General features: G+C 41.8%; 8 protein-coding genes across 15 annotated transcripts; 6 read left to right on the top strand and 2 right to left on the bottom strand.

Annotated features, from left to right (window-relative positions):
- The first annotated feature begins 48,481 nt into the window (after nucleotides 1-48,481).
- LOC139346404 (CMP-N-acetylneuraminate-beta-galactosamide-alpha-2,3-sialyltransferase 1-like) lies at nucleotides 48,482-104,398 on the top strand. Its single transcript, XM_070985452.1, has 7 exons — nucleotides 48,482-48,742; nucleotides 80,834-81,493; nucleotides 84,478-84,671; nucleotides 97,589-97,768; nucleotides 99,741-99,786; nucleotides 100,650-100,769; nucleotides 100,903-104,398. Exons 2-7 carry the CDS (start codon nucleotides 81,203-81,205, stop codon nucleotides 101,074-101,076), a joined length of 1,005 nt encoding a protein of 334 aa, XP_070841553.1. The 5' UTR covers nucleotides 48,482-48,742; nucleotides 80,834-81,202; the 3' UTR covers nucleotides 101,077-104,398.
- Nucleotides 104,399-106,624: 2,226 nt separating this feature from the next.
- parp10 (poly(ADP-ribose) polymerase family member 10) lies at nucleotides 106,625-116,005 on the top strand. Of its 2 annotated transcripts, XM_070985390.1 has the most exons (11): nucleotides 106,625-106,699; nucleotides 107,938-108,113; nucleotides 108,449-108,691; nucleotides 108,797-109,027; nucleotides 109,123-110,150; nucleotides 110,283-110,495; nucleotides 112,282-112,408; nucleotides 112,500-113,513; nucleotides 113,978-114,111; nucleotides 114,187-114,361; nucleotides 114,446-116,005. In XM_070985390.1, exons 2-11 carry the CDS (start codon nucleotides 107,939-107,941, stop codon nucleotides 114,742-114,744), a joined length of 3,639 nt encoding a protein of 1,212 aa, XP_070841491.1. In that variant the 5' UTR covers nucleotides 106,625-106,699; nucleotide 107,938; the 3' UTR covers nucleotides 114,745-116,005. The 2 variants fall into 2 exon arrangements, with proteins under 2 accessions (XP_070841491.1, XP_070841492.1); XM_070985391.1 differs by lacking the exon at nucleotides 106,625-106,699 and having other exon boundaries at nucleotides 107,935-108,113.
- Nucleotides 116,006-116,522: 517 nt separating this feature from the next.
- On the top strand, nucleotides 116,523-129,060 carry cpsf1 (cleavage and polyadenylation specific factor 1). The gene is made up of 38 exons (XM_070984309.1): nucleotides 116,523-116,705; nucleotides 117,451-117,615; nucleotides 117,715-117,742; nucleotides 117,825-117,958; nucleotides 118,054-118,134; nucleotides 118,268-118,419; nucleotides 118,513-118,659; nucleotides 118,781-118,920; nucleotides 119,046-119,156; nucleotides 119,271-119,364; nucleotides 119,442-119,529; nucleotides 119,770-119,925; nucleotides 120,061-120,112; nucleotides 120,193-120,266; nucleotides 120,362-120,436; nucleotides 120,540-120,620; nucleotides 120,934-121,029; nucleotides 121,148-121,321; nucleotides 121,401-121,542; nucleotides 121,639-121,817; nucleotides 122,076-122,215; nucleotides 122,307-122,487; nucleotides 122,582-122,788; nucleotides 122,903-122,992; nucleotides 123,081-123,227; nucleotides 123,340-123,492; nucleotides 123,637-123,753; nucleotides 124,057-124,147; nucleotides 124,526-124,610; nucleotides 125,226-125,367; nucleotides 125,450-125,602; nucleotides 125,733-125,909; nucleotides 127,014-127,080; nucleotides 127,178-127,225; nucleotides 127,308-127,463; nucleotides 128,327-128,456; nucleotides 128,618-128,756; nucleotides 128,835-129,060. The coding sequence occupies exons 2-38, from the start codon at nucleotides 117,472-117,474 to the stop codon at nucleotides 128,880-128,882; spliced, it is 4,419 nt and encodes a 1,472-aa protein (XP_070840410.1). The 5' UTR covers nucleotides 116,523-116,705; nucleotides 117,451-117,471; the 3' UTR covers nucleotides 128,883-129,060.
- Nucleotides 129,061-129,108: 48 nt separating this feature from the next.
- Nucleotides 129,109-135,475, bottom strand: adck5 (aarF domain containing kinase 5). 4 transcript variants are annotated; one of them, XM_070984311.1, is made up of 15 exons: nucleotides 135,308-135,475; nucleotides 133,729-133,820; nucleotides 133,499-133,648; nucleotides 133,246-133,321; nucleotides 132,255-132,455; nucleotides 131,958-132,098; nucleotides 131,668-131,781; nucleotides 131,427-131,558; nucleotides 131,252-131,335; nucleotides 131,086-131,167; nucleotides 130,824-130,902; nucleotides 130,664-130,755; nucleotides 130,272-130,524; nucleotides 130,028-130,144; nucleotides 129,109-129,940 (listed from the first exon to the last, which is right to left on the bottom strand). In XM_070984311.1, the coding sequence occupies exons 1-15, from the start codon at nucleotides 135,329-135,331 to the stop codon at nucleotides 129,838-129,840; spliced, it is 1,740 nt and encodes a 579-aa protein (XP_070840412.1). In that variant the 5' UTR covers nucleotides 135,332-135,475; the 3' UTR covers nucleotides 129,109-129,837. The 4 variants fall into 4 exon arrangements, with proteins under 4 accessions (XP_070840412.1, XP_070840414.1, XP_070840411.1 ...); XM_070984313.1 differs by having other exon boundaries at nucleotides 129,110-129,940; nucleotides 132,255-132,450; nucleotides 135,308-135,364; XM_070984310.1 differs by having other exon boundaries at nucleotides 129,110-129,940; nucleotides 131,086-131,335.
- Nucleotides 135,476-137,130: 1,655 nt separating this feature from the next.
- On the top strand, nucleotides 137,131-201,941 carry ctdp1 (CTD (carboxy-terminal domain, RNA polymerase II, polypeptide A) phosphatase, subunit 1). 3 transcript variants are annotated; one of them, XM_070984845.1, is made up of 13 exons: nucleotides 137,131-137,641; nucleotides 139,127-139,210; nucleotides 140,040-140,133; nucleotides 140,541-140,669; nucleotides 141,384-141,534; nucleotides 142,562-142,652; nucleotides 143,014-143,180; nucleotides 146,791-147,852; nucleotides 150,839-150,980; nucleotides 151,109-151,339; nucleotides 154,126-154,279; nucleotides 170,783-171,009; nucleotides 199,834-201,941. In XM_070984845.1, the coding sequence occupies exons 1-13, from the start codon at nucleotides 137,346-137,348 to the stop codon at nucleotides 200,012-200,014; spliced, it is 3,009 nt and encodes a 1,002-aa protein (XP_070840946.1). In that variant the 5' UTR covers nucleotides 137,131-137,345; the 3' UTR covers nucleotides 200,015-201,941. The 3 variants fall into 3 exon arrangements, with proteins under 3 accessions (XP_070840946.1, XP_070840945.1, XP_070840947.1); XM_070984844.1 differs by having other exon boundaries at nucleotides 137,133-137,641; nucleotides 146,788-147,852; XM_070984846.1 differs by having other exon boundaries at nucleotides 137,210-137,641; nucleotides 146,794-147,852.
- Nucleotides 201,942-222,683: 20,742 nt separating this feature from the next.
- Nucleotides 222,684-251,045, top strand: kcng2 (potassium voltage-gated channel, subfamily G, member 2). The gene is made up of 3 exons (XM_070984652.1): nucleotides 222,684-223,229; nucleotides 229,701-230,601; nucleotides 247,568-251,045. The coding sequence occupies exons 2-3, from the start codon at nucleotides 229,813-229,815 to the stop codon at nucleotides 248,393-248,395; spliced, it is 1,617 nt and encodes a 538-aa protein (XP_070840753.1). The 5' UTR covers nucleotides 222,684-223,229; nucleotides 229,701-229,812; the 3' UTR covers nucleotides 248,396-251,045.
- A 1,727-nt stretch (nucleotides 251,046-252,772) lies between these two features.
- LOC139345809 (solute carrier family 66 member 2) lies at nucleotides 252,773-281,385 on the bottom strand. Of its 2 annotated transcripts, XM_070984653.1 has the most exons (6): nucleotides 281,064-281,385; nucleotides 280,592-280,818; nucleotides 279,817-279,950; nucleotides 276,419-276,469; nucleotides 265,827-266,043; nucleotides 252,773-255,130 (listed from the first exon to the last, which is right to left on the bottom strand). In XM_070984653.1, exons 2-6 carry the CDS (start codon nucleotides 280,798-280,800, stop codon nucleotides 254,920-254,922), a joined length of 822 nt encoding a protein of 273 aa, XP_070840754.1. In that variant the 5' UTR covers nucleotides 280,801-280,818; nucleotides 281,064-281,385; the 3' UTR covers nucleotides 252,773-254,919. The 2 variants fall into 2 exon arrangements, with proteins under 2 accessions (XP_070840754.1, XP_070840755.1); XM_070984654.1 differs by lacking the exons at nucleotides 276,419-276,469; nucleotides 281,064-281,385 and having other exon boundaries at nucleotides 280,592-280,938.
- Nucleotides 281,386-283,019: 1,634 nt separating this feature from the next.
- On the top strand, nucleotides 283,020-284,607 carry LOC139346009 (heat shock factor-binding protein 1-like protein 1). The gene is made up of 3 exons (XM_070984917.1): nucleotides 283,020-283,203; nucleotides 283,281-283,347; nucleotides 284,101-284,607. The coding sequence occupies exons 1-3, from the start codon at nucleotides 283,159-283,161 to the stop codon at nucleotides 284,193-284,195; spliced, it is 207 nt and encodes a 68-aa protein (XP_070841018.1). The 5' UTR covers nucleotides 283,020-283,158; the 3' UTR covers nucleotides 284,196-284,607.
- The last annotated feature ends 3,751 nt before the right edge of the window (nucleotides 284,608-288,358 follow it).

Here is a 288,358-nt window from a genome sequence, read left to right as displayed (position 1 = left end):
CTTCTATAAATAGAGGCCCTGCCAGGGCCTAACAGAGCAGTCTAATTTCTGAATACATCCATTAATCACCAGGAGTAGGTGGGTTCGTGAGTAAAAGAGGACTTTATTTTTACTACAGTTTGTGTGTTGTTGGCTGTGTGTGATATACTTTTGGTCAGAGTTGTAGCATCAAATGTTATACATGCTTCAATATGATACAGATTATAACGGTGGTGTCGATCAACACGCAGATGTTTTACTTACTGTCCTGGAATTTTGTACAGTTTTGAGACATTTTGTAAAAGCTGATTTAAGATTTTGTAATTTCTTTAATGTTGAAATGAATAAAACTGACATGTAAAATCTGAACGTACCTTTTTTTTTTTTCTATAACCTCCTTCAGACTTCATATATCAATGAGCAACTGATGATTTTAAGAGAATTCAGAAAATCTTTTCCATGAAATACTGTATGTACCAACACCTCACTGTTTTATGAGACAGCATCGGACTCATTCTTACATGTTTGGGAGTGGGAAAATTAAGATTTAAGTGATTTAGTACAGACTAGTACTTGATTTCTAACATGCTGTTTAAACTGCTGCATGTACCACATATTCACCACTAGATGTCAGACTTGCACTTCATTTAACTCACTGTCCTTCGTGAGTTACTGATAGTGAAGTGATTTGAGAAAACTATAATTATAATTCAAAGATGATTGATGGGCAGCATGAACGCGAGCATGTGTGTATAATGGACTGAGATGAAATTGAGATGCTCAGATGAAATGTATATTATGCTCGTGGGATGCAGCTGCTTTGACAGTTTGAACAGATTCCAGGCGAAGTGGCCTATTAGCAGCAGGCTTATGTCTAAAACAGCAGCTTTCAGTTGTGCGTGACAGTAAAGGTCTAAGCTTAGACGCCTTAATGACTGTATTCTTTGCTGTCACAGTGTCATGGTTGCCAGTCTAAACAACATGAGATCCTGTTTGGTCTTGTTTGCTGGTAATGCAGACACTGGTGGCCCTTCATTCAGCTTAGACAGTGCCAGAATAAATTATTTGTATAAAGCAAAGTAATGTGTTTGTGCATATTGACTCGTTTCTAGTTAATCCAGCAGATTGGACTACATTTAGCTTTTTATTAGACATGGCTTCTTTCAGTACATTTTTATATTATATTTTATATATATTTCAGCGAATCTCTTTTCACTCTGTGTGGCTGCAGAGTTTATTTTACTATTCTCAAAGCAACAGGTTTCAGCTAATGTTGCAAAGCAAAATTCATAACTAAACTAAGTCATGTGTAGGATGGAAATATGTCTGAAATTGACGGGATGGAAATAGTTCATGTGCTGGAGTTCACAGCTTTAGAATTCTATAGTTTCATTCTGGTACTCTGGTGCAGACTGAGATATGTGATTATCTGAAAAATGCCATGAAATTCAGTGTAGATAATCACGTCCCCCTCTGGATGAATTGCTGTAACTTCGGTGATGCCCGAACTTTTCATCTAGCACCATCTGGGAATTTGTCCAGTGGACCACTGGAAAACAAATGCAAAACCAATGACATTCCCATTAACCTAAACTGCATTTTGTGTTTAGAGCCACTGTAAGAAGCAAACTATCAGCATGTTAATGTCATAAAGTAAAATGGTCAACATGGGAGAGACAGATTAGTTTAAATAAGAAAAATAGAAATTTTAGTCCCAAGTTTGGCTCAAGTGTCAAAAGCACCACATCCTAAAGTTCCCAGGATACATTTGAATAACATTTTTTGTTGGTTGTGTTGGCCTGGTATGTCCATGTCCTTCAAACTCAAATTTAAGAACCCTCCAAACCCAGACTGAGAATAGCCAATTGATGTAATTTGAGTGATTTTCCCAGACGAGACAAAACTACAGAGCATAACAAAAAAAAGGGTGTAGTACTCCACTTGACTCGTAAACTCACTCTGACATATAAAATTGGTTTGAAACGTTCCGTTATAACTGTCTGAGGTCTCACCTTTTTCCTCACATAACCAGCTAAACGCGCCAAATCCAACAGCTCGTACTGCCACGTCTACTGGGAGCCGACAAATGTGGGTTCAAAGGTAGAGGGAACATCCAAGCTGCCAGTTCAGGGCAGGCCTGAAATAACCTGCAAACCATCCAACTGCATTCCGTCCACTAATGGCTTTCCTGCTCCACCCAGCCAGGAATGTTTAACACCAAAGTAAAAGACACATCAGAACACAAAAACTCGAGCCCTGGAAGAGGTCCTGAGACCGTCTGTGCTCACCTCCAGAGCTTCAGCCTCACCTGGCCCATGACTCGACTTCAAAACCCTCGCTGGAAGGTCTTGAACAGCCTGTCGTGACTACATGTTATTCTACAACAGCAAACCATTGTCTCTACAGGACTGTGACAGACAGGAGGACATGGAGCAACGGGCCTGGATGGGAATCAAACCCGGGCTGCTGGAAACGGTACATGTCACGTCTCTACCAGCAGAGCTACCACGATGCCCCAGACAAGCAGATTCCCTTGGAAAGGCGCCTTGTGAAGTAATGCTGCAGTGTTGTGCAGTTTTTAATGATGCTGAACACAGTCCACAATGCACTAATTGCTATTTTGTTTTTATATGTCTCTGGCTTTTCTCTCCCAATTTCTTCTCCCTAGCAGCGGCTTTGTCTGCTCCGCCATTACCTGAGGACGAGCCCGTTTACTGTAAACGACTGTCGACAGTGTTCTCTGGCAGCCGGCAACACACCCACCTCTGATGCATGGGGCAAATCAGGTTAACTGACCTTGACGTTGTATTTGGCATGTTGGCACTGAGGGGGACTCTGGGTGCATATTATATATCTCATTTAGTTTTTCAGCTCTAATTATAACTATGGTGCTGCATTGACATGAATACAAAGTATTTCCAGTTTTATTTACCATCATGACATCTGTGATTGAAAGGATTAATTCAAACTAAATAGTTTCACATAGATGTAAACAAAGTACATACAATAATATTTTAAATATTACTGATTACTGTGTGCATCCAGAACTTTTGCTTTTTAAATGATAATGTTAAAACTTTTCAACACGTCTGAGGCTCGAAACATGTCCTGTCAGCTCCCACCATCGCCTTCAAATGCTTAATGAAACATCCACCATGAAGACTGCTCTGTCTACATGTCAGCCTATCATCAAAAAAACTTGCAAGCAATGTAAATAGCCATGTTGATCATGGAGGTAGAGGTTAACTGAACCCTGTCAGGCGTGAAAGAGGAGTGTTCTGACATAACGATAATGATGTCAGCGCCAGAAAACATCAGCACCGACTGCAACTGATGAGCTTGTGACTTTCATAACTGAAGAACGCCTCATCAGAGAGGCTGTTGCACAGATGAGGCGATGCACTGACTTGGCAAAAGATGGAGGTGAGGATAATGGAGGTAGATGGAACATTTATGAACATTTATTTCTTGTGCATAAAGAGTGTGTCAAGTTTTTGTTGAGAGAACTATTAAAGTCCCCCTCACCTCAAAAATGTGTGTTTGTTAAATATGTTGCCAGGTCTGATGACTGTTATTGCTAAATGGGAAAAAAAGCTTGTTTTAGCTTCTCAACTCTGCAAATTCCAAGAGAGAAAAGAGTTTAACCTGCCAAATATTTGTTATACCAACGGACATTCACTGTGAATACAGTCAGGCTATACACGCAATACTGAGCAGCAAGTTGTCTCTGATGACTTCAAATATTCCCATTATATTAACTTTCACGATGTGGTCATCCTCACCCATTTAAGCTTTATGTACAGCATCTGGAGGAAGTGACATAGCTGGTGGCAGTAATGGCACAATTTTTATGAGGGGGAGTCTGTGCTCTATGTAATATTTGCAGTCATTACTTCAGAAATTTGCCACGTTGGGTGTTTATTAAAATATTTTCCAGTTTTGTAAAGAGCTTGGATTGTGGACTTTCACTCATGTGTGTTAAATAAGTTTAGACTTCACTTGGATGTTTGATTCTGGAGAAAGTAACTCAAAGCCTGCGTTTGAAACGGTAAATGATTCTTTCATCAACGGCACATCACTTCCACATGCAGCTGCATCACGGCGAGGGGAGATGAGACCTTAAGACTACATGCATGTATCGTTTGCCTGATTAAGATCACCGTAAAACATTTCATCCCTTAGGCTAAAAAAACTCAAATCAGTTTAATACAATGTTGAATTCAGTGAACAAATCGATTTTAAATTTAAGAGATTCTCCTGATGTCAGCTCAGCAACATGTTTCCCTCCATGTAAAGGGCAAAAGAAATTTCAAAAATGTCCCACAGCCACAGTAATTAATTGATTGATTGATTTGTTTAGTTGAGTGTCCTGCACCATATGGTGGCCAGTCCCTATGGTGCAGGACACCATACCAAGAGCAATGACAAACAGGACGTTTGAAAGCATTTCTTTTCCAGGACAGAGATGATGTTGGATACATACAGTGTTCTCTGAGCTGCCATAAATCTTACCAGGACAAAAATCTTCACTGAAGTGGAGATATTGCCTTCAGCCAACCAAAAACAAACCAGGGATCTTTTCCTGACTCCCCCCCCCCCCCAAACAGATGATTCCTCAAGTCACTGTGTGATGACACAAAATGAAACTCATCCTCAACACCGAGATGACAAAAAACACACATGCTGCTCTTCAGAAAAACCTTCATCTCGTATGTGCCTGCCTGTACTTGCAGCTCTTGCCTGAGCACACAGGGACCTCTGACTTCGTTATAGAAGGCTGTGTGTCGTGTGACTTGAATGCAGTTGCAGAGCTTTGACTTATTCCAGATCTCCTTCCATCGCTCCCTATGGATCTTCAGTAGCTTTTGTTGAACTGTATTTATGTTACACTGCAAAGTACTTCCGAAAATAAAATGTAAAACTAAAATAAAATATATTGCAGCAAACTCTTGACCAAGGCTAATTCCCAGCCCATGTCCCCTTGAACTGCTCACTGTGCAGTGTTTTTATGCACTCTAAGAAAGCGCCTCATGGCTCCACTCTGGATGCCATTACTGTCAGGGGCTTCCTTAAAACCCCACACGCCTGCAGCATAAAATAAAACTGAGCCCACTATTGAATCATAAAGTTTTGAAAGGGTTTAAAAACCAAGGTCAGGACACAGTTTCATTTGATTCATGGCGGACCTTCACGCCCTGACTGCTGACTCCTGCCAACACATTTCTTCCCCTCTGGAAAGCTCATATTGTCATTAAAAACTAAACCAAGGCATTTATAAGAGCTGGTGTACTTTAAGGGCTATAGGCTGTCACACAGAGAGTATACAGAAGCATAAATATGATCAATACATGCCTTGTTTTTACTAAAAAAAATTCAATCTGCTCATCCACCCATACTCTATGAGGCTAAGTTATTACTAAATCTGTTTCTGGGGACAATTCAAAAAATGTCTTTAATGCCTGGGCACTTGCATGTTAGATTCAGCATTTTCCATCAGGATCTCAACTGGAGTCAACTTTCCCCAATCATCAGACTAGCCTCGTACTGCACTGAGGACAGACCTTTCTAATAAATGATTAAATTCATAAGAAAATGTATGTGGGGATTCATCAGAGAATTTCAGGCTTCAGTGGCAAAAATCCATTTTGAATCCGCGAGGCATCAGGTCCCAGCTATCCTGTGAGTGTGTGGTGCTTTCTGTGAACGTCCTTTCATGTCTGCATAAAGCTGTGAGCAACACTTAAGGTGACCTATGTCCAAACGACAAAAAGCATCACTTTAACAGCTCGATGAAGCCAGCAATGTCACACATTCCCTGTCTGGAAGTGGCTTTCAGCGTCCTATCAGGAAGCCTTGGACATGCCTTGCTACACTGGAAAGCCAGTCCCAGGTTTGAATTACTTACTGTGTGGTCTCATCAGTGTCACGAAACCTTTACTTTTAACACACACCGTTCCCTCCACAGACTTGTTACTGCACAAAATGCACAATAGTGTCAATATCAGCAAGAACTGCATTCCTCTGACAGTCAGGGTGCCAGTAAACACAGAACCACAGTATCCAGATGAAGCTAACATGATCAGCCTCACCTGTGCATGACAAGTCTTTCTGTTTGTTTGTTAAATTCACAAAATTACCCCCCTAAACACAAACTCACCCAAACGCTAAATAAATAACAGTGAAAATGACTAATAAAGAATCAAATGGCTCTGCTCATGTTAAAGTCATTGACAAAGACAGACAGAGACACATCAGCAATGGAGACGCATGTGGTTGCTGAATAACTTTCTATTCATGTGTTCCGGCATGTTTTCCAGTTCTCAGCTGTTGAGAGTCTGATGAGCATTTCAGAGTGATGGTGCCAGTTTCTAGTGTCCTCTGTCTGTCCTGGAAACACTGACCTGAGGACACATCGATCATACCACGAATCTCAGCTGGATTTATTGTTGCCATTGAAAGCATTTTTATTGTACTAATATGAATAATTCTCCATAAATAGAATTGCCTTTTTTCATTTCTGCATGTATGTCTTTATGTTCTGTTACATTTCATGTGATCTAGTGCTATGCTTTGCCTTTTGAACATTTTGTTGTCATGTTATAACTTTCAGCTCTAGAGATGGAGTTTTGCCAACACATTTGGCACCATGTTTTTGGACGATGGGAGTAGTTTTAACTCTGTAATCCTTAAAGCAATTCATTTTCTTTCTTGACAAGACAGTTGATAGCAGTCTCATGTCTGTACAGTGGATATGAAGCTGAGGTCAGGATGTGCTTAGCTTAGCATAAACACTGGAAACAGAGGAAAATAGCTCGCGGGTGAATTGTCATTTTTATGCTTGGATTTTTATGCATACTACACAAAGAAGATATACGGTGTTAAACAGTTTCCTGTAGACATGCTGTAGGTCAATTTGTTTATCTCTGGACAGAACCAGACCAGCTGTTTCTGTTGGCATTGATCTTCTCATCTGGTTCTCGCCAAGGAACTGTAAAAAGTGCATTTCCCAAAGAGATTATTTTATGCATATTCTGAAAGTTGCATTTAAATGTTTTTGTCACCGAGCAGTCTCCTGGTGCATCAGCATCTCTTGGAGCATGACTGCCACCAACTGTCAGCGGAAGAGCATGAAATTTTAAAGGTGGACAGAATGTGTTCTGTGAACCTGCCTCATCACTCATGTCCATGCTGAGAGCCAGAATCACACAGCCAGTGGATGGATACTTGGCCGTCCTACCCAGCCACATTTCATGAACATATGAAAGCTGGGCTGAGGATCACCACCTGAATCAGACTGAGCCCTTACGCTGACATTTATGAACCATTGCTCTCTGCAGTGGATGCACAGTACAGTATTCCAGGGTGACTTATCAGATATCTGTCAGTAATTAAAATTACCAAAACCATTGTTGGGTCTTCCTTTTAGAGTTCACAGCACAGTTTCCCTGTTGGAGGAAACATTAATTGTTAAATGTAGTAAAAAAAAATGAGCTGATAATAAAGCATTATTAACACTACTTTGCCAATTCCAAATGCATGCTCTGCTGGGTGTGGAAAGAAGCAATTCAGTGCTAACACATATCAACTTTATAAGGTGACGATATGTAAATGTTCTGTTCCAAGATTAATATTTTCTTAATACATGCATACAACTATGCAAAAATATATAGCCCAAATTCAAATTAAGATCCTGGAGAGCCAGGAAATACCTGTAACTCCCACACACTGCCCTTTATCCTGAGGCTGGATTCCAATAAAAATTTAATTGAATCACATTTACTGCTCAGAGGAGAATCCGTTGGTTACTGTAATGACCACCCTAAACTACACTTTTCCCACACAGTCAACTAAAAAGCCTCCTTATAGATGTAACGTTGTCATCAAAATGGAAATTTCATACAAATAAATCCATTCAGTGCAATTATTTTTGCCTCCTCGGGTTTTTCGCTCACTTTCAGATTTGAATACAGATTGTTTTTAAATTAACAGACCTACCCTGGACCGAAAGTCTTGAGGAGCCACAGCAAATCATGTCAGCCAAATTAATAGCACTCTCCAGATGCACTATGGTGCGTTGTTTTGGCCTCAACGTCTGTTTCACAGCCTTTGGTGTGGCCATGATTTACTCTGAAAGACACGGGGGGATATATCGTTAATTCAATTCAGTTTCAGTGGTGATTGAAGTTCTGTTGCTGACCACTTGTATGTGGTAGGGGGATTTTGGAACTTAGTTGTGAGACTAACGAAAAAACTAGGGTTTAGTATGGTTGAGATAATCAGTGTTGTGCTAGTGACTGTGAAAACTAATGTTATCTTCTTTGAAATGTTGACATTTGCATTGGAGCTGTGTGATACGACCAAATCTCACATCCTGATACAGATCATTTCATATCAGGTAACCATACATATCACAATATAGCGCAGTTTGCAAAATCTAAGCGAATAATGGTTTATATGATATGAGCACAAGGAAAGGCCTATTTCTTATTACATGCACCATCACAATTATATACTGGACCAATAAATCCTTTTATTTAGAAGCTTTCTGCAAATGAAGCATCTCAAAAAATATTACATTTTAATGTTAAAAATTGTCATAGTTCATTCACACTCATACCTGCTGCTATTGTCCTCTCATCCATTCACCTGCTCAGCCAGGACCTTTCCACACTCAGCCACGCCTACCTGCCTACTCACCTGATCGCACACCTGAGACTCATTCCAATCAGTCCAGTCCTTAGGCTGCTCTGCCACTCAATCAGGGCCAGATTGTTCTTCGTTTCTGATTGGACTGATCTCTTGCTGCTGAACCTGCCTGCCTTTGACCACGTCAGTTCTCCTGAACACAATTCTTCCAAAAAATTGGCGGTTTTGACGGTGGAGAGCGCCACCTAACACAAAAGCCTCCCATAGCTGTTCAGTTGAGGTTAAGATGTTGTGACTATGAAGGCCTTAACATATGATTCAGATTATTTTCATATTCATCAGACCACTCCGGGACCCCTCATGGCCTGTATGGAAGCATGTACACATATGCATTTTAGTGTTTAAGATTTATTTGTCACCTGTCTGAATGTACATGAGGTGTATTCATATTGAATAAGGTTTTTAAGAGTTCAACCATTTAAAGTCTTTAAGACAACAAGCAACTGCTTACATAGTAAAACACTGACAAACTGTAATTCATTTATAAGAATCAATTAAATAAAGCAATGAATAGTTTCTGTTGATATTTATTTTTATCACCATCATCATGAAGCATAACACCGAAAGGAATCAATCATATAAATGCAGTATAACAGCTGCATGTCTGCTGGTAATGGAACAGAGGCTCCTGTAGCACCTCCTGGAGGGCAGGAGGGTCCTATGCAAGTAGGGCTGCTGTAGTGTGTTGTGTTGTGGGTGTTTTTGACTCCAGGATAGGACACCCAGAGACCCTCTCCCCTCGTATCACCACGGTGTCATCTGCAAACTTTATAGTGAATTTGGGACACCACCTTTTACAATCTTTTGAGACAAAAATTTGCTCAGTTAGCTCATTTCCAACTTTTGATCATCTTTACAGCCACATAATTTCATGAAAAAGACCAGAGGGAGGATTGTTTTTATGATGTCAGCAGGTAGAAGGAGTGCAGCTTCTGCTGTTGCAGTAGTGAAATCTTTGGTGTGGGAGGCTGAAGGAGGTCTCAAGGAGGTCCAGTTATGTCACACATGCGAGGAGACGGGATGAGGACAGTGTGAGCGGAACTTGTGGAGGTTTCATGCACGTTCTGGCAAACCTGCAGAAGACTGAGAAAGGTGAGGCATGGCTTTGTCCATAATCAGAGGCTGAGAGGAACATTTGTTTTCTATGGACTAAGTCCACAGAAGCTTTGTGAAGCTTTGCTCATCTCTTGTGTTGAAGCTCACTGATGTCCACATTGGCGAGCCATCAGTGGTGTCTTGAAGGGATGGCAGTGGACTAAAAAGCAGCATGTAATTCTCCGTTCAGGAGGTCTGATCCTCCAAGTTTGACTCTTAAAGTGATGCAGAGAATCTTAACATAGTGTGGGAGGAGCTTAAAGGGTTTTTTTTTATTTTCCAGGTTTTTCACAGCAGGGAAGGAAAGCTATTGACCCCGACTGAAGATATAATCAGGAGGTGGAGAGAACATTTGAAGGACAAGGCAGAGCTGGAGGGTTTGTGGGAAGCTTCGCCCATCTTAGTGTCAGAGGTCACAGATTTTCGTCCACAATGGCCGCTCATCAGGAGTGCCTTGACAGCATGGCAGTGCACCATGGAGCAATAAGGAATTATCTGGGCAGGAGGGACAGACAGTATAATCCTGGCAACATTTTACACAGGAGGCTGTAGTGTACTAACACAAGGGAGGGACTGAGAAGTTTATCAACAGGGTTTGATAGATGCAGTGGAGACATCTTACATGCTGAATTGAGCATATGAAGTCCCAACAAGCCATTTTCAAGGCCAAGTGAGCTGAGAGGACTAATAAATCAGCGGAGGAGAGGAGCTGTAGCTCTTGTGGCTGCAGAGGTGTAGGAGGAGATCAAGGAGGTCATGAACAGACAGAGGAGTGTGAGGCAGGGCTTTGTCAGCGCTGCGCTGGGCTGCAGACAGAGTCAGGCTGTGGAGGAGGAAGTGATGGATGACTGAGGGGAGGCTTTGCCCTCTGTCCTGCAGAGGTCACTGAGGTACCGCACAGTGGCAAGACATCCTGAGTGCCTTGCACCCACTCCCATGTAGCAACCACGTGTCTTAGAGACCACACTGAACGCCAGAGCAAAACCGGTCAACCAGCAAGCAACTACTGCTTTGTCAGCATGTGCACATAAAATGGTGATTGGTCCATTATCTTAAGTGTCATCATTTACATTTTCTGAGACAAGAATGCAGTCTCACCGTCATAGGTGAACCAGTCTGCCATACTTGCCTCTTTTTTTTTAAAATCTTTTCATTTCCTGTCAAATCATGTCCTGTGTTCCTGCACATTGTACAAAACACACGTCTCAGTGTTATCACACACTGTGCCTGCTCAAATTGGTGTGGAGGTCAAGTACTCATGGCTGCAGCTGTCTTAGCTTGTCCACAGGTTTCACAGGAGGATCTTATCCCTCATCAGTGAACCAGTCTTCCGCACCGGACCCTTTCTTATGTGTGATATGACCCTATGCAGTTTTGTCCGAACAACCGGGAACATATCAACACCAGTACAGGTGGAAGGAGTTGAAAGTGTGTGTGCAGAATCAAAACTTCTGGGACTCTGGATTCTTCTCAGTTGTCTCATTCACTTTCATCAGGGCAGATATGTATCAGAACCAACCTTCTTTAACTTTTTCTTTCATGCTGGCACAAACATGGCATTCAGTTCAGTGTCTTGCTTAAGAACGTTTCACCTCTGCCATCTGAGCTGCAGCCGCTGCTAAACAGTAACAAACTGTGTGTTGGATTCAGACCTGGGCTGGTAAACAGGATGAAAGAACAGGAACATTTTTCTCTTATGCTGCAAATTCTTCTTCCAGGCACTCCTCTGTGTTTTTCCAAAGCAGGTTTTAAAGGCAGCAACACCTTACACGTTAGCAGCTGTTTACTGATTATAGATGTAGGATATAGGTATCTGTACTTTTTCCATCTGCTTTAGTAGCAGAAACTCTGAACTGTCTTTAAGTGTATTACTAGTTTTAATAGTTTATTTGTCATGACATAAAAAGCACACGTCACTATGGAAAAGGATCTTCCATTTATTATCCATACTTGCTGTACAAACATAGGAAACATGCCAACCACATTTAAAAAACCTGATATGATAACTGACACTCGCTAGAAATTCTTACTTTTAATATATTTTACTAGATTTGCATATCATTCCTACTTTCTATGCTCTAGTTGTGTGATCATATCTTTTATAACTTATCAAACTGAATTGTACTTTTTGTCACTGCAGTAATCTGATTACCCCAGCGGTCTCACGGCTTCATTATCATGTCATGAAGGAGTCGTTTTTGGGTAATACTCTGTCTGGCCTTGTAGCTGGAAGTGAAATGAGAACATCAATATCATTTTAATGTGTGTGTGTACAGTAAGGAGCTGGAGTCAGGAGGTTGAATGTATCATTTTGCCTGTTTCTACTGCTTCTTTCTGTTTTGTTCTATTCAGTGTGTCAATAAGACTTAAAGAAGTTGGACTGTGAATGTTTAAAGTTTGGTCAGAGCCCTGCAGGCTGTTTCCCTGCTCCCAGTCCTTAACCAACTGTTGGCTCCCGTTCCATACTTAAAGGATAGGTTCATATTTTTAAAGACAGTGCTCACATGCATATGTTCTTTGGAACGGATTCTCCTGCTCTTATTACCGCAAAGAAATCCCTCCTTTAAGTAATTTCACTGTACAAAACGGAGGATGAAATCCACCGTCCTCGTTCTGTGCAAGAATTCATTTCAGAGTTCAGCTTCGGCTAACATGAGACTTCAGCACTTTGAGTTACACACATCAAATGACTATTTCACAAAGTTGCAGCCTTTTAGTACAAAGTTCCCTCTTTGTGTTCCTGTTTCGCTGCTGTGGAGGAACAGAGGGGAAATTTCATGCTTAAAAGACTGCAACTTTAGAAGATATACATCTGATTTGTCTCCCTCAGACGTCTGAAGCCTCACATTAGTGCTGGCTGAACTTCAAAAGTCATTCTCATACCAAATGAGGACTGTGGAGTTTGTTCCGTCTCTTATGTTGAAATCACTAAAGGAGAGATCTCTTTGAAAATATCACTCTGTGAATCTCTTGCAAATATACTATGTTAAAATATACAAAAATATACTATGTTACAAGTAAAAGTCCCTGTTCTTGTCCTTGCCCTCAAAAAGACATTGTCTACATGGCAGCATATGTTGCTTCAATGTTGCTCATTGAGCATTAATGGTGCCTTCACAAATGTGCAGGTTAGCCATGCCTGTGTGCTAATGCAACCCCATTCCATCATGAACACTGGCTTTTGAAATGTGTGCTGATAACAAGCTGGATGGTCCCTCTTGTCTTAAGCCCAGAGGATGTAGCATCCATGATTTACAAATAGAATTTCAGATTTTGACTGGTCAGACCACAAAACTGTTTTCCACTTCGCCTCAGTCCATCTTAAAGAGGTCGAGACTAGAGAAGGCAGCAGAGTTTCTGGATCTGGTTCTATACGGTTTCCTCTTTGCATGGCAGAGTTTCAGCTTGTATTTGTGGCTGCAGCGATGAACTGTGCTCACAGACGATGGTTTCTGGAAGTGTTCCTGAGCTCATGCAGTGATACAGAATCATGTGTTTTCACTGCAGTGCTGTCTGACGGCCTGAAGATCTCCATCCAGTATTGGTTTTTGTCCTTGTTCCTTGTGTTCAGCAGTTTCTCCAGACTCTCTGAACCTTTTAATGACGTTATGCACTTTAGACGGTGAAATTCCCAAACTTTCAATTTTACATTGAGAAACACGATTCTTGAATTGTTGCACAGTTTGTCAGAAAGATGCTCTTTTTACATCTAATCATGTTACTGACCTGCTGCCAGTTCACCTCATTCATTGAGAGATGCTCCACCACCTTTCTGCAGCACATTTTTCTCATTTACAGCACTTCTCTGTTGATGTATTTGTTGTTGTTTTTCTGTATATGTTGTTGAATTGGCATCTTTTCTGAAGCTGAAATAAATATATACACACACATCTATCTCTGCTCAGATGATTTTACGGATGCAGACATCTCACCTGTGCTCATCACAGACCTTTCTGCTGCCCGCAAGTGGACCCACTACAGACACCCAGGGACACAAAAACTGTATGATGCTGATGCTAGTGTCATTTGTCATTATGTTTTTTAAAAATTTGAGGTTTGTCCACTGCATGACTGCAGTTGGTGTGTTCATTTTGTTCATTTATCACTGCAACTATGCTTGTTTTTGTGCACTAAAGATATCATGAAAGCAGAACCACTGCAGCAAAGCAATGAAACATCACTGAAAACTGAAATCAAAGCCTCAGCTCATCAGTACAGGAGTAACTTGTTCTCCATCCAAAGTAATTTCTTCATGCCTGCTGCCACCTTGTGGGAAGAGAATGAATGACGTGCGTGTAGATTAAACAAATGTCAACCATTACTCTCACATTGAATGTTGCAGGTGTCCTGAGGACACTCCTGTGAAGGCAGCTTTAGAGAACGTCATCCAAGGCTCCAAAGAAAAGGCTCTACTCTCATCAAACCACTGCAGCTACAGTTTCCCAGTACAAGGAGGAGGGATGTCTGTGTGTGAGGACACATTCAGCTCAGCCTTGCCTGGGCAAGTGCCGCTGCAGTGTCTCTTTTGTCTACACTAGTCATGCACTGAGGGCACAGAGCGCTGTCACAACTATCATAATCAATTAAAAAACAGAAATTAATGTTCATAAAAGAACATTTTTATTTTTTGCATCATTATTAATGTTATTCATAAGGGTGTTTGGTATCCTCCAGCAACTGAAGAGGTTAAGCTAAACATGAAAGCAATAATCCTCTAATAAATATTATTAAATTTTCAGGAAAGAAACTGGAACAAATGAGAGGAATTCTAACGAGAGAGGTCTGGAGGGAGGAGTGGTGAAGCTTTGCTCCTCTGACACTGGACACTGGCCCCTCTTGAAAGAAGACTAAAGCAAGAAGAAGCAAATGTTTCTTTGGTTTGCGCCTTTTCTGCTCTTCAGTTCAGTCTGTTGACTTCAAAGTTCTTCAGCCTCTTCAGCCATTTGTCCAGAGACCAACTAGCTTCCACCACCCAGAGATCAGCTGAATCCCGAGACGCAGTGGGCGTTCTGAAGACATCCAGTTAACTTGACAGAAAGAAGCCTTCTTTGAGGACTCTGCTGCAGTCTACTCAACATCATAATATACTTGGTCTTTATTTGTTCACATAATTATTTATTAGACTGTGTCCTATTTATTCATTTAATATTGAACACTTTAGAGCTCTGTACATGCTCAGGACAAATGTTCACATGCGTAGTCTATAAAAATATGACTCAAACTCCAAAAAGCTGCTGTGCTGATGGTGTCTTTGAGCCGCTCAATCGCCTGCATCTTGAATGGAAAGAGCACATCATGAGTGATATCATCTCCACAGCACTCTCTGGATACTTGATATCATTAGTTGTTCTGGTCCCAACATCTGCTTCATGGCCTGTGGAGTGACCAGAAGTCATTTGTCACTGACTGTCCTCGGCAGAAATACATGAGGGGACTGCTTGAATTTTGACTTATAGGTTCTGACACTGAGGAAAAAATGTCTGTTTTTGTCCCACTTTCCCAAATCATTACTTGTTGTTCTTTTTTAATAATAAAACAGACCTCCTTGCCATAATGTTTTCTAAGGTGCTGTGAAATGTCCTGAGTTTGTAAAATGCTGTTTATTAATGAGATCAGAATCAGAATCAGAATCAGAATTCCTTTACTGATCCCTGAGGGGAAATTGTTTTTTGTACAGTGCTCCACACAAAGCAGAATTACAAATTAGAATAAAAAAGAGAGAAAGAACAAGAAGGAATAAATATATATATAAAGGCAATATTAAGAAACAGAATATTAATACTAAAGATATATGTAAATAAGAAATATACAACACAAATTAAGAAATATACAACACAAAATATGCAACACAATGAAATGTACAGTAATAAAAATAAGTAATATACTAAGTATATTGGATGTGCAAAAAAATGTGCAAAATGGAATCAGAAACTGGGGAGATTTTAAATTAAAATTGCTGCATTTCTACAGAAGCAGAGCACTTTCTTGCTTGCAGTTATTTTTATTTTATCACAAGATCACAAGTTAATTGTTTTATAATCTCAAGATAACAAAGCTAATTTTCTAGTGACTGGAGGTTAATTTATCTCATTATCTCGAGATAACGAGATAACCAAGCGGATATCACAAGAAAACAAAAGGTGTTTTCCTTGTGTTTGTTAGAGATCAGGGGTGACATGCTAGCATATAGCATATATATATGCACAGCATGTAGCCTATCCCTTACAATAATTAGCCATTATGTTAATGTTAGCCACAATACCCTCATATCAAATTATCAGGGAAGGAATTCTTGCAACAAATGGTAAAATTTTATAAAATTTCAAATGGTTTGCTCTGAAACTCCCAAACCGACCCCACAGAGCAGCATCTGTACATCGTAACTCTTATAAATCTTCTAAAGTCGTTTTCTCCTGATAAATTATCCTGTTACCTCGAGAAAACAAGCTTTATTATCTCAAGTTAGCAAAATAATTAACTTGTGATTTTGAAATAACATTAAAAAATAAGTGCAAAGCACGTTGTCATTTTTATCAAACGTAATTTAAAATCTTCCCAGTTTATCTCATTGTTAAACAGCATGTTAGCAAGTCAGGTCAGACGTGTCTGCTACTCCTGCTCTTCCAAACAGGCTCATGTATCAGCTAACATGCATTAGCCTTCTGATTCAGTTATTGGTTATTCACTATGGTAATAAATTATGTGGAGCTGGTGCACCAGGATGTGACCTGTTTAACTTTTAGATCCGTGCTGTGCTGGCACATTCTTTGAAATTAAACCAGCTAATCTTCAGCAAACAGTAGTTGTACAGGACATACTGTGTGTACAGATTCAGGCTCTCATAGTTTTATTGCTCTTTAAGTTTCATTGGCTTGGCTCACAACAGGCTGTTTACACAGGACTGGCTGAGTATTGCTTTAAGGCACAGAGTATGTCAAACAGGACGTGATGTGGAAAAGCTTTGCTCTACTAGTACTTCTTGTCTCTTGCCATCAGTGCACTCCCCAGTACTGTATGCACAAGGCTGATAATAGTTTTGATCAAAGTCCTTTGTTGACAGATTAATTCACAGCAGCATCATAGGCCTGCAACATAATATCATAATAACTATTCACCTAATCAATCTAACACAACAAAAACCGATCAAAACCATAACTGTGTCTGCTATCAAATATGTATGTATGAGTATGTGATAAAGTAAATTGGACTTTTTTCTAACTCTTTGCAATTTTGCTTTTCAGAGAATTGTTTGTGCATCACCTGACGTAGCCTCACACTTCACAGGGAGCCGTAGCAAAACCCAATCATACTCCAATTATTAAATCCAATTAACCATTCTCCCACTCTCTCTTCTAGGAAAAATTGCAACAGTGAAAACTATAGCTGTAATCTCTTTTCATTGCTTTCCAGCAGCCCCACAGCCGAATGGTTTCAATCTTTTTAAACCGTCCTTATCAAATTACTTCTAATGGAAAAAAAAAAAAAAACCTCACAAGGTGGCACCAAACAAATCAATAAGACAAATAGATGCAACAGCATAATTGGATGGGTGTAGATCAAGTCAAGTCAGTTACACACACATACACACTCACATGCACAGATGTCAAGAGACAGTTAAATCAAAGCAGTATAGGGTCGTGCAAGTAAAGTGACAGAGCTCCACAGTTCAGCCGTCTTATGGCGTACAGGATGAAGCTGTCCCTGAGCCCAGTGGTGCGGTGCTGGATACTGTACCGTGTGCAGGCAGAGCAGTTTACGGCTGGGATGATGGGGCTCCTTGATGATCTTGTTGGCCTCCTCTGCACACCACAGGGAGTGCAGGTCCTCCATGGATGGCAGCTCCATCCTGGTGAAGTGCTGTGCAGTTTTGCTCACACTCTGCAGAGCTTTATGGCCGAGGTCAGTACAGCTGCCATGCCAGGTAGTGATGCAGCCAGTCAGCCTGCTCCCGGTTCTGCCCACCTGCCTCTTAATTTGCCTTCACTGACTGATTATCTGTTGCTGAACTCTGCTTTGAACTCTTCCCAAGGAAATGATTGATTGCTTTCAACTGCTCTGCTTCTGAGCCCTGCTTGTGAGTCCACATCTCCATTAAGAAACCTATATTTTTTAAAAAAGAGAGAACATTTAAAAAGCAACAGACCAAGGCGAAGACAGATAAACTTCCACTCTACAGGATAAAAGTGGAAGAATAAGATCCCTGCTCAATAAAGAGCTAAATATATGAGACAAACAAAGAGCAGTTCCTGGTAAAAGGAAGATTGTGTGCAGATGTGCAGGTCTCTGTATTATATTTCTGTAAGAGCTCAGCCTTAATGACTGCAGGATAAAGACTCTTGGTCTTCCTAGTCTAATGCACTGTGTCTTTGTTCTGTGCACCCTGTTGCCTGAAGGATGGAGATCAAGCTCCTTATCAGGAACATTTTAAATGAGCTGAAACTTATTGGGAACCCGTTTACTGACCTGAAGCTGGGCTTCCTGCACTCAAACCACTGGATTAAGACATCCAATAAGGGACAGACCACACTGAATAAAACACTGACAAGAGTGGTAAGAAAATTGTGCACTTTAAAATAATGAATCTTTCTTAAATGCTGCTGGACCTTTTAACATAAAGCATCAGTACACTTCATAGGAAGCAGGGCTGCAGTTATTGGCTGCTCAGTGAAGGCAAAGCCCAGTACACTCAGCAGACTCCTTAAAGCTGCAGTGGCATGATGAGTAATGAGGGGCTGGAAATACTTTGAGGTCAGATGTATTAAACGCTGTATTGACAGATGTGTGAAATTTCTTTAAGGCAAATCTGATAGAAAGCTGAACTGAATTTTACTGTAGCTCTGTACAGTCGCACTGGCCCTGCGGCAGGAAGGGGACCACCAAACAAGCAAAGTGGAAGTGTGAAGTTCTTTGTTCATTTCTTCATATAAGTAATATTTTTTGTATAGAATGTATGCACATAGTTGATTTTTTTATTGTCTATTTTGTATTTTTTATTCCTGTCTATGTCTCCTTTTTATATCCTGCTACTTTTGCTGCTGTCTGTAACCCTTATTTCCCCTACAGGGGATTAATAAAGTGTTATCTTATCTTATCTTATCTTATCTTATCTTATCTTATCTTATCTTACGTGTGGTGCAAGTTACTGAAACTTTCACTGAAAAGTTAATGTTATAGTTATGTTAAATTGTTAATGTTAATACAAATGCTAGCTAAGTTACAATTAACTGGTCACACAAACATCCATCCATCCATCCATTATCTATACCGCCTATCCCTTTCGGGGTTGCAGGGGGCTGGAGCCTATCCCAGCTACAATGGGCGAGAGGCGGGGTACACCCTGAACCGGTTGTCACACAAACATTAGCTCTCAAAAAATCTCATCTGTTAACATTCAATCTACATGAAATGTGCGTAAAAGATGTGCTGTTGGAATTCATGGGGCAGCCTTCGACTATATATTTCTTTGTTTCTCCCATTTTTTCTAAATTGGTAAAAGTCGAGATAAACAGCTCAGTCACTTACAATCAGTTGGAGATGATTTCAGGTGACAGCGGAGGAGAGGAGCGGTTCAAATTATACATTTTTCAGTGTTAATGTTAGAGATCTGGTGTTTCTCCAAGGGTTTCCGCCAAGGGTATGGACTGGCTTGAGTGATGGTGCAAGGTTTTCATGTTAGTGGTGACTTCAACCCTGTTTCCAAAAAGGTTTTTTGGAACAAAGACAACATAGCACAAGTTGAAACTGAGAAATTTCATTGTTTTTTAAAAATTCTATTCTCTATATCAAAAATTGAGACTGTGGCAACATAAGACTGGAAAAGTTGTGAAATGATGAAAGAAAAGAGCTGGTGGAACATCTCTCAATGAATGAGGTGACCTGGCAACAGGTCAGTAACATGATTGGATATATAAAGGGCCTCCCAGAGAGGAAGAGTCTGTCTGAGGCAAAGATGAGGAGAGCTTCAGCACTCTTTGACTCACTCAACCTTTGTTTAGTTTAAGAACCACCACTCCTGAGGTTGACTGCAGAGCAAAAGTGTTTGGGTGGAATCTGCTGTCATGCCACGGTTAGCAGTAATATAATGTCTTCAGTGAGATGAATGACAGCGATCATGTGAATCCCTGAGCTGTATGGACCACGCTGAAGACCGGCACCCAGCAAACGTTGAAAGGAAGAAATGATAGAGAAGTCTGCTCCCACCTGGCTGCTCAACTCCTGACATGACCAAAAGTTAGAAAAGTCAGAACTAAGAACAACCTCAATGTGTAGGCGTGTGAAGATGTTATCACCCTGCTGCCTGCTGAGAGAGACAGACGACTCAAGCTGAGTCGCCACACGGGATCCAGAACGCCCGAGAATGTCTGAGAGCTCCAGGGAGCTCCACAAGACAGAAGGAGATGCATCAGCTGGCCGAGCTGCAACCTGGGCCCAATGAAGGGATGGCAGAATGACTGAGAGCAGCCCACACACTGAACAACACTGCTTCTCCTCCACCCTCCACAGCAACTTCAGCCCGGCCATCTGAACCACATGGTGAAACCTTCCTGCTGCCAGTAGAAATAAGAATGATGAGACTGGTGTGACTTTTCACATTACACAAAATCATTTGATACATTGATAACTATAAATGCAGAATAGCTTTAAGGATTTTTTTTCTTAATGACATATGACTTCATTGAAACACAGATTAATTTTTAGACTGCTGTCAATCTGTCCTCTGGTCAGTCAGTCCACCACTTTGGTCCAGACTGAAACATCTCAACATCTGGTACACATTCATAGTGCCCAGAGAATGAATACTTATATCTACCCATATACTGGTACTGTACCATGATGTTTAGTGGAGCCATCATCAGGTCAAAAATTCTAAATTCCAGACTTTCCTTTATGACTAAATACCTGTAAAACATTCTCATGAACATCAGTTGTACTTTGTGCTAATTAGCAAATGTTATCATTGCAAGTACACTAAGCTAAAATAGTGCCCATACTGAATATTGCATGCCCAACGTCAGTGTCATTGTGAGCATCTTGGCATACTGGGCTTTTAGTCCTGATGGATAACTGTCATCATGGATGCTTTTGTCATCTAGGCCTGACAGCAGTCTCAGAAGGTACACAGTCATACCAGGCATTTGAAAAAAAAAAAAGAAAAAAAATGAATATATATATATATATATATATACACACTCACACACACGCACACACACACACACATTTCTATGTATATGTATATGTATATACATATGTACGTACGTATGTATAAGTATATATGTATATAAGTATGTGTGTATGTACATATATATGTGTATGTGTGTATACATACATACATATACATACACACATTATATGTGTGTGTGTGTGTGTGTGTGTGTGTGTGTGTGTGTGTGTGTGTGTGTGTATATATAATATATATATATATATATATATATATATATATATATATATATATATATATATATATATTCTTTTTTTCATACAAGTTAATTTGAGTGTGATCCAGCAGATGTTAGTCATCAGTGTGATGGTAGCAGAAGGGCCAGGCTCTTCCTCTGAGACACATCCATCAGTCATGGACGGGGAATCGCCCAGGTCCAGCAGGAGAACCAGCCGTGCTCAATTAGTTCTGGCTCCAGCTCTGTCTACCTGATCTATGGGACGCAATTAGAACAGAGCCCAGCGAAGGCCTAGTCATTTTTTCCTGCCTTGCCAAGTGCATCACTATGATTGCATTATTATTTTTATGGTAGGGTATCATGCTTGGAAGGTCGAGGAATTCTTCGCTAAGAAGCCTTTTTTATTTCGTTTTGTGCAGTTAATCTACACTGAAATGTAATACCACACACAATCAGCTCTGAGAAGCAGCTGATTAGCATGAGAGCAGCAGAGGTGAGTACATCTATATGACAGACTTGGTTGAGCTGGTGACATCGTGTGAAGGTCCTGTGGTGTACAGTGCAGTGCCTTTATGGTCAAATTTAATGCAAAACAGGCACTGTTATGTAAATGTACTAAGTAGTTTAAGGTATCCTAGCAGCATGACGTTTTGACTGTCCGCCCCTCGGTCCACCACTTCTGTCCAGACTGAAATATCTCACCAACTACTGTTTGGATTGTCATGAAATTATGTAAATACATTAATGATTCCATGAGGATAAAGCTGAATGACGGACAGTCCCCTGCCTCTTCATCAAACCCCTTCAGTTTATGACCAAATACCTGCAAATTATATTTTCATCAGCTGCAGCTGTATTTTGTGTTTAGTTCTCCATAGCAAATGTTAGCATGCTAACATATTAAGCAAAATGACCATCCATTTTCTATGCCGCTTATCCCTTTCGGGGTCGCGGGGGGGCCGGAGCCTATCTCGGCTGTCAACGGGCGAGAGGCGGGGTACACCCTGGACCAGTCGCCAGCCGATCGCAGGGCACATACACACAACCATTCACACTCACACTCACCTAGGGGCAATTTAGAGTCACCAATCAACCTAATGAGCATGTTTTTGGTCTGTGGGAGGAAGCCGGAGTGCCCGGAGAGAACCCACGCATGCACGGGAAGAACATGCAAACTTCACACAGAGAGGCCCGCCCCGGGAATCGAACCTGCGACCTTCTTGCTGTGAGGCACGCGCACCACCTGCTGCGCCACCGTGAAGCGCAAAATGGCCATGCTGCATATTACCTGCATATTAGCATGGTCTTTATGTTAGCATGCTGATGGTAGCATTTTGCCCAAAGAGCCGCTGGGCCGAAGGACAACCTCACGGAACTGCTGCCATCTGCAAGTAAGTGTCATTCAAAGTCGTAACAGCATACCTGGTGAAGGTTTCCTCTTTCAGGCTCAGTCAGCTATTTAGATTTAAATATGTGCCCATTTTCACCTAATTCTAGGCTCGGTAGGATGCAGTCTTGATTATTATTCCATAAATAAGTGCAAAATGAGCCCCAATTAAGAGGTAATTGCAGTGCTGTTGTGCAGTAACTAGATGCTAATGAAAATCCTAGGCTTATGATGGGACCGGAAGATTACCTTTAAAATTAGGCTGCTTCGCCAGTTTTGCTCTCTATGGATGATGGAATTAGACAGCATGTGCCTGGTTAAGGGAAGTCCTTGCTAATTACTCGAATCCCAGTGAAGTCCATTTGTGGCAATAATTGCCCTGTGATTGCCTTTGTACCCTCTCATCTCACAAAGCTGCTCACAATTTCCGTTAGAAAATCTCACAGACTGTGTTGTGCAGCACTGGTGCAGTTTTTTTGGGCAACACTTAAAAGGGTACAAATCATATACCTTAGTGATGCTTGACTAATGCTTGACTCATGATGATTTGATGCATGAATTAGTGCAGGATGTGTCTGGAATTCCTGTTGCGCATCATGAGCAAATGATCAAGTCATGAATCTTTATTTGAGAACCATCTATTTGCTCAGCCTGTTTAAAAAGCAGAACAGTGGGCCAAGCTATTTTTTACATATACATGATAAATATAAACATACAGTTACATTAATGGAACTCCAGCTAACATGATCGCATATCAATTCATGTATCAAGTAACTGTGAATGAACCTTGCATAACTGATGATCTATTACATGTGAACTAATTCTTCTCCATTCAACATGGACTCACATCCTCGTTCAGAGTTTGGCTCCAAACAGCTAAGTCTCATCATCCCCGCTGAGTGGTGTGTTTGCCTGCTGAGTCAGTCTTTATCATTCTGTGTAGCAGTGCTTCTGGCTCTGTGATAAACTGATAAAGTGATGGCTTCAGGTTCTCCAGGTCTGCTGTCAGAAACTGATAAATTGTAGCAAGAGTTTCTGGGTAATAGCTAAGGTTTTTCCAACCAAAGTGTGTGAGGTGCAGTTATCTGATGTCACACCACTGCTATGCCGAACAATATAAACGCAACCAAGCTGCTGAACATAATGACAATCACAACGAAAACATGCATGTCCCTAAACTTTGGTAAATGGTTAGTGCAGAAATCCAGAGCAACTTTACTTCCTCTTCTGACGCCAGCAGCAGGGGATAATTATGATAAGAGTTATGAGAACTGTGACATTAATGGAAGTGTGCTAAAATGAACACTGGTTGTGTTCATCTTCTGGTGTGATGATCAGTGTTGTTTGTAATATTTATGACCAAATACCTGCAAAACTAACGTCATCCATGAGCCTCAGCTGTGGGGAAAATATAGCTCAGTTTGGGGAAATTTGGCATTAATAATACTCTGGTGATATACTTTTGTACTCTGCATAATAAAAGCAAGCTCCTGTTGATCAGGCAAGAATATTAATGCTCTAGTTAACTTTGAGGAAAGACTTTATTTTAAGTCAAGTGAAAAGAAGCCAAAGAGAATCCGAAAAGGGAAGTGACTGACAGTGAAGTACAGACTTTCCATCAAAGCATGTGTTATTAAAACTGCTGACAAAGCCGATGGTGATTTTATTTAAATCAAGGCGTGTGTTTTGACTCCTAAATGCTGTGCCAGACACGTGTGGTTATGGGTTGCGCTGTGCTATCCTATGACCAAAACTCTGTGGTTGAGGAGGCCAGGGGTCAGTGGCGAGTTTGCGTCCAGGGTCGGTGGTCATGATGATCTATCCATGATGCTTCAGTGCTCTCTCAGACTGTTTTCAGATATTTAGTTTCATATCTCTAACCAAATAGCCGACCTCCTCTCCGCCCTCAAATTACAGGTGTCATTTGAATCTTGGCAGGGATTTAATGAACTTCTGGATGCTACTGAGTCACTGACCTGTGTTAATGGTGGCACATCAGGATCATGTTGTATTCTCCACAGATAGACTGTAGGACACTTACTTATTATTATAGTAATAGTAGAGTGAATAACTGAAGAATGAGAAAAGCATGTTTACAGAATTTAATGAGATAATATTAAAAGACTTTATCCACAGATGTCTGCATTTATAGCTGAAAAAGTCTGATGCAGATTGAGAAAGGATCCTATCGTTTGCCCAGATTTGGACAAGACAAACTGAACCTGATTATAGTAGCTTAGAGCTGCTATGAACATACACACACAGGCTCATTTGACATACTTCTGCAAGGACTTTGTTCACTGGGTTGATAGTCATGATTGAGGGCAAATGTCTACCTAACAACCCTAACACAACCTAATACTGTGCAGACAGACAGATAGATGGATTAATGTAGACCTATGAGTCACTTAAGTATGTTTGAGTCATTTGAATAAAGCATGCCAGTCATTCTCTGTCCTTGTTCAACAGGGTCTTTGTGACACCAGTGGTGATTAGATGGCAGCCATTGCTTGCAGTGCCCTCTAGTGGTGCTTGGTGCACACAACAGCAAGAAGCCATTTTAACGAAGTACCTCCCGCTCCATCACATATCATTACAGCTTTGTTACAGACTCACAGCATCACTCTGTCTTGGGTAAATAGGCCCAGTTTAACCAGCACCGAGAGTCTTAAGACTGTACTGCAACGTCTTCTGCAGAGGATTTTAAAAGACAGTGAATCATGATGAGTTTCAAAGGTGGCATTGCCCTTCTTCATGAATTCAGTCTTGCATCTTTAATAATCTGGTTTTTACTGGTGAGCTTGGATGCACATCTAAGATTATTTTATGGGGTATTTATGTCAAATTTGTGTGATTAAAAATAGTTTTTAGGGTCCCTTAGTTTACACAGATAAGGGGAGAAACATTTATTAGCGTCCATCCAAATGTTCAGACTTTCACTGTTTCGCCTGTCACCCTCATCTTAGAATCTTTTGTAGACAAAATTATCACATAACAACTGCTTCACAACATGCACATTCATCACAACACGTGCTGAACTTCATGAATGAATGTGACAGTATTGTCTTCAGCTGCTTTGTTGTCGTCTATTCTAAGCAGGGGGTGTTCATTTAGGCAAAGGAAGCTTGATGTCTGTATAAACAGGTGGCTTATCTGCAGCATGGAAGGAGTTAAATTTCTAATTAAAGTAAAGTGCGGCAGCACTAATAGTGTTGTCTGAGAATTACAAAGCACTGTAACTTTTACTATTTCCATTTAAAATGCAAGTCTTCGGATAAATTGCGGTTGCATTTAATTAAATGGCAGTCAGGAACTCATCGCACCAATGTTTAATGTTTTTTTTTCCTTTTGTAGTCAAGGTGATGACAAGCAGAAACAGGAAAAAAAAAGACATGAAAATTATTAGACAGGCCGCTCCTCCTTCCTCCTCCTTCCTGTTTTATTAAGAAACAATCAAGCGAATAATCAAGGGAACCTGTGATGTGTGTAGGTGTCCGTTATATTCAAGCATGGCAGCAGTGAGTGTTTGCAGGGCTGATTTCATCGTTCTGATTGAACACTTGCCTAAATTAATCTCGTTTGACTGAGAGCGGTTTGTGAGGCTAATCATATTCATTAAAGAGCGAGACACTACGCAGGAATACATTCATGATGGACATCCAAGCACTTGGAGCACCTGGTTCTTTGTGTGGTGTTTATCCTCCCTATTCTTTTTTTTTCCCTGGAACTTCATTTAATTCACTTTCTAAGAACATCCAGAGACGTCTATGCAGCTGTTTGTGAGGATATGTTTCTGTTTCTCTGTGGCTTTGCACTGCTGACCAGGCTGGACTATCAATCAGGCAAAGCATGGACTTGCCCTGGGTGGCCCCAAAGCCTCCAGGTTCAGTGTGGCAATTTATAAACGGACATTTGATTAATTGCAAATTTGTCACCATATCAGGGTGCCCTCATTTTTTAGCCACATTGGTGCATCCTATAGGGCAGGTGTCCTTACGTCAGATTTTGAGTCAACGTTTAATCAATGAATTGACGTCACATCTCTTGTGACTGGGCCAGCAGGAAAGCAATGCAGCCAGGGCTCAGACAGTTAGTCCATATTTATCTCTGACTCAGACTTATTCTCACGGCTACATTTACACTGTTATTGTGTCCTAGGGAAAAGGAGAGGCATTCCGTATCTGCGATTTACGAGCCGATAAAGAGAGTAAATTCTCCAGTCTAATGTTAACGTGTGAACTCAGCGGCAACAACACACAACACTTTCTGCAGCAGGTAATGTCGCCATGACAACGATGTCTTTGATAGAAAAGTAAGCTACATTAAAACCACATTCATATGAGACAGGATGACTGCAAATCTCCAACTACACTGTATATTCAACATCACTCACAGTTTATAGGTCAATAGAAGACATTACACTTCATAACATATTGTAACCTCTTCATAATATGAGGTATGGCAGGGGTCCTCACCTGCGTCCCACTCCGCACCCTGAATGTATTCTTGTACTATCTATCTCGGGTTGAGCGGCTACGATCTCCCGCGAGAACGTGTATTGCTTTTCTGAACAACTTCACACACAACCAAACATGGGTTTTAGCTCTGTGTTCTGAGTACAGACATCATGGCAGAGGTGCAAAGACTGGAGGATGCTGACAGAGGAAGCTAAGAATAGAAAAAGAGAGAGTGACCAAGCAAGAGGCCAGACAAGGGGAAATGTCAGGCTGGCTTTTAGTCGTTGGCGAGAGAGTGCGTTCTAAAGCTGAGGGTGTCCAGTCACACAAAATACCAACTCTTGTATAGAGTGGATTTAACATAATAAACAAAGCTGCTAATCACCAGAGCTAAGATCTTCATAGTGAGCATGCTGATATTAGCATTTAGCTCATGGACAGCCTCCTGGAGTTGTTAGCATGGCTGTTGCTGTGTGTTACCCAACGTTGAGGCCCTGTGTTGTGAAGGTGACCTGTGTCAAAATCTACTTTGATATTTTTAGCATTTCAGGTGACATAACAACACCCCTTGAAACTCTGTTTGCATACGTACCACTAATTCATTTTGCCAATTACATTTTGAGGTAATAAATTATGTTCAGCGTAAGTACTAAAATGTGGCCAATACCCTGTGCAGCTCAGAACACAGCACGCTCCTGCAGCGGCTCGCGTGTGGGAAAGAACGATAACAAAGACCTTAAACTCAGCGTGGTCCTGCAGACACAGGATGGGGAAATGAAAATGTGTCAGCTTACTGCACATTGTGTCATCCGTGCGTTGATGTTGGTACGCTATGAAGGTTATCGAGGCTGAAAAGGCAAAAGAGAGCCAAGGTTTTAATAAGTGTGCAGCGGTGGTGGCTACTGCAGAGACGCTTGATGCAAGGTCAGAGCCAGGAGTGCTGTGACCGTTTCACCAATGGCTTTATAGGAAGAGAATTAATTCAGCATTTCAGGATGGCAAGGGCCACTTTCAAATCTCTCTGTCTGGTGCTATGCTTCAGACTGAAGTCACATGACGCAAATCATATATGTGTTATTTACTGGGCGAGGCTGTTGCAATCAGGATGCAGTGAAATTAAAAGCAGAATGTTTTTCTTTGCTTTGTTTGAAGACAAACTGACATCCAATGAAAACTGAAAACCATGTCTGAACAATAGTGAACACAGTGTTGCTTATATTCAGTGTCAGGACACATTATGGGAGATGGAAGACAAATGTAATGTTTCTGTTTCGACCGGAGGACACACATGCATGCGCACACACTTAGCCGCAAAGATGAAGCAGCTCTTTGATCAGTCTAAGGACCAGAGAGGAGGATGAGAAGAGCAGCAGGTGATAAAGAATGGGAGACTTACTCATCGAAAAACAAACTGGAAATTGGAGCCGTGTTTTTCTGCTGGAAACGTTCAGTGACAGGAAGACCTTTATTCTTTCATTTAGCCAAACAGTTTTGACACATTGTTCCACGGTCCGTCACAAATGATCATTTCATTAGAGATGAGGCTTGCACGAGTCATAAATCAGTATTTATGAATGTGCCATGTTGCTGCAAGGAGCCCGCAGTCAAGCCTTATGAATGTGTTAATCATCAAGTTATTAAGCGAGCGAGTTTAATTCCAGGCTCAGGGGACACTTGAAGCGCTCCTGCCTATTATTTATAACTGTACTCTTAAAATTAACAGTCGCATATCATCCACATTATATATCAGATAGTGTTTTAAGGGTGACTTTCCACTTTAGTGCTGGATCTTCATTTTTCATGGAGCTCACCGTGACATGATGGGAACTTATTTGCCCCAGGAGAGTGGATTACTTTCCTGATTCTGCTGCAGTGAAATATGAAAATCAAGACAAAACAGCACGTTAACTCTGCAGGTGATGGCTCTTGGGTCCAAAGACATAATTATAGGGTCTAAATCTGGAAAGACAGTCTACCAAATTGAGGTAGGATGTTTTCTTTTGTTTGTTTTTGTTTGTTATTTTTTTTTAAATCCTCAGTAATAGCTGAAGGAAATATCCAGTCATCTCTGTAGCAAAATTATGGCAAATTCTCAAAGAGTAAATTGTGAAATCCCCCAGACTGTGAAGTGTTTAATTGAACATTTGCTCCTCCAGAGGTAAGTACCAAATCTCTTTCTTTTTTTTCTTTTTTCTTTTTTTTCAAAGAAAGCATTTGTCATGTTGATGTGAAATTATGGGAAATGTAACAGCTGCACAGCATGTCATAGCTTAAGAACATCAAACAGCTTCAGGAGACTTAACACAGGATCGTGAGGAAATACATCTCCCATCGTATATACTCATTAGAATACTGTACGCTCGGATGAAATGCAGCAGTTTGTTTCACCCTTCAGCCATTCGGCACCACATCAGCTTTGGCTGGGCTTTTATAACCTTATATACCAGCCAAGTCCCTTCTGATAGATGATTAATGATCCACTGACTTGCTTTGCCAGAATGGGGCCATCTACATAGTGACTCTATCACTTAAGACAGTGAAGGGCAAAGCCCAATAACAAAGGTTACAGTATCAATGCAATGGGATTCACAGCAGGAGAGTGCAAGGCAGTGTGAAATGCTATTGTTAATACAGTCAGTGGGCATGTGTGGAGAGCCAGCAACATGTGAGTGTAATGAGACATTAAAGCGGCACAAACCTCTTTTTTTTGTCAGCTTTATGCAGCTTTTTAGCTGCTTTTCTCTCTCATTGTTTTTTTTTTTAATCCCACAACTGCCATCAATCCTATTTCCTGCTGCAGTAGAAAGTAATAATGGTAGCTTTTTCACCCAAAAGCTGTGAGAAACCCATTGTGCTCTTCCTACCCAGCACCAAAAGACTAGCAACTAACTGATGAGAAAATTAGAATGTGGCAGTTAAAGATCCAAATTCATTCCCTGTAGTTGCTGGAGAGTAAACAAGCAAGAAGGAGAGAGAATATTGTATTTACGCTACCAGAAAAACAACTCTAAATGAATGCTAATGCTAATGTTAACTGCATTTGAAGTGGAAGAGGTCACTCGTAGTGACTGGCTCACAAAGAATAATCAGCCAACTCCATAGTTCCCCTCAACTCTGCAGAATATTTTATCATCTTTCATCCCACTGTTTTGGCTTTGCAGCCCAGAGACTTTGCTGCTTTGGTTTGTTCTCACCACTCTCAACCTCATTCAGCAGCACACAGCTGTTTTCTGTGAAAAAGCTCTGCGAAACCCACCATGGTCTGACCTGCCAGCACCAAACAGCAAACAGGTCAAGTTGGCTACTAGCTGGTGAACACATTTTGAGTTTTTAGTTGTTAAAAAGCCACAGACTTTTCTCAGGAGTGGATGGAAACCAAGGCATGACTAAAAAAGAAGAATGAATGTTGGACTCACATTCAGCAGCTCACCGGAAAGATGACCCAGAGGGATGCTGATGTGTTTAGCTGGATGCATAATGTCAGATGTTGTGTTGTTAGCTTGCTTCACTGCCTCACACTCAAAACCAACCAATACTTTGTTTCACAAGGACTCACAACACTGGAGAATGTTCCATTTTAAGAATATTATTTCATTACAACACTTCTGTCCACATTGGCTCTTCATCAGTTACAAAGGCTTCAAGTTAGGTGAGTCAGGTGTGTGTCCTACACAACAAAAAATGCTCCTATCAAAACCATGTGACTTCCAAAGGATTTTACCCTGTATGACACAGTGCTGCCCATCTAATTTGTTAAAATAATAATAATAATTATATATATATATATATGACCACCAGATGTGTCTGTGTTCAGTGAAATGAGGGGCTGAAGTGGTAAGATAAATATCACTTCTTAACATGATTCAGTTGAAATAATTTTATATAAAAATAAATATTCATGTCATTACATCAGAATGTAAAGTGATAAAGTTTCATTGTTTTAAGACTGTATTTGTTGTTATTCATAACTCAGCTCAGTTTAATATTGTGCAGTGAGAACATTTTGCTAAGGCAATATCATGCTTAAGTGTGGAGATGTGCTCTGATGCATAACATGGACCATAGTCAGTGTTTTTCTTTTACTATCTACTGATGCTTACAGGAAATACACACAAGAACATTTTATGGGCTGAAGGAACACGATGGAACAGTAAAAGCCATTCCCTCTGACAGAGAGCTTGAGGAGAGTCAGGAGGAGTCGATCCCAGACTCAGGTTTGAGAGACAGCTCGGAGGTCAGGGGTCAGTCAGCAGAGTAATGTGTGTGTGTTTGTTTGCATGTGTGTCAGTGGATGGGGAGGGGTATTTGAGAAAAATTTAGAAATGCCAATTCAAACAAAAACCCACACAAACACACACACACACACACACACACACACACACACACACACACACACACACACACACACACACACACACACACACACACACACAGTCATTTGTAATTAGTGATAGTTTGTTTAAAGCTTATAGCTTCTAATTGTGATGGGTTGGAACAATTTGTGGTCAAAATGAAACTTGTTCTCATGCATATACTGCCACTTTTCCTTAACCACTTCTCACTTCACCACTACAGAAAACCCTGGTGTTTCAGCAGCCTTGTAGCACATTGTTGCACTCTGATGCAACATACCAACATCTGGTTGTGTGGACACGGGGGTGACAGATTTCAAGATGGATATTTTATCAGGCACTACCAAGGCCCCCAAAAATGTCTTAGTTTGAAGGTGATACATGAAAAATAAATCCATAATTTCTAATAGCATTCCCTCATGCAGCCACAGATCTGACACAAATGCATCATGATCCTAAATGGCAGAGTAACGACGCAGCTGTCAGTTGTGAACTGACTACCAAGCACACACTTTTAGCTGCAGCCAGCACAGACAAATAAAACATGAATGGGGGTCCTGCCACCATGTTCTGCATCCACTGATGCGAGAGAATCCATTAAAAATAAGCTCATGTTATGCTAGTGCATGCGTCCCGCTCTCTCCGTCTTTGTCTCTCCTCTCGCCTCTGCTTGGTGAGTGCCTTCACACAAAGCAGCTATATATTATATTATCAGGTGTATTTCCGGGAGAATCAGCATGAAATGATATGAAATGACCTGTGTCCATTGTCTGACCGGAAAATTGCTCAAGTAATTGGTTTTGTCTTCAAAAGGCAGTCTCCTTACTTCATCTTTATGTATTACTTGCAGATGGCGGCCGATGCTTCCTGCCACTCCACTGGATTCTCAGGTGACTGAATGAGTCTGGTAAACATGTCCCACCTCCACCCCGATAAGAGAGGAGGTGGAGGAGGGGTTAAAAATGATGGCTAACAGGGGAGATTAAAAATAAACAAACCTTGACGGGGAAGAATATAAAATTTGAGAGGTGGGGGACTGAATACCTAAGAATGTTTGTTTCATTTATGGAAATCGTTCAAGGCTTATTTGGTTCCACTGGAATGAGAAAGCCTTGCTATTCATTTCCTGCTGAACAAGCACTGATTATGCAATATCCTTGAATATCAGTGAATTCCAGGCGGTGATTCTAGACATGGATTACAGCTGCTCTGTCACTCACAGACTCCACCGTTACAGGTAGGACAGTCGTCGCTGAACAGTGCAGTGGAAAACAGCATGGCATTGACTGCTTTGATCATGATGGCTGGGAAATAAATTATGCACATGCTACACATCAATTATTCCTCTTGTCCCTCCAACCTGTTGTGCTGTAGGATTTTCAAAGAAAGACAGAAAGACAGTCTCACAGTAAACAATCTTGCGATGCAGGATTTCACCAGCCAGGGACCTTGCATGTCAGCTGGAACACAGTGGCAAGGACAGAAACCCATCTGCCAGAACCATCACAGCCCAACACTGCAAACTTCTTTCACTTGTCAATTGAAACTATTTTTCACTCCTGACATCTGTGTTGGCTTTCCATCTTGTCCGTAAATTGAATCTCAGATCCTCCTCCCTCCCAGTTTTCTCTGTGTAAAAATGAAAGACACACGCTGAATCCACAAACTAGACTGAGCCCACAGCACCCAAGGAAGAATTTCTTGTCCTGTGGTGCAGCAAATTGTATTTTTCCCCCCTCCCAGCTCGAGGATATATCGCCTATAATTAATAAACATGAAGCAGAGCAATTTCATTCTGTCATCTGGAGACATTTTCACTTTCCTTCCTCCATTGTGATTTCTACATATGTGCTGTAAAATGCAGATAAACATATATCATAACATAACAACATAGAATGTAGAAAAGACTGTGAATCACATTTATATCAGACACAGAAAATCAAAGCTGCCCATCTTGATATTCTAAATTTCATTCACAGCCACAGACGCCATACATCAAATTGGATATGCTGACAGTTCTCCTTGTGTAGCTCACCTGTGCCTCCAGTCATACATTTATTCCAGCGCTGACACTGACTCATGGTGGAGTTAAAAGCCAAAGACGGTCGGCGATGCACCTTGGCGCTCTCCATCTGTGAAACCCATTTCAGGAGCAAATAGAAAAACACAGCCAAAGCTACACACTGGATCGGACGGGATTAAGTTTCACATTGTTTATCGAGTGTTTTGATAGCTAATGAGATTTCATCAGGCTGGGTAGAGGGGAGGCATGGGTTAGGAGACAGACCACAGTAGCCAAATGTCAGCTCCTGGTGTTGAATTAGCGCTTTGACAAAGTGGAAGCTGGGATGGGGACAGCTGTGCCGCCCGAGGATGGAGCTGGGACTGATGGGAAGCGCCGAGGCAGTTCACTGCAGCAACAGAACGAGAAGGGGGGAAAAAAATCGACATCCCTCTTTTCGGCTGTGTAAACCAGGCCGATGCAAATGCCTTTATTACTCCTGGGAATGTAATTCATGCAATCAGTTGACTGGTGAACCGATGAAGATGCTATTTATAATAAGTGAGAATGACATTACAGTGTTGGATTGAGTTCTCTCTGCGACTTGCCCTTTCACTGAGGTGCAGCATGTGGCCCAGGGCTGGAGTTGAAGCTGTCATATTATTTAAAAAATCCCCTTTGTTTGCATGCTTGGAAACAGCAAACTGCATAAAAAGTGATTTGTGTTTACCCTTGAATGAACAATGTGTGTCCTGCGCTTTCATTGTGACTCAAAAGGCTTTACCTTGCAATGCAAAAGGAGCTTGGAGAAGACATACCTCCCACTTTCATATCTCTTTGAGACTGTCATCTTAAACCAAAGACTATTTTCTTGCTGCCAGTCAAGCAGGGATAGCACTTCAAGGTCTTCCAAGGTTGAAAGCAAAAGATATAGCTGATGTAAGAAACCTCTCCCGTGCTTCTTTGTTGCTCTTGACATTGTGCATAACTTTGCAATCTCCTTTAATTTTGCTATTACAAATGGGCAGATTGGCATGCAGGAATCATGCAGCAATGAATATGTCACACACTGCACACTTCAGAAAAGGTCACCAGAGCAGTCTGTGATGTGTACAGATCTGGACCTTTATTATAAGTGACAATGGCATGGAGCTAAGTAATGAAATGGGTGGAGGCAGATGGGGAGGTAGAATGACTAATGTTTATGTCATGGTTGTGTAAAAAGGGCTGTTATGTATAAGTTGTGTAAGGACTTTGCAACAAGCCCTGTGGCAGAGCTTTCCCTCCCAGCGATGCTGCTGCTGCTGCTGCTGCTGCTTCTGCTGCTGCAGTCTCTCAGCGCATCACAACGAGGATCGATTTTAATGTAAGAACAGGCTTTACAGCATAATTATTCTCGCAAAGAAATGATCACAGAAAAAAAATGTAGGTCGCACATGACAATCTTGCAAATGCAGATCATTAATTTATTATTGTGATGTAGAGGCTGCTTTTGCAGTTGTGTCTAAATGCATAATTAATTAGCAGCACTGAAGCACTAGAGGAAATTTCGACTAATGAGAGACAAAGAATGTACAAACAAAAGTGAAATTAAATGTGAAAAAGTACGTGTGGGGGGGGGGACACAACACGTCATGCCTGCATGTGTGTAAATGCATTTTTCAGGGAGTCTGGTAGCCGTGATTTATTTGCAAGCCGAGGTCTTGCTTCATCGTCTTCTTCCAGTTAAAAAGGAAGTCAAGCAGCGTGACAACATTACACGGTTTGGGGGGATTACTTTTCACACTTGTGGACCTGAAGCCGAAATATGCAGGTACACAAAAATCCAACACATGCTAACGAAGAAGGAGAAAACACATTCTTTATTTATTCCCATTGACGCTGGCACTTACATAAAACCTTCAGAAGGGAAGAAAAGATGAATTGATTTTGGCTGTGATATGCTAAAGCTACACTATTTTTAGCTCGCCAGATCAATGGAATACTGAGAAAAATCAATGGCTTTGGATTGCGTTCTCTCACAATATACACTTTATTGATCTGCTGCCTCATGTCTGAGATCCAAAAATTGGAATCTCTGGTTTGATCAGAGGGTAACGATGTCTGCTATCATTTGTGTTGTGCCACAGGGATCAAATAGTCACATTAAAGCATGGCATTGTCTCTGCTTCACGGTGTATAATTGAGGATGGATAAGCTGTTGTCTTTCCTTTTCTTGGCTCTAGTTCACGTGTTCAGTTCTGGCTCCCCAGAGACTGACAGGCTGGGATGAGATCCTGCTGTGAGAATACTCCCATAAACCCCTGGTGCGATCTTGTGCTTCTCCTTCATCCAATCTACCCCCACCCCCACCCCCACCCAACTACAGATGTGGGGAATTAAGAGATAAACAGAGTAGAAATAATCCAATTACCTCTAATGGGCATGCCCACGATGGAAGTATCTGAGGAGGAAGAGCCTTGAATCCTCCCAAAGCCTGCTCTAATTACTGTAGCTGTGTAGCAGTGTTTACAAAAAAGATGCATCCAAGGTGATTTACAGAGTAAAGTATGCAACATAGTAAGAAAGCAGCTCTTACGTTGCAGCTTAGCTCTGGTGAGAAGGTAACATGTTGAAGTGAAGTGGTTTCTCTTATCTACTATATCTAAGCAGCATATTTTTACTGACTGTTGCAACATTTTTTCCATTGCATTGTGCATTGTTTATGTGAATCATCTTTCTCTCTAGTTTTAGTCACTTTATGTGTTGGAGAATTTGACCTTAGCTTTCCTGAAGTGGCTCAGATTGATTCATTATTTAAAAACTTTCACTTAACTTTTCAGTAGCTATGACTTCCTGATACAAAGCTGAAACATTTGTGTGCACGTCTTTTACATTTGTGTATTAATGCATTCTATTTACTCACTTATCTTAGACTCATTTTATTACTATTACACAGTGGTTATATTTTCTACCTCATGCATTTTCTTTATTATCACATTTTTACTATCATTATTAACTGGGTTTTATTCTCCATCTTATTTCAAATTAAGTTTCTATCCATGATTTTATGTTCATTCTATGTCTATTCCATGTGAAGCACTTGGAGCATGCGAGCTACATTTCTTGCTTGAAAGATGCTATTATTAGTATCATTAGGATTATTATGATTAGTATTATTGTGTAATAAAAAATATTAATAATATGAAATATAGTAAAACCACTCTTTTGAGTCGACAGCTAGCAACACTGTGAGGCTGTACTTAGGCACAGTGGTGCTTTGAGCTAAATGCTAACATCAGCATGCTAACAATGACGAGATTTGAATACTAATGTTTAGCAGGTAAGATGTTTCCCATGTTTACAATCTTAGTTTGGCAAAGCTCAGGCTGATGGGAATGTCATTAGCTTTGCTGTATTGGACTAATTGATTCAATTCATTTTGACCTGATGGCAGTTGAGGGGATCAAAAGTTAAGAGATCAACAAAATTGTTACAGTTAATTCAATATTGGAACCAAATTTCAATCCAACTGATAGTTGTTCAGACTTTGACTAAAAAAACCACAAATGTCAATCTCATGGTGGCGCTAGAGGAAAGAGGCCATCGAGGTCGGTAGGATTCATCCCCTGTTAATCATGACTGTCAGAAAAAGTACCATAGCAAACATTCACTGGCTGTTTCCAGCTGGACCAGAGTGGCAGATGAACCGACAAACCAATGCTGCCATCCCTTGAGCCACCCCGCTAGCATGACTGAAGATGTTACAAAGTATTGCTTCAGGGGTTTTGAGCTGCAACATAGCTTAACTGAATATGAATGATTCATGATAAAGTGCACAATTTTAATTCTTTGCAACACAATTCCAGATTTTAAAGCATGAGGCCGGCATTATTCTGCCTTTTTCCTGTTATCAACACCTTCCATCAAAAGACCAAAAGTCCCACTATATCTTACGAGTTCCCTGCTGAGTTCCTCAGCCCTGAGACCACTGGTTTTTACTGAAGATGAAAGATTGATGTGTTGTCAATGCCAACCTTTAAATAATGTTATGCAAACCACACACTGTTTAATGAAAACGTTCCTATAGTAAAGAATAGCTGTGAGTGAACTCCAGTAGTGAGGGGACGTGTGAATCTCCCCTGCTGGTTTTTCAGATCTAGTTAGGTGGTAGGTGGTCATGTTAATAGATTGGTCCAAACACATTATGATCAGCAGCCACCAGGTTGCCCAATCCTCTCTGCAGTGCTATCAGGACAACATGACTCCCAGGGCGATGCACACACCATTATCTTTTATGCAAATGTCATCCTGCAGGAAGGTAAGCGGAGACCAGACAGGCCCTCCTCACCGACTACTGCACTTGTTTCATATTTGACACAGACGTCTCAATCTGTGCTGTTCCCCAAAATCTTTTTAGATGGGAAACACACAGTAGATCTCAAAAAGGAATATTTAAACGCTTCAACAACAAATTTCAACAACAGGAGTATGACTCTATGAATAAAATACATACCAAAACGACATTATTTCAGCAGTTTTCACACGTTGGCTGGAGGATTTTAATCCTGCAAAAGCACTCATGTTTGACTTTGCTTCATTTCCAAACAAAATGACGGCCATTGTCTGCTGATACCTGCAGGAATCCCACTGTTAAATGCTTTGCTCAAAGCCTTTTTTTTTTCATTTGTTCTTTTTTGTTCTATTCGTGTTTATGGGGATGAAAAGAGGATCAAGCAGAGTCATCTGTTGACCATTTTTCCTGCAGTGTTTGTACTCCAGAGTCAGGTGTTCAACAGGAGAAATAATGACTCTTCTCTGCATGATCCAGTCATGCAGAAAAGACCCCAGACAAGAACATTCTACCACAGACATGCTTATAAAACACATTCATTACAGCCTTCTATTTCATTATGTGCTGGAAGACCATGTTTCTCTTCAGTTAATTAAATTTTACACTTTCTTTTAACATTTATGAAATACTGACACACATCCTTGACATCTAAGAATGATGGAACTACTTATCTCTGACTGCATTATGGGGCTTACTTCATGTAAAAGTCATAGTGTATTATGAAAGCACTGTGACATAGAAAAATTAACCCTACTGTCAGACAGACGCTTGATATTGGTCGATTCCTCAAAACCACAAAATATATTCATGAACATTTTTTGGATTTCTCCAACCTTTTTGCAAGGCAAATAGGAGATTATTAAAGCTGCACTAATCAATATTTTATGTTAACTGTGAATCATATGACTATGTGTAATGTGAAATCTGCTGCAACAAATTGGTTGAGACACAAACTCTGATGTCCTGCACGGAGGCCTTTAAGTACACTCACATCACAACACAATATGTCATCGGCACAGAATATGAATCAACCAATACAAAGGCATTTCTTATTGTTTCATATTTCAGTTGTATTGATCAGGACAAACCTTTTATTTGGCAAAAAATAAAAGCAGCTGCTTTAATTTGTTATATCCTTGATCCCACCATAAGCCTGATCGCTCTAGTTTCATGGTATATATAGAAAATGCACACTTTTTTCAGCATCTTCAGGCTATTTATGATCTGAAAAATTCCACCTTGTCAATCTCTGTTTCTCCTTTGCTGTCTGTCTTTAGTACACGTCCATGAAACAAAATTCTAATTAGATTGAAGTATTTCTTGATATCTCCATGTTTATTGAATTCATTACTCATTCATACTTTTTCCCATTTTCAATCCATTTCCCTGCACTTTCCATTTTTTTAATGCCCTCTTGAGCATTGTCATAAATTGAGTCTTGTGACTAGTCAGTGTGGGGGCTGGAAAGATAAAAAGACAAGCCAGAAAAACCCTGGCGTATCATGATGAAATGAAAAGATCTCAAGTGTACTGAGAGGATTGGAAGCTTTCTCAATGCAGACTTGTCATGTTCTGTGGAAGAAGTGCTAAATTAAATACTGAAAAGGCATTCCCTCTTAAAACAGTCGCTGTCAGGAAAAATTAAAGCTTGCTCTCTCGATGCCTCTCCCAAAAGACGAGGCACTTCAAATTAAAAAGGACAGACACAAACATGGCAGCTGGAACAAAAAGGTGCCTCCAGTGAGTCAAATGCCAAATGAAATGCCAGAAAGAGTTCCTTAATTGATATGTAGGCCATACAACCTTTGTCTTAACAGTCCTCGTCAGTCAGACACTGCAGTGCAAGCTACAGTATATTACTGCTGTGACAGAGATGACACATATTTAATTCAAAGGAGCCATGTAGGAGTCAGCAAAGTGCGAGCTCCTATGAATGTTAATAGTGTAGACACACACAGAGCTTTTAAGACCCATCCTCAGGTCTCAGTGTGAGACACACTCGCTCCCAGTGCGGGCCTCCCAAGTGTACATGTCAAACACACTTTGAAGTTCTTAGCAATCTGGCAAAAGAGCCTGTTAGTACCTCGGCAACACCGCTGCACTCTGGCTAAGAAGTTGAGAGCGTGAAAGAAAAACAGGCTGGGGGAAGCAAAAGAAAGAAAACACCCCCCCCCCCAAAAAAAAAAAAAAATGGGAGAAAGAGGAGACGTTGGTGGAGGGGGCCGGAGGTTGTGGGGGCATCTGGTCTCAGAATCCCCACAAAGTTGTTTTGGTTGTTTGATCCTCAGGTACGTGGAGGGTTTTGTGTGTGTGTGTGTGTGTGTGTGTGTGTGTGTGTGTGTGTGTGTGTGTGTGTGTGTGTGTGTGCGTCGGTGATTGTATTTTGTTCTGTCACTGTTACCTTCTTGCATAGTACATTCTGTCTACTGTCAAAATAACAGTGGGGGAAAATTCCAGGAAGCAGCAGTGATGTTTTTCTACGCCTATAAATGGAAACAATGTGACATCAGACCTAAAAATGTGTAGAACGCACAAATGCTAATTCACTGTGTCTTTGCTCTGGTTATTCCAGGCCGCTTCCTCTACAAGCTTATTTATGTTCGCTGCATTGTTGTATCACACGATTCATTTCTGAGGTTGTGACTGACAACTGATGACATATTTTCATTTCATCATACAATATAAAAAAGAAAGAGACAGATCTATCAGCTTGCCCTGGGTGCTGCTTTGGTGTGATTATTTTTTTTTTTTTTTTGCCCTGTTAGCAGTAAGACCCGGAGATGGTGATGATGATGTCAGTCACACCAACAGTCCATCTGTAGGTGGAGTGTTATGCCACCATCAGGTTAAAAAATTCAACTGTTGCACCAAGATTTTCGAATTACTGATGTCTACAGGTGGAAATCACTTGTAGTCACTTTGTTCACTTCAGTTCAAAGACATTAAAAAAGGAAAAAATGGAACTGCTGCTCATTCTTTTTGTTCTGTTCAAATGCACTTTAGGATGTGTATCAGTAAGTGAACACACACTGCACATAAGGTTAATAGCTCAGCAGCCCACTACTCACATTTTTTCTTTTGATGAAAGGATTTATTTATTTTGTTTAAAGTAAAGGTCCTGCAATCAAATCATTTTACTTGAGTAAAAGTACAAAAATATCAGCATCAAGTACTCATTATGCCTTTACTCATTATACATCATGCCTTATTAATGTTGCATTAATGTGAACATCACATTTATTTAAAAAAATGAAATAAAATAAAAATGAAAGGAACCTGAAATATTGTCTTTTTATTTATTTGTTTGTTTGTTTGTTTGTTTGTTTGTTTGTTTGTTTCGGTCACGTAAACAACAATGTACAAAAAATAAAAATAAAATAATAAATAAAGCACACATGCATACATACATACATACATACATACATATACATACACAGTACCTATATAAATAATAATAATCATAAGGAAATAAGTGCACACTAAAAAATGTCGCATAAGCAACATAGTTTACATGAGCGAAAGGGAGTAGGAAGAAGTATAAACTTATCTAATCCTACCCCTATGCAAAGGTTGCATTACCCATGATGCAACTTAACCACTGACAGTTCAGTCAGAGACTCGTAGCTTCGAGCTGCTAGCCTCAAGCAGAGATGAGGAGCGGGCTATAGCGGTCTGGTAAGCTCGCTTCTTTCCACACCCCCAGACTTTTTTCTGCTTCTGCTTCGTAGTCTTCAGCCCTAACCAGTGCTGACTCAAGTGATCACTTGAGGGCATTTAGCAGACTCTACACAGCTCCCACTGGAGATACAGAAGCCCTTATACATCTTTTTCCACCTATGCAGTATTGAATAGACTTTGATGTGTAAAATCTCTCAAGTTCTCCTTTAGAAAAACCAAATTATCAGAAATATTATCAAAGACATGACTTCCTGTTCTTCAGTGATAACTGTGGCCCTGCTTGTATATTGAAATCAAATTCTTAGATTGTCATGAAACATTGGTGTGAGTTCAAAAATCCAAAGTGGACCAGTGATGTAGGGTGGTGGGAACGAGGTGGTTGGTGTCACTGACTGGGGTCACATAAAGGGACAACCTGTAGGTCCTGCTGTGCGCAAAGGTTTTTAATTTTAAACTTTTCAATGGTCTTTAATTTATTTCTGTTATTTCATGCTGTAATTGGAAATTGCTCTGTCTGTGAATTCAAGACAATCTTGCCAGACGCTGCGCTGTTTAAAACATGAGTCATTAAAATGATTCAGATAGTTTCCATCAGGTTTATGACTGTCACGTACCAAGTAATCCTCAATTTCCTGTTCTTCTTCTCTGATAGAGCATGGCAGCTAAGCAGCATAAAATGAAATTTAAAACAAAAAAGGGATGGCAGTGTTGGTTTGTCAGTCTGTTGGTCAGTGGGTTGGTCCAGAGTGAAATATCTCAACAGCTGCTGGATGAATTGTCATGACATGTTGTTCAGACATTCATGGTCGCCAGAGTAAATGATCCTCTGACCTTTCCTGTAGCCTAAGTTTTCACTTATCCAGTAAAACATCTCAACATCTGCTATATGAATTGCCACAAAATTTGCTACACACATTCATGTTAGCCACAGGATGAATTGTAATAACTTCGGAGATCGCCTGCCTTCTTGGCTGGCACCATCATTAAATGTTACTTTGCACAAAACTTTGGATTATAATTATCAGCTGAACTAGTGTCATTCAGCCTTAGCTGTACTTCGTGTGCTAATTAGCAAATGTTAGCATGCTAACATGCTAAACTAAGATGGTGGCCATAGAGCTTTCTTCTTGCACCACCTTGAGTCAAAAACGTCTCCCTCTCACACAGTTATATCATATTCCAATGGGCAGATTACTATACAGTTTTATGAGCTCACAGCCCCACGATGAGCACTGCAGCCTCTACAGACGATTAGCAGGCTTTTAAGACTTTCCTTGCTTCATTTCGACATTGCTTTCAAATAAGTCTCTGCAAAGTTTCCATGAACTTTGCTCTCCACTATAATAAACAACACTACTCAATCAATTTGGACTCAAAGAGGCAAAGATATGGCCAAGTGTCACACCATGCCAATAACCCATCTGATGCCCACGCTGTGATCCAATGCTGAGGCACTTTCACAAATCGACAACAGTGGACTTTGGGAACAAAAACGACTGGCGGATCAAAAGCGAGGCCATTACTGAATCACTTTTCACAAGATGGCACAAAGACACAGCTGCTGTTTAAGATGGACTCTACAGGCTGCATTTTTGTCATCACCCCCAGTGCTCTTAATGCTTTTGATTACGATTTTCCATCAACAAGACAGATTCCAACACCCCCCCCCCGCTTCTCATCTCCCCTCAGAAGTCATGTACTGTAGCTCTCAACTATTTCTACTGACTGCAAACACTTAGCTACTTTTGATTATATCCCCAGTACTCAGCAGTCCTCTCGAACCTGCCCAATCAGCCTGCATGTCTTGCATGTGTACTCTCACACACCCACACAAATGCCTCCACACACGCCAACACACGCACTGCCCCTCCAAGCATATTATAATTGGACAAAGATTTGAAATAACGGCATCTCCCAGTGGAGAGATAGTTTTTCTCCACCAGCGGTGAATTGATAATCCGCTCTGTAAAATACTCCTGGGGTCTTCACTCTCATGTGGAGCTGCTGCTGAATTGGTAGAGGCAACATTCAGGGCCACAACACTCAGTTCTCCATATCTCACATGGTCTAATCCTAATTGTCCGTGGCTGCAGGGCTACAAAACAGCAACATGCCAATAACGCAATCAATTATGTGACACAAACTTTCACTTATTTGTCACAGTATCTACAAATCTTGAGTAGTTTGCCACTGCAAGGCTGACTGAAAGTTTGGCTTGATAATTTGACGTTTTTTTCACTCCGGATCACTGATGCAATGTTGCACAGTCAGGACAGCAAAGCTTTACGTGCCTCCACAATAATCTTTGGAAAAGGTTGCCATGTGGATTTCTCTCCTTAGAGATCATTTTTATCATCCCAGTTCAAAGAGCGATCATTTTTATTTGACTGGAGGAGAAAGCTAAGCTACTAAGAGGAAGTAATGAATATGAATTGAATACCTTACATTTGAATATACACTTTTGGACAAGGGAAGGCGAAAAGGGATGAGTAGGAGGAAGTGAAAGACCCATCTTTGGAGAAGAGCCAAAAAGCATCCTTGTGCAATTTTCCACAGGTGTAATTAGGTGTGCATCTGGACAACAGTGAGAATGAGAGCAACATTTTACACCCTGAATAATGAAGGGCAAACAACCTTGGAGTCGACTGCCCTTCATGATGGAGGGTCCGTTGAAGTAGAGCGATAGTGAAGATGCCTCCCCACCAGAGAGAAGCCAAACAAACTGGTAATCCTTTTGCATTGTGAGATGAGATACTGTAGTTAGCCAAGTGACCTTGGCTCTATGTGAGAAGGATATTGCCAGAGGGCTGTACGCCTCATGCTGGGAGATATTGCTATTTGGCGCACAGATACTGCAGCTGAAGCCCAGCATGCATCGCACTCTCTGTGTAACAAAAAAACAAAAAACAAAAAACAGAAAGACATTTTTGTGAGAATCTTTTAGTATGATGTCCCACTCTGCATACAGTAACGAACATGTTTTTTAGGTTTATTTCACTGGAAATGATTGCTTTCCATCTGTTATCATTCTGCCATAGAGCAAACAGTGAGGGTGTTCAAAATGAGCCAAAATTAGTGCCCCAGATATTGAAATTAATTAACTTGCTTCATTAACCTGCCAGTCACTGTACCAACATCAAACATGGAAAAACAGTTGGCTGAAATTAATTGAATACCTTGATCCCTTTATTCTGTGAGTATTCTCAATATACATCCAGCTTTCCTAACAATTGGTCATACAAGGTTTCAGTAGACTGAACATGTTGCAGCATCAATACACTGCAAATTTGATATATTCTTTTGCCTTGGGAAGCTTTGGTCCACATTAGTGACATGAGACAAGATTAAAAATATTGTCTTGCCTTTAAATCTATGGTGTCTAAGGGCAAAATAAAATGATGAAAGTGCTGACTGCGAGCTGTGCTGTTTCTCTGGCAAACACACTCCCTAATTCACAACTGATGGACATAATAAAAGAAATAAAACTCATTTTAAGTTACAAATCCTGACAAAGTTTGAGACCACAAAATCTATCTTCCATTCATTGTTAATTGAACATCTCCAGGCTAGCATTTGGAGAGAATTGTTAATGTTCACAGTATTGATTGGCCTGTACCGTGCCTTCAGAGTAACATTGGCAGCACTGCAGAAAGTGCACAAATCCAATCTTGCCCCTTTTTTGTAATTACGAGCTGACATTATCCCCTACATTAAAATTTCATGACCTGGGGACAAAGGCATGCCTCTGAAAAATAAATCAGCTGAGGCCGTCAATCGAAGAATGGACCAATTAATCTAAATTCCGAAAACTTTTGCAAAAGTAACCTTCAAAGCAAGTTTTCCATATACATAATGTCTTCACTGACAGTTTGCTAAACCCCTCATTTGAGCAGCGATCGTCCAATCTTAGCTTAGCAACGGTGACTATAGCAGGCCTGTCAAGCTTTGGATTTCTCCTCATGCTGAAGCAGTGCGCATGGGGCTGTAATATTAACCGTTTGGAGTTAGGAGGTAGAGTCTTTTTTACCTTTTCCAAAACCAAAAACACAACAGCAAAACTGTGAACCAGAGAAAACATTAGCATGTCCAGCCGGGCGCTACTTCCAAGGTCCAGCAGCACATCATTCACCAACTACATATTATTATTGGGGTATGGATTACATAAGAAAAAAAGGGCTTCATGAGTGGAACATCCACTGTGTAGCAAACAGATTCACAGCAGACATTCTGCCATGTGATAGCAAGAAAAACACTGATAGCATTAGAAATGACTGCTTTCCATTTACGCCCAGTTCCAAGGTCCTGGTATTGTGAACAACTTAGTGGAACCTAATGGAACTGAGCCTCAGTTAACAAAAGTTGTATTAGTTGTGTCTGCCACAAAAAAGGTCTAGTTCCCCACTGTGTGGATGCCGATCTTGCATGTTTCACAGTTTAGGCTCATGTTAGCAGGTCCATCCTGTTCTTTTGGATTGAGGAAGTTTACATTCCAGCAATCCCAGCCAAATTCATTATCCAAGATAGAGTTATGTTAGACAACACTACTCAGTCCGCATCCTATAAACCTTCTCTTTTGTAATGTTAAAAATGAAACATGCCGTTTAGGAATACGGACAAGCATTTAAGATCAGGATAAACAGGATTAATATTATGTTTGAATGAAATCAGGCCTAATCTTGCATGATGAGCTCTACGTTGTAATTCAAAGAAATAGCAGTGCTATATCTGCCTCATGCTGTTCCAACACCAGAAGATAACTGGGCAGGCTTTGGATCCGAATCGCCTTGCTAACAAGCACGGGGGTATTCCCAATTCGAGGCTAGTGTGAACAGATTCGGCTATCTGCCCAAACAATCCTGTAGTGTGAGGAGTTTACAGACATAATCTTAAAGTTACCAACTGTATCAGTGTCCCTGATTTTGAATCTTTCTTGAAGTCCTGACGTGCGAAAGGAGCAGTGATAGAAGGTTAAGCAGAAACCCTCAATGGCCAATGAGAGCGAGCTGAGCGGAAAGCGTCACCAACTGGATGCTGTTGTAACTCACGTCTGGCTCATGCAGTAAAATGTATAAGCAATGTTGATGCTGTCTTCTCGGTCAAGACTTCATCCACAGTTTCTTCTCTTATTTTTGAAATGGAATTACCACTCTGAATTTGTTTAGTATAGAAAGCCAAGTGTGTGGTTCTACGTCTGGACCAAATCATCTGGTGTGTGCGTTATTGTGATTAAATCTGTTGTTATATATGTGGTCTCCCATGTTTTAAAAATCAGTTAAGATTTGAAAATCCTCTTGTTATCACTGCAAACTGTGCATGTGCTGTGAGAGGCAAAGCAAAGGGAAACTGCTCTTATTCTCTCTTTTTACTTTATTTGTTTCCCATAAGAATTGACAGTAGAGTAAATGCAAGAAACTATAAGCCAATGGCTTCATTTTGAGCAAAACACCATGGCAACAAATGCCATCATATCCACCATCACCACCACAAATGTTGCCAAAAGCAAGAAAAAACACAATTCCAGAGTGTATCACTCTCAATTCAGCTCTATTTCCATTGCCCTACTCCCAGTTTAACCATGTTGTCTGCACCTCCCCACACACTCTATTCCCATCAGCCCCCTACACACACATGCACGCACACGCACATTGCCAGCAGCCATCATTCCACCCTGTATGTTCAGCTGGCCTGTCAAGTTCCCATCCAGCCAAGTGCCCACCCATCTGTTGAACCTAAAACAGCATGCAAATCTCAACCAGAGAGGAAATGTTCTATCAAATGATGAACTTATCTGCATGCAAACGGTGGCTTTCAGGGGCCTCTGGGGTCCGGGGCCTCGGGGCGTACTGCAAAAGTGTACGTATGTGCATCTGGCTGCAATGCCAAAGTAACACTGATGCAAGACACAGTCTGGTTAAGCAACCCATGCACTTTCTTTCATCTTAGTATATTACTATTTAAATCGAGTACAGTATGTTTTTTCTTCTAACTGATTTAAATGACTAACCGGGGTTAATCTATTTTCTTCCTGTATGTGTTCAGAAAGTCTCTGAAGCTGCAGGTTTGTTTATCTGTTTTTTTGTTTTGTTTTGTTTTTTGTTTTTTGTTTTTTTTGAAGGAAAAGTATTTCATGTTTCTTAAAAAAAAAGGGGGACGGGACGGGGGGGGGGGGGGGGGGGGGGGGGCAGTCAGCTTCAATCACATAGACTCAAGCTTTGTATGGACACCAGAATAATGTATTCCTGCAGTCTCTCTCACTCACTGTGCTGGCAAACTCTTTCAGGTTTCCACAGGCTTTGAAATACTATTTAGAGTACTTTTTAGACTGATAAAACCCTGACAGGAGTAATTAGTTACAAATATCTTAAATCAACCCCTTTGCTGAGGATTTGGTGTAAATGCTGCCAGTTTCTATAAAGCAGCCGCATTCTATACAAAGCACTAAATGCTTTTTAGTGGCCTCAGGGGGAGAGAGGTAAGCAGTCACCTGGCCAAGAGCATAAATCAGACCACCAGGTATCTGCAGGCCTGAGGCTATTAGGACTGAGTGAACTTTAGTTTGCGTGAGTTCACCTCGCTGCAGTTAAGCTACCACTCACCTCTATTATCCTATTAGTCTGCAGCACTTATGGAAACGAGCTGCAGTGATCCTGTCAGCAAAATTAGAGGTCCACAAATATTTTATGGATCAAAGATTGTGCAACTTAGCAGGCCTTTAATGTCTTATCCTCGGGGATATTGTAGGAACATTACAGCAGCATTTTAGCTACAATATTAGTTTTATCAATCAAAGCTTGTAATAGTCACTCATTATGTGTGTTTAATCATATTGCAGCTCCAGTAAAAGAAGCGGATGAGATATATTGAAACGGCCCATAAATGGGAATGGATTCTTTATTGGTGTGTTGGAGCTTATTGTTCATCCCTGCAGCAATAAACTGGAGGCTAACAGCAGGACCTGGTCACGCATGCAAAAAAAAAAAAAAAAAAAAAAGCCCTGATGTGAAAGTGTGTGAGTGAGGATGCTGAGGGGCGTAGCAGCGTTGAGCCCCTCATGGTCAGCGCTCAGGAATTGTAATGCATGCCTCTCATTGCCTGTGAGCGAGTAACGGTGTACGCGACAAACTCTTCCCATCCTCCTCCCTCTGCGCGGAGAAAAACGCACGGATGCGCTCGATCCGGGAGGGCAGTAACCCTCCTCTTGGTGTTCTCGCGTTTAAAACAGGCAGCGGTGTGAGGTTGCCAGTTTGGAGCTTGTTTTCCCCTTAAATTGGAGCCTTCAAGCTGCATCGCTCGCTTCTTCGTTCTCCGCCGCCGCCGCACCGCGCGGAGCGAACGGGACTTCACTCGCAGACTTAAAGTGAGTATCGGCTGCTTTTAAGCCCACGCACCGCACTCCTGTCACCTTATTTTCTAATTATAGTCTTTAATCTCAGTGCCTTAAACAGAGTAGCGCACGTGAGGGCTTAAAGTCTTTAAGTGCTGCTGACCAGGTGTTGCACTGTAACTTTCTCTGCAAAAATAAATATTAATACTTGGATGTTTGATAGAAAGCAGCTGCGTGCCTCTGCTGCATCCAACATGTTGCTGTTTAAATCACACCTGCACATTTGTAGGATTAGTTTTCAGCGCTTGTAATGAGGCGACTTTCATAATTCACCCCCCTGCCTCTCAGGTTTCAGTGTGCGCATGTTTGCGCTCATTTCTCTTTGAAATGCTCTGTTTTGAGTGCGTGCAGCCACCAGCTCGCATCATGTTGAGACGAACTTCTTTTCTTTTAGAGGACTGGTTTTGATTTCTTGGCTTTTTAGATTCTGAGGTGGGGGCTGCAGGCTAACTCGTACACTGGCCCAGCTTTCTGACTTCAAAAAGCCTGTGTACCGTCCTCTGTGTTCAGCTGTGGACCAGGCTGGAGCAACTGTTGAATGTACAGCAGGGCAGAGATATCTGTGCTGTCCACATCGCAGGAGGTGTGTATGTCCTGGAAGCAGCAGTTTGGGTTGACAGAAACCCTTTTAATTTGTCGTAAACCTCAGTCGCTCTGTTTCATTGCCAGTGTAATATCCCGGTGTGAGTAAACTCCAGGTTTATGGGTTATGAGTTTTGAAATGATCCCCTCTGTTGTGCATTTTAATATGAGCTGTCACCTCATTTACTAATGAAGGTGTCTGCTGGTTAATTTTCCACCCAAACCTCTCCTCACCATTATAAATAATAAGCAAGTGGAATACATTAGCTCAGCCGGTTCCTCATCACATCTCCAATCAGATTGGATGGCGTGACCTTGGGGGACCGCGCTGCAGTATTTAGAGAGGAGGGTGGCAGAGATGGAGATGGGGTGCTTTGGTGGCATCCATTATCAAGGAACCCAATTACTTCTGGAAATTGTAGTTGCCATAAGCAATTGCCATCTTTTACAGTATGAAAGACAGAGCAGCTATTTTGAGAGAAATGTGTAACATCCTGAAATGTGCACTTCAGTCAGGCTTTTCTCATCTGCATATACATTTAAAAGATCTGTGTGATTTCTCTGAAAGGAAGTCCTTTGTGGGCTCCTTTTGACAATAGAGCAAGGAAGAAGCAGTGAGTCACTGTGAATCATGGCAACTCTTGCCAGCTGCCAGCCAGATGAAGACATCCTGCGAGGAAAAGTCTGATGAAACTGCAGTTGCAGTTGTGCTGCTGTTTCCACTTCAAAGTGCGCCAGGCCGAATAGAAATGTATAGCATTCCACGAGGACGCCTAACATCTCATTCAAAGTTTGTGCAAGTTTCTCTAACAATCCAACTTCCAGTTGTAAGATCTTCCTGCGAGGTATATCCTCTCGTCTTTAGTTGCAGTGGCGTGAAGGCTGAGTTAAGTCAGCGTGGGTTTTACTGTAATCAGTTATTCAGCTCTGGCATTCAGACTACCAGCTCCAGACAGAGGAATCCCCATGGCTCACCACAGACCCAATCAGACCCTTTAAGTACACAGCTTTCCACTGAGGTCTGGAACCAAGACTGCAGCGGTGATGGCAGAAATGTTTCCAGTCCCTCGGGTGGTGGTCTGCATGTGTCTGCAGCGTGTACAAGTATATTTCACTAATAGTTAGTGTCTTTTGTTCGGGCCCCTCGGCTCGGTCACAGGCAGTCTTTTTCCTTCACAGTATTCCCCTTGGACTTCTCCCTGGCTTTTTGATTTGCCCTCTGTTTCCACTTAACAATCCTGGCTATTTTCCAAGAAACTCCTCAGCACCATTCGTTTTTTTTTTTTTTTCTTTGCTCCAGGCATGAGCAGACTTCCTATAGTCTGGGCACACGTGAAGAAAACATGGCTGTTACTGAATGTGTGCATTTACAAAGCAGCATCTTACTGCCTCTTTGCTACAATTTACCCACTTGTGAGGTTACCGCAGATGACCGCAAAATGACAATTTAAACAGGACCGCCTCTGTAACAAAGAAAGCCATCCTGTGATTGCTGTCTTAATCTTTCCCCAGAGCAATCAGCGATGTCGAGACTACACATCACTCCTGCAATTAGGCTTGTCAAATTACTGCGTGGCTTTTATCTGCGACTGCTTGTTTGATAATGCTTATTGGCAGGTGCCTTTGGAGGAGCATAGGAAGGGAATCCACAGCTGGTGCATTTCAAGAGGGATGGATGCATTATGTAAAACCACACTGTGCTGTGCAGCAGATGTTTCTTCCTTCTGATGGCCAGCTCAGATACACAACCATGCATCTCCATATCACAACATCCTCGGGAGTTTTCCCCGTTCTCCCCCCCCCCCCCCCCCCCCCCCCCCCCCCCCCCCCCCCCCCCGTTTTGACGGACACATGCACCATCCTTGACTTTCATCACTTTGTTGTCAAACTAAGCCGTTCTCCACAAATTGTCCCCTCGCTGTCATAATCGTTTTATGGTACAATCAGTTAGGCTGACAGTGTGCATCACGCCGTCAGCGCAGTTTGCCCAGTGTCATCATCAATGTAAAGCGTCTTCTGTACCTTTTATTCTCCTTACAGTCGTGTTGACAGGCCTGCAGCATCTCCGACCTTGTCAGGAGGAATGCCTTCATTCTTTGTTTAAATAGAGACTCGCCTCTACAATATGTACGCCATCCATAAGCTCTCGCTCTCCAAGGCTTTGCTCAGGATTAGTGTTACATGCTGCATGTTTTTTCAGTTGCTTTGCTTGTCCTCAGTAGGGTATTATTTGGCAACTAAAAATGGAAAAAAAAAAGATTTTGTGAGTGGGCTTGACATGGCATCCTTTCTGTGGGTTCATTTGAAGGAAAGGCTAATTGTTATGCCTCCGAGGTCCATTGTTAATTAGAAGTTATCTCGGGCAGCTCTCACATGGTCACCACTCTAATTGGCAGTCAAAGCTGTGTACCACCTGGCCTAGCCTTTAACTCACCAGGTGCTCCCAGCAAAACCCTCGGCCTTGGCATTATGTGGGTATAGCCTCGTAAAAGAAGACAGATAGGAAAAGAGTGAGAGGTAGGAAAAGAGAAGAAAAGAGACCAAAGTGTGCTGGCCAACTTTGTTAGAACGGCAGAGCTGCAAAAACGGCAGTAAAAGGTTATTATATGCTGCGTAGCTTAACAAGCCCTTTGAAGCTGGCATGAAAATAAGGTTCAGAGGAATTAGTGGAATCTTTTGACGCAAACGTCATCATACATCTCACCTCTTTGTTTCAGATTTCTAATACCACAGGGGAAGTGATGTGTGACAGCACATCAACAGTCCGCACAGCCTGTGCAGGTTTGTTTACCTGTGTTTTGTGGGGAAAAAATATAGTTTAGCCCGTGAATATGAATAATAGCTGGAATCAGACTGGCTTTTAGTGTTTGTTTCAGCGTCTGTCTGTACAAGGCAAATGAAGGATGATTGGACAATCATGATAGTATATTTTTCTATTCGTGGAGAAAGATGAATGTTAAAATCGATTCCGGCAAAAGATTTTCACTCTCAACCAGAATCCACATTAAGTCTTTTATTCAGCACAGTAATAACACTGAGCGGGAAACTGTGGAGAAAAGACAGTGATTTAATCTAGAGATAGTGCAGCTGCTTTTCACAATGAAGTGGAAACTGACATTGGGAACTCAGAGTCTTCTGTGTGAGATTCCTCTACATGTACATGTTGCAGAGTGGTGTTGTGTATCTGCTGTGGGATAAAAATTCACTCATGACCTTCATAAATCTTGACTAACTGCTCAAAGAGCATGCCAATCATGATGTTATGTCCTTTCAAAAGGCCAAACAGGTGTGTCCTGTGCATGACACAAACAAACTGATAAAATGCGCCTTGCATCGCTATGCTCTGGAGGACAAAAGACCTTTGTCTTTTCACACCACAAAGTCAATAGGGTTGCATTGTGTCCAGCATCTAAAGTTCACTCTAATTCCCGTATGTGTCATCCCTTTGTTCGCTGATCACAATGGGAATTTGAAATGTAAAGCGGATTTAGACAGTGTGCTATATCTTGATGGGTAGAGCAGAGCGAAATGCTTCGAAATGCGTCGTAACTGTGTTGTGTTTGCAGCCTTAGGCAGAATGTGTTAACGTGGTACAGCAGAGCAGAGGATGATCTGGATCTGTGTGATTTGTTGTTGTTGTAGTTTATTTTTCCAGGAACTGTTCTGTTAAGGCCTTGAGCTTTGGCAGCATGTGTTTCAACCTACATACACGATATACATTTACCCAAGAGAATTTTCGTTTTCAGCATATGCAGCTCATGTTTAGTCAGTTATTCAGTAAGAAACAACTGAGTTGCAACTGACAATCTGAAAATACAGAATAATAGAAAGGTCACATAGAATAGAAACAATAGCAGATCACTGTGTTATAACAGACTAATCATAATAAACAGGGCAATCGCTGCCATAATTACTGACAGTGGAACCATTAAGTCCACTAATGCGCCAGTGCTACCATCGTTAATAACAGTTCATTAATTAAACATACTATGGAAAACAGCAGCACCATTCTGTGAAAAGGACTTTCTCCTTGACTGGACCCACAGAGCTACAGAGTGGAGCTTAATTTTGCTCTGGAGGTCATTCCAGAAATAATGAGCGGGAGAAATGTAAATACTCCTCTTTGCTTAACTGCCGGGGCACTTAGAATACCTGAGACAAGCCAAATTTGAGATTCAGCCACATAATGAGATGTTTATTTTAATACTAGCAGGAGTAGAGTGAGAATGCTTTGTCAGAAAGGGAAAAAAAAGGGGGGGGCAGAAATGTTGCTTTCAACTGGGCATTTTTTCTGTTGTTTTGTGGGAAAATGCAAAATGGTTTAGACATCTAAATCCACTTTCGATTGAAAGGAATAATTTAACATTTTCTGGATTTCTTATTTGCTTTTAGCGACTTGAGAAGATCGATATCAGTCCTGCTTGTGCGTTCAGTGCAAAGCAGGAGTCAGGATGTGTTCAGCTTATCTAAGCTTAGTTTTTCTTAGCTCCTAACGCCTCCAAAATTGACTGTAAAATTGTCACTTTGTATCTTCTGTGTTTCTAACGTGCATATATACAGAAATACAAAAGTGGTGACTTGTGATTTCAGAGAGTTACATGCTGGAACTATTTATAGCTGGGTTGTGACTGTGTGCAGCTTCCTGAAGTGATCACAGTGAGGTTTCCAGTTTTGGTACCATCATGCCTGTGCTAAACTTTGCTCACAAATTGTACCCAACAATACAGGCTACAGATGGAGATGCTGCACAGGAATCCTGAAACGCCCAGCTCGCTGTTTCCCCCTGGCTCCAGTCTTTGTGCAAAGCCAGGCTAATCACGTCCTGACTCCAGCTCCACACTTAAACCTGCAAGGACATGAAAATGATGATTATAGTTGCTTTAATGCACAAAAATCACATTTTACTCTGAGAAATACAGGAAATAAACTCACTTCCCAAAAGTTGAGCTGTTCCAAAAAGCCATGCCTTTACATACATCTTATATTCACGTTGACGTAGCTGTTTGCACCGAGATCAGATTGTAACTAATAATACAGAGAATGAAGCATTGCTCTAAACTTCCTACAATTGCTGTGTATGTCTAATCCCCTGAGCATGCACAGTGTGCACGGTATACTAGTGTGGTCCTCTGTCTTAACTTCCAAAGGAAGTCCTTGAAACACAGTAGAATGGGCTCAGGTCTTCATCAGAGCACCACACACATGCTAGTTGGCTTCTGTAATGGTTATGAATAATAACTGTCTTCAGTAATTCTGTAATCAGTATTGGAGGTACATCTAGCTGACGTCTGTGTGGATATAGCATGGATATCAGAAGTCTACAGGCTCTGTCTAATTTTCTCGTATTTATTGCCTTGAAGGCTGAAAGGAAAACCTATTAAATCAAACTTGATTTTTCCATTTTCATTTGGATATGCTGAAGCAATGAGCAAAAGGTAAAAATGGAAGGCAGCTAATTTCTGACAATGTATTAAAAATAGAAAAGTCCTGGTTATGTAATGGTGAACACCCTGCACTTATTGCTTTAATAACAACCATGACCTTTTTGGATGAGTTTCTACCGTATGAATCTCGGATTTGTTCCCCGTTCCTCTCTTCAGACCGAAGCGTTTCTCTCTGCACACTTCTCCTTGGATCCCTCCACGCTGTGTTTGTACAAATGTAAAAGTCCAGGAAAAAGACGTTCCTTTTATCTCTGCTGGTGGCTGTTTTGGCTGTGCATGCGCTTTGGTTTGCCGTCAAGTTGAAAGATGGAATCCTTCTTTGACTCCAGCATTATGTTTTTGTTCCAGAGGGCAGCAGATCTCCCTCCCAAAATATCTTGGTATTAGGAACCATTTATCTTCGCCTGTATCCTGAGCAGAGCTCCCGTCAAGCCTTGTAGCATGACACAGCACCAGCACACTTAAAACACAGCCGCGCATTTACAGTTACTGATTGATTGCTGGTGACTGGAGATAACTTACTCCCAGTCATTTTGTAATGCACGCTCTTGTTAGGATATCTGCGAGTAGCTTTGCATGCAGTCATTAATTTATTGACATGCTGAACCAGGGTCATTCACTCAGCTCCTCTTTGCACACCGCTGAACTGTGTAGGGTGAATGGTGCCCATGGCATTGTGTGTTCCTATTTAACATTTATTCACTCTTCATTGTGCTTAAAACATGGTGTCAAACCCAGAGTAGCTTCATGGAAGAACATGAGCCTTAGGGCTATGTCAAAATCTGGATTTGAACGAGTGCACTAATTGGGACTTGCATAATTTACAAACTAACAGTGTATCAACAACCTGTACCAAGATTTGATTTCAGCCGCTATAGTGACAACTGTCACCTGTAAATGTACTCAGCTGTAATTAATTAATGTTGATTGTGTGGGCTGGCAAAACAACAAAAAAGAATCGCCCAGCTGTTGTCTGGAAAAGAAAAGAAACATGCTGACACACAACCTCCCGTAAAACCACAACGCTTCCTTTTAACAGTGGTACCAGTTAAACAAACAAGATGTAACGTGTTAATTAGTGAGCTTTCAGAGGAACAGGTAGGTGGATATTATTACCCATTAGACAGAGCCAGGCTAGCTGCTTCCTCCTGTTTCCAGTCTTAATGCTAAGCTGTTCAGATTTACTGTGCAAACATCACAGTTGTATCGATCTTTTCACCTAACTATCCACAAGGTAGAATACAAGTGAATCGTGCAGAAATATTGCTTTAAGCACATCCCATCATTTAAACTCATCATCTTTAATTGGATGGAGACCCCCAGGATCCAGAGCTGTGAAGGACCCTGACGCTAACGTTGGCTTAAGCAGCTATGGTGCAGAGCTATCAACAGCAGCATCAACTGTTATCTGTCCGATGTGGAAACATTTTCTCGTGTGACTTAACAGCAGTCATTATTGGCACAACAGGCCAGCTATGCAGTTGTTGTCAATAAATGTAACTCCACTTTCAAATGTTATTGTTACATTTGAATATTGCTGAGTGTTGGTGTACCAAGAATGTAGTATAATATGAGGCAGTCATAAAACTACTGGTTTAAATCCCTCTGAGGAGCTCAACAACAAGCTTTATTCTATCTGATTCCATTAATGTAGCAACAAGATGAAGTTGTTCATTAGGCTTGGTACTAATGTATCTTATTTAATACTATGTAGACTACAAATACAGACGTGGAGCTTCTTGGAATATGAGTTCAGTGATATAGAAATTCATCACAATTTAAATTGCATCAGACCAAAAAGTTCCAACTCAAGTTTCGTCTGCCCCAGGACGCCTTCCTGCATCATTCTGCATCATCTTCTTGTGTAATTAAGATGGACTGGATGTTATTTTTAGGGGAAAGTGGTGTCTGTCTTGCCACCGCTCTGCATAGCCCAGAAACCTTACAAACATGCAAATGAGCTATTATATCCATGGAGTGGGAAGATTCATGTGCACAGTACGTCCCACTGTTGCTAATATTGCTGCTGGCCTCTGTTCTTCCCTGATGAGCTTCTTTCTGCACAGTCATTCATCTCAGAGGGACCTCCTGATCTTGGCGAGATCCTGCTGCTGTATTACCTCCAGTCTGTGATTACAGTTTTCATTGTGTGTCAGGCTTTGTTAATGGAGTTGGAAATCTTCTTATGTCCCTCTTTTAATCTAAGCCTTTTCAATAATTCAAGAATAGGGCCAATGCTTTATATATTACGATTAAATACTGGTAGAAAATGTAGTTAAAAGGAAAGAAGAGTTGATGAAAGATATAGAAGTAAATGCCTTTGGAAGTGTGGGTTAGTATGGGGGAGGTTACCTGGATGAAGATTCTATTAGATTTCCCATTTTGATCAGTATATCCCTGTTTTCTGACATGCTCCTGTTTTAATTTGCTCTTGAATCTGTTTGCCATTAATGCAGCACTAATTACATCCACCAAAATGCTGTTGGGCCCCTACTGACCCCCATCTGTAATACAGTGCAATGTGTATTATCAGTGCCCATTAATTAACCCATTATGTCAGCATAGCACTGATTTTTAGTTGAAAATGATATAAACCCCTAAGTGATATTACTTTGTGGTTATTTTATTTATGACACAGGATCCTTCAGTACAATACATCCAAAACATTCAGGACAGTAATTTATTGGTGAAAAATATCTAACAATGAAAGCATCAAATCCAGTTGACATGCTGTGCTGGCTTTCAGGGCCCCTCTGGTTCTGAGAGTCTGGGGCCCTGGAGCAGTTCCTCTGTTAGTAATCCAGCCTTGGTAGGATATGACATAATGGTACTTCCTTCCCTTGTAATGTTTTTCAGCTGACCATTAACAAAGGCCAGTCCTGAGATCAGCAGCAGGTGTGGAACAGTTTAGTACAGTAATATTAATCCTTTCAAGACAATTCATTTAAAAACCTGTTTTTAAATGTTACAACCGTATTCACTCACCTCTTATATTCCTTCCTCATATTTACATATTTGTACTGATAGCAGTAAGAATTTGCCTGTGCTCTGCACAGTAGATATAACAAAATGAGAGTGTGATTCACAGGCTGTAATCTTAAGCATTACTGGATCTCAAATAATATGACTTTTTAATGTACCCTTTGTTTTTCTTGAGACAAACGCGTTTAAGAAATTCTGATTGAAGTACTTCCATTATTTTAGCTTCAGGCGTGCTGTGGAGGGTGTAACGAGTTAAACATGTACACTTTAAAACTCCCATGCTAATATACGGTATACAGTCAGAATGGAGAGTTGAATTTGCAGCTGGCTGTGTTCCTCCACCTTTGATTCACTGTTGTGCTGGACTCACCCACTGAGCTTCACAGCGTGACAGGCTCCGACTCATTCCTTACAAATGGAAGCACAAACTATTGCCTGTGTGGCTTTCAGACTGTGTAGCTTTCATTTTCATTGATCAAACAGCTAAATTTGTCTGTGTCACTGATGCTGCTGTCAAAGCCCAGCTGCAGAAAAGAACACAGAGTGAAGGAAATGAAACAGACAGACCCTCACCTCCAGTTAATCAAATGACCCGAGTCCTTAGAGAAGGAAAAAAAAAAAGTTTCTTCACGGTTGGATCCAGCAAAGATGTGAATCACACGTATAACTTTCTCATCATCCAAGTAAACACACACAATCTCTTTGTCAGATTAGGCCTAGACATCTCATAGGCACTGGTAATCAGCTTAAAGGATAATACCACCATTATTGAGTTTTTCCTTATCTCCAGTGGCTTGTGATCTCCTGTATCCACCCTGACAATTTCACTTCGCTCTCTCCAAATTGGAATTAACTTATTTTATTGCCCCCATTGCCTCCCGAGCGCAAGAAAAATGGAGACTTAATATTTTGTAGTTATCCACCAGAGTGAATGTGATGAAAGTAAGCAAAATGAAAATCACTAGTCAGTCAAGCTTTTCGTGACTGCACGGCCTCCCTCTCACGAAAGACGTTCTCCCATTCACACATGACCTGAGGGTGAGTGGCTGTTTCATAACACACAATAACTGTGACAGTCAATATGTTGACATTTATGGAATATCTCCTGCATCAACACATAGAAGATGTATAGGGCTGACTGAGTGCAAAGAAATCATTTATTAATATTATTACAGTATAGATGGAGTTGATCTCTGAGAGGATTTTTTTTCATTGGTAAATAAAAGCCTGCTGCGACTGATTCTTCAGTTGCTGATTATAATCAAAACACTGTATTTACTACAGCCTCCTCATCAGAAAAAACAGAGCGTTGGTCATTTGTTCAAATTCCTAAAGCGAAAGTTCTTACTCGACCTGAAAATAGTAATTCTAACTCAAGGTTCAAGGGTAGCTGCCTTCAACCACATCGCACGGTCTAAAACAGCAAATTATTCATTCAGTCTAAGAAAAGAAGTTTATTTTAGCAATTATGAATTTTCAAAAATTCGAATAAAGAGCGACGCTTCTGTACTGCATAGAAGTCATGTGGAGGAGGTCTGTATTAATTCAAGATCATGATCTTTTCCCAGCCTTAACCCAGAGCTGCCAGTGACTGAACACAGCCATAATGATGTTTAATATTGTTGTAGTTGCTCCGAGCGGATATTGCATCTTAAGATGAGATAATTTTCTAAATGTTATTGGATTTTACATGCAGCATTTTCGTGTTGCAGCAGATTGTACTCCTAACTGAGACTGCTGCCAAGGAAATCGACTTGAACTTTGCTACAGAGCAGACCATATTGTCTGCGTCTGTCCAGCATCGTCTTTTTTTTTCTCCTCGCCTTCCGTTCAAAGAACTGCACAAGGTAACTAGGCCTTTCTCTTTCTTTACATCGCCTTTGTTGAAAGGACAATCAGTGGTACCGCGTTGATGTTCAGCGTAGGCATAGAAGTCGTGCATTGTTTTCATGCCGAAAAGATGAATAAAAGGTGTATGAGTTAAAGGATGAGGCTGGCGGTATTTTAAATAAAAGGCCATGAAACAGCTAGACATAGATATATAGATTCTAGACAACAATGGAGCTCTACAGCACAGAGAATAAGATATATCAGGCTTTGGATACACATGTAATACTTGTTAGTAAGATGCATTCATTGCTGGTTTTTCTCTATCTATAATATTACCAAACTTCTCCATTTGTATGGGATCAATACAGTCGTATCTGTCTACTTTAAGATGTGTTTCATAAGCAGCCTTGTCCACTTTTCAAATGCATAGCAGCACAATTAAGAACACACATATCAAGTGCTGCTAATCAGTCTAATGAACACAGAGAGGTTGGATGTTGAGGCCAAATATTCGAGATTCAGCCTCCTCTCACATCACAGTGATGTTAATTGATGAATTTACAAGGCCAACAATGAATTAATTAATACAGACTACAGACTGTGCAACTAATGAACAATGTTTACATCCATCAGGATGTTTCAAATATTCCTGTTGCCTCGGCAACATTAACAGTGCAGAGAGACACACTGCTGTTTTGATCTTGTATTTTCATACACGCAAGGCATGATCACAAGTATTGTACCATCCAACCTGCAATGGCTCCCTGTTGCCCATGACTACTTATTGATCACTGCACATTAGAGTGATTTGAAGTGTTGACAGTTGTGTATACCAGTGGCAGGGCTGAGCCGTAAACTCAAATTAACCCAACGCTTTATCTGCAGAATACAGCTTACTCTCCTTTTCAGGCTGATTCATAATATAATACCACGGCATACATCAGCGTGGTTAATATTTTATGAGGACAGGATTTATGACAAGGGCCTAAAACACAGCAGAGGTACAGCTTTTATGTGCGGGTGCTATACATCAGCATGCATCGCTGTGAACCTGGGGCTGCTTGGGACTGGAAACCCATGCAAACAAACAGGAGACTATAGATTTAAAAAGTATTTCCGATGCCTTTTGGAGTTGTATTAAAAGTTAAGGTGAGTGGAAAGGCAAGCATTCCTCAGAAAAGCGGAGAGCAGCCTCAGAGGGTTCGAGTTGGAACCTTCACAGCCAGCGCCCCCGAAACCTCTGAAACAGCCTAAAAGCAGCCTACTTATTTAGAGTACACTGAGGGATACGTTTACTCAAGATATATGAACTACAGGAAGGTACGGCATGCCTGATGGAGACCGCTGACAGAAAATGGAAAAAAAATGCATTTCCTGCTCAATATTAAAGCTGTCCTCTCCAGAGGATAAGACCTGCACTTGGAGTTGATATTTTGTTGCCACTAGAAATCCCCAGAAATTCCTCTTTTCAGCTCAAAGGTAGATTATGTAAGATTTATGTAAAATAGCACCCCCTGCAGGCACAGCACACAGTGACGAATGCAAATCAAAACAAAGACGGCCACCCACCCTGTGCTCTACATTTATCTGGAGGACAAGAAGCAAAATAAATACATTCCAACCCAAAGCCTTCAGCTGGAAATCTCTAAACAAGTTAGCCTGCTGAATACAGACACAGTCTCAAGACTGATGAGGCCAATGTAGTGCCCGATATTAGCTTAGAAACTGCACCAAACACTCTATGTTTTAGGACATTTAGTGTCACTATGTCATTTCTTGCTCACCAAAGAGCACTGACATGATTATTTTTAGCCACGTTAGCAGGGGATGGCAGTGTCAGTCTGTTGGTTGGTTGGTCTGTCCACCACTTTGGTCCAGAGTGAAATATATCAACAACTATGAACTATGGAAATCCAGCTCATCCCTGGAAATCCCAGGAAAGTCAAGCAATCCCCTGATTTTCCTCGTAGTGCCACCACAGATCAAAGGTTTCACTTTGCATGTCAAATAACTTCATATTTACGAGATGGACTGGCACAAAAGTCATGGTCTCCAGAGGATGCAGCCTGATGACTCTGGCAGCCCCCTGGCTTTTCCTGTGGCGGTGCCACCAGCGGGTTCAAACCTTTTGGTTTATAGTGAATCACATTCCCATTGCCTAAGCTGCACTTTGTGTTTTGTGCTAATTAGACGGTGTTGATGGCATGATAATGCACTGAACTAAGATGATAAACATCAGCATTTTAGCACTGTCATTGTGAGCATGTTCACATGGTGAACTTAGCATTTAGCTCAAAGCTGTGTGCGGCCTCTCAGAGGGACTCTAGAGGGACTTCAAAATGTCCCACCCAGGACATATCTTGGTTACAGTGCTTTAAAATAAAAAATAGAAATTGAGGGATCCTTATCAAACATGATGTTGGTTAAAAAAAAATCATTGTCTGAGGATTTTTTTTTAACTCTCATTAATTGGTGTTGCAATCAAAAGTACCCATCAGGCTATAAAGTAGAGACTCTGTCTTGCATAGGGGCCTGGTGTCAAATCAAGCTTTAAAATCCTGAGCATTGAATCTTCCACTGTGTAGTTCCTACATGACTTTGTGCTTAATCAAAATGACAACTGACACACAGCAAACCTGTGACCAGGTAGTATTCACAGGAGTGTTGTTTGGTTTCTGGGGCTGAAGGAAAAGTGTAATAAAGCTTTCATGTGTAGCCAGCTGCGTGCACTGTACTCAACGGCTACATGAAGGCAGCATGTTACACACAAAGAGAAAAATGGGTTGGGGGGATGTTTTCCCCGGGGAACTCTAGTGAGCTACTGGGTTAATCTGGTTCTCTTTGTTCACTTTGTTGTCAATAATGATGAACGCGAGAGACATTTATTTGTGTTCAAGTTCAGATTATATGTAGCCTATGAGTCTTAGTAGAGCTTTGACCACATGCTGGATGTTCTGCAGATTATTTTTATGCTGCCGCTGCTGCTGAATTATCACTGATCCAAGGTGCGTGATGAGGACAACACGCGGGTCGCTATCCAGAGCGATTAGAACAGAGCTTGTACTCTGGAAAAGTGTTTATTTAAGACTTCGACATTGAAAAAGTATTGTTATTGTATTGTTAGAAATAATAGACAAGGGTGATTTATTTATTCATCTATGTGCTTGTTTTTGGTTCGTCCTCTTTGGATATATGAATTGTGGCTGCCTGCCTGTTGACAGAGATTGATTAATGCATTTTGACTGACATGAAAAGCCACTCACAATGTTTGGAGCTATTCAGAGTGCTGATCATTATTATTACTAACAATGCACTTCTCATTTGAATATTCATGTGATTCCTTATATTACCCAATTATTAGCATCAGCGTTGTCAGCTTTAATCAGCATACAGTACAGAAGAGCCTGACAGCTAGAGGAGGGATTTCACTGCAAAAACTCACAAAGTAATAAAATAATTTGTGAATTTTCTTTGAGTGAAAAGTCCACAGCATCGTCATAAAGCTCTCCCACTTACACAGAGCACTTTGAAATTTTAAAGGACGAGAGGAGAGAATCCAGGACACATCTAAAAAGGAGACATTTAAATATTACTTAGTCAAAGCGCAGTAGCACGAACCTACTCACTGTTCATCATGAATAATTTTGTTAGTCAAAGTAATGGGACATTTGCTTTATAAGAGGAAGCAGTGCGTTAGACAGAAATGTGTAAAAAGCACACTGGTCTTCAACACACGCAACATTTAGGTATCAGCCATGTCCTGAACCCCCATTTACGAGAGATGTGTCTGTCAAAAGACAACAGAGCTCTGGAGAAATCAAATGGGTGGAAATGCATCCTGTAACCTGCACTTACAGTCCCATGGCTCAGCCATAAAAAATGTTCTGTGGGCTACAGAATGAAATACATTTGTTTGACTTTTGGTTTGACATTTATGCATAGTACTCTATCTGAGCAGAAAGTCAGGTGAAAGGAGAAAAGAGTAGCCGGAGATATTGTGCTGATGATGCTTCATCTGCAGTTAAGATGTAGCAGTGAAGTGTCACACCAGCTGCTTACAGAGTTGAGAATATTGAACGTTGGGTGTGTTTTTATTAAAATCGGTCAGTGTGAAGTACCTTTGTCACTTATTGATGACAGCACTAGACTCTCCATCAATAGGGTTGGGGCTCTGTAGCAGTTAGCGAATATGCTAAGCATTGAGTCTGCCAATCAATTTTGAGCTCTTCTGAATCAGTAATTGAAAGCACTTCGGTTCAGCTTTCAATATTTGTAATGTAATTAGTTTTTAGCCACTCAGCTCGACTCGCTTTTGTTTCCGGGTACTTTTCTTCAGATTCTGCAGACAGCACTCCCTCAACATAAGTGGGATTCGTAGCTAATTGTCATAGCAAAGCCGCACCCCCTTGACCTTTCCAGCAGTAGAGAAACAACACAGAGCTTTACTTTGGTCTGGAGAGGCTGTAGCCCTTATTCACTGATAAACTGTTTCCTGCGCTGTGCATTTACTGCTAAACTGACAGCTTCGGAGGATATCGAAGAGATGGCGTACGTCACCTTTACATATCGGCTCAGCTCACCTGTCTGGGTGGAATGAGTAAAAGCAATTGTGGTCGATGTTGCTGGTGGCTTGGCTAGGTCACAAGTAATGATTCTAGTGACATCTAGTGACAATCCGGCGATAACCAAAGAAGTACCTGCTGCCATGTGCTATCCACATGGAAAAAGAAAAAACAGTGAGTAGAGTGGAGTCCATCTGAGCTATACCATCTGATGGAAAAGACCTGTGTGACCTTTCAGAGTTGGAGCTGTTTCTATGAGTGGGTCCTCATTTTTGTTTGTTTTGTGCGCACTGAGTGATTCATGTCAAAATGAGCTAAAGAGGAACTGATGTCATTTTGCAAATTGTAGCTTGCATGCCGCAAATTTGCAAAATGGTTCTCAGTTTGGATGATTGAGACATACTTCACTAAAAAGCTAATATCAGCCCGTTTCAATTTCAGTCAATTTATTTTTATGTGTTCTTTGGTAGGAGAGGGGAGTTTAGTGGTTATGGGACAGACAGCAGTGTAAAAACTGGTCCTGATATTGTCAGTTATGTTCTTTCACAGTTGCGCAAACACGAGATTTTGACACAAAATCCAGGGCGCTGCTGGGGGGGGCGAGCTGTTAGTTGCCTGGGGTGGTGTCCATGGAGTCAAATCTTGCAGTAGTTTTCCTATTTGCTCCTCTGTGTGCGTTGTGATCCTTTATTTTTCTATTTTCACCTATTTATTTTTTTCCCTGTACACGGCTGGGTGTCTGTATCTCTATCGTTGCTTGACTGATCATGATGGACAGCAATGCAGGCAAGCCCTGAAAATACCAGGAACTTCCATCGACTATCATCTTCTGGGCAGCCCTAATTTAATTCCAGGAACTCTTCATCAAAGCAGGTGGAGAGCAGTGGAAACAAAGCCAGGACCCATGAAAAAGGCTGCAGCAGGGGAAAAAAGAAAGAAAGCTGAAGGATTCCCATATCACAGAAGAAAATATGCTGGAATCTTAATGGCTCTGGACCCTGTAATGTAAACAGAGATATCGAACATCTCCAGTGTCCCTCAGCAGATTTCTACAAACACAGCATTTCATTTGTTGGAATCAGTTTGACAATCAGTTGAATTTTAATCCAATCATTTGGCTTTTTCATGGTTCATGTAACTGATGTAACGGTCTAAATGGCCGAACCAGCCAAAACCTAGCTTTGTTTTTTATCCACACTGTGGCAGAAACTTCTGTTAGCGTCAGCATCTGCTTACTCTGTGGAATGCTTTCTTCTCCTTTAAACTACCCAGATAAAGAGATCTAAATGATAATATTGCAGTCCGAGTGCTTCCTTTATCAGGTTAACATTGATTCTTTGGGTGTATGCGAATTCACTCAGCGACTGAAGAGCAGTGGTGCATTTTCCCAGACCCTTCCTGAGGCTCTCCCTGAACCCCCTGCCCCCCCACTTCAGTTTGCCTTCCAGGCTCATCCCCTGGTGGATGATGCCATCAGCCAGCTGCTCCACAGGTCTTCCTCCCATTTAGATGACTATGATAGCACTGTGAGGACCTTTTCTTTCTCTTTCTGCGCCTTTAATAGCAGCCATGTAGGGGGATAAGCCGTGGGCGGTGCAGGTGGATACCCCTGCGGTGTCCTGGATTACAGACTATCTTGCCCAAAGGCTCTGGATGGTACCATTCCAGGGGCCACCTCATGGCGCCATCCTGTTATCTCATTTGTCTTCTTATCTCTGATTTGAGCTAGATCTTAACTACATAAAAACTACTCTAATGAACCCAGTCACAGGCCTTAACATTGATGAGAACAAGGATGACTTTGGGAAGGGTCCGTGTGGATTCATATTAGTCATCCAGGTAGCAAGATGTCAAACACAGTTTAAAACAATCCAGTGGACTGGTAATTAAATGGTTGAATGGCTTCCTAAAGTCTGCTGTCAGGTGGGATTCCTCTGCATTTGTCTCTGTGGAGGCGCCACACCTCCTGATAAATGAGGACATGTTTGAGGGAAGAGCCACTTTATATTGACTTCTTCCTGAGTTGGCGTTTTCAGTCTCAGTGATGATCTAGTGATGTTGCATTAGCATTATAAGACAGCTGATATGGCACCTTAATGTACATAAAGTACACAGGGGAGTATTTACTCAGGATTTGCTCCCCTTTCTGTTGCGCTGAACAGTCGGGTTGGATTTGTCCTGATTTACTGAAGGTAGGCACAGAGAAATTATGTGAGTAAAATGAATGAAAAGCAGCACTGAAAACGGTGTTTACGCCCATGCAGTTTATTCTTTATGGCGTTCTTGTTCAGAGGCACAAAATATGAACATTGGTGTAAATGCGTCCAAATAGTCGCTGAACCTTATGTATGGCTGCAGGCTGATCACTGTGGCTGCAGAAAACTGCATCTGAAATTGCACTGCTGAAAATAGAGGATGTAAAATCTGAGCCATTCTTCTATCACATATATATGGAGGGAGAAAATAATAGGTTGAAACAGCAGCAGGGTAAAGTAACTAACATTTACTCAAGTACTAATTTCACTTTACGTGATTGTTTCCATTTTGTGCCACTTTATACTATAAATATTGCAGCCACATTTTACTCCACTAAATTTATTTGACACATTTTTATATAATATATACAAAAGAAATTGGCTCCAAATTGAGAAACTATGACATTAAAATGCTCTTGCATGTATTTGGGAATGCTAAAAGCAATAATATAATATCCTATTATATTTTGAAAAGAGCCCCCCTGCATAATGAGTACGTTTTCTCATGATATTTTAAGTACATTTTGCAGATAGTACTTCTGTACTTATACTTAAGTAATATTTTCAATGCAGGTTTCTGAGACTTTCCAATGCAGCCACCCAGGAACTGGACTTAAGCAAGAAATTTGAACCCTTGGTTTTTCTATATATGTATATGAAAAAGAAGATAATTAGTATTTGTGTGGATTATGTTTCAACAATATACACAATGCTTGAGGGTTTCGCCCCCTAATGGAAAATAACAGCTCTCAGAATCCTGTTCATTATTGACCATGACCTTTTGGTTGTGCATACAGCTGCCTAACAATTAAAGCAGTAATTACACATCTCAATGCAGGTGGTGCCCTAACAATGAAGGCCCTCAATGTGTTGGGGGACTTTCAGAGAGGCCAGAATTCTCCAGGCAGAGTCAGTCTTTGTGTGCTTTTGAGGCCATTTTTGATGTGTCAGTGGTTTGAGCTAGAGTTTAAAATACCTGCAGAGGCTTTACAAATTTCATATGTGTAATTACACAAAATGGTTTTAGGCTACAGTGACCAGGTGTGAGCTTGTGTAGGTTGGAGAAACTTCTTGCATTTTTCATCAGTAAAGGTTATTCCAGCAACCTGTATGCACCTGTGCAGTAATTGTTTGGGTGCCTTTATCAGTGATTGTGCAGGAAACTATTGATTATTTAATACTGGCATTAGCCACTGTTGATAAATCCTTTTTATCCTTTGTTGTTCAGTTTATTCCTCAGCTACTGACTTTGAGAAATGAAGTACAGTATTGTTTAAGGAAACGTACTACTCCATAGGAGAAAATGACCATGGCATGTCTGTGGCAGGTCATTAAATGTATTTATCAATACCAGTTTTTATCTGTGTAGACAACTCCACCTGCTGATTTGCATGCTGTGCTTTGTGACGCCACCATTCCTGCAGAGTCAAAATGAACACCTGGCAGTGGAAGCAGAGAGGCTTGGGCCTCCCCCTCTGACAGATATGTAAATGCAGAAGTTATTCAGACTCAAAACACAAGTGTGATTTTAGGTATGACACAGGCTTTGGGGAAAAAAATAACAGCATGGATGAGGAAAAAGTGCTGTGGAGCAGGAATTACTTGGTACCTTATCACTATAAGATAACAAACCTGCAAACTGAGTTGGCTTCTCGATGCACACCTGTCACTTCGGTTCATGCAGGTGTGGTGGAGCAAAGTGCACAACTGTTGGATGATGTGGAATATAAAACAATGGGTATGGTGATTAAGAAAAGAGCCAATCACAGTAAGACATGATGGCAGTGACGTGCGGTCAGGTGAGGCAGTGCCTCACCTGTTAAAATATAATTTTAAAAAAAACTTGCTGTGGTTTATAAATTCATTAAGAGGAGGAAATTCGGACTTAAGCTTATGACTGTTCTATAAATTCGTTTTCTGTATGATTTCAACATTTCTATGGTCAAAATCGCTAAATTTACGCATATCCTGTTCAAATACGTGGGAGAAGGATGAGGCGAGGCGATGACCTGTGCCTTACTTCTGACAGCGCTGTGACACAGACTGACTGACACAGGCAGTTGGCGCATGTCCATTGCTGTCTCTTTATATCGGCCATAAATGCGCAGTGAAAATGCTCCATTGGCGCAATGCACATCGCTGCGTGCTCTACTACCCAGAGGGCGATAGTGAGTGTTAAATTTCAATTAAAAAAAGAGAGATCAGCCAAAAAAAAAAATTTGATTTTAAAAAAATCGAATTTGACCTTATATTAAACATTCTTGTGTTTTTCTTGCTATCGTATTGTTGAACAGTGTGGAATTGATTAAAGCATAATTAAAACCTCACCGCACGTCACTGCATGATGGCAACAGCTCAGCAAACAAAGAAGTGAAGCTGTAGTCAGAGTTCAGTCAGGAGGACTGTTCTTTTCCATGTTTAGCATGTTTTGCCTCCATCCTGCGCTCACTCCGCTCATGCTTGCACCCTCATAATTTCCTGCTGTCATTGTCTGGGGCTGTCAGTTGAGATATCAGCTGGTCACAACTATCCAATAGCACAGCAACGCACCTTCACCGTTAGTAGTCTTCGTAAATCTTTAGCTTTATCTTATCAACCTGTCAGTTAACAGAGTCATCAGCCACCACCGCCGGTGTCTGGACCGCATGGGGGGATTTATCTAGCTGCTGCTCAGGGCGATGCCCCTCGATTATAAAGTCTCCCTGTGGAGTCTGAGCGCCAAAGACTTTCTGATGAGACTTAATTATCACATATCATCTGTCATAATAAACGGTTATCTTTATTTCACTTGTCTCTCCTGATTGAAATGATGAGAGATCGATTCTTCCTCTCAAAAGAACATACAAATATCTATTTTTGCGCATTACGTCCATAAGCGGGAAAATCAGCTTGCCCTATATTCCATTTTTGATCAATGAAAGTGATGCTGTGTGCAGAGCGTCCTGTTGGCATTGGTCCACGTGTCCTAAACACTTCAATGTCCCGGACAAATGGATGGAATTCAGGTCAATTATTATCTTATTATGAATCCTATTTCCCCACTTTTTTGTGTCCAAGTGACTAATGGAAACAAGGGTTTTTTTAAAAGTCTTTTTCCAGTTCCAGTTTCGCAAGAGCAATGTAATCCCTCCAGGCCTTTGAACAGTGTCAATATTTGCCTTCCGTCCCATTGCAGTGAATGTGACATCTCAGTAACACCTGGAGGGCATTTCATTACATCTGGCAGAAACATCCACTTGGCCTCAAAGATGAAATGATCAGATTTAGGTGGTCTAAGGTCAAAAGTCATGGTGACAAAACACAACACATTTTTTTTACCGCAAGTAAAGAATTCATACGCTAACATTTCGCACAAATGTCTCACAGGATAAAATGATGAAGTGATGACATTTTAGATCCAAAAGGTCAAAGGGCCACTTCACTGTGGCATCATAAGGTTCTGCAGAAACACTTTTCTGGCCATTATTCAACACCATAACTCAGAAACAGAAGGGCAGATTGTGACCGTGTTTCACATTTGGTCAGATACTGAATCGGTGACACTAATCCTGAAACAGTGCTGATTGGAGAAATCTTCAGTGCTGTCAGGTTGAAGATATGTGTGAAGCATCTGTTTAACAGTTCATTGCTTCTTTGCAGGAGCATTCGTATTTGAAGCATTGCAGTCCAACACAGGCTCATTGGCTCTGCGGATATGAGCTTCAGGTGATTGTTGCTGCACCATGTGATGAAGCTCTCTCAGTCCTCTGTCCTCCTCAGAGACAGTCTCTAAGTGAAGACAGTGTGTCTGTCACTTGAAATGATTCATACATGTCAATATATTCAGAACATTTTGCAAAAAAATACACTAATTAACTCTTCAGTTAGTCAGTGGGTGTGTTTGATTTAAATTTTGGGTGGAAGCAACAAAAATAGCTGTAAACACTAAATGTCAGTTGGTTAGTGTGAAGGATGAGTGGCAGACAGCAGACAGTAACAGAGTCCATTATCAGAGCAACACTGTTTCAAATGAAATGCCAGTCAGGTTTATCAAATTCAACAACTCTATTTTACATTTCATCACTTCTATTTTTCATACGTAAGCAATTTTCATCACTTACACTTTTTCAGTTATTTTTTGATACTCTGGGTCCACTTTCCTTCATTGTGTTTTGAATGATGAATGATGAAACATGTCACGACTGTTTCAATCAAATCATTTTCCCACTCAATTTTTCATTTTACATTTATTTTTACCACTTTTTTTCAGTTCATATGTGTCAATGGACATCTTATCATCTCTTGCACGTACAGGTACAGTGTACAGTGGATTAAGAGTGAGATGTCATAGCAGTAATGGCAGCTGGTTTTCTTCAGCCTCAACCCTCAGTGGTCCACAGAGGGGGATTAGATGTAATGAAGTTGCTGTGATTTGAACTGGTTTGATGTAAGTGTTATATTGCATGCTAATGCACTATTTGATTTTATTCCTGACTGACACAGAGTCCACCAATTATTGATCCCAGTACTGCCACCATGCTGGGACTAAAACAAACTAGCTGCTGGTGGATTTTCAGCATAGCCAGAAGGCACAGGGTCCATCCCACATGGCAGCCCGGTCCAGGCTACTTTCGGGGCACTGTTCACATTATTAACAACCTGCAGTGGTCCGATAACACAGTGGCAATAGATTAGACAGGGCAGAGCTGGCTGTTCTTCCTGAGGAGGTTCAGGTTATTTAATGCAGTCTGTCTTAATCCCACACACTGTAACTGAAAAGTCTGCCAGAAAGTCCATCTGCTCCCTGCACATAGGCTTCCTCAATGTATAAAGTTAGAAAAGTTTTTAAGAAATTGTCGAGGTCCCTTGATGTAGACGATTTTGAACAGAAGTGCAAAAAGAGAGCATAAAGAACATTTAAAATGATATCCTGTGTTTCTTATGGGATTTATGTCACAGTGAAGTAACAATCATTTGAGTTTGATTTCTCAAGATATACTGCAGTGTATGTTTATAAGTCCATTACCCATTTTAAGGTTTTTATTAGTTTCTCTTGGGGACTAGTACAATTTGCATCAACACTGATTGAAAAGATCTCGTCCTACACAAGCCTCTACACTGTCTCCCCCATCCCTCCCTCCTCATTTACTGGCTCCCATAATTTTCATAACAGACATGAGAAAGCTAGTTAACAGCAGAGGCCAGACAGACGTTATACTGTAGTACAACAGCATGCAAAGCACCTCAACCGTTTTGGCATTTGCATTTTTGGCTCAAGAGCTTTTTATTGGCCATGTACTTCTACTGCTACTAATCCATAAGTGACAAGAGGTCAGTAGCAGCCTGCTGCATGTCAAGTCCGCCAGTGTTGGTGAGTTCCTCCAAAACTTAAAAAAAATTGTAGAATTGAGACACTTGAGGCAGGGTACTGCTACCAGGGCATATTTTAATGAGTGCTCCCTGTTGCCATTTCATGTTGCTTTTGCTGCTGTTGTCATTAATGCAAACTCAACACTTTCCTCATCTGTTTGGGAATAAAGGCTGCTCAGCTGGCAGAATACAGTGACATCCCTGAAAGTCTTGTGTTGTGAAACATCTACAAAAAAGTATTGAAGCTGAACGATTATAGATCGGTGCAAGATTTAATTGGTTATAGTTTATAACTATAACTTTAGCAATATATGTGTTTAAAAGCAAATGATTTAATCCCAAGCTTTTATAGTGTTTACTCATCAAGGCTCTGTTTCAGGACCAACTTGTATTTGAAAATGTATGGTACACAAATGATGATTGCTCAGCTTTCCCATTTGTTTTGAAGTTTTTATGTGGTCTGTAGGAACTCTATTTTGTTAATACCTCACTAAAACTGAAATCCCACCCCTGCAGTGAAGGGCGTCCTCCTGCCCGCCCCACACACCACACATCCAGGAGAGGGAGTGAGACCCCAGCACTGTTGGCAGAGGAGCCATGGACAGCATCATCGCTAAACACTTTTTAGAAATAAAGTCACTAAGAAGGTCAGAAAGTCGTTAAATCTAGTAAGACAGATGCCAAGTCGACAATACTGCAGACTGGAGTGTTGATGGAGAGGAGGGACAATTCACTGACAGCTCTGGTGTGTTTGTGAGAGAGAGGCAGAGAGGGCTGAGCAATTCAATGTGATGCATGCAGCTCTACAGTGAAGTACGGTGTAACTGTTCCAAGAGCATCTGGATGTTGACTACTGAAAATCATGCAATTCGGAAATACCCTGGTATATACCATAATACTTCCCAAGCTTAGCACTCCCATTTATTAAAATATTAATAAATAATAAATAAATTACACAGCGTGTGTAGCCAAGGTTACCTGACCTAAAATACTGCTATACCGGCTACTATAACAAAACATACAAAATAATGATATCAGCTGCCTATCTATATCTATATTGGTTTTTACATACCAAATACTTTTCTTTAATCTATTTTCTTTTGGTGATTTTATGACTTCTCGGTCTTACTTTGCTTCCTTTGTGACACACTTTGTAACATGGAATGAAATATTATTATTATTATTATTATTATTATTATTATGTTTTCATACAGAGCAAGTCAGCATCAATGGTGGACTTTCTCTAACCTTAGCCAAAGTGCTTTTGTTGCTTGATCGTGGATTCTGTCACCGTTCTGCACTTAATACGCCCACCATCCACCCTCCTGTGACTCCACTGCAGTACCTGAAATACAGTGTTTCATTCACTCAAACATCTAAGCAGAAATTATGTGTGTCAGCACAATGTATTAATGAATGGAATTAGTTGCACCTATCTATAAGGGTCTAGGAGACAGGGTTGGGCTCAGTATTATATGGTCAGTATTTCAGTCTTGATCAAGGTGGTGGACAGACCGACATTACCATCCTTAGAAACATGCCTCTAGAGTGCTGATTCTCTGTGGGTTCTGTAGCATTAGCAACCCTTTCACATTACATGACTCAAAATTAATATAAAAGATAGATCTTCAAAGGTACGGCTTAGGTGCGTTACTCATTTCTGGCACCATCTTTCACTGCGGAGCCTCGAGGTAACAGGTTGGGAGAGAAGATTGGGATCATTGGGGCAGGGAGTCAAGCTAGAAAGTGAGCTGTGAAAGCTAGAAATGTCAGCGAGGTATTGATCGACTCATTGGTACTGACCAACAACAATATCAATTCCTCGCTAATATACAGTACTGTGGTCACTGGGCTGATTGAATGTGTGACTGTCAGGTGGAAGGTCGGACTCAGCTTTCAGAGTATTTATACTTGAACAATAAAACATGCTTCCTGTGTCTGCTCTGCCATCCTTTTGGTTAAGCTTTGGGTACGTTAGGTAACAAAAATTCCTCGGTTGAGGTTACAGTGAAAAGGAAACCATTATTGAGTGTTGGTAGAAGACATGATGCAAATTGCAGCCTTCTGTGTCAAAGTCAAACACTTTGTATCATCCACCCAGACATCCACATGCTTCATTTTCATTCCACTATAAGGACATCACACCACTTCCTGCTGCGCCATGGTACTGAACATAAATATAGGTTCTTTTAAGTTTGAACAAACAACCAATGCGCTCAATCTCTGGAGAGGACAGTGTGCTTTTCATGTTCTTCTTGACAGAAGTGGATTTTTTCCAAATGCAGAAGTGGATCTGGAACAAGATCAGAGACTGACTGAACTCCTCAATGGATCTGACTGACACTGATGGAGAAATCATCTAATACGGAATTAAAAAAAATAATAAAAAACGTCCTCTTAATGAACTCTAGCAACAGATCTGATATCCCACAAGATTTTGAGAAATTAAACAGAGAGAGCGTCCTTGTGCCATGCAGATGTTTAGGACCACTCGCACTCTGAAACAGTTCTGTTTGAAACATGTTTCCGAATTGTGTGCTAAATCTCAGCAATCCTTGGAGGATTCCTCCACACTGTAAGCTATTTTGTTGCCATGTGTAGTCAGCCTTCAGTAAACATGCTGTATAACTCTTTGATCTCCTTTTGTGGCTCATATTTTCATATCTTCATAAAGCAGAAAATGTATTCCTCTGGTGTAAAACGGCTGTAAAAAGCCTATGATCAAATGCAGTGAACATAAAAAGTCATCAGTATCATGGTAGACATATTTATGTTGACAAAAATGCAAATGCACTGGTTTATTTTATTCGTGGCGGCCCACACCTTCCCCGTTGCTGATGATTAATGGGACAGACATCGCATTTTGGAGGGAGAACTTCCTTGACAAAACACATTAATACCAGGGCCTGTTTTACATTCTCTTCCTGGCTGCATCGAGCTATCAGTGGAAGTGCAGGAAAAACATTTGTCTGCATGCAAAACGGCCTCATCAAAAAAATAGAGATAAAAACACAGGAAACTGAAAAAAAAAAAATCACCAGCATCATTGGAACATGTATACTGTGTTGACAAATGGGCTTCCCATTTCATTCCATCAGGCGCATCCCACGTCTTCCGCTTTGTTAATGATTAATGGGACAGACGTCTCATTTTGGACGGAGAACGTGCATGACAACACACATCAGTAACCAAAGCTGCTTTGCATTCTGTCCACCTTGCTATCAGTGGAAGTGCAGGAAAAAAAATTGACTGCATGCAAAATGGTTGGAGATTTTCCATTTGAGAGTAAACATCAAAACCAATTTTTGGGGGGCAGCTGGAGCTGCATCTAACTTTCCTGCGTTTGGTTTTATTACATCAGGGGCTTTTCCTGTCTGAAAATCTGAGCTGGGTAGAGCAAGTGGTTTGCAGGCTACAAACTGTGCCCCTGCTATTGTATCGTGCGTGCTGTATATGGTTCTTGGCTTCATTATGTTTTTTTCTTCCTTTTGTGCCTGCTTATTGAGTACACAGCACAAAGCAGGACTGCGCAAATTAAAGAAAATATCTAACCACAGATCTTCTGACTGATATTGCGCTTGCAAAGTAAATTACTTTTTACAATCTAAGCTAGAGGTCTGTATTTTCGATCCACATTGTATGAAGCAATATGCGACTGTACCACACAAAAACACACTTAAACTGTCAGCTAACAGTCAAGCTGCCTGCGTTTGTCCTATATTAAAAGACACAGCCTGCTACTTTTTTTCTTTCTTTTTTTTTCAAACATCATAAATGATGGTTTTACTATCACAAAACCATCTTTGGTTAAGTAGTCTACGACAAACCATCACTGAAAAGAGCAAAGTAACCAGGAAACAGCCAAGATTTCTTTTGTTAACTAGAATGAAAGTTAATTAACTACAGTCGAGTCGGCCTCCATTGCTTGCAGCAGTTGTCATTATAGCGGATAAATCAACAGTTGCCGGGTTGAACATTCACTTCTTGTTAATCAGGCTATGTGGTCCAAGTTACAATTTAAAAATCAGTTCTTGTCTTGTTATTTGAAAATTGTGACTGCGATACAGAGATGATTAATCATTGAGCAGAAGTGCAGAGCTTCATTTCCTTGACATTTTGTATTTTTAAATGCATTTTTAAAAACTGAATAAATTCTCAGATAGTAGATGGATTCTACCCTTACAGCATTAAATAAACATTTAATTATGGATCAGGATATATTGTAGCCTGGGCATTAGTACTAAGCCAAATTATAAACAGCAGTGACCCACCAGGAGGTGAGTCATTACAAACATATGCTGTGCATGTAAACATTGTTAAAACAGAGGGAATTTGTAAAAAATGTGGAAGAAGGTGTTACAGAATATATATGAACTTTTCATACAGGGTCGGATGAGATGGGTTTTTTTTCCAAAATGAAAGCTACTTAAGGGGAAAACAGGGCAAAACTGCATGTTAAGGCGTTTAAAATGGTAAGTTGGAGCTGGGGGAATTGCTCAGAGTAATAGTGTGAAGGTTCTCCTCAGACTGCAGTGCTCTGTGCTTGTATTCAATGACACCAGCCTGAAGTGAATAAGGCAGCCTCACAGGGAGTTAACACACCAGGGAGACTTTATTGCTCCTGGCAACTACAGGTACATGGATGGGTGTGAAGGACGTGACGAATAAGAGTCTGCAGTAATCAGTGGAAATGCAATGAGAGAATGTCAAACTGGTGGGATAATACAATTTTGCAATAATACAATTAGAGCTATAATAAGCTGCTGAGCCAGGGCAAATGAGTAAAGGTCCATTGGAGTTATGTTAATAACAGTAAACTTAGCTGCAAGAAGGACATAAAAGAAGCAGGGGATGATGTAAGTGGAAAGATCAGTGATGAATGCCTGCTGCTGTGTAGCAGTGTAGCAACTTACAGATGTAACACCATATGAGCTGTCTTATAATGCTATGGCCAGCCAATCATATGCCCCAAATAAATCTAAATGGTTTTGCATGTAGTAGACCTATCTGGGAACCTGTAGAATGAGAAAACAATGAGAGGAATGATGAACAGGAAAAAATGTAGCACTTGCTTGGGACAATTTTCAGGAGTGGATTAATACACATTTAGTATGCTAGTGAGCATTCAAAGCAGTGACTGATTAACGCAATTGAGTCAGAGCCCATGTTCATCATAATGAAGGAACATGTCACCCAGTGCAACCTGCTTAATCTTGGGGTGTTAGTGCCGTCATTGTAACCACGTTGCCAGGCTAACGCTAGCATTTAGCTCAAATTACCACCGTGTGTAATTACAGCTGCACAAAGCCGCTAGCATGGCTGTAGACTGTTGTTTTTGGCTTTCACAAAGGGACAAAACTGCATTAGGTGTTTGATACAGAGACGTATTTGTTAGTAAGATCAGCTTATTGCAAGTTTTGGTCTTCTAATGGGATTTGTTGACAATAAAAACTAGCTTTACCCTTTAACAAATACTGAAGTAAGAGTGCCTGCAGTGGTCTCCAGCCTGATTTAAAACCAGAGCAAATGTTGTTTTTGATGATAAAGTCTGGTTTGTTCCCTCTGATGACCTGTGTGCGGATGCCGGCCTCATACACAAATCAAGACGTGTAAACATCAATAGAAAAGCACAGCATTTTGAAAAAGTAGAAAAAACACATTGATGTCGGGCAAAAATAAAGCCTCTCACCTTCAAAATGTCAGGTGCTTTTTAAATCTGGCCACTCTGCATCTCCTGTTTTGTCCTCTGGATTTTGAAAGGGTTTCATAAAACCAGGGGTCACACGCTGCTGCAGCCCTCTGAGAAACATACAAACCCTCAGTTGAAGATTAACAAGATAAAAAAGACTGAAGTTTTCATAGTAAACATGGTTTTAGCTCCACAGTTTTAAGAGCCCAAAAAGTAATTGTGTTTGTGTCTGTGTGTTTTTTTTGCAGTCCTTCCTCACTTTAATTAAATTCATCTGACGTCTGACCCAGTATTATGTTCATGTCTGTGCTCTGACTTCACAACCATTTCTCAGAATTATTTCAATCTTGTCAGAAGACCTTGCCCACACCTTTCAGTCTCTCAACGCCCGTAGAATCCTCTTTATGTGCTTGAGAAAGAAACACAACCTTGCCTCCCCTTTTTATCAAAATAAAGCACTGACTGAAAGTCAATATCTGCGCTAATGAAATACTCCTCACCAAAGCCAGAGACTACAGCATGAAGAGTCACAGATGTGATGCCATTAAATGTGAAATCTGGAGCTTTTTCATTTTTTATTCGCTGAGTGAAATTATTAGTTATGGAGGGGAAATTTCACAGAAAATCCCTTTGGATTTCTCCTGTGTTGCTTTTAACATCTCTTCTTTCTTGTCCTGTCTGGTGCAGTTATTGAATGTTGATGATATCAGAGATTCAAGTTTTTTTTTATTCCTAGCTTTACATAAAGCACTTCTGAAGCCCAATTTAAACATTGAAAAGTAACATCTGTCTGTCATACTGATGGGTTTTTGTCATTCAGGCATACAGTAGGTGTCCGTTATGTAATTGTTCCTCATGCAGCCTTCCTCTTTAGACCACATTTAGATTGCACAATTGCATTAAAGGCACAGGCTCATCATTCATTAGGATGAGGCCGTTCTTTTGAAGCAGGCTATGCTAACGAGGAAGCCTCCAGCAAAAGAACACAGGGTCAGAGAATAAAGTTGGACCTATCATAACTGCAGTCTTCAGCAAGGCACTGCATTGGCCAATCAAACACATGCAAATGCACATTCCTGGTACTTGAACCAATATGCTCCCATCACCGCAGCTCCATGTATTTCCTTTATGGAGCCACAGTGCTCATGTGATATTTGGCACTTGGTACATGAGGAGCATATTCCGAGATGACGCCGACATCCTGAATTGGAGTCTCATTTATGTAACGAGGTGCATGTCTGTGTCAAGTGTCAAGGTTACCTCTTAGAGTTAACTCGTGCCGAGAGGCTGGTTCAACTCAGCAAACATACTCTTTCGGCTCAGCAGAAATACCTTTCTCAAGTATATAATACGTAGGAGTCTTCAAAACTGCAGAATTCTGATTTCTCAAATTGCTCTCAAGTAGCAGAGGTAAGCCGGGGAGAAAAACAATTTCCACACAACACAAACTGAAAACACTTTACTGTAACTACAGCCTGCAAAGTTGATGACTTCTCAGAACTGAAGATTAGGGTGAAAATCACAGCTCACATAGTGCTGCTTTCCACCCCCTCTCTTTCTCTCTCCTCCTCTTTCCCTCCTCTCTGAAGTGTGAACAGACGCTTTGCTGTCTCAGCTTAGGAACTTTGATCAGCACAAGGTTGCCAGCCTTCAGTCGGACAAGGTCAGGGGAGCGAGATGATGGCCGATGTGTTGTCAAAAGCGGGGAGCTGCCACCTGTTTGAGAATGTATTCTGCTTGCTCTCACATCTACCTGGACCCTTAATGCCACGGAGCTTCAAACTGAGTGGAGTCAACAGCCTGCTTTATAGAAGTAGGCATATTCATTGAAGTGTCCATTATACGTGTCCCCAGGTATCCTTGTCAAACCTGCTGCCTTAGACAATAACCAACCTTGGGCTGTATGCAAATTTGCAGTCTGCTGTGAGTTACGGAGCTCCAAACAGCAGACGGGATCACTTATAAGCCTTCCTGTGCATTGGCCTGTGTCAGTGCTGCTGATAAACGGCTGTACGGTTTGTTTTTCTGCTCTGATAGTGAGAATGAAATCAACAGGCAAGCTGTGTCGCTGCATAGTCTTTCCCAGTCAGTCTTAAACCCAATCCTCTTTGCTTCCCTCCAGGGTGGAATTTGAATGACCTGATCAATTTCTAATCAGGAAAGACCCGAAGCCTTTCTCTCGTCGTAATGGAGTTTCCCACAAATCTTCTATATGGACGGCTCACTCAGAAATTGTTAAGAGCAAAGGGCAGGTAGCATGTTGTTTTAGGTTCATTCTTCATTTCTCGCCCTGTGTAGATATGATAGTGCTTAATCTCCAGCGTGGATCTGCTGTTAGCTAAATATAGAAGCATTTGTGGAATCCTAAACACAGCTGCGCATCAGAATGAAACCCAGGCCCTATTTAAAAGCAGAGGTGGCCTTTTCATGTTGAAAATGAAACCCCAGGAGGTCTGCCTGCTTTGTCAGTCATGAAAAGCCGGGGTCTGAAAAAAAAAAATTCCCCTACTCTATTTTATTCTGGCAATCTTTTCACCTGCTGGTTTCTGACTAACTGTATAGAATAGTCTATAGTAGCTCGAGCACAGTTTATACCAGTGGTTCCCATCATTTTTTGTAAGCTGATGAACTCAAGTTCGTAACTCCTTCCTTTTTCTAAATGTGTTGACTTGAACTGATTTCAAAGCAGATGCTATTTAACACCATTAATTACATAAAAGTGGATATTGGTCAAATATTCTTTGATACAGTTGAACTGTCATTGTTTAGTTTGCAGTCATTTTACTATCTTGGAGTCACACTAGCTGGATGTTTAGCTAATGCAGCCATTGACAGTATCCATTACTTTCATCTACAACCATTTGTACCAATACTTTCGCTATGCATTTTTAGCTTTTATCCTTTTAGTTTCCACACCTTCATTGGCAGCACATAATGTTCAGGTGGTACAGCAGATTGTATGTGTGTGTCTACTCCACATTCTTTCTACACACCCCTGGCATCTGCAGAAGGACCCCCAGGTTAGAAATTGCTAAGTTATATAACCTACTGGTGTAGGACAGATGCATTAAAAGTGGCAGAATGGGTAAGACCATCAAAAGAGGAAAATGACTGCAAACTGTTTCCCTAATGTATGCTTTGTGAGTGTCTTTTTGACTGGAAAACTGCATCAGTTTTGGTATGATAACATTTTGTCAATGATTTATGGGTTTGGACTTTCATTTCATCTCAGGTTATAACCAAATTTTGCACTCCATTGTGTACTTAAAGTGACACAGTATTAGAGGCTCATAGGATAGTTTTCTCCATTTGTCCCAGTGTGTGTGTGTGTCACATGTCCTTTTAACATGTCCTTCTAACATTTCCTGTAGGTGGATCATCAAAGAATGAAAGACACACCAGTCACTGACTTCACAGAATCAACATCTGAGTGGTCAGTAAAACCAAATGAATGATTAACCCGGAGCCATCAAGCTAACAGATGAACGGATCAACCTTCCTTTGGGTTAGATGGATCCACAAAGACACGTCAATGGATTTTATGAAGGACATTCTGTCTGACAAATAAGAACAACAGGGTGTGCTCATTGGACAGCAGTGATAAGGTTCAGCCTCTTGCATTATGTGGTCAACAGGGTTGCTTTTTTCCTCACACCTTTGGGACTTTGGATTTATCACGATGCTATTTTTGTCCGTTGCACTCCCAAAGTTTCCAGCAAATTGATTTTGACTGCGACGTCATGTCTCTACCCAGGCGGAGGAGAATCAGGACTTTTTTTCTGCTGCTTTGCATCATTACATTCACAACATTCCTGTTCAGTTACACTTTCCGGGACCCCTCGCTGTACTTCTTCAAGTACGCTTTTCGCCTGTCAGACAACTTTTTCTCCAAAGGGCTGTGCGCCTGTCGACAGTGCATGACGGAGCTGGAGGATGACGCCTGGTTTGTTGAGCGTTTCAATCAGTCCATTCACCCTCTGATGACCAGGGAGAACAGTGTCCTCTCCGATGAAACCTTTAAATGGTGGCAGGTAAGATTCTCAAGATGTGTTTCAGGGGATTTGTGATGCTATGCAGAGGATTGAAAAGAAAAAAAAACATGCACATTCAGCTCCCGGGAGCAGATGAGGTGCTGAAGAGAACATGAATAAAGAACAGAGATCACACGCTGCTGTAATGCTCCCAAGAAGTGTTTGTTTTTGCCACATTGATTGTTTCAAATCCAAGGGATCCTCACCAGGATCAAGTTGTGAAGCAAACTCCCACGCACAATTTGTTCACATTTAACAAGTGAGATGGTGGATATGGAAAGTGTTGTTCACTCTCACCATTTTTCAATCTATAGGTAAAGAAAAATATTTTACACCATAACTTGAATGTTTAGGTGTTACGATAACCATTTCCTTGCTTTTAGATTCGATATAGAGACCAAAACCATTTTTTGTAACAGGCTGTAAACAGTTTTATTTCTGCTGTAATGTTTGGCATTTTAATACGGGGGTCTATGGGGATTGATTCATTTTGGAGCCAGCCATAAATCACCGTTTGAGGAACTACAGTTTTTGGCACTTCCGTGTTGGCTATATTTTTCAGCCCTGGAGGTTGCCGCTTGAATAATAAAGCGTTCTACTTTTATTTGGTGTACCTACTTCTCCAGCGGCCTCACCAGCATTTCCTGGAATGCTTTTCTTCAGCCCTCAAAGAATGAACATGTTGCAGTTACTTTTGAGATTCTTATGACCAGAGTTGAGTTGACTGATTTTTTTTCCAAGAGATGATAAGACCAATGACGTACACCAAATAAAGAGCAAGGTTCAGCAGGTGATTAGCTTAGTTTAGCATAAGACTGAGAGCGGGAACAAACAACTAACCTGGTTCTGTCCAAAGTTAACAAAATATGCCTACGAGAATGTCTAAAACTCACTAAAGAACAGATAGAGATTGATGTTGTGGTTTCTTTTTATCATTGCTCCTGCAGTAACTTCCTGGAATCTCTACTGGTTGCCTACCATCATAGTGACAAGAAACAAGCCATAACAAATTAATAATTGAGCTTTATAGGTGTTGGTAGGCATACTAAGAAGGCGGACAGCTTCTGCCTGTGTCTACTCTTTGCAAAGCTAAGCGTCTGCTGCCTTTAGCCTTATACTAAGAAGATGAGCGTGGTATCAATCTTCTCATCTGTCTCAGCAACAGAGCAAATCTTATTTCCCAGTGTTGTCATTCCTGTAATGGTAGACTAAACTATACAGGCTAATAATAATATTGATGTTTTGAGATCTCTAGCTAAGCGTCCCCATTGATGTTATTATGTTGCATTATGGAAAGTGTAAGATCCAGTGTATCTGGAGCTTGAATCACACTGTGGACTAGTAAAACCAGGATACCTCTGAGGGTCTCTTCTGCCTCTGCTGCTTAAATTTTAACCAATCCTTTTTGAATCTCACCCCACCCACTTTATGAGACTGGAGTGTGCCTTTAAAGGTTTAACAGTCATGTACTCATGTATGGTCATCGTGGCATCGCTTCATAAAAACTTTCCTTTCCGATTAGAGTCAATATGTTAATGCATATTCAACCTTTCCTTTGCAAGTTGTTGAAGTAAGATAAATATCTATCTGGCAAATGTACGGTACAAGACTAATTTTACTCCAGTTTGTATTTGTACACTGCTGCCTGCCACTGCAGTCAGTGGAGGAATTGATATCTCTACCTATTCCATGATGGATTTTGTCACCTGTATGATTGCTGTGTGTCACTGTTAAATGGCTGCTTGAGGGGAAAACCTTTGGATTTGGAGTGATTGACACAAAAACTCAGTATTTACTGTTAGTGCTGCGTAAACCTTTTCCTCATATCAAACTCCATTTGAGCTCCACTGAAAATAGTATGGATGTAATGCCACCTACATTTGGCCAGTCATCCACAGGTATCACACCAAACTTTAAAATGATCCCAGAATTATTAGATACAGCAGCTGTTGTTTGCAGTGTTTTATTAAGGATCTCTCGTTTAAATTCACTTTCTTGTAAATTAGATTTCATGTCACATATATTACTAACTACATACCAGCCTTGATTTAATTCTATCCAACCGATATATACTGTACTTTCTGTAATTCCCATTATTAGAGTACAGCTCTCTAAATTAGAAAAGCCTATTCACAAAATTTATGTCACACAATTATCTTGCCTTGGTCTGGAAGGCATCCAGTGCCTTAGGTATTCCCACATTCACCTCACACCATGTCCAATTAGAGGCAAGAATAGAAAAATTACTGCAAGGTTGCCTCCTGTCACTACTTGTTTCAGGAAATGCTTCTCACAGGGAGCTTGATGAGGCAAGTGTCACTTATTAGCGATAGCCCAGCCAGATGGTTCGGCCTGTGCTGCTGCAAGACAAGGGCGCGACCTTTCAGGTGTTCCCGGCCTCTTTGTTTCATGTGAAAACTTACATGTTACATAACAAAATGTGACTTCTGTCAAAGAGTGAGTTTCTAATTGGACAGAAAATATGTATTTGTTTGAAGGTTTACACCTAATTATAGTTTTACAATGGAAAGCTGTATTTCAATAAATAATGACTTATTGCACATTTTCAGTGCCAAATCAGGTTTAAAAAAAAGTGAAACGGTTTCCTCAGAATTGTATTGGTATGGTGGAAAAGCCTCCACAGTAATATTTAGGCTATGAGTCAGTAAAACTCTGCATTAAAACTCACGAGAGATTGTTGCAGAACATTCTGTATCCGTCCTGTTTCCAGCTGCCACAGAACAATATGTAACAGCATACAGTGCACACACATTCCTGCATTTATTTGCTGTCTCTCTGAGTTCAAAGCCACCAGAAGAAGGCCAGGCTAAAAGAGCCCCTGCAGACGAAGCTAAGCCGCCCCTGAGGTTATTTCAGAAATCTGCTCGGTGTCTTGAGTTCCGCTGCCCTTGTTCAATCACTTCTACTTAAAGTGGCCCTGGAGCCGTGGCTCTCTCTGAGGCCTGTCTCTGCTGTGTCACCAGTGGTTGCAGTCAGAGAAGAAGCCGGCCAATTACAGCGGAGTGGTGGAGGAGCTGTTCCAGGTCATCCCTGATGAGGTGCGCTACATGGACACCGGCCCCGACCGCTGCAGGACCTGTGCCGTGGTGGGAAACTCTGGGAACCTGAAAGGGTCCCAGTATGGCGGTCTCATCGACTCCAGCGATTTCATCATAAGGTCAGTTAGCACACCAATCTGCGGTGTGACTTTGAAATAACAGTCACACGCTTTTGACATTTGCTATGACATTTATTCATTTTTGTCACTGTCAATAGTCTCCTACTGTTTGTTTATTTATTTATTTATTTATTTATTTATTTATTTATTTATTTATTTATTTATTTATTTATTTATTTATTTATTTATTTATTTCAGTTTCAACTTGCATCTTATTTTTGCAGCTTTGGCTAAATTTCTATCAGTCATGACACGGTTCCCACCAAAGTACATCCTGACATTTTAGAAATACAATAACATTGCAAACAAACAGACAGGGCAAGAAAGATGATCTGGTTGTAAACAAGACAACTGTATATTTATTTATCCAAACCTCTTTGTCTGGAGGTAAAAATGAAACCTGAAATGTTGGTTGTACTTCTTATATTGTGACCACTGAGTCAGGTAAAAAAAAAAATCAATAAATAAAAATGTAAAAAAATAAATACAATTATAAAAACTGTAAAAGAAAATAGAAGAAAAGAAGATGTAGTATTTGTTCATGAACAATATACAAAATTGTATTCCAGTAAGCATGGAGAGGGCTTTGAACAAGCATTTAGATCATCACTATACAAACAGAGTTACAGCTGAACAGTCACATGAATAAAGAAAAAGTGGTTTTGGTGGATAGTCGGAAATGTTAATGGGATGGAGATGTGATTATGTTTGGTAATTTGGACCTCAGTATTTCTAAAACCCTGGCTATGGCTGTGCCCTCAGGTCACAGGAAAAATGCGTGTGCACGCAGCTACAAAGTCAAAGGTCAAAGTTGAATCTGGACGTCAGTATGTAAACAGTGATGGATGTAAAACCTGCTGTCATTCATTAACTTTGTGAATACAGTTACATTACCGATGTGAATGATGGTCAAATCTACAAAAACAAGACCCACTTGGTAGTAAATTCTACATGCCACCAGTGATAACTAACAGATGTCAGATGTATAGCTCAATCTGAGCTCTTCTTATATCCAAACCCAATGATTCTCACTGTAATAGAAGATTGTGAAAACTTGTGCATTTTTAGACTGTAATTGTCCTCAAAATCTATCTCACCAGGTGTTTTCTAGGACATTTTTGCCTTCATCTAAGGCTGGACAGTAGAGGTGACAGGACAAATGACATGCAAAAATGCCCCTGACGTTTGGATCACAGCATCTTGACCCGATACTGAGCTTTAACCAACTGGACTAACAAAAACTGTTTATCATAGAGTTGGTGTTAGTTTTAGCTTAAAATTTCAGACTAGTGTGCTTTTATTTTGTCCATTTCCTGTTGCACTGATCCAGTCTTAAGTATTCAATCAAATCAACTACAACACATTCCTCATATTATATGCATCTAACAATACTTTGTTTGGTTCTCTAATCAGTTATTAATGTAGAAGCACTAACACTTGAAAAAGCTTTCATTTCGCTGACTGTCTCCCCCCTCTCTTTCTGCTGTGTCCCAGCCTGCACTCAGCTCAGAGGTGCGGTCGGAGATTTCACTTCACAGACTCTTGTTCTGCATTCGATAAACATTTGAGAGATGTATTTGAACAAAGCAACAGATTAAAAACAATACAGTTTGAGTATTCAAATGTGTTTTTTCCGTGCCTTGGGGCGGCAGAAAACAAGAGTTTGTCACTCCCTGTTATCTGTCACACCAATTGCAGCCCTGCAGAGAATGAATTGGAAAAGATGGAAAACACGACAAGGAGATTTTCTCTGAGGGGTTGTGGGTGTGCTTTCTGCTGCAAAACTGCTGGCTTTATGATAAAATTAAGCTAATTTGGACGTTAAAGGGTAAACAAACATTCTCATTCAGACGGTTCAATGTTCATGCAATATCTCCAGGCTGTACAAGTCACAGGTTTGAGCCTTGGCTGTCATTTTGCAGGTTTTGTTAAAGGCTGCAAGGGCAGAATATGCAAATCCCTCAAGCGTGGAGTCGTATTCCTGTGAATTGTTCATAGAATATTACATAACAATTTTAAATAATGTTAGAATGTGAGATTGCATTATCTACTACAAGTACGCCATAAGAAATCAAAACTCTTCAGCGTCGTGAGATTGTATCTGCACAGAAATGACTGTCTTAAGGAGGCAGCAGGATGATGTAGAAGATACTTATCATGCATGACAGCAGATGACAGATATTTTTAAACTAAATGTTTAAAACCAATGACATTGATAAGATATCAGCTCAGAAATGACAGGAAGTGTGGGCGTGAGCAGCAACTGAAAACCACTGCCTGTCAAATATCAACAATGCAATTCACAGAGATCCTCTAAATCCTCCTTTAGACCATTATGAATATTGAGCAGTATTGGCCTATCGGCTAAAGCCTCTTGTTTACTCAGCAGATTGAAGTGGTCAAATAGATCTGAGTCATAAAAAGAGCCTTTGCATCTGCCTTTGACAGACACAAATGAGCTCTGTGGCTTTTGAATAATTATTTTTTAAGAATGTGTTGATTGAAGAACGAATAAGTCATCATATTTATTCAAATTAGAATTTAATTAGGTTTTTATTCTTCTAAGACACACGAGTTGATAGGCAGATGCATACACTTGGACATGTTTTGGACATCTTAAGGAAACTTAAAAAGGTACACACCATACCCGTTTCCAATTAGTACTTGATTGCAGATAAAAAGCACATTTTAGACACAAAGTCAATGCTTTTAACTAGAAAATGTGAAAATACAGCAAAGTTTAAAGAGTTGAGGACACAGAGATAGGAAATGGCAGTCACTCTTGTAGCTTGGGCACGTAGCGCAGATAAGGAGGAAACAAGTAACAAGCAAAACCACCCTGCTAGATGCTTGTCTCACATCAAGATCAATTAAGTGTAATGGAAAGTGCATCTTAAAAGGTGAGGGGAGTGACAAAACAGTAACTGTGGAACATAAGAGCAGAGGAAAATGAGATTTAATGCAACATACAGGGAAACACAACAAAGAGGATAAGTATGTGAGTGACAGTACTCGAGTGCATACTAAATACTTAAAATACTGTCACAATTCCAAAGGCATCTTCTGATTGACTGATGCAAAGAATCAAGCCTTCCTTACGCCTAACCGGTCACATACTGATGCTTGGTCAGGATCCCTTGGTGTTAGCTTTTAAGGCACTGGGCATCCCAGTAGTATAATTTTTCATTGTGCAGGGTAGTCCTTCAGGCAGCCTGTTCTCACTCCCTATGCATCAAATAACATAAAATAAAATAAAAAATAATCCTTAACAGGTGGACAGAAAAGTCCAAGTGTAAAGGAGGTTGGGGTTGTTGGAAGGGTCCAGCGCAGGGCTTTCATCCAGCAGACCAACAAAGCAAAGACTGATTTCTTTTGGGAGTGAAGAAATATAATGTACATAACGTACCTTAATGTACATAAGTAATGTACTTATTTTAAGCCATACCATGATCTGTTCCTAAACCGAAGCAAATAGTTTTGGGCTCTCAGCCGAACCAAAATGCCGACTAAACAAAGGCAGAGCTGGTGCACTTTAATAAATTTCTTTGAATTACATGCAAGCAAAATCCAGACTCATGGGGGGGTGAGGTAGGTGTGAGTCCAAACTCTCAAGAAGCACAGGGAAGACACTCAGGAAAGACTGGAACACAGACACATGAGGCGAGACAAGAATCTGACAGAGGGGACAACACTGGCTTAAATACACTGGGAAGCAGGACCGATGAGGCACAGGTGGAAATAAATGAGGGACAGGTGATGCAAATCAAGCAATCGCAATGGCGGGAAAACACAGGAAATTAAAAGCTGACACAGTAAACTTTCAACATAAAACAGGAAATAAGAAAACTAACACTTAAAACCATGACAGACCATAACAGTGTTTATTCTTGTTCTCAGCAATGTCTAACTGGACATTACTAACTGGATGTTGTATATTTATCACTGCTAGCTTGGCCATGGAGCTGTGCACATTGAAACATCCACCTTAAAAAGTAACACCAAGGGGTCCTGACCAAGCATCCCAATGAATGAGAATGTGTCCGTAAAGCAGATGCCAACTGCTTATGTTGAGATTTGCTGTTGCCGTCTGTAGTAATCATGAATGTCTGCCACTATATATGTATTTTGATGATACAATGGACACAGAGTTCATTTTGTTGTTTTTTTCATGGGTGGTGCTTTTGATTTTTCCCTCTGCAAATGAGTTTCAAAGTTATTTATTTATAACTAACATAATTATCTTAAGTTCAAGCTTTCTTTACTTTCTTGTTCCTCCCAACAGCTCCCACATTTCCTTTAAAAGCTCGTCCTGTTTGAGGTTATCCTTATCAGGGGGCTATGGATCATAGATGTGCCGCTTCTCAAACTCGTAACTTAGTCCCTCGCTGTCCATGTTCTGGCGACCGGATGAGAAACAGACTTCTGGCATGTCAGCGTCAACATCAACGTTACATCCAGCTGGCTCTCCTTCGTGTTGCTGTCAGTAGGATAAGTGCAGGATGAATTAGACGGTCAGCTCTCGAAATCTATTTCTAAATGTATTCTAGGCTGAAGGAATATTTTTGTCTCAAGCTAAGTGAATCCAGCTCCTGAGTGATCACGCTCTGCAGTGGAGAGCACATAGCTGTGGTAATGCTAGGTTGGCAGTGACGTGAGTGGCTCTTTTCAAACACGCACTTTTTGGGAATAGCAGCTGGATTTAGTTTGGAAAGTCAACGGAGTCTCGTGACTGTCACGATTGATGGCAAATGAGCTTCATGATGATGTGGATGACATGAAGATCTTATCAAGAGAGTAACCAGGGCACCACTGAAATATCTGAAAGCAAATTTCACGCAGTATTGCTGTATGGCACTTAATTTATCCCAGCATGGTTCTGTCATCCTGCTGTGACATGTTGCCTCCATATAAAGCCACATTACTGCACTCATTGTTTTTGCCAACCCCTGCTGCGACAGCAGCATGGCGTTGTCTAGCAATTCAATTATCACATGACAGGGACAGCACCAAGACAAGAGTTATCACTATTAGCCGAATAGTTTCCTGCAGAAGCATGCTTTGGTAATATGCTCTTTTCTTTTTATTGATTCTTGCCTGAGCATCACATTTGGAGTCATGCTTGGTTGGAAGCCACAGTGCTGAGCCAAAAGGTCACCCTGGCCACACCGGAACAAGCACTTTAACACTAAGGTGTGGAATACATATTTCATAAAACTGGAGCAACATGCTTTAGGGCAACACTCTGTCCAGAATACATTTTAATGAAATGTCTCGAAATCCAAACAAAGAAGGATTCACATTTTTACAAAAGTATAATCACCCACATCTCTTGCAATCACAGAATATCTGATCATATGCAGTCACATCCCATCAGTACTTCTGTATTCCCTGTGGGTACACCAGCGTACTTTATTTGGAGAGAAGTAGGTTGTTCTGGTTATGGGATTGTCTCATCATTCATATTTACTCTGCTGAATTGAGGATCAGTCAAGCTCATATTCTACATGATGATGTAAGCCCTTGCAAATAACTTCATTAAGATGGATCTTAAAGCCAGCAGATGTAATAGGTAGGCACATCACATTTGTGACTCAATATTCCTGCTGGAAATGGGCTTTAAAAGTAGGATTTTCACAACTAATACGCAAGCTTTCTAGCTTTAGCCATCTTCTGGGTTTGCCAGGCAACTAGTAATGATGTCCTTTAAACCTGTTTACAAGATTCAGAAAAAGACTTTGTCCTTCCTCTGTAAGAGTGTTATTACCATAATGATACGTTCTTAAAGGGCTCACGAATGACCAGAATCCTTACAAGTGGCTCTTACCATCAACAACCTCTGACTAAGGACAATAAGCTGCACTTTGTCTTTGTAATCAGTGCCCTAATGCTTGAACAGAGCTCCAGTGTTGAAGTTTGTTTTTGCATTATTTATTATTATTATTATTACTACTAGCATTAGCATTATTAGCATTATCATTAGTATTATGGGGGGGGGGGGGGGTGCTTTCAAAGATCCACCTTTACTAAAATTTCTGATTAATACCTTTTTTCATTTGTGCACAATCCACTCTGCAATCAGTCCTGTCCTTTGCTCACCTATCTGTTATGGAGTGCAGGGGCTTGATTGCCACTTGAGCTACCCACGCTAACCTAAGAGCATCCATCAAATGTTCATCTTCTGACATGAATTAAAATGATTGCCTCTTTAAATGCAGATCATTTTCAGGTGGCATTACTTGCACCTTATTTTTTTTGTGTGGGTAGTTTGTCGTGTCTAATGTAGCTTAGCATAACTGCTCACCCAAATAACAAACATAAGAATAGGAAAGATAACAATATATGGACATAGCAGTGAAGATAGTGTCTTGCTGCTTTTTATGTCCTCTTGCTGGTGATGGATCATGGACCTGAGTGAAATGTAATGTGTGCATTAATTAGATTGTATTTCATACCGCACAGAGTGAAACAAAGAAGAGCATGAATGGTAACTTAAGCTGCTGGCATTACTAATTCTGGCTGCTGTGCTTAGCCTGTTGGATTTCTAGCAAGCACAAATCTTCAAAAATCAAGTATTTGTTAGAGGACAATGTAATTAAACTGTGCCTTATAACTTTTGCATCGCTCTGGCAATCAATCCTTTTACTGAAGATGCAGCTACATAGTTACAAATGAGTCCAGCGGGGCACCAAACCACTCGTTTGGAGGTGAAAACAATGGTGACAGCACCCAAAATGTCAGCAAAACCTGTGTGTGTGCCCAACTACAGACGTACTCATTAAATGAATGCTGAACAAATGTGTTACTCAGTGTGAGGGAGCACTCGTTATGTGTTCCCACATTGTGCAAGATGAGAGCTCCTTGCTGTGCGCCTTAAGGCATGGTGAAGGCTGTGCATGTGTGTTTAATTAAGAGCAATCAGTCAGTCGGGACATTCTTTGTTGTTGGCTATCTTCCTTGGCGGTCTGGCAAAGAGCTAAACATTAAACTTTTGATCAAACTGGATAGGGTTTACTCTTCCAGCTTCTCACTGGATACCTATTAGATCAAGAATCGATTGAAACATGCTGCTACCCACCTACAGTATATGAGACAACCTTTCTCTTGGTCTCCTGGTCTACAGAGCTGGGCTGCTGGTATTTCAACAGTCCACACCGTCTACAGCAAAGAGGCAGAGTACCACAGTGTTCTCAAAACAACCTTGAGTGCCATGTCGAGTGCAGGTTTTGTATTCGCTGTGTTAATTGCGAAGTCTCAAGCTTTAAAACCACACCTGAGACTCTGTGCCTCACTGCTTCACTTGCCTGATAAAAATGTACACGTCGTTCATTCCTCATCATGACTGTTAGTCAGCTGGAACTGCATAGGCATTTTGAGAATGTACACACAATCAGGCAAAAGAGTGCAGCACTAACAGCAGCAAACTCATGAGCCTGTGAAGAAATGAGACAGTGGGCTGCTGAAATACCACTGACCTTTGAAGTGTTGAAGCATGATCTGGCTGCACCTTGAAGCACAGGGCCATGCTATGGACTACTGTGCTTCATGGCTTTGAGAATTCTCCAGCAAATGAATAATACTTAGACAAATAATGTCCAGCAGCCTGCTGGCAGGCAAATAGCCTTGACATTAAAGATTCCATTAATCACATCAGCAACACAGTCTCACTTTTCCCACTTTTCAAGAATAAGAAAAAAAAGAGAGAGAGAAGTGCACAGGCCAGAAATCTCAGACAATGTTTTAATGTCATAACTAAACATTGATCTGTCTGAAAATAAAAAGACGTAAACAAAAATGTAGCTTTCATCAATTAGTTAGCCTCCACAGACAGAATCTTTCAACCTGCACCCACTGATCAATAGTCTCCAGTGACCAGACAGGTTCATTTGAGATTTTCCTGGTTTCAGACTGAATGACCGGAGTCCTGACAGATATCCATAAATCACTGAAATGTCCCAATTTTCAACATTCACTACTGAATTATTCCAGCCTTCACCACAATTAAGAGAATAATTATAATATTACTGTTGTTGTCAGTGCTTACATAGATGTTTATGATGTTTTGTCCCACTCATTATACCAAACCCAATATAAAAACACAAACAATGGACCACGCGTCTGAATCCAATGCTGGTTTGTCTGAATGTGTGTCAGTCAATCAATGTGTTGCTGTCAAGGCTGTTGCTAGCCAGTGCATCATAGTCAAGCGTCATAGGCTCTTTCTGACAGAACCTGTCAGTATGCTAATGGGTAGCCGGCATGCCAAAGAGAAAGTCTGTCTATTCTAAAGAACTCCAGGAGGCTTACTGCTCTCATAGCATCCATGGTGTTGAAAGGTGTGCTCGGTAGGTGTGCTAAGTGCAGAAATAATTGTCCCCCACCCTGATGGAAATGCCTGTGGTGTGTGTATAATTGCATACATGTCCATGTGGATGAATGTGCGATACAATTAAAGGTCCAGGTAGGGGTTTGAAAATGTGGTCACCCTGTAATGGTCTGATAATCAGACGATGTTGCCATTTTGTTTGACTTTAGTTAATCGTCTTGACATTTTGTATTCATGTTAGCTGATTTCTGGCCTCGTTATTTTGTGTTGCCCCAACCAATCACCTTTACGAGTGGCTCAATTAAATGGAGAGGTGTGAGGAGATTCAGAGATCTAAAAATAGTCAACTGGTCTCAAAATGATGGTGATTCACTTTTCCATGATGTGAGAATCTGATGACATCAAACCAGTTTGCAGATGCTCCTCTAATCTAAACCAAATGTCAAAAAGGAGACATTTATCAATTCACATAATGAAATGTGCCAGAAGTTGAGGTTGCCCAGGACTAACGGAAATTATGTCTTGTCCTGCACCCACACATTCAAAACTACTAGCTGCTGCTAGCTAATAAAACCAGCTGACAACATGTTTAAGATAACCAGCTTGCTGTCAGTCCTGGGAATATGACCTGACCTATTTTAAAATATATCCCTTACATTACAGAAAACACGAAGAAAGACAGAAAATATGTGTCAGAAACATGGACAGTATTAGAAGAGGAGGGAGAGAAAGAGGCTGTCGCTGCCTTATCAGCCACTGTCACGACTTTATGAGAAGTGTTATACCACAAAATAAGTGTCACTGGAAGGTGTTTCTCTGCGAAGGTTCAGTTTTGGGGGAAGTGTGTGGTCATAAGCATTAAGGCTGGCAGTAAGTGCACAGACTGGCAGGAGGTGGAGCAGGAAGGAGATGTCAGTTCTTTTCTGAAAACATCTTTGTGGACCAGTAACCAGCACCCCATGGGCCGGTACCAGTTTGGAGCCTGGTCACTGCTCACTGATCTACCTGACATCAAATCCATATACTTTAGCAAAGTAGACGACGCAAAACAATTCCACAAAGCAGCCCACAGTCTTATCCATAACTGGCAAGATAACGTCAGCCACGCTGACCACACACATTTAAAACTCCAGCACATTGGAGTTTAATTTGGTTTAATTTGAGACCTCCCAAACTGGAACTTTGGCTGCTTTCATGGGAGCTCAGGTCTGTTTTTTAGGGGCTCCACGGTAATTCAAACTTTTATTCTATCTGTAATAACCAAGCACTGACGTCAATATAATAGATCAAACATTGCATAGACATCACATCTGCAGCCCATAATCCACACAGACAAGTGTGCTCCATTAGGCCCAAACCGCCCTTTTAAACAATTAAAATACCTGGCTCAGTGATGTTTCATTAATGCATGGTCGTCTTTTTACCTAGAGTGAAGTCCTTGATGTTTTTGGTGCAGTCCCTCTGATCTTATGCAGAGTCTTGCTCGTGTTCACCCACAGACATCTAAATTCTAAAAACACGAAGGACTTAGAATATGTGCAGACATAACAGTGCTGCGTTTGCAGTGAAACGCTTCAGCTTGAGCTTTTAAAAGTCCCTTCAGCTGAGTGAAGCTGATGCTCAAAGTACTGATGCTTTTTACTTGTAGCCTCCCTATAGTCCTGCTATAAATCACTGGTCAAGATATCTGTCCCTGATATCTATCTGACCCACACTGAAATCTTTATGCATGAAAAACACTTAAACACGATTAATTAAATATCTGTCTTAAAGGCATTCTTGATTTCCCCTGTATTATGTATTCTCTGACTGTGTATTCCAGGTAAAAAGCCTTTTTTTTCCTGTCCTGCAAACCATCTTGTTGGTGAGATGGGCTTTTCAAAGGCTCAATACATCTGCTCCAGTTTGCTTCAAGTCCATCTGGTACACATTTCTAGTGCCAGAGGGGACTTAGAGTAGAAGTTGAATATTGATTAGACCCAATCTGAAATATTCGCCTCCTTGGAGCAGTTGACACCGCACGCCCCCACAAGATTAAGCGAACGAGCAGCCCACTGAATCTATTTAACGGCTAAGTTAACTTCTTGAGTGCCCTTACAGACTTGCATTATTGTAGAATTGACCCCTGCAGTGAGTAATGGGATGATCCGTACAGTCAGAGTGACATGAAAGTAGGTAAAAAAAATTTAAAAATGTTCAAAAACATGTCTGTTCTGTTGTTCTGAATGACAACTTTGTGCCGTTCCACAATAGAAACTTACCTTGCCTTTTTTCACTGGTGTGTATGGTGTCAAATATAGCTTGGTCATTTTTTGAAAACAAAGAAAGATCATAGAAGACGGAAACAGAGTCTATTGCTTTCCTGCTGTGTGTGAGTTGAGAAGAGCATCACATGGAGCTCCATCAAAGCTGAGTCTAAGGAAAACTATCAGCAAGTACAAACACAGCGTAATGTGGTGTTACAGTAGAATATCTCTGAATCTACTGCAGAAGTGACGGATAATTCATTACATTATGCTGTTTAATATGTTGTATGGTGTTGCTCTGGCCACGCTACCATACTTTTTCATCAGCCCTGGACAGCAGGGATCCATTTGCTGAGCAATTCCCTTAATTCCCAGAAGCTGTAGTTATCATTAAAGGAGAAAATCAGCCAGTGTATTTCTGTCAAAAACTGTTCTTTTCTGCTGAGATATTGCGCTATAAAACCTCCTGTCAATAGAGTCTTCTTCCGTACATTGCAGCTTTAGCTCACTTGGTGCCATGAACCTGGTTTGGCTCGGAGGAAATGATGCACATTACTTGTTAATGGAGAGTGCTGTTTCTCCTCATTCTCCTCATTTCTGATGTAAACTGGACTGTGCTGTGAGTTTTGAAGATGTGTTCACATAAAATGACACATTGTTATCTTGCAAGGTACTGCTTCTTTTCCCCCAGAATGCTACAACTGAAGCTGCAGCAGCACAATAATCAGCGCTGTGTTGATCATAACCTCATCTGGTGCAACAGCTTTATTACTGGTGACAAAACACTTCCCTCCTCTGGGCCCGAGTGGCCTTCCTACCATTTCACGGCTGAAGCTTTCAGTTAGCTGTTGCATTAAAGACAGCTGTGCATCATGTCTCCATGTCCTTCCTGCTTTTATAAGCTGATGTATGTTTTTAATTTACGTTCTTAGTTTAGTTCACATATCAACCTCTCAACTTGTTTTTCTCACTCTCTGCTCACAGCGGCTTTGTTTCAGGATGCATCACACAGCTGTTTGCAGTGTTAAACTCTGATAAACCCACTGTGAGGTACCTGCCCAGTATCAAACACACAAATTTAGCGACTAGCAGGTGAACACAGGCGAGCATTTAGCCGCTTAAGAGCTCAAAATATGTCTGTTAGGATGATGAAGAAGATCAAAAACAGAGGAGGAGACTGAGTATTGGACTTACATCCAACAGCCAGAAACAGAACTCCAATGTATGTCATTGGATGCTGCTGTAGCAGTATTGTGTGAACAGGATGCTTCCTTTGCCCTCAGTTTGCCTGAAAAATGTCCTTGACTCCTGAGTCTTCTCTTGTGCCAAATTCAGTCTAAGGATAGAGGGTGTTGTATGGAGAAAATTGCAGGCTTGAGCCCATCTGAGACAAATTGCAAATAGGCTGTTTGTAGAAATAAAACCTGACTTTACCTGAATGATGAAATTCAACAACTTTCATATTTTTATTATTGATTGAATTACTTGGTTTGCCTTTTGGCCCAAGAGCTGCAATAAGATTTCTAGCATTAGCATGGAGCACAAAAGGTGGGGAAACATGAAAGATTTTGGTGGTAATTGATGAATTGTTAATTGTTAGTTATTTCCGAATGTGCTCATTCATGGACATTTTAACGCTAGAGGCTACATCTTGCAAAGTTTCAGCATGGAATAGCAAAAAAAAAAATTTAAAAAATCCCATCAGCTGTAAAATGCCTCTTGCTGGAGGTCGTTTTGAGTTCTGACAGGCTCAGGCTGAAAATGTCAAGTTGTTATATAGCTGTCATCTCAGAGTCCGTAATGAGGAAGATGATATTGCTCAGACCTGAGTGCCCAAACAGGTGATGGTCGGCACAGGGTGGTCAGCCTTGTGATTTTTCTTTTATGTGTCACCTCCTTCCACAAACCAACTACCACTGTCAAACTATGTTCCTGCCAATTACAGCTCCAGCTTGAGTGAGTATTGTTGGACATAATAATAGGGACGCCTCGCCTTGCTTGCCAAGCTGTAATTGTTGAGCTCTAAATGGACATCGGATTGTTCTGAATTGCTGTTTGGATGTCCACAACATGGTAAAGCTGGACAATTTGTTTTCTGTTTGTCTCTGTCTTTATATTTATATGGTTTTTTTTTCTGTAGTCATCACAGCCGGTGCTGTGTGGTTTGGCTGACTTGGAAGATTCCTGAAAATTATCCCATTTGTAGATTATGGGTATAAGTAGAACACAAGGCAAATCTTTCCTATCTCTGTTACAGGTGGTGAAATAAACCTCAATTTGACTGTTGTCTGGGAAAATAAAGGGAAAGAATGTTAGAAAAACAAATGCCTGCTTCTTTGTCCCTGCAGAATGAACCAGGCTCCCACCAATGGTTTTGAGGAGGATGTGGGTGCCAGAACAACACATCACATCATGTATCCAGAAAGTGCCATTGACCTGGACAACACCACCATTCTTGTGCTGATCCCCTTCAAGACTCTGGACCTGCAGTGGATGATTAGTGCTCTGACCACCGGTACCATTAAACAGTAAGTGTACCAATCAGATATTAAAGGGGCACTAATCTATATGTATATATTTTGACTGGATGAAATTAGTGTGTGTTATGCGAAAGGTGTTGCTCCTAGAAACACATCGCCTTACTCACTGCAGTTTTCCTCAGCTTTATAGAGCTTTTTAGCATCTTTCAGTTCATTGTTTTGGTTTTGTGGCCCATTTCTTTGCCATGTTGTTTCACTTTCAATCAAAATTCATTTCCAGCCACACTGGGTAGCTATTTGAGCAAAAAAAAAAAAAAAAAAAAGTAGGATAAACCCACTGTACGCTGTATAGTGTTTTTTTAATTTCCCTGTCATAGATGCATGAGCATGATTTCTGTAGCCATCATTTAGTCTCATGTCTCAAAGCAGAAGTCCTTAATATCAAGTCAATATAGTATATCACTGTTGGACTGAATTTGTTGGCATTCTACCACATAAGACAAATTCTACATCCACAAGAGGCTCTCTAATTTTCAAAATGGTGAAAAAATGGGCTTTTCTTCTCATTTGGAAATGTGAAGAGTAGAGGTGCTTCATTTAGAAGTCAATTTCTCAATGAAACAAGGGTTCAAGACCTTTAACTGCCCTGTGAACGCATTACTGTGCATCATGCATGTGTCACACTTTCATTTACACTCTCCAAATATCAGATAGTTCTAACAATCCCACTCACTCAGTACTCCTACTTGTCAGATTGCCATAACAAGGATAATCACTCAGTCTTAATCTTCCAGTAAATTTCACCTTCAGCTGCTTCATTCTCAGTGACCCGGAATCATTAGCTTGATTACTGGACATCCAGAGAAAAAAAATGAAGCCAATTAATGCCACTGCCAATAACTCAAACGCACCAACATGTTAGATGGCAGGACGTGCAAATCCAAACAAATGTTTCCTATAAATATGCAGTTGTCTTCCAACTCTGCCAAAGCAATCATTCTGCATCATTAAATTTCACTGTACTGGCAGTAATGTCAGCGTTAGCCCAACAGCCATTACATCTTAACTGAGTGTTGTGAATTATTTTGTTACATTTTCTAGTCTTGTGAACTAAAATGGGGCTCTATGAAAGGACAGGGCTGTGTGAAGAGGCACAGGACTGCTCCACAAGCCCCTGACTTTGAAAAGTAACTACAGTTTAAGCACTTCTCTATGCAAAAATGTAAAGCCAGATGTACTTTTTAACATAATTTCAGTGGACTCATGACAGGTTATTTTCATTTTCATTCACCAAAAAAAAATGGAGAGGAACAGTTGGGCTCATATATTGTGCAGAGCATATTTCTAAATGGCATTAGACTGGTCTGTATAATCTTTGAATTTTAATGGCAGTCACTGCAGCAGAGGCAATAGCCTTGATAAACCTTGCTTTAATTGGAAACATTTGTATCTTACCATTTCGTCATTACTTTTCATTTCAGTCATTAGTATGCCATCCCTTTTCGGTTTCAACAGTCTGCACAGGCGTGGTGGAGGATTACTTTAAATTTGCATGTTCATAGCTCGATATGTTCTATCGGCTCCTTTGCCTCTTTTACTGAAAATTGTATAAACAAATTCATGAGTGACCTCATGGGAGTTGCACACACCTTTCCTCCACATGGTTTGACTTTGCAGTGTCTTCACCAACCTGGAACGACGACTGCACTGCATGCTCCCGTGTGATGAGTCCAAAAGCAAAAACGTTGACAGCGAGCATATGTTAATGTGTAGACCTCCAAATCTGCCCGTGAGATGTAATCAGCTTTCTTCATACAATTGTAAAAAGGACAGACACTGGGTATTTATTTTTAGACATGTCCCCAGTTAAATGCGATTAAAATCACGGATGGATGGCTCATACTGCGATGGTGGATGGGATACCAGACAAACATTGTAGACAAACAAGCAGAAAGAGCATTTTAGTGGTTCTCAAGGCAAAGCCCAGATTTTAAGCTGCTGGTGTTTTCTTGTGTTACAGCACATATTTACCTGTTCCAGCCAGGATAAAGGCAAACAAAGATAAGGTGAGTTACAGAAAAGCTCACCTTTTTTCATATCTTAAATTGATTGTAGTGTTACTTTTGTTTGGACAATATCGATTCTCTTTTATAAAAACTTAATATATCCTATACCTACGAGGCCAAAAGTATGTGGACACCTGAACTTACACTTACATATCGGTGTTGAAGAAAACATGGGCATTAATTACTGTCTACTGACACCAATGTTCCCATCACATGCTGATTCTTAGTGGAACTTGCAGTGGTGGAAAGTAACTAAGTACATTTACTCACATACTTTACTTGAATATTGTACTTTTTACTGCATTATATTTGTTTGATTTGATTAGTCACTAATTACTCTCTGGTTTAAGATGTTACATGCAAAATGTGATGATCTTACAAAATGTGTCACATCACTTTATTTACTATATGCATTTATTGTTTTATTTGTTATTAGTAGTCTACAACGTTCTAAACATGGACAAATTACAACATTATGCACTAATAATATCCAACAAATAATGTATAATGTACTTTAATACATTTGCAGACATACTTTTATATGTCTAACATTTGAAATGCAGGATATGTACTTGTACTGGTGTGGCATACCATCAGCTACTGCTGCAGCAGCATTAAGAACTGAATTTGAACTAAGAGGGTCAGCGCAAACCACTAACAACAGCCCCAGAACAATGAGCTCCAGACATCACTATACTTTTGACTGTACATAGTGTGTAAAAGCTGATGTTGAATATTCTTTCTTCCTGGTGTTTCTTTTTCAGTACAGAGTTATTTATGTCACACTGTGTAAAATAAATCCCTCCAATATACAGAAATGAATCTTTTTCTCTCAGGAATTTACAAAGGAAACTCTTTTGCAGGTGTTGATTTACAATCCCACATTTTTCAAATACGTCTACGAGTCTTGGCTCGAGGGTCATGGACGATATCCTTCCACTGGCTTCCTCACATTACTGTTTGCTATCCACATCTGTGACGAGGTAAGCTGACCTGCTGTATTAAGGGAACCTGAAGTTATGTGTAAAATGCACTGATGAATAAGCGTGTGGAGCTTGTGTGGATGATGTTTTCCTGTGCTTGTGACACGACGCTTTCATTCCTCGTCTGCTCCAGGTCAATCTGTTTGGATTCGGTGCAGACCAGTATGGAAACTGGCACCACTACTGGGAGAAGAACCATTTGGCTGGGGCTTTCCGATTCACAGGAGTCCATGACGGATCTTATGAATATAATGTCACCCTGCTGCTGGCAGACAAGCACAAAATCCGAATGTTTAAAGGCAGATGATACCAAGTCCATATGTGCAATGGGATGACCACCAAATGAACCTCAACATCCTTCTAATGTTTATTTTCCCTTCCCCTCACACTGGGAGAACATTTTTGCCATTATTTCCAAAGACATTCCTACATGAATTCTTCGGCTCTGTTCATTTCTTCAACTACTGTTTAAGAAATTTCACTCACTGACAAACCAACAGAGCTTTTTTCTCAATTCAATTCAATTCAATTCAATTCAATTCAATTCAATTCAATTCAATTCAATTCAATTCAATTCAATTCAATTCAATTCATTAAATTCTGTTTGGTATAGAGCGCAAAATCACAGCAAACGTTGTCTCATGGCACTTTTACACATAGAGCAAGTCTAGACTGTACTCTCTATTGTACAGAGATCCAACAATTCACAATTCAACAACTCAAAGAAGGCAAAAGCAGCACTGCCACTTGTTTCAGAACCTCTGATCCCAACTCTGTCTGAGAGTGAACACACAGACAAGAAGAAAAGATACTATGAAGCATGCTATACATAAAAAGCTTTAGTACTATTATATAGTATGTGTGTACTCTCTATGTTCTCTTTTCTATAAATGGTTGGCATTGTGGCTACTGAAGCTTTGTGTGTTAATGGCCGTTGACACAAAATAAGCCCGGCTGACAGCAGTAGTCAGACAAAGTGCCATATTACCCTGTTGATGTATAGACAAAGCAAGGGGGATTCTGACCAAATTCATAAAAACTACCTGCACTGCAGAGCTGCTCGTATCTTGCTTGTCTGATTGGAGGTGTAAAATATAGTTCAACAGGACCACAATCAAAATCAAGCCCAAAATCAGGCCCAAAAAACATAATTTACTGTAATGTGACATAGATTACCCACAGGGCCTCAGCCAGGGCTTTAGAAATGCTCAGGTCCCTCCAACACACCACCACCGCCATTTAGAAAGTTTTGACCACACAACACAAATAAAGTCTCTATAATGTAATTTGTAATATTATTAATTGATTTGTTCTATTCAACTCTTCAACAATCTTTTATATATACATTTTTTGTTAACCAAAGTCAACAAAGAGAGTCAAATTTGGACATATTGAGGTTGAAAATGCTAAAATCAGTAACCCAAAACACTTCTCTACTTTTATCACCATGCTAGCAGCCCATTGGCCAGTCGCTCCACCAGACAGTCGTGTTCCTCACAGGATGAATCTCAATAACTTTCCTGATCCCCAGATTTTTCCTCTAGCGCCACCAGCAGGTCAGCATTTGTGGTTTAGGGTGAAATATCTCAACGCTATCAAATGAATTGCGATGACATTTGTTATCCACATTTATGTCCCCCACCGGCAAATCTAGTGACGTTCACATCAGCCTCTGCTAATTAGCAAATATTAGCATGCTAACACTCTACATGTGTGTGGTGAATATGGTAAACATTAGACTTGCTTCACATCAGCCTGTTAGCATTGTCATTGTGAGCGTTAGCATGCTAGCAATTAACTCAGTGCATACGGCGTCACAGAGCTGCTTGCATGGCTGCAGACTCTGAGTCCTGTTTAAAACTGTAGGGAAGGGAATCTGACATATGAAACAGCCTATACAGGGGTGCCTTATCATTAAAATCAATGATGTACCACACATTTTAGATGTACATTGTGACATATATTTTTCATGAAAAGTGGGTGTGAAGTGCCTTCAGTGTGATTTTTTAACACTTAATTTCACCATCAAATTGTGCTGTATTGTAATTCTAATCATTAGCATCACTATAGTTGTCAGCAACCTTTAGAAGTTCATGTTATTGTTGTGTATACAGTGTCACTTTTAAGGAATGATATGCATGATGCGCACAGTATATGAGCATCTTTGTCAGTGGGACTTTTTGTATATGTCACAGAACAAAATGTTGGTTATAGAGTTAAATAGAGTTAACACCTCTGCAGTTTTGATGAAACACAATGTTTTGTCCAGGCTTGAAATTATTAGCTGCACTTGCTGAACTTTTTGTCTATGTCTGAATACTAAATGCTTTATAACGTCAAGAAACACAGACACTTTCATCCTGCCCTCATGGTATCATTTTCACCATCAAATCTCTGACCTGAAATGTTACAAGTCTTACATTCATCAGGAATTGAGCTTGGTGGTGCTTCTCTAATAGGCTATGATTTGCTCCATGTGCCTTGAAACATAATGGGATATTTGCCCGGTCAGTGTCTTCATGATGGTTTTCTCTCCACGTGAGAGCAGGCTGATAAGCGAAGGAACCACAATATTTGTTCAATTCAGATTTGTCAGCCACCTTGTAGATGACAGTGGCGTGCATTTGTTGTGCAGGGGACACTGTCACCTAGTGGATACGAACATGCATCAGCATTAACATCACTTGATTTGTCCATGATGTGACTGAAATGATGACTTAATCTGAACTGACACTGTTAAAACTGTTGTTTAATGTTACACAATACAAAGTCTGTCACTCACCGTTATTTGATCTACTTTTTCATCCTCTCTTCATTGTTGAATAGTTATGTAAAACACATTTAAAAAAAGCACCTTCACAAAAATCCCATGTTTATGTTCATGGTGTATTTTCGGTACTTTGAAGAAGGTCACTGGTACTGACTTGTGTGGGAGAGATGGATAATGAAATCTTGCATTATTCAGTTATTCAGTGGGCTCCCACAGTATGGTAAAACACAACTGAAGCTTCTTTTTTTTCCTTCTTTTTTGCTAAAATGTGTGAAAAGGACAAGGGGGTTAATTAATTATAAATAATGCATTTCAGAAGTTTATGCAGATTTTGTGTGGGTAAGCTGTAATTTAGATGGCTGGCTTGCATGCAGACTGGCATACATGAACCCCACTGAAACACAACAGTCTGCAACAGCGGAGGCATGTTAAATGCATCCCAGTTTTGGGGAGTTAATGGTAGTGTAAATGCTTTAATTTCACAGAGGAAACTGTGGATAATTATGAATAAAAGATGTCTTTGATTTGAAGGGAAGTACATCACATTTCAGTGATTCTAGCCAGTAATTGTTTGTAAAATATATCAAGATTGTATGCCCCATGGCAACAACTTTGAACGGATTTCTCTGGTTTCTGCTGTTACGAAGATTGTGTTTTTGCTCATAGATATTCATCTCATGTCTATCATTTAAATTGTTTTCTGTTAAAGGATGAAATTTGAAACATGGCCATTTGTCAGCTTCAATTAGTGAGGGGGTTTGTTTGAGTGCCCCTCTCTATGTGGTAAATTTCTTTAATCCACCATTACACGCTACAATCAACACTCTAGAATAATGATTAAAAAAATGTGTGAAAGCCCAAAGTTCCCGAGGTTATTTTTCTTCTTTCTACTTACAAATACAAGAAAACTGTTGATTCTCTGCTATCATGTCACCTCATTTCATGCTGAGATAATCTACGCATAAACACATGACGTGGTACCATCACGACGCACATGTAATGGACTCTGATAGAAGTAAACTGCAGTTGTTATCTCTGAAGAATTGGCTGCTGGAGTCCTGCTACACATTTCTGTTCTTTGCTTTTTTTGTTCATTAGGACGCAGCTCAGCATCTCACAGCTTGGCTTCACAGTACAGCTGTTTTGTGGCTGCTGTGGGGGAAACTGGATCATTTTCACAAATTAGTGTAATTAGTGTGGTTGCTGAATCAGCGAGTGATTCTTATTAATAAACTTGATACTTTTTTATCCATAGTTTTAATGGCTGTCCATTGCAATTGAGACAACCTTCTTTCATCAACACTAATAATGGCATGAACAGTATGGGAGTTATTATGAGATATAGAATGTATTAAAGGCAATGGGTGCATTCACTCGCATTATATTTATATATGCACTGTACATGTTACATTAAGATTTCAACATGTTCCCTTTGGCCTGCTGATTATCTATATATAAGCTCATAATAATGACATGTAAATGTAATGAGATGTAGAATGCATTGAACTGTATGGAGTCAGCTCAGCCTCTACTTTATTTACATCTCATCCAATGTATGATAACACTCCAAGCAAAATTCAATATGCACACTGATCGACTTCTTCTGAGCACATAATGATGACATTTATGATTTATTTTAATACTCAGTGTGGCACGTTAATCAATAATACATATCAAATGAAAACATTTCTAGTTTGTGAGATAGAAAGTAGATCTGAACTTGCTGGCCTCCTATTCCATCCCATTTCACACATACAGAATAATTTGAAGCAATGCATTGCATTACAGCCTATGCATGCAGGATCTCATTCAGTCTGAGGATTAACTCATTATATATGCAGTACAACTATATTGAAAATAACATTGAGTATGGAAAACTGATCAAGCATATATAAGCTTATCATAAAAAGCTGCAGGACACAGTGCATGGGCGTGTGTTTGGCTTGCAGCCATTGTATGTAGAACTCAGACAGTATATATAAAGGCTATTTAAAATGAGTTCACAACTGCATGCTGATCTACTATACATTCTATTATACATTCATGCATGAATGCATTCACACTATAATGAGTGCTGAACACAATGCAGTTTAAATTAGTCAGCATGGCCTTCTGATCAAATGATAAGTTGAGTCATAAAAGGCAGGTAAGTGCTGAAGAGCCTCATTCTCTCCTACTATATAACTCTATACAGCACTGACTGCTGTCTGATTTGACAAGCCTCATAATTAAATGGTGAAGAAACGTGCTTCGGTTCAAGTTATGAAATAGTATATGCAATGATGTTTCATATGCTCACAATGCACCATGTTCAGACAGCAGTGCAATATAGAAATAATCCGTTGCAAGTGAAAGTCCAGCATTGAGAATTTTATTCTTACTGGAAGAGCACAATGGTCTTATCGACAAAGTATGAGGGAATGAAAAAGTTCACACTATTGTATAATACACTATTGAATGATTATTATTGATGCATGAATGTGTATTATTAATATTTTTGGGTAGTTTCTATAATAAGGCATCATGTTTAATTAATTAAATATGCAAAGGAATTAATAACTATAACAAATTGTGGTGGATTAAAAGTGCAAGTTCAGTATTTCCCTTTGAAGTCTACTGGAGTAGAAGTCAGCCCTTGACTAAATATACTTTTTATTTCCACCACTGTGAAACAAGAAAAATCAAGGCAATCAGTGGGATGTAACACTTGATCTAATACAATGAGGTTATTCTTGAAACAGCAGCAAAAACCGTTTCAGGTCGTTGTCATGGTGTGAGAAAGAAAGAAAGAAAGAAAGAAAGAAAGAAAGAAAGAAAGAAAGAAAGAAAGAAAGAAAGAAAGAAAGAAGGTGTAAATAAACACAGACCTTGTAGAGAGAGTGTTTTCTCAATTATAATGATTTTAATTTATATACATGTTTAATTAATATATATTTATTTATTTAATTCCCATGTTATTATCCTTATTATTATTGATGTTGCTGTCGTTGCTCGAAATGATAGCATCGTTGTCTTCCTCAGCTGTCCGTTTCCCTTTAACACGTGCAGCTGATGGCGCCCCCTGCTGATCATAAAGCAGCACAACGAGGAAGTGTTGCGCGTCACTTCAGCCTGTTTGGACGGAACCATCCTCTGAGCAGATGTCTTCTGTGTAGCACAGGTAGGCGAACCTCCTCAGTCCTTCAGCATGATGTATTTTCGCACTCTGTGGACAGAATAAAAGGCAGTATCGTTAAAACTACAGCTTCACAGTCCAAACATGGCCACTGGAGCCTCTGCTTTCACTTTCTAGTTGGGGTAAACGTAACCTCCGTAAAGTTGAGGTTTACTCCGCAGTGAATAAACACAAACAGGGCGCTACGCTGGCTCTGTTTGACAAAAGGTTTCCTGTCGTTACATTTGGCTCATGAAATGTCGAAGGTGTTGCTCAGGCCGAGCTTCCTGTCAGGTGGCTGTGAACATGTCAGTGTGGAAGGCCAGAGTCTGTCATGGCCAAACTCTTCCTACGTAAACGCGAAGAAATGGCCCAGTGTATGTTCATGCAGGATAAGGCAGTAATGAGTGTTTAAGAATGAGTAATTAAGAGCAAGTGTGATTTTAATATACATGCTAAGCAACTAGTTCATGGTGAATATGTGTACCTTAATATGAAGTGTAACCGAGCAGAATTATGACTTCTACTGTAAAATGTGGTAAAGTGAAACTAAACGTGTTGTGTGTGTATTAGTAAAGACCATTGGCTCAGACTTATTCTTTCTTTGGTTACAGACGAGAACAAAACGTGTGGTCTCTCCCGTGTGTTTAGGGATTGGACATGATTGTACTTTGAAATGTTTAAAGACATGTTGTAATGCATATAAAGTGGATGTATAATAAATGTAGATATATATCATTAAGTTATGTAATTTAAAAGCAGTTCAAGTACCGGACTGAGCTGCAATTTAGCTGTGAACTGTGTTACTATGGTCAGTTATTATCACAGGCTTATCTTATTATCAGTATGTTCAGCGACGCATCAGAATATGACCTCTGACATGATTAAATGTAAAGTTCATGGTCTTAGATTTGAGTCAAATCTTGTGATTTTCCATTTTCATGTCTTGATATGAGAAGTTTGATGTGTGTTATATGTAGGCCTGCATTATTTACACAGTGGAATAAATATATAATGCTCTGGAAGATGTTTCATTTACAGTAACATACAGTATAACACAGGAAGAAGAAGCAAATCCTCATTTTTAAAAAGCAGCTGTCACCAGTACTTTGAGTCTGGCCCATCAGGCTCAGGCACTGACCCCAGAGGAGCAAACAGCAAACATCAAGCAAGGAAGCTGTAAATAAATGATTCGAACCCCTTCACCTGCTGTGGTCTAACCTGTGTGCGTTTGCATGTTTCAGGATGCCTGTTGAAAGCCCGGAGGAGAGGACGGTGGAGGTGCTGGCGCTGCCCCCAGGAGTGGACGAGGAGCTGCTCTCTCTGTACTTTGAGAACAAGCGGCGCTCCGGGGGAGGTCCACTGGTCTCTGTGGAGAAGAAGGGTGATGGAGTCATACTGGTGTTTGAAGAGGCAGAAGGCAAGTGGCAACTCAGAGATCATTTGTCCGGATATTTTTGCATGTATGGTTGGGATTTTTTAGCCTCATCTGCTTTCAAATTGTTCGTTATCCAATTTACCAACAAAAAAACAGAATGACAGCTATGGGAAGAGACAAAAACAATATCATTGGCAACACTGGTGTACAATTTCTTAGTGGACCAAACTCCCTTGCGATTAAAAGCTTTTAGACATCACTCCTTTTTAGCTCCTGAGGCACTGATATAGAAACAAAGCATGACTGCACTTCAGAAAATTCTCCTTCAAGACATTAAGCTAACTTCGCCTTTATTTCTGCTCTGCTCATTCTAACAGCTGCAGCCCGAGTATTGTCTAAAGGGCACCACGTTGTGCATAATGTGGAGCTGAGTGTGAGAAAGCCGGCCTCGAAGGACCCGTGTAGACTGCTGCTGCGAGGGATCAACCCCAGCACCAGCCCTGAGATGATAGAGCTCTACGTGGAGAACATGATGGGGCTGAACGTGTCTGACTACACTCTCTGTCCCTCGCCGGGGAGAGATTTCATCCTCATTCACCTCAGCCAGCCCTTCTCGAAAGGTGTGTTGAGTGCACATAAAACATGAGGACGTTGTTGCTTCCAAACGCTCCAAATTGTAATTTTCTGTCATGGTACTGTTTATTATATTGTGTTTTGTTTTGTAGATTTCCAAAACCTTAGTGCTAAAATCTCCAAAAGGATGCTCGATGGGGCCGAGGTAGCTCTTGAACAGATTGAGCAAACTGACTCCGTCTTGGTGGAGAACCTGCACCCTGGCGTCACTACAGACATGCTCACGTTGTATTTTGAGAGCAGGGGAGGTGGAAATCAGAAGGTGAAGGAGGTCACAGTGCTTTCAGAGGGCACAGCCAAGGTGTCCTTCGTCAGTTATGACTGTAAGTTTTATATTAAACGACCTTTTAAATACTTTGGTTATTTCATGGTCGTGCTCTTTATTAAACAAAAGGTCTGTCTGTGTGTCTTTTATCAGCTGTGGGCGCCGTCCTGGATCAGCCACACAAACTGGAAGGTGCTGATCTTGTCGTGACAGCGTTCTTCGACTTTCTTCAACCCACACAAAGCTTAACATCACAAGTCTCTGGAGCTGGAAGCCGAGATGCTACGGAGAGAAACTCTGAGGATATGAGTGATATGCAGGTGCAGACGAGCGCTCCCATGGTGGTCAGTGCAAACAGCCAGTCCTCCTCTCAGGCGGCCTCAGAGCCCCTTGCTGCCCATGAGGCAGTAGAGGAGGTGGCGGAGGAAGCCATGGAGGATCACATGGAGGACGAAGATGTGCTATCAAGTCATATTCCTGTCACTGACCCGGTAAAACTTGCTTTGTTTCAATTCAGCTCCTTTCAGCAGGACATTGAAAAGGCTCACCCAAACCTCATCATGCAAATCAAAGATAATGGTGTGCATGTTGCAGGAACTGACAGACAAATGCTCAAGCTGATTAAACACTCTATCTTGGACTATTTTGGCAAAATGGCTGAGACTCATTTCACCCTCGAGCCAGAAAAGGCTGAGTTCCTTGCAAGAAAAGATGTGAAAGAGCGACTACTGCAGACCATGAATCAATCTGGATCACCGCCGGCTATGTACACCGTATCACACTGTAACGCTGTAGTAACCTCAATATGCCAGGACTCGGCTAACCAGGCATGTAGCTTTTTGAAATCCCAGCTGGGTCACTTCAGCATACCGATGGACACAGAGTATGAAGGCATGTTTTATTGCAGAGAATGGTCTGAGTTCCTGCAGGCTCTGGGTTTCTCCTCTGTGAAGGTGTCAGAGCGAGGAGGGAATATTGATGTGTTGACTCTGAAAGGGATGGAGAGTGAGAAGCAGACTGCAATCCTGCAGTTTCTCACCACGCCCATCGAGAGGGACACGGTCATCTCGATGGAGCCAGGCATGCTGAAGTACATCCAGGTCCACTGTCATCAGCTGCTGGCCGACATGGACCAAGTGTCTATCTTTCCACTCGAGGCAGAGGATGTTTGTGGATTAAAGGTGTGTGTACAAGCAAAGATGTTTGAGTGCACTGCACTTTTCAAGCTCCTGTTTCATTCATTACCCTGGTATATGAAATCCCTAGACTCATCAGATTGTTTCTTTTCTTTTTTTTTCCAACGTACCTGATAGATCCATGGCCATGCTGTTGCCTGTCAAATGGCTGAGGAGGTGTTGCAAGGTGTCGTCTCTTCTATCTGTACCAGAACCATCACAGTAAATGCTCCGGGAGTGACCCGGTTTTTAAGCGACGAGGAGTGCAAGAGAATCCTGAAAGAGATGGAGACCAAGTTTCAGGTGTATATCATCACAAAGCATGTCCCATGGGAACCCCTGCCGCACCAGGTAACGTAAGGATGGAACAAAGGAGTTTCCTTTTGAACTCCTCTGTGTTTCTTTGTTTTTGAAGCTGTGTCCAACTTCTTCCTCACAACCGACTTTCTGTGAGCAGAAAGTTGGTTGTAATGAAAAGAGCAGTGAGCAGGAGATCAGGCGCAGTCCTTAGTTTGCAAAGGTCTGACACACGGCGTTGGCAGTGTGCTTCCTCCTCTGAGAAAATCTGCTGGCCATTTTTCAAAGCATATCAGTTTTTAAAATTGATAAATACACTTTCTGAGTCTCCAGCCACTGGTTTTAGTAATGCTTGTATGGGAATCAGCTTATCACTGAGTTTCATTTTATTTTTGTCCAAATAACATTGAAGTTCCATTATAGCTCAGCTACAGCATGAGGAGAGGGGACTGTTTTAACACTGAATTCTTATTGGAAAATCTGACATCAACAGCAAACATGCAAATATATACATGTACTCTCTATTTCTGCTTATTGCTCTTCGACTAGCATTGATTATTCTAGCAACGCAGTATATAAATGTAATGTTCTTGTAGCTCTCTCTCTTATATTATCTCATAGCTTGATAGAGGTTCCTAGCACTCACAAGCAGAAAACAAATTTCCATTTCCTTCTTGCAGCTTACCACACAATGAAAATGTTCCTAGTGTTAGGGGAAGTGAACGCTGGGTTGCTGAGAGCAAGAAATGAGAAATGAGCGAGAAAGGACTGAGCCAGGCTAGCGGTTTTGACCTATTTCCAGTATTTATGCTAAGATAAACTAATTGGCAGCTTGCCTCATGTTTTACAAACAGGTATAGTAGTGATCTTGATCTTCTCATCTAGCTCTCAAGAAAGCAAATAAGCACATCCTACAATGTCAAACAATTCCTTTAATGGCACTGTGTGTTTATGAAGCCTGGTCTATTTCTGATCATTTGCTTTTAATGAGCTGTTGCACTGCAGGTACACTTGATGATAAAAATGCCTCGGCACACTCATGTGAATCACAGCCTAACTGAAGGCACCAAATGAATAAACAGCCGCCAGCAGTTTTAATGAAATATATTATCACTGTTCAGTGAGCCGTGGAAGTAGAATCCCGTCTGGTTTAAAAGCCAAAAAAAATAACAAAAACAAAGTACAAGTGAACTAAAGATCAGCACAAAAACCAAAACCTGTCTATCTAACCTGCCAAACAGGAAACTTATTATATTACTGTTAGAATTATTGTATCATTAAATCAGAATCTGCTAATTAACATGTAAATGTGAAGTCATTTGCATACACAATGCATAATGTTCACATAATGAAAGCTAAATCATCCTTTAAAAGGAATATACAGAGACATTTGTTGGCATGTGGATGACAGACAACAACTTTTTTCACAAGCATGTGAAAAAGCTAAAATGTGTTTTTAATTGCACCCGGTATGCAAAAACAAAATCATTTTGTGAAGCACGTAAAGCTGGCCACCGACCAGATATACTGAATGTATTTGCAATCTGTCCATTGTCAACATGTTTGGGTTGTTTTCCCCACGTATCTGCTCCTGGCAGATGGAGAATGGTTAATGTTGTTATGGTTGTGCTATGTTCAGGCGATTTGAACCACTTTGTTTTCACATGCGTTATGCTATGTGTCTTGTTTAATCTTTTAAGCTTTGTTGTGTGTGGACCCCAGGAAAAAGAGCTGCTTCCTCAGTGGGAGCTAATGGGGATCCAAATAAAGACTAAGAATTCAAGCTTCCCTGTGGCAGAAACATTCAGTGTTCACAGAAACACTGTGTTTGTTGTTTCAGGACATTTTTGAAACTGCATGGACCATGATGTCCCACACAAACTTCCAGAGAGTGTCTTTGGATGGTTCTGAGCAGGACTTAAAATCAGATTCAATGCAAACTGATGATAATGTTGCTGCAGGCAGAGGTAATCAATAATTCATTAACTTTAATAGCAGCTTCAATAATGTCTCATATTCCTGTGCAGTCTCAAACTGTCTGTTTTCACCTCTTCATAGGCCTTTTAGAGGAGGCAAGGAGAATCGTCTCAGCCATTGATGGAAGACTCGAGGAGGGTGTGTCCACTTCAGACCAATTTGATGACATGGATGACGTGGACCTGTACACAGCCGAGGATCCGACCAGCCTGACAGACCAGGACTCTGATGTGATAGTTGTGGATACTTCCCAGCCCTCAGCTGAAGGGAACGCTCTGACTGGGTTTCTCCAGATGAATGATGGACCTCTTGGCCTTTCTAGTGACCTTGAAGAAGAGGCCCAAATGTCTCTGGCCATCCAGTACTCTATGGAGTCAAGCCTTTGGTCCCTGGAGGATGAGGAGAAACAGCTGCAAAAAGCTTTGGAGCTGTCCAAGAAAATGATCCAACATGAAGCATCCTGTAGTAGTAACGACAAGAGCCCCCAGGTGGACCAGCTGAAGAGGGGCATCAGTGTTTCCTTACAGGACGCCATCAAGGCAGCCAACACCATACAGCTGCATGTGTTTGCAGGTTATAGCTGTGATCTGATTCGGGTGGACATAGCCTTCGGGAAGAAGGTCAGCCAGAGACAGGTCGAGGAGAAACTGGAGCACAGGACTGTGAAGAACATGTCTGAGTACCACAGGAAGTGTCTGGAGGTGATCAAAAGGAAGCACGCAGTCGAGATTCAAGTTCAGGGCACCATAATCACTGTTTCTGGCTTCAAGGACTTTGTGACCGGAGCACTCTGTGATGTGAAGCTGCTGCTGGAGAAATTGTCCAATTTTGTATCTGACCAGGATGTTCTGAAAGCCGTCCAATGGGTGCATCACGACCCGGTCTCTTCAGACAAAACTCCTTATTCGCCTGATGCTACAGTATTCATCGAGAATGTTTGGCGGATGAAGCTGAAGAAAATTGATATCTTGCTAGACAATCAGCCTCACACCATAGACTTTGAGAAAATGCAAGAATGCAACATTAGGTCGGGGAAGTCTGTGAAAATCTCCAGGAAGTTGGTCAATTTAGGGGATTTGGGTGAGGATGTGCCAGGTAAAGGAACTTTTTACTGTTTCCTGCCTAGTGTTTTCTGCAGCATGGTATGATATGATGTATGAAGCCCGAAACAAACAAACTGCAGGAAAAGATTGGCAAACAAGTCAAACTGATTGCACCATTTTAGCTTGCTAGCTCATGCCAAAAAAGCTGGCTAGCTAACGCAGACACAAAGCTTCTAACTTTCCAACATTATCTTCATTTCCAATTGGCATGTCTCCTGTTCTCATTGAGGACCACAATGGAATTCATTGTGTTACCCATGACTTTTTTGTAAATTTGTGTCATTTACTTTTTCCTTTAAACTAAAGTTCTGTTCGCTAAATATGTTAGCGTTAGCTTGCGGGATAATTGACGATATTGATTTTGTTTTTGTACTCCATTTTACTGAATGCTGATAAATAACAAAATTGAATCTAAGAACTCAATTAAACGAAGAAAACTGAATCCTCTGTTAACAGAAGAGGAATACTCTCTGCTGTCAAACCTGCCCGAAGCAACCAAAGTCGATGAGGAGTCTGATGAATTTCAGAATGTCGTGAAGAGCTTCTATGAGACCATTCACGAATACCACAGCAAAATCAGAATCATACAGGTGAGGAAATGAGCGACATCATTTTTTTAGCAAGTGACTTGGTAAGGCTGTAATAACGCAGAGATTTTCCCCCAGGTGGAGAAGATCATGAATCGACTGCTGTACAACCAGTACAAGTTAAAGAAGGCGAGCGTACTGCAGCGTGCCACGTATCCGGAAGTCGAACGGACCCTCTACCATGGCACAAGTGAGACGAGCGTGAAAGAGATCTGTGTTCATGGATTCAACAGAAGCTTCTGTGGAAAGAATGGTATGTTTTTGGCACTACCGCTTGTATGACTCAATTTGTCCTATCTTTGGTGTCAGTCTCTGACATTTTGGTTTCTCTACACAGCCACCGTCTATGGTCAGGGGGTGTATTTCGCTGTCAACTCTGCACTGTCTGTCCATGATCAGTACTCACCCCCAAATGCAGATGGACACAAGTTTATTTTCGTGTCGAAGGTTCTAACGGGAGACTACACTAAAGGTTGCCATTCAATGAAGGCAGCCCCGCTGAAAGAGACTGGTGATATACCCCTCAGATACGACAGCGTGACCGACGACATCACCAAGCCGACCATGTTTGTCATCTTCAACGACACGCAGGCTTTCCCTGAATATCTCATCACATGCCAGAGAATCCACCGCTGAGGAAAGCGGACGAGTCGTCAGATGAAAATGACTGCTTTTGTTTGAATGTTCCTGCCTTAATTAAAGAAAGTGCATTTGATTTCTAAAGAGCTAATATGTTTGTGTGTACAGTTGATACTTTTACTTTGATGATCATGATTTCATCAAGTTGTTTGCTGTCGGCTGTTCAGTCACTCAAGTCTGATTGAGAGAAACTGAAACGGCTGAACCCAAAAAGCACGTTTTAATTATGTAATATAAAACATGCCCTTTCAGCCTTTTTAATAGGTGGGACTCTGCAGTTATTTCACGACATTTCACTCGTAACAGTCAGTTTGTTGCTTGTTGGGATTGCTCACTGCACTCCACTGTTTATTGGACTTGCTTAAACTTGCAAGCATGTAAATTATGTTGTATTTGTGATTTAAGATTAAACCATAAATCTGTTGCACTTAGTTCCTGATTTCCCTGCATACATGTAATTGTATTAGGGTGAATATAACAGTTTTGATTTGGCATTCTGTAGTCTGCTGACAGCGTTGAAAACACAGCTGCCGAACTGTAACTACCAAAATTATGCACAGTCTGATTTGATCTGAAAATGTTGCCTATATTATATATGTATTTATTTGCTTTTGGTTCAGTTATTTGGCTTTCCCTGAAGTTACTGTTCTGTCCAGGATCTGCAGTTTTTTTGCTTGTTTTTTTTTGTTCTACCTATGTGAGAAAAGTTAACTTCTAAATGTAATTGCAGTAACTCCCTGGTGTGCTAGAAAAGCAGCAGTTCCACATCCAACCATGAAAATACTACTGAAAAAGTGATTACTGTGTTGACAAAGAGAAAGAAAATTATCAGAATTATCCCTGATCATAATGTAGCTGATTTCCTGCTATCTATAATCTGTTGTAAATCTTAAGCCTGGTGCATCCAAATCTGATGTGCACTTTAGAGAAATAGGTATTATTATTTTGATTATGAAAATAGCTTCTGAGTTCACCTTTGTTTGTTGTGTACAAAGCATGATGGGTCTTGATTGTTATCTTTCAGTTCCTCTTACTTACTGTGGTGAACAGGGGCTGCAGAATGTGTGGACATCATGATTGAAGGACAGTTTCCTGTTTGGAAGTCTTTTTCATCAATGACCTGCTTTGATTACACATCTTTGGGTTTTCTTATGTCTGTAAGTGTGTTTGCTGTTTTTTTTTTTTTTTATTTTATTACAGATGCTGTAAAATGTTGTTGTTTTGTTTTAGAAAACATTAAAGAAAACATAATCTTGATGAGCTGATTTTTACCTATGTTGTCCTCTAGGCGACGAGAAATGATACAGACATACAATGAAAGCATCCATCTTTAATACAGGATATCTCCTATCATTTGAAAGTGTTCCTATAGCTCAACTTCACCCAGGTTAGGAGTAGATTGATTTGAGTCAGTGAATTAAGTTGAGCCATCTGTGGTTAAACTAACCATCTGACTTCTTGAGTTTAAACCTGAGAAGAATTTAAAAAGATAATTTACCACTTCAGTAATACATTTTCCTTTTTCAAATAGTCTTATTTCTTTTCTTAAAGCTCACCAAAGCAACATAAACCCGAATTAAGTTTAATCTTTTGATGTTTTTTTCTTAGAATCTTTGATGTTTGCTACTGGTGACACAATTTTAAACAGTTCTGTTAAATGAGGTCGCAAGCACAAACACGTGCATTCAGCCGCTAACAAGATTTTGAACTGTAGGGGGCAGAAGCACACCTCAGAGCAGCTAATCCGCCGAAAAAATAAAAGGCGAAGAAGATGGGAGCAAACTGCCGTAGAACCTGAAGAAGAACACTGGCACTTCCACAATATTTGACCACTAGCTTACCTGGCTAATGGATAGCTAGCCGAAGTTAGTAACGTTAACCCACAAAATATGACACCTGAAATGTAACCAGAAGAAGACGCAATAAAGCGACAGACTCTGATATCGTGTTTGATATAGGTACGTTGACAAGTTTAATTCAGAAATTGCAAAAACATTCGAACAAAACGGGTGCAGGCGCTGTGCCATGCACGCTAATATGCTAGCTACAAATAACATTAGCGCATTGCTAACAGCTAACGTTATGGACTTTTCATGTCATGAAGCTAACTGTTGGCGGAGTCACACTAGTCACAATGACATGACTGAATGGATAGTGCTACTTGCATGTCTAATTAGATCGGCGTTAGCTAACGGGGATTAGCAATTAAGTAGTTGCCAAGCCTTAAAACTAGCGTTACCCTTTGGTAGCTTAAAAGCTAGCAAGCGGTTGTTTATTATGGATGCATCTTTTCACATCAGTGGCATGATTTCTTAGAGCATTGATTGAACTAGATGTATTAAATAGTCGCAGCTTAAGATAGTGTAATCTATATATGTATGTTATATAAACAGGCTATGAGGGCAATATACACCAAGTTGTTTACTGTAATGATAACGTAGCACAGCTCAGTTACTAAATCTGAAGGTGTACTGTATATTTCAGTACCAGTATTGTGGGTAGAAAATAAAGCTCGGTGTGCTTAATTTCCCACTGAATAACTAAATGTTCGTTCAGCATTGTTTCGGAGGGCTAGCCTGTTCCCACTAGCCTCTCCCGTCTACTTTGAATGAAGAACAATAAATGCTTGGTTTCTTCTGTGTATCTAAGCAGTGGCTCTTAAATTGATTGGGAGATCTTGACGTGAATGTTTTGGTCTGTCAGCTGTGAAGGCACTCTTCCAGGATGTATGCTGTGTACAGACAAGCGCACACCCCCACTGCAGTGGAGTTTTCTGTCTATTGCAACTTTATATCCAACAAGGAGAAGAACTTGGTTGTTGCTGGAACATCTCAGCTGTTTGTCTACAGGATTATCCACGATGTGGAAGTAACTATAAGTCTCCAGTTAACTTTCATTGTGTCAAGTTTTGAAATACAACCAGAAAAAGCTATTTGTGTTGTATCTAACATTCTGTCATTCTTTCAGAGTACATCAAAGGCTGATAAGTCTTCAGGTATGTATTGTACTCAAAGTAGATTATACCAAATTTAATGAATGCATTTATGGTCCGATCTCACTCTCTCTTACTCCCACAGACTCCAAATCTCGGAAGGAGAAGCTGGAGCAGGTGGCATCCTTCTCTCTCTTTGGCAATGTCATGTCCATGGCCAGTGTGCAGCTTGTGGGAGCCAGCAGAGATGCATTGCTTCTCAGTTTCAAAGATGCCAAGGTAGCACAAGTGATTAACGATAGTTACGTTCACTGCCTAACTGACTTTTTAAAAGCCTTTTGACTGATCTCTGTGTGTGTTTGTTCTCTTGCCAGTTGTCTGTGGTGGAGTATGACCCCGGAACACATGACCTCAAGACGCTGTCTCTTCATTACTTTGAGGAGCCAGAGCTCAGAGTATGTCCAGTAGAAACAACAGCACAGCAAATATGAGGAAACCCTGCGTTCAGTCGCATTATCTGTCTGTCTAAATGTTAAAATGCATGTGTATGAATTGGTTAACCAGTTTGCCCTCGTTTTACACTTCCAGGACGGTTTTGTACAGAATGTACATATCCCCATTGTCCGTGTAGATCCAGAGAATCGCTGTGCTGTGATGCTCATTTATGGCACCAAGCTTGTGGTGCTGCCGTTCAGGAAGGACACTCTGACTGACGAACAGGAGGGTGGAGTTGGAGAAGGGTACGCCTGCAGTCCACTGTATATTCTGCTCGTTAATGTGTCTTCACTTATTGTCTAATTGTGAGCATGTCTGTCTCTGTATCTCATCTACAGGCCTAAATCCAGCTTCCTACCCAGCTACATCATTGATGTCCGTGAGCTGGATGAGAAGCTGCTAAACATCATTGACATGAAGTTCCTCCATGGCTACTATGAGCCGACGTTGCTCACCCTGTTTGAGCCCAACCAGACATGGCCTGGGTCAGTCCACGTTATCAGCTATAACAACCAAACCTGTTGCTCTTCTTTGCTTCTATTACAAGCAATGCCTTTGATTGCTAAAAAAAATCTGACTTTTTTTCTTTTCTGATTGCTCTGCCAGGCGTGTGGCTGTGCGTCAGGACACTTGTAGCATTGTTGCCATCTCCCTCAACATAATGCAGAAGGTTCATCCTGTCATCTGGTCTCTCAGTAATCTACCTTTTGACTGTACACAGGTCATGGCCGTTCCTAAGCCAATCGGTGAGCCCAGTGAATTCCCTCTCCAGTCAGAAGTCTTATAGATATGAATTTCCGCTCTGTGAGGAAATATGCCGTGTTGTTCAAGTGTTTGGTGTTCTTTGATCACGTATCAAATCTTTTTTTAGGAGGTGTGGTGGTGTTTGCTGTGAATTCATTGCTGTATCTGAATCAAAGCGTTCCACCGTATGGAGTTTCTCTCAATTCTCAGACAAACGGGACCACAGCCTTCCCTCTGCGTAAGCGTTAGCATCCTTAAACACTTGTGTGCTTGTGTCTTTGATATCTGAACTTCACATACTGTTTAACATGCTGTGAAGCTCATCACTGGACGACATGTTTTGGTTACACAGGTGTACAGGATGAAGTGAAGATCACACTCGATTGTTGCCAGTCCGACTTTATTGCCTACGACAAGATGGTCATCTCTTTGAAAGGAGGAGAAATGTGAGTCATTGTAATTACCAACAGAATGCACATGAGCACTGGTGGTGGAGTCTTCACTGATTGTCGTTGTCTTGCAGTTATGTGTTGACCCTCATCACTGACGGCATGAGAAGTGTCCGGGCTTTCCACTTTGACAAAGCTGCTGCCAGCGTCTTGACAACCTCCGTAAGTTCTGCCTCTGACTGTGAGGAACAGTGGTCCGGTGAGACAGGAAGTCACTATTAGGAAGTTCAACAAAAAAAAACCCAATGGTTCCAAGCAAGCTCAGTTGAGTCGAGCCGAGCTGTACCATGCAGTGGAAATACAGCGTTTTATGTGGCTGACCTGTTTGGGTATGCAGTAAATACTGAATATACAAAGGCTTTCAGAGGATTTAGAACAAACACACTCTCGGCTTTCCTCCAGATGGTGACCATGGAGCCTGGCTACCTTTTCCTGGGCTCCCGCCTTGGAAACTCACTGCTCCTGAAGTACACGGAGAAACTTCAGGAGACACCACCAGAGGAGGGCAAAGACAAGCAGGACAAAGAAAAAGAGAAAGAGAAGGACAAAGATAAACAGGTCAGTTTGTGATTTAGCCTTTTGTTTGTGAAGCACGAAAAAGCTTCAGTGTTTTCACAGACTTCATGCTTGTGCAGTTGCAGCAGTTAGCTTACAAAATGTTTAAACCAAATCATCGTATCTGATGAATTTCAGGAAGAACCACCAAGCAAGAAGAAGCGAGTAGAATCGTCCAGTAACTGGACGGGTATGTTCATTTTTATTTTTGCCAGAGATGCGTGTGTGATCAGCCGATCTGTGTTTCACTTAACTTCTGTGTTTTGTCAGATGAGGTGGATGAGATAGAAGTGTACGGAAGTGAGGCCCAGTCGGGCACTCAGCTGGCCACCTACTCCTTTGAGGTAAAAAAAAGAAATCCCAACAGCTTTATTGCCTTTTCTGTAAATGCAGATCTCAGTGGAAGGTGACAGAGGGGTCTTTACTGTGTTTCATACAGGTGTGTGATAGCATCCTCAACATTGGACCTTGTGCAAATGCTTCCATGGGTGAACCTGCCTTCTTGTCTGAAGAGGTACACACTTCCCAGTGTCTCTGTCTGCAGATTGGTTAGTGCCGATGTTACCTACCTTCTCAGGAATTGCATTTTGAGCCTTCTGATATCATCTTACCCACAGTTCCAGAGCAACCCCGAGCCTGACCTGGAGGTTGTAGTGTGCTCTGGCTACGGCAAGAACGGCGCACTGTCTGTCCTTCAGGTAAATCATCCTGCTGATGTAGTGTGCTGTCTTAATGCATGCTTGCCTGGTTAGATCTGTGCATGATAAATGAGAAACAGCACCGTCCTAAAACCTGTGGTCGTGAGGGCCGTCTGCCACAGGTCCAGTGATGGTGCTACAGTGAAGTCTGGGTCTACCAGGGCTGCCTCAGAGATCGACGGAGTAGCCTGTAAACACCCCAGACACAAGCTGACATGCTCACGCTTCCTACACTCTTTAGTCACTTGTTGTGGGGTCTGCAGCATATAGAAGTCTGGATATGTGCTTTGAGTTGTTTCCATTCTGTTCTCAGAGAAGCATCCGACCTCAAGTGGTCACTACGTTTGAGTTGCCCGGTTGCCACGACATGTGGACAGTCATCTCAAGTGAAGTCAAGGAAGACAAAAAAGTACCGTGTATTCCTATTTACCAGCTTCAGGATGTCCCTCTCACCAATATTCAGCATTTTCATTCCTTTATTTTAGCTCCTTTAGTTTCCAGTAACATGCTTGTTGCTTCTTTCCCAGGCAGTTAAAAGCGATGATTCCGAGGACAGGGCAGAGACAGAGACCAGTGAGGATGGTCAGGAGGGAGAAAAGGACCAGGAGGAGAAAGAGGACGAGAAGAAGACGGAGCCTCAAATGGAGGATGACATGAAGAAGCACGGCTTCCTCATTCTGAGCAGAGAGGATTCGACCATGGTAAAAACATGACGCGTCTCATGTCCAGTTATATCACGCTGTTTTCTAATGGAGCTAAACTAAACCTGTTCTTGTGTAGATCCTTCAGACAGGCCAGGAGATCATGGAGCTAGACACCAGTGGATTTGCCACCCAGGGACCCACTGTGTTTGCTGGAAACATCGGTGACAACAAGTACATCATCCAGGTCTCCCCTATGGGTATCCGGCTGCTGGAAGGAGGTGAAATCAGATGAAAATTTGGTTAAATAAAGTGAACCAGGAGTGATAAATAGTAAGCTGTTTTAGTGACATGCTTGCTTTCCATTCTGCTCTCAGTGACACAGCTCCACTTCATCCCTGTGGACCTGGGCTCTCCCATAGTGCATTGCTCCGTGGCGGACCCCTACGTGGTCATCATGACTGCGGAGGGAGTGGTCACCATGTTTGTGCTGAAGACTGACTCATACATGGGGAAGACACACCGGCTGGCCCTGCAGAAACCACAGATTCCCACCGTGAGTGAAATCCCACCCTGTTGGAGGCTTTTCGTTTGACAGATACGCCCCCTGCTGGCCAGACTGAAGCGCTCATGTCAGAGTGGCTGTCTCTGCTGTCTCAGCAGTGTCACTCTGTTCGGTTCTGTGCTCCAGTAATGGCAACAGGCACATGCACAGCATAATTATGCTCCCTCATTTAGAAACTAGCTCCACATAATTCACTTAAATGGCTTTGAGCAGTAATTGACTTGTTTAAAAATGACTGTCATTCAACAGCAGTCACGCGTGATCACGCTGTGTGCGTACAGAGATGTGAGTGGAATGTTCACCACAGAAAACAAAGTGAGCTGCTCGGTCAAAGAGGACACCATCATCAGGAGCCAGTCTGAAGCAGAGACCATCATCCAGGACCTCAGGTAGGAGCACCACCTCCGTGCTGAAACACACAGCCAGCCGCGATAAGTCCTTTTTATGCGCGGAGGGATTGATGTTGAAATGTGTATGTAGTAACACAGTGGATGACGAGGAGGAAATGCTGTACGGAGACTCAAACGCCAGTGCAGCACCTTCAAAGGAGGAAATGGGCCGCGGCTACGGGGCAGCAGGGCCTTCTGGGAGCGAGGGAAGTGCGAACAAAGCAGAGCCCAGCCACTGGTGCATAATCATCAGGGAGAATGGTGTTATGGAGGTACGGGGTTATTTCAGGAGAACACACACACCATATTTATCCGCTTCTAAGAGCTGTGTCTATACTTTCTTTTCCACCTTGTTTTTATCAACAGATTTACCAGCTGCCAGACTGGCGGTTGGTGTTCCTGGTGAAGAACTTCCCAGTTGGTCAGAGAGTGTTGGTGGACAGTTCCTCTGGCCAATCAGCAACGCAAGGGGATGGTAAAAAAGAGGAAGTAACACGTCAAGGAGAGATCCCACACGTCAAAGAGGTGGCGTTGGTTTCGCTCGGCAACAATCACAGCAGACCATATTTACTGGTGAGATTTCACTCTGAGACCCTCCATGCTGAGTCCATTCATGTTTTTGTTTGTCTTTCACTGTCAGCTGTTTCATAACAAGCAATTAAAAGACTGAAACGGAATGATTTCTAGGTCCACGTGGAACAGGAGCTTCTGATCTACGAAGCGTTCCCGTATGATCAGCAGCAGCCGCAGAACAACCTGAAAGTGCGCTTCAAAAAAGTAAGAGCTCAAAGCCAAGCGAAGGTGGACTGAATCACGTCAAGTTTGAACAAGGCGAGTCTTTACTGTGCTACGTTACTCCACGCAGGTGCCCCACAACATCAACTTCAGAGAGAAGAAATCAAAGCTGAAGAGAGATAAGAAGGCAGAGAGTGGAGCCGCCGAGGAGAGCGGAGCTGTGAAGAGCCGGATCGCCAGATTCAGATATTTTGAGGACATCTCTGGATACTCAGGGGTGAGGGAGGCTTACTTTGAAGCAGATTTTACAACTTCTTATCACGCCACCAACATAGTGACACGTTTTACATGCAGTCACTGTGATTAACCAAGAAACTTGGATGAAGCAGGTGTTCATCTGTGGTCCGTCACCTCACTGGATGCTGGTCACCTCTCGCGGAGCCATGAGGCTTCACCCCATGAGCATCGATGGCCCCATTGAGTCTTTCTCACCCTTCCATAACATCAATTGCCCCAAAGGCTTCCTCTACTTCAACAAACAGGTACACATTGTCAGCGTGGTGGCTCTCCACTCTGACGTGAAACAAAAACATTTGTTTTTCAATCATTTAGATGAGATTGCATCTTTTCTGTTGTCTAGTTTCTATTTCCTTAGACAGTATTTTGTGTGTGTATGTTTCCCACAGGGAGAGCTGAGGATCAGTGTCCTGCCCACCTATCTGTCCTACGATGCCCCTTGGCCGGTCCGAAAAATCCCGCTGAGGTGCACTGTCCACTACGTCTCCTACCACGTTGAATCCAAGGCAAGGCTCCTCTCACTCAGCCCACACAGCGCCAGGGGCACCAAAGCAGCGACGTGACACAAATTGAAGCCGAAACACGTTCGGCTGGACTCACACACGCGCACACACACTCCTCCACTTGCGTAAACGCGATGCAGAATAAAAGGGAATCGATTGAGACGCTTTGAAAAAGTTTGGGATGAAAGCCCTCTGGCGCCCAACTTTTCTTACTGCGAGAGAAAAAAAATCAATGAGGGTGACTTTGAAGGGATTAGCCTTTGATGTGAAGTTTTTCTCTGCCATTTTTGCCTTTTTGGCTCTTAGGTGTATGCTGTGTGCACCAGTGTGAAAGAGACCTGCACACGCATCCCCAGGATGACTGGAGAGGAGAAGGAGTATGAAATCATAGAGCGAGGTCAGACATGAGCGCACGCACACACACACACACACACACACACACACACACACACACACACACACACACACACACACACACACACACACACACACACACACACACACACAAACACAAACACAGAGCCCTATCAGGTGAACTCAAGTACCCATTCATCAGCAATGTATTATTTCTAGCTACTATTTCAACTATTTGTTCTCTTTTTCTACTATTTCAACCATTTATCCTTTACTTTTAGCTCACTATTTCAGCCTGTAATAAACTTCTTGCCAACATTTCAATCCATCAGTTTTAGCAAAGATACTCAAGAACAAAAGATGATGCATTATAAGCTGCATTAATGTGATGAAATGCGTTCCACTTCCTGTTGCCCTGCAGATGAACGTTACATCAATCCTCAGCAGGAGAAGTTCTCCATCCAGCTCATCTCTCCGGTCAGCTGGGAGGCTATTCCCAACACCCGGTAAATGCTGTTTTCTTTATATATCACACCCGTTGAAAAAGACAGTGCACCTTGCAAAAATCTATAAGAAAGCCTTGTTTTAATAGACATCGGGCACCTGTGAATTAAAAAGGCCCACACAGGCACGTGGCACTTAAGTTTTCTCATTTTCGCCGCACAGGGTCGTCCCAGCGGAGGCTCTGCACCGCCTTGAGAGAATCGCTGAGTTTAATTGAAAATCTTGGGTCATTTCTCCTGAGTTGTAGACGATTAGTGTAGTCTCACATGGCCGCTTTCCCTCATTTAATTGAGGGTCAGTTGGAAATGTCAGGTCATTTAAGTGCACGGTCATTTAGTTGCTCAGCGTGATCATTACCGACCACTGTGTGTGCTTTGCTGTGAGGAGCTGAAGCACACAAGTCTGCCCTCTTATCCCTCTTTGTTTTGACATGTTCATTTTATTATCATTTCCAATAGAATGTAGAATGAGGAAATTCAGGATATAATTCACATGAAACCCAACCAAATATTACACCAATTCGTAGTAAACAGCACCACAAACTGCTAGTTAACTAGTTAATTGACCATTAATAATCATAATGTCTTAATAGCCTGTCCCCTCTCTGTGCTCATAAGGATCGACCTTGAGGAGTGGGAACACGTGACCTGCATGAAGACGGTAGCTCTGAGGAGTCAGGAGACGGTGTCCGGCCTGAAGGGCTACATCGCAGCAGGGACCTGCCTGATGCAGGGGGAGGAGGTCACCTGCAGGGGCCGGGTGAGCAGCACACCGTACCAAAGGGTGAAAGCAAGACAAGCAAACACCTGCTGACCGCTGCGCTTTTGATTCTTGTGTTCAGATTTTGATCCTGGATGTGATTGAGGTGGTGCCAGAGCCGGGCCAGCCGCTCACCAAGAACAAGTTCAAGGTCTTGTATGAGAAGGAACAGAAGGGACCGGTGACGGCCCTTTGCCACTGCAACGGATACCTGGTGTCAGCCATCGGACAGAAGGTGAGAGCCACACTTAGACTACGACCATTCACAGAGCTGGAATGAAATGAGCTCACTGTGTAGATTTTTGACCGCAGTCTAGCTTAATATTAAGTGTAAATACGTACTAACTTCCTCCACGTCCCTGCAGATCTTCCTGTGGGTCCTGAAGGACAACGACCTGACGGGCATGGCCTTCATCGACACTCAGCTCTACATCCACCAGATGTTCAGCATCAAGAATTTCATTTTGGCCGCCGACCTGATGAAGAGCATCTCGCTGCTCCGCTACCAGGAGGAGAGCAAGACGCTGTCGCTCGTCAGCAGGGTGAGGCAGCGACGCCACTGACGTAGTCGTTTAATGTATTGTGATCAGAAAAAGGAGTGTCTGTTAATGAGAATATTGTCTTCAGTGTCTGAGGTAGCAAGGAGAGTTTTTAATGATTGCAGGCATGTAATCATTCCCTCTACAATCAGGTCTTAGGTCGCTTTCACACCAGAGCTGTTTGGTCCACTTTAAACGGACCAGAGTTCGTTTCCTTGGATAGTCCGCTTCGTTTGGGCAGGTGTGAAAGCTCATCTGAACTCTGGTGCAGACAGAACAAGTGAACTCTGCTCCGCCTGAAAACGTGGGTCTCGGTTCACTTGCAAGTGAACCGTGGTTCAGTTCGTATGCAGTGTGAAAGCTCACCAGACCAAACACAGGACCAAATGTACTTAGTGACGCTATAAGCAGTGCATACGCATGCCAAAATACAATCTCACCCGTATTTATAATATAGCTTGATTCTGCATCTCTATTTACAGCTCATTAGTCCTTACGTGAATGTTTACTGTTGCTATGGCAACAAGTGACCGCTGACATTAGCAATTGCTAGCTAGCTTAGCTCAATTGTCTGAACAACAATAACCCATAAATTCACAATTTGGCATATTTAAACAAAATCAAATCACAACTACCAACAGTCACAGTTCTTAAACTCTGAGCTCATGTGTTGTCACATGTTAGATCGTCAAAGTTAGAAAAATAACAGCATCAATCCCTGACAAGCTACGATAGCATTATAGGAACAGTTGCGTTCACTGTTGTTTGTCCGGGCAGGGAGGGAGGGATTTCCCCTCCTACTTTGTCCAATTGACGACCCTTTCAGCCACGTGATGCTGCTCAGAAAGTTTGGTGCGCTTTAGAAATCACAGTGTGATGCAACAATGTTGCGACTTTCAGCTCCCCAATCGAACAGAGTCCACTTGCTCAGGTGTAAAAACAACCTTAGTGTTGTATTTGCTAACTCTAACCTGCAGTACACACAGGAGTGTTTGTCAATTGATGGTGTGTCTCCTGTGGGTGTTTCGATTGGGTGGTGTTCATCCTGAGGAGAGCAGGCTCTGTCTCTGTTGGCTTTGAACTGTTTTCTTCTTGTTTTGGTGACAGGATGCAAAGCCCCTGGAGGTGTACAGCATCGAATTCATGGTGGACAACAACCAGCTTGGCTTCTTGGGTAACGTTTGTAATGCACTTTGGAGGTAAATTCAATCAAATTTGAAAAAATTGATTCATATTAAACCTTTTTTTTTTTTTTTTTTCCCCCCTTTTAGTGTCCGATCGAGACAAGAACCTCTATGTTTACATGTATTTACCTGAAGGTATGTGTTGTTGGAACTCATTATGCTTCTGTAATGTCTCAAATGCACATCCAGTGATGTCATGTGTGGTCTGTGTCTGCAGCTAAAGAGAGCTTTGGAGGAATGCGGCTGCTGAGGCGAGCTGACTTCAACGCCGGAGCCAACATTAACACTTTCTGGCGGATGCCGTGCAGAGGAGCGCTGGACAGCGGCAGCAAAAAGGCGCTGACCTGGGACAACAAGCACATCACATGGTTTGGTGAGAGTCCGAGGCTCCTGGCTCGCACGTCATGTCTAACGGCTTCATTAGAATCTGGTGACTTTATCCTTAATCATCAGGGTCCATACAGTCATTAAAAACCTGGAATGTCAGCCTCTAATACACATGTAGCTGGGAATTGAGCTGAGGCTAAAGCTACATGTCTAAGTGTAACATCATCATCCTCACCAGTTGTTGATCCATGTAATGTACACAAGGGGCAGCATTGTTTGTGTATTTCAGTGAAGTGCCAGTTTGCCCCATAGCAAAAATAGTTATTTCTTCAAGCATAACCTAACATTCAAACAGTGGTTTTAACTTTTACAAGAGAGAGAGATTTGAGGCCTGAGCCATGATTTAGCTAAATGTGATGGAATCAACACACGATTGGCTGGAGCTGCTGGAGTGTGACCTTTCCCAAAACAACAGATAAAGACAGAGTCTACAAAAGAAGACTCCACCCTTTAAACTCTTAAGAAACCCTGTTTCTCTTCTCACAACCTCATGCAGACTGCATCAACATGGAGAGAAATGCAAAACTCAACAGGTCTGCTGGTGCCTAGTTGCAGTTATTAAGCTGTGATTGGACAGTGTAGAGGGATGTAGTGAAGGGTCACTACTTGTGGTTATAGAAAGGGAAAGAGGTTAAAGAGCTTCAGATAGCCAAATGTTGATTTTTTTGGCTGTTGTTGTGGCTGTTTGATGTTGTGTGTGTGTGTGTGTGTGTGTGTGTGTGTGTGTGTGTGTGTGTGTGTGTGTGTGTGTGTGTGTGTGTGTGTGTGTGTGTGTGTGTGTGTGTGTGTGTGTGTGTGTGTGTGTGTGTGTGTGTGTGTGTGTGTGTGTGTGTGTGTGTCCGTCCACAGCGACCCTGGATGGAGGAATTGGCCTGCTCCTCCCCATGCAGGAGAAGACGTATCGTCGTCTGCTGATGTTGCAGAACGCTCTCACCACCATGCTGCCTCATCACGCAGGTCTAAACCCAAAGGCCTTCAGGTTTGTATTTGCTGACAGTACTTGTCCTTGTCGAAAAATGTTCTTTTATTTTTATTTAGAAAGAAGGCTGCAAAGTTGTTTTGGTCTTCAGTACGCGTGACAGATTTGGTTTGGCTGTTTGTTGTTTGATGTTAAGTGAATGTTTCGTGCCTTGGGTCCAGGATGCTGCACAGTGACAGACGAAGCCTGCAGAACGCTGTGAGAAACATCCTGGACGGAGAACTCCTCAACAAGTACTTGTACCTCAGCACGATGGAGCGCAGCGAGCTGGCCAAGAAGATCGGTACCACTCAAGATATAGTAAGTACACAAAGAGACGAGAGAGGAGGCAGCGAGGTCCGTCTTCTTACTCAAATGTTCTCTTCCTCTCATCACCAGATCCTGGATGACCTTCTGGAAATCGACAGAGTAACAGCTCATTTCTGAGAGCCACATTCCCACATCTCGTCCACTGAATGCTGTTTTATATTGAATGTTTTGTTACGGCCATCTTTGAGCAGACTGGATTTGTTTTTCTTACTTGTTCAATGAAAAAAAAGAGAGCAGTCTGTTTTCTTAGGATATTTTGTATAAAAACAAAAAGAAGTAAAACTAATTTACTCAGTCCTTGTGTCTTTTTTTGAGCTGGAAGTGATAAAGACGAGAACACATTTGAAAGGAGGTAGAGTATTTTATTAACATTGTTAAATTAATTTTAAAACATTTGGTGAGGTGGCACTGGACCTGCGAGGAGTGAACTGTATCCATTCCAGTATCTCAGAACGCTTGACAGGTTTACATTTACTCGATCTGGATTTAAAGCTGCAGTGTCGAACACTCAAAGCACTGAAATGTTCCAGTGCAGCCCATCAAGAGATCACATTCACTCTCACTGCAGAGGGGATGCAGCTCAACACTGCAGTGTGTGGCTTGTTTTACAAGTTGTTACACATTAATTGTAGAATATATTGACTGTTTGACATATTGCTTCGCCGGGATGCTTCAGCTGTTACAAATAGATGTCAGCAGTTTTTTTTTTTTAAAAGCAAACTGCAGCTTAAAATATCTCAAATGTTAATTTAAAATGTGATGTACTAAGACTAGACTAAAACAATAACATAATTCCATTAATTAAAAACAGTAGGGACTCTACTGTGAAGTGGTTTGACGCTTCATAGTCCTGCAGTTGAACTGATTCTCACCCATTGTGAAGACGTCATGTCTGACGGCATGGTTGGGGATGATTTGGTGTGGAAACAGTGCTCGTGCTCGAGCAGCACCATGACTAGCACCTGTCAGAGTGGCTGCAGGTGGCTGAAAGGCTCCCTGCTGTTGGATGGCGTGAACTCGTGCTTGGGACGGCTCCTTGTCCTCCGTTCCTCCGGAGCTGGAGATGTGTGCGCTATCTCAGGTACTCGTACATGTCTGCGTCCATAGATATGAGACCAAAGTACGACAGCAGGCTGAGGAACGAACGCGTCACACTCATCGCCGCCATCTCCCATCTGAAAAGAGTCGAGTCATTAATATTCACAGGCTCCAATTACGAAACATCATTTGCATTATTGGCGAAAACTGAATTGAGTATTTACCTTAAAGCAAGTTCAAACTTGAGGCCCTCCCACGTTGTCCTCATCCAGCGGAAGACCCAGAGACGAGGCAGCATCCCCGTCCTCTCTGCCTGAATCTTCCCCCAGCCTCGCACCGCACTAACAACAGAAAGAAACTAATCAGCTTTCAGTCTGTTTCTGCAGAGCTGGAGCAAGAATTGGAAGAAATGCTGAGGTCATGAAATCCTCCACCACACTCCTCAACACAGCCAGCGGCTCCACCCACCTCTTGGCCATGACGAAGTAGCGGTCCACCGGCGCCCCCAGGGTGATGTTGATGCTCCGGACCGTGTTGACGTTCCGGAAGACGAGCAGCATGGGCCGAGGCATGGCCTTCAGCACCTGCATGATGCTTTCGAAGCGGTCTGTGGCCATTTCGCGCATGTAGGCCGTCTCTTCTCGGTTCAGGATGTTGGACAGACCCAGCTCCTTCATGTTGATGGGTCGCTGCAGCAGCATCTCACAGAAGAGGAAGTACTCTGTGGGGGAAATCAGATAAGAAATGGAATTACTGCTTTATTGTGCCACAGCAATACCTGACAGCATAGCAGGTAAAACATTTATCGTGGGGGGAATATACATTTATTGGCATGGTGCATTGAGGGTTAGCGTCCTCACCTTTGACCCCAAGTGCACTGGAGTACTTTTTCATTGCCGCCTCATCTCTCAGGACTATGGACCTCCACAGCTTACAAAGGGCCACCCTGTCTCTAAGGTAAAAGGTCACAGTTACAGCTGATACAGCATTCTCAGAGCTATTTACCAAACAGACTCTTACCGCTCACTGAGGTACTCGTACAAGCCGTGGTCCAAAAGCACCAGCTCTGCCTTGTTATCAGGACCTCGTCTCACTAGAACTGCAGACACAAAGACTTTCTGATTACATTGGGATGACCTGCCTGATGACGTCACACTTTGATAGCTTATTGTACATATTTATTATGTTAGTGCTCCCCGGTGGACAAACAATGTGATATTAACACAGTTCTGAATTACCTTTAAACATCTCTCTGGTATTTTAAGTACACAGATGTACCCACCATTTCCAGGATGAGGGTCCGCGTGGATGAAACCAGTGTAGAATATCTGCTCAGCAAACGTTCGGATCAGTTTATCTGCAGTCTGCAAAACAAATATGTGACGTTTCAGGCAGCGTTTCTGTGAGATCTCTGGGGATCGTGTGTTGTGCAGAACGCATCGACTCACGTCTTTCAAACTTAATCCTTGTCTTTTAATTTCTTCCACGTTGTTGATTTTGCAGCCGTGGCAGAACTCTGCCGTCAGCACTCTCTTTGAGAGGGAGAGGGAAGAATGACAAAGCTTTAGCCAAGGAAAGGATGGAAGTCCGGTCATTTGGCTCCATTAATAATAACAACCTCACCTTACTTGTTTGCTCCCAGAAGACTTTAGGTACAGAAAGAAAAGTGAAGTGTTTCAGCTCCTCGGCGCACCTCTCAGAGTTCCTGGCCTCATTCTCAAAGTCCAGCTCTTGAGCCAACGTACCCTTCAAGTCCTACAGAAAGCCCATTCAAATCCTGATTTGGTCAAAACTCAATATTTAGCGTAACATCTTCCCCCCACACATGCAGTGGGTCAACACAGAAATCCAGCTGTTTTCTGACCTTAAGAACCCATCGAAATCCAAAACTGGGGTGCATGAACTTAACAATATCCATCAGGATCTCCAATGTTCTGATATCGCCGTCAAACCGATCCCTGAGGTCGATGTACTGCACCTGTGGGGACCAGAAGTGAACAAAAACAGGCTTTTGAAGGACTATGCTGAACATTTTGGACAGTCCAACAGCAGAAAAGATTCATAACTGGACTTCATTCTTCTTCTGAGTTCTGCCTCTGAAAGCGACTGAGGTAAAATAATGTAACCAAACGTGTTCCCATCACCTCGGCTCACCTTCACAGCGACGGGGGTCCCGTCAAACAGTTCTGCCTTGTGCACCTGAGCCAAGCTGGCAGCGGCGATGGGCTCGTAGTCGAACGTTTTAAAAAGCTGCTCTGGGGTTTTGTTGAAATCTTCTTGGAAGAGAGCATCCACCTGTCACACACACACACACACACACACACACACACACACACACACACACACACACACACACACACACACACACACACACACACACACACACACACAGTCCTGAGAAATTTCACGCCGTGCTCTCTCACTGAACCCTGTTTGTGTTGCAGCTCTCACCTCTTTGTACCTCCTGTTCAAGGCCTTGTCTTCCAGGATTTGCAGGGTGCGGATGTACTCGGGGGGCAGGAGGTGGTTGAAGGAACACAGGCCTTGGCCCAGTTTGATGTATATTCCGCCGTTCCTTACGGCTCCTTCCACCATGCACTCTGCTGCTCTCTGGTGGCAGGCTGACATCTCAGCCAAGTAGGATGGGCTGCTCTAGCATGGGAGGGCGGCAGTTAGACAGGAAGTGAAGGCAACAGGACAACAACAACAACACATATCCTGGACTGGATATTACCTTCATGGCACTTAGGGGTCTAAGGGGCATCAATATTGATGTTAATCATTGAAAGCTACCGAGTGCCGTTGATGTTTGTGCTCCATAATGTGTTACTTCTCATTGTGACCCATGTTGAGCGAATGATAAAACTGACCAATTCTAGTGAATGATTCAAGCGATGAAAGGCATTTCTGAACATGTGGGGAGTGCGACTCATTATTCTCACTTGTGTTGTTTTTGTAAATCATTTTTTTAGAACTGCGTATAAACTGTCAGAAAATAGCAAGAAAAAAATGCCCATCACCAAATCTTGGCCAATGAAATTCTACAATGACATAAAAACAGAGGACAGACTGCCAATTAACTTCCTGTCAGTCAACTAATCTGTTAAATGACTATCAAGTGATTTTGGGTTTAATATGAGCCAAGACCGGCCCCTTTTTGTCCTCCAGCTAAATACAAAGTCACATGGAAAACCAAAAAGATCCAAAATAACAGAGAATGCAGCTCCAGAATGCATCATCTCAGCCAAATTTGCCTTAAAGTGCAGCAGTGACAAAGCATGACAGTACTTATCTCATGAAAATACCACATGAAGTGTGATCGGACACTTTAAGTGAACCAAACACAATGAAAAGATTCAGCATCCCTCCGTGTTTAGTGAAAATCACATTCGGCCGTATTGATAAAGCTTACGCCGACCCATTTTCATGACATGGAACTTACCTCATCGAGGCCACGGGCAGTCACATTGGTGGTCCACCAGTAATCCAAAGAGATAAAGATTCCCACAGAGAGAGACCTGAGGACACATGGAGAGGACGGGAATGTGACACAGAGGTTGCTGTGCTGGGATGTGTGTGGGATGTGGCTGACTAGTTTGAAAGTCGAGCTGTACCAAATATCAATAAGGAATGTTCTGACAAGCAGATGCCATGAGCTCAGCGTGTGAGCAGATCTGCTACACACGCAGACCAACCTGCACAATCGACCGAATCCTTCAATCACAATCCTCATCTTCCTCCTCTCTCTTGGTGCTGACACAGCATACTGGACACCCACCGCCACAGGTACGCCGACAGAGACGCCAACGAGTGTCTTCCATAACAGCCCTCTGCTCTTTCCTTCCCTGGAAGCAGGAAACAGTCTCATCAGGACAGCGACCTCAGCATGTTTACTTGTGTTCACCGCTTGGCTGCTGTTTGGTACCTGAGTGAACTGAAGGATCTGGTTGTTTGGAGTGAGGGGCCAGGATGAGGGTATCTTCGGAGCAGAGCCATGTGATGCAGACACAGCCGCAACTACAGAGGAGAAAAAATGAATATGAATATTAAGAGTAAAATAACACTGGATTAACAATCATGACTGATGTAACAGAAATACAGTATCAGTGCAGCTCTGACAATGACTGGGAGTGTTTTTGCAGCCTCCAAGTGACACATGTCCATACACAGCATGCCAACTGTGTCATAATGAGCAGGCCGCAATAAATCAGTTTGTGTCCTCATTTACACAGACAGAGGCCAAGTTAGCCGAACTTCTCAGGACAGTCACTTATGTGATCTTAACAAAGAGAAAGTCAGTGAGTTAATGCCAAGTGGAATAATGATTTCCCTTCACTGACTTTTGACCAGGAACAGCAGGTCCTGCTCTGTTGTGCAAAGTACAAAAAAAACAAAAAAAACAATGATATTTTTAAAACATAAGACTTCTCCCTGCAGAATCCTGCAGCTCTCTGCTGCGATGATCTCAATCCCTCAAAGTTGGGCTGCAATTATTGATTATTTCCACTGATCCGTTCCAATGACTGATTCTTGACTAAGCGCTTTGTTAATGAACATCAGAAAACGTTGAAAAGGCCTTGCAGTTTTTTCTCTTAAAGCACACAGTGACACCTTCATACTACTTACGTCATCTGATTAACAGTCCAAATACCAAATATGTTCAGTTTAGATTTAAATCAATCAAGGAAAAGCAGTTTAGAGGAAGGAGCTTGGGCATTTTTGCAAGAAAAAATTGTTACAGCAATTCAGTTACTGCTTAATATTGATTGATCGACTTCATCTGACATTATTCACAAGACAGGACCAGATAGTGTTGGGTAACAGCAGGAGAATGTGTTTGCGTGTGTGTGTGTGTGTGTGTGTGTGTGTGTGTGTGTGTGTGTGTGTGTGTGTGTGTGTGTGTGTGGAAGGGGGGTGGTCTAGATCAAGGCCAAATTGACCAGCCAGGGTACTTCGGTGTTTTTGTTCGCTGTCTGAATCTGAGGGACAAAATGTCTCCACTGCTGACAAATTGATCTCCAGATAGCAGTGGTGTCAGGGACCTGAGCCCTGAAATATCAAAGTAACTCTGTCACTCACAGACCGAGCAGAGAAAGGGCTGAGGGCTGTTTCCCATCGCCACAGTGAATGACAGCAGTGAACCAGCAGGAATAGTTGCGATCCGTCTGGCCTGATATGATCTGCGCTGCTTCAAAAACACCCAATAGATTGATGAGAAATCACACGGGGACACGTTTGCCTGTCACGTGTGAACCTATGTAACCGCTACTGACAAGAATGGAAATAACTTACAGACCGCAACCATGACGAATACATTCATTTGAAAGTCGACTTACAGTACTATCATGCCCCTGTTAGTCTGTACCTCGCCCTGGTTTCTGTTAAGCTAACGCGGTCAGTTGATTAGTTAACGTTCATGTCGCTAGCTGGTGGTCAACTAGCTAGTTTCAGGTAGCGTCACGGTCAAACCGAGCTAAAATAATTTAGAAGTATCGTTCGTTTACCACTCTGTTCGTCTCCCCCGTCATGTTTCCTGATAAACCACCTCCGCTGACTGCAATGAATCGCTGTCACAGAGTGTTAAAAATGTAGCCGACCGCTGGTTCCACCTCCTCCAATTATCACGAGCTACTTGCTGCCAAATGCTATTAGTTTAGCCAAAGAGTAACTACGACAGAGCGAGAGGATGCACCCCCGTCGTCTTGTCTTACTTCTGCTTTCGTTTAAAACTTGTTAATTGGACTAAATACTTATCGGGAGTCATTGCGAGCTTAATTATGTAACTAAAAACCACGGGTAAAAAGTGATGAAATCATCATTTGATAGTGTCAATTAACAATTCTATTTGATTATTCTGCATTCCTTTGGGAAATAAATTTATGAATTATTACATGGATTCCATCAGTTTCCCTCTGAAAATACATTTGTCCCTGTTTTAATGTTGAATTTCTCCTTTGTGATCATTTAAAGATCTTATCCAGGCATGTTTTTAAAAAATAAAGATAGAAATAACAAAAAACATTAAAATGAATTATAATTTGTGTTTGATATATTTTTTCCTGGTTAAAATTTCTTAAATTGTTGACAAGCCCAACACCTATGAATAGGCTATGTAAATACTGTTCATTTCAAAAGTCTATGATGTCTCCTGTACTTCCCTGACAAATCCATTCTCAGTGTATGTGTGCAATGGATATCACAAAAGAAAGTCAACTGACTCTTATCAATTATGTATAACGTATAAGCTTGCACTTGCCCGAATGTCCGAATGCGCAGCTTTTTACTGGGGACACCACATGTGATGTTCAGTGAAGTCAGTTCAGTACCAGTGGGTGGACACGCAGAGTGGGCATAAGAGTATCTTGATGGCGAACTCTCTGGTAGGAGGTACCGGCATGATACGTCATTGATTATACGGAGTGGTTCGAGGCATGCCCTTGTCCTGTTTATTGCACTTGCTTTTCATGTAGAGTTAATAAATAACAAAATAAATAAATAAACGCCATTATTGATAGAGGCCTGTCTTGTAGGGCACAAATAATTAATATGACCTTGAGAGTAATAATAATAATAATAATAATAATAATAATAATAATAATAATAATAATAATAATAATAATAATAATAAATAATTTGACCCACACAGGAAGATATTTTATAAACTTGATCGGCCTTAAATGCACTTTAACAGTAAGGCTGTAGATTGTACAACAGTAAATGACGCACCCATGGGGGGATAAGCCTGTTACCGCCGACGGTGCCACATGAGATATAATAGAGTGTACAATAGTATTATTTCTAAGTTACATTATGTTACATCAGTTCGGTCTCTGTGGGTTTAGCTTTATGGAAAGTTGAAGCAAAGAAAAAACAAGTAAGAGGTTCGGATAGTTTGAGTGGATTTTACCAATGTAGTCAGATTTTGTCGAGATTTATTTCTAAGATGTAATACAATTTCACAATTATAAAGACATGTTTTCTGTGGTTGTCGCAAGTGTATTGCTGTCAGTGTCGTGAATTAATAACAACGTCAAGTCACCCAGAACAAAACCGGAAACATGGGTCAACCTTCAAAAGAAAAGTTGTAAAATTGTTCACTTATACAAAAACAAACATATATACAGGCAATATCAGAAACAATACACACTTAGAATAATCAATGGGATAAATGAGATAACTTATGGAGTGAAGCTGTAGTTCTTAATATGTTTCAGTAAAACACATGACGCAAGTATTTCTTTAAGGATTTTATTTTGAAAACCAAGTGGAAATCTTCTGTTTCTCAGGGCTGCACGGTCTACCGGATGCTGTAGCGACCCGTGTCGCTGCAGTGTTGCGCTTTCCTGTTTACGGGCGGGAAGAGCGAACATAGCTGTCTGTGGAAGCTACTGGGTTTAAATCGGCAGCACATTTGTTTTAATCCTTCTTGATGCTATTGGTGTGCATGCTTTAATGATACACGGGGCACTGCGAGGTCTAGTGGATACGTTTTAAGTGGACTGTTGCTGAAAACTAAGGGGATTTTGTGAGAGTGCAGGGCAGATGGAGGATTCTCCTGCAGATTCTGGCGGTGGTGGCGGTGGTGCAGCAGCGGAGGGCCCCGCGATGCAGGTGGCAGATATATGCTGGCCGACCGGGGCTCTCCCTCTACGGCTTCTGGAGTGGAAAGTCAAACCCGGGTCTCTTGTTAACGTTGACTCCGTGTTAGCACTGTGTGCCCCCATACCTCAGGAGAAGGGGACAGAGGCTACCAGGCTGCCAGAGAAGAAGGTGAAATCGGACCGTGCTGGAGTAGTTAAGGAGCTATGCTGTCAACTTGGACAAGTCATACCTCCTGGGTGAGTCACTCTGCTTACTATAGCTAACTAGTGTTTGCTGACCTGCCCCTGCCTGGAAAGGCTACAGGCAACATGTCACCTGTAGTTTTGGTACCGCTTTGCCAGTTACTGACTTCACCCACAGTGCAACGTTAGCTAGCTAACGAGCTAACATTGCTATATACTGGTGCTAAGTTAACGTTAGCTTGTTTGCTAGCCGTACTCAAACCTCACTCAGCACTTGCCTCTATCAGTGTCAAGCCAGTCAAAATAAACCAGGAGACTTTTGGCAGTAACTTTCAAAATAAAGGATTATTTTTTTCAGAGAAACTCTTTCGGGACGTTTTCGGTCGTTGCAATTATAGCAGAAATCGTAACTAATTGTAATCAGAATTTAAGCAAACATTGCATCATTTCTAGAACTATCCCTTTGAAGTGTAGGCAATTAAGTTTACAGGGAAAACAGTTGTACGCTTTTATTTTGAAGGCAAAATCACCTGTAGCGGTGTCTCGTTGTGTTAGCCTTGACACAGCCGTCCCTCGCGTGTAAAATATGTGAACATGCTGTGTTGGTTGACAGGTAGAGGACTGGTCCAAATCTGCTGCTATCCCCGTGAGTTTGAGACGGCTGTTGTCATGCCTACTTCTGCCTACCTATGTATTATTTCAGAATAATAGGAGATGTTTTTTTCAGCAGCTGCCTGGGAACAAATGTATTCGCTGTCACCAGCACTATTTTAACTATTTATTTCCACTTGCCTTTTTTGCATTTCTTCTTTAAATTGTCCCGTGCGTCAGTGGAGTGGACCTAATATAAAAAGAAGAGGTCTCCTTTGCGGTCATATAAACATTCTGAAACACCTCTCTGATTCAAAGTTGAAATGATATGACGCGAGAGGAGAGGAATGGAGCTGTGGTGCCTTCAGGTGCTCCTTGTAATCTCCTATTCCTGAATATCCACGCTGCATGTAGTGACAGTGAAGTGCCCTCAGTCTGAAATAATATCAACGTGGACCTTGTTTGAAAAGCGACTGCTTTTAAATATCAGGTGGAAAATAAATACTTTGGTCAGCAGCAGCAGCAGCAGAGAGTTTGCATCAGGGAAGCAGCAGAACAATCACACAGAATCGTGACAGGTTAGCTATTTGTAATGTTTTTAACAGGGAAGTACCAGCTGTGGTGTCTCAATTACAAAACCACGACACTGAGTGCATTACGCTGAGCTATTCATTATTGTAAATGCTGAGCTGTTTAGTTGACTGGTTTAACACTTGTTCTTGAAGTAATAACATTTGCCAGTTATTCAAAATCACTAACATATAGTTTTGAGGCTCACAGCTAATCTGTGTTGTAAAAGTGCTAAAACACAACATCTAATAAACTTCATTTATACCCAAGTCCTGCATGCTGCAAAGCAAATGTTCATTTAATGAGAATCCTGCCAAAAGATGGAAGTAATATCGCTGGTGTACCAACAAGTGCTCACTTCTTTTCCTTTTCTTCCAGGGGTGTCATCGTCAGACTAGAAGAATGTAGCCATCCAATAGTAATGAAGGGTTTATGTGCTGAATGTGGCCAGGACCTGACTCAGTAAGGAACCGCAAACACTTCTTACACTTAAAAAGAAACATGTATGGTTGCATTTTCTTGTTTATTCTTGGGCTGATGTGCTTTTGCTCACACTGCACTGAGCTGATTGCTCAGAAGAATGTAAAAGTTGATGCTTACAATTTCACAGTCATGTGACATTTTCGGCATCATTTAATGAATAAAACAAGTTAGAGCAATAAATGGTCTTTGTGAGGATGTTATATTCCTGTGCCTTTAAAACTGACTAAATATATCTGACCCAAAGTTATTTGTGGGGGATTCTGTATTATTTAATACCGTCAGGGGGCACCAGAGATCATGCAGAGTGAGCGGAGTACAACTGAGGTCATAAATCACGTGCTCACACTCTGCTCTCTGCCTGGTGTCAGTTTGACAGACGTGTAAAATTTGCAGCCAACAGTTAGAATCTAAAGCACACTAAATTTATGTGACTCTTATTGATGTATGGAAACCCTCTGCCTGTGCATTATTACTGTGAGGGACAAGTGTGTGTTATTAAAGGTATTGTTTGGCGCTAACATATTTTACAGATGCCATTTGACAGCATGTTCCATGGATTGTTAGACAAAAAACGGTAGTCTGAAGCAGTTTAGCACTCTCAACATTCAGCCAAATGACTTGCTTACTGGAGCATTTTCGATGTTTCACTACTAATGTTTGCTCAAGACAAACCACTATCGTCCGCAAAGGCACACAAATTTTAATTTGCATGTTTGTGAAAGCCATTTTTCTTCTCAGTCACAATGTGTTCAAGGACCTAAGAGATACACAAAATGCATAACTCCCACTCTTTTTTTTTTCCTCGCAGACTGCAGAGCACGAATGGGAACCAGCAAACTCCCATCTCCACAGCAACTGTCTCCATGGTGCACAGTGTCCCCGAGCTGATGGTCAGCTCAGAGGTGAGTCATGTGATGCAGGTACCTGGAAGACTGGGCTAGTAGGGCAGATGTACAGAGCCTCACATTCACTTCATTGTAAGTCCTGTGTGCGTGTGCGCTTTGCTCCTAGAAGCACAGAGCCCCCAGTCTCTGGAACATTTTCCAATACGTTCCCTGTGGACTGTTTCCTGTGGAATGTCATTGTAATGTATTTCAGGGTTGAAAATCGTCTTAAAAAGCTGAAGCCTCAGCAAAAGAACAAATCAGAATCAAAACAAAAAAGATGATGTGCTTACAAAGAAGAAACCATGTGCAAAATGGTGGTAAAGGCTTTATTAATAAATTCATTAATAAATGACATAATTAGCACAGTGGTGGTTGCTCAGTGTTGCTGATATTGAATTTATTATCTTTATTCACTCCAACAGCAAGCAGAACAGCTGGGCAGAGAAGACCAGCAGAGACTCCACCGGAACAAAAAGCTGGTCCTGATGGTGGATCTGGACCAGACGCTGATCCACACCACCGAACAGCACTGCCAGCGTATGTCGAATAAGGTATTATTCTGTCCTATCACTCCTCTGCACTGTCATCGCTGTGATGGAGAGGCAGCCTTAGTGTCTATGACCTTTGTAACAGAATGGGGGTTGTGTCTGATAATCTGACTGTGGGCCTGGATCAGGACGTTTCTCTCAACTCTCTTTTATTCATTCTTGATACATAATTTCTGCCACTTTGCATGTGAGCAAGCGGGTGCAGCTCAATGAATGCCTTTCAGGAGAGATGGTCTGAGATGAAGTACTTTACTCTCCTAGTTAAACAAGCCTCTCCTCCCTCTATGACAGTTGGCGTTTCACTCCATTTTAAAGTGGCCTTTTGGAATAGCTATAATCCCTTTTGGTTTCCAACAGGCACAAAAGAGCCTGTCTGGGTTTATGTCACACAGGAAGTGGATGGATTCAGAGTTATTCTTCTGAGTGTGATCAAAGGGCTGTTTGACAGCACGATGGCAAAGCCTCAATGAAAGTGACTGTGTATGAAGTACTTGCTGTAATTGTCACATTTTTAGGTCAGGGTCACTCTGCGAGTATCATTAGAAACATGAGCGAGTAGTGATTTCTTTAAAGTGTTTTACAGTTTTCAGTCTCAATCGCCATTTTTTTAATTGAAGTTCTTATTGAAAAAGGGTACTTTAAAAGCAGATGTTGAAGCCTGAATCTGTGTTTTTTCACGGATCTTGTTGTAATTAACTCTCTTGTTATTTCCTCCAGGGCATTTTCCACTTCCAGCTCGGTCGAGGAGAACCTATGCTCCACACACGACTACGCCCACACTGCAAGGAGTTCCTGGAGAAAATTGCCAAACTCTATGAGTTACACGTCTTCACATTCGGGAGCCGTCTATATGCACACACCATTGCCGGTAATGGACACTTTGTTTCACATTTTACAGCGCTTTTCCATCATTGTAAGCCCTGGTTACATGAATCCACTTAGTTTTTTCAATAAGAAAATGCAACAGTATGCAAAGTGTTTCTAGTCTGAGTGTAAGGAGCCTCTTGCTCTTCCACTTGCATTGCCTGTTTGCGTCCATAAGAGGGAAGTGTCTGCTCATGTTTTGTGTTCCAACTGATATTGTTTTGGTTCACTGATGAGCATCTGATTCCTCCATGTATCACTTGCAAGCAGCAGGGGTGCTAAATTTTAAAATGCACATGAAGCCAGTCAGTGTTTTGCAATAACATTTTGGCTAGTTTGCTTCCAAATGTGCAGGTACACGTCAATCCTTCCATTTCCAGCCTAGTTTTTGCAGCGTTTGTCTGAGAGCTGACTGATGTTGGTTTCCCTGTCAAGGAAAGATGATTCAAGGCTGAATTACATTGAAGTGTAGGTAGAGTGTTTATGTGCTGTCTTTTTGGTATGCAGGCTGCAGTCTTTCATCACACTCTATATAATAGCCCCAGTCCAGTACTGTTCTGCCTCCATATGATGAATGTTTAATGCACTTTGAATTGGATTTTACTACTGGCTCTGATGCAAGGAGGTTGGCATGTTTCAGAGCTATTGACGTCTGAGACTGTGGCCTGGCGTGTTCGTTCTATCTCTGTGCAAGGTTTCATCAAACTGTTTGTTTCTTTTCACACATAGTAAGAAAGCTTGAGAAATGTATTTTTTCAACGCTCGATTCTGTGAGAAAATGGAGTGAGAATGTATTCAAATGAGAGAACATTCTTTGGAGGAGGATAGTTTTGTTAATGTGTTGCAGAAACGTTTTAGAAATAATACCGCATGTTTAAGTGCACGTGCTGTAGTTTATTGTGCTCTTTAAGTTTTCGGTGTGAGAGAAGCACCTCCTGCGGCCTTGCAGAGGACGCTTCAGATTTCCGATTTAGCGTTCAAATATGAATCTTTTTGATTCATTTTACCTTTTTATCTTCCCTTTTTGTTAGGCTTTCTGGATCCTGAAAAGAAGCTTTTCTCTCATCGGATCCTTTCCAGAGACGAATGCATCGATCCTTTCTCCAAGACGGGGAATCTTAGGTGGGGACTGCCTTCTGCTAAAGATGACGGCTAGATCAATTGTTGCTAGTTTAGTCTGTGGTGACCCTTTGTACCATGTCTCTATTGTCAGCATGGACAAACACAGAGCAGAGATCTGTTATTCTCTCTCAGTGTCACTCTTGAAAGGCTGTCCGTGACATCACCTTGCAAATAAAAAAATGGACAGATGATCTAAGAAACTGAAGGTCCGCCTATTTTGATTCATAGTGAAACACACAGTCTGTCACGACAGCCAAAGAGAGATAAATAATGGCTTCATGGCATTTATCTGGAAGAGTTTGGACATCTGTCATAAACCTGAGCGGTGTTGCGAGCGTCTTGTGCTTGATTCTCCTGACAGGAATCTCTTCCCCTGCGGTGACTCGATGGTCTGCATAATCGATGACCGAGAGGATGTGTGGAAGTTTGCACCCAACCTCATCACTGTGAAGAAATACACCTACTTCCAGGGCACAGGGGATATCAACGCCCCCCCCGGATCCCGGGAAGCTCAAATAGCAAAGAAAGGTACAGTACCCACACATCTTTGATAGGAAGTTGCTGACAGTTTATGCAACAGTAAGGGTCGGCCGAGAATGCACTGTCCAGGGAGAAGTTTCCAGAGCTGTGCACGTTACAGAGAGAGAGGCACTTTCAGCTGAAGTTAACAAGGCAGTCAGTCCAGTGGATTCACTGATCCTGGGCTCGCAGTTGATGAATTTTACAGTCCTTGACATAGTTGAAAATGGTGTCAGAGTTCAGCGTCAGTGAGAAACACTACAGTAAACTGTGAGTCTGAGCTTCTAAGTGAATTGCAATGAGAGGAGCAATTCTGTGCCAGCTGAAGAATGCAGTGCAGTTCATGAAGTTTTCATTTGTGATGCACTCGGGCCTCACTTATTGTCTCAGTGCTGTTAAATAATGTTTGGAGAACACTCCGGTTCCAGTGTTCAGTTTTAGACTTATTGCAAGCTGCCTTTAATGAGTGAATGTTAGCAAAGGTATGGATGACACCATGCGTAAGATTTCTTTCGGACACTTATTTATGTTTAAATATGTAATATTAAGTGTTTAAGCAGTAGAAACATATTTTTTTCCATTGTCTGTCAGCTGTAAGTGTGAGGTCTTGTTAGTTATTTTGTTTCAGAAGGTAAAGACAGAAGCATCGAGGTCTGGCTGAATAGCTTATAGCTAAAGTGAATATTTGTGAACTCGATAAAAAACAATAGATACATACTAAAGCCCCTCAGTGAGAACCACACAAATTTCTTTTCAAATATGGTTGACAATTGTGTAGATCTGAATATCTGAATACATTAACAATAAGGGGAATAAAAAGAGGATTTTTAACATTTTAATAGTGGACCTGAGAGCTGCAGAGTAACAGACTGGAGAAAAGATTCTAATACTGTTAACATTTGTATGAACAGACTTTCTGTATATTAGGTAAACGCTACGGTTCCTCATGTATCATTTATTATAGAGAGCCGTTTAGACTGGACTAAGACTATGAATATTCATCCACACTGCATTCAGTGAGCGGTGTGGATGAATATCCTGACTTCACACTATGAGCCTACACACCTCTATCCACACACCTCATTGTGAATCAGAGGCATCCGTCAATGAACAAGGATAGGCCGTCTTAAAGGGCTCAATACTGTGACCTCTGCATGTCCCCCTGTGTTGAACTCACAGAGGGAATCCTCTCAGACACTCACAGTTATTCTCATCATTACCGCAGCAAGAAACAAGCTGCTTGGAGCCAGCCAGTGTGTCTCCTCGGGGACTGTTGCAGGACCCCCCTCGTTTACACCCACTCCTGGGCTGTCACATCAAGTAATGATAAGTCCTGGTTGTGTTCTGATCCCATGATACAACAGCTGTCGAGCTCAGTAATGGCCCTTACGCTGCTGAGAAATACAAAGAGAGCACAGAGTGTTTTTATGTGGTTAAAACACAAGTGTCAGGTTTGGTCCAATACAAATACAAATGATGGCATATGAAATTTTTTGCCTCAAGCAGCTCTCCTGCTGCTTTGTATGTCAACTAGTTTAAGTAGACAGTAATCGATACATGCTCTATCAGAGCAATGGCATTCATTTACTTAAAGGATTTTACTCTATCATCCCTTGGTGGTAGCTGCTGTATTTTTATTATTACTATTCAAAGTTGCAAGTGTATTTCTGAAACTGATACTTTATGAAATAAATTGGTTGATTTATTCATAAGGAACAGTCAATATTACAGCTCACACTGAGTTGCTGCAAACAGTGCAAGTCTGAAATGGGTCCTTTGCTTTTGAGAACGTATTAACACAGTCGAGTCAGTCGCTGCATTGGTATTCTGAAGGCTGGTCTCCACTGGCCCGTGCATTCTCTAGCATGCCCTGCCTCCTCAGATTATTTCGCTGCCCTCTCCTGTCCATCGAGCCGTCTCATTCAGAAATGACAGGATATTTTGCCTCAAAAAACCACAATTCTTATTCATCAAGTTTGACTGTCTGAGTATCAGTGCCGCTGTCTTGTGGATTGTTCTGTGTTGTTGACAGGTTATCACTTGATTTTATTTCATGCTTAGTTAGAGTCACTTGCACTGGAGTCACACAGTGTACCCAGAGGACTCTGATTTGCCGTAGAAAAAGATTTGACTCAAAGAGGTGGGGGCTGCAAGAGCAGCTCTCCCCTCAGCTAAAATCTGAGTTGCCTACTGGGTAGAACATAGTAGTGTGAACTGTTGGGAAGGTTCTTGCTAAGAGGTTTATTATCACAGGGTCACAAACCCCCCAGTGTGCATTAATGCTAAGTGCACAGTGAAAAGCCATTACTGCTAGTGAGGTTATGTGGTGTCAAATAGTGTGCGATATCTAAAGGTATTTTGTTAAGCAGTGTTGCTAACATCAAGGTAGATCAAGTTTTCTACCTAGAAGTTTGGGCCCTGAAGTTCACTTGAACACATCACAGTAATTTGGGACTTTTTCAAAATCTCTTTTATATTATCACAGAGGGTCAAAGGTGATGAGATCAAGTTTGTCAGTATGGAGGTGTGAAATCTAAAGCTTTCCTCTTTTCCTCAGCCTCCCATCAGCTGCCTTTAAAAAGATAAAACAGCCAGTGCAGGTCCTGTAATGTTAATCATCCATATGTTAATATCCATATGTGTACTGCTGTTGTATCACTGTACAAACTCTTGAAACAGTCCAAGCTAATGCTGAAAAAATATTTAGCTAACTTATTAAAGTTCATAGACATCACGCTTCTGTCTTCATAATATTATCGTCTCTTCCCTTTATCAAAAACCAAGACAGAAAAAAAGCCCTTGTTGTGTCATCGTTCACATTTTATAATGTCACTTTTCATATCATAATGTCATGGTGTTGTCACTGCCCTCATACCTCTCGGCCAATCTCATATCCCCTGCCCAATTTAACCAAATGTAGCCAACTAGCTCCTGTCAGCTAGGGTAGCAGCAGTGTCATTGGTATTCTGAATCCACCAACTAGAGTCTGTTGTTCTGAATAGAGAGTTTGATAAAGTACTTTCTAAATACAAACAGTATACAGGCGTAGTACCTTAAGCTAAGCCTGAAAGCTAAAGGGGAAATTCTGCCTGTGTTTGTAATCTTCACGGAGTTGTGAGTCTTTCTTTGAGCTACATCTTTACAATCAACACACAGTCGAGGTCACTCTGAATTGCACTGCTCGCTGCTGCTGTTAGCTGACTCTTCACTTTGATGTTCAGTAGTAAACTGAGTTCACAATGCTGTTAAACTAAACAAAGAAAAGATGGTAGTTATTGTGTCTGTGTACTGTGTTTATTTACAGCTACATAGATAGTTGATTCAGAGAATTACTTTGACATTGTCGTTGCTTTCTCTAACAGGTAATAACTGGCTTATTCTAGTAGCAGTTGTTGAGCCTGCTAACCGAGAGGCGAGAGGGCAGTGACAACACCGATGTCATGAAAGTGACATGAAATAAAAAGTGGTTTAGAAAAAGGCCATTTTGAAATAAAATTGTTTCTGAAGTAAAAGGCCTATAAATGGCTTCTGAAAATAAGGGATGGGATAATATTTTATAGTAATGACTTCAGTTTTTTGTCCTTGAACACTGTCTGATCTCCTTGTCTTGTTCCAGCAGGAGGCTCATCAAGTCGATCTGCAGAGAGCACAGAACCAGCAGGGACACTTGGTACCGATGAGCAAAATAACGGCCCCAGGAAAAGGACGAAAGACCTCAACATTTCTGGAAAGGAAGAGTCCACAACATCTCCAGCTTCTCATGGAATACCAACAAATGAACGGACACATCCCACAGGACTTGTGGAGGATGAATCGGGACAAACAAAAGAGTCAGAGACCGATGCGGAGTCTGGGGTGGGGTCAAGGGAAACTCAGGTGGCCGACAGAACAAATGTTAAGGAAGATGATAGCAACAGGACACTGGTGACACGAGAGGCACAAGACAGTGCAAACTCGTCAGCACCGAGCCATGAATGCAATAACTTGGACTTTGACCTTTCCAGTGACAGTGACAATGACTCCATTACAGAAAAGCCTCCCTCATCAGAGAGCGATAGTGAAGGCAAGTCTTGCCAGGCAAAGAAATCTGCACAGGAAGGAGTCAGGCAAGAGCCTGGTGAAGGGGATGGGGCAAGGGAAGGGGACAGCAAAGGTCAAAGTGACGGAGAGACCGGCTCTGATGCAGCAGAGCCTTCGGGTGTTCTTCTGCCAGACCCTGAGCTGGGTAACGGCTGCTCAGATAGACGAGAGCCAGAAACAGAGTCCCAGAATAGTGAACAATCTGGGGTCACTATGGGCGAGGAGCTGCTGGACCAGAGTATGGAGGATGAGGAGGAGGAGGAGGAGGAAGAAGAAGCTGATAATGACCAGGACGATCACCTGATTTACCTGGAGGAAGTGCTGGAAAGGATCCACGCAGAGTACTACGCACGTTATGAGGTGTACCTGAAGAAGGGGACCTCTGACATGCCAGACATTCGCAAGATTGTCCCAGAGCTGAAAAGCAAGACACTGGAGGGCACGACGATAGTGTTCAGTGGCCTGTACCCGACCAACTACCCCATGGAGAGGACCCGTGAGTCCTACCATGCCAAAGCACTAGGGGCCAAGATTGGCAAGAGTCTACTTCTTAGCTCCCAAGATCCCAGTCGGACAACACATCTCATTGCAGCAAGAGCAGGTATGTGCAAACGTGTGTGCGCTGTTGACCAAGCACACGGCAGTAGCAGTAGCAGCGTCATATCTGACAATGAATTGATCTTTCAAAGCTGTTATTCTCTTATGGTTTTTAAGCACATCCTTTTTAGAGCCTGACCAGTTCTCGGTTTTGAGGGTTCTTCAGACTTTCGTATTTTCATTTTGTTCCTTTCACTGAGTATAGTCGGGGTATTTTTAGGAGCTGTGTGCTGGATCATCATTCGTAACTGATGCAAGTGATGCTCTGCTAATGAGACTAGAATTCATGCAAGGCTCGTTTAAATGCCAGACCTACTGACATATTGGCAGATTTGTGTGTCTGAGCCTTGTCAAACTTGGGCTGAGCAGAGATAATTGAGATTAAGTACACTGTCAGCACTATTACGATATCTCAGAGGTCGTCTGTTCTAGGAAGGTGTGTGCCAGTGTGATGAACTCTGGTTAACATATGACAACAAGAGGGTACCACTGCAGAGACCTTGGTTCAATATCTGGCTCCACTGAAGCAGTAACTTAATACAGCTCTGGTACGATATATAGAGCTTGAACAGTAAACAGTGAGGCTGATTTCAGTAAAATGAAATTGCACTTGATTGCATGCATGCATCATTCCCTGTGAGTCCATGGTGCAGGAGGGCAATCTGAATCCAGCACAGGACTTCACCACTACCAGTAAGACCTCCTGTGTTCACATTGATTGTATTTATAGATTGGAAATACATTGAATGGCTGTTGCAGAAAAATGCAGACTACAGCTAGAGTCAAAAATGGGATTTAATGTCATGAAAATCTTCATGATTATGACCCCTGCATTTAAAGCTGGGATCACTGTAAATCTGGACCTCCGTGCTCCTTGCCAATCAGCTTGTTTTGCAAACTAGTGGACAAAAATGGATTCATGCAGCTTTAAATAACAATGCTTGAAAATGATTTGTGCATAGTTCCTTGAGACAGCTCCTTCTCCATAATTAGACCCACTTGATTGACAGAAGCACGGTTCACTGCATTCTGACATTAGAGAACCACGTGAATGCTGGAGGCTATGTTTGTGTGTTTTTTTCTCTAATTGGGAAGGACTTCAAATCAAAAGCTGGTTAATATGTAGCATATGGAGGCTGGTCTTGCATTTGGATGTTTATTATGCTGAGGCTGAATATGATGTACTGCCTTATTGGGCCCCAACCCACCATTAGTTGCTGTAGTAGCTGTACCTGTCCCTGTAGTACATACTGTCAGCTGCTACTGTTGTGGGCAGAAATGTGTCCTAGTTTCCTACATTTTCTGGTAGTTCACAAGAAACAAACAATACAGATTGCACTCACCTTTGAAACTGATGAACACAAACAGTGGACTCACCCCTGCGTCGCTGCTAATCCAGTTAACCTTCTGGAAACAAGCACAGGAAGTGGCTCTGTTGTGTGGGAGCCACCCCGGCTGAGAACAGCACTCGGCAATCACTCCTCTTGTACATCAGAAGGAGAGAAAAATCAGCCAAAGATGGAATCTGGCCCGTATGAACAGTATGCCACTGAGGCTGGAAAGAGCTGCTGATAAAGCACATTGTTTTGTCAGATGAGCACATTTGACAGATATGAACCACATCCACGTCACACATATGTGTAGTTCTATACCTTGAATTTTGCTGGGATCCTTTCCCTTGTGTGGACACATTTGAACTTTTTATGTGCAGAATAATAATAGTGGCAGCCAAAAGGTTAGTGTCAGCATTTGCACATTATTTATAGAAGGGTGTGTTTTTGATTTATTACATGGGATACAGCTTTAAGCCAAAAGCTGCACAGAAATGCAGCCTCTTGCAACTCCACCCTGCCCTGCTCCTTCCAACCTCTCCACCAATCCAGACCTTTTCATTTCCCTCCTCGTGTCCGACACACAGTTTTGGATGGACACACAGAAAGAGAATCATTCTGTTTTTAACTCCTTACTGTTGCACTTTTTTCGGCCGCATTAAGGGAATGGCTGTATGGATAGGGATATCAGTTTGTCAGTTCGATTCAGACAGAAGTAATACTTTGTAGTATTTTGTCTGCTGTTTGGGTTTAACCCCAATGAATGAATGGACGAATAAAATTTCAACAATTTAGAGGGAAAATATTCAAAATTGAATTGAATGAATATCAGTGAATTTGATGTAACATAGCATTGCACAGTGTTTCATCAAATGGATCTTCTGCAGGACTGCTTTCATAACCAGCCCGAACACATTGGATCAGTAGCCTAATGGATGCTGCTCTCACATTCAGACAGCCCCCCTCCTTGTTTCAATGCTTGATTAGAAATGGGCATAGCTTTTTCAGTTTTTTCCAACAGAATATCTGACTCCTCGCATACAGTCACGAAGTTTTCAATGAGCGTGCGTCGTGCATTTGTTGATGTGGTCGCACATCACAGAAATCAGAGGGCCCAACAAATGAATACTGAGAGCAATTAATTCTTGTGTACGCATTAAGTTTGCTCTCTAAGTTAAATACTTGAAAGAGCTTTCCTTTTAGAATTCTGCGAGTTTAAGAGCAGCGGCACGACACAAAAAAGGCACAACGTACCAACTGAAGAGGGTCTGTGGCCAAGCACTGGCTGTCAATATGTGCACAGTATGTGATGGTTAGCCAGGCATGACGAAAACAACCTGAGGTTAATGAGCTTCTAGACACTCTTTGTCTAGAAGCTCTTCTTGTCCACTGTCTGGGGATTTAACTGAACAAAGCACGGCTTTTTGGATTTCCAAGAAAACTATTGAGCTGGCAGAGAAGTGAAGGGACGGTGACTCCAGAAGACAAATCTTTTTTTCTCTCTAATAATATTGACTGGACAATTCTTCCCTCCTTTCTCTTCAAGGAAAGAAAGTCTGATCATTGATCTGACTTATTCAGCAGAGCGTATTTGGTAATAGTTTTGTTTGGTAGGTCAAAAGCTGTCCTCATCTTCATCGTCTCATTCCTGTCACCCAGGCACCGAGAAGGTTCGTCAGGCACAAGGCTGTAAGCACCTCCATGTTGTCAACCCCGACTGGCTGTGGAGCTGCCTGGAGCGCTGGGAGAGGGTGGAGGAACAGCTGTACCCACTAAAGGAAGACTACTCCAAGATGCCGAGGTAAAAGAGCCACAGTCCTACAGTCCATCCCAAATGGAGTAGATGTGAATTGAAAGAAAACCCTACAATACATCAAGTCTTTCCTGAAGACAATTCCAAATCTGAGATCTTTTTCTTGTCTGTTGAAGGAGCAACAGTCCAGCAGCATTCCTTGACAATGTGGGTTCCCTGCAGAAGCCTGCTTTCCACCCAACTGCCATCCACCACAGACCTCCACCTCCAGCCCCTGAGGTTCGGACCTACGACTCCGTCACAGGCAAGCTGATCCGCCGGGGCCCTCAGGTGTCACGGCCATCGCCCTACCTGCAGGCATCAGGCTCCTTGTTGCTGTCTGATCAGAGAGAGGAGTCTTGTCTCAGGTAACAACAGGATTGGAGCAGAGCAGTGTAATGATAATGTGTAATATTGATGCAATGATATAAAACTAGATATTGAAGGGTTTATTGAGTTCTTATTGTGTGCCCTGGCATGCACAAAGTTCATTCTACCTGAAAGAGCTAATTTTGTGTAGTCTTGGTTTGTGTTATTACTGCCATAGTTGCCGCTTCTCACTAGAATCACACATGTTGTGTTAGCTAGGTAGAGCCAACAGATGTCTGGCAATGTGCACCATGTAATAAAAAAAATTTTGGAAATATGAGGAGTGCCTAGTATAAGGGGATTGGAAATTGGAAAAACTCTGCCATCCAAGCCTAGAAAAGTTTTGGAGGATTGTGAAACCCCTAAAGGTGTTTGAAAAACCATGCAAAGTATTTTTAGGAATATTTCAACAATATATTTCAATCAGTCAGTTTTAATAATGACCTGTGTGTGTGTGTGTTTTAAATCATGCAATGCTAGAACAGACATATGATCAGGCAGGTATTGACATTTGGGACATGTGAGAGGCAGCACTGCACAAGGATTCATCATGGATTTATCATGTTTACAACATAAGTGTGCTGTCCACTGATTCTTCAGCTGACCTGCGCTTCAGCAGACAGATAACGTCTTTCACACCTGTAGCTTGGTTCGTTCTTTCTCGTACGTGTTCACACTTCACAATTTATTGCAAAGGAACCAAGATAAACATGTCAGTTATACAGACTGACAGGTGACACATGGATTGGACAGTTTTGCAGGCTATTATCCTGCATCACCAGCCTATCATGCAGACCCACATGAGGACATCAAATTCTGGTGTCTGACAGCAGGTCATGCATCACGTTACCGTGCCTCACGTGTGTATTCATGGTTTCACACAGAGCTTAGACCGAATGATAAGCATTATTATTATTATTAGACAGCCAAAACTGAGACCCCCCCTCTCCAAGTTTGGTTGTGTGGGCTGCACCAGAGTTTGATTGACAGCTCTCACACATGCCCAAATGAACCAGCCTACACAGGGAAATGCACCAGCGTGCTTTAACTGACCTGAACAGGTGAGATGTGAAAGGTATCCTGACTTTCAGTCCTTATTGTAGGTCAAGCTTCAACATGCTTCTACACAACTACACTTCCAATAATGCAAATTGATTACATTTTTTGTTTGATCGTCCTGCCAAGTGAATGCCATTAGTGGACAGCAGTGTATAGTAAGCAATGTTTGTGTTTATTATTGACTGCAGAATCGCTCATAACAGATCTTAAACATATGGATTTGTCCTCTGGGCCTCAGTTCCATCCCTTCCTTTCCTATAAACTTAAACAGCTGTTGGTGTAGTGCTGCACTACTTTGAATTGACAGGAATTACCCCCAGTGGAGACATGCACTCCGAAAAAAAACAAAAAAACAAAAAAACAACTTTTATTGTATGGATTGTTCCTAGCATTTGGTGGTGTCAGAAAGCAGTCAACAGCCACAGAGTGTGTAGTGTAATTCCCAGACAAGCCTCCAAGCTTGTGTTTTATTGCTTTTATCTGCACGTTTGGTTGTAAATACAGACACAATAAAATTCAGGCTACTTTATACGACCAGGGGGGAAAGTCTCTCTGCAGCAGTATAAAGCACTAAGCCTAAAAACATGTTTTATACGCATCCAGTCATCTAAATATTTGATTTTCCAGTCCTATCCTCATTTAGTTTCCACCTCCAGTCTGACGAGAATGATGTGCAAGGAAAGCTTCGCAGCTCCCCAAAGTCACCTCTGTGATCTTTCACTCCATTTGTCATTCATCTGTCAGTCACAGATGCTAATAAACAGTGTTTCCTCTCTGTATATTTGTTTGTCATTGGGGCTGTGGCTGAGTTAACAGAACTCTAGACGACTAAAAGCAGACTGTAGCCATCATTTCACTGGCCAGTCATGGTGGGTTGAAATGTTTTGAAATGTCTATGATCATACTGTAATAATCACAAGCATAAATTGGCCCACATAATCATGGATTCACCAAAGAGTATCTGTTCAATTAAGCACTGCCAAGAAGTATGGAACCTTCCCACTTGCATAAGATTGGCATCGGAAGGGCGCTTGTTCATGAGAGAAAGCCTTTGCACTTCTCATGGTTGGCTTCAAGCCTCAACCTTCACTCTTTCACCCTGTGCTCTTCATCCACAGACTGGCAAATCGATGCTGTTCCCTTTTAATTCACATGAAATTCACTTCAACACAAGTGCAAAAGTAGAACAAGAAAGAAAAAAGTAAATAGTTACTTCGATTATGTAAAGAAGTCTTGATTTTCAGATATATAAGCAAGTTTCTTGATTTATTCTGTTTAATGATAGATTTGTCACTTCAATCTGTTTAATCAGCTGATATGATTAAGGGGCACACACTTGCCACATTTTGATATGACTTTCTTGCTTTTTTTTTGAAACTATACAAGGTTAGTAATTTAATTTATACAGCACTTTTCAAGAGCAGATCATCACACGCATCAAGTGCTTTATGAAATAAAAAAGCATACAGACTTAGGAAGATTGAGACACAAATAAAACGAACAAATAAAATATGAGTAGAATAGAAAAATGATACAAAGGTCAATGTAAACAGCTGGGTTTGAGCTACTGATGGTATTGATAGTATAAATAGATACAGCAGATGTCAGTATCTGGGTCACAATGTATTCATCTTTCTGTCTATTTATCTAACTAGCCAGCTGGTGCACCTATTTAGCTTTACTAAGCAGTTTGCATTACGCTCATTTGTCTGTCATTGTACCACAGGGTAACTTCAAAGAGTCAACAAGATGACGCGTCAGGATCCAGCCAAGACGACGAAGAGCCGGGACCGTCCCGTCGGAAGCGACAGCCGAGCATGTCAGAGACGATGCCTCTGTACACACTTTGCAAGGAGGATCTAGAGAGCATGGACAAAGAGGTAAGCTACCTTTAACGAGGGCATCATCGTTTTTTCCATGTTGATCTATATCGACGTTGATCGTAATATGTGATTTGATTATGCTGCCAGTTTGAAGAGGAAAACAATACAAATTAAAATAATGGTGTGGCTGCTAGGGGTGGGCAAAAATATTGATATGGCAATATATTGCGATACTTTGTCTTCCGATTTAATATCAATATTCAAAATTTGAATATCGATATTTTTTCAATTAATAAATCATATTTCAGACAGGTTGTAAGTCCAGTACGACTTCCGCAGGGTGTCGCTGTACCGCTGCCTAACTGCAAGGCACTCTTCTTCTTCTTCTTCTTCTCTTTTTTTCCCCTGGTGGTTGCAGTGAGGAAGTGGAGCCGGAAAAAAACAAGCAAGCATGGCTGGTAACATTAAACTAGAGACGCCCTCGAACTTTAAGGCAGATGTTTGGAGGTACTTTGGACTCCAAAGGAAAGGAGAAACACACAGTGAGCTGGACAAAGAGTACACTCTTTGCAAACACTGTTTCGCTCCCATTAGATATTCAGGTAACACAACAAACTTGTGAACTCATTTAGCACGACGCCACCCCGACATATTAGCTCAGCTCATGTTGTTCATGCAAATATGTTGTAACTTGCACTTGTATAGTTACAATAAAATGGCATGGATAATTTGAATTACATTGTTTTGACTCAGTTTGTCCCATGAATTATCACTATCATCTGATTTTAAGATGCATAAGACCTTTTACATTTTTCAGTGAACTATGTAGAATATCGCAATATATCGCCAAATTTGGATATCGCAATATCATATCGTATCGTGACTCAAGTATCGTGATGTATATCGTATCGTGAGGTCCTTGGCAGTACCCACCCCTAGTGGCCGCTGGGATGGTACCTTTTCAGGTAATGGTGGGCACTAACCAATGGCATGTTTTGCAGACCATCTTAGTGCTTCATTGTCACTTTTGAGATGTCAAACCACCTCCATGTTATTGATGTCATGCTACCTTTTTGTCAGCAATTTCCTCAGCTTTTGAGGAACAAGTTGACTTTCAGGGTGTGTGAGGAGCTCATCTTGTACAAACAGGCAGCAACAGAGAGCGCAGGTACAGAGAGGCAAAAGTCTCTTTGTGCCCCTTGTTCCACTCATTATTTTTCCTTTTTTCCAGAAGACATCTATGTTTAGCTGTTGTTGCTGTCGTTGTTGTTTTTTAGCCAGCAGTTTCTACCGGTAGCTCAATCAATGGTCTACGGTAGGAAATGGATGTTGTCGCGTCTGTTTCTCTTCTGCCCCTATCGAGATCATTTTATCGCCCAGCCCGACCATCAACTACTGCTGTGTTGCCCTCACAAAAAGAAGATGAAGAGCAGCAGTAGAAATGTCCAGAAAGCATGGACATCCATCATGTTTGGGTGCTTTGACACCTAATGTGTTTGGTTTGTTGAAAACCTCGTAACACTCCGAGTGTTCAGTGCTCCGCCTGTTTGTGTACACAACTACTACGTTTACGTTTGTACTCATGCCATATATCACCGGAAAGCTCAAATTCTTGTCATCCCATTAACCATTTCAAGATACAGTCACAACAGTGGGTACAATCAATGGCAACGACAACCAACGATGATAAATTTGAAGCAGCTCACCGTGTAATAGTAATCCACCGATAGATAACACTCCAACAAAAATGGTCTTGTTACATCAGCAAGGGTCCAGACGATCCAGGCCAGTAAAAGTTAGGGCACCCAAGAGGTCAGAGTTCTCAAATAACTTTTACCAAGGTCTCTCACCTTAATTAGCTTGATAGTGCTACGTCTTGTTGACTGTCATTGTTAGGAACGTGATGCAAATTTAAGAGCTTTGTAGATACTCTGAGCCGGGCTCCTCTAAGCAGCTACCTAGCTTAATAATTGATGCCCACAAAACAGGAGAAGGTTAAAAAAATAGCAAAGTGTTTTCAGGCAGTTTTTTCTCAGTTTGTAAAGTGATTAAGAAATGGTGGAGGTAAGAGAAAATGGTGGAAGTCAAGCTGAGGCCTGGGAGATGAAGAAAACATTCAGAAAGAACTCCTCATAGGACAGCTTGAAAGGCAGATGAAACCCCCCCCCCCCCCCCCCCCCCATTTGACTGCAAAAGACGGTCTGGAAGATGTAGTAGCTTGTTGGTATTTGCCTCCAGTGACAGATATTATGTGGTGGTGGTTTGTAAGAAAAACTGCAAGACAGGCAAAAGCCAGACTGCATGCACAGTAACCCAGGCATTCCTCTCATCTCTGCAGCGGCTCTTGTTTTTCCATGCTTAAATTTCCATTGCAACCTCACAGCAGGGGATAAGTGCATCCACCTGCTATATTATTGCTCTGCATTGAAGGGCCAAGCTGTGCCAGTAACCACGATCAAACAAGCTGTGTTGATGTCACTGGAAGCATCTTTCTAAAGAGTTGAATGTTTTGTGTGCTTAGATTTGAAGCTCTTGCACGAAGGAGTTGTTTGGACTTCTCTTTCGATACGTTTTTCCTGTTCTTACTTAGTCTGATAAGACCTCTCTGATTGGCTCTCTTGTTGCTGATGGAGCTAGAATGAGGTCTTTATTTACACACTCAGCACTTACTACTCGCTTACTCCACAGTAAACAATTCACTATACAAACCACTTGCAAGCAGCTGCTTGGTGTGTTGACCAAGGCTAGGGGTCAATTGCTATACAGTGACATCTGCTTTGCGAGATAAGTATTATGAGTATTTGTGTGGTCGGGCCACAAGGATGTCCTCATCAGGTTTTTGTTGCCTCACTGTATTTCCTGGTGCTGTGTCAGGTGGGCTGCCGTCCTGTGCCTTTATGTAGTTCCAGCTCACGTTAATGACAGAAATAATGTGCGTTGAGATCTGTACACAGCAGTGAAATCACCAGAGCAACACACGCTTCAATGCTGCTTCTTTCTTATACCTCCGGCTGGCTGCCCAGTCTCATATTTAAACCCTTACGCTGTCATGTCAGTCTCCAGTTTGCATTTTTTATTTTTTTTTTCCATCCTTGCAAGGCAGGTGACGTGATTACTGATGTCTGAGAGCTCTGCACCTCCTGCTTGGATAATACTCTGTAATGGAGTCTGAATTCTGCTAATGCTTCAGCGCGGGAACATGGGCAAAGTAGATCCTTGAAATCTGTCAAGAACCTCTCAGCAGGTGATAATTCTAACGAAAGAGCTTTGTGGCTCAGTCAAGTGGGACATGACATGCAACGAGCCATATTTGAAGGGGTCACATTTTTGCTGGTGATAATTACTTTGTCTCTTTTTCATATAATGGGAATGCGTCATTGTAAGTCTGCATTTGCTACCACTCAAGCACTTTAATTTTTTCCTTAAAATCACCTAAAATTCTGCTTTAAGTGACAAACTCTTGTTACTGGAACACAAAGCAGTCTGCCCTGTTATTAACTCGGTTGATTTCTGAGGTTAAATAACTCTGTAGCTGCAGGCGAATGCTCAGTCTGAGAACTGCTGTGCCATGCTTTTCTAGAAATAGATCTTTTTTCTCCTACACTTGTGTGTTTAAAGAAGATGCAGGGCTGCATCCCATCCCAAAGCCAGCTATTCAACATTTCTCCTTTTCATTGTGTATCCATACCTCCGAGCTTTCAAGTAGCTGGATCATAAAATGTCTTGTGAGTGTTTGAGGATGAAGCTAATACATGATCTATTGATTTTTTTCATGTGTTCACTTGTAAAACAACTGGTGTAATACTGAAGCTTGGGGTTGTATATCTTTTTTGGGTTCTTACACTATTTTCCCGCTATTGCCACTATTTGAAATTTGACACATATTGGCTTTTGAATACTATGAATCAGCTGTTCGCTACACCTAGCTTTCTGTTCTTGCAGTTGACAGTGATAAAGGGGACAGATTTACCATTATAATCTGACTAGCTAGCTAATTAAACTAACATCATGGTGCAAACTGATAGGGCAAGTTTCAAGCAGGTGCATCCAATCCATAATCAGTCTATTACACTTTTGTTGTTGTGTGTTGTGTGAAGAAAGAAACCAACTTCCTAAAGGTAATTGTTCCTGGTACAGCTCATGCAGCGGCCATGGCAAAAGCAAGATTTTTAAAGATCACGTCTGTGTTTGTGCTTATTAGACATCATGATAAATGCGGCAGGAAGCAAACTGGAAATTGTGTTTGTATTATTAATCTGGAAATGGTATTTTGTGTCAGCACTTGGGTCAGGCCTTTTGTATGCTTGTCTGAGCTGGGATGTTTAGACTGGAAAATGTTCTCTGTGTCTTTTATTGGAGAATAAAAGGAGACAATGTGGTATTTAAAAGGCATATTCTTCATAGTTGTAAGAATACATGCAAATGTTAACAATCTGTTGTAAACCTTTGGAATAGCCAGCTTTGTTTCACTGTTGACCATGTGGATAAATGTAATGTTTTAAGGTTTTTCATCAGTGAGGTTCTCGAGCAGAAGCTGTTTTACACTAAGAACCGACACAGTAGATAGGAAGTGTTGACAGTTACAAACTTGCAACAGAGGTGTGTGTGTGTGTGTGTGTGTGTGTGTGTGTGTGTGTGTGTGTGTGTGTGTGTGTGTGTGTGTGTGTGTGTGTGTGTGTGTGTGTGTGTGTGTGTGTGTGTGCGTGCGTGCGTGCGTGTGTGTTTGTAATGTTATTAATACATATGTTTTACACTTCACGTTTGAAAGTATCTTGCTGAACACTGATTATTTTATTTTCTAAATTATGGACATCTCCTAACTTTCGAAGGGTTCGCCTCTGATGATGATGTTTCATATCACAAACAAGTTGAGAATTAATGCCACTAATGTAGTAATTATTCATGTTCTGTGAACTCCTACAGAGACGACATCTATCGAGCTTGCCAGAACTACATTTATCTCATCTACACTTTCAGTGACAAAGCATTTTGCTTTTCTGCTTCTGTTAATCAGCACTATTGTGCAAAAAACCATTGTCATGGTAGCGTGGACTTGACATTAATTTTTAATCTTAATTAAAGGCCAGCCTCTTGCTAATGTAGCACTATCATCGCTGAAGATCGAGCTGGTTAATGAGGTGTTCAGTGCTCACACTGGGCATTGTTCCCAAAACACCATCAGCACTTATTGTGTAAATGTGACATTTTGAATGCTTGAGCGTAGAGCTGAGTGAAGTTCACCAGCGAGTGGAGAAGATTTCATCATGCTTTGTCCCATCTGCTTGTTTTTGTTGCATAAAAAGCCACTGTCCCCTCTGTTGGTTCAGGGAAAAGCTCTTTTCTTTCACTTTGAAGGCTTAAACATACTTTCTGTGTTGCAATGTATTCGAAATGAAAATCTCAGGCATATTTTCAGTCATTATCAATTCTTACAAGAGTTCTGCACTGGGCCTGAATCTGCCTCTTCTTTATGACCATTGCATGTGTGCTGCCAACACATGACATGCACACACTCAAACAAATGTCACAGTTGAAGAGAGGAAGAAAGATATTCCTTTATAAATTATATGTATGTGTAATTTCAATGTGTAGACACATAAATATAAGTGGTTAATCCGCTAATTGGAGTTTGGATGACGCCTGTGTGAAATAGAAAATCGTTCATAAACTTGAGACTCCACCAAGGCTGGGGAATTTTTGTCAGACATCATCATAATTTCGAAGTACGGCTATTTACTTCTTGCAAGTAAAACTAAATCCTTGCCCACCACCCTTTGTACGATAGAAAAAATAAATTGATTTGATGGAAGGGTCCTTTGTAGATACACTGTATTTCAAATGTCATCCTCGTCAGGATGCCTTAGCTAAAGGGCAGTCTGTCACGCTTTTAAACACTCTAGATGTTCTGGGCAAAGGGAAAGAACCAGTCTTAATTGGCTGGAGCAAGGTACACATCTGAGTCAGGTAGACAGCCTCACAGTTAAATGCCACCAATGGTTACATGGTGGTATGTGCTGGTTTGCCTGGAGCAACATGTGCAGAGTTGCCCAGCAAAGAATCGCAGCAGTGTACCAGCTGAGTGACCTTTCTTTGAAATCGCTGTTCCCTTGTTGGCTGTGTGATGATTTAGTTTGGCTGGATTATCTTTCGTCTGCTGCTTTCATGAACACAATAATGCACCGTATGGATTATGAGTCCTTCATTAGATATTATTCAGGAAAGGGTGCCCTGTGAGCAGTCTGCTCTAGAAATTTCACTTCATCAGAAACTTCAGTTGGAACAAATTAGACTTAATGCATATTCGCTCGCAGTGATTTGAACACAACCCACATTATCCAACCCGAACATACGCCGTCAAATTGCCGTCTTTCTTGCCGTCTTTCTTGCCCCTCTTGAGTGGCAAGCTAATGCTGCCGCTGTAAGGCAGTTCATAAAGTCTGCACACAGCCTTCCCTTTATCCCCTTTTTTCACCTATGGTGTTGAATTCAAAACGCTTCCACACATTACTACTCAGATGGTTTGTTGTCATGATTAATTACTCAGCACAGCAAGCGAGTTTTCTCCATTTAGCAAAGAGAACAATAATAGTTTATTTTATCGACAGGACAACATGGCATACAATGGGTCAGACAGATATTTTTCACTTCTAACCATTTCTAGAATCTGCTCAAAGGACCAGTGTGTAGGACTTGGCATCAAGTGCTGAGGTTACAGATCACAACCAGCTGAACACCTCTCCACTCACCCTCCCCCTCCAAGTGTGTAGGAGAGCTTACGGTGACCAGGAAACTCACAGCAGGTGCTCTGTAGAGTTGATGTTTGGTTTGTCCATTCTGGGCTACTGTAGAACAGCATGGTGGACTCTTTAAAAAAACACTCAGCTCATGCTAAGGTAACGAAAACGCAATGATTTTTACTTTTAGGTGGACTAATGAAAGCATAATTATGAACATTGTATTGTATTTCTGCCAATAGATCCCCCTAATTCCTATACACTGGACCTTTAATCATTACCAACCATAACTATTCTTAACCGTACCTTAGTTATGCAGAAGTTGCAGTGCACAAATCTGACAACTGTGCCTAGAGACAAACTGAGACTCAACCACTGCCCGTGAGAGAAAAAACAAATGGCTAAAACAATACACAGCTCCAGACTGTGGTAATTTTAGCTAGCGGGATTAACAGCGCTAGCAACCCTTGCACATTACAGGCAGCCATTTGATGAAATGTTAATCTCAAAAGGACGGCCTAAGGATGCTTTTAAAGAAATCATTGGTTCATTTAGAAGCGAACCGTGTAAAGTACTCACAGTATAACATGAGATGATCTGTGACGAGTCTTACTGAAAAGATAGTAGTTCTCTGTTGAAATATGTAATAAGAATATGAAAGTAATTATGAATTTAGTTTTTAATTTGCATGGCATACACAGTAAGCCAATTCTGTGCTCTTGCACCATTTCAGTTTTAAAATAGGACATTTAAACACACATTTTTAGTACTTAAAACACAAGTCACTATTAATAGAGCTGAATGTGAATGTAAAATTGTCTGGATTTGAACTCCTGCTGCAGTTAATATTGCAACTGCCCTCATTTCTGTGGGACAGTAGATCTATCAACACCTTTGGACTGACACACAAAACGAAAATGAAATGAAATCCTGATGAGTTGAGGCAGCATGAGTTAATGAGAAGTGAATGATTATTATACAGGAGAAGATTTAGACACAGGTCAGTAATGGTGTGACATGTGTGACGCCATAGGGGCCCTCAGAGACACGGCTCATTAAGCCTGGGATCATAGGAGATCTCATACAGCCATCAGTCACAGTGATCTGCCCTCTCCCTCCACCTGCAGGTATTGATCTCCCACATCTTTGGTGAGATATAATGGTAGTCACTGTGGAGGACAAGCTTCTGCAGAATATAAACCTTATTAGGGAATATTTGTCATATTATGAAGAAGCTAGCAACGGGTCGTACCATGCCAACGTGTCGGAGCGTGTGTTGAGAAATCCTGGAAGTGTTTAGTGAAGCGCCTGTCGACGCCTGTGTCGTTTAGGGCGAATGACGTCACTGATGACGTTCGAAGCCTCGCTGGTTCAGGAATTGGTTCGAGTATCGACGCGATTTATGAACAAATATATACCGCAATGGATCCGCTCACACTTTGTGGGTTTGTGTTGGCGATTTGTTGGTTTGTGTGTGACGTAGAGGTGCATTTTGTTATGCTGTTGTTTGTTTTGATGGAGCCTGTGAGATAGAGAAAGTTTTCCCCCGAGTGGGAACATTTTGATCTGATCTCTCCCAATAAAATAAGTACACTTTCAGTAACATTATTACACGTGTTTTATGTTTGTTATGCAGTGTCAAGTGTTTGTTGTGTGCTAAAGAACTGGGGTGCAACAACAACACCTCATCCATGCTGAGGCATTTTCGTGCTTTGCATGAAAATAATGAGGGGAATGTGGCCAGACCCATCCCATATTTTGCTTCTGAAAAAATATGAATGAAGTCCTTAAGTTGCACAATCAAATTTACTGCCCTCTTCATGTTCACAAGCACGTCCACCGCCGCTTACCGTGTTAAAACACTGTAACAGTTTAAAAACAATTGTTCCCCTGTCATTATGAATTATTCAGATGTTGACAAAATTATTTATTGATAAACATTTGACAAGTAATATGAGATTCCATTGTATTGTCATTTTACATACCCACAATACAAATTTTATTTATGAATAATTGCATGAATGATACATGAAATGCATTAATTGAGATGAATTGATTTCTTTTACTTGGCAGTCATTCCCATGGCTGCACTGTTGCAGGACAGTTTTGAGTGTATTACAAATTGATAAAATTACAATTACAATTACCTATAATATATCTGGCTGTTTAACCGTCTTTGACCAGCAGGGGGGTTTGTGTGCACATGAAGCCTCGAGAAATGAACCTTTTTGTGATTTTGGCTGGAAGACTTCAAGAAGCTTCATCTCGCCATCACTAGAAGAAGGATTTAGCGTTGCATTACTTTTTTGTGTGTCTGTGTGACGTTCTTTACTTGACAGTAGTGTTCTGCAACTAAATGTGTACTCTCTTCATTTTCATCCATCCGTGAATTGGCCATGTATTCCTTTAATCCTCCTAAAGTCTTCTAAAAATAAAGAGTTGTTGCTGTGTGACTCCATCAGTGCCCCTGAAGAGGTCTGAGAAGTGTAGACTTTGCAATAAGGCGTGATAAAGTGTTTTTAGTCGGTTGCATCCCAGGACGGTGTTTTGGCTGGTGCTGTATCCTGCCATGGCTAATGCATACCAAAAGAAGTCCAGTATGCAGTATATGAAAGCCTTTATTGCTCTGGGGCATCAGACTTGTAATTACAGCTTTAGCGTGAAGAGTCGCTGCAGTCCCATCAGAGCTTCCACAGATATAAAATAACTCATGGTTTGAAGGACTTGACTCCGCTCATGAGGAGCTTTCTGTTGATTTAAAAGCTTCATTTAATTTTTTTGCTGTGCAGTAAAGTCCCACATTCACTGAGGTGCAAAGCTCCGTCTCAGCTGACCACGCTGCCCTGGCCTGATGTGAGTGCTGCTCGACATTTCACAGACGGCAGCAATATCGAGGCCCCGGCTCTGATAAGATATGAAGGCTGTGGAATGTAGAGATGCCAGGGTGATAATTGCATTTGTTTGGCGTGGAGTCCACCAAGATAAAACACAGCAACTGATGCTTTTTATAGGCCGTTGCAGAGCAGATGAGTATTTGGGATATGATTCCAAAAGCCCAAAGTGGATCACTTATTTTGTCCAACCAATGTTTTAAAATCCAAGGATATTTTGTCAAAAACAACCAGCAAATTTGAGAAGCTGGAACCAGTGAGTTTTTGGCACTTTTGCTTAAGAAAATGCCAAAATACAACAGCGAAGGTGAAATGATCAGTCTGTCGCCCTGAGCTGAGGATGTGGTGCTGTCCATGGTCCTGAAAATGCTTGTCCATTTCACTGTTTTACAGCCACAGTTTAAAAAGCGGTGAGGTACAAGATATCAGACCAGTTCTACACAGTCAGCTGCAGTCAAACATCATGCTGACACAAGCAGCAAATTACTGCTCACAGACAAGCCACTCCATCATTCAAACAGACTCCATCGTCTGTCCCTAAACCTGGAGCGCTGTGAATATTCCTTCTGCTCTGCTTTCCATTTGGACACAGTCCTTGGCAACCTGACAGAAATATCCTCAGTCATCTGATGGTTGCAAGATGTCCGCTTTCTCATCCATGCTACCAGGACGACTCTGGTCGGGGAATTTTTCTGAACCGTACGGATTCAGAAAAGTGCATCATTGATATAAAAATTTCTGAATATCTGAAGTCTCTGAATGAACTCTGAAGTGTTTCATGTTTGAGGCTGTTTCATTGCAAAGTCATGATTTCATTTCAGCCTTATGTAACTACCCTTTACTAACCTCAGTTGCAGCACAGCACATCTTTCTGAGGCGGTGGTGAAAGGAAGCCAGTGTCTTCCTGTGTGCAGAGCCGCTGAAGCATTCTTGCTCTGAAAAGATGGTCGTATTTTCTGCGTTTGAGTGCCTCCTTCATGTAGGAGTAGGCAGAGGTGGAGTAAAGATGTTGATTCTCTCTTGCGATTGTTCCCGTCAGAATGGGACTTGGCCGTGACTCACAGGCTATATGGCGTTTTTGATGTGACCTTGAACTAATGAACAGCTCAGGTGAATGCAGTGATGAGCAGGAGGCGGTCGAGGTCTTTGTGCTCCTGAGTTGCCCGCCCCACCACTTTTTAATTCTTAACTTTTCTCCTGCCTGTAATGTTGTCCTATGTCCTCATGTCTTCCCTCTCTTCTCACACATTTGCATTCATTTGCTCTTCCCCTGGGTGTCAGGTTAGCTTTCCTTTATAAACGTAAAGCCCGTCTCTTCCTCTGAGCCCACATTAAATGACCCGTCAACGGTCTTACTCCACTCAGCAATCAACTGTCTGCCCTGTTACCACCCCTGACTACTTTTTGCAGATGAAGTGAGTAATGTTGGCAGGGAATAAAGCTTGTTATAAACCCCCTTCAGTGGGAATTGGCTATGTAAATTTCTCCCCGTGCAGTCCTCCGTCTTGTACAATAACTCAGCCCAAGCAGAAATTGCATAGGACAATGAGTGCTGATTGACTGGCTGGATGGAAATGGTATCCTGCTTCTCCTCTTCTGCTGTGGATTTTACTGGCAGCTATACCATTGTGTTTCTTCCGAGTTATTTTAATGCACTGAGACATTGATATTTTTCTTTTAAAGCCATACCTGAGCTGAACCTGTGCTCTTCAAAAACTTTGGGGGAAAAAAATTCCTTTGCATGCCTGAAAGTTTTCACTTGGCTAACTTGAAGCTCTGCAGTGTTTACCGAATGCAGCCGGTCGCTGTGTTGGATGGCAGTATCTGCTGCATGTTCTCACTCCTCATAGATCTGTGCTATTCATAGCCAGGTTCATTTTGGCACCTCATTTCGCATCTAGTTTTTGACTTTTAATTTCTTTAGTCAGTTGCCTTGCCTGAATTCTGGCTGTCTGAACGGAGCCGCTCTGTCTGTCAATCTTCTTTGCTTGGTCTTATTACAGCTAACTGTCCATTCACAGGCTGTGTCACTCACTTCTTAGCTGTTTTTGTACCTTCTCACCGTACCTTCTGCTGCAGTGATATAGAGGTGTTGTTCAAGGTGTGTCTCTACACTGTTGGGTGTGGTTACAGGTGCAACAAAGCCCCCTTCCGACCACATCCGCCCACACCAGTCAGTGATGATGGTTGTTGTCAGAGGTGAAACACGACTTCGCAGCCTCGTGTTAGCGTACCTTTACGTAAATGTTGGCTGGCTGGCCTCCTGTTTTCATGGTCTGTCCAGGATGTTTGTTGCAGCTTCTTGTCTAATTTTCATTGAGACTGTAGATAAATTCAGTCAAGAAATCTGTTGGTAGCAACTAAATCAACACACAGTTTGGAAGGTGGAGATGCTGTTTCACCAATCAGGGCGTTCATTCAGTACATTTTGTGTATGTATTTAAAATTGGTTGTTAACAAAGATATTGTGTCATAGCTTCTTGGTGATGTACATATACTGCTCAGTTTCAGAATAATGTGGCTGAAATTCTCCCTGACCTCTGAAATATTTGCATGTAAGTCTGGTCACTATTCAAGTAAGAATTTCAACCTGCACTCAAACTGAAAGGATTAGTTAATAAGTTGTTTAGTCAGTCAATAACAAATTAATCAGCAGCTAAGTAAGTTTTCAAGCAAAAATGCCAAATATGTGATGGCTCTAGCTCAGATGTGCGGATGTGCTGATTTTCCTTGTCTTACAGTATTCCAAACTGAATATGTTTGGGTTTTGGACTGTTGGTCAAACAAAATGGAAATCTGAAACATCAATAAACTTTAAGGCTCCAATCTGTCAGTTTGAAGAATGTGTTCAGCACAGAGTAAGATGTGACTGCAGGAACTTAATCACAGCCCTTTGTAATGTCTGCTGTTTTTCTTCAAGCTGGCCTCAGCACGAGCTGAAACTCATTGCTGTGGGCAGCAGCAGTTCACTGCTCCCACAGCACCAGCTACTCCTAATTGCCATCTTTCATTTGAAATGAATGACTGTTGGCTCCTTTTGCTGCACATGAATCTTTCAGTGTGAGTAACACCTCAGGCCAGATTTGAGCCCGTAGTTAAAATATCAATGTCAAGGATTTAGAAGTGAAATCTTAATAGCTTTGCTGGACAGGAAACGCCTGATCTGCTTTCACTGAGCTTGATGTATGTTTTTATTTGTCAATTCATGTTAGCCCCAATATATTCTGTTTTAGGCATGTGATAATCTGCATCTTTTAGTCCTCTGTTTCCTGTGTGCTCGTCCAGCCTCTACATCTAGTACACCCTCCTTGAAACAGATAGATCATCACAGCAGACCACAGGGTAGTTACAAACAGTGCTTAACACAGTAGTGTAGCAACTGAAGCCTTTAGCCAAAAATAAATCCTATGCCCTGGAATTACACTTGTACTAAACTCTATTTGCAGCTCGCTGTGATGAGACCAGTGGCCCGACTGTAAACTGGCTCTGAGGGGGTGCCGTGCTGTGCTTTGAAAAGTTTCATGGTGCGCTCTTTAAATGCCCTTTGATTACAGCAGGAGAAGGATGCTGTGGGAAGTGTGCCATGCAGTTTGTGGGGGATTGTTAATGCTCCCATATCTGCCAAGGTTATGACTCTTCCTGACATAGTGAACTGTAGATTGGTTTTTAAAGGGTTGTAATCAGAAGCAGACATGGCTGTGTTGGCCATATACTGTACAGTGCCTCAGAGGTATTTGCCAGTCGTAGATAAGAACTGTTTTGATTCATACACACAACATGGAAGCATGTTGCGCTATAATTTAATCTTATTTTGTGCTCAGAAATTAGCTTTTGCCTCAGCTAGCACACACAATGTGAAGATGTGTAGTTATAGACATGCAAAATGACATTTGGAAAAGGGAAAGCTAGTTAGCCTAGCTTGATGACGTTAGCCTTGACTCCCACTGAACAGTACTTTATATGATTATATATTATTCCAACATCTGTGGAGTCGTGGGCAGCTTGTGCAAAGGAGTGGGTCTGGCTAGCATTAGCTGTCTCCCCTTCATGGGTCCAGTTGTGATTATGGCAAATGACCATTGTGTCTGTAACCGCAGCGCTTCATACGTACATACATTCATACATATGATTCGAGTTACCACTCAATAAAGTATCGAGTTACAAAGTGAGTGCTCAAATGACAGATGGCGCTAAGCAACAGCCAACAAAATTGGTCCCCTGCTGGTTGGCTGTCACGTGGCCGTTGGAGTATAAGCATTATTTTTAGTGCCCGCCTCCACAGATATTGCACATGTCAGTTCAGTGTCAGTCAGGACCAAAAAGGATATTTTCATTAATGAAACTTTAGTCGTATCATGCATCTGCTTGTTCATCTGTCATAGATAAACCTGCTAAAATTTGTGTTATAGACCTGAAATGTCTTTTTCAGCCCAGTTTTTGTAAATATCTGTCTGCCTCATTATATGGACACTTTTTCTGTAGGCCCGTCTGCTGTGTCCCCTTAAATTTGCCTATATTCAGCTCTCTTTATATTTTCACTGTACTGACTGAAGAATAAGCCTCCTTTTTAGTGTTTAGCAGCTGTCACAAAGGCAAGGCCAAATAAATTGTCACAGTTAGCGCTCGTGGGAGACAGTGAAGGGGGAAAATGGCATGAGAAGAGAAACATTTTAGTGGAAAAAAAACAATTTTTTGAGATGAAATCTTAAATTGTGTGTGGCTGACGGTTCAGGAACAAACAAAACCCCTTTCTTATCTGTATCCCGCCTTTGTTGGTACCCTGCAGGGGCATTCTCATTTAAATTTGATGCAGCAAATGGAATTGGAGGACGACCAACACTGACCTAACACGTTCAGTTTTTTGTTCCTTTTTTATTTCTAGATCAGCCCTGCCTCAGGCACGCTTACCTTCTGCCTTTACCAAGGCGCCCTTTGGCTGTCCAAATAACCAACAACAAGGCTTTAATGAGCCTGGCTTGTTTCCAGTAATGATCCTGGCTCTGGCCCCAAGAGAGTGTCCCTCTGCATTAATCCCAGTTTCCCCTCAGCTACATGCTAGTAATGAGTTAATGAATGAGATGCTGCACATTTGCAATGGCAATATTCACCTCAGATTTCCGTTTATCTTGTGGTTGTCAGTTGGTTAACATGCTCTAAATGGTCAGTAACCTTTGGGCTTTAGAAATAATGAGCTGCTCAAAGAACACAAGAGTGATGGGCTGGTGGAGCTGACGGTTTTGCTTTCTGTCACTGACAGAATGTCTCACCGGACAGATTAGCATTGTTATATTTGGCTCTGGATTGTTTCCTCATGGTATAAATTTGATGTGATGGGTTTATTACCCTACCTCAAATATTATTCCATCTGCGGGAGGATGGACTACATCCATCAACCCCAGGCCAGTGTTTTATCTGTTGCTATAGCTCTGCAGTAAAGATTCATTTTATGACTCCTGATAATGTTTGCTTTTAGTTTAGACTTTAAGCATCAAAGAGTTGATGTAACAGTGTGGTCAGTTTTGAGCTGCTTTGTGGTCTTGCATTGAGCAGCGTTATATTAAACATCTCTTTTAGTGTGTCCACATCCTCTGTTGTTGCAATACGTAGCAAAACAACCCATTCAGAACCTGGCCGATAATCCAGCTTGGCCGTTATTAGCTTATCCTAGTTATATCAGTATTGGCATATATTTATGTGATATCTAAAACCTTTTTACATACAACACCCGATTCCAAAAAAGTTGTGAATGCTGTTTGACACTTACTCAACTGAAAACAGTACAAGGACATTATATTGAATGTTTGACCTCATCAGCTTCACTGGAAATATTTGCTTATTCTGAATCTGATGTATCAACATGTTTCAAACAAGTTGGACAGGAGCAACTAAAGACTGGAAAGTTGATGAATGCTCCAAAAACACCTGTTTGGATCATTCCACAGGTAAAAAGGTTCACTGGTAAAAGGTGATAGTATCATGATTGGGTATGAAAGGGGCATTGTGGAAAGGTTCAACAATTTGTGATTGTATGAAGGATGTTACTACATGAACTCAGGGACATTGTGAAACTGTTTTTTCTAAACACATTTTGTTTGCAAATGGTTGCATCGTGTTTCTGTATATGTTTCACACATCATCCCATTAATGTTTGGAATCAGGGTGGTAAAAGAAGGAATATCTACCAATGAATCATCAATTGTGCTGGTAGTTGGATTGTTTTGCTTGCGGTTTCTTGTTTTTGCGTGAACCTAACCAGCTGTTGGCTGCAGCTTCGTGTTTATTTACAGTGCAGACATTAGATGTGCGAGTGGTATCAATTTTATCATTTAACTATTGGTAAGAAAGCGAATGGGTGTATTTCCCTTAATTTGAAAGGGCTCCGGGCTGCACGGTGGCGCAGCAGGTAGTGCGCGTGCCTCACAGCAAGAAGGTCGCAGGTTCGATTCCCGGGTCGGGCCTTTCTGTGTGAAGTTTGCATGTTCTTCCCGTGCATGCGTGGGTTTTCTCCGGGTACTCCGGCTTCCTCCCACAGACCAAAAACATGCTCATTAGGTTGATTGGTGACTCTAAATTGCCCCTAGGTGTGAGTGTGAGTGTGAATGGATGTGTGTATGTGCCCTGCGATCGGCTGGCGACTGGTCCAGGGTGTACCCCGCCTCCCGCCCCTTGGGACCGTGCAGCCGAGATAGACTCCGGCCCCTCGCGACCCCGAAAGGGATAAGCGGCATAGAAAATGGATGGATGGATGAAATGGCTCCTATCAAACAGTTTTGTCTTATGTGTGTTAAAAATCTTTCATCAGTCAGTCAGTGTAGTTGCTTAAATGGGACTCTTAACTCCAACTTTAGTCAATCTCTAAGGTTACAATACAGTATGTACATTTATACGACATCTCACAAATACTCCATTTCCCTCTTTTTTCCCCTCAAAAATAGGTGGATGACATCTTAGGTGAGGAAAGCGACAATGAAAGCGAGGGCCGAGGGAAGGAGAAGCCAGGTAATGAGGAGGTGGAGGATGAAGAGGAGCAGCAGCAGCAGCAGCAGCAGCAGCCAGGAGCTGGACAGATAGCAGGACGAGGGTCTGGTCCTCAGGCGCTGGTCATGGAGGAGGGGATCCAGACACCATCCACTGAAGCCAGTCTGCCGAGTGGTGTGCAGAGGTGAGACACACCTTTCTATCGAGTGTAGTCATTTGCTCTCTTTCTGTCTGTCTCTCTTTAGCCCAGATATTTACTATTACATGTTTCCTTTATCAGCACCTCAGTGCCATCACTGTTGGCTCTCTCACTGCTGATCCTCTATATCTTGCATAAACACCTTCAGGCGAGAAGGACACTTAACTTAAATTGCAGTTTGCAAGAATCTAAATCCAATGAGTCCTTGCAAAGGTACTGTATATTTTCAGGTCGTACTTCTCTGATGAATATGATCATAACACACAACTTAATCAGGGCAACCATGCTGAAGCCAGACGGTCTGGTCGGTTGCCATGGAGACAAATTTCAAACAGACAGCAGGTAGCCGAAGAGTTGTGAGCACATGAGAGTCTGTCATTGCTGGAAGGCGGGCCGAGCTGTTTGATTCAGTCTCTGCTGACAGATTATTTGTTGTTGTTTGTACATCCTTAGCACTGCAATATGATTCATTTGAACTTTTCCGCAAATAAAACCTTGTGCAGTCACAAGTCTTTCTCTGTTGAAAACATGGACATAGTACAGCGCATGAAATAGACCCAGAAACCTTGAGTCCAGACCAAAGAAAAAATACATTACAGATGTTCATGGCTGTCATTGTTTAACCCTCTCACATATAATGTGCATTTCTAGAGTTACTGCTTTGGTGTATGATTGCAACATACTTGCATAATACTGCATGATCTCTATGTTCCACACTTAAATGAGCTTGGCCAGGGCATGTTTTTGGCATGTTTACAAAAAGCACCATATGATCATTTTCAATATGCCACACCTGACACCTGTGGTGCCTTTAAAGAGGACTGATCTTTATCAGTGCTCTTTATCTGAATAGGCAAGATAATGTAGTTGTGCTCTCTGAAGGGAAGTGGATTACAAAGAAGGTTGGTCAGTGGAAAAAATAACCTTTTTATTTATTCATAAGCACAGTAATTTAGTGTCCTCCAACATATTGAAAAAGTGTGCACAGCTGAACATGTGACAGGTGCATCAGAGGAAGAAGAAATGAGAGAACTCCTGCACGCTGTCTCGCTTACTGTTGGTGTACTTCATTCCCGACATTTAGGTCTGTTTGGCCTTCATCGGGTATGTGGGCAGCAGTACATAGAAGCTGTCTCACTTTATCCAGTGAGAGGACAACAGAAATGTGTTTAACTGGTGAGCAATGCAAGTCAAACTCTGCTTAAACTAGCAAATATTTCACACAAGACACAAGGGTGTTCCCTGCAAAGTGGCTTCGTCATACTCTGGATTTGACCAGCATGTGCTCGATGAGCTTCAGTGTCTTTGTGTGCTTTTGCTCTTGGAATACATTTTGCTAACCTGAATCACTTGCTAGCATCAGAATGCTTTCATGACTTTATTGTTCTTGAAGGAATCTGAAGATGTCTCCAGAATCACTCCCTCATTCAGTCAATAATTTACTCTGTAGTGAATATTAAATAGCTTTTTGTACCAATGTTGAAACTGGCTTGACCCTTAGTTCATTTTCAGTCAGTCAAAGTGACGTGTGCAGAGCTTCCAGGTGGTGCCAGTCCACGTGTCCTATATTTCAATGTGCTGGACAAAAGGGGGAATTTCTAGTTAAATATTGTCCCATTATGGATGCTGACCAATGGGCACAGCTTTTGAAGTTTGTCCAGTCTTTCATGAGAGCTCTGCAGCCATCAGCAGAGAAACGGACTGTAATTCCTCTGGCCGTTAACAGACGTCCGCTTGAAGTGTTGCTGGTAATAAGATTGTTACAATTTGGACATAATATTAATGCACCACTCCAGCAACTATTGCTATGCAGCAGGTAATGCTGTTGTTAGTTACATCTGTGTTTGACAAGTCCCCAATCTCACTGGATAGACAGAGAGTAAGAGCTGTCACACACTGGTTGGCTGAACTAAAAAAAAGCCTGTAGCCTTGAGCTCCTCTCTAATTGCCCTAATGTTGGACCACTGCACCTCTTCTTCCAGACTTGGGTTTCCTGGCTGTAAGTCCATGTTCAGCCTCAGCGCTCGCTTGTCAGAGCTTAAAAGAAGAGAGACCTTGTGTGGGGTGTTTTTCTTCACCAGAGATGCTCTCAGAAACATATTTCTTTCCATATAGTCATGGTTGTGACTCAGTGTCCATGGCTACCCGGGCCTCAGCAGGCAGCAGCATGATGATTTTCCTCCTTGTTTCCCATTGTGGACATGTCAGTCCATCTGTCGCCTGGGCTGACACCTTTGGTTGCCGGTAATGAGTCGAGTCTGAAATACACTGTCCTGTGTTGTTTAGCTGTTGTTGAAAACCTGTGGAAGCCCAACTCCAGCCTGTGCAGTGATACAGAGGAGCAGCACATGATTAGGTACCCTGAGACACAAGAGGAAGAGTGTATGCTGGGCGTCTTCTGTCCACAGAAAGACCAGTGACGTAGTCTAATAATATCACAGCTTACCTGGACATGAGTCTCCTCTGTGCCCTCTGTCTGTCTCAGAATGCCCAGCTAAGAAACGGGTTTAAATCAATGCTGAAACAACAGTATCATGCACTCATTTACTAACACAGCACCGAGTTCACACCCGGCCACTTTTGTCCCCTGCTTTGCCTCTGCTCAAAGTCACACATAACTGTAGAAACCCTGTATAAATAAAATAAGTGCAAAGGAACTGAAGTCCCTACGTGCCATAAGAGCAACATAAAAATGAAACATTTAAAAGCAGGAAAGACATGCTTGCAAGCTGTCTTGTACAATTATCCAGTCTATTTTAAACCACAATGTTTTCCTAGAGGAATACTCAAACTAAAAATATTTCTTCATCAATTACGCATCCCATACATATTATAGTCCTTCAAGGAACGGCCTGTAACGAAGGCTCCCTGTCAAAAAAAATAAAATCTCTGTTATCCCTCACCATTGCTCAAGATGAACTTGAGACTATTAGATGTGTGCCTCTTTAACGACAGCAAAATAATCTGAAAATGTCATTAAACAACTAGAAGTGAGAATATGTCAAACTGCGCATGCGGCATAAGCTAAATTACAGATCGCCATTTCTCTTCACATCAGAGCATTCATCAAATGGCAAAGATGGGGTTTGATCCTCTGTCTAATTGGTGGGAGCCTACCTTCAATTTCCTCACACTGGGAAGTATAAGTATACTGTTAAAGCCGTGTACTGGAGTTGCATAAAAAGAAAAAAGTCTGACATGCACCTCTAAGTGTCTGCCAGACTGCGTTAATGTAATTCTCCTGTATGACAGAAAAGAATTTGAATGTATTGCCATGTAGGCCATTAGAGGTATGTGCGTCGTCTGGCTGTTCCTGGTTTAGACGTGACTCTGGGGGAGCTTCACTCCCTCTGGATTTTTGAAGTACTTATGCATAGTCAGGGCGTTACCTACAATAGATGGCCAACGTCGTGCCCCCAGTTTGAAAAGGAGCAGGAGTAGCTGTGCAGGAAGCTAAGCAGTGTACCGCTGTCAACTGGCCGAGGCAGTGGAGGAGTCTGCAAAGGAGTCTGGTGTCTTTGGAGACGGCAATATACAGGTCAGCCCAAACTGTGCCTTTTAATAGCTGCCATTCTGTCCGTCTCCATCCCTGACTTCACCACTTTCTTATATTTGGCACAAAGCAGACATACACCTTGTTGCTAAGATACTGTAGTGAGGTGAATGTCTCTGTTATGTTCTCGCCATCATTCAGTATCTGCTCTGGCCTTTCTCATCTAAAGTAAGGATATTGTGTAATATTTAAATCTACATGAAGTATGACACGTAGTGTTTGATCACTTTGAAGTTATGTGACTCGCTGTAGCTACTGTCACTGTATTTAAAATATTGTGATTGGCTGAAGGGAGAATGCTGCTTATCTAATCACCATCAGACGTATCACTAGGGTGACCTGTATTACATACCAGCGCCCGGGTCTACCAATCACTGTTGATCTTGAAGAAAGCCTGAGTCATCACAATAATAGAGAAATACATTTGAAGCCAGAGTGTGCAACACTTTTTTCCTACTCTCATGTTTGCTTCCAGAGATCAGCACCTCACTCCAACCCATGCCTTATTTTTTATTATATATCCTTCTAAAGTAAGAACATTGCTCGCGTTTCTACTCATTCTGCTGTAATCCATTTACAAACACTAAAGGTCGGACTGGAAAAGGAACCATATCCACATTCACATGATTTACTGGTTTTCTTGTATACATTTCTGATACATTTATGCAGCGAACATCTGGTTTAGTAGATATTAAGCAGCACTATGGGTCCCAAAGGCCAGTGTTTGCAACCACAGTTTGAGGCAAATCAAAATAATAAGCTTCAACAAAGGTGCTCCAAAGATGATTTATTGTCCTGCGCATTGTGAAAAGGATATTCACAGCCCGCTTCTTGAACGTCACTTCGCAGTACTGTATTAGCCCCACAATTCTTTTCACTCGGATGATTACGCGCACTGTTTTCTTTAAATCCATTGAAGCGTGGTGGGCTAAAATGAATCTGCATTGGGCTGATTCCCCTTTTGTTGTTCGCCAATTTAAAGTTCTTTATTTTGATAACTCAATTTTCTGCCTCATAGCACGTTCCAGGCATCGAGCACATGACACACACCGTGGTATCTGTCCCCCCTGACGTCTTCCCAATGAATCAGATTTGTACAATTTAAGGACATAAAATGTCTCAAACTGCTACTTTTCATCGTGAAAGGTCTTGAATTTTGAGATGATGCCCAGACCAATGAGAAGTCACAGGAGGATTTGACTTTTCTGGTCTTGTGATGTGAGTGATGTTGTGATGGTAGTTTAAATGAAGCAGTCAGGCTGTTTGGGTGTAATTATTCGTGCAATCTGCGGCTGTACAACACTTTTAGCTCTATAATATAATATAGTGATGATATGGTTGCAGGAAATGCTTTTAGTTTTATAGAAGCATACATACTAAGAGGCCTCAAATATATTCCAACCAATCAGGAAAAGATAAGTTAGTGGCTTCTTTCAGCAACCAAAGCTGTGTTTGAAAGCAAAACTTTATCATCAGTACAATTCAGTGAACTTCCCGCTACAGCACTATTGGAAAATCCACCATTGATGATATGTTAATCCTGAATCCTAATCAGTGCATCGCCTTCAGTGATTTTTGCATTTACATTTAACTCTGAAACAACAGGATGAAACTGTGCTGTGTGTCATGCTTAGTCTTTGAATAGGACTGTTTTTGTTGGCCTTGTTGAGTCTCACTCTCAAACTGAAAGTGTATTTATTCTTTCTAGAAAAGGAATCACATTTCCTTTGTTGAGGTCTTAAAAAAATCTTGAAAAGCATTCAGTTTGGTTTCAGAAAGTCTGCGTATACCCTGACACCCAGTACAACTAAATGCAATTTAGCATTGAAACAGATAGCAGCAGAAGCAGCAGGTGTTGAAATTACATTAGCAGATAGAATGTCTAGTGGGAATTAGTGCTAACATTAGCAAGCTACTGTAGGCTAACTAGGTTCCATTTTCTCAGTACAAGCTAAACAGTTCAATAGTTTGATGCTTTGCACAGTAGCTGCATTGCCATTCTACTTTCTACGTTGTTACACAAAATGTGAGGAGAAGATGGATGATTGAAGATTTGTCAAGATGTCTTCAAGCATCTTCAGCAGATGCATCAGGGTGGTTTCATCAGGGAGGCAAATAAAAACAGTGGCTGTACTTGAGAATGAAGTATGGTGCAGGGGAGAGTTCATTGCTAATGTGTTTTGAGCATAAACGCTTCCATCACTGCCTCCTGTAATTAGCTGCTGAGCAAAAGGAAGAGTTTACTGAGAGTTCAGCATTGAACCTGCTCAACCCCAACCATCTTAACTTTCTGCCTATTGTGCTCCTGCCTGAGCTCCTCCACACTGAAGTGCTTTAATGTAACTTCAATGCGTCTCTAGAATTCAGAGATGAAGATTTCCAGCCAGCTGGTATTTCAGCCCACTTGTGGATGTGTTGGTAGTCATTAGCTGTCAGTCTGGATTGATGTAAATGATTTATGGTGAGCAGTGGCACTTAGGGCCCTATCAAATTTAAGATTTAACGAGGAGGTTATAAAAGGTGGATGAACTTACATCTCCCACCACCTCACAGAAACTCTTGTCACATCCTGGTTAGGCAGTGCAGTCACAGTTCCAGGCCACTGCTGCAGTGCACTCATCAGGATGAAGAGTTTTGATTTTTGTGTCAGAATAAGTTCAGGGGTTACAGGGGTTGCAGGCATTAACTGGGTTTTGTTGTTTTTTGTTTTTGTTTTTGTTTGCCTGTGTCTCATCAGGTATTAGTGGAGGCATTGGCCATAAAATTTCAGCCTTCAAACAGAAGGTTCCTCAAATTAAGTTATTCGTAAAGTAATATGAACAGTATGAATAATTGATAATCCTCCCTGGCAGGAACTGCAACACTGAGTGTGCATCTAACAAGGCATTTGTAGGCTTTTAATGAAGACTGGATCACTTGGGATTTTAAGCATTTTCCCCCCTCAGACTTCCTTCTTTTTTAATTTCCCTAATAAGAAAGATGTCAGCAGATGTTGCAGATGTTACATTATATTACGTTCATTTGGCAACCACCTTTTTTTTTTTTTTTAACCGAAAGTGACTGCCCCCCTTTTTTGTTCTTTTCTTGTTGTTTTTTGTTCATATACTGCACATACATCAGGAGCAATCTGGAATTAGTGGCAGATTTGGGATTAAAACCAGATTCCACTTTCAGTTCTTCCCATATGTTTTGTTGTGGATGACAGTCATCATCCATTATACCAATTAAATGCATGTCATTTGCACATTATGCTCACTGGATTATGGTGACTACCAGACAGTTCATCTGGCAGTGAGGAAATGAAGAAGCAGTGCAATGGCCAAAGATAGAAATATACTTGTCGCCACACAGAATGTTTAAGGGCTTTCACTTAACAGCCTCAAATCATATGCAGGGTTTGAGCCAGAGCAAGCCAGTCGACAGCAACGTCCTTAATACAAAAAATGTCCTGCCACTACATCCTGCCTTTAAATGATATGCTCAATATCAATTCTCATGTAATCTGAGTACCATGTTTTAGCACAATTTTCACAGTATTATTTATTGTCCCTCTTGGATGGAGAAGTGACCCCTAGAAAAAGTACTAATGGGCTCATTTGGCCCCCTTCCAGTCAGTCCTGGCTCAAACACTGCTTATGAAGTCTTTGTCAAGTGGTTTAAAATGTCACTCTATATGAGCTCTCAGCCAGGGTGGATCACTTGTGTCCTTTATGGAGTGGTTAAGTTTATGGATTTATAGCATTGGCTTTTACTGTGTTTGCTGCCATTTGTCTTTAGGTATGGTTTATAAAAACGAGTTCCACGTTATGTAGGATTGTACAGCACTGCGCTCAGTTTATTAGGAGGAGGCTCTGAGACTGAATACTGCAGATTATGGAGCTGAAGCCAAACAACAAACACAGGCTTCCAGTTGAAGATTAGTGTGTAGAACTTTTGTGCCCATCTGAGGCACGGCTCTGGGATTTACATTGAAGTACTGCTGCGCCTTACTACCAAGATTATCACAATAAACTGTGTCCATGACCGCCCCTGTAGTGTATGTAGTAGAAGTCAGTGTCATCGTCAGCAGATTCAGTTGATTGAGTGATTTCTTTCGTTTCCTCGTTGATAAAGATTCTGCTTAAACAAGGACAGGAAAGACAGAAACCACTTGAACCAGTTATCTGCCATCTAGTCTTTTGAAGAAAATTAAGGCAGCTGATTAACGAGATAGCCAGAGAGTTGAAATGACGTTCAAGAAAAAGCCCATTATGTATCTCGTTCTTTGGGATTGGATGGTTTGGGATGTATTGCATGTCATATCAGGGAAGTTTCTTTTCCTAAGTTTGTAAAGCCCTCATTAATTATCATCTTTCCGTCTCTCACCATTATTTTGTTCCCCCATTCAATACGTTCTCCTTTGTTAAATGCTCTACATCACCCATTTTTCGGCCATGGCTCTTACAGCGATTCAGCCCATTCACTGCTCTAACACGTCTGCTGTGCACTGCTCACTTTTAATTTCCTGTGTCTCTGGGTGATATGCATTCATTCAGATGCCCCATCGCCCAGCCTTTCATGCACCCTGTACCCCCAGGGTGTATTTATTTCAGACGGAAAATGAAAGTGTGAAATTGGTCGGCTCGAGTGAGCGTGTTACGATAACATCACCGGAGCGAAGGTGATGGAGGAGGCAGATGAGTTTAGTTGGAAGGTTTTTCCATTCAGGATGTCAGACAGCAAAGTGTGGAATTCAGAATGCATTTCATCTTCTTTGACCCCCTTTGTTGGCTCTCTCCTGAACCCGAGGGTGCCTGATTTCCTGATTTCTGCACTTCATGCATTGTCAGCCCTGCTTGTGCAACAGCCACACATCCATGTTAGCACACACACTGGTGTTCTGAGTGTTCTTACTTTTTTCAAACAGCAGCATTCACAGTGCTCCTCCACAGACAGTCAATGCCTCAGCTACGTCTGAGAACGGGTCTTTTAGAAATTCCAGTGATCACATTGTGCCCTCTCATTAATCAAAGCAGAGACGTACAGCAGGGCAGCAGAGCGTGAAGTCATGTCCTCTTTTTGACTGCACCCGCTGTGTGATATCAAAGAGGTGCTTCAGTCTGAGAGTCGATTAAACATGAATGAAACACGGAGCAGCAAAACGCCCTGGACCAACCAAGACACTGACACAGTTATTTTTTTTCTCACACTGTCACTTGCCCACCTCCCTGCCCTCTCACCCTCAGCCACTCATTTTCATGTTACACGCTGGACTGTAGCATAAAGCTGTTCAATTGATTTTTGACTCCAGTGAAGGCTAAACACAGATGATGCTCTCATTTCTGTGTATAGTGTAAAGTTTTTGGGAAAGCCTTGGGAGGGCTGTCTGCCAGTAGTCCCGATGGGAGCGAGGGTATGGATGGTAAGATGTTGATTAGAGGATTTTATTCTGGACTATTTTATCCTTTAATCATTAAGAGCACAGTCACAGACCTGGAGGCTGTCAGGTAAGCCTTTTTCAAGGCTACTGATAATGAAGCAAGCCTCCTCCTCCATACTTCAACCACGATGACACCCAGCAATTTGCTGCCTGTTGTAATATCTCTGTCGTTCTCTGTTTGCTGCTGCAGTGCCCCAGATTCCACTGAGGGATCAATAAAGTTAATTTTGGCCAAAGTATTCTCTCAAATTCTTCTGCATTAGAATTGGCCCAATCACGAGTAAAGATTTTGTTTTTGGGGGGGTTGGGCTACAACCAACAATCAATTTTTGTTAACAAATTATATTTTTTGTCCATTTAACAGTTGATTAATTGTTCATGCTACTCACGTTTTTCATCTCTGAACTGGTCAGACTCTCTGACAGCCCAAAATCCCAAAGATGCTTCATTTACAAGGTCATAAAACAGAGAAAAACAGCAAGTCCTAACCACTGGGAACTGTGCAAGGAAGGTATTTGGTTGAGAAACCATCAAACCGCTGTCTGATGGAAAAGTAAAGTGCTTAAAATAAAAATCCAAATATAGTGGTCACTTCAACTGATTGTGTTAGGTGGGCCTTTTTCAACGGTGGCTGTAACAGGTAAAGCGCTGACTACGCATAAGTACCTCGTACAAACCCACTTCAAAAAACCCCAACTATCCATTAAATATTTCATTCTCATGAATCTGATTCAGAGCAAGATTTCTGCATCATAAAAGGAAAAGAAAAGCCACGAGACCACAGTCCTGAGTGACCTTACAGCGCGTACCGGCTGCTCTTGTAAATGTCGCTGTACAGCAGGTGCTTCGTCAGCTCATGCCTCTGCAGGTAGATGTTGCAGTTGTTGTGAGTAATAGGTGCCCCGGGAAATGTTTCACATAATGTGCATGTCCACTTTTTCTCAGTGGACGTTCTTGGTGCCCCAGCAATAAACTTGAGGCACATTTTAGAACTGACTTCAAATAGATGTGCCACTGCTGTAAAATACAGGGAACACAACACAGCGTGGGGTGTGCGGTATTCTGCCTCCGGCACCATAATGGATTCTGAGCAGCGCTCCTGTATGTACTGTTTGTGCTGATTTTGCAGTATTTGTTATATGGTAAATTTCAATGGTTTATCAAAGCTTCCACATCAATGTTTCTACATAAGGGGCTCCCTTATGCATTCACACACAGTCATGGCATTTCTCATGGCCCGTCACGCTCTTGTGTGCTGTTGTTTCGTTCAAATTACCTGCAGCAGACACCTGCTTGGAAATGAGAACAAAGCTCTCGGTTTAAAGGTTTGCTTATGTGTCATCAGACAGGCTTGTGTATAAGATGAATGCATTACTCTCAAAAATAACATTGTGCCCATACTATGTGTAGAAAGCTTAGGCCTGTGTGTTTTTGCTCACTTTTCAGAGCAGTTGGACTTTGGTCAGAACACGGAAAGGATTTCTGCCACAAAAATGATGGCAGCAGTCACGAGCAGGCGTTCAGACTGAAAATGGCACTCAATTAAATTAAAAAGAAAAAACAAAACTATTTCTGCAGCTAATGAAAAGATTGAATATGATCCTGAAAGACCAGTTTCTGGGACAACATTGATGAATTTAAAGGCTTATCAGACGGCAAAACACGACAGCAGTGTTTAATGCTATAAAGCAGCATTGTACAACTCTGCAAAGTTATTAGAAATTCATTTTATCCTTTAGCTCACCAGAAGTAAGTTAAATGGTGTAATTACCAAGTTCCTGTGCATTTAACCAACACTGCATTGCAAAGGTTGCACGCATTCTTTCTCACCAACCACACACAGTGACATTACTTATTAAAAATGTGGTTGCTACCTGTCTGGAGACATTACACAACTATGAAATGCAAGGGAAATTGGTGTGTCGGTTGGTCTTGACACAGTTGTAGGCTCTTCTCAAAGTGTGCTGTCGGCTCAAGGAAGGCTGCTACACCACATATACAAACCAAGGCCACCACTCATGTGAATTTCACCCTATGTTGGCTCCGCTTCAGATGTAAATTGGTGGTCAGGTTTTCTACTCCTCCCGGTCTCTTAAGTTATATAAGTAGAGTCCATACCTCATTGCAACTGGCGCGTACGTCGGGTGGTGAGGATATACTGCAGGCAGTGTAATGCAGTACACTTTGATGAATGTGGCCCATGGTGTGAGGGTAATTTTTCTGTTCTCTCCCGCCAGTTTCATTTGTCATCTCTCTTATGGCTGGCATCATTACTACATTTCTTGGGCAGGGTGTATTAACCAGCAGCCTGTTGTTCTTGGCACCCAAGATTCATTAGAGTAAAAGTGCTTGTAACATTGGGCAGTTTGTCAGGAGGATCAAGAGAATTACACAGATTACTCCAGAAATCATTTATTTCCCTTGTATTACATGTTAGCCACTGTTGCTCACTGACAGAAGAGGCCTTAGTTGGTTGAAGAATCTGTTCATACTGTAGTTTGCCTGCCTGGAGGATGAGACCTGATGTTAGAGCATCTGTCTTTCTCATGGTCATAAACTAAAAGCGAAGCAGTCAAATCAAAGTCCTTGAGACAAACTGAAAACCTGCCTCCCCATCCACACACTGAAACTCATTTAGAACCAAATCCTCTTTATCTTCCCGTTTCAGCACTGCTTTCAGATCCCCCCTGGTTCCAAAGGAAGGCCAATTCATTCTCCAGGCATCACTTGGCACCACCTTTTTTCTTCTTTCTTTGATAAAGTGCAGATTTTCTTCCAGCGGAAAATGCTGGACCCCAATATTGTCTTGAGAGCTCAGGATATTCAGTCTATACACCTCTGGCTTGGTGAAGATTTAGACCTGGGCTGGTGAAGCTATTCTGTCTGATTGCACCAATGTCTCATCTGGTCATTTCAGCACAGGACCCACAAAATCGATTTGCAGAGTTTTAAAGTGGCGTCACCGAGAACTCTTTGAAAAAGTTCAACTGCATTTCTAGAAACCATCCATTATGACGTCAGTGAGCTGGATCCAGCATGCTCATGTCTGCCATCCCAGCCACTCTGATGCTTCATGCAAGGGAACCACAGGGAGAAGAGAGGCAAGAGATCTAACAGTCTAATTGGACAGAGCTCTTTCTGCTTTTCTGTTCAGGGGACAGTTTGCGCTTCACTCTGGACTAGACTGTTAGTCTCTGTATGTGGACGTAGAGTGATATCTGGACAAATAAGGTAAATGTGCAGGATCTCAGGTATGATGAAAAGACGTTTAAAATACATTTAAAAGAAGATGGTCTCACATCAAATATATGGCATTCTGGTCTTAATCAGCCTTATAAAAATGCTGTTTCAGCTGTTTCCCTTATCAGCTACACTTTCACAAAACTTGAAGTTACCTGTTGTTGTTAGTTATCCTGTAAACGATGTAACCGAGGCTCATAACACACACGCTAGAAGTGCCCATAAAGAGAGTTATTAACCAATGGGAGACTGTTTGGGTGGTGAATTGCTGTCTACTACATTAAGGACGTCTGGCATAGCAAGCTTAGTGAGGGAGACAGGCAGGATTTTCAAAACTTTATTCGGGGTTGGAGGAGATTTTATGACATGTGTGGATCTGGCTGGATGTGACCGTCACAGCTGACGGCCAATGCTGTCTTAAGTATTCATGAAGAGGCTTCTGAGGCTAATTGTGCGCAAACATAGGACGCTGAAACAAATGTATTTAACATTTACATTTACACTATATTGCAGTACATACAACACCAACACATTGTTGCAGAAACAGTTGATTCCTTCTCATTTTTGTCATTCAAGTAGGGCCAATATTTAAAGATGTATATAAAGTGTAATCAGTAGTATAATGGGCTGTTAGAAAGGCCACTTCAAAGCCTTTTTCAGACTACAATAATGAGTTATTAGAGTACTGCCTAGAGTACTGGCATTTTGCAAAATGGATTTAATCAGAAGTCAATTTGTGGCACCTGAAATGCTGGGGCATGCTTTACTTTAAGTCAGCTTGTTTTAACTTGCTTCGCTGCAGCTGATAGAACACTCACCAAACATTGTAATATGTCTAAATGCCTTTTTTGATGCCTTAAAGCTAAAGGTCAGCACACAGTGGAAGGCAGTCTCGCGGTCTTGAAACCCACCCTGTATCTCACTGCCATCTTGCTGCCTGTAAGCTGTCTGTCAGCCATGGCTTGTTTGTTTGCAGTGGAGCCTGACCACCCACCAGAGCTCAAATTTCCCAAATTGAATAATAGATGCTTTCACACTGTGGAAGTTCCCCGGTGTCAACTTTCCTCAATAAACACTTTGTTCAGCTACACTAAATTGCCATACTTGATGTTCATCACGTCATCAAATTGCATTGCAGCGGCCCCCTCACGGCTCAGCCAGTCCGACTTCAGCTGATTTCACTGTGGTCTGAGCATAAGTGGTGCTTTACACTTTCGGTGCAAGATTTATTGTTGAGAATTAATTTGGAAACGTTGTGTTTGCTCGACAAATGAGACAGACGCACACACATAAACACATGCGCCGTGACGGCTGGTGATGCATTCATGGTGTTCACAGCTGCCGTGCCTTGAGAAAATCTCAGCTTTGGCATTGTTACATAACTTGAGAAATGTTTCCACTCCACATCTGTCAGTAAACATTCATGAGGCAGAGCATATTTCTGATCACCTAATCAGCATATTGATTAAACTTCACCTTGATCTTAAAGCGCACTGCCTTTGTGGCCGGATAAAATACTGTAGAACTGCTGAAAAACCTGATTATCTAAATCCCACTGCTCATCTTCCTCCTCACCAAACAGCAGAGCACAAACAACATCATCGGGCCGGTTGCTCTCATCAGCATGTGCAGCCTTTTGTTCAGTGTGTGTTTCGACCGAGATGAAAGGGAAAAATAAAAATATAGCCCATCTTGGTGAGCTGTGAATTGCACTCTCTCGCTTTCTTCCTCTCACTCTGTCTTGCCTTGCTCTTTTCTCCCACCCCAGTACATTTTTATTCTTCCTCTGCAGGCTATGGTTCTGTGGGGAGCTGGCTATCTAGTCTGCTGTGCTCTGATACTGGGGATGAACAGAAAGCCTGGTGTATGGACTCCATGTTCTCATAAAATGTCTGTCCTTGTTCCACTGCTTTTAATCATTCAGTGTGAAATCTCAATTGCTTCACAGAGCCTGTTATGTAATTATTGCTCGTCTTAATTATTCCTCCTCAGGTTATTTGTGGCCATTGTACTTTAAGCAGTGTAACACCAATCATCCATCTACAGTCAAGCGAATTCTGCTGTCCAGTTGTTGGCTTTCTTTGCAAGCTGTCATTTCTTTTTTTCCCACTGAGTTGATTTAACAAAACCATTGGATAAAACGTGTGGCAGCCTCCACATCTAGTCTTATGTGTTTTGTGACGAATGAGTAAGAGATGCAATTTTCTAAAACCTTCTCCCAACAGTGACTGCTCCATTTAAACTAACAGTGCATGCAGATAAACAATGAGGGCGTCTTCCAGTTAACATTGCAGCTGAAAGCCCGTTGACTGAGACACACAGCTCATATGCATCTTTGCTTGGCTTTCTGTGACTGTTTTCCTCTGTTTCTCAAAGTGTTTTAAGAGGTCCACGGGGTATTTGGGGATTTTAAGTGGCATCAGCGCTTTAATAATGCTCTAATATTACATGCATGTGGCCTCCTCTCTTTTTTTGCTACCGTTAAGGACAGCACAATATATTTATGTGCATCTTTGCAAAGAAGTAACACATTTTGTTTTTGTTTTTTTTCTTCTGTAGTACTTTTCTGACTGAATTGCGTCCCTCTATTTCTGAAACCACATCTACACCTTTGGATTTATTGGTCCTCAACACACAACTTCAGACTCAGGTCTAGATCGCATCTGGAATTCATGTCAAAAAGACTGGGCAGACTGGGAACGAAAGACAACAGGAACATTTTCCGTTGCAGCATGTGTCTTTTGATTGAACCGTGGTTTTCCCAAACTATCAACCAGGGTTTGTTTTTTTTGCCTAATTGTTCTCTGTGGTAATGTTGTTGTGGCATAAAGTTTTCTCCTGTGAATTAGATTTACCTTTTGTACTGGCAACAATGAGAAGTTACAGTTGTGCAAAGAAGCACATTTATGTTCAAAGTCTACTTTCCATTTTCATTTTTCATACTGTATGTGAGGGCAAAGTCAAGAAATGCATGTTTGTAGCTGCATTTCTTTCTAAAGCTGAGAGCACTGTTTAGGCATGCAGCATAAAGCTCATTAACGTGGTTAAATGTGAAGGAATTACTGAGAGGTTCATCATGGTGTTCGTTACATTTAAGTGTTTAAGTTTGGTTCAGTCTGCATTTTCAACTGGAGAAGATGATGGGGTATAAATGGGGAAAACAAGGCTGTTATCTCCGTGCCTGTATTGTAAGTTCGACTTCATGAGCTTTCCAATTAGAACGTCTGTACCCAAGGGCCCTGTTGTGGGTAATTGTTTTTAAGGATCGGCTGATACCCTGAAGACTGCTGTAATGGCACTGAATCTCTCCAGTATGTGCTCAGATTATTCTGTTTACATTTATGGAAGCTGTTGTCTTCAGCTCATAGATAAACGTGTCATTGTTTGTTGTCTGCTTTTTTCTCTGAAGTCACAGCTTTCAGATCTGTCCTCTGCTGCAGGGCACGCTGACGCTTGCGTAGATTAATTAAATGTCTACCATTATAGCTGAAAATTATTCAGGTGGAAACAAACAGCCTAATTGAATTTAGCTTGCCACCTCGAACAGTTTTTCCTAGCCACTTGATTTATATCCAAACACAGCTGGCTGCGTTGACTCTGTTTCTTATGACACGCAGTCAGAGCCGCGTCCGTTAGACCGGCCTCTGTGATTATATGATTTGTCAGGTACAAACACTCATCAGGAGCTGTAGCCAGCACAGTCCTCTCTGTGAACAAAGCCTCTGTTTCCTTCTGGCATGCTGCGCAGAGATTGTATTGCAGACAAACTGCTGCTGGAAAGGTGAGTTGAAGTTTGTTGGAGTCACTATAAGGTCAGCTGTCAGATGAATTGAGGAGGGAATGTGCGAGAGAGTGTGAGTGTATGAACAGTGGTTCCTCTACACATGTACTCTTACAGGATTGTACAGGAATGTTGGCTGTTGAATGGTCCATATTTGAATCCAGGCTGAAACCATTGGCCTTTATATTGTTATTGGACCGTATGAACTCTCAAATACTGATAGTAGTAGCTTCAAAAATCCAGTTTCAGTCAGGCTCAGCCTAGTTATTTTTATCAAGGCTCAGTATCATGGCTTCAGTTTAATTTTTAGATTAATAGCAGTGATAACAGAGGGGGTTTGCAATTAGTGTGGGGGTCGCATTACGTAATTGTTGGCAAGTGGGCACTGGGATTAAGGCAATTTGTGGTCTGTTCACCATTTAATGTCAATAGTGATGGAGGAGCACCTGCGCCCCCTTTGTCATCTCCACTGAGATGCCACTGAGGAAGACTCTTAACCCCAAGTGCTCAAGTGGAGCTGTTCACAATAAAGTGGTTTACAGTAAGGTAAATATAGATGAGACTGGTTGGGCAGCTCATAGGTGGCAATGCATGCAACTGAGTGAGTGTGACCAGAAATTCCTGTAAAAACAAAGTTTTAGTGAACCCTCCCAGAAAAATAAAGTGAAAAAAAAAAATGCCATAAGTGACACATCTTAAATTCCTTAATGCTCCAATTAAAGCATGCATGAACTACTTTCCTGCAGTACTACTGCAGTACTGTTAAATGCTTAATAGTGACACACTGTACCCTGATCATACCAACTGTAATGTGTCATTTTAATAAGACATCCATTGAAATGAGAAGAGACTGTATGGTAGAAATCCTTAAAGGATGTTCTTGTTCCATTAGTTCTCTCATAGTTACAGAAATAATCATAAATTTTGTGGAATCTTATGACATCTCAAGAAGTGTACTCCAGACAAGTATCTGTCGGGGAGGTTCATGCTTTAATGTTTTTGGACCAAAAGTATTGGTGGTATTTCCTGTTTTCCAGAGCTGTTAAACCATGACAATAAGTGACAGTCCATTCACATAGTTGACCATATTAGTGCTCCATTGCGTAGTTTGACCATCAGTCAGTGTTTGGCACGAGTTGTAATGTTTATTCAGTGGCACCAAAACCAGAATCCAGGTATTCACAAGTACAGATACACCTCACTGTGTGACTGTGAGGGATAATTTGAAAGCCTTGTCTCGCCTCATGGAGTCAGATCCATCAATCTGGCCCACTGGATGTTTTGTCCAGTGACACCCAGCTGTCCTGTTAGTCTGACCACAAAGCCTGACACCTGAATCCCAGAGGTGCTTTGATAGATGCCACATGCAGGAAGGGAGGATTATGAATGTGACGCAGGTTTAAAAGACACTGGCAGCCCTCCGCCTTGCTCGGCTGCCCCTTGTGAGCGCACTGAATCCAGCAGTATGTGTTTGTCAGCGGAGCAACGGAGGAACGGCGCAGTGAAGCCGAAGCTCCTTGTCCCTGATCAGCACAGCCCAGCAGTGCCAGAGAGGGCAGGCTGTGAGCAATAGGAATGCTTACTCAGGCTCTTCACATACAGTATATGAAAAGAGGAGGAATACAAAAGTAGGAAAAACTAAAACTGCAAGTAATCTGACCCAGTTTTTCCCTCCTGGCTTGCGGCTCCGAGCTGGTGATGCAAGCAGTTTTTCTATTTCTGCTCTTGGGTTTAGATTGATCTCACTATCAAGTAAAGAGATGCATCTCAGGGGAAGCCTGGCCTGTTAATAGCCATTGTTTATCACCACCCATGCACACATACATAAGCTATTTTTTACTCACACAGAAAAGTGTATTCTATATGTTTTTCTGCAGGAGGAACAGTCGCTTTTGCTATTTTAGGTTTTATATGTTCATTTCTCAACTTCAATCACCACCTTATATCTCTTTTGACTGTTTTTACAGGTTTAGGCGTATAGTGCGTATGAAGGACTACTTTGTGAGAAATGTCTATTTGCTTTAGGTTCTTGAAGGTGTCAGGTCAGTCAATAGGCTGCTGACTGACCTGGTCTCTGGCCCAGATACACCATGGCTTGGATGCCGAAGCTTTTACATGCCGACCCCAAATTCTTAGTAATCCTGCACTGTGTGATCTTAAGTCCAGAAAGAAAAGGGGCTGAGGTTTAATGTCAGTGGGCGTTCAGACTGGAAATAGAATTGTGTTAAAGCAACACAGGGGGGCTGCGTTGGTGTGAGCCTGTAGCTTCAGGTACCAAGAGGATATGAAATGCGATACAGGTAGCACGCTGAGGAATATATCTAGGAGTTTAAGGTTGGCTGGTCACACCAGGATTGAAAACCGTAATTTGTTCAAAGAGAAACAAATGATCAGATTATTGGATTTGTTCACAGGTGAAACATAAATCCACACCAGTTCAAATGTGGTGAACTTCAACCCATGAATTTGCAGTGTTGACAATCGCAAGCCGTCTTGACAGTGCTGACCTTTGGGGGGAAGCTGCCGTAGGTTATTAGCTGTGCTGCTCCATTCACTTTCATTTAGTGTATACTCCCTCAGTAACTTCTGCTCTTTAAAACAGGACCAGCCAAAGCTACATAATTGAACAAAAAATGGTCTCTTCCTGAAATCAAATCTAAAGCTCAAACCTGTTTTCACAACTTTATCAAATTACATATGCCTCCACGCTTCAACCACCGCTGACTGAAGGGCGGTGCGGTCTCTGCAAAGGGCTCAGCAATAGAAATAGATGACTATTAAGTTCGTCAGTGGACAGCTGCTAACAATGGAGGTGTGAAGGGAAGAGTACCTCATTAGGAGCCACCTCGTCATAGTGGGGCAATTAGTCAGCTTGGGAGAAAGTGCTTTGAGCTCAGACACTGCTCAGTGCTCTCCACCCACTGCATGGACTGATGTGGAGAACATGTGCAGTGGGAAGGTGGGAGTATCAATGTAATCATGGTTTTAAGGCTGCTCTGCTGCTTTTTTGTAAAGCCTTCATGTTAACGTTCAAAAAACTATTTCACTTCAACCACAGTTTCATCTCTGAGTTTTATTTGAACGCAGATATCTAAGCTGCCAGTGTTCATAGTGGAGAATATGCCTCATTTTGATGAGCCCAAGTAATGTGAAGCTGATTCAAGACCATTCCTTTTGTCATCTCTGCCTCTCTTGCTTCAACTCTTAGATGAGAGGATTCAAATTCTGTTTCATGTCCAATCAAACAACACCCATCTGGGCTTTAAGCCCCAGCAGGTATCCTGCTTCAGACAGTGGTACATATTCGTATTAATGGTGTCAATCAGTATCGTAATTACCTCAGACCTACTGTGTAAACTACAGGGAAATTTCAATGAGACGATAAGTCTGCATGACGCTCCCGTAATATCAGTTTCTGTAGTGAGCTGATTGGGTTCTCCATCAATTCACCCCCAGTGTTGATTTCTGGATTTTAAAGCTACGTTTTTCACATGTTCTCTGGTTGTTGTCATTTGTCATAGTGCATCGTAATATTTTTCTGACTTTTATCTTTTAAATCACAGAGTAAGCAGCATTGAAAGTGGATGTTCTACAGTCCATCATCTCTATTTTAGTATGTTTGCTCACACAGCATTCTTAAGTCTTTATGTTAAGCTAACTGCCTGCTGGCTCCAGCTTCAGAGTTTGTGTACTTCTTTCATTCCATTGTGGAATTTGTTAAGGCACTCTGTAGTGGATTAAATTTACACCCTTGTATCACTCAGACGTCTATCTTGAAATGTCAAACTATTTGTTTAAAGGGGGTGCTCTGCGGATTTAGGCCAACCAATCAAAGTGAGTACTGTCAGCCTGTGAAAACAGTTGTATGTCTTCCCTGGCTTTGGGAGGAGCTTTCCAAATTTCCAAATCATCCGTCCTTCCTCTCTAAGGCACGCTTCCCATTTTCTTGGTGACTGGATTCTTGACTCCTTGCCTGCACATAGATTAACTATTAACTGCATTTTTCCATTTGACTGGACTGAACATACGAACACGAGACACCCCAATGAAAGAACAAACATATGAATCAAGTGATGCGTGCTGTTTCTGCTGATACACATTGATTTTTTGTGTGACATTCACACTGTCAGAGTTTCTATTGCCATCAAGGGCACACGTGCAGGAAAATCCACAGAGCTGTCTGAGCTTCAGATAGAGGCATCACATTTTCACACTTCTGTTTTGAATCTCATTCTTCAGCCCAGCTCTTATGTGTCGCCTGTCATTTCATCTTTCCTGAGTAGACTTTAATATGTGGGAGATATGAGAGGTAAAGCAGACAGCAGTGGCAACAGGGTTGTTTGCATAGCTTTGGCAGAGTGTACAGACGGAAAACCCCAAAGCAAAAACTCATCTCTAATATTTTATGAGCAGGGACACAGAGGTTATAAATGAATTAAGGAGCTTTGGAACAGGTCCAAGCAGAACTTCCTTTTTTAAAAAAAAATTAAAAAAAATAAAAAATACTTGGAGTCAAACATTTTGTCTTTCAAGAGTTTTCTGTCCTTTTTCCAAGTACAGTTGGACATTTTATGGCTGTTTATTGACCTCTTCTTTATGGGATAGTGTCTTGCCTCACCTTGCCAACCTGTAAAAAGACGCAGATATTTTTTTTTTCCTCTACTCTTTGAACCAGCTGCAGGGTCCAGAGCTCCGGGTCCAAATTCATCTCAAGTGCCTGTAAAAAGATCCCTATAGCCTTGTCAAAACTGGTGCTGCCAGTGAACAGACAGAGAAAAGAAGTAACTTATATGAAAGGACGCCGGGGGGCTTTAATCTGATTCCGCTGCCTGTGGCTGAGCCAGAGATGGGGTTGGTTTGATGCAGACATGGCTGACAGGGGAGATATAAATGACACTGACAGTGAATCACACAGTTGACATACTGCATCATACTTTTGTCACACTCATTGCTCTGGGACTTGACTGTTAGCAAGGTTTTTTTTCTGTATATGCGTGTAGTCTGCGGTCTAGTGAAACTGTCACCTTAATTTACCTCTATTTTATGGGAAGGTCTGTTGGCTGTTTTATCTGTGACACCCTGCAAGTATCAAACCAAAGTATTCTAAATCAATTTTACATTTGCTGTTTATAGTAATTATGTCAAAGCAACACTGCAGGCAAAAACCAAATCTCTAGGTACACACAGCAACTAGTTTTAGTGGAACAGTAAATCTAGTAATGTATGACAACCATATTACAGCTCACTGCAACACACACTTTGCTCCAAAAAACAGAAAGCCATTTGTGTGTGTGTGTGTGTGTGTGTGTGTGTGTGTGTGTGTGTGTGTGTGTGTGTGTGTGTGTGTGTGTGTGTGTGTGTGTGTGTGTGTGTGTGTGTGTGTGTGTGTGTGTACATATATATATATATATATATAAAGTTCCCGCCATTGAATTAAATATAAGCCATAATGGTTAAAGCCTCACATATGAATAATAGCCATGACCCATTAAAGTTGCATGGGATAGACTTTCCTATTATTCCTTATGATGCAGCCAATATCAAATAGAGGTTAGTGGCCACAGGAATAAAAAGACTGCAGTTTGCCTGTATGGTACAACCAAAGCATTGTCATTTCTTGTGTCCTCCAACGTAATGTCTTTGACAGTTCTAACATGCTTCTGAGTGTTTCAATGATCTTTGTTTTGGTTTTGAGGCATCCAGCTGTACTGTTTTGGTTCATTCTCACTTCTCTCATCCACCTCATTACGAGACACAGCAGGCAGCAAAAAAAAAGCAAGAAAAAAAAAAACCCTCTAATAAACCGACCACATACTTCCAGCCCAGCACCAAACAGCAGACAAAGTTAGCGAGTGTGTGGTGAACACAGTGGAGCATTTAGCAGCTTAAGGCCAGTGGCATGCAAAAGTAGCTCATAGCTAAGTGAGTAAGAGATGACCTGATTTCTAAACAGTGTTAAGTTAAAGATGACACATTTCTTTGATATTTGATGCTTGCGTGCACTGCTCTTTCGAGGTCTATCCACAGATTTTCATTGATGTTTAGGTCGGGGGACTGTGGGAACCATGGCAGAGCCTTCACCTTGCACCTCTTGTGCTAGTCTGTTGTGGATTTGTGTCTACGGTCATTATTCTGTTGTAGAAGCCATCCTCTTTTCATCTTCAGCCTTTTTTTTACAGACTGTGTGATGCCAGATCGCAGGATTTGCTTGTATTTTATTGAATCCATTCTTTCCTCTACCAGTGAAATGTTCCCAGTGCAACAGGCTGCAACACAAGCCCCAAGCATAATCGATCCACCCCCGTGCTTGACAGTTGGAGAGGTGTTCTTTTATGAAACTCTCCACCCTTTATTCTCCAAACATACCTTTGCTCATTGAGGCCAGAAAGTTCTATTTTTTTACCTCATCAGTCCACAGGACTTGTTTCCAAAATGCTTGCTTGGATGTGCCTTTGCAAACTTTGCTGAATTTTACTGACCATGAATTTTGTGGTGAGGGCACAGGGAGGTTTTCTACTGATGAAGGTCATATTTGTGCAGGTGTTGCTGCACAGTAGAACAGTGCACCACCACCCCAGAGTCTGCTACGTCTTCTAGAAGGTCCTTTTTTTTCTTGGTCCTCCAGACCTCAACTTAGAGGAGCCCATGGCTGCTGATTGTTGGAACGAGCCATAGCACTAACAAGCTGAGACCTTGGTAAAAGTTATGTGAGAGTTCAAATCTCTAATGGTGTCCAAGCTTTTGCACAGTGCTTTTCCTTTTTTTCCCCACTTTAAAATAGGAGAGATCTGTTTCTCGTCTACTCACATAAAAATAAGTACATTTCGATGCCACTGTGCCACATATTTCCCTCAGGAGTTGGTGGAGACTAAAACAGAGCAAATAGGAGATGAAAATCGGACTGGCTTTTGTTGAGTGGCAAATGTTTTCAAACACATTCACCATACCCACTTTAAAGGATAATGATGATAATGTGTGAGTATTGTTTTAGACTTAAGACTTGGACCTATACTGTACTCCTGTAATGCAAAGCAGCAATGAACCAGCTCTTCCACACGGCCAGAGGAGCTTAAGATCAGTTAACTACAGTTGTGCAGAATGCTGCTTCCTTTCACATTGAATCTTTGAACAGCATACAGAGTCTTTGTCAACATGTATTTGTCACAAGTGGGACTTAAAAGCACATGGGCTCAAAAAACTATTCAGTCGTTGTTGTTGTTGCACGTCTGTCCTCATTTCCTTGCAACACTGTTTAAAGTCAGACTGTTTGAAACAAAGCAAAGCAAAACGGACACGTCCCTCATAAAACCCACCCCTCCCCCACAACTATCTCTATTTTCCTCCTGTTTGTCAGTTTTCATAGTGAGACTCATAAAATGAGGGGCAGGGAAAGATAACGTCGACATAAAAACAATCATTTAAATGTGCTGCTTATCGTCTCTCTGTATATGGAGCTGTTGAATGCATGAGGGACGGGAGTGAATATATCTCACCATCTGCATTTGGCACATCTGCTGTAAATGATATGGGATTGTGGAGGAAAGGGAGTGATGTGATACACGACGGAGGTTACAAGCGTTGGTGAGTCATATCCTTTCTGCTCCTGCTCCTGACATTTTCTAAGCAATAACTTGTCAACAGTAAAAATCGAGCCCATTTGGAAATGGCTCAGAGACAGTAGCTAATTAGAGAGGATGGGATGGAGAATGTGGTGTGGAAGGATTCTTCATGGTCAGTTATTTGCATCATTGTTGAAGCACAATCTCTTGTGACGATACCTGTGGATGTTGACCCTCCCAACACCTGAGGAAACCTAAAGAAACCAAGAAGAGTTGGCCTGGGTCCTAGAAGCTGAGTTCATTATTTAGTTCATTACCTCACTCTTCTGTATTCCATGCTCCGCTTCCTCCTCTTTCACACTTAATTTCCTCCATTTGCCTTTTTTACTCCATCTTTCCCTCAACCCCTCCTTCCTTCTCTCTGTGAGCGGAGATGTCAGAGGCATTTGAAGTCCCTGCTTTTTAAAGGACTTTCTCTGCCTCTCTCCTCACCAGGCCTAGACTGGGATTCCTTGGGTGGAGTTCACAGTCCTGGACTTCAGTCAGCGCTTACTTCTTTATCAGTGGCGAAAGCTTCATCACAAGATTAAACTGTAGTCTCTACCATTCTGTAAAGTCCATTCCTAGCTCAGCCTTCTGAATTCTCCCTCAGGCACCATTAAACACACAGCCTCATAAAAATGTGTCTCCACTTGGGGCAGGTGCAGTTTTCCCAACTTATACGTCATTATGTATCACTATTGTAACTCTAATGATGTGTTGAGGCAGGTGTAGCTGCAGGCTGTTTTTGCACCAGCAGGCACTCTGCAGCGTGTCCTCTTGACAACCCTAATGCAATCATATTCCCACAGTACATGGAGATAACATCTCAAAGTAATGACCTCGACATCTGTGTCTACAATAATATTACCATTATTACCTTTCGTGCCCTCATAACTGACATTTGTTGCATTTTGCGGGGGACAGAAATTTGCTCCATGCCTTAGTATGATTTCAAACCATCTGGATAGAGCTAGAAATGTGAGCTTTCACCATTAATTCTGTTGATTTGGTACCAGTTTTCACTCCAATCAAAGTCTTAATAGTTACATAAGTAACAACAGTGCCACCCTAACCCTCACCCTCTCTCAGGACATAGGGCCTGCCTCACTCTTGGCTACATCCATTCAACTGTCAGCATTTTACAACTGCTGGACGAGCCAGTGTTCCTCTGTTGTATATCCTCTCTCTGAAAAATACAACCAATAGTCAATAGTTCATCCCCAATGCCTAAAAGTGCATTGTTAGCAACTGTCCCTTGAAGTTGTGATAGTAGATTGGCCTTGAAAGCCACATCTGCAACCTTACTGGCCAATAAGAGAGTTAGTAATGAGGACAGATCTTATCATTCCAGTAAATATATGAAAGAAAATAATGTGGAAACATTCAGTTGCTGAGCAAACGGCTTTTGGATGTCTTAATCTTTCACCTGTTTTAGCTCTCAAGCTGCTGAACCTTCTCAGTTTCGTCTTTCTCCAGTTGGTTTCCCAATTGCCTCCCTGCTACACACACACACACACACACACACACACACACACACACACACACACAAAACAATAGGCCTGCACTCCCTTAAAAGAGAATGGGCTATTGGACTATACTGAGAGCTTTGAAGGGCAAATATGTCAAACCCACAAACCCCTCGGGCCTTTGGAAAGGTGAAATGGTAATGACTGCTTTCGAGTTCAGATTCAGCAATGGTGATGTTGATTGTGTTCTGTTATATTAGAGAAGAAAGAGTGGCTGCGTACTGAGAACTCCATGCATACAGTTTTCACAGGAACATTTGGATTCAAGTAGGATTGTCATCAAAGAGAACATGTCCATGTGTTGTTTGTCCTGCACTGTTTACTCTTTAGAAATCATTTTTAGCTACACTAGCAGGGTGGCTCCAGGGACGGCAGTATCGGTCGATCAGTTCACCACTTCAGTCCAGACTGAAATACAGTATCTGAGTCACTGTTGGATGGATTCATTCATTCATGGTCCCCGAGGATGAAGCCTACCAACACTGGTAATTCCTTCTACTTTTCCTCTCGCACCACCATTCTTCTACTTGAAGCCCTGCTGGTTTTCCAGTACAAAGTGACTGACCCTAATACCTGTGTCACAATTCAGGACATGGTCCACAGCCAAAACTTTGGTGCTCACGCAAAAAACAAAATCCAATAATGAAGTTGAAAAGGCTTTTTACGCTCCCTTTGTGGCAGTGCAATTCAGTATCATGTGAAACCACTTAAAGTGGGTTACAACTGAAGCCCATTTTGGAGCTGACATGAGTGAACATGGTGGGAGTGTCTCCAGTGTGTGTGTGTGTGTGTGTGTGTGTGTGTGTGTGTGTGTGTGTGTGTGTGTGTGTGTGTGTGTGTGTGTGTGTGTGTGTGTGTGTGTGTGTGTGTGTGTGTGTGTGTGTGTGTGTGTGTCACACCACACCACTGTGTCACCTGTTAATATTTGAAAATGGGAGAGGGATGCCGGGCTATGAGTTAAAAAAATCGCACACCAAGTTTTTACTCAGCCTCTCCATGTGTATAAACACACACACTCAACTGCAGTGACTCGCACAATGTCACCAACCAGCCCAGGTGGCAGCAACAATATCACTGATGGTGGTATATCTGCTCATTTTCTCACATCGGTGCCAAATAAATAATCATTTGTCGCTCATCTCGCCTTTCTTCATTATAGTTCAGCCTCACATTAACCTCTGACCGCTGAGCCTTGATCGTGCGGCTCTGAAAATTAAACGTATTGTCAGAGCCATGCTGTTGTGACATCAGCACACTGCTCTTCCTCCCACACGTACCACACAGTCTGCAGGGGTCCACTGTAACTGGCATGTCAGAGAGCCTCTCAGCTGATATTAGCCGACATCTGACCTTTCATGAACACACAACCAGAGCCCCGCTGCTGTGGGAGGTTGGCGAGGCTGTCTGACAGCAGTTTGGTCTAATGAGAGGGGCCCTCTCAGCAGAGCCGATGTCAGTCCTCCACATTAACCACGCAAAACCCCTACACACCTCATTAGCATCATGCTAATAAGCCACTCTGCTGAGGCAGTCATGGAGACACTAGAATGGAGTGGAAGGAGAAATGGCATCTTTGCAGCCATAGCAAAGAATTCTTTAGCCTCTTAGGAATGTGTGCTTTCATTTTTTTGGGTTCATCTTGAATCTAAAATTGACAAACCACCTCACTGTGACCTCACAAAGCTGCGCTCAGCTGTTGTTAGCAGGGAGTAGTTACCACTCTACCATTGGAAATAGCTAAAAGCTGCTCAAATGTGCTGCTGCCTTCCACCGCTTACTGAACACAGTCAGGCTGGCTGCCTGTTTCTTCATGGCTCCAGGCTCTATGCTACGCTATGCTAACCACGTCCAGACCGCATACTGAACACACAGACATGAGGGTGATCTAAATCTTTTCAAGTCACTTTCAGAAAGAAAGCATAAGTATGTTTCCCTAAAAATGTTTACTGTTCCTTTAACATTTGGCAACGTTTCAGAGCTTCTCATTCATACTCTTCAAAGAAAGGTGTTGTTTGGGATGTGTGTCGAAACTCAGGCATCGCAGCATACCGTCACTGGTGTGGAAACATTTCAAACAGTCCCCAGCCCCACGGTCCCTTTACAATCACAGATGTCAGTGGCCTGTTTGATTTTCAAAGGCCTCTTTTTTGGGAGGTTATGCTTGTTTCTGTAATAACTTAGTTACTGAGACACAGCATTTGGATTTTAATGTGACCATCTCCAGAGTGGCTGGAGCTTTAGTGCACCCTGAGCCTCATTTGCACTTAAATTTTATGAGATTAAATTCACTTTCTTTCCAAAGATGTCTCATCTCGTCCTCTTTTCTCTTCCTAAGCGTCTTTACCTCAGTCCTCCCTCTGTCTCTATATTCATGTCTCCTCCATCTCTGTGTCCCTGGTTTCTCGATTGTTCTGAATCCCTCGTCACCACAGCACTGCTTTGTTCTTTAACTTTGGAGGGCCTTCACATCTCCTTGCTTTGTGAATGTCTTCAGCTTGGGAGGAGCGCAGCTTCACGTTGGATACAGTCTGTATGGAGAACAAGCCCTTGTTAATTTCATTGCTCAAGGGAGCATGCTGTGCTGAACAAGCATTAAAGCAAATCATTCCCTTTCTTTTCATGTTTTCTTTTTTAATGGGAGAGTCTGCTTTCATATTCCAGATAAACAGCTGGTCTTTTATTTATGTATTTTATTAATTTTTAAACACTATTTACTGATTACATCTCAAGCTCACTGTCCACTCCTCGCTGGAAAACATCTGCTTGAGATTTGATTCAGATCAATGGGTGTATGTTTAGACATTGATCGACATTTAGACAAAACATTGATTTCCAGAACAGCCAACATGCCTTTTCAGTCAGAACATTGAAGGCAAAGACAGATTCTGATTTATCAATCAGTTGTGGGGAGAGTTCATGTCTGTCTGCAAGGAAAATTTGGTATTTGCCAACCTTGATCTCTCATAATTGTGTCTGTTCTGACTAATGGGCCATGTTAACGCTGCACCCACCTTGTCTTTTGTTGAAACATGATTCTGGCACAAGCTGGACAAGCTTCCGAAAGCTTTTCAAATAAGCTTAAATAAGAGCTCAAATAAGAGTCCAGACAAAAGCAGAATACCGGATTAGCAACTGCAGCTAACTACACAGGGATTGGTTAGCCAGCTAGCAAACGACGGATTCGTTATCTTATTCTTTCAAGACGTACCCAGACAGCAACGATCAAAGCCAAAAATTGTTTGACAATAGTTTGACACATTTTTGGAAGTGTACGTATTAATTTCCTTGCTTAGATGTGATGGTTAATAATCGTTCCATGTGTGTATCCTAAATATGAAGCGACAGCCAGCAATGGTTAGCTTAGCGAAGCACAAAGACTGGAGACAGGTAGCCTGGCTCTGTCCGGGTGACAAAATCCACCAGCTCCTCTAGCGTACTTCACAAAATGTTGAACTATTCCTTTACATAACAGAGCAGGTAAAGGAGTGTAGTCAATGTTTTTTTTTAATATTTTCACATTTGACTTTCAGCTTTTTCTCTGGTTTCATTCTGTTTTGTCACAAAACAAAACAAAAGTTCATGTTGATGATATAAATCGTCTTTCAGACAGCTGCAGTGAGGCAGAGGAGTCCCACAGGTTCAAGGTTTCCAGCTCTCTTTCTGAATCATCTCTCGTATTATCTCCGTAGGGGCCACAAACGTAAGCATGATGAAGCCAAGGAGGAGGAGGACGACGACGAGAAGAAGGAGGAGGCAGAGGAATCCGCTGATGAGTCTTCTAAGGACTCCAACGAGGAGGAGGGTGGCAGCAGCTCAGAGGCGGACGAGATGGCGGCTGCCTTGGAGGCAGAACTCAATGACTTTATGTGACGTGACAAATGAAGGGACTCAGTCACAGGAAAAGGACAGAAACGAATCAGCCGCAGCCCCCCACCCCCCCATAAGTGGTACCTACAAATCCTATTTTTCTGCTTTGGAATCAGTGTGTAGGATGTATGAGCCATGAGTGTGTGCTGTAATAAAGATGAATGTCCTGTACAGAAATGACTTGCTGTGTAAATAAAGGCTTAGATTTTTTTTGTAGCATTGATATATGGCCTTTTTGGCATAAAACACTTTGATGTTAACATTTTATTGTAAGATAACAAACCATAGGAGACATGACGTTTGATACAGGTTTTTGTTTTACTTTTTTCTATTTCAATTTTTATATCAATGAAGAAAAAAAACAAGAGAAGTGAAATTCCGTACACTTCGCTGGTCGTACATGCCAAAGAGTTTGGAATTGGTTTGCCACGGCGTGCAGCTAAATATTTTACTCTGGACTTTCTTTTGGCATCAACAGGTTTTTAGGGTCGTAAATGCTACCAGCCGATCTAGACGTTTGAATGTGTTTTCTGGAGTCACTTCTTCCTCCTCATGGTGTTCATACTTTTGATAACATGATGCTCGTAAGTCTTTGTGGTAACCAGCCCCTGGGTGAGCTACCACCGTGAACCAAATCCAGCTGAACTCCCAGTTTGTGTTCGTTTTCATGTGGTTCATAAGTGTCGTCTCACCTTGTCACCCCTATCCACTCGCTTCTTCTGTCCATACTGTACAGTTCAGAACGGCAGACACTCACTCGGCCTCTGCTTATTTACACTGGAGCTTATACCTTGTGAAGCCATGTTGCCTCAAAGGGTAAGTTCACCCAAATTACTAAAAAAAGGAACATATTTTACCTATAGTGTTATCTAATTATGCAGATTTAGCTTTTTTTCTGCCCAGATTTTGACTTCTGCATCTCTGAAGTTCAGCTGGATTCAGCTCTTCTGTCAGAGTCCTCGAGTAAAAATCTATTCTAGCACTTGACCACCAGGTGTGTCCGAAAAGCTAGATTTAAAAGATTCAAACCTAACATCTCTCTCTGGAATCATCGTCCCTGTTGATCCATGATCCAATAAAGTCTCTTTAGTGTTTTCATTGGAACTAGCTCTGCAGTAGCTCCAGTGAAAAGCTTTGACAAGGGTTATCCAGAGTAATGGGACTCTTGTATTCAAATATCTGCATGTTAGATACCACTAGAGGAAAGTGAGAAAATAGTTTTTTGGTAAGTTGGGAGAACAGACCCTTTAAATCTGCATGAGGCAAGATGCTTATACAGTATAAAATGTCTGAAATTAGCCCAAATGAAACATCATCTGTCCAGAGGAGGCAATAACCTCAGTGACTGGCACAGAGAGCAGGACTCACCAGCATCTCATCCCTTTGCTGTTCTTTGCTTTAAACCAGCCTTGTGTGTTTTACTGACATCACACATTACAGGATGTCTGTGTATTGAAGATCAAACGCCTCCATCTCACTGTCTTTTCACACCACCACCATGCAGAGTTGCCTCGTGACACTCTAATGGAGCATACAGAATATGTTGTACCAAGGTTGCATACGTTCATTGTTAATGTTGGTGTCTATCTGGAGTCAAACCCACGGCTCTGAGTCTGTGTTTGACTCACTCAAAAGAATTCTGAACAGTGAAAGATTCGTCTGCTACACAAGTAATAGCTGCCCGAAGGCAGGACAGCAGATGTCTGTTTGAATCTCTGCCCACTAAATGGTTTACCCTCACCTTCACCTACCACACCCGACAGAGCATCACGATGCTCCTTTCCCCGTGGCACTCATGCCCTTTTGTTTGTGTTGATGGTTTTATTGTGCGTTTCAACCCCACATCTGACATGTCAAGTATTTGTAAAGTCCATTTCCTACTTCGCCCTGAGGGAAAAGATACTTTCATTAAATAAAGATGTTTCTAAGTAACACGGCTGGATTTAGTGTCGTTCTTTTGTACATCCCAAAGAGGACGGCATGCATGAAAACTTCTCGGTATCCACTACTCCCTGATCACGAAATCATACTCAGCCCGTCAGCCTCTTGCTGCTTCCTCATTGCTGGGTTTTAAACATCAGAATCATAATGTGTGTGCCGCTACGAGACTCCCAGCAGGACACGCTACTCAGTTAATGGGCTGTGTGTCATGAAAACCATACCAGAACCATTAGGCCTTGTTCCATCTTGCCGCTTGGGTTGATCCATGTGTAGCGAATGTGTTGCAACCTGCAAAGAACCTCTATTGTTGTATTTCCTTGTTATTACACTGAGGCAAGCAGCCTCATTATTGGAGATAGGACGAGTCATCAGTTTGCAATTTTTTATTTTTATTTTTTTAGATGCAGGAAGGAAGAGACTGAAAGAATAATATCTGCTGGGGAAAAGCATACCATTTTGATCTGAACTGTCTTTTCTATAGAAACAAAAACAATGGGATTTTGTATTGAAAGTCAGGTGTAACCTAAACCAAATGCATCCAAAAGACATCGCTCATCTTGTCATTCAGTCAAAGTGAATCATCTTCCAGTGTGATGTTGGTTACACAGGACAGAGCGCAATAAATCACAGTCATAAAGTTTTTAAAGGCGCGACTCAAGCGGCTCTGTTGCGTCGCTCGATGCGTTTCTTTCCCAGAACGCCTGATGATCCGCTGTCTTAAAAGCTAAAACAAACATCGCTGAACAGAGCAGTGCTTTCCTCCAGGGTGAGTTCTCATCATAGAGTGCTTTGAGTCAGTTTTGCAGCTGTTTTGTTTATGATGCACAGGTGCTTCAGCATAGGCCAGTAAAATAACTTACATGAGAAGTCATGATCTAAAACAAGCGTGACCTCTGTTCAATCAGAAACTCAACAGCCCACAAACCTAAAATGATGTTATTTTTCCTACCTGGTGTGAGGCCAGTTGAACACATTTTTATCGGCAGTCATTTTTATGGGTGTCATGGGGGGGAGCATCAGCTGCGGCGTGCTGGGAATAAATGCTGTGACACCTGGGCGGCTGTCATGAGCAGCGATAATGACAACTAGTGGCTGAACACAAAAAGATAAAAGCACCACCTACAAACACTTCCACGGGCTGCTTCCAGCTGATAATCCGACATGGATGCATCAGAGTGTTGAAAGCGCTGTCAGCTGTACTGGAAGTGCACTGCGATGTCCGTGCTGCAGCGAATCTAAAATGCACAAAATGAGCTCAAAGCAATCTTCCAAAATAATCAAAGGGAAGCAAAACGTGGGTGTGTGGAATCTCTGAGTGACTGACCGCTGGTGTTAAGGAAGAAAATGAAGCTGTGCTTTGATTTTTGGTTTTAATATAGAGACTCAAATGGCAATTTCCTTTCCTTAGTTACATTTGAGTTCAAAATCAGACAGGAGGCTCCATCATAATCCGCTGGCATACCACCATTTTAAAGCAAGCAGCTAGGCTCTCCATTCTGTCTAATGTCAGCACTGTCAGGGCAACATGTTATTCATCAATACTGCAAATTTGCATGTCTAAGTTTGCCAAAGTCTATCAGTAAGCTTCGGGAAAAGCTTGTTTGTGGACTTTGAGACGAAAGAAATCGTGTGCTTTATTTTGAATGAATCCACGCTCCTGCAGCGGTTTAGCAGGATGTAGATGAGGCTGCGGATCTTTCATCACTTTCCTCCAGACGTCCTGTGCTAAAGGTCGACCGACATGAAGAATGCTTTCTTCTCTGCTGAGTGACAGCTGCTCCCGCTGGTACCTTCCCAAGGATAAACCTTCATATCTCTGATCTTAACTCTGCTGAGCCTGATATTTCTCTTTTGTCCATGAAGCCAATGAGAAGCTTTGGTATGAATGGCACATGTGGTCAGATCTCTGCTCTACTTGCAGTGTGTGTGTGTGAGTGGTTGTACTCAGGGCTGATACAGTAGGAAGAGACTGAGTCCGAAGAGAGGATCCAGTCCTGATGAATGTCGTCTTTGAAGAAACAGAAAGGAAGCCTCAGGGTCTGTTAGCCATTTCTATGACCTTCTGCTGGCTACCCACTTTAACAGAGGTGCGATGTGACGGCTGTACCACAGCGTTACCCTCCATGATATGCTTGTTTTTGTGGTCCTTAGAGGTGAGCGTGCACGTGAAGACAACAAATTACACAGAGCTTATAAGCAGCTATGAAAACAGGATGTTTAGGTGTTGTATTCATCCACTCTGAAGTTAGTGTGTCGCGCATACTCTCAAAACACCAAACATACTGTTGCCATGGTGAACCATATGTCTTTCTTGGTTGCAACAGAAATCAACTGATCATCTTCCGTTATACATAAGGATCAATTTGAGCAGAGCATAATGAATATTCTAGCGCATCAAAAGTAGCAGTTTTACTGTGTAGAAACAGGAGGATATAATAATCATCATTTTCATGATCATCCATACTTCCACACAATATGCACCTCTATACACTGACGGATAATAAATAAGAGCTGAGTAATAATGATATTCATCGTCCCGATCATCATTATCATTATGACTGCCATCATGATAATTAACATCTGCCATTATCATCAGCCCCGTTGCCAAGTTATTAGTGACAACTGAGAAAAATGGGTGTAAGAAAAAGGGTGTGTGTGGAGGACACAGAGAGAAGAGTCCTCGGCTTACCTTCCCTGAGTGTGTCCGGATCAGTGCAGTGTTGCCAGACTTGGTGGCTACATCGGCAAGGTAAACATAGTTTAGGGTGGTTTGTGATCATTTGGGCTACTTTCTATCCCAAACACCTTTTAGATTTTTTACATCTGTTTAATAAAATAAATAAAGACTTGTTCTGTTTAGTGTAACATTTTCAAAAAAAACTGGTGGAGATAATTTCTCATTACTGGAATTGTGGTTTCGGGTTTGACTTGCATGTTATATTGTTATTAAGTGAAATGATGCCTAAATGCAACCAAGCCAAGGCCTTTTATAATCTAATGTCATTTCACCCCACTTCAAAAAAAAGCAAAACAAAAAAGAGCTCCTCTTATGATGTTTATAATATTAAGAGAGAGGGCGCAACGATGTGATGTAATTAAAGAACGCCAGTCAAACCATGTAGAATATATGATATATATGATTTTCATACATGTGAGATTTCTGTTAGTTTCATGCGTCACTGTGAGGGACTGCATGCTCTTCATCACTCTTCACAGCTCTTATGCTACTTTTCATCACCCACTGCAGAGCGGAAGCTTCAGTGGACATTTAAGTCACATGTTTCGTCATGTCATGATCCATTTGCTTCCATCGCACTTTGTCACATTTAGTTTAGTATCGATACACCGACTTTTCCACCTCAGCCAAACATCAAATGTTTTTGCAATATTTTAGAGAAGCTGCACATAAAGTGGATGGAAACATACGTATGATGCAGGTAGATTTTCCTTATTTATGGGGTCTGTCAGTAGGTGTGACCATTGCTTTACCTGTCGCAAGACTGTGGAGCATTCATGTGTTTTATAGTGGATTTCCACATCATGAGTCATGCAAGTGCATCTTAAATGCGAAACAAGGTGAAGAATAATAACAGGGCTGAGATCAAAGGTTGGCCAAACCTTTCACACCTTTCATTACCAGAGTGCAGACATGCAGCAGCTGTTAGAGTACAGTATGTAGGGCAGCAGGCGGAGGTGACAGTGGCTGTAAATCAGTGAGAGCTTCCATTAATAAGTGAATGAAGGACTGATTTTAGCAAGTCATTACAGGACCCAGCATGCACAGCTATTGACTCTGTTAAATACGCGTGACTTATCATGAAAACAAATGGGGCAAACCTGCTCGTGCACTTGAGATTAGAGCATCATTTATTTCATTTTGAATTACCAATAAATCCAGTTAATCCCATTTTACGTTATAGGTTACTGTGAGCTTCAAGAGCAGCGACAAACGAGCATAGGTAACTTGACTGGATTGTTTCCAGCCATGCCATCCTTCAAAATCTTTGAAATGGTTTTACTGGAAAGTCCTTACACAAGGTCCACGAGCGTGACAATCAATCATCCCCTGTGCAAGTTACCAAGATAGATAACAGCATGAGCTCAAAGCTGCATAATGGAGCATGATAAATCAAGTCAGACTTGTGATTTCAGTGCTCGAGGGCATGTTCAGAATAACAGATATGTCCCTTTTCTGAGTAACTTTAAGCCAAGGCGGAGACAGACTGGCAGACTGAAGCCCACTTTTAAAACAGGTCAATAAAGTTACGAATAAACTTGATTTTTAATAGGTTCCAGAAATAATGAGTGACACTGTTTTAATAAAATGTGTAAATGTAAGAAATGTAGAGCTGATAATTGGGCCAGGTCAATGCTAACCACCACCCACTGCTAACAGTGTCCTATTGTTCAGTGGTGGCATTAAATTGAGCCTTTTTATGGTCTGATGCTTTAAAGGAACAGTGTGGCATTTTGGGAAATACCCTTTTTTACTTTTGTGCCAAGAGTTAGACAAGAAGATCGACACCACTCCTACGTCTGTACACTCCATGTGAAGCTAAAACCAGTGGACGATTAGACAAACTGTGTATCTTAGCTTAGCATAAAGACTGGAGCTAGCTTGGCTCTGTCCAAACGTACTGTAAGAGAAGCTGCAGCATGTTCATTTTAGCTTTCGAGGTGCTGGTAGACCTATTTTTGAACTTTGGAGAGAGCCTCGCTTTTTCCCCCAGCTTCCAGTCTTTACGCCAAGCTAAGCCTATCAGCTCTTGGCGCGAGCCTCACTTTTAGTGTACAGACATGAGAGTGGTATAAATCATCTAAGTGTCAGCAAGAAATGAACATATTTCCTCCTGCTGTCATTTTTTCACTGCTTCAATAAATTAGTGTCATAAAAAAGGGAAGACACTGGTAGATTGCAACAAATCATACTGACTGAACATTTCTTCATATATTCACATCGTATGCATCTCACGGGGTGATCTAGCTCTTATCAGACTCTGGTCCTGAGTCATTAGTGACTGGGAATATTAATCAAAATCTCACACCTCAGCTAATTTCCGTTCCTCCAGAAATACAGCACTCACTAATACCCTGGGTATTTCTGTCCATTGCCATGTTCTGTTGATTTTTCCAGCTTCTTTTCTGAAAACACCAAAGACATCTACACTTGATTGTGCTGCAGCTTTCTGCATGTCTCTGTGTGTCATTATGCGCAGTTTATGTAAGAGGGATTGGAGCTGGAGCTTTGCAAAGGAACAAAGCTCGACTGAGCTTCCTATAGAGCAAATATATCCTTCTTAGCATGTCAGTGTGTCCAGTAAAGAGTCTTAAAGTTGTTTTTTCTCAAAATGCATGAAAGACGGTCATAATTGGGTGGATTATTTCAGCTGCTTATGATGCAAATCAACTTTTTTCAAAAGATTTCCTCCCTTATCCCAATGCAGCTACAGGACGTCACTGCAGATCAGTATTTGCAAAACAGGTGAAACTGCACTGAAAACTGCTGAGATCATTTAAATCCAGTTGACAAAGCTCATTTTCATTCATGTTGCATGTAATTTCTGAGAAGATGACATTTTCTGCAACAGACGGAGCCGAACATGATGTTTAATAACCAAATAAACAGATTTTGAGGAGCAGGACGTAGGAGGCAAGACAAAAAAAGCACAATGCCAAGAACATGCTTCTTATCAACTGTTCAAAGAAAGCCTTCTGTTGAAAGACACACCAGACTTGTTTCCAGAGGAAACATTCTTGCCACAGTCTCACGGCAAATAAAAAGCTGATCCCTGGTTACTGTACCTCCTTCAGAGTGTGTTGGATTTATTAATGGCGAGTGTGTTATTTGTGGCAGTGAAATGTGGCTGCTTGCACCGATGTTGATAACTGGGTCACTTGACAGCTTTATGATGAGCCAATTGTATCTTCTGGCCCTCTCTGTTGGTGGGATATGAGGCTCAGCAAGGGATCAGTAAGTGAGGGTTTCCAGATCCTGGATCTTAAGATAGCGAGATCAGCAATATCATGGCTCATACATATTCCAATCATGCCTACATCGATGTACGATCCACTTTTGCTTTCCTACTATTCCTATATTTCATGAGTGAGTATATATATATATGTTGCTAATTCAGATTTATCACTGCATTCTCACGAAAAGGAGCAGCAGGTCAGCAGGAACCCAACCGGAACAATTCTCCAATAAAAAAACAAAACTTGGTGACTTAGTAAAAAATTACATATCTGTGCCTCTTTGATTTACAGGCCTCATAATACAAGTGGCCCCGGGCTTCAGTGGGAGCCACTGTGTGCTCTCTCATGTCTCAGCCAGAGATGGAAAAGCGTGCGTCCAGGGTTAATTAATCAGGAAGTAGCTTTACTGCAGCAGAAGTTGGACTTTACCACGTTATTATTACCCCAGCAATTCAAGTCATGCTTAGTGCTCAGGCCTGATTGCCATGATCTCTGCAGGGGTTATTGGTTTGCTCTAAGAAACCACTTTATGACTCTTAAATGCAACAGCTGCAAACCATCTTGTTACTGTAACTGCAGGTTTATTACATAGTTCAGTATCAATTACCCTCATGAAAATAAGCTGCATTACTGGCCTTTTTCCATTCATCTGAGTTCAGGCCTTTTAAGACTGCGGCATTGAAGTAGACGCACAATGAAAGGAAGAATTTCTGCTGTTTGTGCACCTGAGAATAACTTCATATTTTCTATTTCAGTTGTTGCTCTGTGTCTTCTTGAAAGCACAGGAAGCTCAAGGTCATTCGACACGACAGAACTGGAGAAGTTAAATAACAAGACGAAGAGTCTGCAGGCATGCTGTGGTGCTTTGAGCTAAATGCTCAAAGCTAAAGTGAAGCTAAAGTTGAATATCAACATCCTATGATGACAATGCTAACATGCTAATGTTTAGGTGTGATGTGTACTATGTTCTTTGGGTGTACCTAGCTCGTTTGGACTGTTTCACCCCACATTTGGTTTGCTTGGGTGTATGTGAACATTGCAGTCGCACTCAGCTGACGGGCAAAACAGAGCTGGGCTAAACAGGGTGGTCTCAGCTTGCCTCCACTTGAACTCTGGAGGAGTTTGTTTGCAGTCAGAACACTATCGACCCTGAAACATACTGCCTGATGATTAAAGATAGTCTAATTAAATTTACCTGACGCACTGTCTGAAAACTGTTGTGCAAGTGTGTGCAGGCGGTAGACCATCTCATGCATCATGAGGTTGTTTTCTAGTCATGGTCTAGATGCTCTCTGGAACTGAATGTTTTCTTCATTTAATGAACACTTGTTCATTAACCGCATCGACACAATGAAAACAATTTGCAATACTGCTGGTGCACCATATTTAAATAGAAAGAAAGGAAGAGGAGGACATGCTGAGGTGAAGCCAGTTATAATTCTGACCAATGACCAACAGGTTGCTTGGCTTGGCATTTGGACTGCTCTTGAGCCAAGCAGCAAATTCAACAATTGCATCAAATTCCATCCCATAGTTGTTGAGATATTTCAGCCTGGCTGAAAAGTCAATGAAAGGGAATAAAATCTTCAAATTTGCTGTAGAAACATTTAAAAATGAATGAATGAATGAAAAATGAATTAAAAAACAACATGAAAACAAACAACATGAAAATGATTGATGTGATAACTTTGGTACATGTACATTCAAGATTGGTTTGCTTCTTTTCAGCAGTCAGTTTGCAAATCACCGTGCTGTATTCTGTGCAGCTCTGACCGTCCTTCAGTGTCATCCAGAGACGGATGGCGAAGGGAGGTGTAGGTAAACCTGAACGTTGCTCTGTGAGGAGACTGACGTCCTCTGACGCCCACTCCATTTATGAGGCGTTTCCTGCAGCTGGTGACAGATGTGATAGTTGGTGCCTTCCCAAGGATCCGCCCTACACGCCTCTCTGCTGCTGGGTGCTGATTGTCTGTGACACCGGAGCCACGCTGATGATGAAGGGCATGGAACACAGATGCTCTGACAGGCTGGGCTGGACAAAACCATCCCTCCATGTGACTTTGAGATAAACAGAACTTTGACCTAAAATCTCTAAATCAGTGTTCACTCTTGTCCACTGTGATCTTCAGAGTACATTGTATGTTCTAAAATAACACTGAGTGCATAGAGTCAACATAGTATATGACACCAAAATCATTCTTATGTAGTGGTAGACTATCTGTGCTCAGTCTAATTTTCTATTACATCATTAGATCAGGAGTCTGCAGCCATGCAAGTGACTTTGTGAGGCTGCACAATGCTACTTAGAGCTAAGTGCGTCATGCTAACACGTTAATATTCAGCTGGTAAGGTTTACCACAGTTTCTATCTTAGCTTGCATGCTAACACTTGCTTTATCAACCTTTTGGGTGGAGAGGAAGTGATTGTCTGTCCAATCACTGTCCAATCAGGGCGCAAAGTTTCCCATGTTGACTCCAGTGTACTCCAGAAGGAAAACATAACCAGAACAAACTTTTGCCCCCTGATTGGACAGTTTGGCTTCCTCTGATTCGATGATTAGTGGGCAACATGCTAATTGGTTTGTCAGCTCAGGTGTAAAAACAGGTTCAAGATTTGTGCTTGTAACTTCTCGCTTGTAGCTTGCATACTTCAGTGTCACATAGACAGATAGGAAATTTGTGTATCTGCCTCTCAGACTTTGTGACACCTCACTGTTCAAAATATTCCTGCACAAATTTTAATTGCCCAAGCAGAAAATATTTCTACAACATTCACGCATGACCACAAAAGGCGACGCACAACTGCAGGCTGAGAACTTATTTGTGAATGCTATTTCACAAGCTGAAAATATGACTGGATTTGCTTCCATATGATTGCGGTTTGATTGCACCACAGCTTGTGTTCACTTTGATCTATATGTGTCAGGAATGTACCATTTATAATGAATAGTTACACAGTTCGATTTACTGGAAGATTTGATGGTGCTCTCATGGAATCCAAGCAGAAACAAGGATTCTGTTGGAGAAGTGAGTCCCACTTAACAAGCGCATGCATGAACATTAGGTCTTAGTTAAAGCAACAGCACCAAAACCTCAGCATATGAAGTGGAGGTTGAGGCGCTCCATGGAGGTGCAGCTGCACATGACGGTATCCGCTGAATGATTACTGAGAAGTGTTGAGTTATGAATGTTGCTGTATAAACCGATAGTAATGTGATTAGATGTGACTAGTCAGCCGGGAGCCAAGCAGCTTATGAATTAGCCACTGGTGGTAAAACATGAATGAAAAGGCTGTGCTAATTAGCTGATACAAACACAACCTCAGTAAGCTGCCTGAGCTGACGCTCCGCTCCGCTCCATTAAACCACTCTGGTGAATATTTTTTAGATTACCTTTCTGTTTTATTATTCTTATTTTGTTTTTTATCATGTCATTACGCTGCTAATATCTCCAGCCTGTCCAGTCATTTAGTCTCCCATGAGTCCCACAATCTCCTCAAAAAGGTAAAGAGAATCTGCTATTATGGTGAAATCCGTGTACCTCTTTGCATGTTGGTGTTGGTGCTCAAACCCACAAAATTCCTGATACTGCTGCACTGGCAGAAAGGGGAATTATCTCACTGGAAAGCCATTTTTGTTTCAAGAAAAAAGCTCCGTGTGAGCATTGTTCAGACAGATGTTTTGGCAGTGGATAGATTTTTTTCTCATTAAGCTTGTTTTGCTGCCAGGGAAGTGCGCTAAACAAAGCTGTCCAGGTTGTCAGCAGTGAGAGGTTCATCCACAGATCCAGCTGCTGCTGAGGCTGCTCTCTGCTGCTGGCAGGCCTCCTCTTTGTGCGCACTGTTTGACAAGGGATGTCAGATTCTGCACGCAGTTCCTTTTTCATCTCTGACCCGTGGGACTGCTGCAGTTGAAGACGGGCTGGTAGAACAGCTGATGTAAAGTGTGCAGTGAGTGCCGTGTTTCCCTGTTCTTTAGTTGCTGGAGCTGTTGTGTTTCCTGGTGGACCGTGACATTTTACTCTCCTGCCTGTTTCTTTCCAAATTGAATCAAAACACGCTCAAATCGAATTCAAAATCCCCTCTTCTTCCCTGCAAATCAGATTACACACATATTAATGCATATGTGCACAATATGCACACCAATGTGCATTCAGGTACCATTAAGACAGCCTTGAGAAGTTCCACTGCTGCAGCTCTGTCTGCTGTGGACAGAGGAATTGATTCATCCTCTAGGCTTTGTAAAGATGATGTATTTCCATTTGAAGAAGACATGATATTGACATAAAGGGAAAAAAAATGTCACAGCATTGTAGGATGGCGGGTGGTGTGGGATTTTCTTCCCTCTGTTCCACTCCCTTCTCTTCAATATTGCACATCAGCAGCAGAGCACTTGTCAACCTGATTGGGCGAATGAAGAGAGAGAAAGGCCTGTTCTCTGATGGGATGTGATACCATGAAGAAAGCTCACCGGGAGATTCTACATTATTTACTTTCTTCAACACCCTTATCTGTGACACTCCAGATGAAACACTCTACAATACTGATTTTACTATAAACTGGACTACACTTCTATCCCCTTCAAATCCTACGACAAGAGCAAATAAAAAGTCCACATCCTTATCACTTTGCACCTTCTTTTCAGTAAAGACACTCGTCTTGAATAACATAAATGCATTATAAAAAAGGCTGAGACTGTGGAGAGCTACCACCAGTGCAACAGAGCATAAGTGCAAGAAAAAAGCGCAAAGGTTTCAGACCTGGAGCAGAACGCCATGGCTAGTTAAAGGCTTAAGTGAAGAGATAAGTTTTTAGCTTTCTTTTAAAATATTCAGTAAGCTGGCTTCCCTGATATCTATAGATACTGTGTTTCAGAGGTTTGGGGAGTACTTGACAAAGGCTGCATTCCTGATTTCAGTTAGTTGTTTACCAGCTAGGTGCTGAGCATGTAGCATACAGTGGGTTTCAGTATTTTTGGCTGAAAACAGCTGCTTGCTGCAGTTGGATATCAAGGATATAATATATATATGATGATAATAAGGGTTTACTGCATTACTAAAATTTTGGTAATTTCAAACCAAAACAATGAGCTAAAAAGTTGCTAAAAAGCTTATTGACTAGTATATCTTTAAATGTTGCATATGGATTAATAAAAGCACATCAATCACCATGCACAAGATCAGAGCAGGATCCAGCTCCTTTTTCATTGTGCTGCCTGTTATTAACATGGTCTGGCCCTGATTGGTACCTCCTGAACACATCTTCTGTTCAAAGTCAAATGACATTCACAAGAGAGTCTATAAAAAGGGGAAAATGTGCTCACAGTGGAATGCATTTATGTCATTTATTCAACTCTAAAGTGCTTTTCTTCTGAAACGATTTGACCATTAGACTTCTCCCATAATGATTACTTGATGTTGGAGAGGCAGACTTTCAGCAGGAGGAGGAATATATCTTTTCACTTAAAGGAGAACGCAGTCAGAAAGGTAAATGGCCGCGAGGCTGATGTGGGAATGAATGCCATTCCGAGATGACATTTGGCTTTTTTCCACTCTGTATAAGCGTTTATTTCACAGCTTCATTTCTGCTCAGATCCCCATTAGCTGTTGCCCCAGTGACTACTTGTCTCACCATGGTCTTCAGAGTGAAAAGTAATTGAACCACTCTATTCCATTATGTTTGACAAATGATTTCTGCATGTTTATTTGTATTTAGATCTCTGTTTCTGCTGCGCTGCATTGTACTGTCTACTGAATCTGCTTCTTTCCCCTGTGGCAGCATGGCAATGCAAACTGCACTTGCAGTGATAATGTCCTGTCACTTTGCATCAGTTACCTGAGTCACATTACATTAGCAGTTATAATGCTGTTTGAAGGTAAGTTGCACCAACAAGGATTAACAGAAAGAAAGATAAATGCATTCATTCATTATTCTGGGAAATAATAATGAATTAATGCTTAGGTTGACATGACTGACCCTTAAATATGAAGCTACTGCCAGCAACCAGTTAGCTTAGCTTAACTTAGCTCAAAGACTGGAACATAGAGAAACAGCTTGCCTGGCTCTGTCCAAAGCTATCAATATCTGCCTTCCATCACCTTGTCAACACACTTATTAATACATTATATTTCTTATCTCTACAAAAAAGAGCCATAAAATCAATGTGTTGCAGTTTTACTGGCAGTTCCATGCCTGTCTGTTGCTTGGCTGAGCACACTAACTTCCTGGAGTCTAGTCAGTGTGTGGTTGCCAGGCAACAAGTGGAGACTTCAGGATCTATGTTGAGCTAAGCTAGCTGGCTGCTCGCTGAGGCTTGTTTTTGAGTACACGTAACAGAGTGGTATCAAAACAAACGAACTCTCATAACTCTCACAGTTTTTCTCATAAGAATCTTAGTATTTTTATAATCTGTACATAATGCACACATACGTAGTGTTTTTTTTATTCTGTTTCCTTTATACTATGCTTTTTTTAACGCTTGCTGGCTTTAACGACTTAATTCTCTGGTGTGGGATTAATAAAGTCTGATCTTGTCAATCTTCTCAGCAAATTTGTGTGTTTCTCAAAATGTTTGTCATGATTTAGTTCAACTTTCAAACTAAACCTTATTAGAGTCATGATCGTTTCATCCAGTCACATTCTGAGACGGAAAAGTGAAAAAAAGAGTTTTTAGTGTTTTTACCAACCTTAGTGTGTTTTTTACGCTTCAGAAAGTTGATGTGCTCTAACTTTCATTAGGCTACATGGCAGAGTAATGAAATGTAAATAAAAACAGTTTGGGTCAAATCGAGAAGGTTTTGGCACTACTGGGCAATAAACATAGATTTAAATAAATGTGTAAAAACATTGTTTAACACCTTGGTGTATTAAGAAAATCATCATTCGAGCCAGGTATCAAATGATTCTTTCCAGATTTCAAATTAATCCCCTTCATTAGAACGTGGCCCACCACTGTTCCACATTTTTTTCAACATATTTTATACAACAACAATATCAAGAAGTCATCCAGCTACAATAGACTCAGGTGAAAGAACTCAGACTGCAGTCTAACTCTGACCACACAGTATATAACTCTTTGTCATCGACTTTCCAAAGACAGAACACAGTCAGATGTTTTTATACCCATAAATGTGTTTTGGGGTCACTTCCACTGTTAGTGCCTCCCACTCCTTGCAAACAACTCAGCGGTTCTCCTGGAGGAAGAAGATGTTTTAGACATCTCACTGTGGCTCTTGAATTATTTTTGTTTTCTGGTTCCATCATAGTCCAATTTAGTTGATTTCATTGGACCCAAACACACCAAGCTAAGGGACCAAATGACCCCAGAAACAAACCTTAAACCAGATTCACTTAATCTGTGAATTTTGACAACATCAGCAACTTTACTGACAATATACCAGGACATGTCTGTCTTCAGACTTTGAGCTCATTCTTTGTCTTTCAAGGTCTGTGCTCCACCTGATCAACAAGCTGTGAGATGAGCCCCAGAGGACTGACAGGCAGACACATCAACAGCTTGTGTCATTAATATTGAAGCTCTCTCTGCTGGCCTCAGGTCATGATGAGATCTTCCACAAGGTGAGCATCTCATTATTACTGCAGGTCATAATCATGAGGCCAAACCTGGTATTAACTGATTCATAATTTACATTGTGCATGGAGACTGCACGTGTTCACTCAGGTGGATCTGCTGTGCCCTTGAAAAAGAACCTACTGTGCAGAGAAAGTGGATCAATATTCCCAGCAGGACCTAATGAAAGCCTTCACAAACAATATTTAATCAATTCCTGTGAGGGAAAACCGCACTATTATTAAAAACACTAACCTGCTTTCAGCAGTTTGGACGGCAACAACAAACCATAAAGTTCATGAGTTTTCATTAGTAGCATTTTGGGTCATAGTGATTCCCAGCCAGGTGTACTTTTACCACTTTTTTTTTACGTACAGGCATTACAATTTCATCTGGAGAATCTGAACGCTATAATTAGATTCAGTTGTTGAAATAGTGACAGTAGCTAAAAGTAATGGATAAAACTAACAGAACTAACAGTTAAATTAGCAAATAATGGATAAATGATTGAAATAGATGGCTAAAAGCATAAATGGTTAAAGTCAACAGCTAACAGTTGATATAGTTAGCTAAAAATAAACAGTAAATGGTTAAAGTAAATAGCTTAAAAGTAAAGAATAAATTCTGAAATAATTCAAAGAATTTGATAGATATGAATGGAAGATAGCTAACATTTAGCTAGAAGCTAAAAGGCAAAAATAATGGGAAAATGGTTAAAACACACCTTTGCACACAACTAAAACATTTAGTAGCAACACATCAGTTCTAGACCATCTTTTCCTTTTGCCTGATGAACGTCAAGACGATGACACATTGCAAATAAAGTGACAGTTCTGCTGTAGGAAAACAATATTGTAATAACTTATGTAATTAATCTAAAATTCAAATAACACATTTGGACCATGAAAGGTGGCATTGAGTTAGTCTGACAGGGCTGTAGGGATACAAAAAAGGTTGAGGACCACTGACATTGACCATTTAATGACTCTAGCGTGAGCAGCCCTCTACGGCCCTTAAACAAAAACAGCTAATGATCCTTAAAGAGCAAGAAAAGTTTTTGTGCACATAGTAGGAACAAGCCTCATTAACCCACTGTAAAGACTTCTTAGTTCTGCTTTGTGGGGAAAACAAAGCCTTGTTTTTTTTGGGGGGGGGGGGGGGGTGCTCTTGCTCCAGTTCAGCTTCAGGCCTGAAGGATGCAAGGCTGGAAGCATGTGACCATAATGGCTTAGCAGGTCGTTACTCATGGCCTTTCATTTCACTCCCCCATAGAGAGTGTGGGGTGTGGGGGTGTGGGGGTGTTGGGGGTGGGTGGGTGGGGGGGGGGGGGGGGAGCAAGCTGAGGAAGTCAAATATGTACCCAGGTGGCTGATGCAGCATATTTGGAGCATGGTAATTAATCAATGTCAGGAGCTTCTGGAGAGTGGCTAAAAGCTGCATCAGTGTAACTTACAGTTGCTTAAACCTCAGACTATCTCATTGTGCTGATGTTTTTTTGCCCACCTTGAATATATACAATATACTATGAGTAAGCGTTTCATGTAATGGATAAAAAGCTATTGTAGTGGCCTGACTCCATCCATCCATCCATCCATTTTCTATGCCGCTTATCCCTTTCGGGCTCGCGGGGGGCCATAGCCTATCTCAGCTGTCAACAGGCGAGAGGCAGGGTACACCCTGGACCGGTCGCCAGTCGAACCATTCACACTCACACTCACACCTAGGGGCAATTTAGAGTCACCAATCAACCTAATGAGCATGTTTTTGGTCTGTGGGAGGAAGCCGGAGTGCCCAGAGAGAACCCACGCATGCACGGGAAGAACATGCAAACTTCACACAGAAAGGCCCGACCCGGGAATCAAACCTGCGACCTTCTTGCTGTGAGGCACGCGCACTACCTGCTGCACCACCATGGCCTGACTCACAATGGTTAAATTAAATATGATTTTACATAACAAACTTCTGGTTTCATTTTGTCAAGTGAGGTGAACTGAGTGTGATGGAGCGGTAGAGACCGCTCCGTCCATCTCCGTTCCCACGGGCCTCTCTCCCTTGCCCAAGAGAGAGGCCGCGGGAGCGCGCTCATTCTTCCCCGGCAGGACCACAGGAGTGCGGTCCTGCTCAGACTGTTTCCCCACACAATCTCCGGCAGGTCCGCACTCACGTGGTCCTGCTCACATATTCCTGGTTATACACACTGTCGCGGTAGTGCGTTCGAGGGTGCACACTCGGCGCCTACGCGTTTCCCCACATCCCCCAGACAGAACAGTACAAGAACGCTCTCCTGCTGAAGCTGAGTTGGTCCGCCTCTGGTTCAGGGGCCAAACCGAGGCGCTAGCTGGGTGCGGCTTAAATAGCGCATTGGGGCGCGCTGTTAGGCCAGCACAATAGCTGGACTAATCCATTTGTTTGATATTGGGATGTTTTCTTATTTGCAGGGTTTTGTTAATTATTTGAGAAGCCAGCTGATGGGCATTTATGTTCTATTCTGTTCTGTTCTGTTTGTACTATATGGTGGAAGTAATTGTGTAATTTTTCCTGTGTGTTTTTTACCGAAATTGTGAAACCATTTAATTATTGTTGGTCTGCCCGGGGGAGGGGCTATGGGATATATAAAGGGAGCATTTCTGTTGTTGCTGATTTTGGTTCCTGGGAGTTTTTTTTAAATCCTCACTGTAAATAGTTCTCCACTGGTTGCATTTTGGTGACAATAAAAATCGGGACTTTTGCGGCTGTGCCATCATTTTTATCCAGTGCATTCAGCGAACCCGTGACACTGAGAATAATCAGTTCACACACTGGGACAGGAAGAGTCTGGAGTCTGGCTTGTGAGAGCGATGAGTACAAGGGAACGGATGGCAAATTAATAATGTCTGTCGGCCAACAAAAGCAGCCTGGGAGGATCTCTTACCTTAATGTTAGCAAGAATTAACTGTAGAAACACCCAGAGACACAAACAAAGAGATGAATATACTTGCAGAGTTCGTAACTCCTAGAGGGGACTTCTAAAGGGTTTCTTTTTCGCTGACAGTGTGAGTATCCCCTCTCCATTAAAAAATCCAATTAACTTTCCTCAAATTTAAAGGATCTCTTACTAACAAATCTTTATGGTCTTATCTCCCCAGAGTCTCTTCATTGGGTTAATTCTCACTTGTATGAGGATATTTCAACTCACGATTACTTTACATACTTAACAGTACTTTACAGCTCCAGACTTGATACTTTCTGTGGTTCTTTATTTGTTTAATCTATATTTTACCAGGAATATCCATATTGAAATTAAAAAAACAGTGTATGAGTTTAAATTGTGTGTGAGCAGAAGCACTCAGAGTCCTGTATTCAAAACTTAACTGAAGTAAATGTGCAAAAGTAAAAATGTACTTAAAGTACCAAAGTAAATACACTCATTGTGCAGAATGACCCATTGAGAATAATGTATATTTGTTATTCGATCATAATCTATAATTTGATGGATTAATGCACATATAATTTTATTGCTGGAGCCAGTCGTCTAATTTCATTTGCTTTATATCCTCTGTATGTAATATACAACATCTAATACTACTACTACTACTACTACTACTACTACTAATAATAATAATAATATATTTTATTGGGTGATAACATTTTGTATTAATAAACTGAATCTGTAAAGTAACTTGTTACTCAATTTATCAAATGAAATGTAAGAAGTACAATATTTCACGTTAAAAAAGTACTTGAAAAGTTGGTTTCATAACTAATAAAGCACACCCTTGGTTAAATCAGTACACTCAGTATTTTTGCTGCTACAGTCCTACTTGGACTGGTATGACCATTATCTTGTGATGGCTACAGTACTGTTAGCAAAATTTGGATAGGACATTGCTGCATAACAGACATCGTTGATTTGTTGACTTTGTTGATGACTCTTCTCTACTTGTGTTACTGTTATACTGTAGCTTTTGTCATTTTCCCGTAATTGCCACAGTAAAAGTTCTATAAGTTCACTTCTCGTGATGATGATTAACATATGATGAATGTAAGCTAATGGGAAATGCAGCTGGCCAACTCCCACTACCCAAGTTACACTCCACACAGGTTGCTGCAGGTGCTTTACTTGAAGTATACTAATGACACATACATCATTGTGTCCAATTGTGCTATAGGCCTTGACGTAATGATACAGTTGAGGCAGATGTGCTCAGATTTAGGGCATGCTGGAAGTTTTCTGAGTTTAATGGGGTTCTCCGTTGAATGAACATATATCAGTTCACCAGTCACTGAAAGTGCTACTCAGTCTTTAAAAATACTTGTATAATGTCCTCTGAACTCTGTCGTTGGAATTTTGTCAAGTGTGAGAAAATAACTTCCGTTGTAATCCGAAGTTATGTCAGTTTGGACTAAAAGACAAATCATTTTTAACAGAAGACACTTTACAAAGTACTGGCATCAAGTTTGAAGGGCAGGTGCATACTCAACAGGGAAAGATTTGATCAGTTTATGTTGCATTGCATTGCATTGCATTGCATTGCATTATGGGAAATGTAGGTATTTTTGGTGCTTGATCCACTCTAGTGACTAAAGGTTTGTGTATCTCTGCCTCTGCGGCTTTGATTTTGTCCATTCTTTTGTTAATTGGTCTCTTTAAAACCCCTAAATTCATGGAAGGTTAATACTAGAGTACCAGAGAATCACTTTAACAGGCATTTGTTTCATAAATGTCATTCAACTGAGACAGCCTTCACCAGAGCAGTCAATGATCTACTAATTACTGTTGACCCTGACTCAGTGTCATTGTTGCTGCTTCTTGACCTGAGTGCAGCTTTTGACACCATGGAAGACAGCAGACTTCTGAGCTGCTCTTAAAAACACATTGGCATCCAGCTGATGGTGCTTTCATAGTTTTATTCATATTTATCAAATAGAGCTCAACATGTACATCTTACAATAATACAATTACAGAATTTTCTGAAGTTTGGTGCACCCCAGGGCTCTGTCCCTGGCCCTTACTTTTTTCTGTCTTTATGCTTCCCCTTGACATTATTTGCAAATACAAATGACTTTTCCCACAAATTTGAGTGTCAGCACTGATGGCTGTATTATTTGAGACAGCTCGACCATCAAAAACCTTGGAGTGATTTTGGATTCTTGTCTGACCTTCCAGTCTCATGCGTAGGCACATAATAAGACAGCATTTCCTGTCTTAGTAATATTGCTAAAAGCCAAGCTATTTTAACACGTAATGCTGTGTAATGCTGAAGCCATAATCCATGCATTCGTATCTTCCAGTTTTAATTAATGTGATGCCCTTTTCTCTGGTATTCATAGTTGTGCTAGAGGTTCTCAGCTGCAGCTAGAATCTAAAGCAATTGATCAAACTACACCCACTCTGGCCTCTCTTCACTGGTTAGCATTTCTATTCACAAAAACTTGCACCACCTTACTTATCTGAGCTAATTACACCATATACTACACCAGCACACTCCTTTAGATGCTGGTCTCCTAGTCAATCCTTCATTTAACAGAAAAATCAGTGGGCTTCAGAGCATTTTATTATCTACTGCACCCCTTTAACACTGACATTTTATGGTAGTTTTATTTAATCTTTATTCTTATTATATTCAAACATCCCCTTAACAATGATTTTTTTTTAATATGGCAGTTTTATTTTAATTTGTAATTATTATTGCTGGGCGGCACGGTAGGGCAGCAGGTAGTGCGCATGCCTCACAGCAAGAAGGTCGCTGGTTCGATCCCCGGGTTGGGCGGGGCCTTTCTGTGTGAAGCTTGCATGTTTTTCCCATGCATTCGTGGGTTCTCTCCGGGTACTCCGGCTTCCTCCCACAGACCAAAAACATGCTCATTAGGTTAATTGGTGACTCTAAAAATGTCCTTAGGTGTGAGTGTGAGCGTGAATTGTTGTTTGTTTGTATATGTTGCCCTGCGATCAGCTGGCGCCTGGCTCAGGGTGTACCCCACCCCTCACCCATCGACAGCTTGGATAGGCTCCAGCCCCCCTGCAACCCCGGAAAGGGATAGCTGGGTATAGACAAAGGATGGATGGATGGATTATTATTGTTGTGGTATTGTCTGCTGTATGCTTTAACCTATGGTAACAACATTATGGCATTGGGGCCATGCTGCATGGTGAGTCTGCACTTTAAATGCTGACTGATTTTGTTAAAAATTGAGTTCAGTCAATAAAAGTTTGATTTTTTCTCCAAAGGGAAATCCTTTTTTTTCCATTGCTTTTTTTATGGGAAGGTCAGAGGTCAACCTCACAGCCACACAGCAGCACCTCTGGAGCTGGAGGGTGTTCGTTTTTTTTGTTCAAGGACATTTCAGTATGATGAATGGGGAAGCATCAATTATGAATGAATTTCACATCATATCATGCTGCTGACAGGTGGTTTTCTGGAAGAAACATGCAGTCCCTAAAAACAACAACTTGTCCTTGATTCTATTTTTTTTTCTACTTTTAAAAATCGTTGTTAGAATTGGATTTAAAATCTGCATTAGCCATTTTTTATATCACCACATTTGCAGCTTTCACCCCAAGCTGTTAGCAGTCATTTAACAAACCAGATACCCTGCAAATGGATGCTTGTACTGCCATCACCACTGTTTACTTTGGCATCAATCAGACTCCTGCTATTATTCACTCTGCTGTCTCTCTTTTTCAATACGAGCTGACGTCGTGTTGACAGACCGGGCTGAAATTAAAGAGAAGCTCCAGTCAGTAAGACAGGCTTTCAGCTGCAGCCTGCTGTTGGCCTGCAACGCCACACCTACTGTTTCAGCTGTGCCTGTGGATCTGTGTCCAGTGTGGCACATGCCTCAGCCACAGTGTTAACCCCTCTGACACACTGTGCATGACCCAGTCTGCTAGACAGTTACTCTCTCTGGAAAGCTGTGAATCTCTCAAAAATCCATCTTGAAGAGCAAAAATCATCAAAGTAAATGGATTTGTTGTCTACATTTTATTAAAATGACTCTATATGAACATTAAACTGAGCTATAATGACCTACATAAACATCAGCCATATGCCACTGATAAACTTTACAACATACTTTTACAAGCAGATTTTGGTGCCAGATGATGAACGCGATGAGGAAAACACAGTCCAAATAAATCACGAGGGGAGGAAATAGTGAAGAGTCTGTCAGCAGTGGGAAGACATATATAAGACACGCTCCCCCTGATGCTGTGAGATCGCACTGAAGCAGTTCGTGGTTTCCCACAAACGCAATTTGGCAGAGCGCAGCGCAACGCGGAGCGCGCAGCTCCGGACGCACCTGAGGAGTCTGAGCGCTGTGACCACCAGTGAGCTGGAAACAGCCTTTCACCTGCTCTGAGCCACACACACACACACACACACACACACACACACACACACACACACACACACACACACACACACACCTCCAACATCTGCGACGTCGCCTCGGGAGGAGAGAGGACCAGTCTGACGGAGTCTGTGTTGATGTGGAGTAACACGTCTGCCTCCTCGGCGTGTCTCATGGACAAAATGATTCTTTTGGCGCTTGCCGGACGTTTGAACGCGCTTAAATGTTGAAGAGGAACAATTCAAACTCCGTGCGACATGTGAGCGCTGCAGAAACTGAGCTCAGTCTTAATTGAACCACTATGTCCCGGACTGTCTGCGTGGAAAACTTAAAGGCATGCTGCATGTTGAGGGCTGCGAGCGCGCGAGCGTGCTGAGACAGATGGACACGAGCTCAACATCACTCTGGGTAAGTCTGGAAACTGTAGATTTCTATCACCACTCCTTGTTTTTGGTGCTTTAGTAAAGCCACACAGAGGTCGAAATGACCAAATACGCTCGGAGCCATGAGGAAAACATTACGCACAGTGGATCCAAGTCTTTTCTAAGAGAAGCTCGGTCTATTTCTGCTTCATACATGGGACGAACTTCTTCAATTTCTTTGTAATATCCCATTGATTTCCCTACAGGGGAAACCAGCAGAGGCTAATGGCTCTCCATTAATGTTTTTATAATGTCCTCGCGGTATTTTTTATTCATTACTATTAGCTCCTGATGGGTTTCCCTCTTACTGTAACAGTACTATGATGTTCCTGAATGGACTCTGAGTGCTTCCAGAGGTGTCCTTGTGGTATTTAATGTTATTTCCACCCCATATTGCATTGCACTTGTACTATGGGGAGCATTACTGTTTTACTATAGGTTGTTCCTTTCATTCCGGAATGTCTCTTGAATGAGCTCCTGTCATCATCTTTGCTCTATGTTCAGTTTTTTGACTCCCAACACTGTTCTACTTTAAATATGGTCCAGTCTGCGGGAGAGCAGTGTCAGAGCCGCTTCCCCTCATCAGACAGAGCATACCTTTCTGGAACGCTAGAGAGTTAGATTTGTCTGTCAATATTTGAGAGAAGGTGTTTCATCTTAACTAAATGAGCTTTATTAACAGCTATGGTGCTTTTCCACCATAACCTCCCTCTTGCTCTCTTGTATGGATTGTCCATATGTACATGTCACTGCCTCCCTGTGCTGGGATCATTAACCTGTTGATGTGTGGAGACGAATGCTCGTGTATCTCTTGCGCAGTGAATTCAAATATCTTAGCACACACTGGTGGGCCCTTGAAACCACAGAGAACAAACTAATGAGAACAGATTGCGGCGAATATGGCAGCCTTTTTCTGTATCGCCGTGGTTTTCAGCATGCTGTGCATCAGCTTTGCCTTGCAACCAAATACTACAGCAGCTTATTTCACACATTATTCTCCTCTGTAGCTGAAGGTGAGCTAATGGGAGCAAAGTGTTTGCTGGGTAGAGAACCTGCAGGCCTAAGATATGAAGCTGGTGCTCTACTTTTTGTTTATTCATTGGAACATAATGAGAGCGTAAAACAGAGAAAAGAGAAGAGAGAGGGGAGACGTGCCACACTCTTCATGTGTTTGCAAGTAGGCGTCTGTTGTTCTACTTCTTTGTGTTCTGCTGTGATCTCTAAACTCTTCGTCCTAATAACTGCTTCCATGCAAACCATCACATTCTCCGCTTTCAGCATCTCCGTCAAATAGCTCCTATCCCTTCCAGCAATTTATTCAGCCCATTATCTCCCTGTCCCTGTTTCACACAATGTTAAATCCACGCCTTTGATTTAACTGACACTGACTGTCAGGCTCAGCGTTCAGATTTTATTTTCAATTAGAGATTGTCACGGTACTTCTGAAACTTCTGAAGAGCAGTGCTGATGTCAAGTGTGATAGACTGACTGAGCATTGAGTTGTGAAATCTCCAGCAGTTTTGGGTGGGTCCATGCAACAAGCTGACTTCATGCATTCTTAGTACGTCCAGAGAAACCTAAGAAACACGGCATCGGTGATTTGAGTAAATTCCCCAAAAGAACAGCTGTTACGATCAAGTCACAGCACCCTGTATTGTAACTGTGACAATTAAAGGGCCCTAACTGTAACAAAGTACTAATTTTAACCCAAACCATGCTTCCTAGAACCTAATGAAGCTGTTTTTGTGCCCAGCTCTGACCCTTCCTTTATAGCTTACCCAGCCTTAATCGCTAAACATCTGCAACAGCAGCAGGTGAGCCAGTTTCATGAGTCTTGTAATGTGGTGACATTCAGTCTCAATCAAAATCAGGACTGGAACCTCCAGCACATCACACTATTATAACCTAAACATTTTACTGCTCTAAGCAGCAATTAAACATACAAACAGAAAGCACTGAAGGAGTTAACGCAAGAGGTGAATTGCACACTCCTCTGAAAAAAGGAATAGTTGATGGCAACATGGCTCATTTTGATTTAGCACATTTCACCAGAATCAATAATAAAGGGTCTTTTCAGTGAGACAGAAACCCGGCTGGACTACAAAATCATCAGTTCCTGTGATTCACAATCTAAAATGTGCTCTCCATCTCTGTCCCTCTGACTATTATGTATGTGATTATGTTCTGTGAAGTACTCCTTCCATGATTATTGCAGTTCAAGAGAGACATTTTGCGTCACTCTGGATTATAAAAATCATTCTCTCGCTGCTGATTGCTGTGCTGCTTGCAAGAAACTTAATTGTCCTCATATTTTTGAGTGCAGGCTGTCACTGACAAAAGTCGCTCTGAGGAGAGCCAATCAGTCTGATTTAGCAGCAGGTCAGGTGATAGTTTAGTGTCATTCAAGATCTCGGTGACCCAAATTACACTTCTGCTTCAGGCCTTTTACGCAGATGAAGATTGAGTAGATGTGGGTTGCAGACATATCAGTGATGCATTAGCTGCAGATTTATGCAAAGCGGCATGTAAATTATATTTGCATGAGCAACTGGTGGCAAAAGAGCAACGCAGAGTCCAACAGTACTTCATATTCTTGAGGTAGCCCAATATTCCTGAAGAGGGAAAGAGAGAGAGGTGACTCCAAATCCACCTTGGAAGCATCCTGTAACCTCCAGCTTTATGAAAAGGAAGCAGGGATTAGGGAATGTTTTTAATTGATGCTTTTGTTGCAGATCCAGATTCAGCATGTGAAACACAAGCACACAGAGGTCACAAAAACATCTTGTGTTGAGGATGAAAGGAAAGAACATGACCTCATATGTTGTACTCACTGCGTAATGAGGATGAGAGGGATGTGAAGTATGAAAATGAAAGCAATTTTTCACTCAGAATCACATGTAATTGGTAAATTGTTGCATTAAAGGCCTGGTTTGATACATTAGGAGATTTGTTTTTGTGTATCAAAGCCCTGCTTGTATTTTACTGACTTGCTCCAACCTCCCCCCTTCTGCATATGCTGTCTGACGCTAGATCTGAGGACGTGAAAAGATCATTTTAGATGCGACATTCAGTATTTTCCTAAATAACTGTAGGAACAGGACGAAGTAATATATGCATAATGTAGCCCTCTTATTTTACAAAATTGTGTGTACCGATGTAAAACTTAAGTTGAGATTTTAAGATTCTACACCCCCACGGCCCAACCTCATGTGTTTCCAGTTATTGGCCAGCTTGGACTCTTTGTCAAAATCTGGTACCTACATTACTCAACATGCAACTCAACCACCGACAGTTCGTTTGGATATGCGGATGTGCTATGTTAGCAGCACTGATTGTAGCCTGAAGCCGCTAGCCTCAAGCAGAAATAAGGAGCGGGCTACAGCAGGCTGGTAACTCCACACCCCCAGATTTCTTTCATTTTCAAACTCTTTGCCCAGGCCGACACTGACTTGAGTGACGACAATAAAGCAATATATCGGACTTTGGTTGCAACCTTGAGTGTCCCTTTAAGTGCAAACTCCTTAAAAACAAAGATCCTGATTTTCAATTAACATTTGTAAGAAAGGCTGTATTGTAAATATGAAGCTACAGCCAGCAGATGGTAGTTTAGCTTAGCATAAAAAACTAGCCTGGCTGTATCCAAAGGTTAAAACAAGCTTTCTGTTAGGCCTAGAAATAGTCTACCTGATAATGCGGTGCAACCCTTGTTTCCAGTCTTAATGCTAAACTAAGCTAACCATCTACTGGCTGTAGATATTCTTATTGAATTTTCATCAAGAAAGTAAATATGCAAATTTCCCACAATGTCAAACAATTCCCTCAAGGAAGAATAAACATACTAAACCAAACACACTTTTGTAGCCCACAGTCCTGATGTTAAAGGCTTAATCTTGCATTGATTTGATCATAAGATTTCAGATTATATAGATTTCCATGATGCAATGAGCCTTATTTGACATGTCGCCCCTATGTGGAGCTCCTCCACTATAACTTGAATTCATTCTCTGTGTGCTCCTGAAGCCGCGGGATGCAGTGTCACACTCAATAAACTGCTCCTGTCAGAGGCACTTTGCTGAGTCGCTGTAGAGGTGCTGCTCTTTGACCCCCTCCCTCAGAGAGTGGCCTGTTTCAAAATGATTGGCCTCACAATAGAGGAGCAAACTCTGAGGATAGCTGGAGGGGTCTCACTCTTAATTTGTTGTGATGATGTGCCTGGCCTCCCTACATCGGCTCCACTGCCTCAGGTCCACTACAACCATCCTTAGTGGGCAAAGCAACCCTGGCATGTTGCTATACTTGCAGCCTGAGTTCTCTGGATTGTGCATCCAGATGCCCATGTTAAATAAAACAAGAAATGTCTCAGCTTGTTAAGACAGCATGGCTTCAAATATGTGTAACTGAATCTGAATATCTTTTAGGTGTGACATTATACACACACACACACACACACACACACACACACACACACACACACACACATATATATACACATTTTTGACATTTTGACATTTTTATTGACATTTTTATGATCAGGGAGTGATGACAGTGCTCTGATTAAGCAAAAACAGCAGGCAGTTGGACGTCACTGCCTCTAAGTCAAAATCTTGTAAATTACATTAGCCTTTTTTTGCTTAATCAGCAGCTTTTTTGATCAAGCTTTTTTAGATTCAGTCCAACCTCATTTGGAAAGACTCTAAGGTTAAAAAGCAATGTTTGCTTAGCCTCTTTTATCAACCACGGCATCCCTTCAATGGCACCCAGAACCACCCGACCCCAACACAACATGCATGTATGTGTATAGATGCTAATTGGTTTTAACCATTTTAGATTTGATATTGTTATATTTAAGGCCCAGGTTCTGAATGTTTGAGAACATAACATAAAGTATAATTTGTGTAAATGATTTATTCATGTGAGCATTAGCATGTAAACCCATCTTAAAATCACAAAACTGGACAGACTTTTGGAACGGGAAAAGCAGAATATCATCCATAAATAAAGTAAATACATGAGCATTGAGCGTGTGATCAGCTGTTCTATATTATTCTCTCTCCTTCATTTTCTTCTGGCAGTACCATTAAGTGCATCCAAGGGGAAATCGTTTTTCTCTCTGAAGTTTCTCCTTTTCTCCCTGTGTTACCTCCTTGTGTCTTTTATAAATTTTCTGTAGTTGCCATCAACATGGCTGAAATGTTTTCACCACTAACAGCCAAAGAACATCAATCACACAGAAACTCCTTCAAACTCCTCGTCCTTTATCACATAAATACTTCATTCAGCATGTATGTGAAATGTAACCATGTGCATTCGGTTGATAGCTACGCATGTTATGACATTCATTTTGGAAAGTGGACAGCCTCACTCTAAGAAGAGCTGACAGTAGTTGTTTGATCGTCAGAATAAATTACGTTTTTCATGTTGACAGGCAAGCCTGGTTTGAGCAGTCCATCTTTACAGAAGCTGTGTGTTCATATGAACTGAAAAATAAATAAACCATTACCACATATGTTAAACACGGAACATGGAGTATGTTTACTTCAAATGTGTTCACACTATATCTGGCTCATTGTGCTGTAATTAGGTCAATATTTTGGTGTTTCCCACAGTTTGTGACACAGTGCTTTAAATTGTCTCACTCTGGAGCCTGGTGATGCAGTAAATAGAAAAACAGCATTATTAGTCTCTCTGCATTGGGTTCAGGCCGCAGCTTCGCACTGAGTTGTTTTTTCTTTGAGCTCCCACTGTCATTAGACTCCTGAGAAGTTGACTGTCTTGGCTTGTGGGAACGGTGTTCTGTTTTCAGCCAAACAAAAAACGTAGTTTAAGCTAAGATGTTTGGATGCTTTGGATCACTTTAACGCAGTTTATCTATTTTTCCTGTGTGAAGACAATACGTTTCCTTACACAGCCTGAAAATAAGAAACTGAAGTCACAGTTAAGGCTGGCATATGCTCAAAATGAACTAGTTCGTACGACCACATCTGAAGGCAAAAGTATTTACAACGGTCAGAGTTATCACCTTCATCGGCAAATGCACCAATCAAGCTGATTGGTATTGGTATTGGTATTACTTGGGATGAATTTATGTGTTTTAAATGCTGACCAACATTGTGACCAGGCCATGAGAGAGGGATGAGATACAGTAACCAGAAAGTAGAGCTTGAAAGAGAGGCTCAAACCCTGCTTACTTCCTCACCTCCACACAATATGTAAAGTAGGCAGGAATGTCAAATGTTTGGTTTCTTAAAGTTACAAAAATTGTTGGATGCAGCCTCAATTCCGGGTATCAGACATTGTTCAGCCATCCAACAAACACGTTGTCTGAGGTATACTGATGTCTTTAGACCTTTCATGGACTGATTGTCTGGATTGTTTGATAGAGAGGTAGGAGCCTTGTCATAGTGAAATGTCTCTAAAGACACTGGTTCATTAGTGGCTTGTCTTTTTTGTCCCACAGAGACATGCCGTATTGCTGAATGGGTGACAAACTCCAAGTCACCTCACACATCCTGTGAAGCCTCTCTCCCATCGCATTGTGCAGGACAGGGTCCCCCAGCAGAGTGGCAGTGATGTACCAGGAGGTGGCCTTCCTGGCAGGCAGCTCTGAACACCAGTTCACCACCTTCCGCTTCAACCGTGTGGAGAACCCACACGAGGTCACCTCCAACAAGGGTTTGTTCTACAAGCGAGCCCAGCTCCTGCTCCAGCCTCAGCCCCGCCAACAGGATGGAGATGAGATCGGTCTGTCTGACGGGGCAGCCATTATTAACGTGGGGGGGATCAAATACCGCATCCCCTGGTCCACGCTGGAGGAGTTCCCCCTGACACGGCTGGGCAAGCTGCGCAGCTGCAGCAACGAAGCCGAGATCATGGACCTATGTGATGACTATGACGGCAGCCGCAACGAGTATTTCTTTGACCGAAGTCCGCTGGCTTTCCGCACAATTGTCACTTTCTTGGCAGCAGGGAAGCTGCGGCTGCTGAGGGAGATGTGCGCCTTGTCCTTCCAGGAGGAGCTGCTGTACTGGGGGGTGGAGGAGAACAACCTGGACTGGTGCTGCCTCAGGAAGCTGCGGCTCAGGCAGGAGGAGTACAAGGAGCAGCAGAGGCTCGAGGAGGAGGATGCTGAGCTCACCTCGCCACAGTCCTGTGATGACAGCCAGCAGCCTCCTGGAGTGGGGCCACAGGAAGAGACCCATACAGGGGGCTGCATGCGAAGACTGAGGGACATGGTGGAGAACCCCCACTCTGGCCTGCCAGGGAAGATCTTCGCCTGTCTGTCAGTGTTATTTGTAGCCATTACTGCTGTGACGCTGTGTGTCAGCACCATGCCAGACCTCAGGGAGGAGGAGGAGAGGGTGAGTTCACGCACTGATCAATAATAACTTTGTTTGCCTTTCTTATTCACAGACTTACTTTTAATTTAAATGGTCCAGAAAGTCCAAACTCATATCTGGTTCCTCATATTTAGTTTGTTGAAAGATGTCCTGACACTTATTGGATTGGATTCATCTTATGCAGTGAAAGCAGCAGCAGTCAGCGTCAGAATCATTTAGCAACCATGGCCATTCACACAGAGGTTACACAAGTCATCTCTGAATTTTGGAGGTAAGACACGATCAAATTACAATTTTAGAAAAATGAAATAAAGACAGTGATGTAATATCAAATGTTATGGCTCCTGTGGAGTAAAATAGCACGATCTCACTCTCTCTCTCCACACAACAAATGTTAAAACCATCACACGCTGAGCAGATTTTCATGATTATGGCATTATATAAGACACATAACTCTAAAGTGAAGGAACTCCAGTCTCAGGATTCCTTTTCTTTTTCACAACAGCCTTGGGGATGTGAATGCTGTACAGCTGCTACAGTAGAATTCAGATTATGTTGATGCAGCAGCCCACATGCAGAGTCTTCCTGGGCTTTATTGTAAATCATCGTGACAGAGACAGAGGCGAAGGCTCAGGGACAACGAGGCTTCCTCTACATTCACTGGAATACCAGATTATTGTGTAGCCCCTCACTGTTTCTGCAGCATGCATTCCTTCATAGCCTCATGAGATTCATGTTCTCCCAAATGTATGCGATAATTGACAGTGCATATACAACATGAAAATGAGAAGGAAGGCTATACATTCATACATCTTTAAATGAGTAGTCTTTTAAGGGTTTGAGCTTCAGCTCTGTATGCCACAGATACTCTAACCATGCAGTTGCTTTTACTTGACCTGCTTCCAAAAATGAATATGAAATAAGCTCAAATGAATGTGAAATAAGCTCATTATTGTTATATAACATGATGATTATGCAAATTGCAGCCATGAAGCTATAATCTGTACAGTTAAAGGCTTGTTTACCCAAACCTTATCTGGACCAGCTGACCAGTAAACAATGGGGAGCCTTAAATTGAAAAAATATTGATTCATATTGAGCATCATCATAACAACTTCGATGTGACAGGGTATAGACTCTTTGCACCATGCACCAACATTGTACCACTGAAAATGTGTTACTGCTGAAGGGAAAACTGGGGCTAATTCAACATTTTGGGAAATACATATATTCACTTTCTTTCTCAGAGATGAGAAGATCAATATGTCATGTCTTTGCATTAATGGAGCCAGGGCATGGTTAGCTTAGCCTAACAAAACACTGGAAACAAGAGGAAGCAGCTCGCCTGATGCTGTCCAGTGAAAAAAAAGAAAAGGCTAACAACAACTCTAAAGCTCTATGTATTTAATTCACATGAACAGTCATGTAAAAATATAAAATTGTAGTTTTAGTTTTGTGCTACAGAATAGTGCAGCAAACCAGTCAACTAGTTTCAATGGAAAGTAGCTATAATCTGTGTGTGTGTGTGTGTGTGTGTGTGTGTGTGTGTGTGTGTGTGTGTGTGTGTGTGTGTGTGTGTGTGTGTGTGTGTGTGTGTGTGTGGACAGCAGTCTGCAGGCTAAATAAGGCTCTGGCACTCTTATCTAGCATACTGGGATGCTGCTCAGTGGGTAAACAGTGGTGATTATTGACTGATTGACTTGACAGCTAATTCATGTCTCTGGCTGATTACTTCAAGACTTGCTAATGTCTGTCCATAAAGTTGTTAGATTTATTGCTAAACTGTGTTTTTGAAAAAAGGTCTTTAAGGTTATTAAATCATGAAAATGGCCAAGTTGGCAACAGATGGAGGAATTCCCATAGTGATGTCCCCAGGTTTGGCACTGTTGTGGCTGTGTGCCCTCACCAACAGGATCTGGCAACCCACGGCGTACCTGCAGATGCTGGATCGTGGATAAACTGTTGTTGATCAAGGAATAGTTAGACCACAGAACTCCCCTTAAAAATCATAAAACATTTCTGTTTATGTACATAATCCATGAAAATAAATACATTATGTAACTTAGTGACCTGACCAGCCAAAGGCTAAAGGCTGACTCCAGCCACACACATGAAATTGGTATCAGTCTTTGCATTTCACTCACAGCAATTTCTAATTATAGCACGGAATATGATCATACCAAGCATTGTATTGGCAATTTTAAAAAAAAATACAGCTCTTAATATGGCAAAGCTGGACCTGCGAAATTTTTCCATTAAATGATGATCCTCAAAATTACAGTCTCTTGTCTCTAATTAGGTCTGAAAGTGAGAGCAGAGGACATTCACTTGTTGCTGCGTTTAGCTTTCATCTTGCAAGAAGAGAAAGATTTCTACCTCAGGCTTTTGTTCCCGCTAACTACACATGTTGTCACAGCGCGTGACGAGTGGAGCAAAAAAGCATATTAAAGCTGACGACGTCTTCCTCCAGAGCCTTTTCATGTCCGCCTTTGCCTCAGAGACTTCACAGAGCTTTGGAGACCTGTCTCCAGAGCGCCCTTGTGTCGCACTAATTCACCCCTTGAATGACATCAGCCGACCATAGTATGATTAAACAAGAGCCCCGCAGCTTCTCCCTGTGTCAAAGATATGTCTTCATCAACGAGCTGGGCGGGGGATGTTGGCATGAAATACATGAGTTTCAAAGGCAAAATCAATCAGGAAAATAAAGCGAGTGAAAGCTGAACGAAGACGAGCTTAAACATAGTCCTATCTTATCTTTAATTAAGTGTCAACCGTTATTACATGCATGGATGAATCTGCAGCTTCAATTATTAGAATCAGAGGAGCAACAGGTGAGAGCTTCAAACTCCGGACAGCTGAAAAGAGTGTCATTGTAGCACCAATTAACCACCCAGAGATGCCTGCATAATTGAGTCTCGCTCCTCCTCTGTGAGTGAGGAGTTCATTAGGAAAACCTAACCTGAAACAGTTATGGGAGGCAACCTTGAAAACACAAGGGTTTATGGGTATGGGTATAACAAGGTGGCTGACATTCCTTGAAAAGCTAACAATAGACAACAAAGGGAGGTAAACCGCAATCTGACACTGTCCTTTAACTGCCACAGATGCTCGAGACAGCTAATTAAAACAAAATGTACCATCAGAATCTGTTAATATGAAGTGACACATTACTAAAAACATGACGTCATTCTGAAAGTACTGCACTTTTGTTTACAACCTCTGGTTAGCTGCTAATTGATCAGGGTGCACAGAAATGAATATCGAACACAAAAAAGACATGGTTCATCCCAATGCTTCAAGAAGAAAACTTGACTGTGATTCCTTGCTGATATATGGTGAGCAGCTGTTGGCAGAAGTGGCTGTGGAGTGTCTGGCCGTACTCTGAAAACCTCTGGATGTGCTCTGTGAACAGGCTTTGCCTCATGTATTGTCCTCATTCATGCTAAATGTCAAGCAAAGAAACACTTTCATGAATCCAGCTCAACTTGGTGAATTGCCTTGGCTAATTACCACAGTCAGTGGAGTCCGCCCACTCATCCTCCTCCATTACACAGCTTCCTAATATCCATTAGCTTGGATAGCCGGCCCTTTGCATCTGCACAGATCCTCCCTGTGCTGATGAAACTAATGAAATGATCATTTCTTCAGATACCCATTTTGTAATATATTGTTGGTGTGTTATGTATAATGTTTTTGGGGCTTCAGTTATCGCTCCAGTGCTGGCAGTATAAAGGCAGCAGCTCTCTATGTTAGATACACTGCCTTAATGCTTAACCTGCCTAAATCTGCAGTGACTTATTAGCTTTGAAATGATACCATTGCATTTGCCTTTCTGAAGCTTCAAGACTGTAAATTAAACCTGCAATAACTGTTCTTTTGGCAAGTTTGGGGATGCAGAAATGAGATTTGAACACAACACATACTTAAAAATGTATAATTTAATTTTTCTAGCTAATTTGTCATCAAACAGTGGTTTTGGTGTCCAACATCTCCAGAGAGAAACGTCTCACTCTTAAAATGCTAAATGCTCCACTACATTCACCAGCTGGTTGCTAACTTTGCTGCTTGGTGCTGGGCAGCTGATGGTGCACAGTGGGTTTGAAGAGCTTATTTGCTGGAAACCGCTGCCTGCTATGGGGGGAAATGAGAGAGCTGATATTTGCAGCATTTTTCAGTCAATATTAGCTCATAATGTACATTAATTACTGTTTGTCATTGACTACACTTATATTTAATATAGGAGGAGTTGTGGAGAGAGGAATTAATCAGTTTTTCTGTGTTTAATTTTGGAGGTAAGGGTGGCTGCTCCCATATTGAAGAATACATTTACTGTAGTGGAAAGGAACTAATAGATAAAGGCTTTCTGATTCTGATCAAGTGCAGCAACTTAATGTGCATTACTTGAGTATTTCCACTTTCTACTCAACTACATTTTAGAGGCAAGTATTGTACTTTTTACTCTCCAATAATTATTTGATAACTGAAGTTACTTTGCAGATGCAGATTAATAACACAAAATATAAATGCCAAATAGATTATAATGTTATATTATGGGTAAGATAACGAAGCTACCCAGCCATATAAATTGTTAAAAAGAACATTAAAGTAATGTATATTAATATAGCAAATAATAGCATAATATAATACATCATTCTAAAATGGGCCATTCTGTGTGATGAGAACTATTACTCTTTGTATTGGAAGTATTTTTGTTGTGTTTTTGATTGAGGTTGAGATGACAGAAATCAGAGTACACACCTACAGAATTTGGGATTTTTCATGACTTATTTTGGCTCTGTGCTCCAGTACAGATTCTGAAATTAAGTAATGGTGATGGACTTCAAGAGCAAAATCTCATTTTATGGTTGTGGGTATTCTCAGATGCATCAAGTGAACCGTGAAGTCATTATAACCATTTGGCAGACTGCCAGTATCACAAGCCCACAAGTCATTGGACAAGTTCCTGAAACTTAAATAAAATGGTCACATTAGTGCTGGGTTGGAGATTTTTTGAATTTGATGACCAAATTACATTACATATAATGACTCAATATGAATAATAATTCAATTATATATTATGATACTAAAGCTGAAAGTCTGCACTTCAACTCCTAATCATTGTTTCATTTCAAATCCAATGAACGTCAGAGCTGAAAATAACCAAGAATTTGAACTCCCAAACTTGACACATTGTGCACATGAGGTGTGTGCCTCACCCTCAGGAATTAGGCGTTAATCCCTGGCAACATTTCAGCAGTTACCACAAAGCAACCCCAGGCAGATGGGTCTGGTGACAAACAATCTCCCTAATAACAAAGAAACAACACAGAAACTATCCATTCTGCATGGTGTGACTCTGTCACTGTGGAGATTTGTTGTAATTAAGTTGGCAGGTTAGCTCAGTGACCACACTCTCAACCACACATCCTAGCACACAGGGGAATCCTTCTCTCTCTCTCTCTCTCTCTCTCTCTCTCTCTCTCTCTCTCTCTCTCGCTCTCTCTCTCTCTCTCTCTCTCTCTCTCTCTCTCTCTCTCTCTCTCTATATATATATATATATATATATATATTCATATATATATATTCAGTGCACCTGTACAACTTAATGTAATGCAGTATGCCAGTTGAGCCATAAATTCTGCTTTATGTTGCCTATAGCATTTATATGTTTTAACATGGAGGACATCGCTGTCGATGAGCTGCATCATATTCAGAGGTGATTCTAATTTTCTGCCCCCCTCATGTATGCAAATAGGACGGACAAATTAGAAACACCTCTCAATATAATGTAGTTCAGTACAAACCCACCTTTAACTATGACCTCAGTAATAATTCACACATTTCCGGCCGTCAAAAAACGCAACACTATAAACTTCATAAAAATAGGATTCATGACTGAGCTGAACACTTCATCATCTCCTCAAAGAGGAAATTAAATACTGGCGATTTCAACTCTCTTCGAGGACACTTTGAACAATCACAGTGTCTCCTAAGCAACAGTGCACATGTGCTTCTTTCGGAGGAAACTCGAATCACCAGTATGAGGCCTTTCACTCATTTCTGTGACGTTCTCATTATTCTACAATCCATGATCTCTGGAAAATAAAATGAACATTTTCACCATTATTAGTCTCAGGGAACCATAAACATGAGGAGTTGTGGTGTGGCCTGAAATCCATCACTGTGTTCTATCAAACAACTGTTATGCACAAGCAACTGGCCTAAAAAACTGTTTTGAGTGCAAGAGAGTGTGAGTGCAATTCCACATGCCCTGGCTGTTTTCATTAAGAGGTCTTCTGTCCCTGGAGCACAAGGCCGTGTAGTCCATTGGCTGAAAGGAAGGGTGTGTGTAGCTCACCTTAATTGTCTGGCATATATACAATATTTACATATTATCTTAAATGTGGAGGAGAGCCTGTCTAGGGTATGGTGTTTGCACTCCACTGCTCTTAAAATATACAATATTGGCATGTTTCTGTGTAGCCTATGAGCATATATGCAGTTGTGAGTTTCTTCGGTACACAGAGCTAAAACTAATGTGGTCTAACAGTCCTGTAGTAAATCCTTCCTTCACGAAGGTCCTAATGTTCAGTTTTTGTTGTTCGGAGGCATTGATTCAACTTATTTTGGAGGGTACAGAGAGCTGTTTCTGACAGTTACATACCTTGCTGCTTTTTGGATCCTTTGTAGATAACTGGCTTGCGAGGTCAAAGGCAGTCTCCCATGGTTTCACATGTCAGCTCCTCTACAGAAAAATATATGAAGTAATTAGCTGTCTGCAGTTACACTCTCTCTGTGATCATCCACATTCATGCTGCTGATCTTATCACCTGTCACTGACGCACTGACTAACAAATGATGTGTGAGCTGACTGAATTAACTAAGAAACAACCTTGTTGGATACAAGCCTGAGTGTGTTTGGGAAAGACTGAAAATGAACGGGGTTCAGTGCTGGAACTGCTCAGATATTTGATCTGTCAGTTGCCCCACAATGTGTCACTTCTGCATTCTCCATTTACAAAAGAAGTCTATGCAAATGGTGCAACCCTCCTATTCAATTGTGCTACTTTAGGTGAAAGCAATCGTATGAGGGAGGTGAAACTGAACAAAAACAGCAAAGTTGTGAGCCAGAAAACCAAAAACATGGACTGAAAGATGCTAAAATGATTGGCAGAGCTGAGGGGAAGAGCAGAGTCGGTGGTAATTCTCTTTAGGTCAGACATCATGTCAGATGCTCAAAGCATCTCCACATTTTTATTTGCCAGTAAATGAAGTCATGTTGTGAAGCCGTCAGCCATATGTGATGTGGATTCCGGCCTAAATTAAATTGCACTGTGAAAGAGGAGGGCAATGCAACCTAAACCCAGGAAGCAGACATCTTTATGCACTCAGTCACTTGAGCTGCAGCGATTTTGGGCAGCAGGCAGAAGTTTTTAAGCAGCCGCCTGCAATGGAAAGCACTTAGCTTGGCTGTCTAATCTAATGTGGCTCTTGAGAAGCATTCAGTGGCTTGGAGACCTCCTCCCCACTCCCCCTCTCTCTCTCTCACACACACACACACAAACAAACAACACAAAAGAAGCTATATTGCATTTCACATTTTATGGTCCCTCTTCTACTCTCTCTGGATGAATAGGGGATTAAACATCTCAAGTGTTTTGTCAGTTTCTTCCCTCAGTATTGCTTACTCTGTTCATGTAAGCATCTTTGAAAACTGCGTTCTTGTCCCATTTATCTCATGCGAAAGCCCCGGCTGTGGCTCTAACCTTTCAGTGACTCTGCTCATGCCTCTGAGCCCTGTATACTCAGTTCTGATGTAAATCCCAGCCACTTAAAAGCACACCTCTCACCCAGCTATATACTATTGCAGCGGAACAGGGAGCCAGAGCTCAGAGGCTGAGGATGGGTGAAAGAGAAATGTGTGCAAATGCCGGAGCAAAATAGAAAGAATTTTGTCATAGTCAGTGCTGAAAATAGGAGGCGCACATCACTCATTCCTCCAGACTGTGAGCTACTGCTGTTCATGCACAGAGCAATCCATCATGGTGGTGATGATTTGTGTATCTCATCTAATGTTCAGTGAGTCATTTCAGGTGAGTCGAGGAGTGGTTTCTTTCCAAGTACAAACTGTAAATCCACATGGGAATATTGTGGTGTTTTATGCAAAGATTTTAGCAAACCTTCTTTACTGACAGTTTCTAAATACGAGAGGTACAGAGATAGAATGAGTGCCAACATATCTGTATGGAAATTGAATGCAGTATAAAATGGGTCTTTAAGATGTTCTAAATCTTAGTGCACCACTTTAACAGAAGCAAATGAGCAGGTAATGTCAATTCAAACAGGTTCACTCAAAGTTCCCCAACTGCACAGCACCATTAATTCATCAGAATATTTTAATTATTCAGAAATATAAGTTTCTTCTTGTTGATTCTCAAATTTGTGCCATAACAAAAACAAAACCATGAAACCCTACATTCGTCTTCTGTCCTGAGCTGTCTGAAGCTAAATTAGCTTGGCAACGACTGAACTAACATAAAGCTGCAATCAGCAGCTATTTGGAGCCTTGTTTTTATGATTTCGACTTGCATATGGCAATGGCAATAGTTTTTTTTAATTAACAAGTGACTGATAGACCAGACCAGCACGTATGGGCACAACACGGCTGCATCTCTTCGGGGACAGATAGTGTTCCTGATATCTTGATGAGTTAAGATGAATCGATCAGCAGACGTGCCCACTTTGTCTTCCTCTGTCCAAATGGATCAATGACTCAATACTGTTGTAGTGCTTGTTCAGACATCTGCATGTATGTATAGGCAGTGCTAGCCTAAGTGTTCCAAGCTGCAGTGGGCCGTCACAAGTCCCCAGGTTTTTGAGGGCTGTGTATGAGGTTTTCTTTTACTTGATTTGCCCCCTTGTGGTCAGCGTTTAATGCAGCAACAGGTAATTATTAATAAAGGACTTCGGTAGCCAAAACTGACGGGAGAGCTTAGTGTCTACAGTAGTTTGTATCAGACTACAAGGGCAAGGACATGATGCAACACAAGTCAGGTTTAAGATTTTAAGATTTGGAGATGGCAAAGGTTTGTGGACTTCAGTGTGGGTTGTAGCGGGTTAGTTTTGGAGTATTTTTTTAGTGTGGAAGTACTCAGCCTGTAAAAATAAGGTTAAAGGGTTGAAGGCTAATGTTCCTCAGCTGATTACATAACCCCACTCCTGCCTTTATGCGTCCCTGATTCCAAAGAGTTGGGATGCTTTGTAAAACATAATTATTGCTAATCACGATAATTTGCTCGTCCTTTTTGAGTTATCTTCAAGTGAAAACAGCACAAAGACATTATATTTAATGTTTCACCTCATCAGCTTCATTGATTTTTATAAATATCTGCGTATTTTGAATGTGATGCAACAACACGGTTCAAACAAGTGGGGACAGGAGCAACTAAAGACTGGCAAAGATGATGAATGCTCCAAAAACACCTGTTTGGAACATTCCACAGGTAAACAGGTTGAGTGGTAGCAGGTGATAGTATCATGATTGGGTATGAAAGGCTCAGACGTTCACAAACACAAGTGTTCACCACTTTGTGAACACATGATTGTATGAAGGATATTACTACATGGACTGAGGGACACTTTTTAAAACTGTTGTTGGTAAACACAGTTCAGTTATTCTTATTTGGATTCAGGATTATTTGAGAAACAGAGAGTAAAAGAGGTTAAATAATGTGTTCGTCCATGCCTGAGGTTACATACTGCTAACAGAAAAATGCTTCAGTTGTACTTGCTCTAATTACTTCTCCCTGTGGAGCTGCAAGCACACCCGGCTGAACAGCCTCTCAGCACATGAAGAGGGAACACCACTGACTTAGTATTAGAAAAAAATCCTTCTCCTGTTACCGTTTGCATTAGTCAACATTCACAGCTACAGTAGAGTTGTCTGTTTGCCATGTGGAACAGTGGCCAGTAATACCCAGTATTTTAAAAATATTTCCTCCGGCGTAACCACAAAGGAGGCACTTTGCTGTGTGGATTAGATGAAGGATATTGAAGGATGATTCTGCTGGGATATGAGGGTATGGTTGTGCCAAGTCTCATCAGAAAACCAAGAGGACTTGAAGTCCCAGGAAAGTTGTGTCCAAATGTTCTGCTTAAGAGTGCTGCTCTTTATATATATTTCTTTATTTTTTCAAGGTAATCATTTCCAACCCAACTGAGACGCATGAGCTTTGCTCATAAATGTTAATGCAAAAACTCTGCCTGTAATAATGGCTTTGTGTTGAAACTGGGGTGTAAGAGCTGTTTGGAACAAATGAGTTGACTTCTTGCTACAAACCTGATTCTGTGTGAAACAGAAATTAAAACAGAAGGCAATCATTTGCAAACGAGCTGCGTTCACTGACAGCAGTTTAATGTCGTGTTCCCTGTTTTATTTAACACGGTGTCCCATCTTTTTTGGAATCAGATTTGCAAATCACAATAAACCAAAAACAACTTTAGCAGTAAAGAAGCAGAACTAGATGTTAACTAGACCACTTTTACTTGGTTACTCCCTCTATGATGACTTTTGCCTATCAGTTATAGAGGTGTATTTTAACATAGGAGGGCAGGGAGAGAGTGAGAGCATACGTTTGTCAGGCAGCAGCCATCAATATCAGTGGTACTTTAGATTAGGCTAGATCAGATGAAACTGTAATGACCCCCATGGGGAATTTGGCTTGTCACAGCAGCAGAGAACATGTTATAAATAACAGTGTGTGCGTATAGACACAGTGTTCCTATTGTTGCAGGCTGAAGTGGATGGCAAGCTATTCAGCTATACCATTATCAGGTGGAACAAAGCATTAATGTGTCCAAAAGTGCAAACACACAGCACCAGCTTTTAGCAGAGCACTGGTCACAGGCAACATGCATGCACTCAGGTGTGTGAACCTGCGTAAGTGGTTTTTAAACAGCATCTGTATTCTCAAAGCTGCTAAAGCTTGCAGAATGCAGGTTGAAAGGAATAAAAACATGCTTTTGTCCGTCGGAGAAGAGAAAGCATGGGTTGTAAAGTTCCACTGGCCTCCCCAAAGAGCCCACTGTAATAAAAACATATTGACAAGCAACAGAGGTGCTCGGGTTGAGGCCAGTGCCCCATGTGAGAGAGTTATAGCAGTGTTTTCAGGGTATTGATATAATGAATACATGTCCTAAATGATTAAAACATTTGATTAATCTCCATGATGGAGGTGGATTAGACCTCTTTTCCTTGCCAAGGATGATATTTGTTCAAATCTTTAAAAAGTTCCAGACAAAGTTATCGTGATTATGTAATTATTCAACCTGGCTTTGACTTTCCTGCTAATCAAGATTCTGCATCCTAATCACACACACAGAAATACTGAGGAAGTTATGCTAAGACAGCCTGTTCTGTACAGACAAAGTGGCAGAATGGCTGATAAGATCTTGTTATTTGGTCATTTTCAGAAATGATTAGAGCCCAGCAGGTCACTGAGACGTGAACTTAGTGCGTACATTGGTCTTATTTGTTATAATTTGTGTATGGTTGCTGGAGGAGGCTTCTGCTCACATTTCTCCCTGAGGCAGGTTTCTCTCTTCCATCCTGCCATTCAGATTTGCTGTCGCCACTTTCCCACGCATCCTACTTACTTGCAATAATCACAACTCCAACATTCAGTGTCACAGATTTGAAATTGAAAGTCATTTTGAGGTTGCGGGAGACGGATTTGGACGAGGATAGAAAAATAGAATTGACTGACAGCGTTGAAGCACGCAGGAGGCAGGCACGAAGTCCTGTGCTGACGGCAAAATGGAGGACGTTAAATAAGCACTAATGGTTATTGAATACATCGTTAACTGTGCGGGACAGGAGGCCATCCCAGCATGCACTGGGTGAGTGGCAGGGTACACCACGGACAGGTCATCAGTCTTTTAAAGGGCTATAAATAGTCAGACAAACAGTTTTCTCTTTGAGAAAAAAAACTGCAACCAGAATTCAAACACTGTTAAAGTGTGTGAATTGTACATATCCATTGCAATTATTTTGTAGCTGTGCACCATTATCGTCTTACACACTACAATGATTTTATATGGAAATAAAAGAATTCGCTCTCATAGTGACTTTTTTCAGACAGAGTTCCTGTTTTTCTGCTGGTTTACCATTTTGCTCCAAAGTGGAATATCTCAAAGAATAATGGATGGATGGTGATGAAATGATGTACAGACAGCCATGCTCACCAGAGGATGACTTGTAATGACTTTGTGCACTGCTAATTAGCAAATGCTAACACACTAACTGGAAATGTTCAACATTAGCTGCTAAACTATATTTTAACACTGTCATTGTTAGCATGCTGCCATCTGTATTTAGCCCACAGCAGTGTCTGCTCCAGCCAGCATCTCTCATGTACTGTGTGGGAGACAGTATACTGTGTGCTGAGTATTCGGGCTAGCAGCTCTACTACGTGAGGCTTTTCAGTGTCAGTGTCTGTATCTGTGGGGGAGTGTCCGTACATAGCTGTAGCCATGCTGTTTCTCTGTCTGCTGCTCGTTGGCCTTCAATATCCTGTTAAGCCCTGAAAACGGCACAGTTAGCAGCAGCTGCATGTGTCATGTTTACTGCTGTAGAGGAGGAATAAATCTCTCATTCATGTGAAACTTCATCTTTCTGCTGGCCCTTATGAGGCTTGCTACCAGCAGCTGTGTGAGAGGCACAAACTGGGGTCAACATACAAGATAACCATTTTGTTTTAGTATTTTGTTTTGGAGCTGAGACACTTTCTCATTTGTCTCATTGACAATAATGCTTGTGCCCTGCTTATCATTTATGCAGTATTAGCATGGAGCATCACAGCTAATGACCCACACATAGATGACTTAGATGTCTCTGTGTAAAGAAAGAAACAGAAATGAGGTGAGGTAACGGCAGCCTTTTTGTTTGTATATGCATTTACTTTATCTGCAGCACCAGCTGTTGCTAATAGAGCTCTTATCATCCTGTATGTAACTGGTTTCAGTCTATTTAAATATTTATGGCATAACTTGCCCAGCAGCTGACTGCTTCATGTGTGAGAACATCCAATTATTGTGCCAACCACGAAAGAAAACGCACTTTTTTAAAACATGTGCAGCTTTTTCCTTGCTTTTGCACGTTAAATTCAAATATTACAAACACAAAAAAAGCTAAAAGTGCAGCTGAGACTTCATTAACCTGCCTCCTCTTCCCATGGATGGAAAGAGTAAGTTGCTTGACCTGAAAATCCTGTCACACACAATCACATCATTGCTCTGTAATAACATTACTGTTTTGTGAAGAAGCATTTTAAGATGAAACTGAACTGAAACTCAATCCAGAACAAACACACTCAGTGGACGCAGCAGAACCCAGTGAGGTGAACAAATAAGAGCGGTTAACAAGTCCATTAAAAGCATCGGTGTGCCAAAGACAGGAGCACTCCATGTCCACCTGTGTGTGAATCACACCCACTCCGAGATCTCAGTGGAGATCAGAGGTGAGCCGTCGCTTCTTGCATTGTTTGGTTTACATGCTTGTCTTCAGCTGTGACGGGGTCAGAGTCCCCTGATCGCTGAGAGGCATAATTGTGTGCTTTTAATTTGATCCTGTGCGCATAGACCAGAGGCTTTTCAGCGTAGAGAATGAAGGGGGGAGGGAGTGGAAAATGCAGTGAGCCATAAAGCCTGTCACAGAGAACAATCTAAATACGCTGGTCAAATTCAAGGAAAGGGACGCTATCAGTTGCAAGTGTGTCACGAGCAGACAGGCTCCCATGTGGACGCAGGAGAGCAGAAAGACAGACAGTGTGATACATACTGGTTAGCCTGTGAGGATGAGTGAGCTCCTTCCAGATTTGGACAGCAGCACGTTTATTTGTTTTGGCTTCAGACTCGTATTGCTTTGGATGTGAAACGACAGCATGTGGTTAGAGGGTGGATTTCAGCTCAAATCTGAATCGCCACGCTGCAACAGCAGAGCTTCAGCGTTTTAAAGAGAAGCATGTTTGTAGACACTTTGAAGGTGGAGGTGAACTGATAATCCAGACACCAAGCATGTGAGAGGCTAGAGACGGCACAGAAAATATGATACTGACGAAATGAGATCTAGACTGTGCAAAAGAGCAGATAGATATTTTACCCCAGACTGAACAGAGGCTGTTTCACTGAAAATAATAATACTCAGCAAAGCACTGTTGCCTCTATAATCTGTCCAAATGTTTTTGGCATTCCTTAAAGGGAGAAGATGAACAAAAAGTGGTTTTGTTTTGAAATTTCTGATCCAATTTGGCTTAAATCCCCCCAAAGCCAAGCTGACAATCTGTGCTCCTAACCTCAGTTATTTTATCATTTCATGTTTCAAAATACCACTATTATTGCCTGTTAGCATATGGAGCTGCGCTGAGGCAGATAACTGACTCCCTATTGTTAATTTCAATTTCACTGTGGACGTCAGTCAAAGGAGGCTTTCTCATGCGTGAAAATAAGATTCCACATGTCCTTGTGCTCTGTGTTTACTCCTCAGTGTTGTGTAATTAAACTAGTCTGTACATTGTGGATACAGTTCATCTGGGTCATAGGTGGAAGCCTCCATTACTGCAGTGACACCTCGCTTGTATACCTGTGCGATAACATTGAGATATATGTAAAGGATTTGACTTGGCGAGCGCTTTTGACCAGCTGTTGTGTATAGTCACTGAAACACACTTTCAACAATACTAAGAATCTGCAGCCATGCTTCATCGAGGCGGTCCTTGAGCTAAAAGCTCACATCAGCATGTACCAAGCTGACAGTTATAATGCGAGCGTGTTGATGTTTGGCATGTATAAAGCTTTTCCACTTTCACAGTGATGGTTTCATGTGTTAACCTGCAAACATTAAATTTTTGCAAATTTTGCTAGTTAGTGTGAAGCAGAGCTGAACCTGGTTCGAATGATATGAGTTTTTCAGGTACAGGTGAAATGAAAATGAAATTTCAACCAGATAATACATGAAAGGTCAGGACATCAAGATCACCAGGAGTTATTGCAGTTCATCCTCTGGGGACCATGAATGTGTGTACCAGCTCACACAGCAATCCATCTGATAGTTGTCAAGATATTTCAGGAAAGAAGTTAAAAGTTGATGGTATGATGATGCCAGAGGAGAAGTCAGGGGATTAGCAAAGCCTTTGGAATACATAGTCTGGGAACCATGAATGTCTGTTCACAATGTCACTGCAATTCATCTTATCATCAGATAATGATGAGGGTTGATGTTTAGCCCTAAAGCTGGTGTCACACCTGCAGATTCCTTGCTTGCTAGGTACTCTATGGATATGTTTCTGGGCCACTTAAAATGTTGTGTTTCATTTTTTTTTTATTGAATTATGCATTTTATCTCATTACAATGTATGAAATCATGGATTGGAAGTTAGATGATGTATAATGCCAAGATTAATCACAACTAGCTACCTTCACACGGTGGAGGTTGGGCAGAAGCGCTGTCGTCATTTTTCCCAAAGCCTGGGACGAAACCCATTTCAAACCGGTGTTTGATACTTTACCTTCAGTTAAGGTCAGGGTATGCTCAAAACAGCTACCTTCATCCGTCAAAGGGTGCAATTCCTGAGCATGATCAACCACAGCATCTCTGCTTTAACTGGCAGTGAAAAAACTTAATGGCCAGTGATGACATTAGTAAAGAACAGAGCACACCAATCAGTCCATATACTCAATATAATCACTATTTTCTGTTATTCTATCTCATTTTATTTGTCAGCCTTAGCTTAACTAACTGCTGCGTGAAAAGCTCCAGCTTCGCTGATCAGTGACTTATATGGTCCTTGATGGGCTTAGTTTGATGGCTCAAGGGCAAAAAACCATGCTACATGCAAAACTAAGTGTATACTCTGAAAAATGGATGAGGCTCAATCTGAGAGGAGGACTTTTTTCTGAGGGCGGTCAGTTGGAATGACGTCTCTATGGAGCAGAGCTGTTGACTGAGCAAAGGGTTTGCTTATACATTCACACTTGGAGACAACCTGCTCAACCACAGTGTATGTAATTGTTATCCTCATGACTTGCTAATGTCGCTGTATATTTCTGCACAACCTCAACAGTCTGAGCCACGCAACACAACAGCTGACTGAGTCTGAAAAGACTCGGCATGTTTCAAAAATACCTGTTTGGCTGTATTACAGGAGATCCCAAAGAGGAAAGATTTGAAAGTTTTAAAAGTCTGAGGAAAGTTTCCTCTGCTTGATTGCGTCATTTCCTCATATTTTAATTAATCCACACATAATTAACTGACACAAATAAAGCAAAGAATAATTTGTGTTCATTAATAAGACTCAAGTAAGTGTAGAAAAATGAAAAGCATTTTCGAAATCTCCTGCAGGGGTGACTTTGACTTAATAACCAAGTAATCTCTTATAATTATATTTTCAAATATTTATGAACGCCATTTCAGCAGTCTTGAAAAAATAGATTATCATTACAACAGAGAATATTTCATCTGTGGTAGCTTTAAGAATCCTCGGTCCAGGCTTATCTACGACTGGCTCTGGTAAAACTGTTTCTTACGCAACACTGTTACACCTCTGACAGCTTTCACCTTTTGATCACTCCAGTTTGATGTAGAAGTCAGTGAGGTTTGTGAGATAATCAAAGCCTTTGTTTTACACTTCACGAATCGCTCAGCGTCTTCTCTGCTGTGTTTTGTTCTGTGAAAGAACAGAATCACCTTTTTGTTGTGAGATCAAATGCGTCCACCTCCTCTGTCAGTGATGAACCCCCGAATCAAACTGCAGGCTTTGAAATAGATTCTTAATTACTGACTTCACGCTGCGTCGTCATGTCACGCTTATCCAAAGCACTTTTGGAGTTCACATATCTTGCACACTGAAGGGTGTTATTGCTGGTGCATAATGTAACACAAGCCTTAATGTCTGTCTTTATGTGTGTGTTTTTTTTTTTGTCTGCGCAGGGTGAGTGCTCCCAGAGGTGCTATAACATCTTTGTGCTGGAGACGGTGTGTGTTGCCTGGTTCTCCCTGGAGTTCCTGCTCCGCTTCATTCAGACGCAGAGCAAGTGTATGTTCCTACGTACGCCTCTAAATGTCATCGACGTGGTGGCCATCCTTCCCTACTACATCACCCTCATTGTGGACTCTCTGTCAGTGGGAGGAAAACCTGCTGGCTCAGGGAACAACTACCTGGAGAAGGTGGGGTTAGTCCTCCGAGTCCTGCGAGCTCTACGGATCTTTTACGTGATGAGGTTGGCCCGCCATTCCTTAGGCTTGCAGACACTCGGTCTGACGGTCAGGAGGTGTACACGTGAGTTCGGCCTGTTGCTGCTGTTCCTTTGTGTGGCCATGGCTCTTTTCTCCCCACTGGTGTTCCTAGCTGAGAGTGAGATGGGCGCCAAGCAGGAGTTCACTAGCATCCCTGGTAGCTACTGGTGGGCTGTCATCTCCATGACCACAGTCGGCTACGGAGACATGGTGCCCAGAAGCATCCCCGGTCAGGTGGTGGCGCTCAGCAGCATCCTGAGTGGCATCCTCCTCATGGCCTTCCCCGTCACGTCCATCTTTCACACCTTCTCTCGCTCCTACTTGGAACTGAAGGAGGAACAGAGCCGGGCAATGAGGCAGAAGCCGGACTCGCAGGACAGCACCAAGTCCCAGAACAGTGAAGACTCTCAAGAGACAGACAGCTACCACGGCATCACGGAGGCTGCAGGGTTGTCCGCGCAGCAGAGGAGGTCCATGGCTCTTCAGAGGGCTGCTGGGATTAGGGCGTCCATGCGAACTTAGCTGCTCCGTCTGCCTGCGTTCAAACAGCAGCCCAGGAAGCCGCGACACCCAGAGCTGGGACTTCAAAGTTGACAAGCTGCAGGATTGCCAGCAGGGAGGAGATTTTCCTCTCTGGAGCTTGAGGTCTCTGCTTTGATCGTGTGCAGCGCTCGCACACCAGAGTGTATCTGAGTTTCTTAAGTTTTACAGAGAAGCTGCAGGGATCTTTTTCTTTTTCACAAATTGGACTTTAAAAGACGGGTAACAGTACAGTATTCATGATTAAACAACTGAAATCACACGAGATGAAAAAAGTGACTGTGACAGTAGTCTCACTGACTGCGATTCAGACTTGAGATAAGTCTGTGCAAAAGGGAAATATAATACCAAAACATCACACGTTATTCAGACCACAGACTAATAATTAATGTTCTTGATGTAGCTGCATTTGAGAGGATTGTCTAAAATAAAGCTGTTTGCTGAGATGTCAGATGATGTAGTTTATTACTGATGTGCAATATCATCTCCATTCACTCTGTATTGTATCTGGCCAAATCAAATAACTTACTGTACCTGAGGCTGTGTTATATAAGGTTCACATGTGTATATGATGATGTCAGCACATTTATTTGGATTGAAGCAGAGCTAATTAATCTTCAGCATAATAACACAAAACTAATTTATCTGTCAAAGGGCTGCACAGTCGGTTGGGACGTTTTGTTCAGTGGCAAATGATGGCAATGGGTACCACACTCATGTGGCTCCACAACATAGCACTGTCTGGTACACATGCTGATGCTTTATAAAGAATAATCAGCCATTCTGGGAAATAGAATTATTCACTTTTATGCAACGAATTAGGGGAGAGGGGTAGGGAGGGGATGGATACCAATCTCAGATCTGTAAATGAAATATGACCTACAGCCAAGAGTTAGCGTAACTTTGCACCAACACTGGAACAGTGGATGTAAATCTAAAACACCCCAGTAATACTAAAAGCTAGTGGGTCTTGAGGTAAGACAACAAACTTGGTTTTGGTTGTTGCCTTGTTAAAAATGGCGATGTTGGTTTATTTCCAACAATCAGCCACAACATTAAAACCACTGACAGGTGAAGTGAATAACATTAGTCATCGTGTTACTTGCGTCCTGGCATTCATGTGGATATTACTTTGACAATGAACCACTTACCGAAACAGGAATGAAAGAATTTGCTGCTAATGTCTTGGATACCTTCAGAGTTCTTGCATGCATGTCTTGATGGGTCTCAGCTGTTTTGGCAGCATGATGGAGGCCTAAACAATATTACACAGGTACTTAATGTTGTGGCTGATCGATGTATATCTGCTTGTCCAAAAACTTTGGTCAAGAGTACCTGCCATGGCTACTCATACTTTCAAAAGGGTATCTCCTGTTGATTGTGGTGACCTCCCGAACCTTTGTGTAGCACCAACACCAGGTCACAATTTGTCCTGTATTGTAAATACTAATGGCCAGATTTCCATAAAATTGGCTGTGAGTAATCAGGGGCCATGGAAGCAAATGCTTACGATGTGCAGTTTCCCTGTGAAAATGTAATTGTTGCTTAATTTTTTGTCTTTTAGCCTTTACACAATTCTGGCAGGATATGTGTCATCATAGTGAACAACCAGCCAAAGTTACAATTACTGCACTCATTTTCTTTTCAGGTGTTATCTGTGATTTCTCAGCAATCTTGATGGTAAAGGTGTAATGAGCAGTTATCTGTTTGAGAAATGAAGGTGAAGTCGGTGCTAATCCTCTCACAGATTGGGGTAAAGTGACCAATGAACCGAAAAATTGGAAGTAACTCTTTCATGTAAATGAAACCAGTCAGAGAGGCATTTATGGAGAGGTGTAATTACTGTTTGATTCTCTTCAAACAGGCAAATGTTATGCATCCTCCTTCAGGCAGTGAAAGCAATAGACCCCAAATGCTCGAGTCGAAAACCATTTCAGATATTGCAAATAATTTTCACAGTCTGGGATTTCCTCCATAATTGAAAATACAGCACTTCATTTTCTTTGACTTGAGAGCCTTGTACTTTGAAGTGACACATTAAAAACCATTTCCCCAAATTGTTGTCAAGTTGGAACACATCAAAGCAGTGCAACGGCTTGGAGAGTGCAAATTAGGTCTAGATATTTTTAATATGCCATAAGGTGATGTTTTGTCAGCCAGCTCTGAATCGCAGTCATTGGATTAACTGAGAAAAAGCATGGAAACATTACACAGAACACTATTATATCTACAATATTTAGGCTTTAAGAAATGAAAATATTGTTTTGATGAGGAACGGGTGGTGCAATGAAGCATCATTTGAAGAGAAACCCAACTTAAATGGATTTGTGTTTTGCATCATGAATCCATAGCCTGAGGAACAGCCTCTTTTGAAAAATGGAATAAAGACTGTAATGAACACAGTCCCATGTGGAGAGGCTTTGACTTAACAATTTATTGCACACAAGGACGGTCTGAAATTTGCAAGAGTGCGTGTTGTACTTCTGCACTTGAACATCCTAGATTAGTTTGTCTGCTGGTTGGTTCATGTTTTTTTTTCCCCACATCTGTTATAAATAATAAATTAATCCTGTTTCCAGTAGTGATGTTGGCTCCATGCACTGTAACTCTAATAAATACTGTCAGTGCTTCAGTGAAATGTTCGACTTAGACTGCAGGGAGCCTGTGCAGTGGCTTCTCCTGTTCACACTGTTAGCACTGCGACGTTGAGCTAATGATTGCGCTACTACAGGGAAATCTAGAGCCTGGTCTGAGTTCACTTTATGGCCGTGATCTTCAGCAGTTCATACAGACTATAATGGCTTCAGAATACGTTTCCAGTGCCAAAAGTTTCAGTAACAACACAGTGAGAGGACATTTTGAACGTTTTAGAGACAGGACACAATCAGATTCATGCTCCAGAGTGATTGTCCAAGGATACAGGTGTTAGCTTTCAGTTGCTTATGTCCATATCCAGCAGACATTGAGCAACATTAGCTTTAATTTGGTGTCGTGTTTCTGACCACCTCATGAAAGTAACTCCAATATTTATTCAACTGTTAGCTCTGGTTTAGTTGTAAATGCCAAACAAAATATCTGGCTCTTTAGCTGCTAAATGCTGCACTATGTTCACAAGCTAGTTGCTAATTTAGCTTATGTAAGCTTCACATTTTTCCACATACAGAAGTGATATTCTTGAGGTTGTAGTTAGGTGATACTCTGTACAGTCTCTTACGAGTGTAGAGAATGAGGCCTCTTTTTTTAGTCTAGAGCTAAACCAAATGCACTACAGCAAAAATGTAGGGATTGATTAAGCAGTTTATCTACTCAAATATATTCTGCAAATGTTAACATGTCCAGCTAACAAGCTTACTACCTGCAGCAAATACAGTACATTTTTTTGCAGGGTTATTGATACTGTTCACAGCCAGCAAATCTACTGATGCTACAACTGTATGTCAAATTTTAGGGTGATGTTAGCGTCTGTTCTTTTTTGGATTTGAGAAAGTTTACACTTCAGTAACTCGGGGCCAAACTCATTGCCTCAGATAGTGTTATGTTTGCCAAACACATTGGTTAGTCCTTATCCTAATCTAACTTGTACCTTTAAAAGTGAAACATTTGAATAAAACTAACCTAATTATAGTCATATAATCTGTTGTTCATTTAAAAGTAATAGTGCAGCTTTAAGTACACAAGCTCAGATACTAAAATGGAGCAGCTGCAGAGGGTCTCTCCAGGTAGCACTGCAGTCACTGAGCTTAATATATGAAGTTCTTGCAAGTTAATGTGATCTGACGCTAAAGCTGACGATAAGATGCACATCTGAAGAGATTTGAGGTGCACCTGCTAATACGTGAACAGCGCAAGGCACCAGGGGGAAAGGCAGTTCCAGCCATTTTACTGTGTTGATCACGCAGGGAAGCTCTTTCACGCCCACTCAAACTCCTGAGCCACTGAGCACAAGACAGACTTTTACTTAGAGGGTTTTGTTTATGATTTCCTGACCTTGACTTTACAATGGAGATAAAGTTTAAATGCATGTCTGTCACTTAGGGGGCTATGTGGTTTACCGCTTTATATATATACTGTATATGTATATATTCATATAAATTTCATCCCTTGGCTGGTACATCTATTATCTACAGCTATTATCTGTGTACTGTCTCCTCTCTGTCCCAGTGGACAGCATGATGGGAAATCTCAGCACAATACAATTTATGAGCTTATTATTTAGATAAGCTCAAAGCCCAAAGAAGGACCACAGCCAGTGGGGCTTATGCTTCCTTTGACAACTGATGTCTGCCAGAGCTGCACCGCTGATGGGAGCAATGCTGGATGTCTGGACAACTGACATAAACATCTCTGTCAAGCAAAACATGGCGCTCTCCGTGTCCTCTTTATTGTATGACAATGCCACATTACATCCACAACAAAACTTTAAACAGCCTCAAGTGTTGATGGATGTCTTTAGTAACTGAGGTGGACAATTGGTAGTTTAATAGAAAAATTAAATATAGTAAAAATGGCATAAGAAACAGTGGAAATAATATTTTTGGTACATCAACAAACTAATTGTGTGGATTTCACAAATAAGACAACAAAAAAAAGTTGGCAGTTTCTGTGGGAAAATACCTTTGCTGGTTAAAATGAATTAACCAAGTGATACAAAACACAAAGTAAAAAAAGTTAAATTGAATACATGGAATTTAACAGTACCTGTCAGGCATCACATTATCCATATAAAACTGTCACACTCACCACTGTCTGAATAAAGTACAGGCATCCGCTATCTTACACTGGCATTTGAAGATTATGAAAAGCATAATAAAAAAAATAGGGTGATTAAACTGGTGGCTACACAAAAAAGTGCACATCCACGACTAAGTCATTCCACCATATCCTTTTTTTTGTATATTTAACAGCAAGGAAAGAAATATTCATAGAAAACTCCTGTTACGTCCCACTGGAACAAAAGGGAACTTTCCATTTCTTGAGGCTGAGAGGGAGAGGACAGAATCAGGTCTGCTCTGGTACACAGTTCACTGAAGGGCTGACAGTCGTACACCTCCTGGTTTGGCATTTCTTCCCTCCCCAGAGAAAAATTACAAAACAACAAAAATAACAAAGAAAATGTTCACTGTATTGTGGGGCTGCTCCTCCCTCTGACCAGGAAATTCATTTCTTATGAGAAATGATATGATGGGAAGTGCAGATATGATTTTGCGAAGTGTATTCAGAACTTAAAGTGAACGCCTCTTGAAGGATCATTCCGGTAATTTCTATTGGTAATAATAAACACAATAAACCAAAATGATCGCTTAAGGACCTGCTGAGCGAGCTACATCTATTCCATGATAATCCTGCTTTCGTCCTTAAACTGTGTTCAGACTGACGGTGAAGCAAACATTTGCCTGGGATGATTTGTGCAAAGTTTACTACTGGAGTGTTTTTGCAGACTGTGCTTATTTGCCCCGAACAGTTAATGTACAGAGTGTGCAGATGTTAGCTGTAGCTAGCTAGCAATGATTAAAATTATATACAAAATGTCATCAAGAGCTTCAGTCCAAAACTCTTGGCAACTCTCCTTTTGATGGCCCATGACACCTGAACACTGGTCTTGATGGTGATGATGTTTCCAGCACTTTACTTCCAGTGATACACACTTCAGACATTAGACAGCCCTTATATCTTTAACATACATCAATTTCCTCATCACTCCATGAGTTTTAACGCCAGCGCACTGCATCGCCAAGCCTCTGGAGTTTTGTCTTCTTTTGGTAAAGTCTGATTGCCTCTACTGTCTTAGAGCTTGATTCCTGTATTATCCCGCAAGATTGAGCCTCTGCGGCACAGCACATAGCAACCATGTGTCCAACAAGTGGTAGACTGACCAGCATTTCTCCACTGAGTTGGGAAAAACTACAAAAAAAAAAAAATAAAAAATTGTACATTCAGTGACGTATATAAGATTTTGATGAAGTCATACATTTACTGTGTATTGCTGGTAAGCCATGTTTGAATATGTGTTTTAAGGCAGAGGGTCCATGCAACAATCATCAGTTAATGTGGACAATACAAGCTTGTCACCATATCCTTGAGGATTTTCAGTGTGTACATCTGCAGTTTATAGACTGTATATATTCATGTGCATAATGCTCTCCACGTGCACAAGCTGATTGAAGTATATATTCTTTTAGAAGTCTGCATTCCAAGACAAAAGCATACTGTCGCATTGAGGAGTCAGTGGGATAAATAAAGCAAAAAATGTTGAGTTTGTTTGGAACAAGTGTGCTTCAGGTATCGCTGCAGACACCAACACCACAGAGTGTCTGTGCATGTTCATGAGTTATTTATGGGGGTGTATGTGTCTTTATGTATACTCTGGAGTGAGGGTGAGCAGCCTGCATCATCTCAAGGTGCTTTGGTACTCGTGTATGTTTATACATGCCCACAGCGCCTCTACAAGTGCTTCCTCACTGGTGTGTTTGAGTGTATACATGTCCTCTGGGAACTTGCAGAGGCTTTCAGAGGGCTTTGGCACTGGTGGTGTGGGAGACGGTGTGGGAAACGGGTTTCTGTGGGTAGCGGCTGTAGTAGTAGACCTGGAACAGGATGGCGAAGTCGACGAACACCTGCAGCAGGCCACATGTCCAGAACTGCACAGGAGCCTGGGTGAGCAGGAAGTAGCCCGTTTTAAAGGTGTCACCGCTGGTCCACATCAGCACCATCTTGACACTGGAAGGAAAGAGAAAGAGGAGGGATGATGAGGAAAGGAGACTGATGCAATTTTATTCGAACTCATTATGAAAACAGAAATTGTACAAACTCTATTCATTATATCATGGAAACCTTATTAAGAAAACAACCATGAAATAACAGTTTTGATGGAGTTCATTTTATGGCAGATTTTTTTTTCCTAAAATGTTACTTTCAGGGCTGCACAGTGGCGCAGCAGGTAGTGTGCGTGCCTAACAGCAACAAGGTTGCCGGTTTAATTCCCGGGTCGGGCCTTTCTGTGCGACGTTTGCATGTTCTTCCCGTGCATGCGTGGGTTCTCTCCGGGCACTCCGGCTTCCTCCCACAGACCAAAAACATGCTCATTAGGTTAATTGGTGACTCTAAATTGCCCATAGATGTGAGTGTGCGTGTGAATGGTTGTTGTTTGTGCCCTGCGATCGACTGGCGACCGGTCCAGGGTGTACCACGCCTCTCGCCCGTTGACGGCTGGGATAGGCTCCAGCACCCCCCGCAACCCCGAAAGGGATACGCGGTATAGAAAATGGATGTTACTTTCAAGCATCTTTTTATTTCATTTTTCCCAAAGACACTTTTAATTCACGACACGTTTTATTCATATTGTGTTAGCAAACATTAACCGCTGCCATAAACACTTACTCTCCACTAGCTAATAACCTAGCGCTGCCAGTTAGCGGTTAGGTAGATAGCATGCATAGTCTTGTTAAGCTACATAAAACAACTGATTAGAGCTACTGCATGCACTGTGTTTAATTAGCCTCCACTTGGTTGAATCAGTATTACTTCGGCATTACTGAAGCTAACTGGCAGCATTCTTGAAATAAAACATGTCCAAAAGTAAAACTCAATATACAAAATCATAATAAGAATGATGTAATAACATTTTATAGTAGAGTTCTAATAATTAAAATCACTTCACTTGTGAGATTATTTATTTTATAATTACTATTTATTGGTTTCATATTAAATACTTTCCATATATTTGGCATAAGCATCTTGTCAACACATCTTGCTTGACCAGACCTTTCAATGCGCCTTAAATACATTTTTCACCTAGTTTTGACACATTTTTGTCTAAATTCAATTTGGCCACCGAGAGCTCATGTTAATGACATTCGGAGGAGTCAGAGAAATGTAATCAGTTCAGTCAAGAAGGAAATAGCAAATTTGCCACAATAGCAGCCATGGGAAACTGAAATAATGAATGTGCTCAGGGTGCAGGCGTCTCATCAGCGTTACATCCTGTGGCACATTTCTAACTATGAAACACATGCTAGCGTCTCCGGTACACACTGAGCTGGCTGTTCAGAGGTGCTCATGAGACAATCCGGGGAATGAGTTACAGTTAAATAACAAAGTTATTGTTTCAGGGCCGACTGAAGAAAAGCGCCCGTGTGATTTGAGATGGATGAGTTACTTTAGGCACAAGCTTTGTCCTCTCGATGCACTGGGAAGCACTGTGAACTGAAGTAATGAGATGGAAAAGAGAGTCTAATGAGAGTAGAAGAAAGAAAGAAAGGACTAAGCCCTGAGCTCCAACCACACAACTTTATGTACCGGTCAGACTCACAAAAAACAAAAAAGAAACAGGGCACTACTGCACTGTGGAAAGGTGGGGACATCGCCTTTAAAAGTCCTTTCAGGTCCCATTAAAACTGCTGCTGCTTGCTTTGCTTCTGCAGAGCTCACTTGTATCTGACTGTTTTTTTTGTTGTTTTTTTTTGCTTGAGGCAGAGATATGTGTAGGCAACGCTGGCAAAGAAAGGACTGAGCCAGCACTGTGTCTACAATGCACCCGTGTGCGCACATAAACACACAGAACCCTTCAGAAGTGCTTCTGAAAGCAAGCTGCCTACAACAATACAAACACATGCTGAGACATTTGAAATCCTTTCACTCAAGCGTGTCGCTTTGGTTGGTCAGCACTATTTGAATAAGCTTCGCAGGAGATGCTTTTTGTCACCGAGCCAAGTCGTACTGGATTTAAAGGGTTGCTTTATCCCCACTGTTACCGTACAGCAAGATGGTTTTGGTTTTATTTGTCCCGGTTTTGAGATACCTGTCACCACCCTATCAAACCCACTTCAGCTGGGTGTCTTGCGGCAGTGACTCTCCGCTCTTAATTGTGACTGACTGGACTGTTCGTCTCCACTTTTTCCAACTTGTAAACATGCTGCCATTGATAACGATCAAGGAACTATACAATGAGATTGATCAATCAATGTCACAGACCCTGATACATCTCATGTCACGACCGATGTAGCAAAAACTTTCGTCCACCACACAGCTCTTCACCCAGACTGCATACAGGCCGCACTACTTCCTGCACTGGCACTTAACACTGGCGCTGGATGCAAATTGTGAAGTTGACAAGTGTTCAATATGCCTGGAATTCATGGACAGAATGGGAGCTGAGTGGAGGCTGTGGTAGCAGCAGATTAATGCTCATGCTTTTGCATTGAGGTGTTCAACAATCACATATTGGTGTAATTGTTTGTTTTGTAATTCAAATGAAATGAGCCTTCAATTGAAGCATGAGAATTTACAGTTGTGTGGTGAAGTAATGGAGAGATCAGTCTAGCTGGTTTGATGCTTTTTCTCTCTCGACAGCTCAACAGCTGACCGGAGGCTATTTCACCACATTTGGTATGCATTCAATTTAATATTCCTCTGATGTAAGAGAGATCAATCACAGCTGTAATCTCATAACAGGGTCACAATCATTAATCCATGGCGGGGTCAAGTGCCGCCCATAAATGCAGAGCTGAATTGTGTCGCGTGAAGGAACGTGCTGAAACAGAGCAGAGCTTGGATTCCTGCAGCAGGTGAAACATGGTGGAGGAACGAGGATGAGTCTTTGTGTTAGCAGATTCACTGCGTTTCTGTAAGCCTCTTAACAGATGTAAAGGATGGATGAGAGGTAATCCAGTGCCCCCCCCCCAGCAGAGCTGAGTGTAACCCCAACATGTCGCACCACGTCAGGGGAAAAGCCTCACAGCCAAATCTCCTCATGCATTATTCATGCCTCCAGCTTCACCTCCACCCTTTTCATTTGGAAGGCCAATCTGTGCAAACTTGCTATTTTCCTCGTACTCTCTTCTGACTTTTTCCGGCTCTTTCCCTGCAGCATCTTGGAGTGTCCCTTCAGGCTTCCATTTTCGCATACTTCTTCTTTTTCATAAGCCCACTCTCTCCAGCGCTTCTCTCTTCCTGCCTGTCCATTCATCTTCCCACCTCCTTCCACCGGCGCCTTTGCCTCTCTTATACCTGTGCTTTCGCCTCCCCCCTGCCTACCACCCTCACACTCTTTTTCTCAGTAAGGAGCTTGTTAGCTCTGTGGGAAGAGACCCTCCCTCCACACTCCTCTCTCCCTTTCTTCCCGCTGCCCCCTCAGCTGCTGCTGTCTGACTTATGATGATATGAACCTGTAGGTAATGATGAGAGAGGCAGGATTAGTGTTTGATCAAGTCCTGTGTTGGTTCCCTAATAAGAGGTAACACAGGGGGGACTGGGAACAAGGTGCAAACATGTCTGGCTACTTATTTGTTGTCTCCTGAGAGACACATACAGAGGGAGAAAGCACGGTGCGCTCCGGAATGAAGTGATGCTGGTGGAGCAGACACTGCAGATGTGCTGTACGGCAGCACCGGCTTTGTTTCTGTATTGCTTTGAGTACAGAAAAGACATATTGAAGGTTAAAGCAGACTGGTTTATTTATAGTATGGGCTATTATGAGACGAGATGAATTAAGTGGCATCTATAGGCATTTTGGATGGGTTTCAGAGTAAAAAAAAACAAAAAACACTTTGACAGAATAATATTGACGAGAGGGAAGTGGAGCTGCTGTGGATGATACATTTCTACAGCGCAAGTGCTGGACAGGATTGAGCCGTACGGGCTATTCCTAAATCCATTACTAAGTTTGTGCATTTAATTCTCAGCAACTACGAGCCAGCAAATATCTGTAGCATTGTCCAATCAAAGCAATCAACTATGTAAACACTGTGGCATCACAACCTGTAACAAAACTGCTGTTTATCTGTATGGAACTATTTTTGGATAAAATTGTTTTTTCTTTCTTTTCTTCAGTCCTGTGTTTATGTTTATACAACATCTAAGTTACATTAAATACCAAAGTGAAATTCATACTTCATGTCATCACCTTACCATTGTTGTGTGTTAATGAGCTGATGTTAATAAAGTTATAAAGGCTGGTATTACTTCATTTTGAGATTTGTGTTTGTTAGCATGTGTGCAGTTCAGAAAGAGTGTTAACAGTATATCTATACACACACTTTTTAGCTAATCTAAATATATCTATATCTATATCTATATCTACATCTATATCTATATCTACACGCACGCACGCACGCACGCACGCACGCACGCACGCACGCACGCACGCACGCACGCACGCACGCACACACACACACACACACATATATGTATAACAGACTCAGTGAATTCTGCAGTCCAGACTATTGTTTTTCTTAATCTTAACTTAGCTGTGGCTCGGTTTGCTTCTAGACTTGGACTTAAACTGGGAGGTATCACCAGGGGAATTAATATGGAGCTCAGAGGAGAGGTATATGGGAGGAACGCTGTTGATGGGATAAGAAGAATAAAGCTCTGCACTGTTTGCATAACCCCATCCTTTATGCAATCATGAGCTTCACGAAGTGGTGACCCTCGCCTCATCCTTCCTTGTGAAAGAAGGTTGTAGTCTCCTCATCGCTCCACACAGACCTGATGTTTTCATCTGCTGCTATTTTTGATTTTCCATTCAAGTTTTTAAGTGCAAAAATTGAAAATGCGAAACACTCCATGTACATATGGACATGTGTGTATGTTTTAAGACACTTGAAAAAAGTGAACGTGTCCTTTAAAGAGGGGTGGAAGGGAAAACTGGATTGTGAGGGGTGACCCTGACGGTCTTTTAATGTCTCATTTCACATAGACCTGGAAATACTGATGGAAAAGTATGCATCATTGTTCAAATATTGGCAAGGACTTGAAACTCTCAGTGTGCCTTTGCTCGAACTCATTCAGTTTTGTTCAAATATTGAGGGTCTGTGCACGTAACATAATCATTTTGTGGATGAAGCACTTGCAATAGGTTTCTTATAAACACAGAATTTTTAGATTAGTTTTTCTTTTGTTTCATGGAGTAGATGCCTCTTTTTTGAAATTCATTTTGCAGTTCTTTGTGTCCTCAGCCTACATCATCAGTATTGTCTGTTGCCTTCCCTTAATTCTGTGTAATTTGTTTTATGAGAAGACACACAGCATACAAAAAAATGGAGATACGCTGCACTCACAAAATAAGATTCACATCCTTTGCTAAATCTCAACAGGATTTTCCCCCTGGAGGACGAGAAACAAACAGATTATTTCCATCTGCCCTGATGAGGAGAAATCAGCCCCCTGAGGAATGTGAGCACATGAAGGGAGGATGGGTGGGACAGATGCTCCCAAGGTTCTCCAGCTGCAGGGAGCCAGAGCTGCTCTGTTCTGCAGCCATGTCACACACAGCAGCACTGTGCACTCGGCCACAGGGGTGACGGCCCGGCCGCATCAGCAGTCAATACAGATCCATCCCAGCACGTGGCTGTGTGTGTGTGTGTGTGTGTGTGTGTGTGTGTGTGTGTGTGTGTGTGTGTGTGTGTGTGTGTGTGTGTGTGTGTGGACAGCAGTCTGCAGGCTAAATAAGGCTCTGGCACTCTTATCTAGCATACTGGGATGCTGCTCAGCCTTAAAAGGCTGCAGTTGGCTGTCTGGACGTCCCATCTCCCTGTTTTGTGTTCGTCTGCGTGTTGTATTTTATTTGTTTTATGGCAGGCTGGTCAGTATCAGCATGTAACACTGGCTGTCCGAGCTCCGGACCATCTAATAATAGCAGCAGCCTGAAAACTATTAACTTCAAAACCCCCTTTCACCACCCACGCACTGCGCACACACCTTTCATCTGCCTAATGTCCCTCATAAAATATCTGTATTTACAGAAGCACTGGCTGAGATGGTCTCACTTGGTCCAAAATCCACTTTCAACTCGTTCAAAAGATTCAAGATGATTTCTAAATTAAGTCAATGAAAAACAAAAAAACCAACAACATAAAAATAATAGGAATTGAGAATTGGACCATAATAACACAGCCAGCCCTTAGTTTTTTTTTTTAAACTAAAAGCAAGAAAACCAATTAAAATTCAAATGAATGTCTGAGACAAATTGCGGTGACTAATTATGGCATGCAAACAAGCTAATTCCAGACAACACAGGAAGTCTCTCTGGCCTTCCACAGCAGATTTCATATAATTCCATTTATTATTGCTGGATATCTGTTTTCAATTCAATGAATCAGGACTCTTGTCCTTTTAAAGGTTCTGCTCTGTCTTTTCTCCGTTCCTCAAAGGTTCAAATGAGCTGGAAAATGAGAGGTCTGGGCTGCCAGTCACTGTATATTCGCTGTTTGGGCTTGATAACTGCATCAGAGTGCAGTGTAATAATCAGAGTCTGCAAAAAGGCCAGGGCCCCTGGGTCCCTGAGCACAAAGCTCAAGAACTGGACTGCCATGTGGCACAAAATAGGAAGTGGGTGTCACTAATTCAGTCTAAATATGGGGGATAGTTTGTTTCTGCCTGTGGTTCTTAGCCACAGGTGAAACAAGTTGAAAGGCAATAAACAAAATCAAACATGGCTATCTTAAGCCAGAGAAAATAAATAGGAGCCAAAGAGTGGGAATACTACTATCAAAACATGCACAATGTATGGGTGGCACTGAAGCAACCCTCGAAAGACCTGTTATGGTAATAGAGCAGTTAGTGGTGTCAAGCAGCATCAGTGAGGTTAACAGAGAACCTGGGGGTGATTTACACCAGACAAATACCAAATACCTTCAGCTACATCCTCGTGGGACAAACACCTCCAACGCAGGACTCATCACCTCCCCCTGAAGTCCATCCATATTGAATTATTAAAAACAGCTCTGCTGCTGCCTGTCTGACAGTGTGTCATGGTGCAGTACTGGTGTGCACACACACTGACGACAGCCAGTATGATTCATTCCCCTGACTCCATCCCCGGCCTGCTGGGGAGGGTGTACAAGGTGGCGAAGCTTCCTACTGTATGCAAGCACTGGAAGTTGTCTTGACACTGGAGTGGGGTCACACCGGCTGGGTCATTAACCGGGAGGAAGTCTGCGTGATGTTTTCGCCCACAGACGAGCTGCGTGGAATCTGATTATTTCTTCTTCCATGCACAAACACGACAGGACCCTCTGCTTTACTTCTCCTGTTTGTTTTTGTCTCTGCAAAATGCATGCGTGCGCTTACTCATTCACGAACACAAATTCATTCATTCTGCTTAAAAATACCGTCAACATGTCACTCTGCACCAAAGTCTGGGGCTAATATATTTTAAAAGAAAATATTTTCCATTACAAAAAAACTGCACAGCTTTCAAAATAGTCTCACTTTATAGGATTTTGCTTCCTATCCCTGCGCGCGCACACACACACACACACACACACACACACACACACACACACACACACACACACACACACACACACACACACACACACACACACACACACACACACACACACACACACACACACACACACACACACACACACACACACACACACACACACACACACACACAGAAACCTTGAACTGAGCGCTGAGGTAAAGTAACCTAGCAACAGCCTGCCAGACTCAACAGGTTTTGTACAGAGGGAGGAGAGGACACAAACAATAAACAGAACTGGAAATGACAATGTCCTCTGCCTTCTGTGGCAGCTCAATCTGCACCGGCTGATGGCTGAACGCGACGCACGGTAAGACAAAGAACCTGACAGGCACAGCCGACACGAAACTTCATGTCTCATGCTGTCTGGGTATTGCAATGTGTTTTACAATTTGCTGTTTTGGAATTTTGATTTGCAAAACTCTCAGCACAACCTGTGATGTCCCTCGACATTTAGATTTTTTTCACCGCCCATACTGTGATGCCTTTACCAAAGCAGCACAGCATTGTATATGTTTATCACTGAATCTTAATGACTGCTGCATTTTAATATAAAATGGTTAGAACCAAATCCCTTTGTAAAGGTAGAAATGAGAGAAAATTATTTAAAAATGTATGCAAAAGTAAGAATGTTGCCAAACCAGCTATGTTTACGATAAGAATTTAGCAAGTTATGCACATTGAAACTTCAAGTGTAAAATCCTGGAAAGCATTTATGACCAAATCCACACAAAAATACTGTATGTGATTCAAAACCACGATTGGCCAGTGTGTCTTGGATTCCTGCATCGTTGTGCTGCTTGTAGGTGCGCTATATCCCCATGGGTAATTGGTCAAAGGTAGACCGCAGAGTTGACACTTTCTGCTGCTGCTGCTGCTGCTGCTGCTGCTGCTGAGCAGAAAATTGTTTGGCTCTTCCTAAAACATCAATGGCAATCCTTGGGCTTTATGGTCAGGACTGCAGAATAAAAGTGCTTCAAATAATCATACAGGAAGAAGTCCATCATGGATGTGGCAAACACACCGATGCCTCTACTGTAGCCGAAATTGACCAGAATGCACTGCGACCACAAGAAATGTTGCATTTTGCCTGTAAGGTACAGCTGTGATCCTTGACATTCTCCCATGCTACTATCCATATCTATATATACTCATATGTCCACCCTGACTGAAAACATGTGTCCAACCATTGCCTGGGGGTTTGCTGAAATGCATTCTGGGAAACCACAGAAACCACAAAGCTGTCATGGAAATTGGGGGCCACCGAAAAGTCAGATACACTAGTTAATCACACAGTAAATGATGAAATCCACCAGACTTATCGATGCAGCAGTGCCTGAGGGTGGACGCGACATGTAAGCACATCATTTAGACAGCTGGGTGGACAATGAGGGAGCAGAGCAAGTGTCGGAGGGTTGGGAAGCACGAAAACAAAATAAAAGCCTGTAAGGCATGGGACAGAGAGGGCATGGCAAAGCCCAGTGTGGGAGCTGTCATGGCCGGTTAAGTGGACAGGCAGCCCTGCTGGAGTCCTGTTATCTGTCGGCTGCAGGAAGCCAACCAGCAGAGAGGTGTGGGGGGCGCACACACACACTGCTCTGGTGCTGGACACACACTGTGAGAGCTTTTTATCAGGCCTGTGTGTTCTGTGGACAGTCTTTTAGGACATACGTTATCACTTTCATCTTTTCAATGACTTTTTCAACTTGAACATTTCTTTTTATCTTATTTCTTTCACCTCACATCCACTCTGAATCACGTGGTGCTGTTGGGGTCTTTGCAGGTTTTACACAATTGAGGTTGTGTATGCTGTTCTGAAAAGCAGTTTCCATGGCTCAAAAAACCATTTTACGTCAAAGCCTATAATTACAGCCTCAGACTTGATGCAATCACCATTAATGAGCCAAAATGATACATTAGCAACAGATACAGAATCCCTCATTACCACAGTGATTTTCATTTTCAGCTTCAGAGAGCAAACCGTCATGTTAGCATAATCAATAGTCACCAGGAGCCCCGTCCCTACTTCCTGTTCGACAGGTGTCAGAAATACTTAATGAGCATGTGTCAGTGTTAATGATCATATGTGAGACAAGCCATTACTCACAAGTGCGCACTACAGGACAACACACCCTCAGAGCTGCCCGCGATGGAAGTGGCACTCATAAATAAAACAGCACTCATCAGGATAAAGATATCATCATTAATGAAGGACGCAACCAGCTTTGCTTTGATTGCATCTGATTGACTGTTGCTAAATTATGAGGCCCAAATAGTTGAGAAGAGAGAAGGAGTGAGTGTAAATAACCTCTCAGCATTCAAAGTGTGTATACAGCAGGAGACACACGTCTACCAAATGGCCCATTTGGAGGTCTGGAGACCAAAGACAGCCTGCGGCTTAATTCTGACAGCGTCAGGAATTTAGGAGCAAATTCTCACAATGTGACTGCTGCTATGACCCACATCTACAAACCAACCAATCAGAAAGCACAACTAGGGTGGAGAGCGATATGAATTTGTCATGTGTTTCATGCTTTTCCTTGCTTTATAGATGTTTCTCTAAACACTCAACGTTATCATCACTGATGTCTTTCCTTCATTACGTCTCACCTGCGAATGTGAGCGATGCATTATTGGCTCTTCTGCCTGGTCAGTGTCAGTCCAGCAAACCTGCAGAGCCGCTGCACCACACTCACCTCCTACATCAGCCTACATGAGCCTCACGTGTTACCTGCAAGACTTTGTTTGAATGTTTTGTGATGTTGAAAATGTGATGTGCACACAGTCAGAGAGAGCAAAACCGTGCGTCCTGCTAGTAGCTCAGTTCTAAAATTGCAGAGGTGCTCATTGTTGCACCACCCTCCGTTTCCATCACCCCTCTTGTTTTCCATCGCACTCAGTTTTATGGCTCTTAATGGATATACGTGAGCACCTGAAACACACTGTGACGCCGGCTGTTTGCACATGGAGAAACACAGCTGGGTTAAAAATGCTTACCTGCCTGTTTGACATCCGGTGACCGAGTCTAATGAGTGTGAGGGACCAATAATCAAACCACTCTCCTCTCCACTGATCGTTTGACTGGTTATTTCTGATAAAGAGTGGGGCAGATGATGAAAAACAAAAATGAAATGATGAATGCCATACCTCATGCCCTCTGTGGACTTGTTCTGATAATTGCAGTGGAGCTGCGGTGTGCCAAGCATCGCTTCTATGAAGACGGCCAGGAAGCCCAGGGTCTCCACAAACAGCGCGGAGTCCAGGAGGAGGTAGGTGATGTAGGCCGCCACCAGCGTGAAGGCCAGCACGCACTGCAAGTAGTCCACGAAGTGACTCCACGACCAGAAGTGATTCCAGTCAAAGTCTAAAGGTGCATGACAAAATGGAAATGGACGTTTTTTTAACAGCTAGCCACTCAAGGGAGAACTTTTCCAAACCAGCTGGCCAGTTCTGGCGCAGCAACACAAACAGGACTTGATGAGCACTGATCCTGTGGAATTAAAAGCAGTAAAAGCAAAGCGCTTCTAAAAAAAAGACAGGAGACTACTTTTTCAGACACTTCACAGTGAAAGAGTTTCATTCCAAAGTGAATTTTGGGGACAAACAAACTTGTCCAAAGTCTAGTTTGTGGTCCCTGGAGGACGCAATATTCAATCCATACAAAAAAACTGAAGTAGAGCTGTTGTGCCAAAAACAAACATGGCAATGATTGTGTTTCTGAAAGGGGCAGTCCATCCATTTGACAGTATAATTGTGTGGTCAGTTGTCGTCTGTGGCTACTGACATGGACTTTTACCAGGCGCAAAGGATGAAAAATGATGCATTTGATTGCATCATGGCAATTAATCCTGTCCAGAGCATGGATGTGCCCAATAAGATTTCTAATCTGTAGAAATGTCAGAATTTACATAAACAAGTGGAACTATAATATGCATTTTATATTGCCTGTCAATATTAAAAATATTTTTGATATTAGGAAATGTTGGGAAAGGCGTGGAGGAAAAGGTCATCAGTATTGAAATGTTGGACTTTTAATTTGATAGTGTATGAAACTCTGGTTTCAGTTTCAGGATAGCTCGTCTGCTGTGAGATGTCTTCTTCATACTTTCCCGCTCTCCTCCGGTCTCACTTTCCAGCACTGTGGGAAATAATTATCTACCAATCCCGTCTGTTCTTTTTGGAGCTTTATCTAGTTGATAAAAGCAAGCAAAAACTCTATAATTGTGAACACCTTTAACAAACTTCACACCCGAGCTGCAAATCCTCACACGACTCCCACAATCCCCTTCGCGTAGTCAGAAAAAAAAAAAAAAACTATATGTCACTGCCGCAAATAGGCTGTCTGAACTGCACGTGATTTGGACTCGTACTCATTCAGATTCTCACCAAAACAGAAGCATCTAACTTCAGGGTCTTGTGGGAGGAGGCTTTGTGAGGAAGAGTGAAGGTGCTGAAAAGCCCCTGAGGGAGGGTGACAGCCAAGGTTACAGCATCTTCCACACAGCTGTAATGGGCTGGGTGGGAATCTGGACACTGATGAATGATTTAAGCCCTGTTTTCTGCCCTAACACCTCTCCTGTGCGCCCTTTCCCCAAGGAAATGATTAGATGAATGTGATTACAGCAACACTGGCTTCCTGTAAGAAACAACAGAGCCAACACTAATCATACTGTGTTAATGTTCTCGAGGCTGCAGCGTTGCCTCAGGCACTGGTTTAACTATACCTGATGCCTGTACTCTATACCTGACTACACCTGATCTTTACCTCTGACTTCCTCTACACAAGCCACATATCTTTACGGTACGACGGCAGTGAAAAAGCACGCATGAACAGCAGCTGCTGGTTTAATGTGCGAGAGTTTATCATGGGAATCTAATCATGGCTGTGAGTGAAAGATGTTGCCGCACTGCTGTATCTTAAATGGGATTTCTACAAGCCTCAAATGCGATAGAGCCGATTCGTTTAATCACGTTTAAATGAGGCTCTCTTTATCTGAGAGGCACATCTAGGCCTTCTGTATAGGCTTGCATAGGCCTCCAGAGAAGGGCCTGCACAGTAGATAAAGCGAAACAAAAAAGGGAAAAAAGCACTGCTTGGAATTATTTCACCACTAAATACCATCCCAAAATGAGCAAATCTGCTGTTTTTCAAGACTTGATAAAATCAGAAGTGAAAGAAAGCGGGCGTTTAGCTCATGATGTCATGAAATATTGTTTCATTAGAGGAATTAATGGTGGCCGATTCTGACATTTAGATGGCATTTCTCCATGAATATGCATGGCAGGCACGTATATGTGCACGGCAATCTAATCTTTCCTTTCTCACAGACAAGTTAAACAAATCCCATAAATGTAACCGCATAAATCTCAAAGAGCAATTCAAACCAGGTCACAGCCTTGTGACAGCCCACCACACACTCCATACACCTAAATTTACCATGCCTTACAGCCTTACAGCGTCCAACAACAGACAAGCAAACTGCTCTTAAAAGGCACGACAGGGCATGTATTTGTGATCTGAGTATAATCAACGATAAGAATATCCTCTGAGAGCTGTTATGTGGACTGTACAGCAGTCTATTATTCTGTGGGTGTTGTGGCTGCAGATGCCTGGTGTGGTTGTGGAGCCCTGCTGGCAACAGAGCCAGAGGACTGTGAATCTGGGCCAACTAGCACCAGGCTGGCGCTGCCTGATAACAGCCAAACACAGCGGGAAGCAATCAGGGGCAACAGAGCAGCGTTCAACACCAACCTGCCTGCTCAAGGCATGCGCAGCTCCATATTTCACACAAAACAGAACATAAAACAAAGAAATGAAAGGAGTTACGGTAAAAGACATGGAACATAAAACATGGCTCTTTGCTGGTGATGTCATAACCTTCCTTGAACAACTGAATAAATCACATCCTGTGGACACCTTTTGGGATACAAAATGAATATTCACAGACACAGATACTAACACTTAACTACTCCTCGGGGTTCGCTCCCCATCCTCTTTAGAGAAGGATGGTGGGCTGGAGAATTTCAACAATATAAAATATGAATATGACTTGAGTAAGCATGAATTCAGTAGGTAGCTACAACTCGGGGACTACGATGAGAAGGAAATCAAAACAGAAGTGTGATCCAGATTATAATCTGGTCGTACAAAAGAAGAAAAAATTGAATTATATCGACACTGTGTCACAAATCGATGACAAATAAGCATTCAGCTAAATCTAAATATATATATATATATATATAAAGTTCACCATAAGAATTTCAGATAAGAATTGACAAACTTCAAACGTGTGGAGGGAACAGGTTGTTCACAGTCACGTGACAAAATTCAGACGGAGGGCCGGAAGTGAAAACTGCAATGGATGGCAAGTTTAGATGAAATAACGAAAGGTATAAACAGAAAGTCTGAACATATGTTGATGTGAGCCTTACGTTATGAAGAGCGGTGATTGTTCAACTGCTATTGATGCAGCAGATATAACAACTACCTCTTCATTCAGAAACTGTTCAATCGACGCTCTCGGTACCGAAATGCTCTGGGATGACTGTCGAGCAGATAACTTTCAGCGCCGCGGTGCTGAATGTTAACGTTTGCGTTACGGTTGGTTAACCACTTGCAAAGGTCTGCTGAAACTTCACTAAAGACGTGGATCGTCTCAAAACAAGACAGGGTGCGTTATTTATGTTCAACTGTCTCGATCTGAGCCACCGTAAATGACGCAAAACATCAGCATTGTGAGTGTGTGTCATAGTGCTTTCTATGCCGAAAATCACTTCTGGTCCTCCATTTGCAGTTCACGCCACAACAACAGAAAGACGCAATATCGTGCAAACAACCTAGGAAAAAATGTGGTGCAGGCCAAGAGCAAACATTTACACATAAATACACCACGCTGCAGAGAGTGGAGCATGGGTATACAACATTTTGCAAGATACTACGAGGATATGATCTCCCTATGAGCTACATGGCGCTCCATCTGTGTAATTCTAATTCTTCTGAAGAACATGTGGCAGTAGGGGACAGGTATCTGGTCAAAATACTGTTAATAGCTTGCGCCTCAAGGACATGGGGTAAAGTGGATCCATTCACCCCGGACCGATGGATCGAGGTAGTAAAGGAAATCTACATAATGGAGAAACTGATACATCGTTTGAGACTGAAGAAGCACAGATGAAGACAAGTGGGAGAAATGGACAATTTTCAGGATGCGTACCACTGATAAAGACCACAGAAAGGACAATGGATCTGGGTGAAACGGTGAGAATGGATGCACTACTAAGAAGGTAACTACCCAACAAACCTTTTCTTCTTCTTTTTTTTGCGTTATTTTAGTTTTTCAGCATGACTGTTCATTTGTTAACACGTCCATCTGTTGATTTTATATATAAACGTTGAAATCATCAATAAACCCCCCCACAAAACTGAACATATGACACGTGTAACGTATGGCTCGAGTGATGATTCCACTGGGCTCCAGCTTGGCTATAGAACAGACACACACAGTCGTAGATATCAGGAAACATTCACAGGGTTACATACTGTTAGCTCTACCTCAGCAGACCTAGAAGATGGAGTACAGACCAAGGCTAGATGAAACAGTGTTAGCGTGTTAGCTTTAACACATGAAACAGCACCGAAAACACAGCTAAAAGAGGAGCGAGTACTGGACTTGTCAGGTGGCCAAAAACAGTGTTGGTCTGCGCCCACTGAATCAGTACACAAGCATATGTTTGCTAACTCCACATTGGGATAAGTCTTATTAAACAGTAGTTTGCCCCTAAAAACTGTACTGAATTAGTAAATGTAGATCATTTCTTACCTTCCTAAATCATATTCAACAACACCTCGCCTCAAACTTCTTGAGTTACGACTTTTATTTGTTCTAAAACTGGCCAGTATTGAACAATCATTCTGCGACACATTCACGCAGCACGATCATCTACAAGATTCCATTTTCAGTTCTTAAACTAAAAAGATTAAGCCCTACTTCTTCACTTCTCCCCCCCCCCCAGTCTCTGCTGTTAGAACGTGGGGAGTGGAGGAGGAGAGATAATGCATGAAATTTCTTCTGTGCTGAAATTTAAGATGTTGTTTTTTTTTTTCGGTCTTGCAACTTCACTCGGTGGCCAGGGACTCTGCAAAGAACAGAACGCCGTTCTGATGAACACCTTTGGCTGTGACTAAAAAAAGGTTGTGCTGCTGACATGCGTTTCAATTATTTGTGCAGGCCTCGTCTCAGCCTCATGTTTTAGTAATTACGTTCCTTCACGCCAGCACTGTAGTGTCATCATCTCTTAATCCTGTGTGCGCAGGCTTTGAAGATGCACGCTAATCTGCTTTCAACTCTGCAGCAAAATGCAAAAAACAACATTTTGCGGCGTGTCAAATCATTTCACGCTGACCATGATGGGATGTTTATCACAGTACTGAACGTCAGCTGTACATTCTGACTTGCTGGGTCACTCGTGTATCCCGGGGCATTCTGCTCCCCCTCTTCAATGCCTGTGCTGTGTGGCAGCCGCGGCAGCGCTGTGTGGGAACAGGCTGGAGCTGCATACAATAGATTCCCTGTGGTGGCCAAACGTCTTGTGCACGGCTCGGTTTGAAGTCCCGCAGAGTTGTGGTACATGTGTAGGAAGAGACAGGTCAGAGTTAGAGATTTCAGTCTCTTGTTTACCAGCTGCTCCCTGCAAACTTCAGCTGGGTCCTGGAATTGTCTATGGGGGCAGTTGAAACAATGACTTGCTGTCACTCAAAAGCACCCGTGGGAGAAGCAGGGACATTATTGTGAAAGGCGGTTATAACAACCCGGAAAATTGAACCTCAGACTCCAACGAGCTTCATTTTCTGAAGTCTAAGACAGGGAGGTACTTCACAATGACTAATAGGCTTTCACTGCCAAAACAGTGCAACTTTTCTGACCTGCCACCTTGACGCCATGCTATGTTTCTTCTCTTGAAGGACTGAGGCTAAAAGCCAGGTCTCTACCCGCCCTGAGGGGGCAGATAACTGCACCTACAGCATAAGGTGATTTATTCCGAGCTGACAAACCCAATGAAGGCACAGGTACAGACCCTCATGGGACCAGAAAGAGCAATGAGCCATAACCAAACATCAGAAAGAAAGTGAAATCTGTTGTATTGCCATGTAGCGCTGTTAGGCCGACATCTCTGCGGTATCACTCAATCATTGTGACATAATCAAGATATCTGCAGGTTTGATGAAATCCACCTGATCCGTCTTTGAGCGAGCCACAACGAGTGCAGGGGTGGACTTGACTTTATGTGGGAAAGCTAATCAATTTGTGGATGCTTTTCCAATAAGCCAGTTGTCCAAAAGTTTCAACTGTGATTTTCTATCTTCAGAGTCAGTCATTTAGATCAGGGAGGCAACAGTTTTAATGGGAGCGATAAAAAAACACTTACGTCTGCATTCCACCACAAAAGTTCTGATTGATTGAAAATGCAAAACTTTAATGATTTGGCAAATTTACTTCCCTGGTTGCTTAGCGATTTTGGAAAAAAAAAAAAAGCAATGGACTGGAAATAAAGCAATGGAACATTTCACAGAATTTTATTTTGAGCTTGGCGTCTATCATTAATGACAGAACAGAATGCCAGCGTTCAGCTCCATCCAAGACTTGCCACGGAGGAGAATCTGCAACGGTTACCGAGGCCAGGAGAGGTCTCAGAAGAGTACATCATCCACATGCAGAGATATGAGGTATTAAAGGAAGGTAGCTGACTTGCTTTGCAGTGCAGTGCAGAGGTTCGCTCTTTCACCTCACAACAACAAGGTAGTGTGCACAAAGACGAGCTGGGTAGGTTATCTGGAACTCTAAACAGCCCATAGGTGTGAATGTGAGAGTGAATGGTTGTCTGTCTCTAGGTGCCAGCCCTGTGACTGACTGGCAACTTGTCCAGGGTCAGCTGAGACTGGCTCCAGGACCATGAAGGATAAGCAGATATGGTGGACCTTTTTGAGAATACTGTCTCCTGTGTCCCTTCCCAGACTTCCATCCACAGGCTCCTTACAGCTGAAATGCCAAAAACTACTTGTGAGATAAGGTGAATGAGAATGTGGTTGTGACAGAAAGAGCTGCTGCCTCTCCGAAGCAAACAGGCGAGCTCGCCCAGAGTCTGAAACCGCAGCCTGAAAGTTTGCATACAGGATTTTCAATCACAGAGCAGAGCCCTGCTTGATGGCTCTCATTTAAATGCTGCTGGAGATTTTTGAAAAATCCAATCATGGCTTCCTCTTTCAGGTCCTCAAAATAACTAACAGTAAAGTTTGCCTCATGCACACATCAGACAAAGTGAAACTTTCCCCACCGCCACCGACAGAACTTTTTCTACAAATATTCCATCTTACTTTTTCCTTCCAAACCCTTTTACCTCCACCTGAGTGATCGCAAGCATTTCAGATTGTGACACAGTCAAATGATCCGATCTTTTAATCTCCTTAAAGGATTGCAGCAGGCAGTCTTCTACATAAATCACACCGAGCTGCTGTAACGCCACGATTTCTCCCGTCCGGATAGTAAAACTACACAGCTGACAACAAAGGACACACTGTAATAAGACTGCATTTATCCTTTTCTAACCTTCCTGACCGCTCAATGCGCTGTACAACACAAGCCAGCGTTCACACACACATTCAGACTGGTGGCAGAGGCGACAATGCTAGGAGCAGTAACCACTCACATAATGGTGGCACAGCATCGGGAGCAAACTGGGATTCAGTATCTTGCCAGAGGACAGGGATCGAACCAGCGACCTTCTGATTAGTGGACGACCGCTCTGGAGCCACAGCTGCCCCAGTTGTGAATGTGATTGAGGCGCCACAGGCGGTCTTTGAGCCTCTGCATACTCTCAAGTCCACGATGTTATCAGCGAATTACACATTATGAAGTACAGCTTCTCCACATATAATGTTCACAGTCGGTCACATATTTTCAGCTGCACAAGGAAGTTCTTTTAAAAGTCGGCTACACTGTGTTTTTCTTTCTGGGTACAAAAGGCCAGCTGTTTGATGGAAGCACCTGGTGAGATAATGACGCTGTGCTCCTATGACAACACAACGCATACATATGATGAAGGCTTAGACATAAAAGGGAACAGGCTGAATAATCAAAGAAATGCATAGGTTGAGAATTGTCCTGCTGACTAAACACTATGTTGAGTCACTGCAGAAAGCTACCATGTGAAGCTGTTCCACCCGACAGCTGCACGCTGACACCAGTTTGGTGCTGTATGTTATTCTGTTAACTCTATCATTTGCTTTTCCGTTGCTGCATCCGCCCTGACACCTACCACAGTAGCTCCAGGCCTCTAAGTGATGCCGCGTGTCTAACCACCGCAAAGCACTTTTTCATCTCTCCCTCCTCTACCTGGGTGTTTTCATCCTTCTATCGTTAACTGACATGCTTATGCTTGATATTTCCACTAGCGGATCAATAAGCAGCGCAGACCAGCAAAGCTGCGATGAAAGAACATCGCTTTCTGTCAGTTCTAATGACGCTTGGCAGAGCTCACTGATCGATGGCCGTTCATAGAGGCTCGAGCCCCCGGCGCAGACAAGCAGGCGTCAACATGTGGGCAAAAACAGCTGATGCCAGATGTCAGAAACAGACAAGCAGGCTGAACCACAGAAGGCTGTGAAAACTGGCTCTGATTTTCTGCTCCTGCTTTCCCTAAAATGATTGAAAACATCCAATAAAAGGATACAAAACAGCACTTCAATACCAAGCCACCTAGTGTCCATTAGTCAGTCCCAAGAAGAAGATTTTTTTTATATATTACAACACACTGAGCCAAGAATACATGTGCCATCTCACATCATGCAAATATTTGTTTCCTACTGCCATCTAGTGGACACACCAGGAACAACAGCCCCTTCTTCACTAACACTGTGTCCTACTTCCACAGTGCATACTTATTAGAAACTCTGTGTTTTAGAATCAGTATCAACATACTTAACAACTTTATACAAAAAGGGAATAATACAACATGCACATCATCAAACATCAACTTCAATCTTAGAATGGTACCGTCAGTTAAACTTCAACAAAAAAAAGTAATGATTTAATATTTTTTGCAGTGGTTAGTCGTCCCTAGATTTCCTTTGTGCATTGCATTGTGTGACAGCAGTGCACACAAACAGCTCACAGCCCACACTGACGTTTGTTAAGCACACTTATTTTGTCACTTTTCCAGTGTGAACTCACTCCATAATAAAAACCTGCTTGGATGAAGTAAGTGCTGTGTGTTGTTGAGAACTGGGTCAACCAGCTAAGCTTTCAATCTATCCTTTGAGTTCAGTGTGGTGTTTCTCTTTTGTTCAACAAATGCATGATGTTTCCAAAGTCAATGAGTATTTGTGATAAATGCTTGTGATGCCAGGATTGATCAAAATAATCCTGATTACGACTGTTGCCATAAGCGAGTGCGTATTTACTAGGACGTATGAATCAAGCAGCGCTGTCGTTAATGTTTTTACATCACGTCGTTATTACACCTATGCTTTGCCAACAGTGACGAGTCAAAATATGTGCTGTGAAAAAGGCCTGTGAGCGGCTGAGCAATTCATGCTGTGACATCACTGACCACAGCATGACAGTTTGCACTCACAGTGAGCCGGATCTGTCAACGAATTCATTAAAAAGGTCAAAACCAACAAATGCATTGGTCTGTCTGAAGGTATAATATAAGTATAATAAGGTTTAATAGTTTTGACCAACAAAGAAGCTCTATGGCACAGATGGATAAGATATACTGGGCTTTGGATACACACAATACTTCTTAGAAGGATCAATTTATTGTCATTATCCTCTCAGGAAGCTTCTTGGACTTGGACAGTTTCTTTATTGATCCCAATTTGGGTTATTATTTCAAACTAAGAACTGTAACTACATCGATAGTTAAAAATCATACTGATGAACCCTTTCAACAACATCAAACTGCTGATGGTGAAAAGACAAGATCTGCCTCAACGCACAGCTGCACGCACACACATATACACACACAAAGACAGATAACAATGTGTGTGTTAAGCAGACAATGTTTCTCCTGTTGAAATTGCGGCTACCAGTGTTCAAAGTAGGATTTGAGCTGGTTAGAAGACAACATCAATTAAACGTCATTAGCATTTGACTTTGCATAAATCAGCCATTTAAAGGATGCTGTGCATTCACATTCCGGGGTGGGATCAAATCAGCATGCACCGGTTTAATGGCCAATGAACACACAAAAACACATCAATCACTTCAAACTGCAGAAACAAAAGCATACAGTTAGAAAAACCTGAACTATGAGATGTCAGTCAGTGCTATCAACAAGCTAAGTCTACAGTAAAGTCTATGCGACCTCACAATACATGAGCTTTTGTCATTGCATCTAAATAACACATGCAAAATCTCATCCACACAGGTTTCCTGTGAAATGAAAGCTGACCCTTCATTTGCAGTGAGGGTGAAGCGTAACATGCATGATGGCATCACATCAACAACGGACGGACAGTAAATACGTTCCATGAATCACACGTGAATGCAACAACATGCGGGTGAAATGAGCTCATCATGCTTCATCTGCGCATGTGGCAGGTGGAGTTAGTCATCGGTTAGGCTGGCTGGGCTGCAGGGGGAGCCATGGGGGGGGCATCATGCATGACACACAGAGATGGAGAGGCAGATGAGCTACGACTGGTGTTTCATGGCAGACACAGAACGTTCTGTACATACCCAGAAAGAGCCTCTTAGGGATTCTGATCTCCTCGTCCTTACTGTCTGTCGCTACAGACAAAACAATAAAAAGAAAAAAAGAAAGAAAAGAAAAACAGGGACAGGAAGGGAAAGAAAAAAAAAGAGCTTGGTTTTCTTCATTTTTTTCAGCAAAGCTAGAGGTGACCCATAATATCTCAGGTTTCTGCTGTTGGCCATGACTTTGTAATACTGTGCGACAGTCGGTCAGACATTTCAGGTCATCGCGAGTAATCTGAGACGCTGCAGAACGACTGAGTGTCTGATCCCCTCATAAGTTATATCACTGATTAAGTATCAAGTATTCTTGGTAAGGCTGAAAACATATTTTCCCAATCAGCTTCTTGCTATGAGTGATGGACGCTGTGTAAAACCTAAACAAAACAGAATGTGATAACTTGTTAATCCAGTACAAAGACAACATACTGAATGTTTGACCTCACGGGCTTCATAGATTTTTGTAGATATATTCTTATTCTGAATCTGATGCATCAATATGTTTCAAACAAGTTGGACAGGAGCAACTAAAGACTGGGAAAGTTGATGAATGCTCCAAAAACACCTGTTTGGTTCATTCCACAGGTAAACAGGTTGATCGATAACAGGTGATAGTATCATGACTGGGTATGAAAGGGGCATCCTGGAAAGGCTCAGTCGTTCACAAGCGAGGATGGAGAGAGGTTCACCACTTTGTGAACACATGAGTGTATGAAGAGTATTACTACATGGACTCAGGAACACTTTGTAAAACTGCTGTCAGTAACAGCTTGTTTGGTGACTGCGTTCTGTTTTTATCCACGTTTTATACAACGTCCCTTCTTTTTTGGAATCGGACAAATTTTCTGCCAGGTCTGAAGGGTTTTGGGTATTTCAGATGACAGATTTGTGTATCTGTGGTTTGGTCCGCGGCCAGGTCACTGCAGCTTAGTCAAAGCACGCCCACACAGTCCTGACGAAGCAGATCAGCTTCGGTTTTTGAATGGTAAATTCTTAATCATACAGATGGTATTAAAAAAAAAAGTATGATTCGAAACCAAGTTTTCAGAGCAATAGTTTGACATTTTGGGAATAGCCTCACACTGACTTCATGAGATTACTGCTCACAGCCATGAAACAGACCTACACATAAACCTTGTGAGACTACAAATTCAACATATTTGTCCTGAGATTTTGTCTGGATGAAACAAACAGGATATAATGTGACAGTGAGCGAGCTTGAGAGGTGCTGGTGGGCAGATTTTGTTCTCAAAGACAGGCTAACGCTTTGCTTATGCTAAGATAAGATAACCAGCTGCTAGCTCTGGCTGTATAAACCTGATAACTGTCTTCTTGTCTAACTCTCTACTCTCTACATTTCTCAAAATGTCAAACTATTCCTTTAAATTCAGCCGTAACAGAAGTTTTGAAATGTCTGACCGGCACTGTGTCATTTCTCCACCAACTAAACTGTAAGGCATCAGAGCTGGTTTGTACACAGTGGATACAACAACAAACACAAAGAAAGACCCTCCACGGCATAGCATTCAATGCAACAGTGTGTCTTGAAGCTGTCTGGAAAATGAATTTTTCAGTACTGGACTGTTCCTGAATCCCTGGCTGCCAACATGGCCGACTGGCCTGAGGATCCAGGTTTTGCTCTTTGAAAGCAGACTGCAGTTTTAGTGCTTTCTCTACTGGCTTCCAGAGTTTTCACTGTCCCTCTGTATCTTCTCATGTGACGCTGAGCCTGAGGACATTAGCACTCATTATTCAAGTGTCCTCCCGTCCCCTGTCTTCAGAGCGCCACAGGGACGGGAGGCAGAGCGGAGCAGTCCAGCAGCAGGAGGATACAGTGTGCCTGGGTGGAAAAGTCCCACACCGCATACAACACGTGACATATAAAAGCACAGAGGGCCTCGTCTTGTCTGTTCACGTACAAAAAGATGCACATGAAATGCTTCAGCATGTACGGCGCTGCATATCTTCACAGGACATTAATAGGGACAGAGGGTGTTGTATGTTGTGCAGACTGTAAAGCCCCTTCAGGAAACATGTGATTTGCGATTCTGGCCTTTTATAACTAAATCTGGCTTGACGTGATGGGGGCTGTTATGAAAGGCACGCTCTGTTTCCAGGAACAGCGGCATCTCAGTTTCTGTTGACTTTATTGCAAATGGCAGCAGGCTTTGGACTGTGGACATTTTGGACTAGTTCTCTACATCTCAGCTGCTTCTTAAGGGCACATAACAATCCCATAGATGTGGATCCGTTATTTATACTGCTAACTAAGTATTTGTATCAACAAAAAATGTGCCCTCCAAATATTTCAATCTATATATTCCCTACTAAACCACCTGTATTATTAGAAGATGTCTGATCTTCAAGATTAGTGCAGGACGAACAAATGAGGCATCTATGAACTCTTTGAAACTGGCACCTGCCTACTCATTAAAATGGTAGCAGTAAGGAAGAGGGCTGAACTGAATAAAGTTTGCAGCTTTGTTCATAACGTTGACATTCAAATTCTAAATCAACATTCAACGGATCACAAGACTGTGTTGTTATTGCATCTTCAGCTGAATCTGCTGCCGCACCTTCGAAACACAGCAGACTGGAGCGGCTCCAGTGTGTGCATGTGTTCTGTGGCTCAGCAGCCTTCAGTGTGGACACTCGTGGATCTCGTACCTCGCCTGAGATTCTCACAGAGAGCTCTAAAGTATGACATTCGGTACAGCTCTAGTAAGAAAACTACTTCATTTACAGGTTTGAGGTGCCAGTGTTTTCCCTTAAGAGGCTGATTTTTGAGAATTCGTTTTGGATTCATCCATTAACAAACATGTCGCACACATCACGTCACAGGCAACAATCAGGAGCCAAGTTCACGTGTGATCATCGTTTGCAACACTTGTGCAAAGCATGGCAGCAGGTTTTCACTTAAAGAGTGACCTGGTGGTCACTCACACTGAGAGATAAGGAGCCCTGCTAACACCACGCTCACACACTCACATGCACATTCATTCACACACACTTACATTTCTCTCAAACGCTCAACACACATACCTGCCTACACACACACACACACACACACACACACTCCCGCTTGCACTCAAGATATTTTTATACTCTCACACACAAACACATCTCCATCACACATTGTCTCACCATTCACTCCCACACACACACACTCGCTCTTTCAGGCACAGAACATTTGAAGCTGCACTCAAAAGTGCACGCAACACACACACACACACACACACACACACACACACACACACACACACACACACACACACACACACACACACACACACACACACACACACACACACACACACACACACAGTATTAATGTAAACAAGCTCTATCTGCATTGTAATGAGGCCCCGCAGAGGGTTTCTGACCTATGAAGGAGCGTCTTTTGGTGTTGAGTTCAGTGGCCATGCGGACGTTGGTGCACAGGTTCAGCATGATGAGCATGGTGGCGATCATGATGATGCTCTGCCACAGCAGCAGGGTCTCGAAGTAACGGCCAAATCTGATGGTGAAAAACAGAAGAATGTGTGAATTTACTGTGTAACATGTGGCAGGCGAAAAACTGAGGGAAGCTTCAGCACCAGGAATACCACACATGCAGTCTCCCATGTGTCTTTCCTCTGTCTCAAAGACCCACCGAGGACCTGTTACATTAGATTAGCAGCACAAACATACGTGAAAGCTGCTCAATGGCGTGTCTTAACAATAGCTGCAGCATAATGCAGTTTGGTGGGTAAGAAAATGTACTCTTCAGCGACTGTTTTCTTCTAGCCCTTTGTTTGTCAGGCCTGTGCCATTGCATATGTGGCTGACTGAGCATTCATTCAGTCCAGCAGCAGCTGTTATTCAGAGGTAAGTTGTCTGCATGGGTCATCTGCTGCTCATAATTTGTGTCCTTCACTTTATCAGGTGGCAGCAACAAACAAAAACATGATTTAAAACTGCAAAGCGACAGGAGCTCCTGAGATGATCTCTTTAAAGCCAAATTTTGAAGTATATCCTACTGATTCTTAAAACATCCTCAGTCTTGTTCAGTGAGGTATACACTATGGCTGATAAACAAAGGAGTCTTAAATTGACAGATTTTTGAATGGGGCTTCGTCACCATTCAAGAGCAGCAACAGGCAGGGAATGGTGTACTACCTGAAGAGTATCCGTAGGATGTTCGCCACCAGGAGGACCAGGCACACGTAGGTGGAGAAGCCCTCTGCATTCTGGGTCCGGCGGATATCTCTGTACTGGGGTATGTAGGGCACCACCCCACCAAACACCATAGCCCCGGCAGCGACCCACGACACCAGGCTGTTAAACACGGTCACGATCTGGTCAAACACCTCATCTTCCATCTTCATCCGCTCACCAGTCAACACCTGGGCGAAAAGTTGTGAAGTGATATCAGCTAGCAGCCACTGGCTCAATGCAGACTATAATAAGGTGTTTCTCCTCCGTGGATTCCTCGCAACTTTGACAGCGTAACAAGAGGAACATCCGTGTTTGTCGTGCATAGCTCTGACACGGATGACACAAAGAAGCGGCTAATGCCACGCCATCACAAGCCAGAAACGACGATTAGGGGCTCACGTTACAATAACAGCTGAGTTACTAGTTACTGTACCGGCAGGACAGCAGCGTTCAACACAGGGAGCCGGAATGTTTGCTCTGGAGGAGGCTGCTGTAGCTGTTAGCTACTGATCTGCTCCATACGTCTCATTTCTCTGATACTCCACTCCTGTTGATGCTAGCTGGCGTTGTTTCGAAAGGCTGCTCTTGACTGAGAAGAGGAAACTCCCAACGTTGCTGAAATAGTATAAATGCCCTTGAAATTCGCCTGAAACAAAATAGCTTTTGTCGTACACACTCCCTACATTTCAGTAGTTTCTTCAGTAACTGGCCGATATTCAGTGTATTTCTGTTCTATGGTCGAGCCCACACTTCCTGGAACGTCACACGCCACACGTCACGACAAAGATATTCGACTCAAGATATTTCACACACTTCCTTAAACAAGCGTGCGAGTGGTCGACACGTCTGATTTCTAAAGTTGAAAAGTAAAGCTTTACCTTTGAAAAATTATTATATCATCATATATCACTGAATATATGCTTAAATATTGTCAGCCAGCTCTTGCTTTCATTTGCGCAAAAGACCCTGTTAATGCAAGACATTTCGACACTTCACGGGAGGAAAAGCATAAGGTTAATAATAAAATGAATGATGGCTGAATTCCTATATCTTTATGCACCAAAACACTTTAAAGTTCCCATGAACAATGATTATGGTTTTTCATTAATGACACATCTTGCACTCTGTCCGCCGACAACGCCACAAAAGTTGTCACTGATTGTCATCATTAATGGTATTTTAGAGTTTGTCATTTCCATTTGCTAGTTAGCTTGGTTAGCTGTGCTGCTAACATTAACAGTCCTATTAGCTAACTCTGGGTGTCAGGAGCCAAACCTGGCAAGAAAACCACCTCTGTACTCTATTTAATCGGTCTCTCAGGCTTGGTGCTTGGTAAGTTATTGGTCTTATTTAGTAGGAGTCCCAACTCTTGGCAGAGTCAGCTGACTAGCAGCTGACTGGCTCACTAACTCTAGCTGCATGGCAGCTATCTATCTATCTATCTATCTATCTATCTATCTATCTATCTATCTATCTATCTATCTATCTATCTATCTATCTATCTATCTAGATAGATAGATAGATAGAAGAGTAACATCCACTCCAGAAGGGGCCTTAAGGAACAGAAGAATCTCACTCTCCCCGGTCTTTGCTCTGACAGTAGAGCTACATTTTAAATATTTCATGCAACCAGGTTTATTTCAGTTGTGTTATTGCTTTGCACATCACATCAGTGCCATGCAAATTACACCCAGTGCTGCAGTTCAGACTAACGGGCCTTTCTAATTATGTTACACAGTAAAATCTGAACATATTCAGCAGGAGGGAACACAGACTGTCACTGACACAAAATCCAGATTATAAAGATTTATATAGGCTTAATGGCTGTTACGCAACCGTCATGGCAGACAACCTCTCATCTCTCATCTGCCACTATTATCCAGGATAATCTATTATATAAACACCAGAGCTTCAGTTTGGGGTCAGAGCGTTGTTCCTTCAAATCTCATCACACAATACACACAGTGACCTGTGTGACAGGACAAACCGGTTTACAAAGAGTTAACAAAAATGCTCTGCCCATATGCAACCATGCATACATATTACTACGGATGCCAAAGTCAAGGTAGTCAAAGCAAGTCAGCACGAAACCGGATATTTAATAACATTTACCTTCATAATAAAATGCTAAAACGTCGCGTGTTGCAGAAGACTAATCAAATAGGCATTGACGCTTTTATATAATTATTGCATTATTGTAAACCCATTTCCCAGTCTTAAGGTTATATTAGAATAATTACATTTGATATCAACAAAAGTTACAAGTAACAACAGGTAACATCAAAACTATTCTTTTGCTGGAGCAAGCTTTTCGTCAAGTGACCTTTATTTTGAAATGATGAACACTCCCTCAGCGGAAGTTACATTGTTTTCACTCTGACGACTCAACTTACCGCAAAGTTATGGGAGTCACAGCTAACATTTCAGAGGGGAAGCTAAATTGGTATTCTTATCTTCGTCGTCTCATCCCAGTGGAAGCAAATAAACAAACGTGGTCAGGTTATATGGCCGACATTTAGATTCCAGCGATGTCAAAAACAGACAGCAAAGCAGCGGCAGACATGACAGAGGCGGTAAGTTTGTTCGATGTGTCTTGTGAAATACTCTGTCTCGTAAAATACTTTTTTCAGTCGTCTTTCTTTCTCTTTAGATGGAGAAAACGATGCAGCGACTTCAAGGCAGATTCCAGGCTGTGTCTGAACAGCTGGAGTCCAAAAATATCCTTTTCTGGAAGCTTAATGAGCGGTCTGCGGTCGAGACCGGAAGCTGTCATGCCACCTGAGAGCGCCTGCTAATCAAAGCCGTTAAACACTCACCTGTGGTAATATGCACGGCCACTGGGGGGCGTTCAAATTTAGTTTAATGAGCATCCGCGCTACATTTCAACTTCTGTAAACCTAAGGGGTCTTCATTCTGTCTGTATATTCTGTAAATGAGACATTCGTTTATCAAATTCAGCTTATATGAAAAAAGTGAGTGAAAAAATCAAAAGATAAGACTTTTTATAAGGACAAGACTCCATTGTTACAACAGTTACAACAGTGCTAAGGCTAAGGGTGCCATCACACAGGCCTGAATGCGGGTGAATAAACATCACCTGTCCAGATGAAATAAGTATCTTAGTCCACTACAGCGGAGCTCCATGCCAAGTGAAGATATTAATATGTTCATGTGCTTCTCTAATTTTGCATGTTAAAGCATAAATTGGCCAAACCAGTATGTATTGCTAGTGTAGTCGGCTGTTTCAAATACAGCTGATGTGCTCTCCCATTCTCTGTGTGACCCTTTAATTTATATGTTGTCCACAATACACTTATGGGAAAAGTAAAGAGTTTAAAAGGCACAGTTCCTTGTCTTTTTCTTAGGATGACATCTCTTGATGTGGTATAATACACATTGCTGTTGATCACTGATATAATGTCAATCTAAAAATATCCAGTTCGTGGCAGATTTTTCCTTCACTGTCGCACTAGACGAGATGGGAACCCGCATCGATGACCTTGAGAAGAACGTGGCTGAGCTCATGACACAGGCTGGCATGGAGGAGCAGGCCATTTCAAAGTGACAGCCGGCCTGCAGTTCATCTGTCGGCTGAGCTCTCGTCGTGTAACATCCAAAGACTGCCCGCTCCAGCTGTTGTGCCAACGGTGATGTCACTTCAGTGGTGACTGTAAGCTTCCACACATTGATCAGATATCTTGAAATGGGACTTCTGAGTTGACATATTGCTTTAAAGTCTTGGAATCCCATGTCAACAAATTATTTATTTTTGTAACATTTTTTTTTCCAAAACATGTCCAATCAGATTGCAGCTGACCAAGGTGCATAATCAAGTAGTGAAGTAAACAAACATTGCTTTCTTTACATTCAATGTTTTCTAACCAAAAAAATCTTGTTTGCACCCTTGAGGTGTAGCGAACACATTTATTCACAAAATTCACACAATTTACTACCTCATTTAATATTTTCAAAGCCTTTTTTAATGTCTTGAAACTGGCACTGTGCACATGTTGTGGTCTTCTCCTATTTTAATGGCACATTTCCACCTTTTACTGCCCCAAACTGCCATGCATATGTGCATAGTTGCACACCATGTGGATGTGTGTCCTCATGCAAACGATGCATTGGTGCTCTACAGTGCCTCTAGTGGTCAAACACTCAACAAAATTCAATGTTTTCGTCAAATTCATATCTGGTTTTGTGTCATTTGCACTACAGTGGTCTGAATAGTAGTGTTCTCTCGAGTGGACACGCTGCAAACAATGATGTAGTATAGTTTGATAACTTAAACTTATCTGGATATCTGGGAGAATTTGTTGTTTATCACATCTATGCAATTTCTGGCCATATTATAGCATGTAACATACAGCTGTATGTCATTGTCTTCCTTTGTCCTCTTACCTGTGTAACCACTGTTTAATGCACATTGTGTACACTCAGATTAGCCTTCAGATTGACTTCATGGTTCGTAGATACTGGAGTGTATCACTGTTGATCACTGTGCACCAAACTTAACATGCAACAGCCAAATAAAGGGTTTTTCAAACAATGCTGAGTTGTCTGTTAGAAATTACATTGGACTGAGGATTATCTGATTTTATTTGTTCTATATGATGGAAAACTGAGTGTCCTTGGGTTTTGGACTGATAATAGAAGAAAACAAGCTATTTCATAGCATCATCTTGGCCTTTAGGAAATGTTAGCTGACATTATTCACTATTTTTTGACATTTCATAGAACAGTTGATTGAGACACTAATCACAAAGACATCTGCACTGAGAGCATGCCAGAGTAAATTTAACAGCTTTAGTGAAGAGAACATTTCTCTATTCATGTGATCATGTAAATGCATTTTTGTCATGTATCTTTTACCATTATAGATAAGCCCAACTTTCCTTTTCTCTTGCTCCACTTCTCAGAAAGGTCAAGGGTCACAGTCAGCCTCCCTGGAGAGAACTGGGGTTCAGTGTCTTCCTCAAAGACGCTTAAACAGGATTAAAATTCTAGTGCCAACGAGAAAATGCACACAGGACACACTGGTGATCGAAGTGCGACTCATCTGAAGCTGTATCTCCCTCTAGTGGTCACATGTACTCACTGCCTTGAGTTTGTGTCACTGACCATGGTCCTGAAGTTTCTGCGCCCAGTATATTTGTGAATCAGTATTCATTAAACAGTAGTTTTATTCAACTGGATGTAGTATTCATAGCAACAGCAATAACAACAATACTAATAATACAGCATATGGCCAAAAGTATTTGGACAAACCTCATATTTTTGTGTAATTGTATCACTCCACTTCTTTTCATTGCTTGGGGTTAAGCGCCTTTGTTCCAGTGAAAGGAAATCTTAAAGCTACTGCATACAGTGATAAATAGTATACTTTGTGGTGACAGTTTGGGGAGCTGGACCATTAACTGTGTGGCAGACCTTATCACCCAACCAAACATCAGTGATGGATCTCTCTAATACTCCTGTGCATGAAATCTCTGCAGCTCCAACATGTGGAGGAAAAGCCTGAAAGCAGAAGAGTGGAGGCGGTTATAGCAGCTCATTATTACTCAATACTGTGGAATGAGATATTATACATTCACATTTTTTTGACGTTAAGTTTAGGTGTTCACATACTTTTGGTCAAATAACGAACATGTTAGGAGGTCACTGTGGTTGGTGATGCATTCGCAGTGTTTGTGCTGCAGATGGCAGTGTTTGTTAATGTTGACGCTGCTGCTCTCTTCACATTTTAAAACAATTTAAGACCAGCGGAAGTAAGACAAATGAATAAAACTAACATTGTCATACATGTCCTAACGAGAATACAGCTCATGCGTGCTCGGATCTGTGTGAAATGAACACGCATGCTGCATATAAAGAGGTGTTTACATGTGTGCATGTGTGCGTGTACTTCAGTTACTGACTTGCCTCACTGTCATGCACGGTGAAGCCAAAGAGCAAGAATGCTGATGACCGTGTTGCTATGGCAACCTGTGCTGAAGCACACACTTGTCAGCTTGTGTACATTTAAGTGTATTTGTATGTGTGTGTGTGTGTGTGTGTGTGTGTGTGTGTGTGTGTGTGTGTGTGTGTGTGTGTGTGTGTGTGTATTTATGTGTTTACCCATGGCCCTGTGTACTTGAGAGGCGGCCAAGACTGGGGAGAGAGGAGAAGGAAAAAAGTGTCAAGCTGGTATTTTCCATTCTTGAACAGTGTGGGTGCGAGCGACGGAGACTCTTTTAGCATTGCACAACACTACTCAAGCAGTTGGGGCGGTAAATGGAGATCACACACTCTTCTCCCCATGGTGGAGTGCTGAGTGGGTGTGTGGAGAGCCATGACTGGCAGAGAGGGGAGGCTGAGAGGTTCAGCCCTGTGGCCCACGCCGGGTGCTCTCCTCTGGGAGGGAGGGAGGGACAGAGAGGCTCTAATGGCTGTCTGCATGGTTAGCACTCTGCGCTGGATAGGGGGAAGCACTTCAGGGAGTATGGATGAATTTGCATGTGTGTGTGTGTGTGACTGCATGTGGGTGTGTACACTTGTCCGCCCTATTTCTCCCTCTCCCTAATGCTGCTTTTGCACACTTCACTTACGAGGTGAAACACAAAGTAAATGTCAATAGTCTAAAGTGGCTTCCTCTCCTCTCTCATTATCTATGGATCCTTGCACCATCTATCTATCTATCTATCTATCTATCTATCTATCTATCTATCTATCTATCTATCTATCTATCTATCTATCTATCTATCTATCTATCTATCTATCTAATTGCAAATTGAAGGAAAACTAATATCTTTGCAGGGCCAGTTGATGGCATTAAGATGGCCACTGGCCATTGTATCAAGAAACAGTGATGAAACTGACATTTGCATTTAGATCTATGGGAAAGACATCAGTAAATATGGCTGGAAATTGCAGTGGACAGTGCACATTTGATGATGATGATGCTTGTACATTAGTGCAGTATGTAAGGAAAAATAGAAGAGGAACTCTTCCTCGGGCGGCTGAGAATGTCAATCTATCAGGCTGGTATTTAAAGCAAACAGCTATGCATCAGAGCAGGAGATGCGTCAGCTCTGTCAGGGACGAGCTGAGAAAAGTATAGATTTAAAAGGTGCGTTGTTTAAGGACATGTACTAACTCAGCCCCTACTTCATCCATTCACACTTCTCACTTTGCCTGTCTGTAGTTATCCTCCTCTCAGCTCTCTTTACACTCTTGTCTCCCAGTACTCACACTCCTTTGGCCTCCATTCTTCTCCTGCTATTAAACGATCTGCTGGACATTACCGACCCAGCCTGATGGCAGAGAGTGCACTGTGTACAGGTTGCTTCTATTTGTATGTGCATGGCGGAGGGCATATTCCAAAAACTGTTTGCTGTCCTGCATTATGATCACACACTCCTGTGTAAAGACACAGTGTAAGACGATGTAGCATGTATAGTGGCTTTTTTTGATTACCGACATGTCAAGCCGGTTGGCTTTGGTGAAAGCCATATAGTGACTCTCTTTAATGTCCAGGTAAGGAGTGTGAAAAATGGCACGGAGTGCATTATTCCAAAATACTGAACAAGTTCACAGTGAGGGTGGGACAGTTTCAGTTTATTGGGGTAGTCAGTGAGGAAGCAAGCCTGGATAAACTGACTGTTACTTTGATGGTGGAAAAGCACACCTAACCTTTAAGACAGATTCAGGGGCAGATGTGATTCCTGACACTCTCTAAAGCCGACAGAC

This window comes from Chaetodon trifascialis, chromosome 17, assembly GCF_039877785.1.
Source record: "Chaetodon trifascialis isolate fChaTrf1 chromosome 17, fChaTrf1.hap1, whole genome shotgun sequence".
NCBI classification, from domain to species: Eukaryota; Metazoa; Chordata; class Actinopteri; order Chaetodontiformes; family Chaetodontidae; genus Chaetodon; species Chaetodon trifascialis.
The sequence above is the reverse complement of the archived record's forward strand: the minus strand, read 5'-3'. Positions and strand labels throughout refer to the sequence as shown.

Excerpts from the sequence above, each read along its gene's own strand:
- LOC139346404 (XM_070985452.1), top strand. The coding sequence starts at position 81,203 with ATGTCTCTACCCAGGCGGAGGAGAATCAGGACTTTTTTTCTGCTGCTT. Across the intron at positions 84,672-97,588 it reads TCCAGCGATTTCATCATAAG|AATGAACCAGGCTCCCACCA; the intron begins GTCAGTTAGCAC and ends TTGTCCCTGCAG. Across the intron at positions 97,769-99,740 it reads ACCACCGGTACCATTAAACA|CACATATTTACCTGTTCCAG; the intron begins GTAAGTGTACCA and ends CTTGTGTTACAG.
- parp10 (XM_070985390.1), top strand. The coding sequence starts at position 107,939 with ATGCCTGTTGAAAGCCCGGAGGAGAGGACGGTGGAGGTGCTGGCGCTG. Across the intron at positions 112,409-112,499 it reads TAATGTTGCTGCAGGCAGAG|GCCTTTTAGAGGAGGCAAGG; the intron begins GTAATCAATAAT and ends ACCTCTTCATAG. Across the intron at positions 113,514-113,977 it reads TTTGGGTGAGGATGTGCCAG|AAGAGGAATACTCTCTGCTG; the intron begins GTAAAGGAACTT and ends CTCTGTTAACAG.
- cpsf1 (XM_070984309.1), top strand. The coding sequence starts at position 117,472 with ATGTATGCTGTGTACAGACAAGCGCACACCCCCACTGCAGTGGAGTTT. Across the intron at positions 117,959-118,053 it reads TCAGTTTCAAAGATGCCAAG|TTGTCTGTGGTGGAGTATGA; the intron begins GTAGCACAAGTG and ends TTCTCTTGCCAG. Across the intron at positions 122,993-123,080 it reads TGAAAGTGCGCTTCAAAAAA|GTGCCCCACAACATCAACTT; the intron begins GTAAGAGCTCAA and ends TACTCCACGCAG.
- adck5 (XM_070984310.1), bottom strand. The coding sequence starts at position 135,331 with ATGACGGGGGAGACGAACAGAGTG. Across the intron at positions 133,322-133,498 it reads GGATTCGGTCGATTGTGCAG|GTCTCTCTCTGTGGGAATCT; the intron begins GTTGGTCTGCGT and ends ATGTGTCCTCAG. Across the intron at positions 132,099-132,254 it reads TGAACAGGAGGTACAAAGAG|GTGGATGCTCTCTTCCAAGA; the intron begins GTGAGAGCTGCA and ends TGTGTGTGACAG.
- ctdp1 (XM_070984844.1), top strand. The coding sequence starts at position 137,346 with ATGGAGGATTCTCCTGCAGATTCTGGCGGTGGTGGCGGTGGTGCAGCA. Across the intron at positions 141,535-142,561 it reads ATATGCACACACCATTGCCG|GCTTTCTGGATCCTGAAAAG; the intron begins GTAATGGACACT and ends CCTTTTTGTTAG. Across the intron at positions 171,010-199,833 it reads CTGCCGAGTGGTGTGCAGAG|GGGCCACAAACGTAAGCATG; the intron begins GTGAGACACACC and ends TTATCTCCGTAG.
- kcng2 (XM_070984652.1), top strand. The coding sequence starts at position 229,813 with ATGTACCAGGAGGTGGCCTTCCTGGCAGGCAGCTCTGAACACCAGTTC. Across the intron at positions 230,602-247,567 it reads TCAGGGAGGAGGAGGAGAGG|GGTGAGTGCTCCCAGAGGTG; the intron begins GTGAGTTCACGC and ends TTGTCTGCGCAG.
- LOC139345809 (XM_070984653.1), bottom strand. The coding sequence starts at position 280,800 with ATGAAGATGGAAGATGAGGTGTTTGACCAGATCGTGACCGTGTTTAAC. Across the intron at positions 279,951-280,591 it reads ATCCTACGGATACTCTTCAG|ATTTGGCCGTTACTTCGAGA; the intron begins GTAGTACACCAT and ends TTTCACCATCAG. Across the intron at positions 266,044-276,418 it reads CCCTAAGAGGCTCTTTCTGG|ACTTTGACTGGAATCACTTC; the intron begins GTATGTACAGAA and ends ATGCACCTTTAG.
- LOC139346009 (XM_070984917.1), top strand. The coding sequence starts at position 283,159 with ATGTCAAAAACAGACAGCAAAGCAGCGGCAGACATGACAGAGGCG. Across the intron at positions 283,204-283,280 it reads CGGCAGACATGACAGAGGCG|ATGGAGAAAACGATGCAGCG; the intron begins GTAAGTTTGTTC and ends CTTTCTCTTTAG. Across the intron at positions 283,348-284,100 it reads TGAACAGCTGGAGTCCAAAA|TAGACGAGATGGGAACCCGC; the intron begins ATATCCTTTTCT and ends TCACTGTCGCAC.